This window comes from Hevea brasiliensis, chromosome 8, assembly GCF_030052815.1.
Source record: "Hevea brasiliensis isolate MT/VB/25A 57/8 chromosome 8, ASM3005281v1, whole genome shotgun sequence".
Taxonomy (NCBI): domain Eukaryota; kingdom Viridiplantae; phylum Streptophyta; class Magnoliopsida; order Malpighiales; family Euphorbiaceae; genus Hevea; species Hevea brasiliensis.
In genome coordinates, this window is record NC_079500.1 from 14,496,333 (window position 1) to 14,784,690 (window position 288,358).

The following is a 288,358-nucleotide window of genomic DNA, read 5'->3' on the forward strand; positions in this document are numbered from 1 at the left end:
GCAATGACAAATGATGTAGGGATTGGTAGTCATGACTGAAAAATGCACTCAAGGCGATATGAAGTGAAGAAGAAGAAGAAGAAGAAGAAGAAGTGAGAATGTGATCTTATGTATGAAAGATGCAGGATAGAATAAGTTAAAGATGTCTAGGAAAAGCACTGAAGAATTATGATAAAATAGTGTAAATACCCTGGCTGTAGGGACCACTCTTGCAGAATTAGGCTCGTCCCGAGGAGAAGGTGGGAAAACCCTATTTACCACAGTCCCAATGCAAAATATAAGAGAACCCTACTTACCACATTCCTGATGGAAAATCTAGTGACAAGCCAGTTTCTACTTTGCACTTAATATTTATACTTTTTTAATATTTTAATATGAGTGGCCTATTTAGATCGCATTACCCTTATGGATGAAATCAATTCCAACAAAGCAAGTGCTATTCTACCTTGCGCGTCAAACAAGTCACAGGCTTAAGTGTAGAAAGTGTGTGGCTGACAAAAGGCACCTAGCCTAGAGTGGGTAAAAGAGGTGGTCTCCTTTTGCATTCGCTTAAGCGAGTGCTTCTATTACTTTTATCTACATTAGGATGTGACTTTGAAGTGTGTTTTTTAGTCTCCGTTCAATATTGCAGCAGATCGTGACTTTTGCATTCGCTTAAGCGAGTGCTTCTATTACTTTTATCTACATTAGGATGTGACTTTGAAGTGTGTTTTTTAGTCTCCGTTCAATATTGCAGCAGATCGTGATATTGTGATCTCTTGTTTAGGAGGGGATCTACAATACATAGAAGTTGTGGCAAGCTTTGCTGGATTAAGAGTTGGATCATATCATCGAACTTTTGGCTCTTTTCTAGGAAGGAGGATGAGGGGGTATGTACATTATTGATGGACCAATACATTTGAGTTGAATTTGTGTGATGCTCTGCTATTTCCAACTAACACTAGGATGGACATTTTCATATTAATAATAGCTGGCAAGGACAGTCCTCTGTTTACTGTAGTGTGTATAGAAGGAAAATAATGCGAGAACATTGAAATTGGTGGGATAAATAGTGGAGCAAAAAAAGAAATTCTACCTGCTTTGGGTAATTTGATGGAGGATGTCAATCATCAACTTGCTACTGTGGATAATTTAGATTTTTGTGTCTTCACAAAGTTTTTCTTATCCTTTAATTTCCTTTTGTTGGGGGTGTGCTTTATTGTAAATGTCTTGTGTGCTTTTGTTTTGCTTTGGCACTTTCTAGTTTAATTTAAAAAAACTATAGTATGATTTTCTGAGATTGAAATCAGAGGCTTTTTGGAACATTGATTGAAATGTACCATTTTTGATGAATCATTATTGATGTTTACAGAAGTGAAGGAAATAGCATACAAATAACTATATTGTTATGGCATTCTATGAACCAGATAAATACTTCTTGCTGAATCTATCTGAAGTTGTATCTAGGCATATAAGCCTTTGTCCTCTCTCACACTGTGCTTGAGCAAAATGGGAAAATCATGGACATATGAGTACTATATTTAGTTTTCCCATTTTGCAATCAGGGGCTTTCAAAAAAGCGTCTTTCCCATTTTGTCATCTCTCAAAAATTTATTCTTCATACTTCAGAAATTTTGTCAAGATGATTTCTTATAAATTTGGAGGGTGGAGGCCTTTACAGAAAAATATTCATGCCAAAGGTTTTACACAGCCACTAGCGGATTACTCAACAGATGCCACATGTAAAATGACATTCTTTAGTTTTGTATGGTTTTCATCAGGTGTATTAATTGTCCATTACAACTTGATGTTTTTTGGTTGCTTTTGATCAAGAGTGTCCCGCTTGTTTTGCTACCTAACTACTGAATTGTATGGTGGTATTCTTATATCTTGGTTTAAATTCAGGAATGACTTTGTTGTAAAGGATTGGCATGATTATGTGATTTTTTTTCTCTTTCCTGCGCTCATTGTTGTTACCTTATATATTTTTAGCATTTGCTAGGTATGCATATTTGTTATTGGAGCTGGTGTACTAAATGTTATGACGTTGTGTTCTACTTCTTTGTAGATAGTATTTGATGAATTGCTGGGAAGAGTGAAGGAAAGAGAGAACAAGATGCAAAGAAGCGTAAACGTCTGGCAGAAGACTTTCTCAATTTATTGCACTCTATTAAGGTCTAAATTTGCCTTTTCAACCAGCTTTTTTTTTTTTTTTTGGCTGAGCAATTAAGAGTAAGTGGGAATTTTTTTTTCTTTCACCATCCATCTTATTATTTCCCTTTTCATAGGAAATAACTGCATCTTCAAACTGGAAGAGCTGTAAAGAACTTTTTCAAGATAGCCAAGAGTTCAGGTATCAATGATACATTTGCAATAATGACAACGTTGGTTGGGATTGATCATTAAGTTTGCAATGATGATAATGTTTTGAGCTTTCTTGCAAATAGCGTTTAAAAGTGTTATTTGGAAACTGATAGAGTTAGAAAATTTTCTGATGTTTTAAAGACTTGTTTCTATGCATTTTTTTTTAGCAGAAGATTGCATTTAGGAAGATAAGTTATCCACCTAAACTAACTAGGCAGTAGCAGTGAAACTTAACAATTAAAAAAGTAATACTTTTAATCATGCTGAATAATGAAACTTGTTCTAAAGCTCATGAAGTAGAAGCTAAGAAAACCATTTTGTCCCAGAACAATAAGAAGGTAAAACCTGGTCCTTTTAGAAAGAGGGAGAATGCAGGCATTGCTCTCCAGGCCGCAATTCCATAGGACTCTGGCTGACTTTCTACCACCAAATGCTCCATTGTAACCAGTAAAGAAAAGTCTCTATGCTATCCTGACATACCATTTTTTTCCCTAAAAGTTCAGAAGATGATTCTAAAGGCCCAATCTTCCTCGCAATATAAAAGCAAGTTAGAATGAGACTTATTGTGGTTGAAACTTATAACATACAAGTTCAGAGGTCCGGTGTCATTAACCTTTTCTAAAACAAGTGTACTTAACTCTAGCAGCATTTTAGCTTTCCAAATTTATTAGCTGTTGTTTTCAATTCCTAGAAGGAGATGGATTTCCTATTTTCCTTTTATGGCGGGGTTCACATTAAATTATTTACTTAATTTGCATTTTAATTCATAATGCATTGATGTCAACGCTCTAATTTTTATGATTTATCTTGTTGGTTTATTTTATTAGGGGGACAGCAAATGGCTTGCCAATTAAGATTATGAAACTTCAAACTTTCGTTTCTGTTATTTGATTTTGATCTAATGCCATTTTGTTTGGTGTATAATGCAGTTCTATCAATGAGGAGAGCATCTGCATGGAGATATTTGTGGAATACATAGCTTAATTGAAAGAACAGGCTAAGGAGAATGAGAGGTTATGGAAGGAGGAAAAGGTATTAAATCAGTTATCATGTTTATGTTCCAGCACTCCAAATGATTATATTTACCTACCAGTATCCTATTATTGCAAACAATGGAGAATAGAAGAATTTCCATAACTGGGCACTTCTGTGGGCAACCTACATTTTCATGCACAATATTCTTACCTGTTTTTTACATAGAATCCTTTGTCCCATTGTCATTGTTAGCATCGAGTATCTTTTATGTACCTTTATATGAATCTCTTGCTGGAACTATTTAACTTTTGTGATGCTATGGCCAAGCAATTGGAGAGGGATCTTATAGACTTCTTTGGACATTTGCTTACTGTAGCAGATGCTAAGACTATACTTGGTAATTGGTATGTCAAAGCTGTGTTTGTGCTTTAGCAGATGGGTAAGAATATACTTGGTATGTTGTCATTAAAGCTGCAATGTAGTAGCAACTACATTGTGGTTCTGATGACACTACTTGGTTTCCCTTTTTAACTTGTAAAATATTTGATTTGAGTTCACTTCTTAGAGATTTTAGAACAAAATTTAGCAAGAAGTTTGGAAAATAGTATTTAAGGTTACTTTGGTGTTATGGCATTCCATATTTGACTTTGTTATCATGGCTAGGGGTTATTTTATGATACCTATGTGAAGTTGAAATTCAGGCATCACGTGCGAATGTCAAGGGGTGATGGAAGGGAATTTAGTGGAGATAAGGGAATGGAATGGATTGCAAAGGAAGGTTAACTAATTTTACTTTGTGTGGGAGTTTTAAAAGAAATGGGAAGTTAATGGTTGTAAAAGGATTTCAAAAACTCAACATTTTATCCTTTAATCCCCAATTTTGGGGTTAAATGGGGGTATTTGGAGGTTAATTGATGTAAAATATAGCTTTCGTTCACGCACTAAAATAAATTTGAAACAAGGTCTACTATTTATTAGGGTAAAACAATTCCATTTCTATATTACTATTGAGTAAATTCGGCCAGATGCATTTTATTAGAATAAAATTTTCCATTTAAACACCTAATTGCCAAAAAATTTAGAAGAGTACAAACACCAATGACGTAAATAACCCTAACTTTTGGATATGGTAGTCATATACTGAATGTTGAAATGTAATTAAAGCACATAGTTTTGAATATCAATGTTGGGCGTATTAATATGTATAATAACAAACTTGGGTAGTGAAGCTTCAATTGTTTGCTTTTTCTGTTCTACTGGCTAAAAAAGAAAAAGATAGAGAGGAAAGAGACAGAAGAAAGTCAAAGCATAGAAGGGACAAAGAAAGAGGGCATGAAAGGGAAAAGGATCACATAAAGAAGGAAGAAGACAACACTGAAAATGTTGATGCAACAGGAGATCATTTTTGTAATGATAGTGTTATGAAAAGTCAATCACTATATTATTTATTTGTATATTCTGTATTTTGTATTCCTATTTAGGATTTCTTATTTAGGGTTTCTTCCTAATTAGTAGAACACAATTATAGGAATCAATTGTATATATATACCCATGTACAAATTAATTGAGATTAAGAAGAATTATTTCTTTCTACATGGTATCAGAGCAGGTCATCTATCTAGGGTGACTATTTGTTCTCACCACTTAGCTCAGGAGAGACCTTGGCCGCCGACCGGCCGTTTCGACTCCGATCAACATCGCCGGCGTAGCCTCAACCCTCTCATTCCACCACTGTGTGTTGTTGCCTGATTCAGTATACCATTAAAGGACTTCTGAGGTTTGGCTCTCAGATCCTATTTCGGTATTTGCTTGATTTGTGATTTTGGGTTATTTTGCTACTGTAAGCATTTTGGATTAGCGTTTTGGTTAGTTTTCTTTGTCTCAACAAATGACAGACAATAAGAATGTTATTTCTGGTGTGATTCCGGTGATGACTAAGATCACGGAACATAAACTTAATGGTTCGAATTACCTGGAGTGGAGTAAGACTGTTAGGGTCTATTTGCGTAGCATTGATAAGGATGATCACCTTACTAAAGATCCACCTACGGATAATACACGACAAACTTGGCTAAGGGAGAATGCTCGGTTGTTTTTGCAGCTTCGGAACTCGATCCACAGTGAGGTAATTAGTTTAATTAATCACTGTGAATTTATTAAGGAATTGATGGATGACTTAGATTTTCTATATTCTGGTAAAAGGAATATCTCCCGTATTTATGATATTTCTAAGGCATTCTACCGTGCTGAGAAAGAGGATAAGTCTCTCACGGCTTATTTTATGGATTTTAAACGGGTATATGAGGAACTTAATGTATTGTTACCTTTTAATCCTGATGTGAAAGTTCAGCAGGTCCAACGGGAGCAACTAGCTGTTATGAGTTTTCTTGCAGGCCTTCCTTCAGAGTATGAGATTGCTAAATCTCATATTCTCTCTAGTTCTGAGATTTCCTCTTTGCATGAAACGTTCACACGGGTCCTTCGTACAGAGAGTACCCAATCTTCACAGCCTGCCAGTAGTGCTCTTATTAGCCGTAATCCAAATGGATAACAGGGTAATAGAAGAGGAAGTAGAGGAGGAATTACAGGCAACAGAAGTAATTAGCGTAATGGAGAGGCTAGTTCTAATCAGGACTCAAGAGGAGTCATTTGTTATTATTGCCATGAGCCTGGCCATACAAAATATAATTGTCTGCAACTTCAGAGGAAAAATCAGCGATCACAGATGGCAAATATGGCAGCAGAGGATTCTACAGTATCTTCCTTTGAGAAAACTATTTTGGTATCTGCAGAGGATTTTGCGCAGTTTTCCCAGTATCAGGCATCTCTAAAGCCTACCAGTTCCCTTGTCACTGCGATCGCTGAGTCAGGTAAATCCACTACATGCCTTGTGTCTTCCTCATCCAAATGGGTTATTGATTCTGGTGCGACAGATCACATGACAAGTAATTCTAGCCTTCTATCTGCTTTTCAGTCTAATCTCACTTCCTCTACTATTACTTTAGCTGATGGTTCTACTTCTTGTGTTATGGGTTCTGGAACTGTGAACCCGACTTCGTCGATTTCTTTGTCATCTATTTTGTGTCTACCAAAATTCTCTTTTAATCTATTTTATGTTAGTAAACTTACTCGTACCTTAAATGTTATGTTTTCTTTTTTCCTAACCAGTGTTTGTTTCAGGATCTTACGACGAAGCAGATTATTGGTAGAGGACGTAAGTCAGGTGGTCTCTACATTTTGGAAAATCATATACCGCGGTCACTTGTTTGCTCCAGTACCTTAACACCTCTTGAAACTCATTGTAGATTGGGCCATCCTTCTTTGTCTACTATGAAAAAGCTTTGTCCTCAGTTTTAGTCTTTATCAGTATTAGAATGTGAGTCGTGTCAGTTTGCAAAACATCATCGTTTGCCTTCTGTGTCTAGAGTCAATAAACGGGCTTCATCCCCTTTTGAGTTAGTTCATTCTGATGTTTGGGGTCCTTATTCTGTTACTTCTAAAACTGGATTTCGTTATTTTGTTACTTTTGTTGATGATTACTCTTGTGTTACCTGGTTATATTTAATGAAGAATCGTTCTGAGTTATTTTCTATCTTTTGTGCCTTTTGTAATGAAATCAAAACTCAATTTAATATTTCTGTCCGCATATTAAGAAGTGACAATGCCAAAGAATACTTTTCAGCACAATTTCAGTGCTATATGACACAAAATGGCATTCTTCATCAGTCTTCCTGTATGGATACCCCATCCCAAAATGGCGTGGCCGAAAGAAAAAATCGGCATCTTCTAGAGGTAACTCGTGCTCTTCTTTTTCAGATGAAAGTTCCTAAATACTTTTGGGCTGATGCAGTTTCTGCGGCATATTTTTTGATCACTCGTATGCCGTCTTTTGTCCTTAATGGGGATATTCCTTATATTGCTTTGTTTCCTACAAAATTTTTGTTCCCTGTTGAACCCCGTATTTTTTATTGTACCTGTTTTGTGCGTGATGTTCGTCTACAGGTTACTAAATTGGATCCAAAATCTCTCAGATGTGTCTTTCTTGGGTACTCCTGGCTGCAAAAAGGGTACCGCTGTTTCTCTCCTACTCTTAATCGTTATCTTATTTCTGCAGAGTCACATTTTTTGAGTCCACTCTATTTTTTCCTCAATCATCTGTGTATGAGAGTCAGGGGAAGGAAGATGATCTCTTAATATATACTGTCCAACCAATATCTAGTCCTCTCCCACAGCCTGTTCCTTCTGTCTCTAGACCTACTTGACCTCCCATTGTTCATGTTTATTCTAGGAGATTGGAGATTCCTGACTCAGATCCTCCACCAGCTACTTCGTTGGGAGATCCTGTACCTCATACTGATCATGATTCTGATCTAGACTTACCCATTGCTATTCGTAAAGGTAAACGTTCATGTACTTACCCTATCTCTTCTTTTGTTTCTTATAATCAATTATCTTCTTGTTCTTGGTGTTTTGTTACTTCTTTAGACTCTATTCCTATCCCTAATACTGTTGGTGAGGCACTGTCTCATCCTGACTGGTGTGTTGCTATGAAAGAGGAAATGGAGGTTTTAGATGCTAATGGTACATGGGAACTGTTGCCTTTGCCCACTGGTAAGAAAGCTATTGGTTGCAAATGGGTATTTACAGTAAAGGTAAATCCTGATGGTTCTGTGACTAGGTTAAAAGCACGCCTTGTAGCAAAAGGATATGTTCAGACATATGGGGTTGATTACTCCGACACTTTTTCTCCTGTAACTAAACTTACTTCTGTTCGCTTGTTTATCTCTTTAGCAGCTACATATGATTGACCCATGCACCAATTGGATATCAAGAATGCTTTCCTTCATGGTGATCTTCAGGAGGAGGTGTATATGGAGCAATCACCTGGGTTTGTTGCTCAAGGGGAGTTGGGTAAAGTTTGTAGGCTTCGGAAGTCTCTTTATGGCTTGAAGCAAAGTCCTAGGGCCTGGTTTGGGAGATTCAATGAAGCAGAACAAGAATTTGGTATGCAAAAGAGTAAGTGTGATCACTCAGTATTTTATAGGCAATCTGAGGCCTATGTAGCACGGAAACGGAAACGCGGACACGAGGAAATGCGGAAACAGACACGGGGAAATGGCATTTTAAAAAACATAGAAAACAGAAACGTGGGGGAAACGTGTAAATATAAAAAATATAGGGGTATATATATATATATATATATATATATATATATATATATATATATATATATCATGAAAGATGTTCAATAATAAATAAAATTCAAATCAACATTTAAATTCAACCATAAAAATACATATTTAGAAGTTTCATACCTATAAGAAATAAATATTAACTACAACACATTCAAATGTTAAAAAAGAAAAGATAATGAAATTTATGACATTTCCTCAACTTCACAGTCTTTCTCATTCTCCTTCTCCATGCTTGTAGTTGCATTTTCATCAAACAAAACAGACTCTAACTCTGGTTCATCCAATGAAAGGTTGGCAAATTCAAGAACTCCCACATCTTCCATACTCCCAAATTGATCACCACCAGCATCCCACAATTTTGTCTTCTCATCATAATATTGGGAGGAGTTTCTCGACAGAAGAGGAAGATTATTATGGATAAAAACCAAGTCCTCTGCACATTTTGGAGTTAATTTATTCTTTCTGTATGAATGAATGAAGGAATAAATACTCTAATTTCTTTCACAACAAGAGGAGGAAGTAGGTTGTCCAAGCACTTTAAAAGCCAACCTTTGAACTAAAGGTGCATTAGAACCAAAACATGCCCACCATTTCCTAGGATTTGTAACATACGTACTTCCAATAGAATCAGGATCAGCAAAAGGTCCACTTTTCAAAGAAAAATTTGCAAATTCATCATTTGCTCTAATTCGCTCATCTTCATTAGAAAAAATCCTCCTAAAGCATTTAATTCTTTCAGTTGATACTTCTCCATCCATATGAGGAGGCACTCTACCTTCTCCCTCTTGAAGCCATTTTTCACTATAAAATCTTCAAAAATAAGAAAATAAATTCAGAAAAAAAAAAAAAATTATAACAAGAAGATGAGTATGTAAGTTAGAAATTTACCTTGGATTTAATGAATGGGCTAAACAATGAAGGGGAGTGTTGCTCTTTGCCCAACTATCAACAAGAATTCGATGAACCACATAATAAAAAGGAGAAAACCCATCTGCTTGCTTTTCTTCATGATCAAAAATAACTTGCTTCACATTTTCAATCATAGATCCCACAACTCATAAACCAAATGAAGGCATGGTTTATCTGTGTCACAAACTCTGATCATGTCATAAATGGGCCCAGTAAAAGCAATGATGTAATCAACCTTTTCCCACCAATCCTCATCTACCACTTTATCACAAACAAATCTAGCTTTGCCTTGGTAATCTTCTCGGTATTGTGCCCATTGATCACTCATAACCATTGCTTCTAAAGCACGCCTAATAAGTTTAAATCTTTTAAGCATCACAACAATAGAAGCAAAACGAGTGTCAGCAACTGAAAGCAATTTCAAAGGGCTAAACCGATTATAAATTGCAAGCCTCATGGAATGATTCATTATAAAATTCTTGATTTGCAAAGCATCCCCATGGATTTCAGTGATCCAATGACACACATCATAAGTTTCTTGATTAGTTTCTAAATTTTTTGCTGCACATATATTCTTCAAAGCAAGATTAAGAGTGTGCACAACACAAGGAGTCCAATAAATATGTGGAAATATTCCCTCAATGATTTCTCTAGCACCTTTACAATTTGAAGCATTATCAGTAATAACTTGTACCACTTTTTGATGGCCCACCTCATCAATTACTTCTTTTAGCAAATTAGTAATAAATTGCTTATCTTTCACTTCACCAGAACAATGTACAGATTTGATAAACATGGGGCCAGACTCAGAAACAACCATAAAATTAATCAAAGGCCTCCTCTGGGGATCACTCCATCCATCACTCATAATACTAACACCCTTTTCTAACCAAGTGTTTTTAATTGGTTCAAGCAACCTCTCTACATTTGCTTTTTCTTGCTGAAGTAATGTGGTTCTCAATTTGTTATAACCAGGCAACACATAACCACCCAAAACATGATTAGTAGCAAAAGAATAAGAACTCACATAATAAGAATTTCTAGCAAAATTAAAAGGTAGACCCCCAGTGTAGAACATTCTAGCAATCTCTGCATCTAATTGAGCTCTAGTTTGCAAGTCAAAAGCTCTACCAAGAGGAGAATCATTAACTTTTCTTTTCTTCAATGCTGCTGAAATACTTGGTTCAGTTATATTCAATGAAGGAACAGAAGTTATACTAAGAGGCAAAGAAACTCGCCTAGATTGTGAATTGGTAATTTTGTTTGTTGCCTCATCCTCCTGTTTCCTCATTTCAGAAATACTATCATTCATCACTTTTTTACACACACCAATATCTTTTCCAGTGATTTTCAATAAATGAGCCCTTACTCTAGTATAAGTCCCTTGCTTTTCTTGTCCACAAAAATTGCATATCCATTTACAATTATCCCCCTCCTTCTCTAGTTTTCTCTAGTTTAGTTACATATCTCCGCAAAGGATTAAATTCTTCCTCCCTAGTTTTTGAAGAAGTGGCACTAGTGCTATTTGCTTGGGTAGAATTTGAGTTCGAAGAATCCATTCAAATATTGTCCTATCAAAATGACAAAAAGAAAATGCAATTTTATACAATTTACAAATTATTTAAACAAATTATATACTAAGGATTAAAGCACAATGCAAATTATATATTAAAAGATTAAAGAATTAAATAATAGAATTGAATAAATTGACTATAAAAATTATTATGAAAAATTTTAATATATAATATAACGATACATTAAAACAAATTATATTAAACACATTATATATAAATTATTACAAAAATATAAAATATATTAATATAAAATACAAATTTTGAATGTTGGAATTTTTTTTATTTATCATTAATTAGAATTTAAAATTGAAATTTTATAATTTTAAAAATAACTTTAAAAATATATTTACATTTGTCCTTAATTTTCTTCAAAATGTTGATTGTAAAAATATGGCAAATATTGAAAATTTTTAGTGAATTTGGAAAAAAAAAATTTTTATCTTTCTTTTTTTAAAAAAAAATATTTATGATAACTCCTCAAATTTAGTTTGAGAAAAATATAATTATGGAATATACATTTAGAGAAAAAAAATGATATTAAATATGATAAATTAATGGAATAAAATTGTAATTAATTAATAAAAGTTGCTTAATAAAATTGTTTCACAAAGAAATTAGAAAAGGAAAATAATAAATTAATAATAAGGAAAATAATAAATTAATAAAACCCCAATATAAACATAATTATTCACATTCACAATCGGGAAGAAAATAGGAAAGGCCACTTACCTGTCGACTGTCTTTCTCCCTTCGGCGGCTACTGCTTCTTCTCCTTCTTCTTCTTCTTCTTCTTCTATTGATGAGGATGGAGAGAGCATATCAAAGAGTGAATATGGCAGATCAGAGAGAAAAGAAGAGAAAGGTGTTGCGATCCTTACCTGCGCTGCGAACTGCGACGCTGCCGACTGCCGTTGAAGGTACTCCCTTTCTTTTTCTTTTTCTTCTTCTTCCTTTTCTGTTGGTGAATGTTGTGAAGTGATCGATTTTAACCTACCTTTTTTTTTTAATTTTCTTTAAAGAAACGCGTTTTCGATTTCCAATATTTTCGGAAACGGCCCGAAAACGTTTTCCAGCCGCGCCTGGTCGTTTCCTCGTCGGAAACGTTTTCGACGCTGGAAAACGTGACTCAGTGCCTTTTTTGTTTCCGTGCTTCATAGTCTGAGGCTGGTCTAATTCTCCTGGTAGTCTATGTAGATGACATTGTCATCACTGGGAGTGACTCTGCAGGTATTTCATCTCTTGAAACCTTCCTCCAAACCCAGTTTCGGACCAATGACATGGGATTGTTAAAGTATTTCTTAGGTATTGAAGTTATGAGAAGTAAGAAGGGTATTTTCTTGTTTCAAAGAAAATATGTCATCGATTTATTGACAGAGATAGGAAAATTAGGTGCTAAGCCTTGTAGTGCACCAACGACTCCAAATTTACAACTGTTAGCAGGGGATAGTGAGTTGTTTGAAGATCTAGAGAGATACAGGAGATTTGTAGGAAAATTGAACTACCTTACAGTCACTCGTCTTGACATTGCTTATGCCGTTAGTGTGGTAAGTCAGTTTATGTCTTTCCCAACTGTTGCTCATTGGGAAGCCTTGGGACAAATCTTGTGTTATCTGAAGGGCACTCCAAGAAGAGGTTTGTTATATGGTAATCATGGACATTTGATTGTTGAATGTTTTTCAGATGCTGACTGGGCTGGATCTAAGGTTGACAGGAGGTCAACTACTGGATATTACGTTTTTGTTGGAGGAAATTTGATGTCTTGGAGAAGCAAGAAGCAGAGTGTAATTTCTCAATCTAGTGCTGAATCCGAATACAGAACCATGGCACAATCAGTATGTGAGGTAATATGGATACTTCAATTACTAGACCAGACAGGTTTAGGACCTCCTTGCCTGGGAAATTGTGGTGTGATAATCAAGCTGCTCTCCATATTGCTTCTAATCCGGTGTTTCATGAGCGGACCAAATATATTGAGATTGATTGTCACTTTGTTCGTGAAAAGATTCAACAACAGATCATCTCAACAAGACACATCAAAACTGGAGAGCAGTTAAGAGATATTTTCACAAAGCTCTGAATGGAGCTAGGATTGACTACATTTGTAACAAGTTGGGCATGATTAACACCTATGCTCCAACTTGAGGGGAAGTGTTATGGAAAGTCAATCACTATATTATTTCTTTGTATATTCTATATTCTGTATTCTGTATTCCTATTTAGGATTTCTTATTTAGGATTTCTTCCTAATTAGTAGAACACAATTATAGGAATCAATTGTATATATATACCCATGTACAGATTAATTGAGATTAAGGAGAATCATCTCTTTCTATAGATAGCAAAAGATCGGGGAATGACTATAACAAGAAACAAAGGAAGAGACACAATGATTATGTAGATGATCTAAATGAGGGTGAGAAAGTTCGTTCGAAGAGTTCCCACACACATAGCAGTGACCACAAAAGATCAAGATGTGTAAGCTGAGATTTTTCTCTTCATGTCTTGAACAGTTTACCTTTTCATCAAGATTGTTGGTCTTTTAAAGCACTATGTATTATGCTTTCCTCTTCAATTTTATTTTCTTGATAATTGGTGCAGCATGCCTCAACTCCTGATTCAGATGGTGAAAGCAGGCATAAGAGACATAAGAGAGACCATCATAATGGTTCTCGCAGAAATGGTGATCATCAGGACCTTGAATATGGGGAAACTCGGTAGATATCTTATCCTTAAGGTGGTTTTTTTCCCCTTCAATGCTGTCTGTAGTGGAAGATGTTCGTTTTCTGTAGCATACTACATTTGCAGCATACTGTAGTCTCTACCTGCTATGGTTTCTGTTTTAGTCAGCCCCATATCCATGTAACAGTAACATGCTTTTGGATAATTTTTGAGACGAGTCCTGTTGCATGTAAATTATTTTATAACATTGCAAAATAAGTTGGGTGAATCTAAAATATTTATGAAATTGCATAGTACAAGATGTTTTACTTGTGCAGCTATCATGCTAGTAGTTACATTTTAAGCTAGAGTTTGCATCCACTGGATGGAGGAAATAGGGAGAAGAATAAAATGTCCAATTTTGAGCCCTTTTTAGTTTTCATTTACTATTTTTATCTTTCATCCTTTCAAAGGTTGATTTGGTTCTCTAGAAAAAGGAAAATGTTGTTTTGACCTTGCAGTTCCTCAGAAAATTGATTGCCAGTTTTGTTCTTGTAAGGAGAACAAAATGTGGTATTCAGATCGCTCGTAAAACCTTTTGTTTTAATTTTATCTTGCATTCTGTTTTTTGAAGTCCAAAAATGAATTACTCTTCTGAGACAAGTGGCAAAAACCCGGACACAAATTTTGGTGGTCCCTTGAAATGGCATTTTTAACTCTTATCATCCTAAAGTTCTCAAGTGCATATATTTTGCAAATATAGTGTCAGGGAAAGGGTATCTATCTGTATCGTGCTACTAAATCTATATTTCATCTCCCCAGACTCTGATATCTTGGAACTGTAAAAGGATAGTACCCTGGAAGGCTGGAATTGAAAATGCTATAAATTTTGAACTTTTGCAGCATATGATTGCAAAAATGGTAGAAGGGTATATGATTGGGTTGTAGAGTGTCCGCCAGTTAAGCCTGCTTAATTGCTGATCCACGCTAACTTGATGGAAGGCTGGCTTTGAAATACTATCTTTTCGTGTATGCAGATATAAAAGAGCCAATGGGCATTATGTCCAATGGAAATTATATTGCCAACTGGCATTTTTCTCCTCATGAATGAGATTTGGGTGAGTTGAAGTTTGAACTTTTTAACCCTCACATCCATCATTTAGCCAATATAAAGAAAATTGTGGGCTAAAAGAAAAAATCAATCATGCAAAATGGGAACTTTGGTGTTTATAAGTTTCATCTAGAAATGAGGTACTAAAGTTCTCATGTCTGTAATAGTTAAAATCTCATTCAGGAGGCATAAATTTCCTTAGATATTTTAACTGCAGATGAGAATTGGTGGATGCTTTCTTTGGGTGTTCAATCCATGCACATTTCCAGATAAATATCTTTTCATAACTGATGATAGCTTACATTGCAACCTAGCTTTTGATAAAATTGGCAATTGCCAATGGATCTGTTTATGATGTATGAGGTGCTATATACTGAATAAATAATTTAATGGCATCAGACAGACAAATTGCATAAGAGATAAAATATAACAATTGAGGCGTTAAAATGCACAAACTGTTAACATAAAACTTCCAGTGTAATTTCTCCTCATTTGTCCCGGAACATGATGTGTAGCGTATCCTGTCAGATTAAATCTTGTGTGTGTTTATATCCAAGTACTTTATCAGTTCTTTTTCTAGCTTTTTAACAGGAGACTGGAAAATTTTCGTTTAGCATGTGCATGTGTTATGAATTGCTGCTTTTCTCATTTGCTTCGCTTTTTCTTTGTTTTTTGTTGATATTTGCTGATATTGATTTATTTTCTAAATGCTTACAATAATTTTGTTCCAAGTTAACACAATGATAAGGATATGGTATGGTTTTCCAATCTCTTAACTCATGATATTGAGAATTTGAACAACTGATGCTCAGTAGCTTGGGTTCATTGGCTGAACTCATTTTAGTTCAGCTGCCGGTTGTGATTGAACATTTGTAGTATTGAACCATACGTAGTTCTCCACTTCAAGAAGAGCCCTGATTAGTAACACAGTACTTTACAGAAAAAAAGAAACTAATTACTTCCTGAATTATTTCATCCATGATAGCATCTCCAATTTCTATCCCTATCTTCCTGTGTAGTTGCTGTATATCATCCCATTCTTCTACTATGCTAGAGACATCAAAATTTATGTGCTGGGCTGCATTTTGGTTTTCCCATGGGCAAATTTTGTCACGGATGATTTTTCCAAGCTCTTCTAGATCCATGAATTCCTGAGTGGACTTCTGATTCCCGTTCTTCCTTTGATGGTTTTCTATGGCTTCCTTAATAAAATCAAAAATAAGCTGCTTAGTCTGCTGCAATACCGTTCTGTTTTTCAGAAGCTCAGAAAAAACTGGACCAATTGTCTCCTGTAGCTCCATGAATCCAGCATGATTCTGCTTCTCAACCAGTGGCTTCACTAGTAATTCTGTTAGAAAAGCTGAAAATATGGAGTCTTCCTCCGCAATAATGGTGCTTGAAGTTGGTGCACTTTCTTCTTTGTTAGGTAGGTGGTCATACCCTGTTCATTGTGAGAAGGATTATTGCAAATTGTTCACTAGAAATAAATATCTGAGTCTCTTTCGAATTGTATTTGATCAGATAAATAGCTTAATGTTACTAAATAGCTTATTGTTACTACCTGTGCCTGATGGTGTGGCTTCATTTAGTAATGATCTTGGACCCAGTTTCATACCATCTTCTTCGCATTCCCAGTGAAGGTTTATATCTGTAGAAACCTGTTAGCTTCTTCAGTGACTGAGTTTAAAGTATACAGAAATAACTCAAATGTTTTGTGATCATATAAGAAGGAAAGCATTATCTTACCTCTTGCTTTGTGAAACTGCTATGTTCATGGGGTTGGGAAGTCTCGGCAACAAGTGTGGCCTGATATTTGTTACAAGGTGAATCTTTTATGCCACATTTGAGAGACTCATGATATGCAACTGAACTGCCTCTACTAGAATACCCTTTTGATCCTCCACTCTGCAGGAGCTTTTCGGACGTCTTACATATAAGGTCATATTTGTGAGACTTACGGCAGTCCAATACATTCTGGCTGTGTTCAGAGCGAATGAGCTTGTATAATAATAACTTGAGAATCTTTCTGGTGTGTAAAATACTTCTCCTTGTTAAATTGCACCTTGATGGTCTCTGCATCATCCTTCTTTCTGAGAGGTAAATGTCTAATGTAAAGGGTTCTTGTTTCTCTTGAAGATGCTCCCAGAGCCTTTTTGATGATGAAGAAGAAGCCATTAAAGTGTTAAAAGTCTTGCAGAATTTAGTGCTAGATGAAGGTACAAGAATAATGAGCTAGTTGGCAATGACAGAGTAGTCTGTCGCAGAGAAGGTTAGATATGGGATAGTGATATGGTACTTGGGAGACTTAAATAGCTGTGGGAAAGGAGAGATTTAAGCATCTTCTTTAGATTTTATTGGTCTAGCATTGTGGAATCATCAATCAATAATAAGACTGTCTAGTTTTACTGTTATCTGCCCCTAATCAACCCCTAATCAATCAATGGGTCCCCTGGGTTGATTTTTTTCTTGCTCAGAGTGAGGATTGAAGGAGCGAGAACTCAAATTTTACTGTGTCAAGGAAGTGATATGTCTTTTATCTGCCCCTAATCAACCCCTAATCAATTTTTTCTTGCTCAGAGTGAGGATTGAGAGAGCGAGAACTTAAACTTTACTATTTTACTATGTCAAGTAAGTGATATGTCTTTAAGTGCAGATCAAGCCAAGAATGAACAAATAAAGAGAAATTTCTTGTCTTTGACATGTAACATGTATAATCCTTACTAACAATATCCTGAAATACATTTTGGTCTCCTCAAGCTTTGTCTTGTATAGAACAGCCTAAAAGCACTAATAGATTAGAAGTCAAATTGAATGTTCTATACATTCATGGTGGCAGTCTACATTCTGAGAATTTCTGCTTCTCTGCCAATATTTTTAGTTTACAAGTGATTTGGAATATATATTTTTAATATCTATACACCAATATGCATTAGGGTATAAATGTATACTGCCCCAAAATCACTCTAACATGTCCTTTTTTTGGGAATAAATTCTGTACTATTGGTCCCCCCATATTTAATATTTTGGCTGATCATGCTCTCATCATATGGGTATGTCTGTTTTATATATGAATATTTTTGTTGTATTTTTATGCAAAGTAGGTGGAATGTAGGACAAAACATACATTTTGGCATGAAAATGTATATGTTCTTTTTTTTTCTTATTTAAAATTTTTCTTAATTTTATCTATTAAACGTAATTTAATTTATCTTCTGGTATTTTTTAAAAAATATATAAACAACGAAAAGTAAAAGATTTCAAATTTGAGTCATTTTATTTAAATTTGATCAACTAGAAATGTTTTCGCTAATTGATAATCATATCCAAATTGGTAATTATATTCAAATATTTTAATTTTAGATCACATATCAAAACCTCATAATCTTATGGTTAATTTTGTTAACCAAAAATGCAAAATAAAGTATTTTTTGACTTCTTTTTGTTATCAATTATTGTTTTAGGTGGTTAAAATTCAAAATTTCCTAAATTGATTTTGAGGTTTTAACTATCATTGTTTCCAATTTTAAATATTGGAATATATAGTCTAAACTTAAAATGTGTGAATATAATTATTAATTAGAAAAAAAAAGTATTTGACTTTCTTATTCAAAAAGCCTTTAAATTTTTATTCGATAATTTAAATCATATTATAATGTACTGTCTTTCTCTTAAAAAGAGAAATATATATATATATATATTCCTTATTTCTCATATGGAAGGCTAAATGCATCTTCTAACAAACCAAAGAGAGTATTCTTTGTGCTATGTTTGATAGAGATAAGGGTACTCCAAACCCCAAGATCACACAATGGAGTCTTTTTCTTTTAGGACTAAAATGCCGTGGAATTGGTCCCCCAATATTTAAAATTTGAGCTGACCATAAATTCATCATGTGGGCAAGTCCTTATATTATATGGACATTTTTGTTATTTCTTTGGGCAAAGTTGGAGTGTGGAAATGAAAGGGACACATTTTGGGATGAAAAATTATGTGTTATCAAGTGTTTCTTTAAGTTTTTGGCTTTTTTTTTAGGTCAACAGATTCATTGGTGATCTTAAAAAGTTGGAGGAGTATAAGGAAGAGCCTATACCCATTACGAGGAGGAGCTAACTGACTAAAAAAGGGGTTCTTGGGCCTAAACAACAAAAATCAAAAGGCAACAATAAACTTAGTCTACCAATGGAAGCCCAAAAGTCTAAGACCCAAAAATTAAACAAACACTAGACTGCCTAACAGAAGAAAGGAAGCCTTCCTCCCAAGCTCCGCCGTAAGCCATCCATACACAGCTCTATTGCTTTGATGTTGCCGAAGGCCAAGCAATCACAACTACAAAAAAAAAAAAAAAAAAAAAAAAAAAAAAAGACCAGTAGAAAGCTTTCGTTGAGGAGGCAAAAGAACCTCCATGAGCAAAACATCCACAAAAAGCATAACAACCCCAAGTCAAGACCATGCAGGACTCGTCCTTTCAGAATCAATCAGTAGCAGAGGATGGTGGTGATGGGTCTCTTCAATGTCCCATTCGCGCCTTCCGGGTTGAACTCTCATTTGACCTCGCGAGCTACCACCACCAAGCCTCATCCTCGGCCATGCAAAGGACAAAGTTAAGCTCAAGCCGATTCTCGATGAGTGCTATTAAACACCTGCAAAAGAAAAGCACAACAAACACAAAGGAGAAACACAAACGAAGCCCAAAACAACCATGAGACTCCTTTGCCACTTAACACGCTGTTCAACCAGCCAAGGACAAAAAATCCCAGCCGCAGGGAGGAAAACCCACAAGCCGGGCAGGAATAAAGGAGGCTTCCTCTGCCCGGAGTGGTAGAGGAAGCCAATGGACGATAGGACAAGAACCTGGAGCTCTAGATTGAAGAAACAAAGAAAGAATCTTTTAAGTTTTGAGCTTAACTCAACACTATTGAAGTATTATATCATTCTTGCCTTATTGAGTACTTTTGTGAAATTTGGGAACGTCAAATAGTTTTCATCAATTGAATGTATGGTTCATCCAGACAGGAAGTTTAATTTTCTTAATAAATCATCCTGAGATTCTGGATTTAACTTTATTAAATTTTTTCTTCAATAATTTATTCTATCCTTTGATTTTTTATTGAACTTTGTTTATCTTGAGAGTTTTGAATTAAACCTTGTTTACCTCCCGGATTTCTTCATTTAGCAATCATTTTTCATGCAACATGCTGCTTTATTATTTAAAATACAAACTTCTGAACTACTCTTAAAATATATAAAATTTTCAAAGACAAGAAGGAAAACTATTTAAAAAAAAAAAAGAAAGGAACACACTATTGAAAATTCCATAGGATTCTACCATGCATATGCTTAATTATGTTGCTGTAGTCAATAATAACATTATTATCATAAGAAAGGCTAATAGCAATCTTACTGATGAATTTTGAAAGGCTAGTAGCAATACCCAGATGAACAAAAATGCAATCTTCCTACTGTGCAAGCTCATATTGCTTATTTTTTGGTTTTATATATATATATATATATAATTGGAACTGCACATTCCTCATAAAGCTTAACTTTTTGTTTAGATTGAGGGAAATTAAAAAAAAAAAGAAAAAAAAAATTAATTACTCTCAAATCCCTTATTTAACATTAATAGAGAAAAGGAGAAAGGAAAAGAAATTCAATTTCTCAAATCCTTAAATAATTTGTTGTAATAATTACATTATGCTGATTTTCTCACAAATCCACAAATTAATTTATATATATATATATACACACACGTGTGTGTGTGTATTAACTTATCATGTTTGAAAAAAATTAACTTAAAATTGCTGGATGCGAAAACAGCTCTGGTGATCCAAACCACGATATCGTTTCAATAAAATGGGTGTCGTTTTGGACTTTGCTTTTCGAACTTTTTAGTTTTTGCTGTGATTTAGCTGTTGAAGAGTTAAGAGATTGGAGTTTCAGCTTCCAATTTGGCTTTCTTCATCGATTCATTTTTCTAATCCAATCGAATCCTTGAAATTGTATCCTATCAGGCGAACGTGATTTCTGTACCTGCTCTACAACTCCAATCCAATCAATTGCTTCAATTCTTATATGCGAGACCTGTGCCGTTCATCTTCTGATATCGATTTCTAAAATTTTGATCTTTGAACGCAGCAATCCGTGCATTACAAATGGCTTTGGCCGATGTCGCCAAAGCTTTCCTCGATTCCTTTGGCCAAGTAAGTTCATTTTTATTGTTGTTATCTCTATTGCTGAAAAGAATGTGGAATTGCTTATTCTTTTTTGGAGGATGAGTTTTTTATAGCTATTCGGCTTTTAATTTGGGCAGTTTTCATAGAGAGTATTACTGCATTTGTGATTATCTTCCTTTTAGAAATGGTGGGTGCCATCATTTGGCTGCAGAGGGTGGGTGGGTGGGTCTCTACCAAGTCGATGAAGATGTGAAAGTATCAAGTGGGTTTTGGTAGAAAGTTGTGAACAATGTATGAAGATGCTGCCACTTGTGTCAGGACACGCCAAGGATCAGCTTTGCGGAATTATCTTGTGCTTTAGTCATTGATGAACTCAGAATCACAGAAAATACTTGTTTTTTTTTTTTTTTAAATGATCATTTTTGTGCTGAAACCCAATCATAGGTTAACTAGGAGTAGGAGAAATGGAGGACCGCCTTTCAAGTGTAGTGCTAGCACCAAAATAGAATATATATACATTGTAATTTAGCAAATGTAATGCTATGTGAGTGAATTGGATTAAATTAGATGTGGTAGAAGTTCTGCAAAGTGATTTCTTATGCATGTTGGTTATCTTACGCAAAGGAATGGGATGAAAAAGGATGATTGTATGAGTAAGGAGAGAAGTCCAAAGGGTGTCCTATGTGATCATAATCCTTCCTAGTTTGAAGGAGAAGTATACAAGACTGAAATTTGGCTGTCTATGATATATGGCAATGAATGTTTGGCAGTGAATAACTAACAAGACTATAAAATGATTGTGATAAAGATGTGGATGACAAATGAATGTGGGAAATATGAGAAAGGATTGGATTAAAAATTATTGCATTTTAGGAGAGTGAAAGTTCTGCCTATGGAGAATAAGTTGAGGAAGGGGGTTGTTTGACATGGTTTTGGTCATATCTCACGTAGAACAACAGATGCACCGGTACAAAAAATTGGGCATGTCCAGGATAAGAGGATTGAACAACACTTGAGAAGACTGAGGATGACCTGGGCTAAAGTAGTTGAGAAGAAATGAACATGGTTAAATCTTTTTGAAATATGGTCCTAAACCAAGTAGAATTGAGGAAAAAAGTTATTTATACAGCTGACCCAACTTGATTGGAATCGAGGCTGCATTGAGTTGTAATGATCATCATCTCTTAGATGCTGAAATCTGGTTTCTGGCTCTCTTTGATAATTATTCTTCATTTAAAACCATTTATCCTAGCATCACGCATGCTTTTTTTTGGATCGTGCATCATGCGTAGTATGTGTTCTCCTGATTATTGTTGCTTTGATATTATGTAAGACATGTCATCTCAGCACCTATGGATTTCAATGTTTTTTTTTTTTCATGAGAGCAATGTTTTACTCTTTTTATGAATATCTTATATTTTAGGAGCTATCTCTACTTTGTTTCAGGGCTCTCTCTCTCTCTCTTTGTTTGAAGGGCTTCACATGCATGCTTACGTGTCTATACTTACAATGTTTGGGGTCATCCCCCTTGCTTTTATATCTTTCTAATTTCTTATAAATAATCACCTTTTTCATTTTCTTTTGCTTATTTTCTTTTTTTCCCCTTAATTTTTTATAAGTTGATCTGCTTTAAGATTAACTTCCTCTATTTGCTTTTTAGATGTCAGAACATATTGAGGGTGCCATTCTTTACCTAGATTCTGGATGCACAGAGAGTTTCCAATTTGCTGGAGGTTTTCCTATATTATTAGACCTTGGAGTTCGGGCTGTTTGTAGCCTAGAAAACCTGTGTTCTCTTGATGTGGTGAGCATTTTCATTTTGATGTCTCTCACATCATATTATATGAAAATTTTGCTTGACACCTAAGGTGAAAGACGTAAATTGAGAAAAATATTGTGATTTATCTATACATGGTAATATAGTGTATATCGTGTGCTGATATAAAAGGATATTTTACACATAATAAAAATGATAGACAACAGAGGAAAAACCATATGACATTAACATAGTAAGCTGCCTTTTTTATTTGTTCAATACAATAGACCTACTGATCAAATGATAATGCATAACTTGGAAAAATTTTACCATTTGAACATTAGGGCATGCTATACCTAGATAATGAGCCGAATGAATGAACAAAGCAAAGGTGTAATATAGAATTAGTATGCCATCTACCAGATTGCCTATTTTTTCACGTTTGTGAAGTAGAAAACTGATATCATTTCTTTTAAATTTTAATCTAGAACCTCTGAAGGCTGTAATTATCTACACTCTTTCTTTATCCAGGTGATTAATTGGAATGCAAATTCTGATCCTGCAACTAAAATTGTTGTTATCACATCTCGTCTACTCAGCGATGCACATCGGTATATCTTACGTTGCCTAAGCACACATCAATGTGTTCAACGTTTTACAGTATACACATCTATCTCAGAGGTACTTCTTTTTCATTATACTTTTTGATTGCTTGGTTTTCCTTTTGTTTCTGCGCTGAATTCGATCCAAGTGGTCTAGTTTTTGTTCTAATTTCCTACGCCATCTGCAAGTGATGAACTTGCTGGCTTTTGCTTTTTCAAGTTATTCTCATTCATGTTTTTTGTATCTAAAATCTATTTTTCATACTGTCATTTTATATGTCTAAGCTTGCAAATAATGTAACAAATATATTGATCATCAATATCCAGCCCTGACTTTTCTTTTCAATAAAAAGTAGATTTGACTGAAAGCTACTTGAAAGGATGAAGGTGCTTCTCATTTTCTTGGTCTGACATAAGAGCAACACTCCCCCTGCATCTTTCTCCTTTTTCTTTCATTGTTGCCCTCTCATTTGTGATCATGATCAAAATATATCAATAAGAATGTGCTAAGGTTGATGAAATCCTTAAAATGAGAAGTTTCGCAATGGTATTTGAGGGCAAAAAAATTAAAATTATTTGTTCCTGACCAAAAGGCTGAGGATGTTAAGGAGGATAATGACTACCTGAGAAAATTAACTAAGAAAACAAGGAATGCTTCTGACAGGGATTCTTGATGCCTATGAAGGATAAGCTGAGGGGAATTATTTATATGGTTTGGCCTCCTACAACAAATGTCTAATGGTGATATGTTAAATAAAATATGATTTAATGCATTTTGAATGTTTGAAAAGGACCAACAAGAGGCAAATGGTCAAATGGATGGAGAAAAATTTGGAATAATATGATTACCAGTTCTTAAAGGAGAATTAGATCTAGACAGGGTTGGATTGCGAGTAGTGGTATATGCAGCCAGTGGCACTCATGTGAATAAGGCTTCATAAAGTTGAGTGTCTTTCTCATTGCTTCTGTGCGTCCGTATCAGAACCACATGAATAATACTTTGTGTCACTTAGTATAAAATTCTCTGTTGAGGAAAGCTGAGTAGCAGCAGCAGCACTAGTAATCGAAGAATCTTCTTCTTTTTATTTTTTCTTTTTTTTTTTTTAAGCAAGCAAGCAATCACCTTCCCCTCTGTTTAAAAACCTAATAGGATTAATTTAAATTGTTTGGATTTGTTTAAAATAAAATAAAGAAAAGAGTTTTCCCCATTAATGCTTGATAAGATTGTGGAGGATAACTATTAAAAATAATTTTAACATTTATAATTTTCTGCTTTTCAATGGTATGGTTTTCTTCTGTTGCCCATATTTTCTCTCTGGCCATTGGCTTGTACCCTTGAGCTAAAATATCAGCATCCTATTCTCACTAATCTTTTGTAAAAGAAGGAAAGCTGCTATTTTCTTTGAAATGCAGAGTACAGTAAAAAAAAAAAAAAAAAAAAAAAAAAGAGAGAAAAAACCGACCAACTTTGCCAGAATATAACAGACTTGATTCATCAATAGCCTGATTTCCATAGTTCAACTAGGGTGCTTTATTGAGGCTAGATTAGTTTATATATAGGAAAGAACCTCTTGAAATCTGAATATTGATGAGAAATTAACAGTTGAAGAACAAGTCTTAAACAAAGTAAAAATCATCTTGTAATGATCCTTGGCTAGAAGTCCTTGCTTATTCTCCCTTGGTTACAAAGAACTTGACTTTGAAGATTCTGCTTGTTGATGATAATACTTTGTTGAAAAGAAATGTTTGTTTGGGTTGGAAAGAAATCTATGAGACTGAAACTTTTCATAACAGTTTATATTATCAACAATAGAAAGTATCTGAGAGGTTATCTAGCATAGTTATTAAAAGCTCAAGGCGCACTAAGGCGCCAAGGAGTCTTGGAGCCTAGGCACAAGGCGCAATGCGCAAGCGCGCACCTGAGCTAGGTGAGGCACAAAAGTAAAAAATTTAAAAAATCCATAAAAGTCAAATTAATGTGATGCTTTTCTTTTTTTTCTTTGGCATATATCTTGAATTGGGTTTGTTGGTTTGAGTGTAAGTAGTAGTTTTTTTTGCTAATGAAAGTGCTCGCTGAAGATGGAAATAAAGGAGGCATGCCTTTCCAGAACCTTGTGCCTAGAACAAAGGCGCACACCTAGGCATATAAGGCGCTAGGTTTCGAGCTTGGTGAGCCTTGAGCCTGAGGCGTGCCTTTAATAATTATGTTATCTAGCACTATTATTCAAATTTACTGTTAATATTCTGCATATTGTGGTTACATATTATAAATTGCTTTTTCATTTGTAGATAGTTCATTCAGCATATCCTGATTCACCTCTGGGACCTGATGCATTCCGTGAATATGAATCCTTGCTTCTTCAAGATTATGAGGAGCTCATTAAGAAACGTGGGACAAAATCTGGACTCTCAAAAGATTATGACTTCCAAGAAAATACAAACTTTGAAGATGAAGGGTGGTCACATCTCACATCCAGTGAGGAGGAAGTCCCTCACCTTGGAGCTGCTTCAAGTGCAAAAATTTTTTCTGGAGATGATGAGTACATGGAAGATGCAGGGCAAAAGTTGGTTGTTTCAGTGCATCACTTCCCCATGATTTTTTGTCCCTTGTCACCTAGAGTATTTGTCTTGCCTTCAGAGGGTTCAGTTGCTGAAGCATGCTTATCAATTGAACATGAGGATTCAATTAGTCTGGGATTGCCTCCCATAAGTTCTGGAGTGCCTCCTGATGGCGATGATGTCCCACCTGGGGCACTTCTCACTGCACATTTTCTTTACCATCTAGCTGCGAAGGTAAGAAGTTCTATACACATGCTTAATCCTAGACATTTTGTTCCCTTGGTTGTATCATGATATATTTTTTTTTTACTTGTGTCTCTTTTCCTTGGTTGTTTAAGCCAATATCTTTATCCTCAAATATATTACTCATGTAAATATGACCGCAATAGGAAAAAAATTGCATCCTGTGAAAGGTGAGATCTTTAAACTCTTACATCCAAAGTTTACCCTTACATATGAAGTAGCGTTGAAAAATTATTTGCATCACGCACATGGGAAGGTTAGAACAGTGAACAAAGAAAGAGAGAGAATAACAAACACAAGGAATTATGTGGTTTGGCAATTTGCATACATCATAGATAACCACCTGCGATTTTACACTGTGAAGGAGAAGAATATAAGTACCTAATATTCCCATTATTGGAAGCATTGGTTTCCTGTATACATGCTTTTGACTGTGGGTATATGCAGCATATTTAAAAAAGTAGTCTAATGGAAAATCATACGTTTCTTCTGTCTGCTTATTGCTCTTTATATATATATATATATATATATATATATATATATATATATATATATATATATATTTAAGTGTGGTGACAAGGGTTTCTTTTCTAAAATTTGTAGATGGACCTGAAAACGGAAATATATTCCCTTGGTGATTTGTCAAAAACTGTTGGAAAAATTATGACAGACATGTCAAGTCTTTATGATGTAGGCCGCCGTAAACGTTCTGCTGGGCTTTTACTCATTGATCGCACCCTTGATCTCCTTACTCCATGCTGTCATGGGGATTCGCTCGTTGATCGCATGTTTTCATCTTTGCCCCGAAGAGAAAGAACAACATCTTATTCCCACATGAAAGGCTCACAAACCCAAGTCAAACTTGGTCCTTCTATCCTAGAACGTGCTTCTCTTAATGTTCAGATACCACTTGCCAAAATATTAAGAGGAGATTCTGAAACAAATAATTCTTCCCTTTTAGAAAGGATTGAAGCTTTTCTAGCAGGGTGGGATGACAGTAGCTCTGCTCCTCAAAGTATAAACTTGGTTAATCTCTGCAATAAAGCTCAGGATGAAAAGTCTACTCCATCTGAGGTTCAGTTGCTTAATGGGTCCTTAGTTTCTACAGAAACTTTTCGTGGAACACCATATATGGAAGCTATATTTGACAGAAGAACAAAAGATGGGGCATTACTGGTAAGGAAGTGGCTTCAAGAAACTTTGCGCCGGGAAAATATTGCCATTAATGTGAAAACTCGCCCTGGTTTTGCTACAAAATCAGAGTTGAAACCCATGATTGAAACATTAGCTAAAAGCCAATCCTCATCACTCAGAAACAAAGGAATTATTCAGTTAGCAGCAGCTGTACTAGTTGCCCTTGATGAATCACATTGTGCAAGATGGGATGCATTGACTAGTGCTGAGAAAATATTGAGCGCAAGTGCTGGAGATACAAGCCAAAGTCTTGCTGCTCAAATTAGTGACCTTATCCATAAGAGTACATTGTCGGCATCCAGTGGACAGAAAAGCAAAACTGAACCATTGCAAACGTTACTTTCATTTCAAGATGCTCTGTTCCTTATGATTGTTGGATATATTTTAGCTGGTGAGAATTTCCCTACCTCTGGCTTGGGTGGGCCTTTTTCCTGGGAAGAGGAGCATTTTCTGAAAGAAGCAGTTCTGGATGCAATCCTTGAAAATGCATCAGCATCAAAGCTCAAGTTTCTCCATGGTCTAACAGAAGAGCTCGAGGCCAACTTCAACAGAAAAAAATTGGAAGAAACTAAAGAAACATCACCAGATACATTAGAAATTGATGATTTTGATGATGATCAGTGGGGCAAATGGGGTGATGAAGAAGAAGATGATGATGATAAGAATAGAAAGGAAAAACAATATGGTGACATGCAGCTGAGGCTGGAGTTGCGTGATAGGGTGGATAGCCTTTTCAAATATCTTCATAAGTTATCTTCTCTGAAGAGGAGGAACGCACCATTGAGAGAAGGGACATTCTATTTGGAAAGCAACTTAGGTGGTGATCCTGACTCAAATAAGGGTTTACTCTATAAGATTCTAAGAAGCGTGTTGAGCAAAAATGATGTACCTGGGTTGGAGTACCATTCCTCTACTGTGGGGCGACTTTTTAAAAGTGGCTTTGGAAGATTTGGTCTTGGACAGGCAAGTTGCATTCCCATATGGCATAAATAAGTAGATCATGCTTCCGTACTGTGCTAAACTTGATTTTTATATTTTGCAGGCAAAACCAAGTCTTGCGGACCAAAATGTCATATTGGTTTTTATCGTTGGAGGCATCAATGGCACTGAGGTGTGAATTTCTTGGGCTTTCTGTAACTTGTTTTTGTTCAGTCGGTGCTGTTCTTTTTCCCATATTTTAAGCCGTGATATTATTATTTAAACCATACGGAATGATTATCTAGTGATGTTTTGCACCAAAGACCATACTTTGATGAATCATTCCAACTCTTTTAGCAGAACTATAACATTCAACTCACCTATGGTCTTTTTTTTTTTTTCAATCCTTTGTAAGGTACGCGAAGCTTGGGAAGCAATATCTGAAAGCGGAAGGCCAGACTTAGAATTGATCGTTGGCGGAACAACACTTCTAACTCCTGACAATATGTTTGATTTACTAATGGGAAAATATAGTTGCTTGTGATTATGTACTTAGAAAATAAAGACAAAATATCATTCATTAACATTATCATTTGGGTCATATAAAGAGTTTTTTTTTCATTTATTTATTTGACTGAGTTCATATACAGAGTTTGGTATAGCCAACTTTGCCTTTTGCTTTCCAAATAAGATCAGATCGATTTTAACCAATTCCATCCAGTTATAAATCAAACCAGATTCCTACTTTAAGAAAAAAAAAATTTTGATTGTTGAATATGATTAAATTGAATTTAACCAAATTGAATTAATTAATTAATTACATCAAAATTAAATTGGAACTGAGGGGTATCCTTCCGTCCAGTCGATTTGATTTTCAGGTTCAATTTAGAATACCCGAGAACGTGTCCGTGCCTTTGATCTTTCCGTCTCGTGACCTCAGACTCAATTTTGCTTCGAAACTAAGGGTGGCTAAGGATTCAAAATAGGCCCAGTCAAAATCAAGATTAGTACAATTAAAAACTTATTGGGACCCAATCGGTTCCGAACCAGGAAGAGGGAGCAGGTTGTGGTGCCTATTCGATTTTAATCTTAAATCAGATCAGAATTGAAATAGGAGCTAACGGTTCAACCTGACTTTAACTATGAATTAAAAGGAACAAAAAGTTAAAAATTTGTTTGAATCATTAGATTGACTCGATTCGGAATAAATTCAATTCGAATTAAAAACATGAAAGAAAAAAAAGTTAAAAATTTGTTTTTAAATGTCATCCCTGAGCTTTTCCAGATTTTTTTATTTTTTATTTTTTTTGCAGTTAAGCAAAATAAAATTCTCAGCCTCTAGCCGCCGTATCCACTTAGACCAAAAATTTTGATTCCAGATAACATAAGCATGGGATGAGGCATGCTTACTTAAAAGGTGAGTTACTAAGTTAATGCTCTCGCCAGAGCATGAGAGCAATAATGACATCAAATCCAATTTATTTAGTGATCAAATCGTTTGAATTTATTCTATGTTTGAAGGGTAAATTATGCTTATAGTCGCTGAACTATAGAGGTTGTTTCACTTCGACCATCCAATTTCAATTTGTTACAAAGAAAGTCAATAAATATGATCATAACTCAAGCAAAATGTAAATGTGCCTCTATCAATAAAGATGGCAACGGGTGAGACTTTTATAGGATATTTAACCCACTCAAACTCTAATAAGATAGATTTAAATAGTATAAAATTAAATTTATGACAATTTCGAGTTTAATGAATAATATTAATTATGCATTTGGGACTATTACGTTACTTTTTTATAATCAAAATAAAGTGAATTGTATTTTGATTTGTTTTATCAATTTTTTTCTTATTTTTTTTCATTATTGTAAATGAGTTCTTCTAATTTTATGAATTTTTTTCGAATACTTTTTTCTTAGATATCATTTTAAAAAGTTTTGGATTTATTGATATTACACCAATTAATAACCCAAGATTTCAAACTTTTATTAAATAAAAAAGAGATTCACTAAGCAAGAAAACTATAGATGTAAGATATAAAAGGGGAATAAATATTTTTTTTTCCATTTTTTCATTTGTGAATTTTTAAGAAACTCATCGTATTTATTGATTCTATATGATCTAATATTGCTATCAAGCATAAGTTCTATTACAATGTTTCGAATTTATGAATTCATTCCTTGTTTTTTATTTGTGAGTCAGTGTTTAGTTCTTGAATTTTGAATACTTAAATTTTACATGTTGGGTATCTGTTATATAAACATTTATATATATATTTAATTAAATATAAAATATATTTTTTATGATAATATTTATAAATTTTACATATTTTACTTTAAATAAAATAGAATTTAAATATTTTATGCAATTATTAAATTTTTAAAATATAAATTATTAATAAAAAATATTTTAAGTTGAATTATATTATTTTAACAAAACAAAGCTTAGTGACTGAATTGAAAAACTGATTATAGTTGAGGGACTATGATGATAATTATGCTATGTTTATGGATGGATGGATTTGGTCTAAATTTGGGCTAATTTAAAATAGTTATTTCAAATCCAAATCCTTTAATCTCATAAAATTTTCTCCATCAAATCAATATTAATTAGTTATGATTGGATATTAAGGGAAATTATTAAACATATTTGGAGTATTATAACACTAAATATATTGTGGATCTCTTATCAATAAAAAAGATGAAATATTATTGAAGAATTTTTATGGCTAAAATAGTGTCATGATCTCAAGAGAGGATTAATTTTTAATTGCTAATTGTATAAGAGAATAATTTTATTACAATATTTTAAATTTAAAAGTTCAATTTGATTGTAAATGTGGTATGACTATTTGTTAATATTTTTAATGGAAAAATACTTATGTAAGTTTCTATATTTTCAGTCAAATGTCAAATAGGTCTAAGATCAAGTTTTGAATTAAATAAGTCTATGTATTTTTTATTAAAGTCAAATAAGTTCTCACCTAATACAATATTATTTTTTTAATAATAAAATATTCTTTTCTCTATTTTTTAATATTAAATATTAAATATTAAAATAAAAATTTTAATATCAAACAATTTTTATTCACATGTTTTCCAATTTTTAAAATTTTATTTTAATTAAAAATAATAAATATTTTCAATTTTTAAAAATTAAGAAAAAAAATTTATTATTAAAAAAATAAAATTTTATTAAGTGAGAACTTATTTAGCTTTAATTAGAAAGTACAAAAATTTATTTAATTCAAAATTTAATTTTGAACCTATTTAATCCTAATTAAATATTACGAGCTTGTTTGGCATTACTGTTAAAACTGCTATTGAGAAAATCACTTTTTAAAATATACTAGTCAGAAAGTATTAAAAAATAATTTAAAGTTAAATTTGATAAATTTTAGTCATAAGAACACTAAAACAATAAAATAACTTTTTTCAATAGTATTTAAAATTATACTTTCATTCAGAAAAGTAATTTTGACTCTTCAAATGTAATGCCAAACAGGCAAAAATAAATACTTAAACTTGAATCCATCGAGTAAACATTATGCATTTAACTAAAAGAGCTCCTACGTTAAATAGGGTTATATAGTGCTATTTTAGGTCGTCCATTATTTAAAGTTGATCATCACTTTGTCGATAATAATTTAGTGGGGTAAATATATTAGAAACTCTAATTACAATAATAAAATAAAGAAGATTATAATTGACCATCCTCAATATATAATATTCGAACTATGAGAAGAGAACAAAACTAAATTTTTTTTTATTTTTTATTTTACTTATTTTCAAAGCCAAATTAAGGTTAGATATATTAGATTGGAATTGCTAGCTAGCTCTACTCTTTTATGATTTTAGTTGATAATTCTTCTATTGATTAGTGAATCAAAAATTCGTTGATCCCACAACTGAAATGTTTCTCTCATGGGTTACTACTTACAAAATCTTTATTTTTATTTTTAATAAATTTTATTTGTAGATATTATATAAAATAAAAATTATATGATATAATGATGATTCCTATAAAACATTGTTTTATTCTTACTTTAAAAATATATATTTTTTAAAATTTTCAATGACCTTTGTAAAAAAATTTCTAAATAGAGGAGCTTTATCATTTCTCTACAAACTTCTGTTTCTTCGCTATTTTTCTCATCTTTTTTTTTTGTTGTCTCCTTTTCATTGATCTTTTATTTGCGTGCTACCGATGAGTGTTTTTACTGGTTGCAGCTCTTATCATTTATTTTCTATTAGTTTTTTTTTAATAATTTTTAGATATGTATCTGTTTAGAATAAATTTTAGATATATTATCTTAGATATATCATTATTAATAAATTTTAAGTGAATAAATTCTCAAATATATCATCGTAGATAGATCTTGAGTTTTTATTGCATTTTCTCTCTTTTAATGGAGTTATTATATATGTTGTTATTAGGGTATTTTGTTTTTATAGGAAGAGTATTCTAGAAATACAGATTTTTCATTCAACTAGGGATTTAAATTTAAAAGTTATCTAACGGAGCTCGTAACTTTTGGAGGCTATCAAATTTTCTAAATTCTTTATATTAGTTTTTGTATTAGTACTTAATTTTATTTACGCAAAGATATAATATGTTAGATTTTTTTGAGAAATGTTAAAAAAAAATGTCTTGTTTAGTTTATATTATCAAATTAATTTATTAAGAAGTAGGTTACCTAGGTGGTACTTGGTAAGTTGTAATTTCTTAATTAAGTGTAATATAATTTATCATTTTATTTTTTAATTTATTACATTTTAAATTATATTGTGGACATTATTATTTTTTAAAAAAATTAGTTTATATATTAAATACATGTATATCATATTTATAAGGAAGTAGATTCCTTGTAAGTATGCTTCTTATAAAATATATTTTCAATAATTAGGTAGAGCATTTTAAACAGAACAAGGTGAAAATTTAACAAATTACTGTATTTTATTTAATTTTAAACATGAAACTCAGAGAATATTAGACCACCTCAAAGTTTTATAATTTTATTTTAAATATTAAAATTATAATTCAATAATCATTATTAAGTGACAGTTCTTTCTTTTCTTTTTAATTAATAAAAAAAATTAACCATAAATGCATATATTTTCATACTACATTTAGACTCCATTTATTTTATAAAAAATATTTTTCTAAAAAATATTTTCCTTATTTTTTAGTGTTTAAGACACTCAAGAAAATTAGTTAATGAAAAATTTTCTTGATCAAAGGAAAAACTAATTCATTCTTAAGGACAATGACTTTCATTTTTAAAAATATGATGTAATTTTTTGTTTTTAAAAACTGAAGCAGTACCATACTACACAGTTCAAAGATTTGACAAGATTCACAGAATCTAACAGATATGGACACTGATACCAAGCTTATTGATGAACTTGGAAGCTCGTGTAAAAAAGATTTTTATGGCAAGAACATCGACTTAGACTATTACAATAACAATTTGAGTCCAAGGCTGGTACATCCCATTTTCAAATTTCATTCTAAGAAATTCAATATTAGGCCAGGTAGCTCTTTTTTTCAGATAGCATAATTCCATATTATTGGACCAAATAGTGAAATTGAGCCAAAAGTTGTTTATGGGCTGAATTATTTTTTGAAAATAGCATAATATCATCAATGTAAATCAGGGCACTATAAAGAATAGGTTCAAAGATTCGAAAGCGCTACTGATCACATGTTTTTTCAAGAGTGGCTAACGTCATTTGATGAGTTTCTCCCAGAGTTACCTGGGTCATGTCTTTACAGGTTGCCAAAATTGCTCTCTATAATTCAGGTTGTAATTGTTCGGACAAAGAAGCAACATAAATCTGTCTCAAGTTGACATCATTGCATCTGTTTAATAGATAGTATCTCTGAGACATCCTTTGATAATGAAACTCAATATCTTTCTTTTCTAAAGAGCAGCATTTCATCTCATAGTATTCTTATTATACCTGTCCATTATAGAGTGTATAGTTTCTAATGAATTTCTCATAAAGAGCATTCATAACTCCTATAATCAAGCTTGGTACATAAAATAATTACATATGATTAATTTAATATTACAACAAAAAAATAAAAATATTTTAATATTAAAAAATATTTTTCGTAATAAATTTTTTTTATATACAAATTATTTTCTGTGAAATAAATGGAACCTTAAAATCATTATGTAACACCCTAGGCAAATCCCACATCGGCAAAATATGGGAGAGATACTAGGTTTATAAGTTGGCGGTTCGTAACCCCTAGTGACGCGTTTTAAAACCGTGAGGGCTTACCCAGAGCGGACAATATCACTAGTGGGCCGGGCCATTATATTTGTGGTATCAGAGCCGCTCCGCGTGCAACCTTAGGCGATAGTGGGGCAAACCTCAGCGAGGACGCTGAGTCCCATAAGGGGGGTGGATTGTAACACCCTAGGCAAATCCCACATAGGCAAAACACGGGAGAGATGCTGGGTTTATAAGTTGGCGGTTCCTAACCCCCTAGTGACGCGATTTAAAACCGTGAGGGCTTCGGCCCAGAGCGGACAATATCACTAGTGGGTCAGGCCATTACATTTGTGGTATCAGAGCTGAGTCCCATAAGGGGGGTGGATTGTGACACCCTAGGCAAATCCCACATCGGCAAAACACGGGAGAGATGCTGGGTTTATAAGTTGGCGGTTCGTAACCCCCTAGTGACGCGTTTTAAAACCGTGAGGGCTTCGGCCCAGAGTGGACAATATCACTAGTGGGCCGGGCCATTACATTTGTGGTATAAGAGCGGACAATATCACTAGTGGGCCGAGTCGTTACTTTTGTGGTATCAGAGCCGGGCCATTATTAGGGGTTACGAACCCCCAACTTATAAACCTAGCATCTCTCCCGTGTTTTGCCGATGTGGGATTTGCTTAGGGTGTTATGCATTATTAATAATCCTAGTCGTTTGAGTGGGCAAAAATATCTCATTGCAGTGAATTAGCCGCACTCACCAGATTCCTCTTTGTTGGCTAATTAATTAAATTATATCTATATTTTCTCTTTAATCATAGTTAGCCTATATACGTAATTCATATTATTTCACTCATATATATTTTATATGTCAAATTAATTAAAATAATAATATATTTAGAAACTAAGTGATTTTTTAAAAAATCAATCAATTATTATCAAAAATAAATAAAATAAAATTATTATATCATAAATAAAACATTCTAACTAATTGATATTTTGAAAATTTTTATTTAAATTTAATTTATTATAAATTTAAGATATAAATAAATAAAATTTAAATTTTATTATATATTTTATATTTTAAATTATAGAAATCAAATCTAAAAACGAAAGATGTTTTAATATCTTAGCCAACAACACATCAAACGCAATAAACAAGTAGGATTCTCCATTAATTAAAAAGATGCTAAGACAATATTCCCCATAAGCACACATCATAATCACAGAGCATTTGAGCTTACTTTTGAAAAGCATACAGAAGAAGTGGAGGAATATTTTGATTTTCACTCCTGGTTTGTCCTAGTCAGACTTCAATGGCTAAATAATATTATTTATCTTACAGGTGAATCTCCACTCTTTTAATTTTTTTTACTATTCTTTAATTTGATTTATAATTTAATTTAATTTTAAAAAGTTTAAAATAATTTATAAAATTAAATGTTAGCTCATCGATTCTTATAAATTAATTTAAAATTGATACATTTAAAATAATTTAATCAACTTAATTTTAATTTAAAAATTAAATAAATTAAATTTATTTTTCAATAAATTTTTCTAAAAAGTTAAAGTCATTCGAAAAACTATTCAGCCGAATCTAACTCAACATGAATAAAATTATATATAAAAAAGAAAAAGAAAAAAAGAAGACCGGAGAAAACTTAAACATGAATTGCCACCTCTATATATAGGTTCTGATGATGAAGGATTAAAGTTGTGGGCGTGCATGGAAATGGAAGGAGATAATTTTCAGGGTGAAGAGGGGAATTTGAGAGTAAAAAGAGACAAAAATATTATATTGATATTAGAAAATTCAAAACCCTACTTCTTGTGTATATTCAGCAATTTCTGTTATTCAGCTTTCAACATAATTTCTAAGGTCACTCTTGATAAGGGCATGAGTCGTTATGTTCTTGTTGCGTATGGACATGCTTTTGGGACTTTAACCACTGCTCTTCTCGCACTCCTCTTTGAAAGGTAATTTTTCCTCTCTTTTTATATTTAATTTGCCTATTATTATATAATTATTTTCCCTATTTTCATTGTCAGGATGTTGTCCATTAAAGTCTTTCAGTTGATGGATGTTTTGTGCAGGAAAAATGAAAGCAAAATCAGTTTACCCGTTTGTGTAAACATCTTCTTCTTGGGTCTTTTTGGGTGAGTATATATAAATATATTTTTACCAGTTCGGCAATAATAATTGTTCTAATAGTTATCGACTGTTTTACTAAAGATAAATATATCTAGATATTAGAGTTAAAGTTATTCAAGTTTAAGGTATTTAAAGTTGATATTTATTTAAATTTTTTTTTTTTATAGTAGGTTAGGTTGAATCATCTCCATTGAGTCATTATAGAAATTAAAATAAATTTGAGTCTATTAATTTATAGATTATGGATTACTCTGAATTGAAATATTAATTTTTATTAATTTAAGTTAATATTAAGTTGATTAATTCAATCAAAGAGTTATTTTTTAATTAAGTTTGCAGATTGATTTTAATTTAACCTCTCATTTTTATTGATCATTTAAATTCATAAAAATTTATATTTTATGCAAATTAGAAGTCGAATCCAAAATAGCCGTCTATACTTCCTTCCCCCTTCCTTAAGCCCATCCCATCCATTTCAAGTAGAATAATTAGGCCTAACCTGAGTTAGTTCAATGATTAGAAGTATATTATTTACTTGATAAATTTATGTTCGAGTTTTATAATCTATTTCTATTGAAAATTATGCTACATATATAAATTCACTTTTTCTCCCACTTCAATCATTCTATTTTATTCCATTTCACTCTTTCTTCTCTTTTCTTTCTCCCATTCTTTTATTCTTTCTAATCTTTTTTCTTATCTTGGTCATCTTTTTATATCTTCTTCATTTTCTTCTCTTTTCTTTTCTTAAATTCATTTTTTTCCTTTTTTAGTTTTATTTTTCTCTCAATTCCTTTTTCTCATCTTCATCATCATTTTTTTCTCATTTTTTCTCTAGTTTCATTATTTATTCTCTCATTATCCTCCTTTTCTTCAACTTTTTCTTATTTTCAATTTTTTTTTCACATCTTTTTCTCGTTCTCTTTTTCTTTGTGATTTTCTAAAATTGTATTATTTTTCTATAAGTTTCTAAGAAATTTTTTTTAATAATTTTATTAAAATTAAGAAAAAAATTTTATTATTAAAAAAATAAAATTTTATTAAGTGAGAACTTATTTAGCTTTAATTACAAAGTACAAAAATTTATTTAATCCAAAATTTAATTTTGAACCTATTTAATCCTAATTAAATATTACGAGCCTGTTTGATATTGCTGTAAAAACTGCTATTGAGAAAATCACTTTTTAAAATATACTAGTTAGAAAGTATTGAAAAATAATTTAAAGTTAAATTTGATAAGTTTTAGTCATAAAAACACTAAAATAATAAAATAATTTTTTCCAAACTACTTTTTTCAATAGCATTTAAAATTATACTTTTATTCAGAAAAGTAATTTTGGCTCTCCAAACGTAATGTCAAACAGGCAAAAATAAATACTTAAACTTGAATCCATCAAATAAATATTATGCATTTAACTAAAAGAGCTCCTATGTTAAATAGGGTTACATAGTGCTATTTTAGGTTGTCCATTATTTAAAGATGATCATCACTTTGTCGATAATAATTTAGTGGGGTAAATATATTAGAAACTCTAATTACAATAATAAAATAAAGAAGATTGTAATTGACCATCCTCAATATATAATATTCCAATTATGAGAAGAGAACCAAAATAATTTTTTTTATTTTTTTTACTTATTTTCAAAGCCAAATTAAGGTTAGATATATTAGATTGGAATTGCTAGCTAGCTCTACACTTTTATGATTTTAATTGATAATTCTTCTATTGATTAGTGAATCAAAAATTCGTTGATCCCACAACTGAAATGTTTCTCTCATGGGTTACTACTTACAAAAACTTTATTTTTATTTTTAATAAATTTTATTTGTAAATATTATAAAAAATAAAAATTATATGATATAAAAAGAGTTTTATCATTTTTCTATAAACTTCTGTTTCTTCGCTATTTTTCTTATCTTTTCTTTTTTGTTGTCTCCTTTTCATTGATCTTTTATTTGTGTGGCTACTGACGAGTTTTTTTACTGGATGCAACTATTATCCTTTATTTTCTATTAATTTTTTTTAATAATTTTCAGATATGTATCTGTTTAGAATAAATTTTAGATATATTATCTTAGATATATCATTATTAATAAATTTTAAGTGAATAAATCCTCAAATATATCATCGTAGATAGACCTTGAGTTTTTATTATATTTTTTCTCTTTTAATGGAGTTATTAAATATGTTGTTATTAGGGTGTTTTATTTTTAAAAGAAGAGTATTCTAGAAACACAGATCTTTCATTCAACTAGGGATTTAAATTTGCAAGTTATCTAACGGAGCTCATGACTTTTGGAGGTTATCAAATTTTCTAAATTCTTTATATTAGTTTTTGTGTTAGTACTTAATTTTATTAACGCAAAGATATAATATGTTAGATTTTTTTGAGAAATGTTAAAAAAAATGTCTTGTTTAGTTTATATTATCAAATTAATTTATTAAGAAGTAGGCCATTTTGTATTTTTTTTAACAAATGAAATAACTTACCTAGGAGGTACTTGATAAGTTGTAATTTCTTAATTAAGTGTAATATAATTTACTATTTTATTATTTAATTTATTACATTTTAAATTATATTGTGGACATTATTATTTTTAAAAAAAATTAATTTATATATTAAATACATTTATATCATATTTATAAGGAAGTAAATTCCTTGTAAGTATTCTTCTTATAAAATATATTTTCAATAATTAAGTAGAGCATTTTAAACAGAACAAGGTGAAAATTTAACAAATTACTGTATTTTATTTAATTTTAAACATGAAACTCAGAGAATATTAGACCACCTCAAAGTTTTATAATTTATTTTAAATATTAAAATTATAATTCAATAATCATTATTAAGTGACATCTCTTTCTTTTCTTTTTTATTAATAAAAAAAAATTAACCATAAATGCATATATTTTCATACTACATTTAGACTCCATTTATTTTATAAAAAATATTTTTCTTCCGTATCTTTTAGTGTTTAAGACACTCAAGAAAATTAGTTAATGGAAAATTTTCTTCATCAAAGGAAAAACTAATTCATTTATAAGGACAATGACTTTCATTTTTTAAAATATGATGTAATTTTTCGTTTTTAAAACCTGAAGCAGTACTAGACTACAGTTCAGAGATTTGAGAAGATTCATAGAATCTAACAGATATGGACACTGATACTAAGCTCTTTGATGAACACAGAAGCTCGTGTAAAAAGATTTGTATGGCAATAACATGGATTACGATGACTGGACTATTACAATAATAATTTGAGTCCAAGGCTGGTACATTCCATTTTCAAATTTCATTCTAAGAAATTCAATATTAGGCCAGTAGCTCTTTTTCAGATAGCATAATCCTATATTATTGGACCAAATAGTGAAATTGAGTCAAAAGTTATTTATAGGCTGAACTATTTTTTGAAAATAGCATAATATCATCAATATAAATCAGGACACTATGAAGAATAGGTTCAAAGATTCGAAAGCGCTGCTGATCACATGTTTTTTCAAGAATGGCTAACGTCATTTGATGAGTTTCTCCCAGAGTTATCTGAGTCATGTCTTTATAGGTTGCCAAAATTGCTCGCTATAATTCAGGTTATAATTGTTCTGACAAAGAAGCAATATAAATGTGTCTCAGGTTGACATCATTGTATCTATTGAGATATCCTTTGATAATGAAACTCGAAATATTTCTTTTTTAAAGAGCAGCATTTCATCTCAAAGTATTATTGTTACACCAGTCCATTGTAGAGTGTGTAGTTTCTAATGAATTACTCATTGAGAGCATTCATAACTCCTATGATCAATGCTTGATACATGAAATAAATACATATGATTAATTTAACATTATAACAAAAAATGAAAATATTTTAATATTGAAAATATTTTCCATAGAATTTTTTTTATATATAAATTATTTTTTATGAAATAAATGGAGCCTTAAAATCATTATTAATAATCCTAGTCGTTTGAGTGGGCAAAAATATCTCATTGCAGTGAATCAGCCGCACTCACCAAGATTCCTCTTTGTTGGCTAATTAATTAAATTATATCTATATTTTCTCTTTAATCATAGTTAGCCAATATACGTAATTCATATTATTTCACTCATATATATTTTATATGTCAAATTAATTAAAATATTAATATATTTAGAAAATTAAATGATTTTTTAAAAATCAATCAATTATTATCAAAAATAAATAAAATAAAATTATTATATCATAAATAAAACATTCTAACTACTTGATATTATGGAAATTTTTATTTAAATTTAATTTATTATAAATTTAAAACATAAATAAATAAAATTTAAATTTTATTATATATTTTATATTTTAAATTTATAATAAATCAAATCTAAAAACGAAAGATGTTTTAATATCTAGCCAACAACACATCAAACGCAATAAACAAATAGGATTCTCCATTAATTAAAAGATTCTAAGACAATATTCCCGTAAGCACACATCATAATCACAAAGCACTTGTGCTTACTTTTGAAAAAGCATACAGAAGAAGTGGAGGAATATTTTGATTTTCACTCCTGGCTTGTCCTAGTCAGACTCCAATGGCTAAATAATATTATTTATCTTACTGTCGAATCTCCACTCTTTTAATTTTTTTTTTACTATTCTTTAATTTAATTTATAATTTATTTTAATTTTAAAAAATTTAAAATAATTTATAAAATTAAATGTTAGCCCATCGATTCTTATAATTTAATTTAAAATTGATACATTTAAATTAATTTAATCAACTTAATTTTAATTTAAAATTAAATAAACAAAATTTATTTTTCAATAAATTTTTATAAAAATTAAAGTCATTCGAAAAACTATTCAGCCGAATCTAACTCAACATGAATAAAATTATGTATAAAAATAAAAAAAAAAAAAAAAAGAAAAAAAGAAGACTGGAGATAACTCAAACATGAATTGCCACCTCTATATATAGGTTCTGATGATGAAGGATTAAAGTTGTGGGCGTGCATGGAAATGGAAGGAGATAATTTTCAGGGTGAAGAGGGGAATTTGAGAGTAAACAGAGACAAAAATATTATATTGATATTAGAAAATTCAAAACCCTACTTCTTGTGTATATTCAGCAATTTCTGTTATTCAGCTTTCAACATAATTTCTAAGGTCACTCTTGATAAGGGCATGAGTCGTTATGTTCTTGTTGCATATGGACATGCTTTTGGGACTTTAACCACTGCTCTTCTCGCACTCCTCTTTGAAAGGTAATTTTTCCTCTCTTTTTATATTTAATTTGCCTATTATTATATAATTATTTTCCTAATTTCATTGTCAGGATGTTGTCCATTTAAGTCTTTCAGTTGATGGATGTTTTGTGCAGGAAAAATGAAAGCAAAATCAGTTTACCCGTTTGTGTAAACATCTTCTTCTTGGGTCTTTTTGGGTGAGTATATATAAATATATTTCATCGGTTCGGCAATAATAATTGTTCTAATAGTTATCGACTGTTTTATTAAAGACAAATATATCCAGATATTAGAGTTAAAGTTATTCAAATTTAAGGTATTTAAAGTTGATATTTATTTAAATTTTAGTTTTTTTTTTTTTATAGTCGGTTAGGTTGAATCATCTCCATTGAGTCATTATAGAAATTAAAATAAATTTGAGTCTATTAATTTATAGATTACTCTGAATTGAAATATTAATTTTTATTAATTTAAGTTAATGTTAAGTTTATTAATTCAATCAAAGAGTTATTTTTGAATTAAATTTTCATGTTGATTTTAATTTAACCTCTCATTTTTATTGATCGTTTAGATTCATAAAAATTTATATTTTGTGCAAATTAGAAGTCGAATCCAAAATAGCTGTCTATACTTCATTCCCCCTTCCTTAAGCCCATCACATCCATATCAAATAGAATAATTAGGCCTAACTTGAGTTAGTTCAATGATCAGAGTCATATTATTTACTTGATAAATTTATGTTCGAGTTTTCACTCTTTCAATTTCTCAACTAAAAAAAAAAAAATTAAAGATGATAAAAATATCAAGTCAAACACTACAAGAACCTACTGATGCAACAATGGATTTTACCTACGAATTATTAAATCCATCGGTAATTTGTTTAATATCATACAATTTAAGTTCTTCTCTTTTCTTTCTCCTATTCTTTTATTCTTTCTAATCCTTTTTCTTATCTTGGTCATCTTTTTACATCTTCTTCATTTTCTTCTCTTTTCTTTTCTTAAATTCATTTTTTTCCTTTTTTAGTTTTATTTTTCTCTCAATTCCTTTTTCTCATCTTCATCATCCTTTTTTTCTCATTTTTTCTCTAGTTTCATTATTTATTCTCTCATTATCCTCCTTTTCTTCAACTTTTTCTTATTTTCAATTTTTTTTTCACATCTTTTTCTCGTTCTCTTTTTCTTTGTGATTTTCTAAAATTGTATTATTTTTCTATAAGTTTCTAAGAAATTTTTTTTAATAATTTTATTAAAATTAAGAAAAAAATTTTATTATTAAAAAAATAAAATTTTATTAAGTGAGAACTTATTTAGCTTTAATTAGAAAGTACAAAAATTTATTTAATCCAAAATTTAATTTTGAACCTATTTAATCCTAATTAAATATTACGAGCCTGTTTGATATTGCTGTTAAAACTGCTATTGAGAAAATCTCTATTTAAAATATACTAGTTAGAAAGTATTGAAAAATAATTTAAAGTTAAATTTGATAAATTTTAGTCATAAAAATACTAAAATAATAAAATGATTTTTTCCAAACTACTTTTTTCAATAGCATTTAAAATTATACTTTTATTCGAAAAGTAATTTTGGCTCTCAAACGTAATGTCAAACAGGCAAAAATAAATACTTAAACTTGAATCCATCAAATAAATATTATGCATTTAACTAAAAGAGCTCCTATGTTAAATAGGGTTACATAGTGCTATTTTAGGTCGTCCATTATTTAAAGTTGATCATCACTTTGTCGATAATAATTTAGTGGGGTAAATATATTAGAAACTCTAATTACAATAATAAAATAAAGAAGATTGTAATTGACCATCCTCAATATATAATATTCCAATTATGAGAAGAGAACCAAAATAATTTTTTTTATTTTTTTTTACTTATTTTCAAAGCCAAATTAAGGTTAGATATATTAGATTGGAATTGCTAGCTAGCTCTACACTTTTATGATTTTAATTGATAATTCTTCTATTGATTAGTGAATCAAAAATTCGTTGATCCCACAACTGAAATGTTTCTCTCATGGGTTACTACTTACAAAAAATTTATTTTTATTTTTAATAAATTTTATTTGTAGATATTATAAAAAATAAAAATTATATGGTATAATGATGATTCCTATAAAATATTATTTTATTCTTACTTTAAAAATATATATTTTTTAAAATTTTCAATGACCTTTGTAAAAAAATTTCAATAAAAAGGAGTTTTATCATTTTTCTATAAACTTCTGTTTCTTCGCTATTTTTCTTATCTTTTCTTTTTTGTTGTCTCCTTTTCATTGATCTTTTATTTGCGTGGCTCTTGTGAGTTTTTACTGGTTGCAACTCTTATCCTTTATTTTCTATTAGTTTTTTTTTAATAATTTTCAGATATGTATCTATTTAGAATAAATTTTAGATATATTATCTTAGATATATCATTATTAATAAATTTTAAGTGAATAAATCCTCAAATATATCATCGTAGATAGACCTTGAGTTTTTATTATATTTTTTCTCTTTTAATGGAGTTATTAAATATGTTGTTATTAGGGTGTTTTATTTTTAAAAGAAGAGTATTCTAGAAACACAGATCTTTCATTCAACTAGGGATTTAAATTTGCAAGTTATCTAACGGAGCTCATGACTTTTGGAGGTTATCAAATTTTCTAAATTCTTTATATTAGTTTTTGTGTTAGTACTTAATTTTATTAACGCAAAGATATAATATGTTAGATTTTTTTGAGAAATGTTAAAAAAAATGTCTTGTTTAGTTTATATTATCAAATTAATTTATTAAGAAGTAGGCCATTTTGTATTTTTTTTAACAAATGAAATAACTTACCTAGGAGGTACTTGATAAGTTGTAATTTCTTAATTAAGTGTAATATAATTTACTATTTTATTATTTAATTTATTACATTTTAAATTATATTGTGGACATTATTATTTTTAAAAAAAATTAATTTATATATTAAATACATTTATATCATATTTATAAGGAAGTAAATTCCTTGTAAGTATTCTTCTTATAAAATATATTTTCAATAATTAAGTAGAGCATTTTAAACAGAACAAGGTGAAAATTTAACAAATTACTGTATTTTATTTAATTTTAAACATGAAACTCAGAGAATATTAGACCACCTCAAAGTTTTATAATTTATTTTAAATATTAAAATTATAATTCAATAATCATTATTAAGTGACATCTCTTTCTTTTCTTTTTTATTAATAAAAAAAAATTAACCATAAATGCATATATTTTCATACTACATTTAGACTCCATTTATTTTATAAAAAATATTTTTCTTCCGTATCTTTTAGTGTTTAAGACACTCAAGAAAATTAGTTAATGGAAAATTTTCTTCATCAAAGGAAAAACTAATTCATTTATAAGGACAATGACTTTCATTTTTTAAAATATGATGTAATTTTTCGTTTTTAAAACTGACAAGATACTAGACTACGATTCAGAGATTTGAGAAGATTCATAGAATCTAACAGATATGGACAACGATACTAAGCTCTTTGATGAACACAGAAGCTCGTGTAAAAAGATTTGTATGGCAATAACATGGATTGATGACTCGACTATTACAATAATAATTTGAGTCCAAGGTGGTACATTCCATTTTCAAATTTCATTCTAAGAAATTCAATATTAGGCCAGTAGCTCTTTTTGAGATAGCATAATCCTATATTATTGGACCAAATAGTGAAATTGAGTCAAAAGTTATTTATAGGCTGAACTATTTTTGAAAATAGCATAATATCATCAATATAAATCAGGACACTATGAAGAATAGGTTCAAAGATTGAAAGCTGCTGATCACATGTTTTTCAAGAATGGCTAACGTCATTTGATGAGTTTCTCCCGAGTTATCCGAGTCATGTCTTTATAGGTTGCCAAAATTGCTCGCTATAATTCAGGTTATAATTGTTCTGACAAAGAAGCAATATAAATGTGTCTCAGGTTGACATCATTGTATCTATTGAGATATCCTTTGATAATGAAACTCGAAATATTTCTTTTTTAAAGAGCAGCATTTCATCTCAAAGTATTATTGTTACCAGTCCATTGTAGAGTGTGTAGTTTCTAATGAATTACTCATTGAGAGCATTCATAACTCCTATGATCAATGCTTGATACATGAAATAAATACATATGATTAATTTAACATTATAACAAAAAAATGAAAATATTTTAATATTGAAAAATATTTTCCATAGAATTTTTTTTATATATAAATTATTTTTTATGAAATAAATGGAGCCTTAAAATCATTATTAATAATCCTAGTCGTTTGAGTGGGCAAAAATATCTCATTGCAGTGAATCAGCCGCACTCACCAAGATTCCTCTTTGTTGGCTAATTAATTAAATTATATCTATATTTTCTCTTTAATCATAGTTAGCCAATATACGTAATTCATATTATTTCACTCATATATATTTTATATGTCAAATTAATTAAAATATTAATATATTTAGAAAATTAAATGATTTTTTAAAAATCAATCAATTATTATCAAAAATAAATAAAATAAAATTATTATATCATAAATAAAACATTCTAACTACTTGATATTATGGAAATTTTTATTTAAATTTAATTTATTATAAATTTAAAACATAAATAAATAAAATTTAAATTTTATTATATATTTTATATTTTAAATTTATAATAAATCAAATCTAAAAACGAAAGATGTTTTAATATCTAGCCAACAACACATCAAACGCAATAAACAAATAGGATTCTCCATTAATTAAAAAGATTCTAAGACAATATTCCCCGTAAGCACACATCATAATCACAAAGCACTTGTGCTTACTTTTGAAAAAGCATACAGAAGAAGTGGAGGAATATTTTGATTTTCACTCCTGGCTTGTCCTAGTCAGACTCCAATGGCTAAATAATATTATTTATCTTACTGTCGAATCTCCACTCTTTTAATTTTTTTTTTACTATTCTTTAATTTAATTTATAATTTATTTTAATTTTAAAAAATTTAAAATAATTTATAAAATTAAATGTTAGCCCATCGATTCTTATAATTTAATTTAAAATTGATACATTTAAATTAATTTAATCAACTTAATTTTAATTTAAAAATTAAATAAACAAAATTTATTTTTCAATAAATTTTTCTAAAAAATTAAAGTCATTCGAAAAACTATTCAGCCGAATCTAACTCAACATGAATAAAATTATGTATAAAAAAAAAAAAAGAAAAAAAGAAGACTGGAGATAACTCAAACATGAATTGCCACCTCTATATATAGGTTCTGATGATGAAGGATTAAAGTTGTGGGCGTGCATGGAAATGGAAGGAGATAATTTTCAGGGTGAAGAGGGGAATTTGAGAGTAAAAAGAGACAAAAATATTATATTGATATTAGAAAATTCAAAACCCTACTTCTTGTGTATATTCAGCAATTTCTGTTATTCAGCTTTCAACATAATTTCTAAGGTCACTCTTGATAAGGGCATGAGTCGTTATGTTCTTGTTGCATATGGACATGCTTTTGGGACTTTAACCACTGCTCTTCTCGCACTCCTCTTTGAAAGGTAATTTTTCCTCTCTTTTTATATTTAATTTGCCTATTATTATATAATTATTTTCCCTAATTTCATTGTCAGGATGTTGTCCATTTAAGTCTTTCAGTTGATGGATGTTTTGTGCAGGAAAAATGAAAGCAAAATCAGTTTACCCGTTTGTGTAAACATCTTCTTCTTGGGTCTTTTTGGGTGAGTATATATAAATATATTTCTGTCAGTTCGGCAATAATAATTGTTCTAATAGTTATCGACTGTTTTATTAAAGACAAATATATCCAGATATTAGAGTTAAAGTTATTCAAATTTAAGGTATTTAAAGTTGATATTTATTTAAATTTTAGTTTTTTTTTTTTTATAGTCGGTTAGGTTGAATCATCTCCATTGAGTCATTATAGAAATTAAAATAAATTTGAGTCTATTAATTTATAGATTACTCTGAATTGAAATATTAATTTTTATTAATTTAAGTTAATGTTAAGTTTATTAATTCAATCAAAGAGTTATTTTTGAATTAAATTTTCATGTTGATTTTAATTTAACCTCTCATTTTTATTGATCGTTTAGATTCATAAAAATTTATATTTTGTGCAAATTAGAAGTCGAATCCAAAATAGCTGTCTATACTTCATTCCCCCTTCCTTAAGCCCATCACATCCATATCAAATAGAATAATTAGGCCTAACTTGAGTTAGTTCAATGATCAGAGTCATATTATTTACTTGATAAATTTATGTTCGAGTTTTCACTCTTTCAATTTCTCAACTAAAAAAAAAAAAATTAAAGATGATAAAAATATCAAGTCAAACACTACAAGAACCTACTGATGCAACAATGGATTTTACCTACGAATTATTAAATCCATCGGTAATTTGTTTAATATCATACAATTTAAGTTCTTCTCTTTTCTTTCTCCTATTCTTTTATTCTTTCTAATCCTTTTTCTTATCTTGGTCATCTTTTTACATCTTCTTCATTTTCTTCTCTTTTCTTTTCTTAAATTCATTTTTTTCCTTTTTTAGTTTTATTTTTCTCTCAATTCCTTTTTCTCATCTTCATCATCCTTTTTTTCTCATTTTTTCTCTAGTTTCATTATTTATTCTCTCATTATCCTCCTTTTCTTCAACTTTTTCTTATTTTCAATTTTTTTTTCACATCTTTTTCTCGTTCTCTTTTTCTTTGTGATTTTCTAAAATTGTATTATTTTTCTATAAGTTTCTAAGAAATTTTTTTTAATAATTTTATTAAAATTAAGAAAAAAATTTTATTATTAAAAAAATAAAATTTTATTAAGTGAGAACTTATTTAGCTTTAATTAGAAAGTACAAAAATTTATTTAATCCAAAATTTAATTTTGAACCTATTTAATCCTAATTAAATATTACGAGCCTGTTTGATATTGCTGTTAAAACTGCTATTGAGAAAATCACTTTTTAAAATATACTAGTTAGAAAGTATTGAAAAATAATTTAAAGTTAAATTTGATAAATTTTAGTCATAAAAATACTAAAATAATAAAATGATTTTTTCCAAACTACTTTTTTCAATAGCATTTAAAATTATACTTTTATTCAGAAAAGTAATTTTGGCTCTCCAAACGTAATGTCAAACAGGCAAAAATAAATACTTAAACTTGAATCCATCAAATAAATATTATGCATTTAACTAAAAGAGCTCCTATGTTAAATAGGGTTACATAGTGCTATTTTAGGTCGTCCATTATTTAAAGTTGATCATCACTTTGTCGATAATAATTTAGTGGGGTAAATATATTAGAAACTCTAATTACAATAATAAAATAAAGAAGATTGTAATTGACCATCCTCAATATATAATATTCCAATTATGAGAAGAGAACCAAAATAATTTTTTTTATTTTTTTTTACTTATTTTCAAAGCCAAATTAAGGTTAGATATATTAGATTGGAATTGCTAGCTAGCTCTACACTTTTATGATTTTAATTGATAATTCTTCTATTGATTAGTGAATCAAAAATTCGTTGATCCCACAACTGAAATGTTTCTCTCATGGGTTACTACTTACAAAAAATTTATTTTTATTTTTAATAAATTTTATTTGTAGATATTATAAAAAATAAAAATTATATGGTATAATGATGATTCCTATAAAATATTATTTTATTCTTACTTTAAAAATATATATTTTTTAAAATTTTCAATGACCTTTGTAAAAAAATTTCAATAAAAAGGAGTTTTATCATTTTTCTATAAACTTCTGTTTCTTCGCTATTTTTCTTATCTTTTCTTTTTTGTTGTCTCCTTTTCATTGATCTTTTATTTGCGTGGCTACTGACGAGTTTTTTTACTGGTTGCAACTCTTATCCTTTATTTTCTATTAGTTTTTTTTTAATAATTTTCAGATATGTATCTATTTAGAATAAATTTTAGATATATTATCTTAGATATATCATTATTAATAAATTTTAAGTGAATAAATCCTCAAATATATCATCGTAGATAGACCTTGAGTTTTTATTATATTTTTTCTCTTTTAATGGAGTTATTAAATATGTTGTTATTAGGGTGTTTTATTTTTAAAAGAAGAGTATTCTAGAAACACAGATCTTTCATTCAACTAGGGATTTAAATTTGCAAGTTATCTAACGGAGCTCATGACTTTTGGAGGTTATCAAATTTTCTAAATTCTTTATATTAGTTTTTGTGTTAGTACTTAATTTTATTAACGCAAAGATATAATATGTTAGATTTTTTTGAGAAATGTTAAAAAAAATGTCTTGTTTAGTTTATATTATCAAATTAATTTATTAAGAAGTAGGCCATTTTGTATTTTTTTTAACAAATGAAATAACTTACCTAGGAGGTACTTGATAAGTTGTAATTTCTTAATTAAGTGTAATATAATTTACTATTTTATTATTTAATTTATTACATTTTAAATTATATTGTGGACATTATTATTTTTAAAAAAAATTAATTTATATATTAAATACATTTATATCATATTTATAAGGAAGTAAATTCCTTGTAAGTATTCTTCTTATAAAATATATTTTCAATAATTAAGTAGAGCATTTTAAACAGAACAAGGTGAAAATTTAACAAATTACTGTATTTTATTTAATTTTAAACATGAAACTCAGAGAATATTAGACCACCTCAAAGTTTTATAATTTATTTTAAATATTAAAATTATAATTCAATAATCATTATTAAGTGACATCTCTTTCTTTTCTTTTTTATTAATAAAAAAAAATTAACCATAAATGCATATATTTTCATACTACATTTAGACTCCATTTATTTTATAAAAAATATTTTTCTTCCGTATCTTTTAGTGTTTAAGACACTCAAGAAAATTAGTTAATGGAAAATTTTCTTCATCAAAGGAAAAACTAATTCATTTATAAGGACAATGACTTTCATTTTTTAAAATATGATGTAATTTTTCGTTTTTAAAACCTGAAGCAGTACTAGACTACAGTTCAGAGATTTGAGAAGATTCATAGAATCTAACAGATATGGACACTGATACTAAGCTCTTTGATGAACCTGGAAGCTCGTGTAAAAAAGATTTGTATGGCAATAACATGGATTCTGATGACTCAGACTATTACAATAATAATTTGAGTCCAAGGCTGGTACATTCCATTTTCAAATTTCATTCTAAGAAATTCAATATTAGGCCAGGCAGCTCTTTTTTCAGATAGCATAATCCTATATTATTGGACCAAATAGTGAAATTGAGTCAAAAGTTATTTATAGGCTGAACTATTTTTTGAAAATAGCATAATATCATCAATATAAATCAGGACACTATGAAGAATAGGTTCAAAGATTCGAAAGCGCTGCTGATCACATGTTTTTTCAAGAATGGCTAACGTCATTTGATGAGTTTCTCCCAGAGTTATCTGAGTCATGTCTTTATAGGTTGCCAAAATTGCTCGCTATAATTCAGGTTATAATTGTTCTGACAAAGAAGCAATATAAATGTGTCTCAGGTTGACATCATTGTATCTATTGAGATATCCTTTGATAATGAAACTCGAAATATTTCTTTTTTAAAGAGCAGCATTTCATCTCAAAGTATTATTGTTACACCAGTCCATTGTAGAGTGTGTAGTTTCTAATGAATTACTCATTGAGAGCATTCATAACTCCTATGATCAATGCTTGATACATGAAATAAATACATATGATTAATTTAACATTATAACAAAAAAATGAAAATATTTTAATATTGAAAAATATTTTCCATAGAATTTTTTTTATATATAAATTATTTTTTATGAAATAAATGGAGCCTTAAAATCATTATTAATAATCCTAGTCGTTTGAGTGGGCAAAAATATCTCATTGCAGTGAATCAGCCGCACTCACCAAGATTCCTCTTTGTTGGCTAATTAATTAAATTATATCTATATTTTCTCTTTAATCATAGTTAGCCAATATACGTAATTCATATTATTTCACTCATATATATTTTATATGTCAAATTAATTAAAATATTAATATATTTAGAAAATTAAATGATTTTTTAAAAATCAATCAATTATTATCAAAAATAAATAAAATAAAATTATTATATCATAAATAAAACATTCTAACTACTTGATATTATGGAAATTTTTATTTAAATTTAATTTATTATAAATTTAAAACATAAATAAATAAAATTTAAATTTTATTATATATTTTATATTTTAAATTTATAATAAATCAAATCTAAAAACGAAAGATGTTTTAATATCTAGCCAACAACACATCAAACGCAATAAACAAATAGGATTCTCCATTAATTAAAAAGATTCTAAGACAATATTCCCCGTAAGCACACATCATAATCACAAAGCACTTGTGCTTACTTTTGAAAAAGCATACAGAAGAAGTGGAGGAATATTTTGATTTTCACTCCTGGCTTGTCCTAGTCAGACTCCAATGGCTAAATAATATTATTTATCTTACTGTCGAATCTCCACTCTTTTAATTTTTTTTTTACTATTCTTTAATTTAATTTATAATTTATTTTAATTTTAAAAAATTTAAAATAATTTATAAAATTAAATGTTAGCCCATCGATTCTTATAATTTAATTTAAAATTGATACATTTAAATTAATTTAATCAACTTAATTTTAATTTAAAAATTAAATAAACAAAATTTATTTTTCAATAAATTTTTCTAAAAAATTAAAGTCATTCGAAAAACTATTCAGCCGAATCTAACTCAACATGAATAAAATTATGTATAAAAATAAAAAAAAAAAAAAAAAGAAAAAAAGAAGACTGGAGATAACTCAAACATGAATTGCCACCTCTATATATAGGTTCTGATGATGAAGGATTAAAGTTGTGGGCGTGCATGGAAATGGAAGGAGATAATTTTCAGGGTGAAGAGGGGAATTTGAGAGTAAAAAGAGACAAAAATATTATATTGATATTAGAAAATTCAAAACCCTACTTCTTGTGTATATTCAGCAATTTCTGTTATTCAGCTTTCAACATAATTTCTAAGGTCACTCTTGATAAGGGCATGAGTCGTTATGTTCTTGTTGCATATGGACATGCTTTTGGGACTTTAACCACTGCTCTTCTCGCACTCCTCTTTGAAAGGTAATTTTTCCTCTCTTTTTATATTTAATTTGCCTATTATTATATAATTATTTTCCCTAATTTCATTGTCAGGATGTTGTCCATTTAAGTCTTTCAGTTGATGGATGTTTTGTGCAGGAAAAATGAAAGCAAAATCAGTTTACCCGTTTGTGTAAACATCTTCTTCTTGGGTCTTTTTGGGTGAGTATATATAAATATATTTCTGTCAGTTCGGCAATAATAATTGTTCTAATAGTTATCGACTGTTTTATTAAAGACAAATATATCCAGATATTAGAGTTAAAGTTATTCAAATTTAAGGTATTTAAAGTTGATATTTATTTAAATTTTAGTTTTTTTTTTTTTATAGTCGGTTAGGTTGAATCATCTCCATTGAGTCATTATAGAAATTAAAATAAATTTGAGTCTATTAATTTATAGATTACTCTGAATTGAAATATTAATTTTTATTAATTTAAGTTAATGTTAAGTTTATTAATTCAATCAAAGAGTTATTTTTGAATTAAATTTTCATGTTGATTTTAATTTAACCTCTCATTTTTATTGATCGTTTAGATTCATAAAAATTTATATTTTGTGCAAATTAGAAGTCGAATCCAAAATAGCTGTCTATACTTCATTCCCCCCTTCCTTAAGCCCATCACATCCATATCAAATAGAATAATTAGGCCTAACTTGAGTTAGTTCAATGATCAGAGTCATATTATTTACTTGATAAATTTATGTTCGAGTTTTCACTCTTTCAATTTCTCAACTAAAAAAAAAAAAATTAAAGATGATAAAAATATCAAGTCAAACACTACAAGAACCTACTGATGCAACAATGGATTTTACCTACGAATTATTAAATCCATCGGTAATTTGTTTAATATCATACAATTTAAGTTCTTCTCTTTTCTTTCTCCTATTCTTTTATTCTTTCTAATCCTTTTTCTTATCTTGGTCATCTTTTTACATCTTCTTCATTTTCTTCTCTTTTCTTTTCTTAAATTCATTTTTTTCCTTTTTTAGTTTTATTTTTCTCTCAATTCCTTTTTCTCATCTTCATCATCCTTTTTTTCTCATTTTTTCTCTAGTTTCATTATTTATTCTCTCATTATCCTCCTTTTCTTCAACTTTTTCTTATTTTCAATTTTTTTTTCACATCTTTTTCTCGTTCTCTTTTTCTTTGTGATTTTCTAAAATTGTATTATTTTTCTATAAGTTTCTAAGAAATTTTTTTTAATAATTTTATTAAAATTAAGAAAAAAATTTTATTATTAAAAAAATAAAATTTTATTAAGTGAGAACTTATTTAGCTTTAATTAGAAAGTACAAAAATTTATTTAATCCAAAATTTAATTTTGAACCTATTTAATCCTAATTAAATATTACGAGCCTGTTTGATATTGCTGTTAAAACTGCTATTGAGAAAATCACTTTTTAAAATATACTAGTTAGAAAGTATTGAAAAATAATTTAAAGTTAAATTTGATAAATTTTAGTCATAAAAATACTAAAATAATAAAATGATTTTTTCCAAACTACTTTTTTCAATAGCATTTAAAATTATACTTTTATTCAGAAAAGTAATTTTGGCTCTCCAAACGTAATGTCAAACAGGCAAAAATAAATACTTAAACTTGAATCCATCAAATAAATATTATGCATTTAACTAAAAGAGCTCCTATGTTAAATAGGGTTACATAGTGCTATTTTAGGTCGTCCATTATTTAAAGTTGATCATCACTTTGTCGATAATAATTTAGTGGGGTAAATATATTAGAAACTCTAATTACAATAATAAAATAAAGAAGATTGTAATTGACCATCCTCAATATATAATATTCCAATTATGAGAAGAGAACCAAAATAATTTTTTTTATTTTTTTTTACTTATTTTCAAAGCCAAATTAAGGTTAGATATATTAGATTGGAATTGCTAGCTAGCTCTACACTTTTATGATTTTAATTGATAATTCTTCTATTGATTAGTGAATCAAAAATTCGTTGATCCCACAACTGAAATGTTTCTCTCATGGGTTACTACTTACAAAAAATTTATTTTTATTTTTAATAAATTTTATTTGTAGATATTATAAAAAATAAAAATTATATGGTATAATGATGATTCCTATAAAATATTATTTTATTCTTACTTTAAAAATATATATTTTTTAATATTTTCAATGTCCTTTGTAATTAAATTTCATTTATAAGGAGTTTTATCATTTTTCTATAAACTTCTGTTTCTTCGCTATTTTTCTTATCTTTTCTTTTTTGTTGTCTCCTTTTCATTGATCTTTTATTTGCGTGGCTACTGACGAGTTTTTTTACTGGTTGCAACTCTTATCCTTTATTTTCTATTAGTTTTTTTTTAATAATTTTCAGATATGTATCTATTTAGAATAAATTTTAGATATATTATCTTAGATATATCATTATTAATAAATTTTAAGTGAATAAATCCTCAAATATATCATCGTAGATAGACCTTGAGTTTTTATTATATTTTTTCTCTTTTAATGGAGTTATTAAATATGTTGTTATTAGGGTGTTTTATTTTTAAAAGAAGAGTATTCTAGAAACACAGATCTTTCATTCAACTAGGGATTTAAATTTGCAAGTTATCTAACGGAGCTCATGACTTTTGGAGGTTATCAAATTTTCTAAATTCTTTATATTAGTTTTTGTGTTAGTACTTAATTTTATTAACGCAAAGATATAATATGTTAGATTTTTTTGAGAAATGTTAAAAAAAATGTCTTGTTTAGTTTATATTATCAAATTAATTTATTAAGAAGTAGGCCATTTTGTATTTTTTTTAACAAATGAAATAACTTACCTAGGAGGTACTTGATAAGTTGTAATTTCTTAATTAAGTGTAATATAATTTACTATTTTATTATTTAATTTATTACATTTTAAATTATATTGTGGACATTATTATTTTTAAAAAAAATTAATTTATATATTAAATACATTTATATCATATTTATAAGGAAGTAAATTCCTTGTAAGTATTCTTCTTATAAAATATATTTTCAATAATTAAGTAGAGCATTTTAAACAGAACAAGGTGAAAATTTAACAAATTACTGTATTTTATTTAATTTTAAACATGAAACTCAGAGAATATTAGACCACCTCAAAGTTTTATAATTTATTTTAAATATTAAAATTATAATTCAATAATCATTATTAAGTGACATCTCTTTCTTTTCTTTTTTATTAATAAAAAAAAATTAACCATAAATGCATATATTTTCATACTACATTTAGACTCCATTTATTTTATAAAAAATATTTTTCTTCCGTATCTTTTAGTGTTTAAGACACTCAAGAAAATTAGTTAATGGAAAATTTTCTTCATCAAAGGAAAAACTAATTCATTTATAAGGACAATGACTTTCATTTTTTAAAATATGATGTAATTTTTCGTTTTTAAAACCTGAAGCAGTACTAGACTACAGTTCAGAGATTTGAGAAGATTCATAGAATCTAACAGATATGGACACTGATACTAAGCTCTTTGATGAACCTGGAAGCTCGTGTAAAAAAGATTTGTATGGCAATAACATGGATTCTGATGACTCAGACTATTACAATAATAATTTGAGTCCAAGGCTGGTACATTCCATTTTCAAATTTCATTCTAAGAAATTCAATATTAGGCCAGGTAGCTCTTTTTTCAGATAGCATAATCCTATATTATTGGACCAAATAGTGAAATTGAGTCAAAAGTTATTTATAGGCTGAACTATTTTTTGAAAATAGCATAATATCATCAATATAAATCAGGACACTATGAAGAATAGGTTCAAAGATTCGAAAGCGCTGCTGATCACATGTTTTTTCAAGAATGGCTAACGTCATTTGATGAGTTTCTCCCAGAGTTATCTGAGTCATGTCTTTATAGGTTGCCAAAATTGCTCGCTATAATTCAGGTTATAATTGTTCTGACAAAGAAGCAATATAAATGTGTCTCAGGTTGACATCATTGTATCTATTGAGATATCCTTTGATAATGAAACTCGAAATATTTCTTTTTTAAAGAGCAGCATTTCATCTCAAAGTATTATTGTTACACCAGTCCATTGTAGAGTGTGTAGTTTCTAATGAATTACTCATTGAGAGCATTCATAACTCCTATGATCAATGCTTGATACATGAAATAAATACATATGATTAATTTAACATTATAACAAAAAAATGAAAATATTTTAATATTGAAAAATATTTTCCATAGAATTTTTTTTATATATAAATTATTTTTTATGAAATAAATGGAGCCTTAAAATCATTATTAATAATCCTAGTCGTTTGAGTGGGCAAAAATATCTCATTGCAGTGAATCAGCCGCACTCACCAAGATTCCTCTTTGTTGGCTAATTAATTAAATTATATCTATATTTTCTCTTTAATCATAGTTAGCCAATATACGTAATTCATATTATTTCACTCATATATATTTTATATGTCAAATTAATTAAAATATTAATATATTTAGAAAATTAAATGATTTTTTAAAAATCAATCAATTATTATCAAAAATAAATAAAATAAAATTATTATATCATAAATAAAACATTCTAACTACTTGATATTATGGAAATTTTTATTTAAATTTAATTTATTATAAATTTAAAACATAAATAAATAAAATTTAAATTTTATTATATATTTTATATTTTAAATTTATAATAAATCAAATCTAAAAACGAAAGATGTTTTAATATCTAGCCAACAACACATCAAACGCAATAAACAAATAGGATTCTCCATTAATTAAAAAGATTCTAAGACAATATTCCCCGTAAGCACACATCATAATCACAAAGCACTTGTGCTTACTTTTGAAAAAGCATACAGAAGAAGTGGAGGAATATTTTGATTTTCACTCCTGGCTTGTCCTAGTCAGACTCCAATGGCTAAATAATATTATTTATCTTACTGTCGAATCTCCACTCTTTTAATTTTTTTTTTACTATTCTTTAATTTAATTTATAATTTATTTTAATTTTAAAAAATTTAAAATAATTTATAAAATTAAATGTTAGCCCATCGATTCTTATAATTTAATTTAAAATTGATACATTTAAATTAATTTAATCAACTTAATTTTAATTTAAAAATTAAATAAACAAAATTTATTTTTCAATAAATTTTTCTAAAAAATTAAAGTCATTCGAAAAACTATTCAGCCGAATCTAACTCAACATGAATAAAATTATGTATAAAAATAAAAAAAAAAAAAAAAAAGAAAAAAAGAAGACTGGAGATAACTCAAACATGAATTGCCACCTCTATATATAGGTTCTGATGATGAAGGATTAAAGTTGTGGGCGTGCATGGAAATGGAAGGAGATAATTTTCAGGGTGAAGAGGGGAATTTGAGAGTAAAAAGAGACAAAAATATTATATTGATATTAGAAAATTCAAAACCCTACTTCTTGTGTATATTCAGCAATTTCTGTTATTCAGCTTTCAACATAATTTCTAAGGTCACTCTTGATAAGGGCATGAGTCGTTATGTTCTTGTTGCATATGGACATGCTTTTGGGACTTTAACCACTGCTCTTCTCGCACTCCTCTTTGAAAGGTAATTTTTCCTCTCTTTTTATATTTAATTTGCCTATTATTATATAATTATTTTCCCTAATTTCATTGTCAGGATGTTGTCCATTTAAGTCTTTCAGTTGATGGATGTTTTGTGCAGGAAAAATGAAAGCAAAATCAGTTTACCCGTTTGTGTAAACATCTTCTTCTTGGGTCTTTTTGGGTGAGTATATATAAATATATTTCTGTCAGTTCGGCAATAATAATTGTTCTAATAGTTATCGACTGTTTTATTAAAGACAAATATATCCAGATATTAGAGTTAAAGTTATTCAAATTTAAGGTATTTAAAGTTGATATTTATTTAAATTTTAGTTTTTTTTTTTTTATAGTCGGTTAGGTTGAATCATCTCCATTGAGTCATTATAGAAATTAAAATAAATTTGAGTCTATTAATTTATAGATTACTCTGAATTGAAATATTAATTTTTATTAATTTAAGTTAATGTTAAGTTTATTAATTCAATCAAAGAGTTATTTTTGAATTAAATTTTCATGTTGATTTTAATTTAACCTCTCATTTTTATTGATCGTTTAGATTCATAAAAATTTATATTTTGTGCAAATTAGAAGTCGAATCCAAAATAGCTGTCTATACTTCATTCCCCCTTCCTTAAGCCCATCACATCCATATCAAATAGAATAATTAGGCCTAACTTGAGTTAGTTCAATGATCAGAGTCATATTATTTACTTGATAAATTTATGTTCGAGTTTTCACTCTTTCAATTTCTCAACTAAAAAAAAAAAAATTAAAGATGATAAAAATATCAAGTCAAACACTACAAGAACCTACTGATGCAACAATGGATTTTACCTACGAATTATTAAATCCATCGGTAATTTGTTTAATATCATACAATTTAAGTTCTTCTCTTTTCTTTCTCCTATTCTTTTATTCTTTCTAATCCTTTTTCTTATCTTGGTCATCTTTTTACATCTTCTTCATTTTCTTCTCTTTTCTTTTCTTAAATTCATTTTTTTCCTTTTTTAGTTTTATTTTTCTCTCAATTCCTTTTTCTCATCTTCATCATCCTTTTTTTCTCATTTTTTCTCTAGTTTCATTATTTATTCTCTCATTATCTTCCTTTTCTTCAACTTTTTCTTATTTTCAATTTTTTTTTCACATCTTTTTCTCGTTCTCTTTTTCTTTGTGATTTTCTAAAATTGTATTATTTTTCTATAAGTTTCTAAGAAATTTTTTTTAATAATTTTATTAAAATTAAGAAAAAAAATTTATTATTAAAAAAAAAATTTTTATTAAGTGAGAACTTATTTAGCTTTAATTAGAAAGTACAAAAATTTATTTAATCCAAAATTTAATTTTGAACCTATTTAATCCTAATTAAATATTACGAGCCTGTTTGACATTGCTGTTAAAACTGCTATTAAGAAAATCACTTTTTAAAATATACTAGTTAAAAAGTATTGAAAAATAATTTAAAGTTAAATTTGATAAGTTTTAGTCATAAAAACACTAAAATAATAAAATGATTTTTTCCAAACTACTTTTTTCAATAGCATTTAAAATTATACTTTTTTTCAAAAATGTAATTTTGGCTCTCCAAACGTAATGTCAAACAGGCAAAAATAAATACTTAAACTTGAATCCATCAAATAAATATTATGCATTTAACTAAAAGAGCTACTATGTTAAATAGGGTTACATAGTGCTGTTTTAGGTAGGGGTGTGCAAATGGTCGGTTTGGTTCCGAACCGAACCGAACCGATAAAACCAAAAATCAAAAATAAAAAATTTTAAAAACCGAACTGAACCGATTGATAAGAGAAAACGAACCGAATCGAACCGATGAATATAGGTTCGGTTTGGTTTTAAACCGATCAAACCGAAATTTATAAAATTTAATATTTTTAACATTAAATAAATAATAAAAACATAAAAAAAAATAGAAATCAAAACTCAAAAATCTTAAGGTTCGGTTCGGTTTTCTTTGATTGCGGTTCGGTTCGATTCGGTTCGATTCAATTTGGTTCGATTTTTTTATTTCCTATAAATATTAATAATTTCAGTTCGGTTCGGTTTTTTTTTTATTTTTTATGAAAATAACCAAACCGAACCGATTAACCGAAATTATTAAAATTATAAACCGAACCGATTAAATTTTAAAACCGAACCGATTGAACCGAATTAATCGGTTCAATTCGATTTTTCAGTTTAAACCGAAAAATCCTCTCCCCTAATTTTAGGTCGTCCATTATTTAAAGTTGATCATCACTTTGTCGATAATAATTTAGTGGGGTAAATATATTAGAAACTCTAATTACAATAATAAAATAAAGAAGATTGTAATTGACCATCCTCAATATATAATATTCCAATTATGAGAAGAGAACCAAAATAATTTTTTTTATTTTTTTTTACTTATTTTCAAAGCCAAATTAAGGTTAGATATATTAGATTGGAATTGCTAGCTAGCTCTACACTTTTATGATTTTAATTGATAATTCTTCTATTGATTAGTGAATCAAAAATTCGTTGATCCCACAACTGAAATGTTTCTCTCATGGGTTACTACTTACAAAAAATTTATTTTTATTTTTAATAAATTTTATTTGTAGATATTATAAAAAATAAAAATTATATGGTATAATGATGATTCCTATAAAATATTATTTTATTCTTACTTTAAAAATATATATTTTTTAAAATTTTCAATGACCTTTGTAAAAAAATTTCAATAAAAAGGAGTTTTATCATTTTTCTATAAACTACTGTTTATTAGATATTTTTCTTATCTTTTCTTTTTGTTGTCTCCTTTTCATTGATCTTTTATTTCATGTAGCTCTTGTGAGTTTTTTACTGGTTGCAACTCTTATCCTTTATTTTCTATTAGTTTTTTTTTAATAATTTTCAGATATGTATCTATTTAGAATAAATTTTAGATATATTATCTTAGATATATCATTATTAATAAATTTTAAGTGAATAAATCCTCAAATATATCATCGTAGATAGACCTTGAGTTTTTATTATATTTTTTCTCTTTTAATGGAGTTATTAAATATGTTGTTATTAGGGTGTTTTATTTTTAAAAGAAGAGTATTCTAGAAACACAGATCTTTCATTCAACTAGGGATTTAAATTTGCAAGTTATCTAACGGAGCTCATGACTTTTGGAGGTTATCAAATTTTCTAAATTCTTTATATTAGTTTTTGTGTTAGTACTTAATTTTATTAACGCAAAGATATAATATGTTAGATTTTTTTGAGAAATGTTAAAAAAAATGTCTTGTTTAGTTTATATTATCAAATTAATTTATTAAGAAGTAGGCCATTTTGTATTTTTTTTAACAAATGAAATAACTTACCTAGGAGGTACTTGATAAGTTGTAATTTCTTAATTAAGTGTAATATAATTTACTATTTTATTATTTAATTTATTACATTTTAAATTATATTGTGGACATTATTATTTTTAAAAAAAATTAATTTATATATTAAATACATTTATATCATATTTATAAGGAAGTAAATTCCTTGTAAGTATTCTTCTTATAAAATATATTTTCAATAATTAAGTAGAGCATTTTAAACAGAACAAGGTGAAAATTTAACAAATTACTGTATTTTATTTAATTTTAAACATGAAACTCAGAGAATATTAGACCACCTCAAAGTTTTATAATTTATTTTAAATATTAAAATTATAATTCAATAATCATTATTAAGTGACATCTCTTTCTTTTCTTTTTAATAAAAAAATTAACCATAAATGAATATATTTTCATACTACATTTAGACTCCATTTATTTTATAAAAAATATTTTTCTTCCGTATCTTTTAGTGTTTAAGACACTCAAGAAAATTAGTTAATGGAAAATTTTCTTCATCAAAGGAAAAACTAATTCATTTATAAGGACAATGACTTTCATTTTTTAAATATGATGTAATTTTTCGCTTTTAAAACCCAAGCGATACTAGACTACTGATCAGAGATTTGAGAAGATTCATAGAATCTAACAGATATGGACAACGATACTAAGCTCTTTGATGAACCCGAAGCTCGTGTAAAAAGATTTGTATGGCAATAACATGGATTCGATGACTCGACTATTACAATAATAATTTGAGTCCAAGGTGGTACATTCCATTTTCAAATTTCATTCTAAGAAATTCAATATTAGGCTGTAGCTCTTTTTCAGATAGCATAATCCTATATTATTGGACCAAATAGTGAAATTGAGTCAAAAGTTATTTATAGGCTGAACTATTTTTTGAAAATAGCATAATATCATCAATATAAATCAGGACACTATGAAGAATAGGTTCAAAGATTCGAAGCTACTTGATCACATGTTTTTTCAAGAATGGCTAACGTCATTTGATGAGTTTCTCCTGAGTTATCCGAGTCATGTCTTTATAGGTTGCCAAAATTGCTCGCTATAATTCAGGTTATAATTGTTCTGACAAAGAAGCAATATAAATGTGTCTCAGGTTGACATCATTGTATCTATTGAGATATCCTTTGATAATGAAACTCGAAATATTTCTTTTTTAAAGAGCAGCATTTCATCTCAAAGTATTATTGTTACACCAGTCCATTGTAGAGTGTGTAGTTTCTAATGAATTACTCATTGAGAGCATTCATAACTCCTATGATCAATGCTTGATACATGAAATAAATACATATGATTAATTTAACATTATAACAAAAAAATGAAAATATTTTAATATTGAAAAATATTTTCCATAGAATTTTTTTTATATATAAATTATTTTTTATGAAATAAATGGAGCCTTAAAATCATTATTAATAATCCTAGTCGTTTGAGTGGGCAAAAATATCTCATTGCAGTGAATCAGCCGCACTCACCAAGATTCCTCTTTGTTGGCTAATTAATTAAATTATATCTATATTTTCTCTTTAATCATAGTTAGCCAATATACGTAATTCATATTATTTCACTCATATATATTTTATATGTCAAATTAATTAAAATATTAATATATTTAGAAAATTAAATGATTTTTTAAAAATCAATCAATTATTATCAAAAATAAATAAAATAAAATTATTATATCATAAATAAAACATTCTAACTACTTGATATTATGGAAATTTTTATTTAAATTTAATTTATTATAAATTTAAAATATAAATAAATAAAATTTAAATTTTATTATATATTTTATATTTTAAATTTATAATAAATCAAATCTAAAAACGAAAGATGTTTTAATATCTAGCCAACAAAACATCAAACGCAATAAACAAATAGGATTCTCCATTAATTAAAAAGATTCTAAGACAATATTCCCCGTAAGCACACATCATAATCACAAAGCACTTGTGCTTACTTTTGAAAAAGCATACAGAAGAAGTGGAGGAATATTTTGATTTTCACTCCTGGCTTGTCCTAGTCAGACTCCAATGGCTAAATAATATTATTTATCTTACTGTCGAATCTCCACTCTTTTAATTTTTTTTTTACTATTCTTTAATTTAATTTATAATTTATTTTAATTTTAAAAAATTTAAAATAATTTATAAAATTAAATGTTAGCCCATCGATTCTTATAATTTAATTTAAAATTGATACATTTAAATTAATTTAATCAACTTAATTTTAATTTAAAAATTAAATAAACAAAATTTATTTTTCAATAAATTTTTCTAAAAAATTAAAGTCATTCGAAAAACTATTCAGCCGAATCTAACTCAACATGAATAAAATTATGTATAAAAATAAAAAAAAAAAAAAAGAAAAAAAGAAGACTGGAGATAACTCAAACATGAATTGCCACCTCTATATATAGGTTCTGATGATGAAGGATTAAAGTTGTGGGCGTGCATGGAAATGGAAGGAGATAATTTTCAGGGTGAAGAGGGGAATTTGAGAGTAAAAAGAGACAAAAATATTATATTGATATTAGAAAATTCAAAACCCTACTTCTTGTGTATATTCAGCAATTTCTGTTATTCAGCTTTCAACATAATTTCTAAGGTCACTCTTGATAAGGGCATGAGTCGTTATGTTCTTGTTGCATATGGACATGCTTTTGGGACTTTAACCACTGCTCTTCTCGCACTCCTCTTTGAAAGGTAATTTTTCCTCTCTTTTTATATTTAATTTGCCTATTATTATATAATTATTTTCCCTAATTTCATTGTCAGGATGTTGTCCATTTAAGTCTTTCAGTTGATGGATGTTTTGTGCAGGAAAAATGAAAGCAAAATCAGTTTACCCGTTTGTGTAAACATCTTCTTCTTGGGTCTTTTTGGGTGAGTATATATAAATATATTTCTCAGTTCGGCAATAATAATTGTTCTAATAGTTATCGACTGTTTTATTAAAGACAAATATATTCAGATATTAGAGTTAAAGTTATTCAAATTTAAGGTATTTAAAGTTGATATTTATTTAAATTTTAGTTTTTTTTTATAGTCGGTTAGGTTGAATCATCTCCATTGAGTCATTATAAAAATTAAAATAAATTTGAGTCTATTAATTTATAGATTACTCTGAATTGAAATATTAATTTTTATTAATTTAAGTTAATGTTAAGTTTATTAATTCAATCAAAGAGTTATTTTTGAATTAAATTTTCATGTTGATTTTAATTTAACCTCTCATTTTTATTGATCGTTTAGATTCATAAAAATTTATATTTTGTGCAAATTAGAAGTCGAATCCAAAATAGCTGTCTATACTTCATTCCCCCTTCCTTAAGCCCATCACATCCATATCAAATAGAATAATTAGGCCTAACTTGAGTTAGTTCAATGATCAGAGTCATATTATTTACTTGATAAATTTATGTTCGAGTTTTCACTCTTTCAATTTCTCAACTAAAAAAAAAAAATTAAAGATGATAAAAATATCAAGTCAAACACTACAAGAACCTACTGATGCAACAATGGATTTTACCTACGAATTATTAAATCCATCGGTAATTTGTTTAATATCATACAATTTAAGTTCTTCTCTTTTCTTTCTCCTATTCTTTTATTCTTTCTAATCCTTTTTCTTATCTTGGTCATCTTTTTACATCTTCTTCATTTTCTTCTCTTTTCTTTTCTTAAATTCATTTTTTTCCTTTTTTAGTTTTATTTTTCTCTCAATTCCTTTTTCTCATCTTCATCATCCTTTTTTTCTCATTTTTTCTCTAGTTTCATTATTTATTCTCTCATTATCCTCCTTTTCTTCAACTTTTTCTTATTTTCAATTTTTTTCACATCTTTTCTCGTTCTCTTTTTCTTTGTGATTTTCTAAAATTGTATTATTTTTCTATAAGTTTCTAAGAAATTTTTTTTAATAATTTTATTAAAATTAAGAAAAAAATTTTATTATTAAAAAAATAAAATTTTATTAAGTGAGAACTTATTTAGCTTTAATTAGAAAGTACAAAAATTTATTTAATCCAAAATTTAATTTTGAACCTATTTAATCCTAATTAAATATTACGAGCCTGTTTGATATTGCTGTTAAAACTGCTATTGAGAAAATCACTTTTTAAAATATACTAGTTAGAAAGTATTGAAAAATAATTTAAAGTTAAATTTGATAAATTTTAGTCATAAAAATACTAAAATAATAAAATGATTTTTTCCAAACTACTTTTTTCAATAGCATTTAAAATTATACTTTTATTCAGAAAAGTAATTTTGGCTCTCCAAACGTAATGTCAAACAGGCAAAAATAAATACTTAAACTTGAATCCATCAAATAAATATTATGCATTTAACTAAAAGAGCTCCTATGTTAAATAGGGTTACATAGTGCTATTTTAGGTCGTCCATTATTTAAAGTTGATCATCACTTTGTCGATAATAATTTAGTGGGGTAAATATATTAGAAACTCTAATTACAATAATAAAATAAAGAAGATTGTAATTGACCATCCTCAATATATAATATTCCAATTATGAGAAGAGAACAAAAATAATTTTTTTTACTTATTTTCAAAGCCAAATTAAGGCTAGATATATTAGATTGGAATTGCTAGCTAGCTCTACACTTTTATGATTTTAATTGATAATTCTTCTATTGATTAGTGAATAAAAAATTCGTTGATCCCACAACTGAAATGTTTCTCTCATGGGTTACTACTTACAAAAACTTTATTTTTATTTTTAATAAATTTTATTTGTAGATATTATAAAAAATAAAAATTATATGATATAATGATGATTCCTATAAAATATTGTTTTATTCTTACTTTAAAAATATATATATTTTTAAAATTTTCAATGACCTTTGTAAAAAAATTTCTAAATTGAGGAGTTTTATCTTTTCTCTATAAACTTCTATTTCTTCGCTATTTTTCTTATCTTTTCTTTTTTGTTGTCTCTTTTTCTTTAATCATTTATTTGCGTGGCCACCGATGAGTGTTTTTACAGGCTGCAACTCTTATCTTTTATTTTCTATTAGTTTTTTTTAATAATTTTCAGATATGTATCTGTTTAGAATAAATTTTAGATATATTGTCTTAGATATATCATTATTGATAAATTTTAAATGAATAAATCCTCAAATATATCATCGTAGGTAGATCTTGAATTTTTATTATATTTTCTCTCTTTTAATGGACTTATTATATATGTTGTTATTAGGGTATTTTGCTTTTATAGGAAGAGTATTCTAGAAATACAGATCTTTCATTCAACTAGGAATTTAAATTTAAAAGTTATCTAACGGAGCTCGTAACTTTTGGAGGCTATCATGTAACACCCCTCACCCGACTACAGTGTAGCCGAGCGAGGTGAGCTACATTCAGTGCCGGAGCATCTTAATTTATCTCACTTTATTTCTTTAAAAATTTTGTTCTCGTTATATTTAATATCGATTATTTTTTTACGGAGAAACTAACGGAGTTTCTTCTATTTTATTATCGTTTGACGTATTTTACTATTTACCTGTTTGAAAATTCAATAATATTTTCCAATAATAATCTCATCCATACTCATATCATCATTTCAAAAATCATTATTTAATTCAAATCCGTACTCATTTGTACAAATTCATTTATACTCCATTCTTATAGCAAAATTCTCAAATTTGCATTAATTTACATGATTTGCAATAATTACATAAATTCTTAATTTACATGATATTCAAATTAATTACAATTTGCTAATTTACATTACAATATAAGAAATAAATAACATACACAAAATACATGATATGCTTAATGTGAGCCCTATCTACATGCATTGCTGAAGAGGTGATAACCTTTGATACTCTGCAGATCAGAACTCCAAAATCTTAGTTTAGTATTCGCTGGGCTTTAACTTCAGTACCTGCGCGAGGAAACAAATCCATCGCACTAAGCATTGCTGCTTAGTGGTGCAATAATATAGCAAAAAAATAATATACAAATGAAGGTAGAAAAACACCATAGTTTGAATATTTTAGATTTATAATTAATTTAGTTTCTAATATTAACTATCCTCTATCCTGCCATATTCTTCTTTGGAGGTGCTCAGTTCATAAATTTGCATTAATAATGTACCAGATACGATTAATCTAAAATTTAAACTTATACTTATATTCTTATATAAGTCACATTTGTAATGTTATTAAGTTATAATTCTCCTACTAGTCTTTTTATCACTTCCTTGATACTTTCTAAGTTGTTTACAATCATTTCGTAATATTTAAAATTTTTTTAGAACTAATTTCATTTACTTCAGACCATTCTAAGAAACAAATTTTTGGTGCTAATATAATTTATTTCAGAACTTCTTCTAATTATCTACTTTCTAGCATTTTTAATTGCTAATATTCGTAACTTAATTTAATAAATTAGACTGCCCAAGTAACCTACGACAGGCTGACTAAACTGGATAATGGGTCGTTGGCACTGGACATCGCGGTGCCTCGGGCCGTCATACCATGGGACGCAGAACGTCAACCACGTATGCAATCAGTATGGCTAAAGAGCCATGATAACACATAATCGGGCATAAAAGCTATGAGTGCAGGCACAAAGCCATGAATGCAGGCATAAGCCATGAATACGGGTATAAAGCCATGAATACAGGTATAAAGTCTTTCGCAGTACTGTTAAAATAATACCCTATTGGCATGTCAATTTATCCAATCTGACACATATGTCTAGGTAATACAAGGGCACATAATATCATTAAATATTAATAAATTGTGTTTTATGACTTCATTATTTCATGATAAATTTCAATTATAATTCATACATTCATTTGATCATTTATATGATCACAATTCACATCAATTATCCTTTTGTACCATTGTACTCAAAGTACTTTTCCTTTCTATAATAATGAGAACTAATGTCTCATTCATATATTAATATTATTTATTTATTTATTCATTATGTCATTCATGTTAATCACAATTCAAAACAATGGTTCACATGTACCATTGTATTCAAAACATTTTTCCTTTCTCATTTATTCATTTTATGAATTCTATTTGTGATGGGCATATAAGCCCTAATTACCTATTCACATCAATTAGGTGGTTTACTTTTCATGTTTCAAGCAATCCATGAACATTTCATGGATTTCAAATTTATGACCTTAATTTCCCTTTAACAATATAGTTCTTACACTTTGTGTCTTTATATTACTATTCACTCAAATTGTTGACTTTTTAATACATAATAAATTTATTGAACCTAAGTTCACTAAGATACCATATTTTACATTCTAAAGTTGTTGGTATTGGTTGCCAATACCATTTCAAAGCTTAGTGTTGGTTACTTTACAATTTTCAGATTTCAAGCACTAAGTTTACTATTCCATTGGTCATTTATACAGTAGGAATTTTACAAAATTGTCTTCGTGAAAGTTATTCCTTATTATGTCTAGTTACATTTTTTTTTTGAATCACTCCATTTGGAGTTTCGTGGCTCAAGTTATGGCCTAAACACCATAACTTGCCGGATTGCAAATTTTCCAGATTTTCTGGACAGAACCAAATATACAGTGTTTTATACACTAATTGCAGATCAATTTTTACACATGTTATGATCAAAATTTGGGTTTGGTTTCTTCATGAAAGTTGTAGGTCTATGTCTCAGCTATCTACTGGTAAAATTTCAGGTCAATTGGACCTTTCTATACTGAGTTATGACCAAATGAATAAATACTATTCATTTGATCATTTTGCCCAGCAGAATACAAGTCACCCGGATTAGGGCAATTTTTAGGTCAACTTGGTTTAGTTTTCTAGGCAGGGTTTCTACACCAAAGTTGTGCCATTATGTGTCTAGTTTCATGTCCAATTGGCCTTACACCAATTAAACCTATACAACTCCATTTATGGCTGCCCAAACCTGCTGGACTCACAACTAGTCCTGCAGGTCACCAAGGGCAGCATGCCTAAACTCAACTCCATTATCCTTACTTCAATTCCTCCTCACACACATTCAAATGGTCACTAATTGACCATTACAAGGTTAATATACTATTTCATAAGCAAAACTCCAAGTTTTTCACAAACCCTAATTTTCAAGTGTCCATTTCATGCTTTTCAAGTGTCCATTTCATGCTTTTCATGTCATCTAACACATCCAACACACATAGTTCAACATCTAACTCAAGTTATCTCATCACAAACCACTTCTAAACAATTCAAGTCATACAAATCAACAAATGTCATCCTTCTCCCATGGCTGCCAATTTTCATACATACTTCAATATAATTGTTTTGTTCACTTTTACAACAAATTCTCATTTAATTTGTCTTCCTAACAAGGATTAAAAAGATAGGGAAGTGAGTATAGGCACTAACCTCTTTTGCTAACTATTCCAAGTCTCCAAAACTCCCTTTTTCCTTCCTCTTTTTGTTGCCTAAAGGTTGTTCAAGTTGCAAGATCAATTTTTTGTAAAGCAAGGTTGTGGTTTCAAGGTGAGTTGGTGGGTTGAATCAAGCTTGCTTTAAGCTTTCACGGAGAAATGGGTTATGGGTGAGGGAAACGTCTGGTTTGGTGAGGAAGAAGCAGAATTATTTTGTCAAGTTTTGGTCTTCCTTATCCCTTTTAATGAGTTTAACAAATTGTGATTGGTAGAGGAAATTTAAATAACATCATATGATGTCATAATTAGGTATTTTCCTTTATTTTATTTTCTTTTCTTCTCTACTCATTTTCAATTTAATTTTTAACAATATTTATTCACATTTTATGTCATAATAATTATTTAGTTAACTGGAGAAGTCAGTTAAAAATAATCTCTGAAGACAAAATGACCAAAATGCCCTCTGTTTGGCTTAACAGACTAAAATTGTCTGTACCGATTGAAAATTTTTTCTAAACCTTTTCTTGGCATTCTAATGCCATAGAAACTTCAATAACTCTTCTCTGGAGTCTCAATAATTATTTCACGAATTTTCTCCCGGGTTTAGGGCTTCTAGTTGAGAAGACCGCAACTTCCCACTGGGTTACCCATCGCTAAGACACCGGTTCCTTTAACTTGGTTGTATTTTATTTCTAAAATTTTTCCTAAATTTTTCTTATTAATATTTGAGTTAATTATAGTTTCTCACTTTAGTTTAAATATTTTTCCAGACGTTCTAATTGTCTGGATCGTCACTGGTCACCAGAACAGTAGAATGTACGGAATTGATACAGTGAGGGTGTTACCATCAAATTTTCTAAATTCTTTATATTAGTTTTTGTATTAGTACTTAATTTTATTTACGCAAAGATATAATATGTTAGATTTTTTTGAGAAATGTTAAAAAAAAATGTCTTGTTTAGTTTAAATTATCAAATTAATTTATTAAGAAGTAGGCCATTTTGTATTTTTTTGTACAAATGTAATAACTTACCTAGGTGGTACTTGGTAAGTTGTAATTTCTTAATTAAGTGTAATATAATTTACCATTTTATTTTTTAATTTATTAAATTTTAAATTATATTGTGGACATTATTATTTTTTAAAAAAATTAATTTATATATTAAATACATTTATATCATATTTCTAAGGAAGTAAATTCCCTGTAAGTATACTTCTTATAAAATATATTTTCAATAATTAAATAGAGCATTTTAAACAGAACAAAGTGAAAATTTAACAAATTACTGTATTTTATTTAATTTTAAACATGAAACTCAGAGAATATTAGACCACATCAAAGTTTTATAATTTTATTTTAAATATTAAAATTATAATTCAATAATCATTATTAAGTGACAGTTCTTTCTTTTCTTTTTTATTAACAAAAAAAATTAGCCATAAATGCATATATTTTCATACTACATTTAGACTCCATTTGTTTTATAAAAAAATATTTTTCTAAAAAATATTTTCCATATCTTTTAGTGTTTAAGACACTCAAGAAAATTAGTTAATGGAAAATTTTCCTGATCAAAGGAAAAACTAATTCATTTTTAAGAACAATGACTTTCATTTTTTAAAATATGATGTAATTTTTTATTTTTAAAACCTGAAGCAGTACCAGACTACAATTCAGAGATTTGACAAGATTCACAGAATCTAACAAATATGGACATTGATACCAAGCTCTTTGATGAACCTAGAAGCTCGTGTAAAAAAGATTTTTATGGCAAGAACATCGATTCTGATGACTCAGACTATTACAATAATAATTTGAGTCCAGGGCTGGTACATCCCATTTTCAAATTTCATTCTAAGAAATTCAATATTAGACCAAGTAGCACTTTTTTTCAGATAGTATAATCCCATATTGTTGGACCAAATAGTGAAATAGAGCCAAAAGTTGTTTATGGGCTAAACTATTTTTTGAAAATAGCATAATATCATCAATGTAAATTATGGCACTATGAAGAATAGGTTCAAAGATTCGAAAGCGCTGCTGATCACATGTTTTTTCAAGAATGGCTAATGTCATTTGATGTGTTTCTCCCAGAGTTATCCGGGTCATGTCTTTACAGGTTGCCAAAATTGTTCGCTATAATTCAGGTTGTAATTGTTCTGACAAAGAAGCAATATAAATGTGTCTCAGGTTGATATCATTGTATCTGTTCAATAGATTGTATCTCTGAGACATCCTTTGATAATGAAACTCAATATCTTTCTTTTTTAAAGAGCAGCATTTCATCTCAAAGTATTCTTATTACACCTGTCCATTGTAGAATGTGTAGTTTCTAATGAATTTCTCATAGAGAGCATTCATAACTCCTATGATCAATGCTTGGTACATGAAATAAATACATATGATTAATTTAACATTACAACAAAAAAATGAAAATATTTTAATAGTGAAAAATATTTTTTATAGAAAGTTTTTTTTATATACAAATTATTTTCTGTGAAATAAATAAAGCCTAAAAATCATTATTAATAATCCTAATCGTTTGAGTGGGCAAAAATATCTCATTGCAGTGAATCAGCCGCACTCACCAGATTCCTCTTTGTTGGCTAATTAATTAAATTATATCCATATTTTCTCTTTAATCATAGTTAGCCAATATACGTAATTCATATTATTTCACTCATATATATTTTATATGTCAAATTAATTAAAATAATAATATATTTAGAAACTAAATGATTTTTTAAAAATCAATCAATTATTATCAAAAATAAATAAAATAAAATTATTATATCATAAATAAAACATTCTAACTAATTGATATTATGGAAATTTTTATTTAAATTTAATTTATTATAAATTTAAGATATAAATAAATAAAATTTAAATTTTATTATATATTTTATATTTTAAATTTATAATAAATCAAATTTAAAAATGAAAGATGTTTTAATATCTAGCCAACAACACATCAAACGCAATAAACAAATAGGATTCTCCATTAATTAAAAAGATGCTAGGACAATATTCCCCATAAGCACGCATCATAATCACAAAGCACTTGTGCTTACTTTTGAAAAAGCATACAGAAGAAGTGGAGGAATATTTTGATTTTCTCTCCTGGTTTGTCTTAGTCAGATTCCAATGGCTAAATAATATTATTTATCTCACAGTTGAATCTCCATTCTTTTAATTTTTTTACTATTCTTTAATTTAATTTATAATTTATTTTAATTTTAAAAAGTCTAAATAATTTATAAAATTAAATATTAGTCCATCGATTCTTATAATTTAATTTAAAGTTGACGCATTTAAATTAATTTAATCAACTTAATTTTAATTTAAAAATTAAATAAATTAAATTTATTTTTCAATAAATTTTTCTAAAAAATTAAAGTCATTCAAAAAACTATTCAGCCGAATCTAACTCAACATGAATAAAATTATATATAAAAAAAAAAAAGAAAAAAAGACTGGAGATAACTCAAACATGAATTGCCACCTCTATATATAGGTTCTGATGATGAAGGATTAAAGTTGTGGGCGTGCATGGAAATGGAAGGTGATAATTTTCAGGGCGAAGAGGGGAATTTGAGAGTAAAAAAAGACAAAAATATTATATTGATATTAGAAAATTCAAAACCCTACTTCTTGTGTATATTCAGCAATTTCTGTTATTCAGCTTTCAACATAATTTCTAAGGTCACTCTTGATAAGGGCATGAGTCGTTATGTTCTTGTTGCATATGGACATGCTTTTGGGACTTTAACCACTGCTCTTCTCGCCCTCCTCTTTGAAAGGTAATTTTTCCTCTCTTTTTATATTTAATTTGCCTATTATTATCTAATTATTTTCCCTAATTTCATTGTCAGGATGTTGTCCATTTAAGTCTTTCAGTTGATGGATGTTTTGTGCAGGAAAAATGAAAGCAAAATCAGTTTACCCGTTTGTGTAAACATCTTCTTCTTGGGTCTTTTTGGGTGAGTATATATAAATATATTTCTGCTGTTCTAATAGTTATCGACTGTTTTATTAAAGACAAATATATCAAGATATTAGAGTTAAAGTTATTCAAGTTTAAGGTATTTAAAGTTGATATTTATTTAAATTTTAGTTTTTTTTTTTATAGTCGGTTAGGTTGAATCATCTCCATTGAGTCATTATAGAAATTAAAATAAATTTGAGTCTATTAATTTATAGATTATGGATTACTCTGAATTGAAATATTAATTTTTATTAATTTAAGTTAATGTTAAGTTGATTAATTCAATCAAAGAGTTATTTTTGAATTAAGTTTTTAGATTGATTTTAATTTAACCTCTCATTTTTATTGATCGTTTAAATTCATAAAAATTTATATTTTATGCAAATTAGAAGTCGAATCCAAAATAGCCGTCTATACTTCCTTCCCCCTTCCTTAAGCCCATCCCATCCATATCAAGTAGAATAATTAGGCCTAACTTGAGTTAGTTCAATGATTAGAGGTATATTATTTACTTGATAAATTTATGTTCGAGTTTTATAATCTATTTCTATTGAAAATTATTCTACATAAATTCACTTTTTCTCCCACTTCAATCATTCTATTTTATTCCATTTCACTCTTTCTTCTCTTTTCTTTCTCCCATTCTTTTATTCTTTCTAATCTTTTTTCTTATCTTGGTCATCTTTTTATATCTTCTTCATTTTCTTCTCTTTTCTTTTCTTAAATTCATTTTTTTCCTTTTTTAGTTTTATTTTTCTCTCAATTCCTTTTTCTCATCTTCATCATCCTTTTTTTCTCATTTTTTCTCTAGTTTCATTATTTATTCTCTCATTATCCTCCTTTTCTTCAACTTTTTCTTATTTTCAATTTTTTTTTTCACATCTTTTTCTCGTTCTCTTTTTCTTTGTGATTTTCTAAAATTGTATTATTTTTCTTTAAGTTTCTAAGAAATTTTTTTTAATAATTTTATTAAAATTAAGAAAAAAAATTTATTATTAAAAAAATAAAATTTTATTAAGTGAGAACTTATTTAGCTTTAATTACAAAGTACAAAAATTTATTTAATCCAAAATTTAATTTTGAACCTATTTAATCCTAATTAAATATTACGAGCCTGTTTGATATTGCTGTTAAAACTGCTATTGAGAAAATCACTTTTTAAAATATACTAGTTAGAAAGTATTGAAAAATAATTTAAAGTTAAATTTGATAAGTTTTAGTCATAAAAACACTAAAATAATAAAATAATTTTTTCCAAACTACTTTTTTCAATAGCATTTAAAATTATACTTTTATTCAGAAAAGTAATTTTGGCTCTCCAAACGTAATGTCAAACAGGCAAAAATAAATACTTAAACTTGAATCCATCAAATAAATATTATGCATTTAACTAAAAGAGCTCCTATGTTAAATAGGGTTACATAGTGCTATTTTAGGTTGTCCATTATTTAAAGATGATCATCACTTTGTCGATAATAATTTAGTGGGGTAAATATATTAGAAACTCTAATTACAATAATAAAATAAAGAAGATTGTAATTGACCATCCTCAATATATAATATTCCAACTATGAGAAGAGAACCAAAATAATTTTTTTTATTTTTTTTACTTATTTTCAAAGCCAAATTAAGGTTAGATATATTAGATTGGAATTGCTAGCTAGCTCTACACTTTTATGATTTTAATTGATAATTCTTCTATTGATTAGTGAATCAAAAATTCGTTGATCCCACAACTGAAATGTTTCTCTCATGGGTTACTACTTACAAAAAATTTATTTTTATTTTTAATAAATTTTATTTGTAGATATTATAAAAAATAAAAATTATATGGTATAATGATGATTCCTATAAAATATTATTTTATTCTTACTTTAAAAATATATATTTTTTAAAATTTTCAATGACCTTTGTAAAAAAATTTCAATAAAAAGGAGTTTTATCATTTTTCTATAAACTTCTGTTTCTTCGCTATTTTTCTTATCTTTTCTTTTTTGTTGTCTCCTTTTCATTGATCTTTTATTTGCGTGGCTACTGACGAGTTTTTTTACTGGTTGCAACTCTTATCCTTTATTTTCTATTAGTTTTTTTTTAATAATTTTCAGATATGTATCTATTTAGAATAAATTTTAGATATATTATCTTAGATATATCATTATTAATAAATTTTAAGTGAATAAATCCTCAAATATATCATCGTAGATAGACCTTGAGTTTTTATTATATTTTTTCTCTTTTAATGGAGTTATTAAATATGTTGTTATTAGGGTGTTTTATTTTTAAAAGAAGAGTATTCTAGAAACACAGATCTTTCATTCAACTAGGGATTTAAATTTGCAAGTTATCTAACGGAGCTCATGACTTTTGGAGGTTATCAAATTTTCTAAATTCTTTATATTAGTTTTTGTGTTAGTACTTAATTTTATTAACGCAAAGATATAATATGTTAGATTTTTTTGAGAAATGTTAAAAAAAATGTCTTGTTTAGTTTATATTATCAAATTAATTTATTAAGAAGTAGGCCATTTTGTATTTTTTTTAACAAATGAAATAACTTACCTAGGAGGTACTTGATAAGTTGTAATTTCTTAATTAAGTGTAATATAATTTACTATTTTATTATTTAATTTATTACATTTTAAATTATATTGTGGACATTATTATTTTTTTAAAAAATTAATTTATATATTAAATACATTTATATCATATTTATAAGGAAGTAAATTCCTTGTAAGTATTCTTCTTATAAAATATATTTTCAATAATTAAGTAGAGCATTTTAAACAGAACAAGGTGAAAATTTAACAAATTACTGTATTTTATTTAATTTTAAACATGAAACTCAGAGAATATTAGACCACCTCAAAGTTTTATAATTTATTTTAAATATTAAAATTATAATTCAATAATCATTATTAAGTGACATCTCTTTCTTTTCTTTTTTATTAATAAAAAAAAATTAACCATAAATGCATATATTTTCATACTACATTTAGACTCCATTTATTTTATAAAAAATATTTTTCTTCCGTATCTTTAGTGTTTAAGACACTCAAGAAAATTAGTTAATGGAAAATTTTCTTCATCAAAGGAAAAACTAATTCATTTATAAGGACAATGACTTTCATTTTTTAAAATATGATGTAATTTTTCGTTTTTAAAACCTGAAGAAGTACTAGACTACAGTTCAGAGATTTGAGAATATTCATAGAATCTAATGAGATATGGACACTGATACTAAGCTCTTTGATGAACCTGGAAGCTCGTGTAAAAAAGATTTGTATGGCAATAACATGGATTCTGATGACTCAGACTATTACAATAATAATTTGAGTCCAAGGCTGGTACATTCCATTTTCAAATTTCATTCTAAGAAATTCAATATTAGGCAGTGACTCTTTTTGAGATAGAATAATCCTATATTATTGGACCAAATAGTGAAATTGAGTCAAAAGTTATTTATAGGCTGAACTATTTTTTGAAAATAGCATAATATCATCAATATAAATCAGGACACTATGAAGAATAGGTTCAAAGATTCGAAAGCGCTGCTGATCACATGTTTTTTCAAGAATGGCTAACGTCATTTGATGAGTTTCTCCCAGAGTTATCTGAGTCATGTCTTTATAGGTTGCCAAAATTGCTCGCTATAATTCAGGTTATAATTGTTCTGACAAAGAAGCAATATAAATGTGTCTCAGGTTGACATCATTGTATCTATTGAGATATCCTTTGATAATGAAACTCGAAATATTTCTTTTTTAAAGAGCAGCATTTCATCTCAAAGTATTATTGTTACACCAGTCCATTGTAGAGTGTGTAGTTTCTAATGAATTACTCATTGAGAGCATTCATAACTCCTATGATCAATGCTTGATACATGAAATAAATACATATGATTAATTTAACATTATAACAAAAAAATGAAAATATTTTAATATTGAAAAATATTTTCCATAGAATTTTTTTTATATATAAATTATTTTTTATGAAATAAATGGAGCCTTAAAATCATTATTAATAATCCTAGTCGTTTGAGTGGGCAAAAATATCTCATTGCAGTGAATCAGCCGCACTCACCAGATTCCTCTTTGTTGGCTAATTAATTAAATTATATCTATATTTTCTCTTTAATCATAGTTAGCCAATATACGTAATTCATATTATTTCACTCATATATATTTTATATGTCAAATTAATTAAAATATTAATATATTTAGAAAATTAAATGATTTTTTAAAAATCAATCAATTATTATCAAAAATAAATAAAATAAAATTATTATATCATAAATAAAACATTCTAACTACTTGATATTATGGAAATTTTTATTTAAATTTAATTTATTATAAATTTAAAATATAAATAAATAAAATTTAAATTTTATTATATATTTTATATTTTAAATTTATAATAAATCAAATCTAAAAACGAAAGATGTTTTAATATCTAGCCAACAACACATCAAACGCAATAAACAAATAGGATTCTCCATTAATTAAAAAGATTCTAAGACAATATTCCCCGTAAGCACACATCATAATCACAAAGCACTTGTGCTTACTTTTGAAAAAGCATACAGAAGAACTGGAGGAATATTTTGATTTTCACTCCTGGCTTGTCCTAGTCAGACTCCAATGGCTAAATAATATTATTTATCTTACTGTCGAATCTCCACTCTTTTAATTTTTTTTTTACTATTCTTTAATTTAATTTATAATTTATTTTAATTTTAAAAAATTTAAAATAATTTATAAAATTAAATGTTAGCCCATCGATTCTTATAATTTAATTTAAAATTGATACATTTAAATTAATTTAATCAACTTAATTTTAATTTAAAAATTAAATAAACAAAATTTATTTTTCAATAAATTTTTCTAAAAAATTAAAGTCATTCGAAAAACTATTCAGCCGAATCTAACTCAACATGAATAAAATTATGTATAAAAATAAAAAAAAAAAAAAAAAGAAAAAAAGAAGACTGGAGATAACTCAAACATGAATTGCCACCTCTATATATAGGTTCTGATGATGAAGGATTAAAGTTGTGGGCGTGCATGGAAATGGAAGGAGATAATTTTCAGGGTGAATAGGGAATTTGAGAGTAAAAGAGACAAAAATATTATATTGATATTAGAAAATTCAAAACCCTACTTCTTGTGTATATTCAGCAATTTCTGTTATTCAGCTTTCAACATAATTTCTAAGGTCACTCTTGATAAGGGCATGAGTCGTTATGTTCTTGTTGCATATGGACATGCTTTTGGGACTTTAACCACTGCTCTTCTCGCACTCCTCTTTGAAAGGTAATTTTTCCTCTCTTTTTATATTTAATTTGCCTATTATTATATAATTATTTTCCCTAATTTCATTGTCAGGATGTTGTCCATTTAAGTCTTTCAGTTGATGGATGTTTTGTGCAGGAAAAATGAAAGCAAAATCAGTTTACCCGTTTGTGTAAACATCTTCTTCTTGGGTCTTTTTGGGTGAGTATATATAAATATATTTCTGTCAGTTCGGCAATAATAATTGTTCTAATAGTTATCGACTGTTTTATTAAAAACAAATATATCCAGATATTAGAGTTAAAGTTATTCAAATTTAAGGTATTTAAAGTTGATATTTATTTAAATTTTAGTTTTTTTTTTTTTATAGTCGGTTAGGTTGAATCATCTCCATTGAGTCATTATAGAAATTAAAATAAATTTGAGTCTATTAATTTATAGATTACTCTGAATTGAAATATTAATTTTTATTAATTTAAGTTAATGTTAAGTTTATTAATTCAATCAAAGAGTTATTTTTGAATTAAATTTTCATGTTGATTTTAATTTAACCTCTCATTTTTATTGATCGTTTAGATTCATAAAAATTTATATTTTGTGCAAATTAGAAGTCGAATCCAAAATAGCTGTCTATACTTCATTCCCCCTTCCTTAAGCCCATCACATCCATATCAAATAGAATAATTAGGCCTAACTTGAGTTAGTTCAATGATCAGAGTCATATTATTTACTTGATAAATTTATGTTCGAGTTTTCACTCTTTCAATTTCTCAACTAAAAAAAAAAAAATTAAAGATGATAAAAATATCAAGTCAAACACTACAAGAACCTACTGATGCAACAATGGATTTTACCTACGAATTATTAAATCCATCGGTAATTTGTTTAATATCATACAATTTAAGTTCTTCTCTTTTCTTTCTCCTATTCTTTTATTCTTTCTAATCCTTTTTCTTATCTTGGTCATCTTTTTACATCTTCTTCATTTTCTTCTCTTTTCTTTTCTTAAATTCATTTTTTTCCTTTTTTAGTTTTATTTTTCTCTCAATTCCTTTTTCTCATCTTCATCATCCTTTTTTTCTCATTTTTTCTCTAGTTTCATTATTTATTCTCTCATTATCCTCCTTTTCTTCAACTTTTTCTTATTTTCATTTTTTTTTCACATCTTTTTCTCGTTCTCTTTTTCTTTGTGATTTTCTAAAATTGTATTATTTTTCTATAAGTTTCTAAGAAATTTTTTTTAATAATTTTATTAAAATTAAGAAAAAAATTTTATTATTAAAAAATAAAATTTTATTAAGTGAGAACTTATTTAGCTTTAATTAGAAAGTACAAAAATTTATTTAATCCAAAATTTAATTTTGAACCTATTTAATCCTAATTAAATATTACGAGCCTGTTTGATATTGCTGTTAAAACTGCTATTGAGAAAATCACTTTTTAAAATATACTAGTTAGAAAGTATTGAAAAATAATTTATAGTTAAATTTGATAAATTTTAATCATAAAAACACTAAAATAATAAAATGATTTTTTCTAAACTACTTTTTTCAATAGCATTTAAAATTATACTTTTATTCAGAAAAGTAATTTTGGCTCTCCAAACGTAATGTCAAACAGGCAAAAATAAATACTTAAACTTGAATCCATCAAATAAATATTATGCATTTAACTAAAAGAGCTCCTATGTTAAATAGGGTTACATAGTGCTATTTTAGGTTGTCCATTATTTAAAGTTGATCATCACTTTGTCGATAATAATTTAGTGGGGTAAATATATTAGAAACTCTAATTACAATAATAAAATAAAGAAGATTGTAATTGACCATCCTCAATATATAATATTCCAATTATGAGAAGAGAACCAAAATAATTTTTTTTATTTTTTTTTACTTATTTTCAAAGCCAAATTAAGGTTAGATATATTAGATTGGAATTGCTAGCTAGCTCTACACTTTTATGATTTTAATTGATAATTCTTCTATTGATTAGTGAATCAAAAATTCGTTGATCCCACAACTGAAATGTTTCTCTCATGGGTTACTACTTACAAAAAATTTATTTTTATTTTTAATAAATTTTATTTGTAGATATTATAAAAAATAAAAATTATATGGTATAATGATGATTCCTATAAAATATTATTTTATTCTTACTTTAAAAATATATATTTTTTAAAATTTTCAATGACCTTTGTAAAAAATTTCTAAAAAAAGAGTTTTATCATTTTTCTATAAACTTCTGTTTCTTCGCTATTTTTCTTATCTTTTCTTTTTTGTTGTCTCCTTTTCATTGATCTTTTATTTGCGTGGCTCTTGTGAGTTTTTCTTTGGTTGCAACTCTTATCCTTTATTTTCTATTAGTTTTTTTTTAATAATTTTCAGATATGTATCTATTTAGAATAAATTTTAGATATATTATCTTAGATATATCATTATTAATAAATTTTAAGTGAATAAATCCTCAAATATATCATCGTAGATAGACCTTGAGTTTTTATTATATTTTTTCTCTTTTAATGGAGTTATTAAATATGTTGTTATTAGGGTGTTTTATTTTTAAAAGAAGAGTATTCTAGAAACACAGATCTTTCATTCAACTAGGGATTTAAATTTGCAAGTTATCTAACGGAGCTCATGACTTTTGGAGGTTATCAAATTTTCTAAATTCTTTATATTAGTTTTTGTGTTAGTACTTAATTTTATTAACGCAAAGATATAATATGTTAGATTTTTTTGAGAAATGTTAAAAAAAATGTCTTGTTTAGTTTATATTATCAAATTAATTTATTAAGAAGTAGGCCATTTTGTATTTTTTTTAACAAATGAAATAACTTACCTAGGAGGTACTTGATAAGTTGTAATTTCTTAATTAAGTGTAATATAATTTACTATTTTATTATTTAATTTATTACATTTTAAATTATATTGTGGACATTATTATTTTTAAAAAAAATTAATTTATATATTAAATACATTTATATCATATTTATAAGGAAGTAAATTCCTTGTAAGTATTCTTCTTATAAAATATATTTTCAATAATTAAGTAGAGCATTTTAAACAGAACAAGGTGAAAATTTAACAAATTACTGTATTTTATTTAATTTTAAACATGAAACTCAGAGAATATAAGTCTTTCAGTTGATGGATGTTTTGTGCAGGAAAAATGAAAGCAAAATCAGTTTACCCGTTTGTGTAAACATCTTCTTCTTGGGTCTTTTTGGGTGAGTATATATAAATATATTTCTGCTAGTTTGGGAATAATAATAATTATTCTAATAGTTATCGATTATTTTACTAAAGATAAATATATTCAGATATTAGAGTTAAAGTTATTCAAGTTTAAGGTGTTTAAAGTTGATATTTATTTAAATTTTTTTTTAATAGTAGGTTAGGTTGAATCATCTCCATTGAGTTATTATGGAAATTAAAATAAATTTGAGTCTATTAATTTATAGATTATGGATTACTCTGAATTGAAATATTAATTTTTGTTAATTTAAGTTAATGTTAAAGTTGATTAATTCAATCAAAGAGTTATTTTTGAATTAAGTTTTCAGATTAATTTTAATTTAACCTCTTATTTTTATTGATTGTTTAAATTCATAAAAATTTATATTTTGTACAAATTAGAAGTCGAATCCAAAATAGCCATCTATACTTCCTTCCCCCTTCCTTAAGCCCATCCCATCCATATCGAGTAGAATAATTAGGCCTAACCTGAGTTAGTTCAATGATCAGAAGTATATTATTTACTTGATAAATTTACGTTCGAGTTTTCACTCTCTCAATTTCTCAACTAAAAAAAAAATTAAAGATCATAAAAATATCAAGTCAAACATTACAATAACCTACTGATGCAACAATGGATTTTACCTACGAATTCGTAAATCCATCGGTAATTTGTTTAATATCATACAATTTAAATTCTTCTCTTTTTCTTTCTCCTATTCTTTTATTCTTTCTAATCCTTTTTCTTATCTTGGTCATCTTTTTACATCTTCTTCATTTTCTTCTCTTTTCTTTTCTTACATTCATTTTTTTTTCCTTTTTTAGTTTTATTTTTCTCTCAATTCCTTTTTCTCATCTTCATCATCCTTTTTTTCTCATTTTTTCTCTAGTTTCATTATTTATTCTCTCATTATCCTCCTTTTCTTCAACTTTTTCTTATTTTCATTTTTTTTTCACATCTTTTTCTCGTTCTCTTTTTCTTTGTGATTTTCTGAAATTGTATTATTTTTCTATAAGTTTCTAACAAATTATTTTTTTTAGTAATTTTATTAAAATTAAGAAAAAAATTTATTATTAAAAAAATAAAATTTTATTAAGTGAGAACTTATTTAGCTTTAATTAGAAAGTACAAAAATTTATTTAATCCAAAATTTAATTTTGAACCTATTTAATCATAATTAAATATTACGAGTCTGTTTGATATTGCTGTTAAAACTGCTGTTGAGAAAATCACTTTTTAAAATATACTAATAAAAAAGTATTAAAAATAATTTAAAGTTAAATTTGATAAGTTTTAGTCATAAAAACAGTAAAACAATAAAATGACTTTTTCCAAATTACTTTTTTCAATAGCATCTAAAATTATACTTTTATTCAGAAAAGTAATTTTGGCTCTCCAAACATAATGCCAAACAGGCAAAAATAAATACTTAAACTTGAATCCATCAAATAAATATTATGCATTTAACTAAAAGAGCTCCTATGTTAAATAGGGTTATATAGTGCTATTTTAGGTCGTCCATTATTTAAAGTTGATCATCACTTTGTCGATAATAATTTAGTGGGGTAAATATATTAGAAACTCTAATTACAATAATAAAATAAAGAAGATTATAATTGACCATCCTTAATATATAATATTCGAATTATGAGAAGAGAACAAAAATAATTTTTTTTTTTTTTACTTATTTTCAAAGCCAAATTAAGGTTAGATATATTAGATTGGAATTGCTAGCTAGCTCTACTCTTTTATGATTTTAGTTGATAATTCTTCTATTGATTAGTGAATCAAAAATTCGTTGATCCCACAACTGAAATGTTTCTCTCATGGGTTACTACTTACAAAAACTTTATTTTTATTTTTAATAAATTTTATTTGTAGATATTATAAAAAATAAAAATTATATCATATAATGATGATTCCTATAAAATATTGTTTTATTCTTACTTTAAAAATATTGATGTGTCCCAACCGCAAGTGCACGGGTCGTTCAAGTAGTATAGAAAAAGATATCGTTCCCACAGAGAGTTGTGTTTTCAATTGAATTTTTGATGTAAAATAAAATATGTTAAAATTATATTTTAATCAAATTAATAAAAGAAATTTAAGAATTTGAAGCATAAGGTATGAAAATGCAAAACTAAATTCAAACAATGACTAATTTAATAATTCGCAAAATAAAGAAATTGATAATATTAATAAGGAAAATTAATAAAATGAGATTAAACTAAACACTCAAAAGTAAAATTCCAAGCAATAATTGATAAAAGACGATTCGGGAGTTAAGGGTTCATATTTAAGTCATTTTGGGATTTTCCCTAGCTAGCCCAATCCATGAAATTTATAGGTTTAAAGGAGATTAATTCTAAAATCCTTTGAAAACTCTTTCGAGTGAGACAAAGAGTGCCTTAATTAACTTAATCCTACTTTCGTGGAGTTAAAATTAACCAGACCCATTAGGTTCTTTAATCAATCTATTAAAACCCTTTTAACCCTTAGTCTATTTCTAGATCTAAGTTAATTAAGTCTAATTTCTTAATTAACTATCACTTGATTTTCTCCTTTTGGTGCTTCAACCAAGGATTAAGAACATAACTTAATGGGGCCCTTAATTAAGCATGTGAATAAGCACACAAGAAATGGATTAAACCTCATAAATTTTATTAAATTGGGACTAACCCAGTTCAAATCCATAAAAATAACTAAAATATTACATTCCTTACTCTAGAATCAAGGAAAACTACTCACAATTCATGTTTAACACAAGAAATTCTAAGTAAAAGAGGAAATAAATCATGAAAATAAACTTAAACTAAAACTAAAGAAACCCGATAGGAGAAATGTAGAAAATGGTGAAGAAGATAAGAAGAAGCTAGATTCTGCTCCCCTAGAATGGAAGTCGATTGCTCCTCTGTTTTTCTGCCTCCTTTTTCTGTCTTCCTCTCTTTCTTCTTCTTGCCAAAAATGAGGTAAGGGCACTATTTATACTTTCTGACAAATAACCCTAAAAATGATGTGTTTGAGGAAGGGATTCATGTGTAAAAATTCTTTTGTCAGCTCATTATGAAGACTTGCACAAGTTGTGCAAGCTTCCTATGCAGATTCTGAGCAAATTTGGTAATGCTAGGTGCTTCCTGTGATGTAGCGTAAGTGAGGCGTGAGACTGCATAAGTTATGCAGCTGGTTGTGCAGATTTCAGCAAGTTTGGGTGCTCTTCCGTGAAGTTGCATGAGCAGGGTATGAGACTGCATAAGTTATGCAGTTTTTTGTGAAGTTGCATAAGCAGGGCACGAATATGCATAAGTTATGCGGTAACTTGTGCAGATTTCGGTAGGTTTGGAAAATTTCTTCTTCTCCCTGTGTAGAACTGCATAACTTATGCAGTAGGTTATGCAGATTTTGGCCACTTTGCATTCTTCAACTTTTAAGCTTTATTTTGATAATTTTGGCTCTGAGAATCACTGCTCACTGGCACAATTACTTTTTAGTCCCTCAAAAACACCATTTTCACCTACAAAACAAAATAAATTACAAATTAACTCAAAAATTGATAATTATGAAAAATTATCTAAATAACTAATAAAATTAGCTAAAAGTAACTAACAAATAAATGAAATGGCCATGAAATCTGTAACACCCTAAAATTTTAAATTTTATTATTTTATGAGCATTTTTTGTATTTTAATTTTATTTAAATTTTAGGAATTTTTTTGAGATTTTTCGGATTTTAAAAATCGGGTTCGATTTTTCGAAAATATAAACTTTGATGATTTTTAAAAATTAATTTAAAGACCACGTGGCAAAACTAAAAATATATTTGGAATCTACGAATTTTTCTGAGTTTTCTGGAATTTTTTTTGAAATTTTTGGACCTCGTTTTCGGTCCCGAGGTAGAGTAAAAATTCAAAAATTTTGTATCCTGAATCAAAACGGCCAAATCGAACTGGACCGGATCGGACCGGTCGAATCGGACCGGCCTTTTCTTTTTCTTCTTCCCTTCCCTGCGCGCGTCCGACCTTCTCCCCTTCTCTCTCTCTTTTCTCTCTCCTCCCTCCTCCCCTTCCGCGCCGCCACCTCCCTACCTCCCCACCTCGCCGGCGTGCCGCCTCAGCCCTCCCCCATCGCCGGCCGCCACCTGGAACGCCGGAAAACGGCTCCAGAAGCGACCGCAGCGCGCGTGCGACCGTTCACCTTCCCGGCCAAAATCCAGCCGATCCGGCCACCAATCGGACAGGGTCTTGTGTCTAAACTCATCTACTCGTCGAGAGCTTTCCAGAGACACCAAGAACACCGAAATCCATCAAGCGGTTTGTCCAATTTTTGCCCGGGAAGTTTTATCCCATTTTGACTTTCAGGCTAGATTTCTCACAAACCGTGAACCCCACAAGAAAACCGAGAGTTCCAGAGCGCTCCACTCGTCGAGAGCTTCGTGGCGACATAAATTTCAAATTTTTTCGACACCATTTTTCGGTGGGTCCCACGGAACTTCGCAGTGTCTTTCCGAGCATTAAATGAGCCTAGAAATTTCTGAAAAATTTATATACTAACCCCCGTGTTGTGGGCTTCGTGTAGGTATCCTCAATTTGCAGAAATTCGACAGTTGACCAGGTCTGTGAATTTTCGGCCAGACAGACCCGTTATCGAAAAAGTCTCCGAATTGGACCAAGGTTTTGGCTACCCCCCCCCCCCCCCATTGTCAGACGTCTCGAGCGCGTTCCAGAAGTCAGAATAGGGAAAGGTAAACCCGAAACTTGCTTTTTAGTAATTTTCTAGTGCTTAAATAGGATTAAAAATCCATAAAATATTCTTGGTAGCTCGGAAAATTATGATTCTTTTTGCAATAGCCTAGTAATATTGCTAAGGACCGTGGGGCAAAGTTTTAGAATTTTTAGAGCTTATTTGGGTAGTTTTTGCAAAAATGATCAATTATAAGGACTAAATTGAAATTTTACATATTGTGATGGATGACTGATTTGATGGGCCCAGGAGAGGCTGTGTGATATGATTGAGCTGTGGATATATGGATTGTGAATATAGAAGTGTGTTTTGAGCCATTTTGCAGGTTGGGTAGGTCCTAGGTATAGGGGAGACTCTGCTGAATTTTCGGCACGACTTAGGACGTATTTGGTCTTTTCTTGATTTGTATTGAGTCAATTGTATTAAATAATTGTAATGTAATTGTCAGGTGAGTCGGGACAACCTTCTTCCTCCGCCTAGCCGCCACAGTGATTGCTGTCAAGTTTGTGAGTAAAATATTAATTTTAATTGTAATTTCACTATTATTATATGTTCAAGCATGCCCATGCATCACTTATATGCATATATCTATGTAGATAAACTTTAGGCATGATTTATGTTGCATTCATAACTGTGAAAGTGCCATGTATGTTGTTGTGGTAATTTGGAGCAATGTGTGTGCGTTGGCGTGCGTGTGATGTGGTGTGGACTATGGATAGGACGAGTAGACACGGCTTGAGATCTTCGCTGGGACCAGGTCCTTCGGGGTAGACACGGCTTGAGTTCTTCGCTGGGACCCCGATTTGGTTATTAAGTGGAAGTCCGAGCTGAGTTCTTCGCTGGCACAGTTGGAATTAAGAGAGCTGTATAAGGGATCAGCTCCCATATATATATGATTGATATTGTTGGGTGTGTGAGTGCTCCAAATTACCTTTTTGCTGTTATGATGTGAATTTATTGCTGATACTGCATTTCACTCCACAGGGTGCATTAGTTTTAGATAGTTATAGAGATTATGGTTAAAATTGATATTTTACTCTCTGAGTTGAACGCTCACTCCTGTTCAATATTTTTTCAGGCTACAAGAGGATTTTATTGTAGTTAACCTGCTTTTCTCCTTCGCAGGTTGTTTATCAATATTTGTGTAATTTTATTTACTCCTAGAATTTTCGCATGTGTTAGAAATGTTTAAATGATTCGGGTCTGAAATATAAATTGTTATGTGGACCTGTAAAATTTTTATATGCATGTTTGATGGACTGGATGAGGGAGCTGAGCTCCCATTTATCTTTATGTTGATATGAGTATGTGGAGGGCGAGCTGAGCTCCTCAATTGATGATATATTTTGTTTACAGGTCGAGTGAGTCAAAAACTCCCCGTTGAAAGGTCCACTTTATGGCCGGACTATGTCCGGTTAATTTCTTGAAATTGGGCCCAAATGGGCCTTAGAGTTGGGTTGAGTGAATAGTTAAGCTTACTACGGGCCTCGGGGGCTTTAGGCTAGCCAAGGTCCTAGTGCCGGTCCGGCCCATAGGTTGGGTCGTGACAAAATCTAACCTAAATGGCAATGCAAAATGCATGTATCAAATAATCCCAAACTCAAATATTTGCTTGTCCTCAAGAAAACTTTAAAATATAATGCAATTTTAGGGGTGCCTTGTCCAAAGAGCTATGAAAATTACCTATTAAAGTAACTTAACATACCTTTAGCCACCCAACAATCCATATACCCATCCTTCAAGATGCAAAGAATCTAATGCTTATCCAAGCTTTCACCGCTTAGCCATCAAGTCAATTATCATCCAAAATTCCCAAACCAACCGATCAAAAGAGAAAGTCATGCTCAAAAAGAATTCTAGATCAATTAATAGCCAAAGTGTCTCTATATAGAATGATGGAATTTAATGAATGAATTTCCAATCTCATAGGCAAACTTCCTACTCCTATCTCCACTAATGTAGCAAGTATTATCAAGAGATCAAAGGTCTTTTTAGGGATGTAATGGGGCTATGGGGTTCAAAATGAGGCTAAGAAGAAAAAGGGTAAAAAGGATTCAAAGCATGAGAATATTTTCAATATTGAAAAACATAAGGTACACCTCTTATTACTTTTTTTTTCTTTCCTCTCTTTTTTTCTTTTTTTCTCTTTTTTTTATAATTTTTCTTTTTCTTTCTTTTTTCTTTCTTTTCTTTTTTTAGATATAAAAAGGAGAGAAATACACAATGAGAATTTTCAATTGCTAGCATATTTTACAAAATACATAAAATGGAGGGACACTTTGATAGTTTAAGCTTGTATCTTGTATCTTCTCTTGATGATTGTCCCTAAAAATACCACCCCCAAACTCATTTACTTTAATTACTTTGGGTGTATTTCTTTTAATTTGAATGACAATAATGAACAGTACATACATACTAGCATTTTTACATCATGATAAGCATTTCTTCTCCCTTTTATTATTATTTTTTTCTCCTTTTTTTTTCTTTTTTTTTATAGTGTACCTAATATTATAAATAATTATTCTCATATGGAGTGTGTGGTTCATTGGCTAGGTAGCAATAAGGATTTCAAGAAAAATTAGGAATATAAAGGCTCAAAGGGGTTTGCAAGGGTTAATTTTAATTAGTAAAAAGGCCAAAGGTTTAAAATGAGAAGGTTTAAATCAAAGAATGCCTAATCATCTCTCTTTTCAAGTACAAGCTGGTATTTTGCCTCGAAAGGTTTAGAAAATTTGTTTTAGGATTGGCGAGACATTACTTGACTACCTTTTATCCTATAGCTCTCTCTAAACACTTCCATCTCCAATTGACTAGTTGGGTGGCTTTTTGGCTAAGAAGATATAGGCAAAGAATAAACACTTCAAAACTTTGCACCTCTTAGGAAACTTTCAATCTACAAACTCAACCAAAGGTGAGCTAAATCGCTCTTATAAGCAACTTCCCATAACTCAAAGGACTAGGCAAAAATTTTATTTTATAAATGCATGATTCCTAAAAAAAATTGAGCAATGCATTAACTAAATAAAACAAATCTTTTTGTAATATCTATATGGTATGATTCCTAGATAATGTGTAATATATGTATATATGTACAATATAATGTATGCAATCTATTTACAGTGTATATGTATGCTAATGAAATGGAATGAAATGTTTTTTTTTTTTTTGTACTATTTCCTATATTAAAATGTGAAAAGTTCTTGCAAAAATCAAAATTAAAACATTAATGCATACCCCCAAACTCAAAATTGGACATTGTTCTTAATGTCTAAGGTAGTGCATAGTAAAATTCAAATTAAAAATGAATAACCAGGTATTAGTGAAATGAAAAGCAAAGGTGAAAGGTTACCTAGCACTGGACAGTGATTTAGCAGCTTAAAGTGCATAATACATGTTGCATAAGCAGATTGCATAAATTATGCAATAAGAGTGTTCTGTAAAATAAGTGCATAAGCAGGCTGCACAAGTTATGCAGCATACAAAACCTTGAAATGAGTTACATAAACAACTGTACAAGTTGTGTAGTGGACTAAAAACTGCAGTAAAATTATATAATAGAAAAAATGAAAAGAATTGTGGGTCAAGAAGGAATATACACTAGTATGCACAATTGGAGCTCACAATCATAAAGCAATAATGAAAAGCCAAAATTACCATCCATTCAATTTGTTCAGCAAACTAAATCAAAGCAAGTTAAATTTATTCCAGCAATTATAAAAATGTAAACACTATATATAAAGGGAAACTACTATAAGCTAAATAATAATAGATCAAGAATCAATCTATTTTTATGGCTTTGCCCTTGTCTAAAGAGTCTGCTGCTGAACTGGATGGGGGTGCTGCTGTTGAGGTGGTGGCTGGGATGGAGGTGATGGTGCACAAGTTATGCAGGTCCTTATGCAAGTTTCGGCAAAAATGAAATAACAAGAAGTTGAGTGATGCGAAACTGCATAAGTTATGCACTAAGTTATGTAGGTTTCGACAGAAATGAGAAACAGGACAAAAATGAAGTATAAAAACTGCACAAGTTGTACAGTTTGCCTATGCACAATTCGGCATAAACAAAAGTTGATAAAATCACTTTGCAAATTTGGAAATTGCAAGAGAAAATGACTTTTAATGTTTAAACTTCATTAAAAATGAGAATTTTTAGCAAAAAAATTGCATGAATCATTAAAAGTTAACATAAAAATTCATCAATATATGCAAATCCAAATTAGTTGCACATTCAAGTTCATGATAGCAAAAATTTCTGCACAAAAACTTGTGAGCAATATCATTTCAACTCAAAACCTGTAGCTTGACATTAATCACATTTTAAGCTTAGCAAGAACCAATACCACTGCACTACAATCAGAAAGTTGCATTTATCCACAAAAGCAAATCATGCATGCTCAATTTTTCCAATCAAATGCAGCACCATAAAATTGAATGACACAACCCAATTGAGCTCACAACCATAAAAATGAACCACTCACCATAATACCAACATTAAAGACATAGATATATGAAGATAATACACCCAACCTCAGCCAATAAGAAATAGCTAACAACATATAATGCAGAATCAACACACAAAAACTTCTTTGCACAAGCCAAAAGAATCTGCAACAAAGGCAACTAAAACAAATTAGTTTTGGGGAAGCAGACAATTAAAATATCAAGTAAGAATAACTTCTCAACAGTGCAATAGCCTCTAGTCCTTTAAAATGCATCTACAAAAGGAAAAATTCAACAATGTCAAAATTGAATTTTAGGGATATTTAAAACAAAACAAAAATAATGCAAATAGAATAGACTTAATAAAAATAGAATAAAGAAACTTGGGGTGCCTCCCAAGAGTGCTAATTTATGGTCCTTAGCTTGACCCTTGTCATGTTTTATGGTGGCTGGAATTGGAATTTATTACCTCTATTTCCAATAGATGCTTTAATGAATCTATACTTCATTTTCTTTCCATCACATGAGAAGATCCTTGTTGCTTTGTCTAAAAATCCAACCATTTCTTTCTTGACAACCTTTGGTGCATCTTTTTCTTTGAGATGTCACACCTTACCCCTCTGTAAGGCATAACATGATCCCGTAGAATACCTAAATGAACTACCGAACTTCACCTACCGATAACTCATTAAGTACCCTACAAGGGATTTTAAAACAATTTTCTTACTTTTATAAGTGGTGAGCATTTTCTAATAGGTATTAAAATATTTATTTAGATTTTGTAAACTAGTTAAAATTTTTATCCCATTTTATTTTTCTGCAAATTTATAAAAATTTCGGCAGAGTGCCGTCTGTATTTTGAGAAATCAATTCTTCAAATACCTGTAAAAAAACATTTCCAATACTTTATCTCAACAAGTTCATCAATTTCCAAAACCATCCCAACCAAATTCAACATCATTTCTCAATTTTCAAAATTCAACAATCATTAAAATACTATTAATCAATTTCATTCAAATTAAAACAAAATACTTCCATTCATATTTCATTAAAGATAAAACAACTTATATACATCATTATAAAAATTTACATTAAGAAAAATCCAAATCAAACCAAAATTTATTACAAGCTTAATGCAACTTTATACAACTGCTCATAACCAATTTTACATGTCCATACCGTTACATACATCAAAATAGTTTTTACAATTAGGGTATAAAATATACCCAATAGAACTTCAGGGTAGGTCGCTCCACAATCCTCAGCAGCTCACTCTGCTGCTCCTCTAGTCTCTATATCTGCGACAGCAATAACAGCTATCGCTGAGTACTAGGACTCAGTGGTGCACAACATACTAAAATAATCTTTAAACGAAATTTAAAACATATTTATTCAAAAATTAAACTGAACATGCGATATCAATACAAAACATGATTTATAAGATTTTAGTTCAAACAATTTTATTTTAAAAGTCTTAAAACAAATTTCATAAAAACACACAGTTATATCATGCCATTCGAAACAAATATCCTCTCAGTAGCCAGAGGCTAAGGAGAAGTCACAACACAAGGCTAGCTAGCTCAAATATATAGGAACCCATTCTTTTTCTTCTTCTACTGGCACACACCTCAACACTTCAGCCAGAGAAGGAATCAAAATTCGAAACTGATTTCCCCCACTAGTCATGCTAGTGAGGTGTTCAAATATATGGTCATGACACTGTGGTTTCAAAACTTATCTTAACAATTTACTAAACATTTATTGCCATTTCAAACATACACAAATAAACTTTCAACAATTCAAAGCAAAAGCATAATACACATTTCATGCACTTTGTAAATGAATTTTAAAACATATTGATGTTGTGCACAAACCTTAAGCGAGTAGCTTCTTGGCCTTGACTCGATCCTTCGGGTTCTTTCCCGATATTCTTTTCCACTGAAACACACAGTTTCACAGTGTTTCAGTATCATAACTCATTATAAATCTAAAAATAAATTCAAATTCATTAATACCTACCTTTAATATGCTAAACTTGGCATTCTTTAAATTTTGTATTTCGGGGTTACTAATCATAACACTATTCAAGTCAATTTGTTGACTTTCTAAGGTTTAATAGGTATGGGAATTCCAACTATACTCACATACCACATTTTGGTCACCAATTTTGTTGGTTTTGGTTATTTTCTCAAAACTTAAGTCTTTTAGGTAAATTTGCAAATTTTCAGTTTTGGTGTCTTATGTTGCACTGTTTCATTGGTCATTTTACTATTAGAATTTGGCAAAATTTTATTCATAGAAAATGTTCCCTATTGTCTTAACTTTATTCTTCTTTTTGAATCACTCCAATTGGAGTTTTGTAGCTCAAGTTATAGCCATTTGAATCATGGCTACCAGATTGGACTTAACCCAGATTTCTGGGCAAATTCTGGTTCTGGTAGTTTTAGGTCACCAACTTTGGGTGGCTAAATGACTTGGTTAAGAGCATAATTTGGATTTGTATTCTTCATGAAAGTTTTAGATCTTTATCTCAACTTGCTACTGGAAAAATTTCAGGTCATTTAGACCTTCCTAGCCCAAGTTATGGCCAAATGAACAAACACTATTTATTTGGTCATTTTTGTACAGGTCACATTGCCTAAGTCCGGATTTGGTCAATTTATTCACTAAGTTTTGGTCACTTTTTGGGCATGATTTCTAAATGAAAAATGTGTCATTTTGTATCTAGTTTCATTCTCAATTAGCCTCACACCAATTGGGCTTGTAAAGTTTCAGTTTTGGTCCCTGAAAGGGACCTTGGTCCTGCTACCTGCAGCATGACCCTAATCACTCTGAATTTAAACTTAATTCTAACAATTTCAACATACCTCAATTGGTCACAAATGACCATTTCCCAACTCCAATAAGGTCAAACACATTATTTAACAAATTCTCACATTTTTCCTCCCAAAACCCTAGGTGCTATGAACCCTAATGATACAATTGTTTCAATTCATGCAATTTCAATACTCTAAACATACATATAACTTCACTAACCTTAGAATTCATATTCAATTAGGTCAAAGCACACCAAACTCTAACCACTCATAGCTGACCAAATTTTCTATGGTTCCTTACCTTGTCAATTTGTTTCAATTTTCAACACTTTCTAACTTAGTTTAATTGCCTAAGCATGAATATAAAGAGGAAATTGGAAAATTCATCACTAACCTTTTTGTTGGATTTTCCAAGTCTTTATTTCTTCAAATTTTCCTTTTCTTTCTTGCTCTAATCTTCTTTTCAAGACTCAAAGACAAGGTTTAATTAAGGGGACTATGGGATTTATGGCTAGAATAAGGGTTTATGGATGCTTGAAGGGAGCTTTCATGGTGGAAAAGAAAAACAAAGTGAGAGAGAGAGAAGTGAGGGACGGCATAAGAGAGGAAGACCACTTTTTTTTTATGTATTTATTTGACTTTTTGACTTAGTCAAATTTAATTAATTAAAATTTTCCTTTATTGCATCAGGCATATGTAATATTGATGATGTAATCAATTCAAATTTTCTTTTCTTTTTTTTTTTTTTTTCTATTTCTTCCATTTTTCTATTCTTCTTTAATTTAATTTTATTTTCCTAAATTTTTGTTTCTTCGATTTTATTGGACGGTTAGGTCAGGAGTCACCTCTATGGGTGAATTGACCAATTTGCCCCTGGCCAATTTGATCTGGTTTACAAATAATCTGATATTTCTTCCGGAGTCCTGACCTAATTATTTGACCCACTTAACCATTCTTTTCTGTGATTTTCTCTTTTTCACTGTGTTCGCAATAGTCCTAAGGACCGCAGCGTCACAGTTTACGGTTCGAAATTTGAGTTTAAATCGACTTCGCAGTCCTTCCCGAGAAAGTCACCCATTGCTGTGACTCTCAGCTCGTTTAACTTCTTATGTTCTGTTTTTCTTATTTATACTTAACTAATTGACGATTACTAATTATTTGTGTTCAGGGTTTATCTAGTTGTCTTAGATGTGGTTCTAATTCTCTTAATTATTCGGACCGACACCGGTCACCGGAATAGTGAAATATACCAGGCTATGCAAATAGGGGTGTTACATGAGAGATGGTTGCTTAACCTCACTTTTCTCCACTTGCTCAAGTTGAAAGATTGGTGCCATATGACAAGGTGGATTACTCTTCAAATATTGTGCAAATGCAGCCTCTTTTGGATTTTCATCATTGATAGTCCCTTCATGGACAAGACAACTTTTAAGAGAAGCCTTTAGATAACTGTTTCTAAAGTGCTCTTTTGCTAACTCATTAACTATATCAATTCTCAAACAAGAGTCTACATCTTCATGTTGCTTCTTCTTGTCATTTCCAATGTTGAAGACTAATTGATCCTCTCCGACTCTAAAAGTAAGCTTTTCACCTTTCACGTCAGTCAAAGCACTAGCTGTAGCTAGGAAAGGCCTCCCCAAAATGATTGGCATATGAGAATCCTCTTCCATGTCCAAAATGACAAAGTCAACTGGGATATAGAATTTTCCAACCTTCAGTGGTACATTCTCTAAGATCGCTTTTGGATATTTAATTGATCTTTCTGCCAATTGAAGAGAAATGTGGATTGGCTTAAGATCTCCAATGTTGAGCTTCTCATAGATGGAGAGGGGCGTAAGGTTTACACTATCCCCTAAATCACATAAAGCTTTTATAGAACATGATTCCCCAATGTGGCATGGAATTGAAAAACTCCCTGGATCATTGAGCTTTGGAGGAAGTTTCCTTTGGAGGATAGCACTGCATTCCTCAGTTAAGGCTACAATCTCATAATCTTCAAGTCTCCTCTTATTTGAGAGAATTTCTTTCAGAAACTTAACATAAGAAGGCATTTGGGAAAGAGCATCAATAAAAGGCACATTTATATATAGCTTCTTCAAAACCTTTAAAAACTTTCCAAATTGCTTATGAAGCTTGGCTTTTTGAAATCTCTGTGGAAAGGGAAGCTGTGGCTTGTAAGGCTCTGGAGGCATGTATTTCTCTTCTTTCTCTTCAACCTCCTCTTTACCTTTTCCTGCACTCTCTTTTTCACTCTCTTGTTTTTCATCTCCCTTAACATCATTCTCATTTTCTTTCTTCTCAACTTTTTCACTCTTCTCATTATGCATTATTTTACCACTCCTCAGTGTGATGGCATGACACTGCTCCCTTGGATTTTCTATCTGACTAGGAAGTCTTCCCATTGATTTGGTACCTAAAGAGCTTGCTTGTTGTGCAATCTAATTTTCCAGCATCCTATTATGTGTTTGCAATTGTTCCAGCCTTGCTTTCATCTCTCTCATCTCTTCATCATGCTTAGTTTGATTAGCAAGAATTTGTTGTAATAAAGCCTCTGTGATAGAACTTTGTTCTTGCTGTCTTGGTAAAGGTGCAGGATTTGCATTCCTTTGTTGAAAAAAAGGTGGTGGTTGCCTAGGTTGTTGGTATTGATGCCCTTGTTGTTGTGGTGGAAAGTTCTAAGTTGAAGCTTGATTTTGCTGATTCCCCCATGAAAAATTGGGATGATTCCTCCAAGCATATGAAGGATAATCTACTCCACAGCTTATTGTTCCTTCTGCATAAGCAAGTTGTTGAGAACTTCCAGAGCATGATGATGAACTAACTAGCATACTTAAATCCTCCATTTTCTTAGCAAGGACATTAGTGAGTGCATCAAATTTGGCATTGATCATGTTGAATGGATCAAGCTCATACATTCCAGCAACTTGCCTTTTTTAAGTTGGAGTTGACCCTCTTGGACTACTCCATAGATGACTATTCTTTGCTATTTTCTCTAACAACTCATAAGCTTCATCTTCATGCTTAATGATAAATTCCCCTCCAGTTTGAGCATCAATGATTCCTCTGATAGCAGGAGTGACATTTGTGTAAAAATTCTGGTTTATCATCCATTTAGGAATGGCATGATGTGGACATTGTCTCTCCAACTCCTTCCATCTCATCCATGACTCATAAAGAGTCTCATCTTCTCTTGGTCTAAATGTAATCTTTTGATTCCTCAACTCTTGAGTTTTTCCAGGTGGAAAGTGTTGGGCAAGAAATGCATCAGTGAGTTACTCCCAATTTGTAATAGAGTTGTGAGGTAAAGAATCAAGCCAATCCAATGCTCTATCCTTCAAAGAGAATGGGAATAGATTCAATCTTACTGCATCATCAAATACTCCAGGTTGTTTTTGCATATCATAAATCATAGCAAACTTCTTTAGATGTGTGTGTAGATTTTCAGAAGGATGTCCCTCGAATTAGAAATTTTGAATCACTTGAAGAACCCCAAAATCCATCTTGTAATCCCCCGAATTGGAAATTTTGAATCATTTGAAGAACCCCAAAATCCATCTTGTAGCTATTTGTATCAATTCTTGGTCTTGCTATACTCTCTCTCAAGTCATCAAAACGAGGAAATGCATGATCCATCATACTTTCCCTTGGCACATTAGCATTTACAACCTCTTCACCTTAGGCTGCATTTTCATTGTTTCGATCATTACCAGCATTACCACCACCAATTCTAATTCTTTCATCAGCCATTTCTGTTTGAATTTCAGTAGCTCTCAAGGTTTCTTTCCTTTTTCTAGTTTCTTTCTTGTTGGCTCTATAAAATTTCTCAATTTCAGGATTAAACAATAAGGATGTGTCACTTGTACTTCTAGCTCTTCTCATAAAAGATTAAGAGTACCTATAACGAACAAACAAACACAAAAAAAAAATGAAAAGATAACAAAAGTAAAAAAAAAACTATAAACAAATAAAATAATCAAGAAATCAATCTTAAACAAACAACCCCCAGCAACGACGCCAAAAACTTGATGTGTCCCAACCGCAAGTGCACGGGTTGTTCAAGTAGTATAGAAAAAGATATCGTTTCCACGGAGAGTTGTGTTTTCAATTGAATTTTTTATGTAAAATAAAATATGTTAAAATTGTATTTTAATCAAATTAATAAAAGAAATTTAGGAATTTGAAGCATAAGATATGAAAATGCAAAACTAAATTCAAACAATGACTAATTTAATAATTCACAAAATAAAGAAATTGATAATATTAATAATGAAAATTAATAAAATGAGATTAAACTAAACACTCAAAAGCAAAATTCCAAGCAATAATTGATAAAAGACGATTCTAGAGTTAAGAGTTCATATTTAAGTCATTTTGGGATTTTCCCTAGCTAGCCCAATCCATGAAATTTATGGGTTTAAAGGAGATTAATTCTAAAATCCTTTGAAAACACTTTCAAGTGAGACAAAGAGAGCCTCAATTAACTTAATCCTACTTTTGTGGAGTTAAAATTAACCAGACCCATTAAGTTCTTTAATCAATCTATTAAAACCCTTTTAACCCTTAGTCTATTTCTATATCTAAGTTAATTAAGTCCAATTTCTTGATTAACTATCACTTGGTTTTCTCCTTTTGGTGCTTCAACCAAAGATTAAGAACAGAACTTAATGGGGCCCTTCATTAAGCATGTAAATAAGCACACAAGAAATGGATTAAATCTCATAAATTTTATTAAATTGGGACTAACCCAGTTCAAATCCACAAAAATAACTAAAATATTACATCCCTTACTCCAGAATCAAAGAAAAATACTCACAATCCATGTTTAACACAAGAAATTCTAAGTAAAAGAGGAAATAAACCATGAAAATAAACTAAAACTAAAGAAACCCGATAGGAGAAATGTAGAAAATTGTGAAGAAGAGAAGAAGAAGCTAGATTCTGCTCCCCTAAAATGGAAGTCGACTGGTCCTCTATTTTTCTGCCTCCTTTTTCTGTCTTCCTCTCTTTCTTCTTCTTGCCAAAAAAGAGGTAAGGGCACTATTTATACTTTCTGATAAATAACCCTAAAAATGGCGTGTTTGAGGAAGGGATTCATGCGTAAAAATTCTTCTGCCAGCTCATTATGAAGACTTGCACAAGTTGTGCAAGCTTCCTATGCAGATTCTGAGCAAATTTGGTAATGTCAGGTGCTTCCTGTGACGTAGCATAAGTGAGGCGTGAGACTGCATAAGTTATGCAGCTGGTTGTGTAGATTTCGGAAAGTTTGGGTGCTCTTCCGTGAAGCTGCATAAGCAGGGTGCGAGACTGCATAAGTTATGCAGTTTTCCGTGAAGTTGCATAAGCAGGGCATGAATCTGCATAAGTTATGCGGTAACTTATGCAGATTTCAGCAAGTTTGGAAAATTGCTTCTTCTCCCTGTACATAACTGCACAACTTATGCAATAGGTTATGCACATTTTAGCCACTTTGCATTCTTCAACTTTTAAGCTTTATTTTGATAATTTTGGCTCTGAGAATCACTGCTCACTGGCGCAATTACTTTTTAGTCCCTCAAAAACACCATTTTCACCTACAAAACAAAACAAATTACAAATTAACCCAAAAATTGACAATTATGGAAAATTATCTAAATAACTAATAAAATTAGCTAAAAGTGACTAACAAATAAATGAAATGGCCATGAAATCTAACCTAAATGGCTATGCAAAATGCATGTATCAAATACCCCCAAACTCAAATATTTGCTTGTCCTCAAGCAAACTTTAAAATATAATGCAATTTTAGGGGTGCATTGTCCAAAGAGCTATGAAAATCACCTATTAAAGTAACTTAACATACCTTTAGCCACCCAACAATCCATATACCCATCCTTCAAGATACAAAGAATCTAATGCTTATCCAAGCTTTCACCGCTTAGCCATCAAGTCAATTATCATCCGAAATTCCCAAACCAACCAATCAAAAGGGAAAGTCATGCTCAAAAAGAATTCTAGATCAATCAATAGCCAAAGTGTCTCTATATAGAATGATGAAATTTAATAAATGAATTTCCAATCCCATAGGCAAACTCCCTACTCCTATCTCCACTAATGTAGCAAGTATTATCAAGAGATCAAAGGTCTTTTTAGGGATGTAATGGGGCTATGGGGTTCAAAATGAGGCTAAGAAAAAAAAAAGGTAAAAAGGATTCAAAGCATGAGAATATTTTCAATATTGAAAACACAAGGTACACCTCTTATTACTTTTTTTTTTCCTCTCTTTTTTTCTTTTTTTCTCTTTTTTTTTATAATTTTTCTTTTTCTTTCTTTTTTCTTTCTTTCCTTTTTTTAGATATAAAAAGGAGAGAAATACACAATGAGAATTTTCAATTGCTAGCATATTTTACAAAATACATAAAATGGAGGGACACTTTGATAGTTTAAGCTTGTATCTTGTATCTTCTCTTGATGATTGTCCCTAAAAATACCACCCCCAAACTCATTTACTTTAATTACTTTGGGTGTATTTCTTTTAATTTGAATGACAATAATGAAAAGTACATACATACTAGCATTTTTACATCATGATAAGCATTTCTTCTCCCTTTTATTATTATTTTTTTTCTCCTTTTTTTTTCTTTTTTTTATAGTGTACCTAATATTATAAATAATTATTCTCATGAAAAGGGTTGGAGTGTTTGGTTCATTGGCTAGGTAGCAATAAGGATTTCAAGAAAAATTAGGAATATAAAGGCTCAAAGGGGTTTGCAAGGGTTAATTTTAATTAGTAAAAAGGCTAAAGGTTTAAATCAAAGAATGCCTAATCATCTCTTTTTTCAAGTACAAGCTGGTATTTTGCCTCGAAAGATTTAGAAAATTTATTCTAGGATTGGCGAGACATCACTTGACTACCTTTTATCCTATAGCTCTCTCTAAACACTTCCATCTCCAAATGACTAGTTGGGTGGCTTTTTGGCTAAGAAGATATAAGCAAAGGATAAACACTTCAAAACTTTGCAACTCTTAGGAAACTTTCAATCCACAAACCCAACCAAAGGTGAGCTAAATCGCTCTTATAAGCAACTTCCCATAACTCAAAGGACTTGGCAAAAATTTTATTTTATAAATGCATGATTCCTAAAAAAAATTGAGCAATGCATTAACTAAATAAAACAAATCTATTTGTAATATCTATATGGTATGATTCCTAGATAATGTGTAATATATGTATATATGTACAATATAATGTATGCAATCTATTTACAATGTATATGTATGCTAATGAAATGGAATGAAATGTTATTTTTTTTGTACTATTTCCTATATTAAAATGTGAAAAATTTTTGCAAAAATCAAAATTAAAACATTAATGCATACCCCCAAACTCAAAATTGGACATTGTCCTCAATGTCTAAGGTAGTGCATAGTGAAATTCAAGTTAAAAATGAATAACCAGGTATTAGTGAAATGAAAAGCAAAGGTGAAAGATTACCTAGCACTAGACAGTGATTTAGCAGCTTAAAGTGCATAATGCATTTTGCATAAGCAGATTGCATAAATTATGCAGTAAGAGTGTTCTGTAAAATAAGTGCATAAGCAGGCTGCACAAGTTATGCAGCATACAAAACCTTGAAATGAGTTACATAAACAACTGCACAAGTTGTGTAGTGGACTAAAAACTGCAGCAAAATTATATAATAGAAAAAATGAAAAGAATTGTGGGTCAAGAAGGAATATACACTAGTATGCACAATTGGAGCTCACAATCATAAAGCAATAGTGAAAAGCCAAAGTTACCAACCATTCAATTTGTTCAGCAAACTAAATCAAAGTAAGTTAAATTTGTTCCAGCAATTATAAAAATGTAAACACTGTATATAAAGGGAAACTACTATAAGCTAAATAAGAATAGATCAAGAATCAATCTATTTTTATGGCTTTGCCCTTGTCTAAAGCGTTTACTGCTAAACTGGATGGGGGTGCTGTTGTTGAGGTGGTGGCTGGGATGGAGGTGATGGTGCACAAGTTATGCAGGTCCTTATGCAAGTTTCGGCAAAAATGAAATAACATGAAGTTGAGTGATGCGAAACTGCATAAGTTATGCACTAAGTTATGCAGGTTTCGACAGAAATGAGAAACAGGACAAAAACGAAGTATAAAAACTGCACAAGTTGTACAGTTTGCCTATGCACAATTCGGCAGAAACAAAAGTTGATAAAATCACTTTGCAAATTTGGAAATTGCAAGAGAAAATGACTTTTAATGTTTAAACTTCATTAAAAATGAGAATTTTTAGCAAAAAAATTGCATGAATCATTAAAAGTTAACATAAAAATTCATCAACATATGCAAATCCAAATTAGTTGCACATATAAGTTCATGATAGCAAAAATTTCTGCACAAAAACTTGCGAGCAATATCATTTCAACTCAAAACCTGCAGTTTGACATTAATCACATTTTAAGCTTAGCAAGAACCAATACCACTACACTACAATAAGAAAGTTGCATTTATCCACAAAAGCAAATCATGCATGCTCAATTTTTCCAATCAAATGCAGCACCATAAAATTGAATGACACAACCCAATTGATCTCACAACCATAAAAATGAACCACTCACCATAATACCAACATTAAAGACATAGATATATGAAGATAATACACCCAACCTCAGCCAATAAGAAATAGCTAACGGCATATGCTGTAGAATCAACACACAAAATCTTCTTTGCACAAGCTAAAAGAATCTGCAACAAAGGCAACTAAAACAAATTAGTTTTGGGGAAGCAGACAATTAAAATATCAAGTAAGAATAACTTCTCAACAGTGCAATAGCCTCTAGTCCTTTAAAATGCATCTATAAAAGGAAAAATTCAACAATGTCAAAATTGAATTTGAGGGATATTTAAAACAAAACAAAAATAATGCAAATAGAATAGACTTAATAAAAATAGAATAAAGAAACTTGGGGTGCCTCCCAAGAGTGCTAATTTATGGTCCTTAGCTTGACCCTTGTCATGTTTTATGGTGGCTGGAATTGGAATTTATTACCTCTATTTCCAATAGGTGCTTTAATGAATCTATACTTCATTTTCTTTCCATCACATGAGAAGATCCTTGTTGCTTTGTCTAAAAATCTAACCATTTCTTTCTTGACAACCTTTGGTGCATCTTTTTCTTTTAGATGTCACACCTTACCCCTCTGTAAGGCATAACATGATCCCGTAGAATACCTAAATGAACTATCGAATTTCACCTACCGATAACTCATTAAGTACCCTACAAGGGATTTTAAAATAATTTTCTTACTTTTATAAGTAGTGAGCATTTTCTAATAGGTATTAAAATATTTATTTAGATTTTGTAAACTAGTTAAAATTTTATCCCATTTTATTTTTCTGCAAATTTATAAAAATTTTGGCAGAGTGCCGTCTGTATTTTGAGAAAACAATTCTTCAAATACCTGTAAAAAAACATTTCCAATACTTTATCTCAACAACTTCATCAATTTCCACAACCATCACAACCAAATTCAACATCATTTCTCAATTTTCAAAATTCAACAATCATTAAAATACTATTAATCAATTTCATTCAAATTAAAACAAAATACTTCCATTCATATTTCATTAAAGATAAAACAACTTATATACATCATTATAAAAATTTACATTAGGAAAAATCCAAATCAAACCAAAATTTATTACAAGCTTAATGCAACTTTATACAACTGCTCATAACCAATTTTACATGTCCATACCGTTACATACATCAAAACAGTTTTTACAATCAGGGTATAAAATATACCCGATAGAACTTCAGGGTAGGTCGCTCCATAATCCTCAGCAGCTCACTCTGCTGCTCCTCTAGTCTCTATATCTGCGACAGCAATAACAGCTATCGCTGAGTACTAGGACTCAATGGTGCACAACATACTAAAATAATCTTTATGCGGAATTTAAAACATATTTATTCAAAAATTGAATTGAACATGCTGTAACACCCCTATTTGTATGGCCTAGTATATTTCACTGTTCCGATGACCGGTGTCGGTCCGGATAATTAAGGGGATTAGAACCACACTTAAGACAACTAGAGAAGCCATAAATACAAATAATTAGTAATTGCCAATTAGTTAAGTATAAATAAGAAAAACAGAACATAAGAAGTTAAATGAGCCAAAAGTCACAGCGATGGGTTACCGTCTCGGGAACGACTGCGCAGTCATTTTAAACTCAAATTTCGAACCGTAAAATGTGACACTGCGGTCCTTAGGACCATTAAGAACACAGTGAAAAAAAGAAAATCACAAAAAAGAACTGTTAAGTCAGTCAAATAATTAGGTCAGGGAACCAGAAGAAATACTGAATTATTTGCAAACCGGATTGAACCGGCGAGGGGCAATTTGGTCAATTGACCCCGAGAGCTGACTCCTGACCTAACTGTAAAATAAAATTAGAGAAAAGAAAATTTTGAAATCGAGAATTAAATTAAAGAACTAATAGAAAAAAAAATAAAAAAAAAGATGAAAATGGAAATGTCAAAAGGTGATGACATCATGCATGACCTCATGCATGATGCCATAAAGAATAAAATTAATTTATTTACTTATTTAGATTTTTGGGTCTTCCATAAGGATAAAAAAAAAACAAAAGGAAAGAAAAAAAAAAAAGTAAAAAGTCCTTCTTCTTCTTCTTGTGGACTTCTCCCATCTCTCTCTCCCTCGCCATTGCAAACCTCCATTAAAGCTTGCTTCAAGCTTTGAAACCACCATTAAACCTCAAATCCTTCCATACTTGCTTCACAAAAACTTGTTCTAGTCACTTGGGAAGGAGCTTGACAACAAAAAGAAAAGAAAAAAAAAGGAAGAAGTTTTGAAGAAAAAGAAATTCTACATAAAAGGTTAGTAATCAAATTTGGTAATTTGAGTTTGATTCTTACATTTCTAACTTATTGAGCTTGTAAATAAACTTAAAATGGAAAGAAAATTTGTTGAGGGATTATATAGAATTTTGGACAGCTAGGGTTTGGTTGGACAAGGTATAAATTTGTTTGAGCTAATCATGTTAGGAAGCTTAATTTAGTTAAGGGAGCATGTTTATAAGTGTTTAATTAGCTAAATGCAACAAATGACATGAATTAGGGTTTTGAACATTAGGGTTTAGGGACCAAAAATGTGAAGAAGTACTAAATGATGTCTTTGACATAGTTTAAGGAAAGAAATGGCCATTTGTGACCTAATTAAGTGTGTTAGAAGTGTTTGAATCAAAGCCAAATTCGGATTGGGTATGCACCATGACCAAAAGTCAACTTTGAGGGACCAAAAATGGAATTTTACAAGTCCAATTGGTATGGGACCAATTAGGGATCAAAATAGGCACTAAATGACACAATTTTCATTTAGGAAGTATGTCCAAAAAGTGACTAAAACCTAGTAAACAAATTGACTAAATTTGAAAAATTACAGGCTGCCCTGCACAAACTGACCAAATGAACAGTGTTTGTTCTGTTCATTTGGTCATAACTCGAGCTAGGCAAGTCAAAATGACTTGAAATTTTACTAAGAGTAGATGAGATATAGACCTAAAACTTTCATGAAGAACACAAACCCAAATTATCCCATTAACCCAATCAAATTACTGAGCAAAGTTGGATCACTGAATCTGCAGGACTGCAGACTTACCATATGAACAGTAAAGTTTCAATGGCTATAACTCCCTTTGGGAAACTCTGATTTAGGTGATTCTTGAACCGATGGAAACCTAAGGCATAGTAGAACATTTCATATGAAGAAAATTAGACTAAATTATGGACCTAACTTGATCAAAAGAATCAATAATCTGCCAGAACAAAAATCTGTAGCATGAATAGTAACTGTATTTTGGCTATAACTTGAGCTACAAAACTCCAATTGGAGTGATTCAAAGAGGAAAATAAACTTAAGACAATAAGGAACATTTTCTATGAAGGAAGTTTTACCAAATTCTAATAGTAAAATGATCAATGGAATAGTGCAACTGAGACACCAAATACCGAAAATTGACAATTTTGCCTAAAAGACTTAAGTGTTGAGAAAATGATCAAAACCAACAAGTTTGGTGACTAAAATGTGGTATGTGGGTGAAGTTGGAATTCCTATACCTATTAAGCCTTAGAAAGTCAATAATTTGACTTGAATAGTGTAGTGAATAGTAACCCGAAACACAAAAATTTCAAGAACGTCGAGTTTAGCACATTAGAGCTAGGTAAAAGTGAAGTTAAATTTATTTTTGGGTTTATGCTAAGTTATGGTACTGAAACACTGTGAAACTGTGTGTTTCAGCTGAAAAAGACTTGGAAGCTCTGAGAGACTGAGTCAAGGCCTTGAGGCGACTCACGTCAGGTTTGTGCACAATAAACCTTATTTGAGCCTTTTGTGATTGAAAATTTGATTTAGTGTGATTTATGAAAATTTGAAATTAATTATGAATTGTGTTGCCATCTTGTGAATGAAATTGTGACTTTGAAAATTTATTGGATTTCTCATGAATTATTTGAATAAAATGTTTGAATTGATTTTTGATTCACACTTAGCATGACAATATCTTATTATTCCTCCTCCATTTATGGGGTGAGATCGATTATTTTCCTCCTCTCTGGTTTACCAGTTGAGGTTGTAGATCGGATGAGTACTCATTAGCTAGCTAGCCACCTCCCTCATTGATTTCAATTAGTGGGGTTATAGATTGCTTTGTCATGGTGTACAACACGGCATTGATCGAAAATTTTGTGTCATGACTTAAGTTGTGTGTAACACCCTAGGCAAATCCCACATCAACAAAACACGGGAGAGATGCTGGGTTTATAAGTTGGTGGTTCGTAACCCCTAGTGACGCGTTTTAAAACCGTGAGGGCTTCAGCCCAGAGCGGATAATATCACTAGTGGGCCGGGCCATTACATTTGTGGTATCGAGCGCTCGCGTGCAACCTTGAGCGATGGTGGGGCAAACCTCGGCGAGGCCTTGAGTCCCATAAGGGGGGTGGATTGTAACACCCTAGGCAAATCCCACATCGACAAAACACGGGAGAGATGCTGGGTTTATAAGTTGGTGGTTCGTAACCCTCAAATGTAATGGCCCGGCCCACTAGTGATATTGTCCGCTCTGGGCCGAAACCCTCACGGTTTTAAAACGCGTCAATAGGGGTTACGAACCACCAACTTATAAATCCAGCATCTCTCCCGTGTTTTGTCGATGTGGGATTTGCCTAGGGTGTTACAATCCACCCCCCTTATGGGACTCAGCGTCCTCGCTGAGGTTTGCCCCACCATCGTTCAAGTTTGCACGCGGAGCGGCTCTGATACCACAAATGTAATGGCCCGGCCCACTAGTGATATTGTCCGCTCTGGGCCGAAACCCTCACGGTTTTAAAACACGTCAATAGGGGTTACGAACCACCAACTTATAAATGCAGCATCTCTCCCGTGTTTTGTCGATGTGGGATTTGCCTAGGGTGTTACATTGTGTATGAATTGGCAACACTGTGTTTCTTAAATTATTTGACTAAATTGTGTTATTATGAGCTTTGATAATTTGTGAAATGTGATTGAGAAATATTTAAATTGTGTTTTGGCAATGAATGATTTATGTACTATATTTTAAATTTTAATTGTGCACCACTGAGTATTTTTATTCTCAACGATAGCTTATTTTGCTATCGCAGATAAGAGCAAAGAGAAAGCAGCAGAGTGAGCTGCAGGATTGATAAGAACTCTTGATGATTTTTGTACGGGTATTGTTTTATACCCTTGTAATTATTTTGATGTAAATACTGTAATGTCATAAGTATCAATGTAAAGTGAGCAGTTGTATAAAAAATTGTAATAATTTTAATTTTGGATTGTATATCTGTAAATTTAATGTGTGCATACAATATTGATGGAATGATATGAATGAGTTTGTTTTGAGAATTTTGAGTTGACTTGAAATTATTTGGTGGTTGGGAGTTATGAAAAATTTTTGGAAGTGTTTTTCTCAGGTATTTGAAGAACTGTTTTCTCCAAATACCCAAATACAAACGAAACTCTGTCAAAATTTTTATAATAAAATTTGCGAAAAAATTAAAATGGACAATTTTTACTAGTATTTAAGCTTTGAATAAATGATTTTAATTCATACCAAATTGCTCACCACTTTCAAAATGTAAGAAAATAGTTTTAAAATCCCTTGTAGTGTACTTAATGAATTATCGATAGGTGAAGTTCGGTAGTTTATTAGGTATTCTACTGGATCATGTTATGCCTTACAAAGGGGTAAGGTGTGACATGTTTTAGTGGTATTGTCGCAAGGTGTTTTGTGGTCGCCTGGACGAACACTCACCGAAGTGGGAAAGAGTGAAGAGTCGCCACTTTAATTTTGAGGGAAATTAAAGAAAACCATTTGTGAAAATACATTAAAATGAAACCACTTCAAAAACAGAGATTCTAGGTTCGGGGTCCGTAAACGGGTGGGGAAGGTGTTAGGCACCCCACCTCGTCCCTCAATGAGAGTGAGCAGATTTAACTTTAAGCTCTTTATAAATTAAAATCAATAGTTAGGAGGTTCGAACGGAGATGTTAATCCTTTTGGTAAAAGGGAATATTTGATTTTTCACTAATTCGGGTTACCCAGATACATAAATAAATGAGACGACCCTTAGTGAGTTACTGTTGCGTATCAGTTTTGTTTAAGGGGTTATTTTGCATATTTGTTAAAATTTGATTTGAGAATCGGATAAGAACTCTCCTTCGATCTCTTTTAAGTATTTATTAAAATTTTGGTTGAGAATCGGATAAGAACTCTCCCCCGATCTCTTTTAAATGTTTATTAAAGTTTTTTGGTTGAGAATCGGATAAGAACTCTCCTCCGATCTCTTTTAAGTATTTATTAAAATTTTGGTTGAGAATCGGATAAGAACTCTCCTTCGATCTCTTTTAAATGTTTATTAAAGTTTTGGCTGAGAATCGGATAAGAACCCTCCTCCGATCTCTTTTACTTGAATGGGAGTCGGATAAGGACTTTTTCGACCTCTAGAAATCTGATTACATCTTCACATCATAAGAGCCTAAGACTAAGGGTTTTGGCATTCAAAGATGCCAGGGATCTGAATAAGGCTTTTTTTAACCCATTGGTATCTCGTGACTAGATAGGGGATACCAGACTGAATTTTACCGACCTCCCATGTGATCGCCTTACCAATACCTTTCGGCAGGCAACATTTGCTCTATTTCATTTACTATTCCGAAACTCAATTTTACTTTGACCTCCCCCACCTTTACCCAGTCATATTCTTGAGCTAGTATAGTGGTTAGACTTCATAACTCTTTGATTTATTATTCGAACGTTTAAAAAAAAAACTCTTATGTTAAGACACTGCTACCAACGTTTTATCGAACTACCTGTATGTTACCCGTAAACAGAACACTTACGTTAGGAGATAATAAAAGACCAAGAACAAATAAATAACATGAATTGATATCAAAGATAAACTCGAGACTAACCACCCACGTGGGACCTTCTAACATAAAACAAACTTTAACGAAAATTACGAGCGTAAAAAGAAAATAAAAGTAAACACTAGATAAGGCAACGGTTCAGACACTCACCTGCAGGAAGTTGAATCTATTGAACTAACTATGGAGTCACGAATGTTGCAGAGTTTCGGGTTAATAGTCTGGGGACTAATGCTTGCTTTGAAATGAAGAATGCCCAGTTAGCATATAATCGAATCGGAATGATAATGAATGAGATTGAGCCCAGAAAATAAAAGTGGATATGAAGGTGGTGAAAACAGAACTGAAACTTAAGAAAGCGTATCACAGAGCAATGAACAAACTAAAAATCAAGAGTTCCAGTGTCCAACACTTCTTCAAAGAAAATACTTTAGAAAACTGGTTTCTAAAGTCTTTCTAGCTTAAAAATAGCATAGTAGCAAAATTGAATTAATTTTCAGAGCCTTTCCACTATAATCACCACCCTTTTTCTTCGTTTCCCATCAATAGTTTTCATGCAGGTATTTATAGGGAACGGATGTTCCTAATGAAGGGTCAGGATTCCCTTTGAGGGAAATGGAAGGTTTGGATTTTAAAGGACACGATCTGATGGTTGGGAATTAAAGAGAATCAAAACGAACAACCGAGATCCTTTTCTGCATATTTGTCCTTTCTCCTTTCTAATCTGACAGCTCAGAATTTTCTTGTCAAGGGCGATCCAAAGGTTGAGAATAAAGAACGCCGGTCTTGTTGTCTTGTTCTTTGATCCAAGGGCTCTGGACTTGTCCTTACAAGTAAGATCAACGGTGGAGATTGGGATGTACAGCACTGTCATGACATACTCGCACTGTCGAGAATGTGGGCGATTCGAGGCGTGCGGTGGAGATTTAAATGCATAACGCTTTAACTACCTCGGCTCTGATTATGACGACAGTTAGCGGAAGTTGTCTTATTCTCTTTGTTTTTTGACCTCCCCTCCCTTCCGATCTTTCCAACATGCTCTTTTTCTGAACTCTCATGCCGGGCCGCTCTCCCGATCTCTCTCTTTCTATAGTCTCCTTTATCTGGTCCAGCTCAGTCAAAGCATTTATTCCTTTGATTTCCGAGGCGTCCGCTTCATTTTCTGCTAGCAATAAATGCTCAGACCTTCTCTATATCTACCCTCGACGGAAGTCCTTGCGCATTTCATTTTTCTCTTTCTCTCTCACTTTTCCTGTTCTAGCTGCTCAGGTAACAATCCCGGCCATGATAGCTGCTTTTGATCTTTTCCCGGCTGTTCACCTTGTTCACCGACTGATAATTTTCGACCCCGGTGATCAAAAAATCATTATGGCCATATTTGATGACAGTTGGAGAACCGGACTAATTTACCAACCCAGATCGAGAATATCGATAGTGTTGACCTCGAATAGGTCGACCGATGTAATCGGCGAACCGATTTCGGGCGAGAAGACTTCTAATTTCCCTCCGATCTTTGGTGACTGTCCTCCGAAGTTCATTTGGCTTCTCACCACATTGGGTGTCCCGACAGCGGCTCGGTTCCGAGCGATAACATTGATGACGACCTCTCTCATCCTCATGAGAGTCATAATCCCCCCATCTGAGCTGTACATCTGTCCGATGTCGATGGCTGGTCTAACATATCTTTTGATTCAGCCACGAGACTAGGCTTTGACATAGGTCTTTATTAGATGGGGTGTACTGCCGATCTCTAGAGATCGCCCAAATGATGTAATTCGACTTTTACTGTGACCCGATCTCTGGAGATCGCCCAAATGATGTAATTTGACCTTTAATGTAACCCGATCTCTGGAGATCCCAAATGATGTAATTTGACCTTTTGTAAATAAAACTTTGTTTTGTCAATTATCATTTTATTGTTATTGCATTGGTTATTTTCCGATCTCTGATGTGTTCATTTGATCCGATTCTTAACTGAATAACCTTTAACTGATATGTAGTTCCAAACAACCACCTTAATCTGCTGGTCTTTTAACCAGCCGATCTCTCCTTATTCAATTATGGAATTTCCGGAATATTCGTGAGACGTGTCAGAAAAAACTGACAAATCCTGCTAACCGATGCGCCGATTGGGACACCGTGAGTATTAAATGCTCAGACGGGTATAAATAGGGGATGGGTTTGCCAGTTTCTCCCTTATGTCATTTTCAGCCTCTCGCGAGTGATTCCAAAATCCTCTCGTTTTCTTCAAGTTCTTCCGACACCGATCACACTCCGGTAAGGGTTTTGATCCTTTTTTAGTTTAAATTTTCTCTTCTTTTTTGAAAATGAGCGGCGCTGAGGGTCAGAGAGCGGCAAGCCCCCCTTCCGTTCAGATTTCATGGTCGTCAGATGAGGTAGAAGTGATCGGACTGAGCAGGCGACCTGAACCTCCTAGGACTTCTATTTCAGCCCGCAGTCAAGCAGCACCCTCGAGGCAAACACATTCTTCAGGGAGAGAAAACCTCCCCATGGACGAGCTGCCATCAATTCTTCAAGAAACTGACCTGCAATCATTTAGCCAAGAGTATAACATTCAACCCGATTCATACGAACTCATTAAGTGTCATGGCGATCTTCGAGCCGATCACTTCTTCGAAGAGAATGATATGATCATGGTATACGAAGAGCAATTAAAAACCGGGCTGCGGTTCCCTCTCAACGACTTCTTCAAGAAAGTTCTAAAATTTCACCAAGTGTGCATAGCCCAAGTTCACCCGAACTCATGGCGAATCCTAGTAGCCTTCAGAGGCCTTTTCCGAGCCAAAGGACTCAGTCCTACAGCTAAGGTGTTCGCCGAACTACATAGGCTAACTCGTCGAAAGGACGACGAGTATTGGTTCTTCCAGGCGAAGCCACATTGTAGGATTTTTACCAATCTGCCCTCCTCCCTGAAGAATTGGAAGAATCGCTTCTTTATTCTGAGGAGCAAAATTCTGAACGACTTTGACGGTTTCCCACGCAGCTGGCTGCATCAGGGCTCGTTAATTCCGAAGTGCATCACCCTGAATAGGGAAGAAGGCCTAATGGTGATGGAACTGAAAGATCAGGCGACCCGGCAGAAGTTCTCTTGTTTAGATGCAGTGACGGCCGAACTGCATCATTGGACAATAGAGTTGATTACTGGCGAAGAACGTGGGCTTCAGCTCTCTAACCTCAGCCTCGGTACTTTCTATATCTCTGATCTTTGGGCCTTAGCGATCTCACTAACCTTTTCTTTGTGCAGGTATGGCGAGCGGCGAGGCTTCCAAGGAAAGCCGGAAGCGGAAAAGAGAGGTCTCCCGAAAAGTGCGGGAGATGAAGCGGACCGAGGCCCTTCAGACGCCCAGGCATGATCCCGGGGAAATGCAAGGAGGCTCGTCTCAACCCTCGAGACCGCCGATCCCTGACATAGAAGTGGTCCGGTCCCCTCCTCATCAAGAAGAGTCGCCACCACCTCCTCCGGTTGCTTCAAGCGCGGAAGGGGGTCCTTCCCAACCACCTGTGAGGACCCTTTCCCTCGGCGCTCAAATCTTAATCCACTCGCTGGAGAAGAACCGCACGGTTCTAGAGAATCCGGGCTTTGCTAAGGTCTTGGGGTCCCCCATCTGCCTTCAGGAGGATCAGGATAGGCTAACCCCGAACAACCTCAATGATATCCTGACCCAAACTATGAGCCTGAGCGTGGAGAGTTTGGTGAACTAACACATTATCCGAGAGAAGGCTCACCGCTTGAGGCAGGAGGTCTATAAGGTGGGTCAAGAAGCTGCTTCCCTCCGATCTCAACTTTCGTCTACTCAAAACTACATATCTGAAATTGAGGGGCGGATGAAATTCTACGAGGATAAGCTGGCCGAGCAGGATCATGTTCTTAAAGAGGTTCGGGAGCTCCGAGCTGCTGAAGTCGCTCGCCTCACTGAGGAGCTTAAAGCAAAAGAAGAAGAGGCAGTGACAAGGGAGGCCGGTGCCTATGTGAACGCTCATGGGGATCTCTTGGCCGAGCTCAGGAAGCGTTATCCCGAGGAGGACTTCTCTTGGATGGTGGACCTGGCTCCCCAGGACGAAGAGGATAGCGAGGAGGAGGCCGAAGGTGATAGAGGGTGTGAACAAAATGTAGAACAGGCTGGGGGTGATCCTCCAGCCGAATGACTTGTATAAATTTTAATTTTAAATGAAATGAAGTTCTTTTTTGTTCAATGCTTGGATGAGATCAGAAAGTATCTAAGTTGCATAAGCACTTGATTGTCTGAACATATTAGGACAATAGCTAAATGTGATTATTAATCTAAGTGTAAGAGGTCAGAAAACATTGTAAGAAAGAGATCAGAAAACGCCAAATGGGACTTGATTAAAATTGAAAACTTGATTTGAACACTTAAGATCGGAATCATCCTTAAACCGGATTGGAACCTTAACTTTATCAGACGATTATCCCCAAACTTTTAAAAGGGAGATCGGCAATAAGACTGGTGGCATGAAGGCCTAATGTTGGTTCAATTTTGTTTGACAAGAGAGATCGGAAATGTAATTGACTGGTCAGGAGACTTGACAATTGGTTTGAGAGATCGGTGAGGCTTTAAATGATATGGGAACTTAGAATTGATTCAATTCCTTTTGAGGAGAGATCGGAAATGTGATTGGCTGGCAAAGGGAGACTCAGTGCTGGGAATCGGTTTCAAAGTTTATTGATTTTAGGGATCGGCCAAAATATGGTGTCGACAGGTATCAGAGCCTGGTTTTGCAATAAATTTTGACTATGCATGTGAATATTTCTTTGATAAGTACAACTGCTCAAGTGTCTTTAATTGATACATATGACATATTTACATCATGAATATGCACTAAAGGAGGTCAACCTCCTTGTGTTTGATCTCAAGAAGTAGAAATTTTGAGAAAACAGAATGGAAGAAGGAGATCATTCCGTGGAACAATCTGTTGAGGTTAAGGTTCAAGGAGAAGCCCCAGCACTCTAGAACATGAGTGGGTCAGCCACTCCAGCTCCTACTCCAGCACTGCAGTTCCCTGCTTAGTTTGCACAATAGATGGCTGCATTTTTCCAGCAAATAGCCGGAAATGTGCCACCCCAAGCTCAGATGCAAGCACCTGTAGCACAACCACAGCCCTCAGCTCGACAATATGAAAAATTGATGAAATTTCAGGCCACCGAGTTTAAAGGCACTATGGATCCACTAGAGGCAGAATAGTGGTTGGAAAGAATGGAACGGGTTTTTAGAAAGCTGCAGTGTACTGAAGAATTAAAATTTGAATATTTAGTATCTCTTCTCCAAGGGGATGCATATGAATGGTGGAAGACCATCCCCCACAGCATGGTTGAGCCACCTGTGTTGACCTGGTCAGACTTTTTGAGGGAGTTTCGACAGAAGTGGGTTCCCGATGCATATGTGGATATGAAGTTACAAGAATTCCTGAGTTTAAAACAAGGGGACAGAACCATAGCAGAATATGAGAGAGACTTCTCTCGACTGAGCCACTACGCCGGAAGCTTAGTCTCCACCCCCAGAGATAGATGTAAGAGGTTTGAGTCCGGGTTAAGGCCGAATTTGAGAATGCAAGTCGTGGGCTTCCGACATTAGAATTTCTCTGAGTTGATCTCACAGGCCCTAGAATTGGAAAGAATAGAATCAGAAGGGGCAGTGAAGAAGGGTACACAAGAGAAAGAGAAGACTGAAAAGACTACGGGACAAGCATCTGAGAGTGGTTCTGGAAAGAGGAAATAGTTTAGGGGATTTAGCTCCCGTAGATCTGGCAGAGGCAGATTCTCTAGCCAAAGACCACCCCGGTCTAGTCAGCAGACCCAGCAAGTATCCCGAGGAGCTCTATCAGTACGACAGTGTGAAACTAGTGATAGAACTCATGGTGGGGTTTGTTTCAAGGTCACCGGTGCATGTTTTAACTGTGGAGGGAGCGGACATTTCGCTAAGGATTGTACTAGTCCATGCTAGTCTGGACCTTCTGCTACATCTAAAGGATCAGCCCAAGTCTCTGCACCTAGAGGATCACAGCCAACTGGTAGAGGTAGAGGCAGAGGTAGAGGCAGAGGTAGGGGTCCTGTTAATACTCCTGGGAGTCAAAGCACTATTAACCAGCCAGTATCCAGTGGCGCACCAGTCAGAGTGTATACCATGCATCAGAGGGAGTAAGCTAAAACATCAAACGTAGTAGCTGGTATTTTCTCCATCCTTGACCAAGATGTACATGTGTTATTTGATCCTGGCTCCACACATTCGTATGTTAGTGCTAGTGTGATGTGTTCTACTGCTATTCAGTGTGTACCAATGGACTATGATGAGCTAGTAACCAGTCCATTAGGTCAAGAGGTCAGGGTAAATAGGCTATATAGGGACTGTCCTTTGGTGATCCAAGGACACACTTTTTTGTCTGATTTGATTGAAATGCCCTTCATAGATTATGACATTATCTTGGGCATGGATTGGTTAGCCAGGCATCATGCGATGATTGATTGTAGACTGAAGATAGTCACTTTTGGTCTTCCTCAGTATGGTGATGTAGTAATACATGGGGAGAGGCAGTTATTACCTTCAAACATCATTTCAGCTGCACTGGCCAGAAAAATGATTAGGAAAGGGTGTGAAGCGTACTTGGCACATGTGATAGACACCCAAGTGGATAGTCCAGCATTGAGGGACATCCCTACGGTATGTGACTTTCCGGATGTATTTCCTGATGAATTGCCAGGATTACCTCCAGAAAGAGAAGTACAGTTTGAGATTGATGTTATGCCTGGTGTGGACCCAATCTCCATAAAGCCATATAGAATAGCACTTGCAGAATTGAAAGAGTTGAAAGTACAGTTGCAAGAGTTGCTTGACAAGGGCTTCATCCACCCTAGTGTGTCACCTTGGGGAGCGCCAGTGTTGTTTGTAAAGAAGAAGGGTGGCACTCTCCGGTTATGCATTGACTATCGGCAGTTGAATAAGGTGACAATAAAGAATAGATATCCATTGCCCCGTATTGATGACTTGTTTGATCAGTTGAGGGGTGCAGCTGTGTTCTCCAAAATTGACCTGAGATCAGGTTGCTATCAGCTAAAAGTACAAGAGTAGAGTATTTCTAAAACTGCCTTTAGAACCCGCTATGGCCATTATGAGTTCTTGGTCATGCCATTTGGGTTAACTAATGCTCCGACTGCTTTTATGGATCTGATGAACACTATCTTCAGACCATACCTCGACCAGTTTGTTGTGGTATTTATTGATGACATATTGGCCTATTCGAGGAATACAGAAGAGCATGATAGACATCTGAGGATTATACTACAGACTTTGAGGGAGAAACAGCTATATGCCAAATTGTCGAAATGTGAATTTTGGCTGAAGGAGATATCCTTTTTGGGGCACATAGTATCAGCAAAGGGTATTACGGTAGATCCTAGCAAGATAGAAGCTGTCCTTAATTGGAAGCCACCCAGAAATATCACAGAGATTCGCAGTTTTCTGGGTTTAGCTGGATACTACTGTAGATTTGTGAAGGGATTCTCCATGTTGGCATCTCCATTGACCAAGCTGCTTAGAAAAGATGTGAAATTTCAGTGGACGGATAAATGCCAACAGAGTTTTGATGAATTGAAGATATGTTTGACTGAGGCTCCAGTCTTGACTTTACCTACACTGGGTAAAGAATACACAGTTTATAGTAATGCTTCTCATAATGGGTTAGGCTGTGTATTAATGCAAGATCGAAATGTCATTGCCTACGCATCTTGCCAGCTAAAACCGCATGAGAGGAATTATCTGACATATGACTTGGAGCTTACAGCCATTGTGTTTGCCCTTAAGATCTGGAGACATTATTTGTATGGGGAGAAGTGCTACATCTACACTGATCATAAGAGTTTGAAGTATTTGGGCACCCAGAAAGAGTTGAATTTGAGACAGAGGAGATGGTTAGAGTTGATAAAAGACTACGATTGTCTGATAGACTATCAGCCAGGGAAAGCTAATGTTGTGGCTGACGCCTAAGTCGCAAGACTATGGCAAGTCTATGGGTTACTCCTCTGTCTTTGGTACATGAGTTAAGATCATTACATGCCAGCTTAGAGATTAATGATGATGGACAAACAATAGTTGCCTGGCATGTACAGCCAGTGTTAATTGATCAGATCAGAATGGCTGCTCAGAATGATGAAAAGTATCAGAAGCTGTTGGAAGAAGTCAGACAGGGCAAGAAACCAGAGTTTTCAATCAGAGATGATGGTCTACTGCTACACCAGGGTAGAATATGTGTTCCTAATGATGTTGATTTGAGACAGATTATTTTGAAGGAAGCACATGAGTCTCCTTTTGCCATGCACCCTGGTGGTACAAAAATGTATAGAGGGCTAAAGGAGCATTACTAGTGAATGGGTTTAAAAAGGGATGTAGCAGAGTTTGTATCCAAATGCCTAACTTGTCAGCAAGTAAAGGCAGAGCATCAAGTACCAACTAGGTTATTACATCCACTACCAATGCCAGAATGGAAATGGGAGAGAATAACTATGGATTTTGTGATGGGACTTTCGAGGACACAGAAGAGTCATGATGCAGTATGGGTCATTATTGATAGACTAACCAAGTCTGCTCATTTTTTGCCAGTCCGAATGGACTACAGTTTAGACAGATTGGCCAGGTTGTACATCGATGAAATTGTGAGACTGCATGGAGTGCCAGTATCCATTGTATCAGACAAAGATCCTAGGTTCACTTCTAGATTCTGGGGTAGTCTTCAAAGAGCCCTAAGAACTAGATTGAACTTCAGTACTGCATTCCACCCACAGACAGATGGCCAGTCTGAGAGGGTCATTCAGATCTTGGAAGACATGCTACGGGCTTGTGTGATTGAATTTGAGGGCAGTTGGGATACACACTTGCCTTTGATTAAGTTTGCTTACAACAACAGCTACCAATCAAGCATTGGGATGCCTCCATATGAAGCTTTGTATGGCAGAAAATGTAGAACCCCGTTGTGTTGGGGATGACGTGGGTGAAAGAAAGATGATTGGACCTAAAATTGTTCAACAAACTGAAGAGAAAATCAGAGTGATCAGAGATTGACTTAAGACTGCATCAGACCGTCAAAAGTCCTACATTGATTTGAAGAGAAGGGATATTGAGCATGCAGTGGGTGAGAAAGTTTTCCTAAAAGTTTCTCCTTGGAAGAGAATTATGAGATTCTGCAAAAAGGGGAAACTGAGTCCTCGCTTCATTGGACCATATGAGGTTCTGGAAAGAGTGGGTCCTTTGGCATATCGGTTGGCACTACCTCCAGAGTTGGAGAAGATACATAATGTCTTCCATATGTCTATGTTGAGGTGGTATCGATCAGACCCATCTCATGTACTACCAGTGAAAGAAATTGAAATAAATCCAGACCTCACATATGAGGAAGAACCCATAAAGATTCTGACTTATGAGGTAAAGCAACTACGGAATAAGCAGATACCGTTGGTAAAAGTGTTGTGGAACCATCATTCGGGCCAGGAGGCTACTTGGGAACGAGAGGAGGACATGAGGAGACAACACCCACAGCTGTTCAGAGATTAATACCAGGTAAAATTTTGAGATGAAATTTATTTAAGGGGGAGAGAATTGTAACACCCCTATTTGTATAGCCTGGTATATTTCACTGTTCTGGTGACCGGTGTCGGTCCGGACAATTAAGGGGATTAGAACCACACTTAAGACAACTAGAGAAGCCATAAATACAAATAATTAGTAATTGCCAATTAGTTAAGTATAAATAAGAAAAATAGAACATAAGAAGTTAAATGAGCCGAGAGTCACAGCGATGGGTGACCGTCTCAGGAACGAATGCGCAGTCATTTTAAACTCAAATTTCAAACCGTAAAATGTGACTCTGCGGTCCTTAGGACCATTAGGAACACAGTGGAAAAAAGAAAATCATGAAAAAGAACTGTTAAGTCAATTAAATAAGTAGGTCAGGGAACCGGAAGAAATACTGAATTATTTGCAAATCGGGTTGAACCGGCGATGGGTAATTTGGTCAATTGACCCCGAGAGCTGACTCCTGACCTAACTGTCAAATAAAATCAGAGAAAAGAAAATTTTGGAATCGAGAATTAAATTAAAGAACTAATAGAGAAAAAAAATAAAAAAAGAAGAAAATGGAAAAGTCAAAAGGTGATGACATCATGCATGACTTCATGCATGATGCCATAAAGAATAAAATTAATTTATTTACTTATTTAGATTTTTAGGTCTTCCATAAGGATAAAAACAAAACAAAAGGAAAGAAAAAAAAAAAGTAAAAAGTCCTTCTTCTTCTTGTGGACGTCTCCCATCTCTCTCTCTCCCTCACTATTGCAAACCTCTATTAAAGCTTGCTTCAAGCTTTGAAACCACCATTAAACCTCAAATCCTTCCATACTTTCTTCACAAAAACTTGTTCTAGTCACTTGGGAAGGAGCTTGAAAACAAAAAGAAAGAGAAAGGAAGAAGTTTTGAAGAAAAAGAAATTCTACATAAAAGGTTAGTAATCAAATTTGATAATTTGAGTTTGATTCTTACATTGCTAAAAATAAACTTAAAATGGAAAGAAAATTTGTTGAGTGATTATATAGAATTTTGGACAGCTAGGGTTTGGTTGGACAAAGTATAAATTTGTTTGAGCTAATCATGTTAGGAAGCTTAATTGAGTTAAGGGAGCATGTTTATAAGTGTTTAATTAGCTAAATGCAACAAATGACATGAATTAGGGTTTAGAACATTAGGGTTTAGGGACCAAAAATGTGAAGAAGTGCTAAATGATATCTTTGACATAGTTTAAGGAAAGAAATGGCCATTTGTGACCTAATTAAGTGTGTTAGAAGTGTTTGAATCAAAGCCAAATTCGGATTGGGTACGCACCATGACCAAAAGTCAACTTTGAGGGATCAAAAGTGGAATTTTACAAGTCCAATTGGTATGGGACCAATTAGGGATCAAAATAGGCACTAAATGACACAATTTTCATTTAGGAAGCATGCTCAAAAAATGACTAAAACCTAGTGAACAAATTGACTAAAGTTGAAAAATTGCAGGCTGCCCTACACAAACTGACCAAATGAATAGTATTTGTTATGTTCATTTGGTAATAACTCGAGCTAGGCCGTCAAAATGACCCGAAATTTTACCAAGGGTTAGATGAGATATAGACCTAAAACTTTCGTGAGGAACATTAACCCAAATTATGCCATTAACCCAATCAAATTACTGATCAAAGTTGGATCACTGAATCTGCAGGACTGCAGATTTACTATATGAATAGTAAAGTTTCAATGGCTATAACTCTCTCTAGGAAACTCCGATTTAGGTGATTCTTGAACCGATGGAAACCTAAGGCATAGTAGAAGATTTCATATGAAGAAAGTTAGACTAAATTATGGACCTAACTTGATCAAATTGCTGAACGAAATTGGAATCAATAATCTGCCAGAACAAAAATCTGCAGCATGAATAGTAACTGTATTTTGGCTATAACTTGAGCTACAAAACTCCAATTGGAGTGATTCAAAGAGGAGAATAAACTTAAGACAATAAGGAACATTTTCTAGGAAGGAAGTTTTACCAAATTCCAACAGTAAAATGACCAATAGAACAGTGCAACTGAGACACCAAAAACTGAAAATTGACAATTTTGCCTAAAAGACTTAAGTGTTGAGAAAATGACCAAAACCAACAAGTTTGGTGACCAAAATGTGGTATGTGGGTGAAGTTGGAATTCCCATACCTATTAAGCCTTAGAAAGTCAACAATTGGACTTGAATAGTGTAATGAATAGTAACCCGAAATACAAAAATTTCAAGAACGTCGAGTTTAGCACATTAGAGCTAGGTAAAAGTGAAGTTAAATTTATTTTTGGGTTTATGCTAAGTTATGGTACTGAAACACTGTGAAACTGTGTGTTTTATTTGAAAAAGACTTGGAAGCTCTGAGAGACTGAGTCAAGGCCTAGAGGCGACTCACGTCAGGTTTGTGCACAATAAACCTTATTTGAGCCTTTTGTGATTGAAAAATTGATTTAGTGTGATTTATGAAAATTTGAAATTAATTATGAATTGTGTTGCCATCTTGTGAATGAAATTGTGACTTTGAAAATTTATTGGATTTCTCATGAATTATTTGACTAAAATATTTGAATTGATTTTTGATTCACACTTAGCATGACAGTATCTTATTATTGCTCCTCCATTTATGGGGTGAGATCGATTATTTTCCTCCCTCTCTGGTTTACCAGTTGAGGTTGTAGATCGGATGAGTACTCATTAGCTAGCTAGCCACCTCCCTCATTGAATTCGATTAGTGGGGTTATAGATTGCTTTGTCGTGTTGTACAACACGGCATTGATCGGAAATTTTGTGTCATGGCTTAAGTTGTGTATGAATTAGCAACACTGTGTTTCTTAAATTATTTGACTAAATTGTGTTATTATGAGCTTTGATAATTTGTGAAATGTGATTGAGAAATATTTGAACTGTGTTTTGGAAATGAATGATCTATGTACTATATTTTAAATTTTAATTGTGCACCACTAAGTATTTTTATACTCAGCAATAGCTTATTTTGCTGTCGCAGATAAGAGCAAAGAGAAAGCAGTAAAGTGAGCTGCGGGATTGACAAGAACTCTTGATCATTTTTGTATGGGTATTGTTTTATACCCTTGTAATTATTTTGATGTAAATACTGTAATGTCATAAGTATCAATGTAAAGTGAGCAGTTTGTATAAGAAATTGTAATAATTTTATTTTTGGATTGTGTATCTGTAAATTTAATTTGTGCATACAATATTGATGGAATGATATGAAAGAGTTTGTTTTGAGAATTTTGAGTTGACTTGAAATTATTTGGTGGTTGGGAGTTGTGAAAAATTTTTGGAAGTGTTTTTCTCAGGTATTTGAAGAACTATTTTCTCCAAATACAAACAAAACTCTGTCAAAATTTTTATAAAATTTGCGGTAAAATTAAAATGGACAAAATTTTTACTAGTATTTAAGCTTTGAATAAATGATTTTAATTCATACCAAATTGCTCACCACTTTCAAAATGTAAGAAAATAGTTTTAAAATTCCTTGTAGTGTACTTAATGAATTATCGGTAGGTGAAGTTCGGTAGTTCATTAGGTATTCTACAGGATCATGTTATGCCTTACAGAGGGGTAAGGTGTGACACATGCGATATCAATACAAAACATGATTTACATGATTTTAGTTCAAACAATTTTATTTTAAAAGTCTCAAAACAAATTTCATAAAAACACACAGTTATATCATGCCATTCGAAAAAAATATCCTCTCAGTAGCCAGAGGCTAAGGAGAAGTCACAACACAAGGCTAGCTAGCTCAAATATATGGGAACCCATTCTTTTTCTTCTTCTACTAGCACACATCTCAACACTTCAGCCAGAGAAGGAATCAAAATTCGAAACTGATTTCCCCCACTAGTCATGCTAGTGAGGTGTTCAAATATATGGTCATGACACTGTGGTTTCAAAACTTATCTTAATAATTTACTAAACATTTATTGCCATTTCAAACATACACAAATAAACTTTCAACAATTCAAAGCAAATGCATAATACACATTTCATGCACTTTGTAAATGAATTTTAAAGCATATTGATGTTGTGCATAAACCTTAAGCGAGTAGCCTCTTGGCCTTAACTCGATCCCTCGGGTCTTTCCCGGTATTCTTTTTCACTGAAACACATAGTTTCACAGTGTTTTAGTATCATAACTCATTATAAATCCAAAAATAAATTCAAATACACTAATACCTAGCTTTAATATACTAAATTGGCATTCTTTAAATTTTGTATTTTCGGGTTACTATTCATGATACTATTCAAGTCAATTTGTTGACTTTCTAAGGTTTAATAGGTATGGAAATTCCAACTATACTCACATACCACATTTTGGTCACCAATTTTTTTGATTTTGTTTGTTTTGTCAAAACTTAAGTCTTTTAGGTAAATTTGCAAATGTTCTGTTTTGGTGTCTTATGTTACACTGTTCCATTAGTCATTTTACTATTAGAATTTGGCAAAATTTTCTTCATAGAAAATGTTCCCTATTGTCTTAACTTTATTCTCCTTTTTGAATCACTCCAATTGGAGTTTTTTAGCTCATGTTATAGCCATTTGAATCATAGCTGCTGGATTGGACTTAACCCAGATTTCTGGGCAAATTCTGGTTCTAGCAGTTTTAGGTCACCAATTTGGGTGGCTAAATGACTTGGTTAAGGGCATAATTTGGATTTGTGTTCTTCATGAAAGTTTTAGGTCTATATCTCAACTTTCTACTGGTAAAATTTCAGGTCATTTAGACCTGCCTAGCCCAAGTTATAGCCAAATGAACAAACACTATTCATTTGGTCATTTTTATACAAGTTAGATTGCCTAAGTCTGGATTTGGTCAATTTGTTCACTAGATTTTGGTCACTTTTTGGGCATGATTTCTAAATGAAAAATGTGTCATTTTGTGTCTAGTTTCATTCTCAATTGGCCTCACACCAATTGGGCTTGTAAATTTTCAATTTTGGTCCCTGAAAGGGAAGCATGACCCTAATCACTCCGAATTTAAACTTAATTCTAACAATTCCAACATACCTCAATTGGTCACAAATGACCATTTCCCAACTCCAACAAGGTCAAACACATCATTTAACAAATTCTTACATTTTTCCTCCCAAAACCCTAGGTGCTATGAACCCTAATGATACAATTGTTTCAATTCATGCAATTTCAATACTCTAAACATACATATAACTTCACTAACCTTAGAATTCATATTCAATTAGGGCAAAGCACACCAAACCCTAACCACTCATAGCTGACCAAATTTTCTATGGTTCCTTACCTTGTCAGTTTGTTTCAATTTTCAACACTTTCTAACTTAGTTTAATTGCCTAAGCATGAATATAAAGAGGAAATTGGAAAATTCATCACTAACCTTTTTGTTGGATTTTCCAAGTCTTTATTTCTTCAATTTTTCCTTTTCTTTCTTGCTCCAATCTTCTTTTCAAGACTCAAAGACAAGGTTTAATTAAGGGGACTATGGTATTTATGGCTAGAATAAGGGTTTATGGATGCTTGAAGGGAGCTTTCATGGTGGAAAAGAAAAACAAAGTGAGAGAGAGAGAAGTGAGGGACGGCATAAGAGAGGAAGACCATTTTTTTTTTATGTATTTATTTGGCTTTTTGACTTAGTCAAATTTAATTAATTAAAATTTTCCTTTATTGCATCATGCATATGTAATATTGATGATGTAATCAATTCAAATTTTCTTTTCTTCTTTTTTTTCTATTTCTTCTATTTTTCTATTCTTCTTTAATTTAATTTAATTTTCCTAAATTTTCGTTTCTCTGATTTTATTGGATGGTTAGGTCAGGAGTCACCTCTAGGGATGAATTGACCAATTTGCCTCTGGCCAATTTGATTCGGTTTGCAAATAATCCGATATTTCTTCCGGAGTCTTGACCTAATTATTTGACTCGCTTAACCATTCTTTTCTGTGATTTTCTCTTTTCCACTGTGTTCACAGTAGTCCTAAGGACAGCGGCGTCACATTTTACGATTCGAAATTTGAGTTTAAATCGACCTCGCAGTCCTTCCCAAGAAGGTCACCCATCGCTGTGACTCTCGGCTCGTTTAACTTCTTATGTTTTGTTTTTCTTATTTATACTTAACTAATTGACAATTACTAATTATTTGTGTTCAGGGCTTATCTAGTTGTCTTAGATGTGGTTCTAATCCCCTTAATTATTAAGACAGACACCGGTCACCGGAATAGTGAAATATACCAGGCTATGCAAATAGGGGTGTTACATGAGAGATGGTTGCTTGACCTCACTTTTCTCCACTTGCTCAAGTTGAAAGATTGGTGCCATATGACAAGGTGGATTAGTCTTCAAATATTATGCAAATGCAGCCACTTTTGGATTTTCATCATTGATAGTCCCTTCATGGACAAGATAACTTTTAAGAGAAGCCTTTAGATAACTGTTTCTAAAGTGCTCTTTTGCTAACTCATTAACTATATCAATTCTCAAATAAGAGTCTACATCTTCATGTTGCTTCTTCTTGTCATTGCCAATGTTGAAGACTAATTGATCCTCTCCGACTCTAAGAGTAAGCTTTTCACCTTTCACGTCAATCAAAGCACCAGCTGTAGCTAGGAAAGGCCTCCCCAAAATGATTGGCATATGAGAATCCTCTTCCATGTCCAAAATGACAAAGTCAACTGGGATATAGAATTTTCCAACCTTCAGTGGTACATTCTCCAAGATCCCTCCTAGATATTTAATTGATATGTCTGCCAATTGAAGAGAAATGTGGATTGGCTTAAGATCTCCCATATTGAGCTTCTCATAGATAGAGAGGGGCATAAGGCTTACACTAGCCCCTAAATCACATAAAGCTTTTATAGAATATGATTCTCCAATGTGGCATGGAATTGAAAAACTCCCTGGATCCTTGAGCTTTGGAGGATAGCACTGCATTCCTCAGTTAAGGCTACAGTTTCATAATCTTTAAGTTGAGAGAATTTCTTTCAGAAACTTAGCATAAGAAGGCATTTGGGAAAGAGCATCAATAAAAGGCACATTTATATATAGCTTCTTCAAAACCTCTAAAAACTTCCCAAATTGCTTATCAAGCTTTGCTTTTTGAAATCTCTGTGGAAAGGGAAGCCGTGGCTTGTAAGGCTTTGGAGGTATGTATTTCTCTTCTTTCTCTTCAACCTCCTCTTTACCTTTTCCTGCACTCTCTTTTTCACTCTCTTGTTTTTCATCTCCTTTAACATATTTCTCATTTTCTCTCTTCTCAACTTTTTCACTCTTCTCATTATGCATTATTTTACCACTCCTCAGTGTGATGGCATGACACTACTCCTTTGGATTTTCTATCTGACTAGGAAGTCTTCCCATTGATTTGGTACCTGAAGAGCTTGCTTGTTGTGCAATATGATTGTCCAGCATCCTATTATGTGTTTGCATTTGTTCCAGCCTTGCTTTCATCTCTCTCATCTCTTCATCATGGTTAGTTTGATTAGCAAGAATTTATTGTAATAAAGCCTCTATGGTAGAACTTTATTCTTGCTGTCTTGGTAAAGGTGTAGGATTTGCATTCCTTTGTTGAAAAATAGGTGGTGGTTGCCTAGGTTGTTGGTATTTATGCCCTTATTGTTGTGGTGGAAAGTTCTAAGTTGAAGCTTGATTTTTCTGATTCCCCCATGAAAAATTGGGATGATTCCTCCAAGCATATGAAGGATAATCTACTCCACAGCTCATTGTTCCTTCTGCATAAGCAACTTGTTGAGAACTTCCAGAGCATGATGATGAACTAACTAGCATACTTAAATCCTCCATTTTCTTAGCAAGGACATTAGTGAGTGCATCAAATTTGGCATTGATCATGTTGAATGGATCAAGCTCATACATTCCAGCAACTTGCCTTTTTTGAGTTGGAGTTGACCCTCTTGGACTACTCCATAAATGACTATTCTTTGCTATTTTCTCTAACAACTCATAAGCTTCATCTTCATGCTTAATGATGAATTCCCCTCCAATTTGAGCATCAATGATTCCTCTGATAGCAGGAGTAACATTTGTGTAAAAATTCTGATTTATCATCCATTTAGGAATGGCATGATGTGAACATTGTCTCTCTAACTCCTTCCATCTCATCCATGACTCATAAAGAGTCTCATCTTCTCTTAGTCTAAAAGCAATCATTTGATTCCTCAACTCTTGAGTTTTTCCAGGTGGAAAGTATTGGGCAAGAAATGCATCAGTAAGTTACTTCCAATTTGTAATAGAGTTGTGAGGTAAAGAATCAAGCCAATCCAATGCTCTATCCTTCAAAGAGAATGAGAATAGATTCAATCTTGCTGCATCATCAGATACTCCAGGTTGTTTTTGCATATCACAAATCATAGCAAACTTCTTTAGATGTGTGTGTGGATTTTCAGAAGGATGTCCCCCGAATTGGAAATTTTGAATCATTTGAAGAACCCCAAAATCCATCTTGTAGTCCCCCGAATTGAAAATTTTGAATCATTTGAAGAACCCCAAAATCCATCTTGTAGCTATTTGCATCAATTCTTGGCCTTGCTATACTCTCTCTCAAGCCATCAAAACGAGGAAATGCATGATCCATCATACTTCCCCTAGGCACATTAGCATTTACAACCACTTCACCTTAGGCTGCATTTTCATTATTTCGATCATTTCCAGCATTACCACCACTAATTCTAATTCTTTCATCAGCCATTTCTGCTTCAATTTCAGTTGCTCTAAAGGATTCTTTCCTTTTTCTGGTTTCTTTCTTGTTGGCTCTACAAAATTTCTCAATTTCAGGATTAAACAATAAGGATGTGTCACTTGTGCTTCTAGCTCTTCTTATAAAAGATTAAGAGTACCTATAAAGAACAAACAAACACCAAAAAAAAAAATTGAAAAGATAACAAAAGTAAAAAAAAAAACTATAAAAAAATAAAATAATCAAGAAATCAATCTTAAACAAACAACTCCCCAGCAACGATGCCAAAAACTTGATGTGTCCCAACCACAAGTGCACGAGTCATTCAAGTAGTATAGAAAAAGATATCGTTCCCACGGAGAGTTGTGTTTTCAATTGAATTTTTTATGTAAAATAAAATATGTTAAAATTGTATTTTAATCAAATTAATAAAAGAAATTTAGGAATTTGAAGCATAAGATATGAAAATGCAAAACTAAATTCAAACAATGACTAATTTAATAATTCGCAAAATAAAGAAATTGATAATATTAATAATGAAAATTAATAAAATGAGATTAAACTAAACACTCAAAAGTAAAATTCCAAACAATAATTGATAAAAGACTATTCTAGAGTTAAGGGTTCATATTTAAGTCATTTTGGGATTTTCCCTAGCTAGCTCAATCCATGAAATTTATGGGTTTAAAGGAGATTAATTCTAAAATCCTTTGAAAACTCTTTCAAGTGAGACAAAGAGTGCCTTAATTAACTTAATACTACTTTCGTGGAATTAAAATTAACCAAGATCCATTAAGTTCTTTAATCAATCTATTAAAACCCTTTTAACTCTTAGTCTATTTCTAGATCTAAGTTAATTAAGTCCAATTTCTTGATTAACTATCACTTGGTTTTCTCCTTTTGGTGCTTCAACCAAGGATTAAGAACAAAACTTAATGGGCCCTTCATTAAGCAAGTGAATAAGCACACAAGAAATGGATTAAACATCATAAATTTCATTAAATTGGGACTAACCCAATTCAAATCCACAAAAATAACTAAAATTTTACATCCCTTACTCTAAAATCAAAGAAAACTACTCACAATTCATGTTTAACACAAGAAATTCTAAGTAAAAGAGGAAATAAACCATGAAAATAAACTAAAACTAAAGAAACCCGATAGGAGAAATGTAGAAAATGGTGAAGAAGAGAAGAAGAAGCTAGATTCTGCTCCCCTAGAATGGAAGTCGACTGCTCCTCTATTTTTCTGCCTCCTTTTTCTGTCTTCCTCTCTTTCTTCTTCTTGCCAAAAATGAGGTAAGGGCACTATTTATACTTTCTGACAAATAACCCTAAAAATAGTGTGTTTGAGGAAGGGATTCATGTGTAAAAATTCTTCTGCCAGCTCATTATGAAGACTTGCACAAGTTGTGCAAGCTTCCTATGCAGATTCTGAGCAGATTTGGTAATGCCAGGTGCTTCCTGTGATGTTGCATAAATGAGGCGTGAGACTGCATAAGTTATGCAGCTGGTTGTGCAGATTTTGGCAAGTTTGGGTGCTCTTCCGTGAAGCTGCATAAGCAAGGTGCGAGACTGCATAAGTTATGCAGTTTTCCGGGAAGTTGCATAAGCAGGGCATGAATCTACATAAGTTATGCGGTAACTTATGCAGATTTCGGCAGGTTTGGAAAATTATTTCTTCTCCCTGTGCAAAACTGCACAACTTATGCAGTAGGTTATGCACATTTTGGCCACTTTACATTCTTCAACTTTTAAGCTTTATTTTGATAATTTTGGCTCTGATAATCACTACTCACTGGCGCAATTACTTATTAGTCCCTCAAAAACACCATTTTCACCTACAAAACAAAACAAATTACAAATTAACCAAAAAATTGACAATTATGAAAAATTATCTAAATAACTAATAAAATTAGCTAAAAGTGACTAACAAATAAATGAAATGGCCATGAAATCTAACATAAATGGCTATGCAAAATGCATGTATCAAATATATATTTTTAAAAATTTTCAATGACCTTTGTAAAAAAATTTCTAAATAGAGGAGTTTTATCTTTTCTTTATAAACTTCTGTTTCTTCACTATTTTTCTTATCTTTTCTTTTTTGTTGTCTCCTTTTCATTGATCTTTTATTTGCGTGGCCACCGATGAGTGTTTTTATTGGTTGCAACTCTTATCCTTTATTTTCTATTAGTTTTTTTTAATAATTTTCAGATATGTATCTATTTAGAATAAATTTTGGATATATTGTCTTAGATATATCATTATTAATAAATTTTGAGTGAATAAATCCTTAGATATATCATCGTAGGTAGATCTTGAGTTTTTATTGTATTTTCTCTCTTTTAATGGAGTTATTATATATGTTGTTATTAGGGTATTTTGTTTTTATAGGAAGAGTATTCTAGAAATACAGATCTTTCATTCAACTAGGGATTTAAATTTGAAAGTTATCTAACGGAGCTCATATAACTTTTGGAGGCTATCAAATTTTCTAAATTCTTTATATTAGTTTTTGTATTAGTACTTAATTTTATTTAAGCAAAGATATAATATGTTAGATTTTTTTTGAGAAATGTTAAAAAAAAATGTCTTGTTTAGTTTATATTATCAAATTAATTTATTAAGACGTAGGCCATTTTGTATTTTTTTGTACAAATGAAATAACTTACCTAGGTGGTACTTGGTAAGTTGTAATTTCTTAATTAAGTGTAATATAATTTACCATTTTATTTTTTAATTTATTACATTTTAAATTATATTGTGGACATTATTATTTTTTAAAAAAATTCATTTATATATTAAATACATTTATATCATATTTATAAGGAAGTAAATTCCTTGTAAGTATACTTCTTATAAAATATATTTTCAATAATTAAGTAGAGCATTTTAAACAGAACAATGTGAAAATTTAACAAATTACTGTATTTTATTTAATTTTAAACATGAATCTCAGAGAATATTAGACCACCTCAAAGTTTTATAATTTTATTTTAAATATTAAAATTATAATTCAATAATCATTTTTAAATGACAGTTCTTTCTTTTCTTTTTTATTAATAAAAAAAATAACCATAAATGCATATATTTTCATTCTACATTTAGACTCCATTTGTTTTATAGAAAATATTTTTCTGTATCTTTTAGTGTTTAAGACACTCAAGAAAATTAGTTAATGGAAATTTTTCCTGATCAAAGGAAAAACTAATTCATTTTTAAGAACAATGACTTTCATTTTTTAAAATATGATGTAATTTTTCGTTTTTAAAACCTGAAGCAGTACCAAACTACAGTTTAGAGATTTGACAAGATTCACAGAATCTAACAGATATGGACACTGATACCAAGCTCTTTGATGAACCTGGAAGCTTGTGTAAAAAAGATTTTTATAGCAAGAATATCGATTCTGATGACTCAGACTATTACAATAATAATTTGAGTCCAAGGCTGGTACATCCCATTTTCAAATTTCATTCTAAGAAATTCAATATTAGGCCAGGTAGCTCTTTTTTTCAAATAGTATAATCCCATATTGTTGGACCAAATAGTGAAATTGAGCCAAAAGTTGTTTATCGGCTGAACTATTTTTTGAAAATAGCATAATATCATCAATGTAAATCAAGGCACTATGAAGAATAGGTTCAAAGATTCGAAAGCGCTGCTGATCACATGTTTTTCCAAGAGTGGCTAACGTCATTTGATGAGTTTCTCCTAGAGTTATCTGGGTCATGTCTTTACAAGTTGCCAAAATTACTCGCTATAATTGAGGTTGTAACAAAGAAGCAATTTAAATGTGTCTCAAGTTGACATCATTGTATTTGTTCAACAGATAGTATCTCTGAGACATCTTTTAATAATGAAACTCAATATCTTTCTTTTTCAAAGAGCAGCATTTCATCTCAAAGTATTCTTGTTACACCTATCCATTGTAGAGTGTGTAGTTTCTAATGAATTTCTCATAGAGAGCATTCATAACTCCTATGATCAATGCTTGGTACATGAAATAAATGCATATGATTAATTTAACATTACAATCAAAAAATGAAAATATTTTAATATTAAAAATTATTTTTTGGAAAAATTTTTTTTCATATACAAATTATTTTCTGTGAAATAAATGGAGCCTTAAAATCATTATTAATAATCCTAGTCGTTTGAGTGGGCAAAAATATCTCATTGCAGTGAATCAGCCGCACTCACCAGATTCCTCTTTGTTGGCTAATTAATTAAATTATATCTATATTTTCTCTTTAATCATAGTTAGCCAATATACGTAATTCATATTATTTCACTCATATATATTTTATATGTCAAATTAATTAAAATAATAATATATTTAGAAACTAAATGATTTTTTAAAAAATCAATCAATTATTATCAAAAATAAATAAAATAAAATTATTATATCATAAATAAAACATTCTAACTAATTGATATTTTGAAAATTTTTATTTAAATTTAATTTATTATAAATTTAAGATATAAATAAATAAAATTTAAATTTTATTATATATTTTATATTTTAAATTATAGAAATCAAATCTAAAAACGAAAGATGTTTTAATATCTTAGCCAACAACACATCAAACGCAATAAACAAATAGGATTCTCCATTAATTAAAAAGATGCTAAGACAATATTCCCCATAAGCACACATCATAATCACAAAGCATTTGTGCTTACTTTTGAAAAGCATACAGAAGAAGTGGAGGAATATTTTGATTTTCACTCCTGGTTTGTCCTAGTCAGACTTCAATGGCTAAATAATATTATTTATCTTACAGGTGAATCTCCACTCTTTTAATTTTTTTTACTATTCTTTAATTTGATTTATAATTTAATTTATTTTTAAAAAGTTTAAAATAATTTATAAAATTAAATGTTAGCTCATCGATTCTTATAAATTAATTTAAAATTGATACATTTAAAATAATTTAATCAACTTAATTTTAATTTAAAAATTAAATAAATTAAATTTATTTTTCAATAAATTTTTCTAAAAAGTTAAAGTCATTCGAAAAACTATTCAGCCGAATCTAACTCAACATGAATAAAATTACATATAAAAAAGAAAAAGAAAAAAAGAAGACTGGAGAAAACTCAAACATGAATTGCCACCTCTATATATAGGTTCTGATGATGAAGGATTAAAGTTGTGGGCGTGCATGGAAATGGAAGGAGATAATTTTCAGGGTGAAGAGGGGAATTTGAGAGTAAAAAGAGAAAAAAATATTATATTGATATTAGAAAATTCAAAACCCTACTTCTTGTGTATATTCAGCAATTTCTGTTATTCAGCTTTCAACATAATTTCTAAGGTCACTCTTGATAAGGGCATGAGTCGTTATGTTCTTGTTGCGTATGGACATGCTTTTGGGACTTTAACCACTGCTCTTCTCGCACTCCTCTTTGAAAGGTAATTTTTCCTCTCTTTTTATATTTAATTTGCCTATTATTATATAATTATTTTCCCTATTTTCATTGTCAGGATGTTGTCCATTAAAGTCTTTCAGTTGATGGATGTTTTGTGCAGGAAAAATGAAAGCAAAATCAGTTTACCCGTTTGTGTATACATCTTCTTCTTGGGTCTTTTTGGGTGAGTATATATAAATATATTTCTACCAGTTCGACAATAATAATTGTTCTAATAGTTATCGACTATTTTACTAAAGATAAATATATCTAGATATTAGAGTTAAAGTTATTCAAGTTTAAGGTATTTAAAGTTGATATTTATTTAATTTTTTTTTTATAGTAGGTTAGGTTGAATCATCTCCATTGAGTCATTATAGAAATTAAAATAAATTTGAGTCTATTAATTTATAGATTATGGATTACTCTGAATTGAAATATTAATTTTTATTAATTTAAGTTAATATTAAGTTGATTAATTCAATCAAAGAGTTATTTTTTAATTAAGTTTGCAGATTGATTTTAATTTAACCTCTCATTTTTATTGATCATTTAAATTCATAAAAATTTATATTTTATGCAAATTAGAAGTCGAATCCAAAATAGCCGTCTATACTTCCTTCCTCCTTCCTTAAGCCCATCCCATCCATTTCAAGTAGAATAATTAGGCCTAATCTAAGTTAGTTCAATGATTAGAGATATATTATTTACTTAATAAATTTATGTTCGAGTTTTATAATCTATTTCTATTGAAAATTATGCTACATATATAAATTCACTTTTTCTCCCACTTCAATCATTCTATTTTATTCCATTTCACTCTTTCTTCTCTTTTCTTTCTCCCATTCTTTTATTCTTTCTAATCTTTTTTCTTATCTTGGTCATCTTTTTATATCTTCTTCATTTTCTTCTCTTTTCTTTTCTTACATTCATTTTTTTTCCTTTTTTAGTTTTATTTTTCTCTCAATTCCTTTTTCTCATCTTCATCATCCTTTTTTTCTCATTTTTTCTTTAGTTTCATTATTTATTCTCTCATTATCCTCCTTTTCTTCAACTTTTTCTTATTTTCAATTTTTTTTTCACATCTTTTTCTCGTTCTCTTTTTCTTTGTGATTTTCTAAAATTGTATTATTTTTCTATAAGTTTCTAAGAAATTATTTTTTTAGTAATTTTATTATAATATATTTATATGGTAAATTATTATTTACATTTTCTATTCGTAAATTATTTTTAACAATATGAGCATAGTGCCTTTAAATAGTAATTTCTTTATTAGTAATTTATTATTTTATTCAAATTTTCTTTATATTTTTTTTTTGTTTTTCTCCCAAATTATAATTGACCTCGTTTGTTGCTAATACGTTGGTAATTCCTATTATCAACGACTTTTCTATGATTAACCATGGAAAAATTCGTTAGTAATCCATAAAATTCTTACAGTGAAATGGGTTCAAATTATTTCAAGTTGCAATTTGGAGCTGCATATATATTGATTCAGTTATAAGGTTTCAAGTTAATTTACGGGTTACTGTTCGATTTAAATCAAAATATTTTTTTTTTAAAATTAATTTTTATTATTTAATTTTTGAATAAAAATTTGGATTGATTGTATAAATTAAAAAAAAAAAAATCAGAGTCTTATTGAATTGAACTCTAATTTTATGACCATTTAAATTTAAATTACGTGCGAATGAAAATATATTTTTATCTCATTTCGAATCAAATAAATTTAAGTCATGTAGATCATAGGTATTCCTAACCCGTTAGGTTAAGTCTAATCCTACTCGTGCTAGAGATGTCCATTATGAGGGTAAAATGCTTCCAGTAGAATTTTCTTTATTCACAAGATTAAACAGTCCACCTTATTTAAAGAATATAAAATTTATCCATTGGTGAAATCCATTGCAAAATTTGTTTAGCATGACGAATTAACTCCACTTCAAAATTGTTTATGATGAAAATTAATTATATATGAAAAATATTTCTAATTTTATTTTATGATATTTAATTTTCAGAGCATTGTTAAGGACAACTTATTATGCCGGAATGGAATACACATCTTCAAATTTTGCGTCTGCTATGGGCAACTTGGCTCCGGCTACTACTTTTGTTTTGGCCATTTTATGCAGGTACTAGTCAAGTAGGCGAATACAATCAATGCTAGATATTATATTAATAAAGGGTAATTATTATTTTTACAGCTTTTAATCTCTTATTAAAATTGTTTGAATATTTAAAGAGACTAAATTAACTTTACACTTTGTTAAATGTTAATTTTGGAAGAATTAGATTAAAGAAAGTGTTGGTGAAAGATGAGGATATTAAAGAAAGATAAAAAAAATTATTTTGATGATCTCTTTAATAATAATCAAAGTGGTAATAGTGTGAATATAGACTATAGAGTAATAGAAAAGAATGTGAATTGCACTAGAAGGATTAGATCTTCAGAAGTAAAGGAAACACTTATGAGAATGAGAATAAGAGTGAGTAAAGCCTGCGGAGCCAATGGAATACCAATTGAAGTGTGAAAGTATTTGGAAGATGTGGGAGTGGCATAGTTAACTAAATTGTTTAATAAGATTTTAAACTCAAAGAAAATGCCTGATGAACGGATGATGAATTTTTTTGTTCCTATTTTTAAAAGTAAGGGAGACATACAGAGTTACTCAAACTATAAGGGAATTAAACTCATGAGCCATACTATAAAGTTGTGGGAGAAAGTTGTAGAACATCGACTACGTTATGACACTTTTATCTCTCCTAATCAATTTGGCTTCATGCCCAGTCATTCAATTATAGAAGCGATTTTTCTCATTAAAAACTTGATGGAGAAATATGGAGATGTGAAAAAAGATCTACATATGGTTTTTATCGCTTTAGAGAAGGCTTATGATAATATTCCAAGATATGTCTTATGAAGAGTGTTAGGAAAAAAGATGGTACCTATTAGGTACATACAAGTGTTAAAAGACATGTATGAAGGAGCAACTACTATTGTGCGCACAGTGAGAGGGGACACAAGAGATTTTCCTATCTCAGTTGGATTACACCAAGGTTCAGCTGTGAGCCCTTACCTTTTTACATTAGTTCTAGATGAATTGATGAAACATATACAAGAGAGTATCCCTTAGTGCATGATGTTTGCGGATGATATAGTTCTGATAGATGATACATGAGAAAGAGTCAATAGAAAACTAGAGCTTTGGAGAAGTACACCAGAGTCAAAACGCTTTAAGTTAAGTAGAACGAAGATAGAATACATGCATTGCAAGTTCAGTGAAGACCAAACTAGTGATAGGGAAGGAGTTAGTTTGGATGGAGTGGTATTGCCCCAAAATAATCACTTTAAATATCTTGGCTCAATCCTTCAAGTATATGGAGGATGTGAGGAGGATGTTAGCCATAGAATTAAAGTGGGATGATTGAAGTGGATATGTATCACAAGAGTTTTATGTGATCGTAAGATTCATAATATGTTGAAAGGAAAATTTTACCGTATAGTCATACGACCAGCCATGTTATATGGTAGTGAGTATTAGGCAATGAAGGAGCCGTATGTGTCTAAGCAGAGAGTTGCGGAGATGAAAATATTAAGCTAGATGAGTGGTCATACTAGACTAGATAAAGTCTGTAATGAGAGTATTAGAGAAAAGGTAGGAGTGATGCCAATTGAGGATAAATTGAGAGAAGGAAGATTGAGGTGGTTTAGTCATATGAAGCGTAGACATACGAAGGCTTCAGTTAGACAAATAGAGTACATTGGATTAGAGGATAGAAAGAGAAGAAGGGGTAAACTTAAACTGACTTGGAGGAGAGTAGTACAACATGACCTATAAGTATTACACGTTTTCGAGTAATTAACCCAAAATCTTTTAGAGTGGAGAAAGAGAATTCACATAGTCGACTCCAATAAATTTTTAGAATAAATGATTAGTTGAGTTGAATTGAGTTTTTAGATTAATAATTATATTCTTTAAAGGTTAAAACTTATTAAAATACTTTGATTTTTTAACTTTTTACCAAATACATCTAGTGAAAAAAATTAGAGATAGAATAAAATAGGATAATTATTAATTTAATCATTCCAAAGTTAACATTTAACCCCTGAAAAGGATATAAATATTAATGAGGTAAAAAATCAGCCTAATCTCATTAAATATTCAAACAACTTAGGATTGAATGTCAAACAAACAAAATTGTCTATTAAATGAGTATGATAGGTCATTTTTCAAATTAAATTACTAATTGTTGGAAGAATGGGAATCCCCTATCAGTGGGAACAACGAAAAAAGAAGGGCTTAAAAAGAGAGACCCAACAAGTCAAAATGTCTACAAGCTGGAGCCCAATGACTAAACCCAAGAACAAAACACAAAAAAGCCATGAACAGAGCAATAGGAACCATCCCAAAACAAGTACCATAGAACCAAGGAAAAACAGTAATCAATTTTTTTTAAGTCATAGATGTGGTTTTTCTGTCTTAGTTTGGAGATTATTATTCAACGTTTTGTAGGGTGAAACATTTTCAGGATGGAGAAATTAGAGATAAAGAAATGTAGTGGCCAAGCAAAGATTGGAGGAACAGTGGTTTCATTTGCTGGTGCAACACTTATGATCCTTTATAAAGGCATCACTGTGCTTTCACTACATCTTCCACACACTAAAAAACTTCGCTCCCAATCCAATGTATTCATAAAACAAGATTGGATAAAGGGTTCCTTCATGCTTCTCATTCATTGCCTTTCAACAGCATTATTGTACATCTTACAGGTAATTATTAATATATTATAAATGATAATGCTAGTTGTTCAACCGTATATTGAAATATGTCAATTCATAAATAAAAATAATATAATCAATGCAGGCAAAAACACTGAATAAGTATCCAGCACCAATATCACTTACATCATTAAGTTGCTTAGTAGGAACTGCAATTACAACTGTTGTGGCAGCCATTATAGACCATAGAGCTTCATCATGGAGATTGTCATGGAATATAGCTCTTGTTGCCATTCTTTATAGTGTAAGTTCCTTTTATTTTATTGTATTAAATTTTAGAGGTGGAAAAAAAAGGTCAAGTTTAATTTTATAGATTAATATTGTTTTTAAGTAAATTTGAAAAAAAACATTTTATTCTTTTAATTTACAATCCAAAATTTAATTGAATAAGTCAATTCAAATATACCCTTTGGTGAGATAATTATGATTGAGTTGATCCTTAATTAAATTTTTAATTTTTTAGGCTTTGGTTGTTTTTGCATAAAATAACTTGTATATGGAAAATATTTTCTATGAAAAATGTTTTCTAAAAAAAATATTTTTCATTGTTGGTTGTAATGTTAAACTAATAGTATGTATTTTTGTTATATATGTATGAATATTTTCACATTTTAATAAGATTATCAAAGTTTAAAAAATAAAAAATAACTTTCTCTTTTTTGAAAAGAGAAAATTATTTTCCTTAAATTACTTAGTTTTCTTTTGACTACAAATATATTTTATGTCGATCCATTGTTCTAAGTACTCCAAGCACTAAAAAATGTAAAAAATATCTTGCAGAAAAATATTTTCCAGAAACAAACGGAGCTTTAGTCATTTCAAATTTTTTGCGTATTAAAATGAGTTAAAAATCACTTTTGTTGAGCAGATTCAAGTGGGATAAAATTTGTTACTCTAATTGAAATTAAGAGAATTTCAATACCAAATTGATAGTCTTATAAATAATGGAAAAGATGAAAATTGCAGGGGATAATGATATTTGGAATTACAGTGTATATTCAAATGATGGTGATAAGAAAAAAAGGTCCAGTATTCGTGACAGCATTTAGACCTCTGGCAACGATGCTGGTGGCTGTTATGGGAGTGCTTATTCTAGGAGAAGCCTTGTACTTGGGAAGGTACGTAAGCCTCTTCATTTGTTTAATTTGTGTTATCAAACTAAAACAGAAGAATATGAATTAGGGACTTAGGTTTATTATATTGGACCCCAAATATATATTCTCTTACGGTGTTCTGCTTCTGAACATTTCAGTGTGGTAGGAGCTATACTGATAATTGCTGGGTTATATGCAATTCTATGGGGAAAGGAAGAGGAGAAAAGGAATACTTTGCCAAAGCATGCAGTTGTATTGGTAGACAATTCTATAAAGGAGAAACCAGAGAAATAATAGTTATGTACGCGTGTGTAGTATGCAGCATTAATTAATTAAGAAAACTAATTAGGGAATAGCTTGATTGGTCTTCCTTTACCATTAAGACTCTGTTTGGATAAGGTAAGGAAAGGATAATTAATGGAAGGGTAAGGGAGGGTAAGGAAGGAGAAGGATAAGGAGGGTTACAATAAAAAAAATTTCATGTTTGGAAAGGGGTGGATTAATAGAAAGTTAAGAAGAGTTAATGTATGTTCTTTATGTTTAAAAAGAGCTAAAAAAAGGATAAATAATTATTAGAAGTTTAAAAATACCCTTTCCTATTAGATAAAAATTTATTCTTTATTTTTTTTAATATGCAAATTAAGGCCTTTTGTTTTTTGCTTAGCAACTTGTAATTTACATTTTCGATTGTTTCTTTATGCCAAACCATGGCATGTACCAATTCAACTTCAGCTTAGATATATATAAAGTAATACAAATGTCATTTTGCTTCTTTTAAAATATTTTATTTTTTTAAAAGGTAAAATATTACTGTTATAAAATAAACTTTTGCAATTTTTATTTATTAATGACCTTGAATGGTAACAATTAACCATTTTATACACGGACATTTTTTAATGGGTGAGATTAAAATTTAACTGCATGAAAGGAATTTATCTTTCACTTCATGAATATATATATATATATATATATATATAAAGAAATTTAGCCACCAAAATTAGAGGATAAGCTATTAGAATTACTGTCAATAACAATAGAAAGATTTTATATCACTAGATAACTTAAAAGTAAAAACAAAGCGAATTAATAAGTTAACTAATTTTGAAGGTTAAGCTATGCAATCCTAAAATGAAAAAAAAAAAATCTATATATATAAGCCTAACAAGGCATCAAAATATCCCAATTAAGAATGAGAGTTACCCTTTAAGACTATGATATAAAAAAAATTTATAAATTGAATGGAACATAGTAATTTTTATTAAATATTTTCTACTCTTTGAAAAAATATATTATTATCTAATTAATTATTTTTAGTGTTTTATATTTAAATAATTATAATTTATAAAAATATTTAATATTTTATAAAATATATAATTCTAATTAAATATAAAATAAAATTGACTTGAAAAATCATAGATGGGGCCATTATTTTATCCGCGGCTAAAAATTTGCACTTTTTGTTTCTTATTTTTTGTAACTACTGCAATATGTTGAAATTGATAGTAGTATGATAGTTTTGAGTTTATGTGTTGTACAAGTACAAGGGTTATTGTGAATATGCCAAGTCAAAAGGAGTGGATGTTGGCATGCTAGTTAGACTTAATTTTATTGTTACATATAAAACAAAACATGAAGTAATATTCATCTATCGGGAGAGATTCCTTCATGGGGTTCGAAGCCTATTTTTTGCTCAGACCAATGGATGTGGTTGAGATCGATTCTTTTGGCATCTCAACTTCATTTCGCCCACTAGTTCCTACCTCCTCAAGCTCCTCAGAAGTCCATGAAACATTAACTGACGGTGGGCTTGCCGTCCTCTGACTATTAAAGCCACTCATTTCCACCAAAGCAAGAAAAAAGAAATAAACGAAAAATGAAAGAGAGATTAATACCTTTAGCTAAGATGGAATTGCGTCATCAGAGAAGCTTGTAATAGAGAGAAATTGGCCCAAGAGATTCAAAGGAGAGAAAAAAGGAAAGTGTAAAATGATGGGGTTAGGTCGCATATACATACAACCTACTGCATTCATGGTTGAGAAGTTAGAGGCGACGTCTCGGATAGGGAACCAATTAATGTTTTTCCAATTCTCAAAACCTGCCATTGGTATTTATTGAAAGAGCTTTAGACATTTGAGACTCGAACGATACAGTTAACTAAAAATAAAACCGATCAAGCTTGAGATCACCCAATTTATTTCGGAGCTGGCTTTTATAGTCGATCTCAATTATTAGAAAGGCTTAGCTCCTGGACGGGTTCCAGCACATTCTAGCCAACCACAGGAGATCGGATAGAGAGATCAGACAAGAGATGACAAAGAAATAAGATATGGAGATGGGACAAGAGATCGGATAAAGAGATCAGACAAAAGATGACAAAGAAAAAAGATTTGGAGATCGGACAGGAGATCGGATAAAGAGATTAGACGAGAGGATAAAAAATAAAATATGAAGATAGGATAGGAGATCAAATAAAGGATCAGATCAGAGAGAAATCGCACTAGGACTTCACCCCATCCCCTATGGTAGGGCATAACTTTAAAAGAACTTCCTCATTGATCGGATCTAACAGTCAGAGCATTACTTCACCATCGGATAACCTTTTTTAGTATACCTTTTAAATCTTAGCCCTTGGTTTCATAGATTAAGTTTTCACCATCAGATTTGAGTTAGTTAAAGCACTCTAGTACGCTTTAATCTTTTCCATTGATCCTTTGTAAGGATAAATTCTGAACCCTTGGATTAAAAAGTAATAAAGACAAATTTGATGCCTTTTAACCTTAACCCTTGATCTAGTTTATAAGGCACAATTCCCAACCTTCGGATCAGAGAAAGAAAAACAAAGGAGTCCTAATTTAATCCACACCCTAAATCACTGATCTCTTTAATTCCTGACTCTCGGATTTTGTCCTTTTAAATCTCAACCTTTCTTTTTTTCATTTTGGATCTTGACCCTCCATTTTAGAGCTTTCACTCCCTATAAATATCTGAAGTTTTACTGTTAAAGGGGTCTTTGGGGAAGTTTCAAAAAATAAAAGAGAAGAGAATAAAGAAAGGGTCTTTAGAAATGTCAGTTTTCTAAAGAATCTCCTCACTGTCAAAACAATGGTTCTTAGAACTCTCACGTTTCTTATCCAAAAATCCCAACCTTCTTCAGAAGGATCGTACTCTAGCTTGTCACTTCAAAAAGTCTAATTTGATAGGGCCTTCTCCTGTAGCTCCATCTCTTTGTAAGCATAAGACGTCAAAAAGAGTCCATTATCCCATCATTTAAGGTAAAAATTTCTTTGATGTTATTTACCATGCTCTCCTTATAAAATATATGTATAGGTTGGTCATGTGTAAGCACCTTGGGCCATATGTAGACTACAATCTGCTCTCTCTCTCTCTCTCTCTTTCTGTATTTCCATCGATTATCTTCATGATGCATTTTCTCTAGCATTTTATCTTGCCAAACTTTTAGGTGTAATAGATTAGGATGGACAATGGTAGAAATCTTTTTTTCTTTTATTTCTCAAATATTATTTTCTTTGTTGAAACATTTTTTTTACTCTATTAATATTACATTTTTGTTGAAATATTGTTATTCCATAAATATTTCATTGGCGAATGAAACACCTTTTATTCCGAGATATTATTTTTGGTCTTATATTGCAAATAACTTGTTATCTTTCTTTTGAAAGAGGTCGAAGGCGATATTGATGGCAAGACATGGTCTATAGAGTTTTATGAAAATTAATGTCACTTGATGGGATTATTAATTCGATATTTTAGCTTGCTTTAGTGATTCTTGATATATGATCATGTTATCATTCCCAAAGGTCGGCATGCTCATTTCCCCATTTCTTAAAATGGCCTTACGATAAAATGCTATTTTAAAATACAATTTTTTTTTTTATGATTTAGGGTTCGAGAGAGAATCCTTTCCTTGAACTTTTCCTAAATATTTATTTACAAAATATGCAACCTTTTCACATCCTTAGGTTCGAGGGAAAGTCTTTCCTTGAACCTTTGGCAAGTATGTTTTTAAATGTAATATTCTTCTATCAAGGGAGAGTCCTTCTTCCAATTATATCTTTTAAAATAGTACAATCTTAGCATATCCTTAGGTAAAAGGGGAAAGTCTTTCCTTAGACCTATACCATTTTTTGAATACAACATCCCTATATTTTAGGTTCATGGGAGAATTCTTCTTTGAACCCTAAAATTTTACATACCTTTTATACTTTAAGATTCGAATGAGAGTCCTCCTTAGAATCCTTAAAATCCTTTCTTATTTTAAACTTTTTTTCATATGTACAAGGGAGAGTACTTCCTTGAGTAGTCCCTAGTATTCTATTTTCGCACTCTAATGAAAGGGAGCCCTTCTTTGAATTTGTTAATCTAAAGTATCCCTTCATTATTTCATTCATCTTTTTATAGTTAACTAAAATTTTTATATACACATTTATTTCAACCTCAAATACAATATAAAATATTTTAAATCAAATGTATGAATAGATTTAGTGGAACACAAAATGCTTATTAAGAAGCTGGTTAGAATCCTTTTACGTTAACAGGATGAAATATATAGCTGTGTAGGTTAGAACGGTATTTTATGCAAGTTGTTTCAAAAACAACCTTATATAAATCAGTAAGTTATAAATGAATTAATAATTTAAATTGAATCAATATGGCAAGGAATAACAGTCCATTATGCCGATGATGAGACTTTGATTCATTGATTGAGAGTCCTCATTAATGAATAAAATTCTCTAGACTTTAATCGACACATTCTCTTTTGAATTGATGTTTTAATCAAAAGGAATAAAAATTGAAGCCCATCTTAACTCAATTTTATCAATTTTTTTTAGTATCATGTCTTATAAAATATTCACTTCACACATGACACCCTCTATTATTTGGGCACCAATGATGAGATCAATGATAAGTAAGCTGAGAATCTTCATTACTTAATATAAATCTCTAGGAATCAAATGATATCTCTTCAAAATTAGAGTCCTAGTTTTGCGAAGGGAGAAATTTAATAAAACTAATAATTGGAGTCAAAATTCACTTTATGGTCATCCAATTTACCTTTGTTTTTTGGCCTATTCTAAATGGTGAGACATTGAGCGTTCCTATGTTTATGCATTCTATTTTTATATAGCAAATACAAGAACTAATATTATAATTTAAACTCTAATAAAATTATCGATATTAAATTATAAAAAGCACACATTTAAATCTACTTATCTTCGTTGGGGGACGATGTAGAGTGCTTAACATCTTCCCCACAAGTATACGGATCCCCAACCCTAAATCTCTAAAATTAGAAGTGGTAAACACTATTTTCAAATTCTCTTAAAATAATAAATGGTTTTCTTTAATTTTTCCTCAAAATTAAAGTGACGACTCCTCACTTTTCACTTCGGTGGGAGTTGCCTGGCGATCGCAAAATCCTTGCGACATTTGATATAATTGTTACCATATCAGTTCTCTTTAATTACAAGCTTTAACTATAAAGCTGTAAATTGAAATTGCTCAATGGCTACACTATATCATTGAAGTCTGTATATTTTAATTTTTAAATACACAGTACAAGTGATTAGAGTTGTACAGAAATAAAATTAGTTACAACAAAATGGCCACATAGTGAGGAGCAAGCAACAATAACTATAGATAAGCTATATAGTAGTGAACAAGTAAAGGTGAGACTATTTATTTGGAACAAAGCTAAATCTTATCTCTGAATTTTAGTCTATGTCTAAATAAGTCTATTTTTAAATTTTCATCTCAATTAATTCAGATTTTTTATTAAGTTTGAATTCATCATTAAAATAATAATTTTTAAATATTTTAATAATCAAATATTAATTTTATTTTTTTTAAATATTGAAATTATTTTTTATTTTTTATTAATATTAATTTTATTATTTTTCAACATAGCTAAAAGTTCAATCAACAATGTCATTATCAAATACAAAAACAGAATATAGAGTAATAGTTATGGCAACACATAAATCCACATGGTAAATACAATTGCTAAATGATTTGTGTCGACAGTAGATTATATAGTAAAATTAACAAAAACATGTGGAGGCACATTATCATTATTTAAGAAAGAAAGTTTTTTAAGGTCATATTTAAATGATGTTAATAAAAATAAAAGATCAAATATCAGATTTTTTCACAAAAGATCTCAACAGTATAAGTCAGAAAAGTTTCAGAAGCTATTTGACATGGTTTCTAAGAAGAATATGAAAGAGATAATTTATGTTATAAGAGTGTATAAAGTTAATAATAATTAATTGATTGAAATTTTGATCACATTATTGAAATCTTCTCAAAATTTGTGAATAAAATCTTGCTTAGATTTGCTTCGATTTCCATCAAATGAATAATTGGCATGAAGACGAGAGCAAGGTCATTTAATTGAGAGTGTAGAATTCAAGGAGAGAAAAGTCCTAACAGAGTAATTAGGGTTTAAAGGTGTTGTACTCGGCGGTCTTCATAAAATTATTATGATTTTATTAAAATATTAAATTTTATTTTTAAATATTATGTGTGTTTTAATTTAAGATGAAAAAAAAATATATTAATATCGTATGAACATGCTTTATGCTCGGGGCGAATCTATTATTGTAGGGTGGGTTAATTAACCTCACTTAATTTTTTTTAAAAACATTATTATTATTATTATTATTATTATTATTATTATAAAGCCATTAAAATAATTTTTTTTATTTAAAATTTTTCTTAACATTTATGTCTTCTCCTCAAATATTATATCCATAGAATTATAATTTTTTTTTCTCCCATCTATTATTATTATTATTATTATTATTTTCTCTCATTCCCTAATAATTGGCTTTATATTTTTTTCCTTTTCATTTTTATATATGTTAAAAAAATTATAGTTCACAACTTAAATTTTTATTTTATATTTTAGAATTTATATTCTATTATTCTATTGAAAAGATATTTTCTAAAATAAAAATTGTAAAGACTCGTTAATAGAATATTATAGGGGATTAGTTGTGAAATGATTATTTGATTGCACATATTGAAAAAGATATATTCGATGGTATTAATAATAAAGTAAATAGTAGTAATGTAACACTTACAGAAAATGAGAACTACTATCGAATTTAATCGCGAATTTAAGATTATGTTAAATTTTATTATTTTAATAAATTATTTTTTTCTACTCAATTATAGTTTTATATTAAAAATTTATATATATTATTTTTTTTTTCTTTTAGTGGATAGTTCATTATTATATACATTAAATAAAATAATTTTTTTTGACACCCTTATTTATTCTAGTTACTTTGATGAATCTTATACATAAAAAAATAATTATTTTTAGTATTATTTTATCAAAATTAATAAAAATTAATTTAGAATGTGATTTTCCATTCCAAAATCTGCCCAAATTTCTAACATAGCTAACTCATTCATTCCCAAAAGTAGCAACTTGCCACATATCAATCAAAGCTGTTCACAAGAAGCTTCTTTTCTTTTACCATTTCTCATGCTTGGATTCTTTCTTTTTTTTTTTTTTTTCTTTTATCTTTCAACTTTTATGCCACCCACCTCCACCACCATAACCCATTATAGTTATTGCAAAAAGCATGCTCCACTTGTTTGTTTATATATATATATATATATATAATTTTGATTGTAGTACTCAAATTTGGAAAGAAAAACCTAATAGAAAACTGAAAAAAAAAGAAGAAGAAGAGATTAATTGGGGGATTAACCTTCATTATTAGTAACCTTGGACAAGAGCCATTCATTTGGCCCATTGAGACATATGCTTTGATTGCCTAATGAGCGTGCGAAATTCATCATTACACTGCATTTCAAGATTGTTCCCCCCGATTGATGCATCTCATGATGATCTGTCCTAGTTTCACCATTAATTGTACTTATATATATATATTTACAAAAATAATAAGTTGATAAAATTTATTATTACTTTTATTTTTATATTTTAATTTAAAGAAAATGAAGTATAATTATTTTATGTTGAATTTTATAAAGGTCTTTGAGCTACTCAATTTTAATAATAAACTTGGAGGCTAATTTCAACTTTTAAGGTAATTAAAAATAAAATTACATTGCAAATGTAGGAATTAAACATTATTTTAGCTAATGTATAATTTTTAAAAAAAATAAAATTATATTCTCAATAATATTAAAAGGGTGTTTGACTTAGATTTTGAAAATTAATTTGTAAACACCTAGTAGCTATAAACTAATTTAAAATTATAAATATTTAAAATTTTAAATAATTATGTATTTTATTAAATTACTTATAAGTAACCGATAAACATTTAATATATTTGATAAAAGGTAATTTATAAGTACATTTTTTACTAAAATGAATAAGAAAATGTTAAATAAGATTTATGATAAAATTTTAAAAATTAAAGGAGAATAATATAATAAAATATTTGATCAAACTATTTTATAATTAAATGACTTATAAATGCTAAAATGAAAAGTTAGGTCCCTCATTTTTTTTTTAATTTATAAATTCAATTATAAATAAAAAAATTATTATAAATAAATAAATCAATATATATTTAAAATTTATAAACTGATTATTTAATCGGCTTATAAATAAAGACAATCACCCTACTCTGTTTTTCTACCTCTTAGAAATGTGTTGAGGAGGCCTGTAAAAGTGAATAAGATTATATCTGTACAAGTTGATTGAAAATTGAATTATTTAAGAGTTTTTTATTATTATTTATAAGATTTCTTCATATTAGAGAAATGAATCAATTTGTGAACTTTGATAAATCTTGCACCCTAGTGCAATTTCTTGAATTTATCTAATATATTAAAGATATAATGTTATTAAAAAAAATTTATGATAAAAATAATATAATGATTCTAGAGCAAGTCCATTTTCAATTATTATGAGTTTAGTGAAGTAATTTTATTTTATTATTTAAAATAAATATATATTAGAAAGTCAAATACGTTATTGTAGTTTACGATATGTATACTTTTTAATGAGTTAGATGAGAGACTAAGCATGAATTTAATATTTTTAAAAAATAATTTTGTGAATAAATCTTAAAAATACAATTTTAATTAATAATTTTTCTACAACTATCACTTTTTATGAAATTATTTCTAAAAAGAATATAAAAATTAAAAATAACTATTTTTATGGACTTAGTTACAAGCCGATTTGAATTATGAATCGAGCTCAGACTGATTGAATCAAATTCAAAATCAGTTCAGATCAACAGTTTCAGTTCATAAATCGGCTTGGAATCAGGGAAACGGCTCAACTAAAAAATTATTTTCTTTTCTTTTAAATTTATATTGAATTTATACTTGGGCCTCTTTTATATTTGGGTCTCTTCAATTATTTTATATTAAAAAATTATAAAAATTAAATAAATGATGTCTAAAAAGTTATAGAGCTAAATATTTGATTCAAATTAAATTAAATTAAATTGAATTAAATCGTCTAAATTGAATTTTTCGAATTATCATATTTTAAAAATTGAATCAAATTAAAATGTATAAAAAATTAAATTGCTCTAATTTAGTTTGATTCAATTTGAATTGATTAGTTTTTGAGTTTTATTTTTTTATTTAGACTTAATTTTTAAATTATTTATCTAATTTAGACCTTAATTCGAATCTAATTATTATTAATCAATAAAAATAAATAATTTATATATATAAAAATACTTATAATACATAAATTCTCTAAAAAATAAAACAATTTAAAAGTTAATAAAGCAATTTAAAAGTTAATAAAGAAATTCAGTTCGATCTTGTTTAATTAATTTTTTCTCTCTAAAATCAAATCAAACTGAAAAAATTAAAATTCTTAAAATTTAAAACAGAATCAAATTAAATTACCTTAAAAATTGAATTAAATTACAGAATTAAGACTGTTTAATTAGGTTTATTAGGTTTAATAGTACTCACCCTAGTCCGAATTAAAGTTTTACTGAAATTATTTCAAACCAAAATAATTTCGAATCGAAAATACTTCAAACCGTGAGATTGATCAAACCAGTAGTTTTGACACGTGGCCGTGTCCATGGAAAATTATTAGTGTGAAAACGACAGCGTTAATCATATTTCTAGAACTCAATTACTTTTCAAGGACGCATCTTTTCAACCCCACAGCCGTACAATGTTTCTCACTATTTTTTAGCAATTTTTTCCATTTTTAAAATAATTTATCTTAATTTAGAAAATTAAATATCAAATTCCATTTTTACCCTTCCATAATGACTATAAATTCCATCCCACGCAGTCTCTCCTCTCCAAGCTTCTCTGACGTTTCTAGACATCACAAGAAAAATGGCTTCTAAAAAGGTGAGCACCCTTTGCATAATAGCCTCCCTCCTTATCATCTCCTTCACTCTCACCAATGCCATCCGACCAGAGCCGGCCTCCGCCGGTGTTAATCCGGCGAAAATCGGAGACGGGGTATGTTATTTTCCTAATTAATACCCTTTTTTTCTCTCATATATAATGTTTGATTTTTCAGTTTTGCAGAAATGTAATATTTTTTTTCTTGGTTGAAGGATTTTGATCAAGCAGAGAAGGTTGAGGTTGATGAAGATAGCTGTGAAGGAGTAGGGGAAGAAGAGTGCTTGATGAGAAGAACACTTGCAGCTCACATTGATTATATCTATACCCAGAAAAACAAGCCATGAAAATTAATTAAAATTTGATTTAATTAGCTTTATGTTCTTAATTATTTTCATTGATATCTCTCATATTGTAGGTATTTTTTTTGTGTTTGTTATATATAAATTTCATGTATATAAATAGAACAGCCACAATTTTCATTGTTAATTTCAGGTCTCTGGTATAGATTTGTTTGGTATATTTTGATTATCTACAATTTTTGTGTTATTTTTTTTTTCCAAGGCAAGAAAATGAAGCTCTACCAATTTCCTAATAATATCATTATCTTGATTATGACTTTTAACTATATCGTTTGCAAAAATTAATCTTCTTGTGTTGGATTAACAATACCTTTGGCAAGTTGTCTGCCTAGCTAATTTGGTCAAAAGCTTTTTACCTACGTTAAAACTGTGGAATTATTCCCACGGTTTGGATAGTATAATTGAAAATCTTAGGCTTCCTTTGTTTCACATAAAATATTTTTTATATTTTTTAATATTTAAAATATTTAAAAAATAATTTAATAAAAAAAATTATTTTTTAATAATTTTATTAAAATATAAAATAATAATATATACATCACATAAATATTATAATTAAATAATAGATTAAAAAATAATTTTTAAAAAAAATACTTTTTATATATAAATTATTTTTTTTTCAAAATAAACAGAATATTAATTAATAAAATAAGAATAAATCCCATGTTATAACTTAACCCTTTAAATTAATTTATATTTTACCATAATTTTTTTTTTATTTGTGATTTCAACTAAATTTCAAAATTTTAAAGATAATTCTAACATAAGTGAGTTTATATAATAACAATGACTCAATGTTGGATAATGCATATTTAGTCGTACCAACCCTTACGTATTTGGTTGGTTATCTTATAAATTTATTTATAAATCATCTTTAATTTAATAATATTAATTAAATTATTTTTAAGAATATAATATTTTGAATTTAATATCAAAACTAGACAATTAACATAACTTCTAGACTTGTTTACCATGCTACCATGCGTAACTGTCATTAACACTTTTAGCTGATAAGGAAGTTTTTACAATTAATAATCGTTGAAAAACTAGACGTGCTCTTAAATTCAAATCCTTATGCTGATGATAACAAAAAATTAACATATTTTTCCAATGAACAAAGGAAAAATCAAGATTTCTACTAGTTTGTTCTTAAAAAAAAAAAAAAAAAATTCTACTAGTTGACTGAATTCCTTCCCCTGCTGCCTAAAATTTTTCTAATATAATATATTAAAGATATCGGATAAGTTTTAATAATTTTTTCTTAACTTATATAATTGTGACACCGTAATTTCTCAACTTAAAAATATAATATAAAATTTCCTAACTTTTAAATTTTATACAATAAAATATCACTAACTCTAAATTATTAGTTTTTCTGTTAGACATTGACTTGAACAGTTCAGCATGGTGCTTAATTAATATTTCTTTTTTCTTTCTTAAGCAATGTGTAAATTGAATTCTTTTCCTTTATGTAAAGAAAATACTTTTTCACGCGTAAAGAAAATAATTTAATACTGTGCATAAGAGATGAGAGAGAAATATTGACTAACCGCTGCATTAGACTTATTTACATCAACATTTAACTGAAAAATCAATAATTAAAAATTGAAAAAATTTTACTGTGTAAAATTTAAAAATTAAAAGAGTTTTATGTTACATTTTAAAGTTGAAGGATTATAATGTTATAACCATATAAATTCAGAAACAATTATTAAAATTTATTCAGAATTATCTCTAAACATATTTTAATTTTGTACTCGAAATTTCTACTGATATCAACAAATTAAAATTATAAGCATGATTAATTAATTAATAAATAAGTAATAACTCCATTTATGTAGTAGTAAATAGGTTAATGAAACGATGAATCCCTTGACTTTACTACCTAATCTTATTTTAATTAGGTTAATGATGTGTGTTTTTGATGTGCATTGATCTTTTATTACAAAAAAACTGTTTGTGTACTAAAGAAATGCTTATGCAATTGAAGACATAATAATGAAGAAGAGCAGCATAATTAATTATTAGGTCTCATGCTTTGGAGCCATTCTCATATAGCAACAATTTTTGACATGTAGGAGGAGGACCCATTTGGTGTTGAGTCATGTGCAAGACATTAATTATTTTGGCTAGATATGTTTATTATATGTTTGATGTAATGCAGCCACCATCATTAAGCACAGGGCTCCATGAAATCTAACCTAACCCCACTAAACGCCATTATGTGGTGAATCACCTTAATTAATGCTCTTATTTGACCTTGGTTGGTGCAGCCATTGCTGCATTCCATCGATCTATATCTATTTTATTATAAATCAAGATATAAATATATAAATTTTATTTATTTAATACTCATTATACATAATATGCAGTAATAAACTCAAAGCAAAAATATATATATATTCTTATATATACATATTTATATATACTGAATCCTCATAAACTTAATTATTAAATACTTTTTTTAATAAAATTTAAAATTAATTAAAACAAAAAAAAGTGTATTATGTATTTAAAAATTTATTATAATTTTTTAAAATAATAAACTTTATCAAAATAAAATAGTAAATGACTTTTAATTATTTATTTGTTATATCTAGATATGTATTTTTAATAATATTAATAATAATGTATTTTTTAATAATTTTTGAAATATTAAATTTTTTTAGTTTAGTTATAAAATATTAATATTAAAATTTTCTATCTTTAGATACATCATTACTTAATTTTATTGCAAATAATAGTGTCTGACTGTAAATGGGTGGGGCGACCATTATTTGGTCAAAAATTTAATCAATTTTTTTTTTTAATTTGACTTGTTTATTTATAATTAAGAATAATTTCAGTTAATTTATGCACATCATTATTAAGTTTTTCCAAGAGTATTTTAAAGATATATTTGATACATTTAATATTATTTTAAATAATTTTAAAATATTTTCTAACGAAATTAAATCTCAATTAATAAAAAAAAAACTCAATTTTTACCAAATAACTCCATTAATTATATTTAATTTATCTGATAAAAATAAAAATTTTATATAACCAAATAAATCGAATCAATTATATTTAACTTAGTATTAATATAAATAGGTTTAAATAATAAATATCTAACCAATAAAATTTAAATCCGATTTAAACTCGTAACGGGTATTATTTTTTAAACTCGAACCTCAAACTCAATTATATATTATCAAAACTTGTCCTATTATGATTCATTCAAATTGAGTATTCATAAAAATATGATCCGTTACTATTTTTATTTGAAAGTGATATTAAGATAAAAGTTTTTCAATAATGACGACAGCAGGAGTCGAATAATGTACTTGAGATCTGGCATGCTACCATATAATTGATGTTATAAGTATGGTCTATGACTTGGTCTAAAAACCCATGATTGTGATGTAAGGAAACTTTGAGCATGATGAGTGATGGGTGTCCCTTGGTTGGCTAAGTTTTATATGTAATAACTTAGCATTTGAATTGTCTAGTGTGTGGTAACTTGTTTTATTTGCATTTCTTTTATGACATTGTTGACTATTAGGTGATTCCATGATCTCTTGGATATGTCCAAGATAATGAATCTTATACTCTTAGACTTGTATGGGAATCTTCAATATAATAATAATTATTTTATGAGTTTCATATAATTATAATATGAATATGTCGACTATCATATAGTTGTGATAGAAACATGTATTATTATTATTATTATTTTAAAAGAAATATTGGATTAGAAAATATAGTCAGATAATGCTAAATCAATCAAAATTTAATTAAAATGTTACTAATTTAATACTGGCTTCTCAAAACTGAACCAGGAGAGCGGTCATGGGAGGACCAAGCCTCCAGTGGAGCCACGGAGGCATAACCAACTGGGACGGAGTCGAAAACAAGCAAGCCCAGAAAAACCTCAAGGCCGTGAACCTCAATGAGCTATGCTCCTTCTGCCACTCTGTGCTCCTCGTGTTGTTGGAGAAACTGTACTCAGAGAGCTGGGGCGGAACCACTCAATGGCTGGCCCCCTCCCAAAAATTTTTAGAAGCTCCAGGCTACATACCCAATATCCAAGCCCAAAAAGAGTGAGCCCAAGCCCAAAACATACCATTACAGAAAACCTCAATTTGAGTCGAGCACAAGCAGGTCGTAGAGTGCTACATACGACATATCGTGTTAACACAAGAACAAAAAATGAAAATCTTTAAACCCAAAGCAAAAGTGCAAAACCCTCTAAAAAGGAAAGAGAGAATTCCAGACACCTAAGCAGGAATAGAGAGAGCTGAGAGCAATAGACCCAGAAGACATTGCTCAGCTAATGTTTTAAGTTGGTTTTTGGGAAATGCAGATGCAAGTTCTACTACCAATGCGACCTTGTTTTGCTGAGCTCTTGAGTCGTCAATGGCTTAAACCTTCCGGCCTCCGTGCATTCTCTTCTTCATCAGATTACTCGAAACAATCCCGTGGCGGCCTCCCTCGCTTCTTCTCCGAAGTTCTTCCTTCTTCCAAAGTACTCTCTCTCTCTCTCTCTCTCTCAACACGCAATTCATTTTTATTTTGTGTTTCAGGCTATATGTTGAATTGGGAAGTGATTAGTTAGATCAAGGCCGGCGTTATTGCTAGTCAATGTGGGTTTTGAGTGAATTTGTTGTTTCTGCACAATTTTTTGGCCTTTAAACTCATGGTGCAATTTTGAGTATTCAATGTGAACTCTTTTGCTAGTTTTTTTATACTTTATTGGGTGTTTAAGGGGTTTCCTTGTCTTGAAAAGCTGAAAATAATATTTCTCTTGGTAATTATTCAAATGTCTATGCTATTTCAAATCCAGTGCGAATTTGATTGCACATTTTGGTCTGGCGAATTAAAATTGAACCCTTTTCTGAAAAAGGAGTTTTAGATTGGTTGTGAGATTTGGTTTTGGCAACAGACTGAGTTTCCAATGACTGTAATCCTTGTAAATCCATAATGAGTATATGAAGGTTTTTCTCCATATTAGAAGCCACATGAATCAAACACATCATGTTAATATGAGGATCAATTACGGAATCAATGAGAAAGCAATGGGTGGAATGGAATGGTATGGTGTCATATGGATATGCTGGCACAATTATTGAAAAATGGAATCTTTGCTTGATAAACTCTATATGACATGGATTTGTTTGAAGTGATTTACCTTCCCACTGCTAATCAATGGTGGGGTCAAATAGTTCAATGAAAAGACAAATCATTTTGGTCAGGTAAATTAGGCATGCTAAGTTGTTTCTTTTTTTTTTTTTTTTAATTAGAGTAAAATTTCCATGCTAGTTCAAGTTAAACAATCAGACATAGCCTATGTAGTCTGCGCAACTGCAATATTTTTTTCCAGTACTATTTTTTGATGGTACCAGTTCTCTTACCTAGGAATGATTCTTTTTTTTTTTTTTTAATTACTTGTCATAAAAGATCAAATATATTGTCAATTTAAACTCATATAGCTGATGCACTTTTGGTAGCTAGTTCTAATTGACATCTCAGCAATGCAGGGTCAGATTTTTGTAGAATATAGCTAAACTTTTACTTTATGGAAGCATATTAGTAAATTTATATTGATTCAATGCATATGGCATTCTTATTATTTTCCATGACTATGCAGGGTGGTGTTGTTCGTATACAAGATGATGAATTCTGGCATATGACTAAAGTTTTAAGGTTGAGCACGAACGATAGGTACTTTTGATAATTATTGCTTTTGAGTTTTATCTTCCAGTACATGCACCCATGTCGCTATAGGCAATCAAAATCACATTTGTCATATCTATGACATTATTGGCATGTAATTCTCCCGTTGCTTACATCCGATATATTATTGTTGCTCTAATTCTTTTAAACTTTCTTTCTTAATTTGATTCTCTGATTGTTTTATCAAGTTCTATTGTGCTTCCAATGGGGAAGAGTTGAATTTTTATCCTTCTCTATGGCATTCATCATTTTAGAAAAGGTTAGTTTATGTGAGATTTTTTTACTCATGACAATGACTCTTACCATCCTGCCCCTGATACCTTTGAAGATATTTGCGGTAGGGTTGGATGCTGGCTGTTAAAATGCTTAAGTAATCCTTGTTGTTTTTGCTTTTCTTCTTCTTCTTCTTCTTCTTCTTCTTCTTCTTCTTCTTCTTCATTTTTAAAATTTTGTTCTTTTGCATGCGCACATAGTTGAATTATTGGTTTTTGTCTTTTTAATTGGAATTTTTTTTTTAAATGGTTTTAACGTTGGAGTACAAGTTTAACGTGCTATTTTATTGAAAGCTAATGTGAAGAACTAATTGTAGGCAGGCAGAGGACATTATTTTTAGCTGTATGAAACTCGGTTTTTATATTATGCGGTTTAAGCTCAATTTTTAATTTTTATGGATTGGAAATGGAAATTCATGTAGATCTAATAGGGAACTTCCTTGGCTGCATCAGTTATGTTCTTCTCGGATTTTTAAAATTTTGTTATTGCATAAATAATATCATGTATGAAGATATCATGCATGCTTTCCGTCAAAATATTTATAATTTTCCAAATGATGAAATGCAAGGGTAGAGCTCTTCAATGGGAAAGGAGGTCTGGTAGAAGGGTGCATTCAGAGGATTGACCGTACTGGACTTGATTTTCTGGCAATAGGAGATCCAAAGTTAGTTACTCCTGATACTACAAAGTGGCATGTATTTGCAGCATTTGGTGAGCTTTAGTAGAATTTGTTCATAAAAGTTGTTAGGATCTTTTAAGCTCATGCATATTTTATCACTTAACCTTTCCTCCGTAGGTACTCTAAAAGGTGGTCGAGCTGACTGGCTTGTTGAGAAATGCACTGTATGTCTTAAATGCATACATGAACATTATATGATTTGATGTTATTTAATTTTATCCCTTTTTCTTTTGTAACTGCTAAGTCACCACTTTTCTTTTCCCAGGAGTTGGGAGCTTGTAGCGTAACCCCTCTGTTGACGGAACGCTCTCCATCAATCTCAGAAAACCGAGTGGACAGATTGCAACGCGTCATTCTAGCAGCAACTAAACAATGTAAAAAATTGATATAGTGAATTTCTCCATGCACAACTTATTATCATCTTCTTAAATTTCTGAGTATTTAACGCACTTCAGTTCATATATGGCTCTTTAATCTAAAAGTGTTCATTCAGCTTCAGCTTCATCTTCTTTTCATTTCTTTCATGCATAACTCTATACTAGGTCAAAGGCTGCATGAAATGCTTCTAAATCCTCCTACAAAAATTGATGGACTCTTACCTCTAGTGAGTTGTTCTTCCCTTCTTTTTATACTTAAAAGATTTCCTATTATCTTAGTTGAAGCACAAAAGGTTTATTAGACCTATCTTATGAGCTTGTGGTGTGTTAAATTAGAGATTTAAGGGGCTTATAGTTCAAGAAAAGGTATTCATCCTGTTGGGGCTTATTTTCAATGATGTTCAGGGCAAAAACCTGCCATTTTCTGGCTGGAATAACTGGTTCTGTTTGTAGGATCTTTTGGCAGCAGGAAAATCCAGGGTTTTTAAGCATTCTGCTGAATAGCTAACAAAGAGAAATTTCTAAATAAATGTGAAGGGTTCTAGGGTTTTGGATGGTGTGTTGATGGCTAGAATTTTAGGTAGGGATAAGTTTTGGTTATGTATTGATTGCTGTGAACCATGTGGCAAATAGTACCGTAGGTCTTTTGCAGTGGTAGCGATAAAGAAAGAGGAAGAGAGTACCTCACACAACAAACTTACTCATGTATGGATAGGTCAGGCTGGGTTAGGCTCAAGGCCTCAAGTAAAAATATGTTGCCCAAGACTGGGTCTTGCAGTTTGGTTGGGTCAGGTCAGCTGATCTCCAGGCTGATGTCAGGTCTTTACTCTTAACCATGGAATCTGTACACCATCAACATTTTTTGTTTGCCAAAACATTAAGGAATGCTATAATATGTACTGTTCCCATGAATGTGCAAATCAGTGTTTTAATATTCACTTGTTTATAGTTTGTTGAAGTAAAAATCCTTGTTTCTTGTTATATAGCTTGCTCAGTCAAAGCTACTCCTGTTGTTAGTGTATTGGCTTCATCGAGAAAAGAATCAAGTGGATTAATAATAGTGGGACCAGAAGGAGGTTAGCATGCATGCTGTGTTAGTACTTTTGTAATTTTCTTCTTCTGCATCTCAGCTTCTCTTATTTTCTCATTTTGAGTGATTTCTTACACATAAAATATGTGTAACTAGTGTTAAAGATTATCAGTTTAGTTTTTAGGTCATCCTTTTAGGATATTTAAGATTTGTCTTACCCTCTGTTTGAGAACATGAGAGTAGAGAGAAAAGAAAATAGGTGGTGGGAAAATATGAGGGTAAAGTGATGTTCTTATGTTTGGAAAGAGAGGAAAATATCAACTCAACTCAACTAAGCTTTTATCCCAAAAATTTATTGGGGTCGACTATATGGATTCTCTTTCTCCACTCTAAACGATTTTGGGTTAAATCCTTGAAAATGTGTAATGCTTTTAGGTCATGTTGTACTACTCTCCTCCAAGTCAGTTTAGGTCTACCCCTTCTTTTGTTTTTATCCTCTAACCCAATGTGCTCTACTTGTCTAACTGGAGCCTCCGTATGTCTACGCTTCACATGACTAAACCACCTTAATCTCCCTTTTCTCAACTTATCCTCAATTGGCACCACTCCTACCTTTTCTCTAATATTCTCGTCACGGACTTCATCTAGTCTAGTATGGCCACTCATCCACCTTAACATTCTCATTTCCGCAACTTATACGCTTCTTCGTTGGGTCTACATGGTATTGATCTTTCCAATTTGGGGAGAAATGAAAAAGGAGTGGTGAGGAAAGAAATGTAGGTATCCTTGCTTTTATATTCCTTCCATCCAAATAAGAGTTGTGGAAATAAATGAAGTAAATTTCCTCATATTTTCCCTCTTCACTCTCTTTCCTCCCTCACTTTGTTTCCCTAACTAAGTGAAGATTTATGGGTCTTCTTTGATAGCATACTAGTATTACTGAATATCAAATTTGCTTTTGCCATATATTTTACTTTAGAAGGAATAACTAAGAATTAGGAAGGAAAACCTATTCCTCATTTCAGTATTTTTTCATGTTAGATTGGAGTTCCTCCTAAATTTTCGTAAGAGAAGCAACATCAATGGGCCAATTAAGTGGTTTATACTTGTGGAGAATGTAAACAAATTCTTTTTTGACGTCATGTTCCAATTGAGTTGTCTAGTATGTTCTATAGCTGAGTAATTTATGAATTGTCTAGGTAGACGGAATAGAAAAATGTTTGTGTTTGCTTGGTTTTATGTGCATACCATTGGTCACACACCCATATTATGTTTTTCTTGATTAGAATACGTAAAAAATGAAGATTTTGATGAAAAATATTTATTTCCAAGGTTTATTGTTTTCAAGGAATTGATGCTATCCCAGGTGGCTATTACATACCCAAATTCTGATATTTTGATGAATCACATCCAATATGTTGTAGTTCTCACTTAAATTTTCTGTCAATCAAGATTTTTTTTTTTTTTTTGGAAAACAAAGTCAATTATGTTGGTACAATGCTTCAGACTTCACAGAGAGAGAATTGGCCATGATGATGGAAGCAGGTGCTACAGCTGTTGGTCTTGGTCCACTTCGTCTGCGTGTTGAAACTGCAACAATGGCTCTTTTGGCAACTCTGATGTTATGGTCTGATGCTCAGCAATTGGCCAATGCCTAGATGCATTTATAAGTAAGATTTATATCAGATTTTGCATCTCACAATGCTCCTACTATCTGTCAGATTCAGATATATCTCAAGGAAATGGCTTATTAGGACTAGGAGATAACTGTCTTTAGTATAGGATACAAGCAAGGATGCAGCAAATTATATCGTGTAAGTGACTGAAAGAAAGAAATGAATTACACTACTTGAAACCTAAGCTCTCTTTTCAGTATCAATTTTTATTGTGATGTTAACTTATCATATATTGGAGGTCTTGCTAGTTCTCTAATTTGCAATCCTAATGTTGACCATCTAAAAGCAGTTGTAAATTTCCAGTCTCATCTATTCCCATGGTCTAAAAGGATCCTTACAGGATTGTTGAACATTTATTAAGCTTGAAGTTTAAACAGCAAAGGAAAATAAAAATAATTCCCTGACTGAAGATGGGATTTGATTGCAAGGCCTCCATCGTGGCACTAACTATGCTATAATTGGGACATTCGCTTCATTTTAGTCACTGATATGACCTATTTCCTTCCAGACATCCATGAATGTATTTTAGATTTTCTACGGGGAATAACTCATATCGAAGCCCTAAACTTTAATGAAGAAACATACGCGGCCCTTCTAACTTTTATTTTTATTGAACCTTTAATTTTAATTTTTTGTATTTATTGAAACTAAGTTATCCTTTCATATGTTTAAAAATGCTATATGGCAATGCATATCATCATGCCTTGTTAGCGTCATAATCGAAACTTAAAAACTTCAAAATAACAAAATTAAAAGAAAAACAAATTAGCAACCAAGAGCTGATTTTGGAGAAGTTAATAGATTAGACAAAATTCGAGGTTAAACTAAAAGTTGTAGCACTTCATGGAATTTTTTTTTTCTATTAAATTTTAGGGGCTTCTGTATGGATTATTCTTTTCCACAACATTGAAGCCCTTATATGGTTCTACATTATTTCTTTTAGAGCTAGAGTAACCTGGCTAGGTTTGCGTTGAGCATTATCCATTGTAGTTAGTTGCCCAATGTGAAGATAATCTACTTGCTGAGAGGTTAGATAATCCTGCATGCACTAAGACTTGAAACTGGACTCACCTTGCATTCTGTACAAAACCTGTACTCCAATCCTCCTTTTGATGGGGGAAAAAAAGCAGGAGTTACGCATTTATAGAAATAAAAAAAAATGTTAAAGACGAAAACGGAGCGGAAAGAATAAACCAAGGGGAACATCTGCTGCAGAATAGTGCTGGTATTATATTATTGTCTAATGCTTAGATCTCATAATTGCATCATATTTACATTTCATTTGCAATGAACTACATTTAGTCATATTTGCACTTCATTTTCTGACTATGCTTCCCAGGCTTCCTTTATTATGACTTCACTGCCTTCCTTTCAATTTGAGCAACATCCCAATATGTAGCCTGTGTCTTATAACATTTGAACTGGTAAGTAGACAGATATTCACAACTATGAAGTTTGTGACTAACTAGAATTTGGATGAAATTAAGTTTTTCAATCTTGCAAATTAGACCGTTCAAAGGTCAAAAAACCACAAATTAATATTCAGTTACTTGCTCAAGCAAGAAACATGGAAATTTTAGTGAATTTGGCAAAAAGAAAAGTCAAACTAGAACATCAATTTTGTTTTCTAATTGCACAAGCATTCTGTAGTGTTGGTTGCTTCTGATTAAAGATGGGTAGAATTTACCTGGTCTAATGTAGTACATATCGGTTTCTTTGGAAGTTAAGATTCTGGGTACTTGGACTTTGAAATGTTAGCAAAAATTGTTCAACTATGACGAGTCTGACCCTACCTAACGTTTACACTGTTTAAATCTTCATGCTTGAGCTCATTTGGATTGTCTTTTGTGCTTTACTATTAAATTGTATAAGAATTTCTAATCTAATAATTATATGCAGCCCTTAAGTAAAACCAAGTGAATTTTACATTGACTGGTGTTAATTGTACTTGAAATACTTTGTGTCATTTTCCTTTTTAACGTATGATATGAAATTTCTTTTTCTTTCTCCTGATGCAGGCAATGGTATCAGATTGATAAATGGTTTGTTCAGGCTCCATTGAGGTCAAATTTTAACTTCTGACAGTCAGAGCACACAGAAATAATGCAATTGTCATCAATTTTGTTCAACATATATGCATACAATGACCTTTAATGGGTACTTGAAACTCATGCTTATTGCTATAATATATTAATTACCAAACATAGTTCTACTTTTACATGCTCAAATTTTTTGTGGGAAAATGGCAGGTTTCTTGCTATTGTACCTACTGATAGGCACAGGCTTATGCATGTCTTTTTTCCCACTGTTTAGAACCTGAACACAATGTAACCTGTGCATTATATATAAAATACTGTATAATAAACGTCCAAATCTGGACATGTTTCATTTGGCAAATTGATGGCTTCGTTTCAAATACCCTTTTTTGGGTCTTTAGTTTTCTTTAGCAAATAATTATTTTAATATGTAGTAATACACCATCTACCATAATACCCGCAGGGAAGGGAGGGGTAATGCTTGCATTGGGGAGTTCATGGAAGGGAAACTGAGCTTACTTAGGGGTGATGCTTGCTAGGCCTACATCTTTCTTCATTAGCAACGTTTATTTTTGCCGTTAGTTGCATATAAAAAGCTAAAGCAATTGACTTTTGACTTGCATTTATTTTATCCCTGTATTCTTTCTTTGATAATCTCCTTTGCTTTGCATCCATTATCTTAGCATTAAACTTGATGGAGACATCTTGCCTTGGAGATTACCCGAATATTGCGTTGCCTTCGCCATTATTTTATGTATGCCCAATCGTGGTCGGTTGCTTCTTTCTGAATCAACTTTACAAAGATATTAGCGTTTATCTGCTGCACATGCTTCTTAATTGTTTTATTATCATTTTTCCTCATTTCTTTTTCTTGACCCTTGGCCTTCGAGAATTGTCATATTTAAATGGCCCTTCTTTCTCTCATGTTCAAGGAGAATTGGGCACATGCATTTCCTCACCAAATATCTTTAGACTTTTAGGATAGGTGCAGTTATTATAAACTTGATAGAATGAATTTAATAACTGTTACTTATGTATTTATTATATAAATGTTAATTAATTCTAAATAAATTTTAATATAAATATTTTATTTAATAATTATTAAGGTTGAATTTACATTAAATGTACTCTTTTAAGGATTCTATGGCCTTAAATTTTCTAGGAGTGAGAGTTTGTGAATTTATCCTCTCATATTCAAATGGGTGGTGGAGATATATTTTAATAGTCAAATTTAATTTTTCAAAAAGTGGATGCGCACGTATTATAAGTTCGATATCATATGAGAATAAAAGTCTATTTAGTTTAACTGTTAAATACAGCTGATAACTGTTACTGTTAGCTCATAGCTAATAACTAATGATAACTGATTTATATTAAGTATTTGATAAAATTATATTTAGCTGTTACTTATGTATTTATTATATAAATGTTATTGTTGACATGTGAAATAACAAATAAGGGTATGCATCATATAATTCATTTTATTATTGAAATAAATATAAAATTATAAATTTATTATATTTTATTATTAAATTAAATATATAATTATAAAATTAATATATTACATCGTTTATTATATTATTAAAATAAATATATAATTATTAATGTATTATATTATATTATTTATTTTATTATTGAAATAAAAAAATTAAAATTTTTAAAAATAATTAAATAACATCAAAAATATAAATAAAATAATAAAGTAATTATTATTGTTGATAGAGAAAAAACTTATAATTAATTTTAAGTTTTTAGATATAAATAAATATTTTATATTTTATGTTATTAATAAAAATATATTTTAATAAAGTTAAAATGTGTTAATTAAAATATTAAAATTATAAATGAAAAAGATAAAATTATTAATAATATTAATTTTTGAGTTAAATAAAAAAAGATGATACGATCAAAATAAAAAATTAAATTAAATCAACTATCGGTTGATAAGAAATAATTAAAAAAATAGAGCTGATATAAACTGCAGTTGATGGATACTAAATCAGTTATTCAATAACTATCAGCTTTATTTTTTTAACCTTATCAAACACACAAGTTCACTTATTTAGATGTCTACAAGCTATCAGCTGCACACAACTCAACCGGTAAACTAAACACCCTCTACATTTAAATAATTCCAAGAACACAGAGTAATGTGTCTTGTTCTTTCCATCTTTTTCATGGAAAAATATTATTTTCAATTTTTATATTGAATTCTCTAGAAAAATTTTTTTTTTTATATTGGTCAATTGAATAAAAAAATTAAATATTTTTATTAATTACTAATTACATTTAAAATTTTTAATTTTAAATTATATATCTCTTAACAATTATTATATTTAAATCTCATAATTTTAAGATGTATCTAATATAAATTCGAATTCATATGAAAAATAGTTTAATAATTATTAAATTAAATATTTATATCAATACGTATGTATAATTAATTAAAATGTATATACATAATATATAAATTTATGTACAAATATTTAGTTCAATAGTAATCTCCATGATAAAATTTATTAACTATAAATTATTATTATTATTATTATTATTATTATTATTATTATTATTATTATTATTATTATTATTATTATCGTTTAAAGTGGAAAATTTTTAAAATCTCTCATAAATTGGAATGTCAAGTTAAAATGTTGGAATATAATTAATAAAAACGTTGGCCTTTTTTTTTCTGTCCAATAAAATGTCCATTCTTCCTTTCTTCGTTCTTCTTTTTGAACTTGGCAATTTATTTCTTTAAGAAAAATTTGTCAATGATTTAATTGATCAGCTAATAAAATGTATATATATATTTTTTTATATTTTAAGTCAATTTAAAGAAATATATTCAATGTTTAAATTCAATAAAATTATATTAAAATTTAAATAAATTAGTTTATTAATATTAAATTAATAAATATTTTCTTCTCCCCATTTCAAGTAATATTATTAAAAAAAAAACTTTCATTTTTTCTTTTTTTTAGAAATTAAGAAAGTATTAATTTTTTTTTTCAATTTTACCCTTGTCTATTGTTATCCCTATTTCATTTATCTTTTTTCTTATCAATTTTTCTATTTTAATTATATATAAGGATATTTTAGTTAATTATTAGTATTTTTAATTTTTTTTTATAAAAATGAGGTTAAAATAGATGGAGGGAGTAAAAAATAATTCCAAATGAATTTAAGTTTTGGTTTGAATTTATAATAAATTGTTATTTATTTGATTAGGTTCATAAACTACTTTAATTAATTCATGTAATGCTTAAACTTGCTATTCAAATTACTTGACTTGAAACAATAGGGGAGCTAGATGATCATTTTTGGAGTGGCAGAAGAAAATTATAAATTAATTTATTAATTATCTATATTTACTCATAATGAAAAATATGTATTTTTATATTTATATATACTTAAAATATATTATAAAATATTTTCATTCTAAATATTACACTTCAAAAATAACATAAATTTACTAAATTATTAATTTAATCTATTTTATTTATTAATTTCTTTTTTAAACATTATTCATTAATTTTGTAAAAAAGCTAGCAAACATGTTTTAAATAAAAATAAAAAATTAAATATTTTTATTTAAATAAAAATAAAAATAAAAGAATAAAAAAAAAATCTTTTTTTTAGCTAATTTGACAATGGTTATAAAGTAGACTTTTTTTTTTTCTCTTTTTCTTTTAATTGTTTTTTAAAAAATCTTAAATGGGATGAATGAACTTCAGAGTTTCAAGATAAATATTTAATTATGAGATTAAAAATAAAATTTAATTCTAAGTTAGAATATAAAAGGAATTTCTTATTTACTTAATATTTTTATAAGAGACAATTTTTTTTTATTATTATTATTGATCTATTTAGTATAGAGAATTTAGCCTTGACTAGATTACCGTAATGATAATGAAATTTACAAAGAAAGAAGGAAAAAGAAAATTGTCAATCTCAAATGTAGCGCAGAAAAGTTTGGGTATGAATAAACAAATAAAACTTTGAAAATGAAAGAAAATATAATTCTCCATTTGTTTCATAAAAGTATTTGAAATATTTTTTTAATTTTTTTTAGTGTTTGAAATATTTAAAAAATAATTTAATGAAATTATTTTAATCAAATGAAAAATTAAATTATTTTTAAGAAAAATAATTTTTTCTTTTAAAAGATAAAATTATTTTTTATTTTATAAATTTTAATAATTTTATTAAAATATGAAAATACTTATATATCATTAGTTAAATATCATAATTAAATGATAAAAAATATTTTAAAAAAATATTTATAAAAAATATTTAAAAAAAATATTTGTAAAAAATGTTATATATATAAATTATTTTTCAGTGCGTAAAATATAGAAAAATGAAATGAAATTGCCCACAAGCATCTCATACCATGTAAAAGAAAGTTTGTCTTTAATTTTTATAAAATTTTAAAGAGCGTAACTAATATAAGTTCATCTCAAAATCAAATTTTATAATAAAAAAAAAATTAAATATTTACATTAAACATTATATAAAATTAAATAAAAAATATATAAAATTAAATATAAATATTTAATTTTATAATTATTAAATTTATTCTCATTCAATTGCACCTAATTTTAAATTATGAGTTTCAACTTGTTGTGAATGCGCAAACCAATATTTTGACTCTTGAATTCTGTGGGCCATGCATGTTTGCTTTTGTTCTACATTTCCGACTCTCAATGTATAGACCAAAGACTTCAAGAATTGTCGGCCTCAATATTGTTCTACATTTCTGACACCATCGTGCATATTCAAGAAACAGATACACATAAGTACACCTGATTCCAACCCAGATAAGAAAGTCAAAAGAAACCAGCAATGGCAAAATCGTAATAATCTTAGAAGACAAATCCAATTTTGAACTTCAAATCAATAAAAACTCAGTAACTGGGAAAGCATCACAATAGCCAGAAAAAGAGAAACAAGATTCATAAGAGAAAACTCAATTCTCTTCTCTTATAGCCAGCTAAATTCTTGAGATATAGAAACCCAAATGGCAAACCAGCTAGAGAATCTAGTGCAGTCAATAAAATCAAAGGTTCGAGCCTTGAAGAAGTCGAAGAAACCATACATCAAAATGGACAAAAGTTCAAGTGTGAAGGTTGAGATCCGTAGTAGAAAAGCCAAACAACTTATTGACAAGACTCTCAAAGTAGCCGATCGTCCTGGCAAGAGAAGCGTTTCTTAATTTTTTTTTTCTTTTTTAAATTTTCTTCTGTATATAAAGCTGGACTAATATTCAGCTTTTTCTTCCCTGTTTTCGTTTTCAAATGCCTTCCGATTCTGTGTTTTTCTTTCTGGGGAAAAGCTTTGAAGGGTAAATGGAACCGTTTCGGGTTTGGCTGAACAGAATTTGTTCTTGTTTTGTTTTGTTTTTCTGTAGTTGTTCTGTTAATGAATATTAGAGTTTTTAAGTTCTGGATTTTATTATGATTATCTTTAATATTTTTTTAATAAAAAATTAAAGGAGTAGAGATTCAATGTTGAAATAAAATACTGATAAACAAATTGAAATCTTTGTTGTTGGAAAATCAGAGGGCTATTTCCGAATAACTACTAATTCGATTGATTTTTTTTGTAATTATGTGTTTTTGTTTTGAATGAGATTGGAATTATGTGGAGGAGATTAGAATGGGTGGATTTGAAAATTAAGTTGGAACTCTTTTATGTTAAGATGTGAAGTTTTGACTTTTTTCTTTTTTTTTTTTTAATTATAGGGATAGCAATGTGTGTAAGGTATCATGAAAATTATTCTATATTAATATTATTAAAATTTAAATTTATTTTAAATTTAATTAAAATTTATTTTTAATTATTTAAATTTATTTTAAATTTAATTATTTTTATTTAAAAAAATTTAAATTTATTTAATTTTATATTTTTTTATTAATATTTTACATAAAAAATTATTTTAATTAATAATTTATATTTTAAAAATTTAATAATATATTTAAATTTCATTTTATATAAAATAAAATATATAAAAATTTATGAATATTATTATAAAAAATATATATTTTATATTTAATTAAGTATTTATATAAATGAATTTAAATAATAGATATCCAAAATGTAAAATTTAAATTCGATTTAAATTCGTCACGAATAATATTTTTTAAACTTAAATTTATTTTAAATTCAATTATATAATACTCAAATTTATCTTATTAGAGTTCAATATTCGTAAAAATCTGATGGTTATCATTCCTAAACTTTTGGACTGCAGTGTGCAACAGCAACAGAACAACTGAAACTAATCTCACTGAACATATGTGGATAGCACTGCCAATTGTCTCTATTTCTTTTTAGGATTTGATTTAAAGATACTTCAAAATGGACAAAAGTTCCAGTGTTAAAGTTGAGATCCGTAGTAGAAAAGCCAAACAACTTATTGACAAGACTCTCAAAGTAGCTGATCGTCCTGGCAAGAGAAGCGTTTCTTAATTTTTTTTTTTCTTATTTAAATTTTCCTCTGTATATAAAGCTGGGCTAATATTCAGCTTTTTCTTCCCTGTTTTCGTTTTCAAGTGCCTTCCGATTCTGTGTTCTTCTTTCTGGGGAAAAGCTTTGAAGGGTAAATGGAACCGTTTCGGGTTTGGCTTAACAGAATTTGTTTTTGTTTTGTTTTTTCTGTAGTTGTTCTGTTAATGAATATTAGAGTTTTTATGTTTTGGATTTTATTATGATTATCTTTAATATTTTTTTAATAAAAAATTAAAAGAGTAGAGATTCAAAGTTAAAGTAAAATACTGATAAACAAATTGAAATCGCTGTTGATGGAAAATTAGAGGGCTATTTCCGAATAACTAGTAATTCGATTGATTTTTTTTTGTAATTATGTGTTTTTGTTTTGAATGGGATTGGAATCATGTCGATAGGGTGTGCAAATGGTCGATTCGGTTCCGAACCGAATCGAATCGATAAAATTGAAAATCGAAAATTAAAAATTTTGACAACAGAGTCGAATCGATTGATAAGAGAAAATCGAATCGAATTGAATCGATAAATATTAGTTCGATTCGATTTGGTTTTAAACCGATCAAATCGAAATTTATAAAATTTTATATTTTTAACATTAAATTTAAATAATAAAAACAAAAAAACAAAAAAAATTAGAAATCAAAACTCAAAAATCTTAAGGTTCGGTTCGATTTTATTTGATTTTGATTCGGTTCGATTCGATTCGATTCAATTTGATTCGATTTTTTTATTTTCTATATATAATAATAATAATTTCGGTTCGGTTCGATTTTTTTAATTTTTTTATGAAAATAACCGAACCGAACCGATTAATTAAAATTATTAAAATTATAAACTAAACCGAATTGATTAAACCAAATTAATCGATTCGATTCGATTTTTTAATTTAAACCGAAAACTGCACTCCCTTACATGCGGAGGAGATTAAAATGGGTGGATTTGAAAATTAAGTTGGAATTGATTTTATTGGTGTACCAAACTCTTTTACGGTAAGATGTGAAGTTTGACTTTTCTTTTTTTTTTTTATTAATTATAGGGATAGCAATGTGTGTAAGGTATCATGAAAATTATTCTATATTAATATTATTAAAATTTAAATTTATTTTAAATTTAATTAAAATTTATTTTTAATTATTTAAATTCATCTTAAATTTAATTATTTTTATTTAAAAAATTTTAAATTTATTTAATTTTATATTTTTTAATTAATATTTTACATAAAAAATTATTTTAATTAATAATTTATATTTTAAATTTTTAATAATATATTTAAATTTCATTTTATATAAAATAAAATATATAAAAATTTGTGAATATTATTATAAAAAATATATATTTTATATTTAATTAAGTATTTATATAAACAAATTCGAATAATAGATATCCAATATGTAAAATTTGAATTTGATTTGAGCCCGTCACGAATATTATTTTTTAAACTCAAATCTATTCCAAACTCAATTATATAATATTCAAATTCTTCTTATTAGAGTTCAATCGAATGAGATATTCGTAAAAATCCAACGGTTACCATTCCTAAACTTGTGGATTGCAGTGTGCAACAGCAACAGAACAACTGAAACTAATCTCACTGACCAGATGTGGATAGCACTGCCAATTGTCTCTTTCTTTTTAGGATTTGATTTAAAGACACTTCATTTTGGTTAATTGGTACTTCCCTTCAGTTGATTATGGATTCTGTGACCCATAAGGAGACTACTGAAAATGCAGAGTAATGACCTAATAGCCAAGTGAAATTCTGATGACAAAAATTAAAAAAACCAAGAGATTTTTTGTTAAGTAAGAGATTTAGAGAATGGAAACTCAGGACATAAATTTTAATTTAGCTGTCAAGTGAATGATTTAACTCAGCATTTTCAGTAAAGTTGCTTTAAATTAAGTTAAAGTACTATCATTATTGTTTAATTGATTTTTATTCTTGTTTTAAATTAAATTTATTTTATTTATTATTGTTTAGAGTTTGATAATTAAATCATAAATAATTTGTGATCAAGAAGTTTGTAAGTTAATTCTTTTTACTGAGCGATTTTGAACAAATTTAAATATGTACATTTTGATTCAGATTATTATTATTATTATTATTTAGATTATTTCTTGTAATTATGAGTTTGTATTTGCAATCATATGTTATGTGGGGAAAATAAAAATGGGGATTCGAAGATTAATGTGGAGTTGATCATATCGGTGATGTATACTTAGGCTCAGTTTGGATGGGTTGAGGGAAGGGTAATTAATGGAAGGACAATGGAAGGTAAGGAAGGGAAAGAATGAGGAAGGTTAAAAAAAAAAAAATTCATGTTTGGGAAGAGGTGAATTAATAGAAAGGTAAGAGAGCTAGTGTATATTTTTTATGTTTGAAAAGAGGTGAAAGAATGGTAAATAATTATTAGAAGTATAAAAATATCATTTTCTATTAGATAATTTATTAAATGATAAACTCATTATGATAAATATTAAATTTACAAATAATAATGGTCTACTATAAATAAATCACAAAATTAATAAATCAAAACAATAAGGCACAAATCTAACAAAGATTGAATAAAGAATGGATTGTTTAGAAAAAAAAAAAATGATAATTGAAGTATAATAATTGGAGCAAACTATTGAAAGAACAAATAAAAAAAATTGATAATTGAAATATAATAATTGTAACAAACTATTTAAAAAATAAATGATTGATAGCTGAGAAAACATGTATGGCTACTTGAGAGAGAAGACATTTATTTGAAGTGATACGCTAGGTTTATTTTTAATGAGTATAATTGAATTTTTAATAAAAAATTAAAAATATAATAGGAAAATAAAAAATAAAGTAATTTTTAATTCTTACATTCCCTTGCTTACACCCTAATTTGGGATGTAAGAAAATTGAGATTTGAGGGGTAAGAATGATAAGCCTTACCCTTACTTACTCTTACTTACTCTTACCCTTTATTAACTCCTATCTTCTCAAACAGAAACATAATAATTACTTATACCTTCTTATCCTTATTTACCATTCCCTCACCCCACTCAAAGAGAGCGTTAATTTCTCCTGTCCAAATTCATTTGTGTTTTGAAGTTAATAAGACTTTTTGGATTGGGGCTATATGTAAACAAGTACTTCAAATGCACTGGTATATGCCTCGAGTATAATTTATCTGAAAATACAGAAATCACTAAATCAGATGCAAACACCTTACATCTGGAAACAGATCAAGGCCTAAAATACTCACCTCCTTACAGATATAGTAACAAATCCAAGATATCTGCGCATATTTCCATTCTGCACAACTTCCTTTTGAAGCGAAGCTCAACTTGCCATAATCTTGGGCATGGGCAGAGATTCCAAGCCGAAGGTTGGCCCAACTCGCTTTGTTAGCTGTTGTTCCCCTTTGTAGAGATCTTGCAGATCGAGTTTTCCTTTAACAACTTCAAGTATCTGCTTTGAACATAAATGTAAAAAGATTGTGCAGATTGAGATTCATTAGAATATTAGCTCGAACTATAGACTACTAATTAGCGAATGAACAACATTACTTCTATTTATTTAGAGCACTGAACATCTATCAACATTATTCTACATAATTTGAATATGTGAAGCTATTTGTGGAATTACCTGTTGCATTTCTGGTCAATCTTGTGGATTATCATGTAAACAGGCTAAGGCACAAGCAATCATTCGATTTATTTCAATTTTGCTATGCTTCTTTAATCTCTTGTCCAAAAAGTCATAGTTTCCGTTGGACAAAGCTCTTTTAAGTTGAGGCACACCCTACATATGAATAGATGAATATTAGTTTATTATTTTTTCCCAAAGCAATTCAGCTTTAATTTTCCAAAATTTTTTTTCCTATACATTATAAATGTACAACAATATCTATAGACTATATTAATTGAGCAACAAATACATACCCATTGAACTATATCATCAAAATGTTTTTCTCCAATTATCATCTCCAGAAACATTGCACCATAAGAATAAATAGTAGTCTTCTCGGTGAACTCAAGGGTACTAGTATATTCAGAGCCATACATCTGCATTTGAAAATGCAAGAAGTGCTAAAATATGAGAAGAAGTTCAGCAAATATTCCCCTAAGTTGTAAATATGGTAAGATGCTTTTCTTCCTTTATTATATATATATATATATATATATATATATATATATATATATAATTTTTCCTAATATGCCAAAAGTGTATCACATGGCTGCAATTTAATTTAGCTCAGGCAACAAAATAGAAAATAGAATTTTCATCTTTACCTAGCGGAGCTACGAGTAACTTTGAAATCTGAAGAAAACTTTTCACATCCATACTCTGCAATCTGAACAAATATGATCCAGGTAAATTTATTGCATCCAATAGTTTTAATATCAAAGACAAAAACGCAGTTTGTTTATATAGTTTAATCTTCCAGTATATGAGTGACACATTCAACATCAAATCTAATTAAAAAAAAAAAAACTTTATGGCTCCACCGTCAAATTTATCCATTAATATGATTCCCATTTCAAATGGCTTATACAAATTGATGACCATAAGATTTATAAAAATACAGATCATAATTGTCTGTTGTCAGCAATTACATGGAGATAAATGTATATTTAATTATATACTGAATAACAAGCTGACCATCCATTAATTAAACTTCTTTTTATGTGAAGTTAAATGCAGTTAAGATCGTCGGCATAAATATAAAAGATATTAAAACTTCAAAACTTCTTTTATATATATATATATATATATATATATATATATATATATATATATATATATATATAAAATAAAATGCCCAAATATGTGCAAACTATTGCCCAAATATGTGTAATTATTACCTTGAGCTCACAATGACCATCAAGAAAAAATGCGTCCTTCCATTGCACTGATATATGCCACGAGTAAATATTTTCTGAAAATACGTAAATCACAAATCAGATATAAACATCTTAAATTTGGAAACAGATCAAGGCTTAGTAGCCAAGGCCTAAATTACTCACCTTTCGCACGTTCATTTGCCAAGGCTTCTGCCGATGGTATGCAAGCTTCATGAAATATGCACCAACAACCGTCCTCACCTAAACGCTTTAGTTCTGCATGGTATGTATCCAAGATAAATTTCAATAACTGTTCCTGAACTTATATAATACTATAGTTCTTTAATTTTAAAATATAACATAAAATCCCCTATACTTTTAAATTTTACATAATAAAATCTCCCTAACTTTTAATTATTGATTTTTTAGTTAGAAACTGATTTGAATAGCTCCCGCAAGGCGCTTATTCAACATTTCTTTCTCATCTCTTATGCAAAGTGTAAAATTATTTTCTTTACACATGAAAAATTATTCTGTCTATAGAGAAAAGAATAATTCAATTTACACATAGTTTGAGAGAGAAAAGAGGAACACTGACTAAGCTCTATGCTAGAACTGTCCGAATCAGCGTCTAACTGAAAAACTGACAATTGAAGGTTAGAAGAATTTTACTGTGTAAAATTTAAAAGTTTATGGGGTTTTAGGTTACATTTTTAAGTTGAGGGACTGTAATGTTACAATTAGATAAGTTCAGGGACAGTTATCAAAATTTATCCCATGTATCCACTTGTAATTAAGAACATAAAATATATAAAGCACATATTTAATTGTTAGGACGACTAATCACAAACTGAAATGTCCAAGCAAATATTCCAATGTCCAGAAAGGAAGAGAATATGGGCTATTGTCTTCAGATTTTGGATTAATAATAGAGACCCACAGCTAGAAACCTAATGCCGTACAGATTGTTTTTGGATTAATAATATGGGCTATTGTCTTCAGATTTTGGGATAGACATGGTCTTTGGATATCACACCACAAGAATAGTTTCCTGCAAAGCCTTGCCAAAATAGTACAAGTTCGTTAGGGGCATACCATCAAAATAATGTCCCAAGGATTTGCACTGCGGAACAAACTCATAAACAAGCAGTCTATTGGCTCCATCTTCGCAGTATCCAATAAGGTTAACAAGATCTTTGTGATGGTATCCACTAGCAATAGCTTTCATCTTTGTGTATTCTTCTTCTTGCTTCCTAGGATTATTAAATTTCTTAACTGCTACCTTTTCACCATTTAGGTCTCCCTTATAAACTTGGCCCAAAGCACCCTCGTCAAGACAGTTGTCCTCGGAGAAACCTCTAGTTGCCATTGTCAGTTCTTAATAAGTAAATCTTCTCGGCTGATAATCTTCTTGAAAATTAATTTTCCTCTGATGATGATCTTGAAACCTCTCAGTGCCATTAGTGGCATCGGAGGAACCATTAGTTGCAATTGGGAGTTCTCGATGAGTAAATTGCCTCCGTTCAATGCCATTATAAGCTTCTAAACTGACAAGAGGCTTCGGTTTCTGAGATTAATTGGGCTCAACATTATGAGATCCATTAACTTCTGAACTGACAAGAGGTACGGCTTCTGAGATCCATTGAGCTCAACATTATGAGATCCATTAACTTCCGAACTGACAAGAGGCTTCGGCTCTAGAGATCCATTGGACTCAACAGTTTGAGCTTCATTAGGCTCAAAATTATGAGATTCATTAGCTTTTGAACTGACATGAGGCTTTAGTTTCTGAGATCCATTGAGCTCAATATTATTAGATCCACTAGACTCAGGATTATCTGGTAAAGGAATAGAATGATAAATTAGAGTAGTGATATAATTAAAGATGGGATTTGTTAAAGGAGAATCACAAATAAGTTGATCCAAAGAAAAGAGGAAATTTAATATATGAATTTTTATGGCAATCGTGTGTGTAGCATATAAAATTTCCATAAGAGATGGAAATTCACATGTAGTACCTTTCAGGAATATGTTGTCATTCTTCTCATTCCATATTTCTTCTATAGAAATATATTCTTCAATAACTCGAACTATCTGCATCGCATAGCAATAGTGAAAAGGTTATACACGAATGTAATATTTCTATTTTTGTTTTTTTAATGTTTAATGTATGTCTAATGGTATCTCTTCACTTTTTACATCTTTTAAAGGTAGTGAAAGAAATCATTGAATCAAGCTATCCTTTTACATATTTTCAAAAATATTTTAATAATAATTAATAGTGAAAATAATGAAATATGCCAAGTAATAATGCACTTGAATTTTGACCTGATTCATTTTTGGACGAGAATTTGAAGGTTTATATATGCAAACTGCAGCACAAGAAATCATTGCTTCCATTTCTTTTTTGTTATAGTCCATTTGCAATAATTTGGAATTGACCAGATTTTTATAGTCTTGGTTGCGCAAAGCCCATTGAATCCAAGGTTTTGTCTGAAAATCAATAAATACAAGTAGTTATTATTTTTGTATCAAGAGTTAATTTTCTATCATTATTTTCCCTTTATTTGATAAGAGAAAAGCAGTATTTAGTTTGAGAGATTTGAAAGAATCCATAAATTTCAAAAGGTATTAACTATTATAGATGAGTGCCATACCCAAGCAATAACAGTGTCTTCAAGCTTAGTTTTTTTCCCAGATATTAGTTCTAGAAGAACCATACCATAGAAATAAACATCCGACTTTTTAGAGTCTCTTTGAGGATAATGCTCTGGATCCGCATAACTGGATTGAACAAGTAATCATATCAATGCCTTCAAGCTAAGTATTTCTCTCAATTATTAGCTTTAGATGAACCATACTATAGGAATAAACATATGACTTTTTAGCAACATTTTGAGAATGATAATGCTCTACTTCTGCATAACTGCATTTAATAACCAAATTAAAAACTTTTATCCAAAAATGAAAATCTTTGATCGAGAAGCCCCAAAAAGGGGCCTTTTCTTCACTTTTATTTAATTATTTCAAATTAAACTATAATATTAATGTATTCAACCCTTAAATAAAAAAAAAAAAAGAAAGAAAAAAAAACATCTTACACTTCAGTTCCCTTGTTTAATCTAGTGATGTGAGTAAGGCTACCAGTTTCCAGAAAAAGAAGGTCAAGCCCAAAATCTGCGACCTGAACAAAAATAATCTAAGTAGATTTAACATATTTATTGTAGCATTTTTTTTTCTTTAAATTGTGGCATATAATTTAATATGAAAGACAACTAAATATAATAAAATTGATATCCAAATATGAAATTAATATCTTCTAAAAAAAATCCTGGCATGCTTGTATACGCTACCTTTGGCTCATGTTTATCGTCAATAAGCATATTATTGGCCTTAACATCACGATGAATGATTTTGGGTGTACCTATACAGACAGAACAAATACTTTTAGATAGAAATAAATTAATAACAGAAAAAAAAAGGAAAAAAATAGCACACTCACATTTTTCATGTAAATATTCCAACCCTTCAGCTGTGCCTTTGGCGATTTTCATTCTATTTTCCCACTCCAAAGTCGTCTCTCCTACGATGTCATTTATTGTGAGTAAGATCGATCTTAACATCATATTATTATTTGTATATGTCTCAGAGCACAAAAGGACTCACCATGTAAATAATGTCTCAAAGATTTTTTTGGAACGTACTCTAAAACAAGCAATATATCGTCTCCTTCAATGCAGTATCCAAGCAACTTAACAAGATTTTTGTGACTCACTTGGCTAACAACCTTAATCTCCTTCTCCGATTCTTCTTTCGACTGCGACCTTTCATCCCGACCAATTTTAAGTTTCTTAATGGCAACTTTTTTGACACCTAGTGTTGCCTTGAAGACTCGACCAAAACCACCCTCGCCGAGGAGTTTGCTGTTGCAAAACTTATCAGTTGCTTCTGCTAGTTCATTGTAGCTATATTGCCTCAGCCCAAATCCATCTCGTGAGGTAGAGCCTTTTGGTGAGGTAAATCCTTTTCAAAGTGAAAGGAAACAAAACGCTAGAATTAGAACACACACACACACACACACATTTATAAGTAAGTCAACACCAGAAAATTTTATTAAAGACCTGGAAAAAACGAAGGCCGAGATGGAGAAAAGAGTATATATTTTCCCTATCCATCAAACATCTAGACAACTAGAGGACTAAGAAATGGAACCCATAAAAATAAAATAAAGGAGGATCAGTTTTGTCATGATCTCATAAATAAAAGTATAATTCAAGAACCACTATGGAACTATACCTGCAGTGTCAGCGCGGTGATCTGCCTCGTTGCTTCTGAAACAATTCATCACGCAAGCCATCGAGATTGCAAGTAGATACAATACTATGATTAGGGTTGAGAGAGAGAGAGAGAGAGAGAGAGAGAGATACAGGTTGAGGACTCCAGAGAAAGAGAGAGGGTAATGTTCAGACTTTATAGAGAGAGAGAGAAAGAGGCATCGTTTCCTGTAGACAAGATTATAGGGTATGGCAGCCTCATTGTTTAGATGGAATATTTTCAAATATTTTTTCTGGGCTTAAAGACGGCAGGTTAAGTAAAGCAGGCATCTTAAGTAAAGCAGGCATCTTAAGTAAAGCAGGCATCAACTTTCAAAAGTCCAAGAGAAATTTCGTTGGAGCGTGAGAGAATGCTTTAATAAATTGCCATGAATATGTTAAAGATGTGTACCTTCCTAAGTCTAAATTAATAATATTTGCTTTTTGATAGTAGAAGCAAAGATGCAAACTAAAGAATTTTAACTGAATAATTTTGAGTCAAAATTTCATTCAAATCTTTAATTATAATTTTATTATTAATAAATTCTCAAATTTGATCAAATAAAATTTAATTTGAAAAATTATCATTTCATTATTAATAAATTTTAATAAGAGGTATCTTAATTAAAATAAAAAATAAAGTTAGAAGATATCTTAATCTAAATAAAAATTAAATTAAATTGACATAGCTATTAATTAATAAGAAAGGACAACAAAATGAAGCATAATTTAATTTTCATATGTAATATATATTTTATTATATTATTTTTTTAGTAAGAAATTATATTTGAAGCAAAGTTATTATAAAATATTAATGTTAAAAATATTATAAAAAGTTAAAACTCTTAAATTATGTTGTGCATTTCCTTAATTATATTAAACAATTCGTAACAAATACATTAATTAATCACTCTTATTTTCCTTTTAGATATAATAAAATATATTTACTATTTTAATTATATTATGTATGCATTATAAAAAGTTTTATCTAATATAAAAAATAATCATCCATAACTCATTGAAAACATTTCTCACACTCTAATTAACAAAAAAGTCTTTTTAAATTCTACTAAAATTTTAAGTCATTGATATAACACTTTACTTTTATCATCTTTTCATTTTCTTCAACGTAACCAAAGAGTTCGGGAGAACGGAAAGGGAAGGTTCCTTTCTTGTAGAGCACATTAGCTTTGATTTTATTATTTTTTTAACCTAAAATAATTTTTAAAAAAAATGGAAGATGTAATTTATTTTCAATTTAAAAGCAGTGATTAAAAATAAAAAGAAAAGGTTGAAGAGTGTGGAAGGCTTGTCTTTGCAAGCCTTTGCCCCATAGCAAGCCCATCTGCCGACGGTCATTGGATGGAGAAATTATCTAAAGCCTTGATTGCCTCCAGTTTTTTCGCTCGTTATTGCATGGATCCCTCATACATGAGAAATTATTAAGTGCATTAAGTGTTTATGTATTATCTCTCATAATCATGTGAGATTCATTCTTTGTATTATAGGAATGATCTATTTTTATATGAGAGAAGAAGCACTATTTTTTAGTCCTCATTATATTAGGTTACAAAAATAAAAGGTTGAAGAATGGTCGTAAGACTCGTCATTACAAGTTTTTGTCACACATTAAAAAAAATAAATAATAAAAAAAGAAAAAACTTTGCCACACTGCAAGCCCACGGTTCCATGGCGGAGAAATTGTGTGAAGCCTTGAAACGCTTTTGACGAGGGAGATATAAGTCTCGTTTGACATTGAGTTTCAGAGTTTAAAACTGTTTTTTTGAATAAAAGCATCATTTTAGATGTTGTTGAAAAAAGTAGTTTGAAAAAAACTATTTTGTTATTTTAGTGTTTTTATGATTAAAACTGATCATATTTAATTTTTAATTATTTTTTAACACTTTCTAACTAGTATATTTAAGAAAGTGATTTTCTCAATAGCAGTTTCAACAATAATGCCAAATAGGCCTATAGAGAGAGGAGGGTATAGTTAGAATAAACTTCAACCTGAATTTTTAGATATAATTCATAAAATTTATTTATGATGTAATTATTATTATAATTAAATTTGAGATGAGTTAAGATTTAGTAAATAATATCTTACTGAATTCAAATTTTATATGTTTGGTATTTAGCATTTGAACTTATTTATATAAATAATTAATTATATATATATATATGCATAAAATATAATTTATTAATAAAAAATATACATAAGAGCTCGAATGCTCTCGTTGGTACTCAAGGCGCAAGCCAAGGAGTGAAACTGAAAGCGAAAACCCATCTTTGCTTTCCTGTATAGCATACATTCCAAGCTCCGGCATCCTATCAAATAAACTTTTAGGCTATTGCCAGTCTTACAGGGCCAATTAAAGAAGAGAAGAGTGAAGAAATGAGAAATCTCCACTAGTGGCTTAGAAACTTATTTACTCTATTTCAAAAGGTTGCACCTAATATAAATTAGATTTTAACCGTTAGATTAAATATTTGTATTAAGATTTATATAAAATTAATTAAAATGCATATAATGAATACATGAATCTAAATGTAAATATTTAATTTAATGATTGTTATGTTCATCCTCATATGAGTTCGAGCTATCTATAGCCGCATCCTTAAAAAAATTTCAGGTTATGTATTTTTGAATTTGAATGGAATATATCAAGTGCCTCTTCAGCCTGTACCATAATCTATAGGCAAGCTTCGTCAACGTTGATGAAACTAGGGGTGAGCATTTGGTTCAAACCGAATCGAATTGAATTAAATTATAAAAATCGAACCGTAAATTTTAGAAACCGAACCGAACCAAAATGGGTAAAAAATCGAATTGAACCGAACCGCTCTATTTCGGTTCGGTTCGGTTTAAACCGATCGGTTTGATTTTTTATTGATTTTTTAATTTAGATTTGATTTTCAAGTTATTTGGTCTAATTTTAACTTTGGTTTTAACTTTGGTTTGAACCTAATAACCATTAATCAATGAAATTAAACAATTAATATATATATATATATAATTAAATATAATTCATAAATTTTTCATAAAAATAAATCAATTCAAAAATCGATTAATTTAGTTTGATTTGACTATATACATTACTATTCGGTTCGGTTCGGTTCGGTTTAACCGATTTTTTTTCTCTTCAAAATCGAACCGAACCGAAATAATCGAAATTTTTATAATATAAAATCGAACCGAATCGATTTAATTTTAAAACCGAACCAATTGAATCAAATTGACTCGGTTCGATTCGATTTTTCGGTTTGAACAGAATTCTACTCAGCCCTAGATGAAACCCTGAATTAAACATGGAATGTACGTCCAATATTGATGAAATGACTACATTCACCAACAAAATCAAAGTCTTCCTGAGACCTCCAACCTCCAAAATTGGAAGATTATTACATTAATAAATTCATTTAAAAAAGATGTTTTCATTTCTTTCGCATAATTCCCTTTCTTCCTTTTGCACTATTTGTATTTTGCTTTGGAGATTATCCATTTGGGACATCAAGGTTTTAAGTGCACATTTTAAGGCTCAGGGGAGTTAATTCCTCAAAGTGTCGTAGTTTGGTCAGCTCATATACCTTTAAGATTTGGAGGTGGTTGCAGCTTCAAGTAGGTGCGCTTGGCTTTTTTGGCGGTTCTCGCTAGGTTGACACAGTTAGGCTTGTGCAGTTGGCCTTTTAGGATTTAAAGGAAAGTGTTCAATCCTTTCCCCGCCAATTGATATTGTTGGAAAGTTGTGAGCCCCTAGATATATGCCTGTGAGACAAGAAGAAGATTATCATGGTTTCTCCAATGAGAAAACTCTGATGATTAAGTCAGTGAATCGAAGAAAGATAAGATATACTCTCTTACCTTCTAATATTTGAATGAAGGCTCATTCTTTGGTTTTCTCAAAGGAGAAAGAAAAAAAAAAAAATTCTCAATTTAGAATTCACATTATTAGGCTGCTTAGAGATACTTATACTTGCTCGGAAGTATGGTGATAAAAATAGAGAATAAATTTCAACAATTGTCCCTGAATTTATATGGTTGTAACATTACAGTTCTTCAACTATAAAATGTAACATAAAACCTCTTCAACTTTTAAATTTTACACAATAAAATTCCTCTAAATTCCAATTAATGATTTTTTAGTTAGATACTAAAGTGAACAAGTCCAGCATGGTGCTCAATCGGCATTTTTCTCCTCTCTTGTGTAAATTGTAAAATTATTTTCTCTACATGTAAAAAATTATTTTCTCTACAGAGAGAAGAATGATTCAATTTATACATGGCTTAAGAAATAAAAGAGAACTAAGCATTACGCTTGAACTGTCCAGGTTAACGTCTAACTGGAAAACCAGTTATTAGAGGTAAGAGAAAATTTACCGTGCAAAATTTAAAAATTGATAAAATTTTATATTACATTTTTAAGTTAAAAGTCTATAGTATTATAATTATATAAGTTTAAAAATAATTGTTAAAATTTATCTTATAATCCTCTTATTAGTAGAGTACGTATAATCATGAGAATGTCAATATTGATTAGCGTATGGTATCTTTGGAATGTTTGAATGGTTTGAGTCAGACTTAATCATTCAAGTATGTTGTTACAAATGCTTGTGCATGCCTCATTTATTGTAGAATATTTATGTCACATCACATGTCATATTAATGATAGTCAACCAGCTAATCTACTTCAGTTGCCTGCCTGGCTTTGGTCAAGTGGAAAGGGCACAATGAATCTGGAGCTACGTCCCAGATCGATCCCCTCTCCCATGCACCTATCGACAAAAAAAAGAAAGAAAGAAAAATCTACTTCACTTAGAGTAAAAAAAAAGAAATCAGCTAATTTACCATTTGGGTAGAAGCCAGACTTTATAATCTGTTATCCTTCAAGTTATTAATTTAAAGTATATGTCGACATCATATTTTGGCTGACTTCCGAAGTCAAGGGACTTTTTAATCAACTTTATAAGCCGCTTTCAGCCGATGTCTTTCGATCATAAATGACTTTTCCGAACTCATCGATTACTCGACCACGGAATGAACCGATCCCACACTTAGTTAATTGTTTTCCTATCTCTTATTATATGAGTTCGAATCGATGACGGGTCTCTGTACCATCCACTCTTGCCTCTCTTTACAAATATTGTGGAACTTCATTTAGCTAATGTTAGAATTGGGCTTCTCACTTGAATGTCCCAGATATTCCTTAAAATAAAGTTAAGGTTTCTGTCCGGTTTACTGACCATTCCGATCTTAAGAATCGGCTCGCTTTCCTGACACGTCGAAGGAAGATTCCTAAAACACAATAATAAAATCAAATTAAGGGGATCGGTTAGCAAGGGTTCTCGGATTGAGCAAACTTTCAAAACCATGGATCGACTAATGAAGATTCAGTTAGGGATCAGATCGGATATGCATATCAGAGATCGAAAAACAACTAATGCAATAATAAAATAACAACCTTCAAATAAAATTTCATTTCATTTCCAAAAGATCGGGTTACATCATTAGGGGAATCTTTAAAGATCAGATCACATCATTTGGGCGATCTCTAAAGATCAACACTACATCTTACCTAGTAAGGACCTATGTCAAAGCCTAGTCTTGTGGCTAAATCAAAAGATGTGTTTGATCAGAAAGCCAGCCATAAGTATCGGATAGATGTGTAGCTCAGATAGGGTGACTATGACTCTCATGATGGTGAGTGGAGTCATCGTCGATGTCATCGACCAGAACCGAGCTGCAGTCGGGACGCATGATGTGGTGAGGAGCCAAATAAACTTCAAGAGGTCACCAACATTAAGATTGAAATTAGCAGTCCTCTTGCCCGAGATCGGTCCACTAATTATACCGGCAGACCGATTCGAGATCAGCACAATCATCACTTTCGGTCTTGATCGGTAAATTAGTCTGGTTCCCTCATTGTCATTAGATGTTGTCCTCATGGTTTTCCGATCACCGGGATCATAAATTTTCAGGCGAAGAGCGAAGAAAACAGATGAAAAAAGATCGAAAGCAGTCACCATAATCAGAAATATTACCGAAAAAACTAGAATTGGAATGGGGAGACTGAAAGAGGAGAAGTGAAGTGTGGAGGGGATTTCCCTGTTGGTACATATATATAGGGGGGGGCATTTATTGCATGTAGAAACCGAAGCGGATCCATCGGTAACAGTAGAATTAATGGCGTTGACCAAGGCAAGTAGATAAGGAAGAAAGATCTAGAATGAGAGAGATCGGGGAATGAGAAGGGACCTGATACTAGAGAGATAGAAAAAGGAGAGGGTCATAATAGGGAGATTGGAAGAAATAGAGATCGAAAAACACGAAGGGATTAAAATAACTTTCAATCAACTCTCTTTATAATCAGAGCCGAGTTAGTTAAAGCGTTACAGGCAGATCAAATCTTCACCGCACGCCTCAGTTGCAGAAACGCCTACCTAGCTGACAAACGTCCAAACAATTATGGCAGTTCTATACACCTTGATCTCCACCATTGATCATACTTGTAAGGACGAACTCGGAGCCCTTGGATAAAAAAGTAGACGATAGGATCGGCGCTTTTTATTCTCAGCCCTCGGATCCATCATGTAAGGCAAGACCCTTAGCCGTTGGATTAAGAGAAGAAAGGACATATGTTCTGAATGAAATCTCAACCCTCCATTTTAATTATCTTTAATTCTCAGATATCGAATTGTCTCCTTTTGAATCTAAACCCTCCGTCTCCCCTGATGAGATCTTGACCCTCTATGATGAGCACCCGTTCCCTATAAATACTTGCATGCAATACTGTAGAGGGGACGGATAAAAAGGGTGGTGGTGATTATAGTGGAAATGCTCTGAAATTTGATTCAGTCTTGCTACTTTGCCATTCTAAGCTTTCATAGAATCGAGAAACTTCAGAAACCAGTTTTCTTAAGTATCTCCATTGAAGGAGTTTTGGACCCTGAAATTCTTCATTTTCAGTGTCTTTTCATTACTCTGTGAGACCATTTTTTGTTCAGTTTTGTCTTCATCGCCCTAACATCAGCATATTATTCTCCAAGCTTGACTTCATTCCGACCCGGTTACCGTCGCTTCGGCTCAACTGCATTTTGACCTGGTTCTCATTACTTCGAAGTAAGCATTAGTCCTTCGACCATCTGCTTTCAACTCTACAATATCTGTGGTTCCAGAGTTAGTTCAATAGCCTCAACCCCCCACAGGTAAGTGTCTAGACTGTTATTTTGCCGAATGCTCGTGTTTTATTTTATCTGTTCTTGTTCTTAAAATTTCCATTATGTTCAGTCGCACTAAAATCCCAACGTAGATTATTCAGGTCGATAGTTATTTCCTGAGTCTATTTCTTCTATTCATTCGGAAGCTTTCTTTATTTCTTCTTAGTTTTCATTTCCTTCGAAAATAGGTGTTCTGGTTGTGGGCAAATTGTAGGTAACTTAAAAAATATTGGTAGAAGTATCTTAACGTGAAAGTTTTCAAACAAATAAAAATAATAAAAGGTTGAATAGTATATAAGAGGAATAAGTTATGAGGTCGGGCTACGAAATGAGCCCAGGAGATAACATAATAAAGTGGGAATCGAGATGAGATCGGGTCCCAGACTAGTAATTAAAAGAGATCGGATATCGCCAGCTAAAGAGTTCTGATAAGGCGATCACATAGGAGATCGGCGAGAAGTTTGGTCTTGTATCCACCCTCTAGTTATAAGGCATCAGTGGGTTAAGAGAAGCTTTGCGCGGGTTTCTGGCACCTTCAGGCGCCAGAATCCTTAGTTCAAGGTCCTTACGATATGCGATCCTAACAAACACTCTAAGGCGCCAGAATCCTTAGTTCAAGGTCCTTACGATATGCGATCCTAACGAACACTCTAAAAGATCGGGAGAGAGTTTTTACCTGATTCTCATTTAAATAAAACATGGAGATCGGAGGAGAATTCTTATCCGAGACCCTTTACTTAAAATTTTAAACCGAATACTTTAAGAGATCGGGGGAGAGTTCTTACCTGATTCTCATTCAAAATTTAAATAAAACACGGAGATCGGAGGAGAGTTCTTATCCGAGATCCTTCACTCAAAACTTTAAACTCGATTCTCATTCAAAATTTAAATAAAACACGAAGATCGGAGGAGAGTTCTTATCCGAGACCCTTCGCTTAAAATTTTAAACGAAATATTTTAAGAGATTGGGAGAGAGTTCTTACCCGATTTTCGCCAAAATCTTAATAATGTACGCGGAATTCGGAGGAGAGTTCTTATCTGAAATCTCCCGCTTAAAACTCTAAAAAACATATCTAGAGATCGATAGAAACTTCTTATCCGAGCTCTCTTAACAAAATCCAAATTAAAATAATACAACTCCAATACACAAGAAAACTTTACAGGACACCTATTCACTAAAGGGCCATCTCATGAACTCGTGTTCTTGGGCAACCCAAAATAAGTGAAATATCAAATATTCCTTTATTTCGCACAAAGGATTAATATCATCACTATCCCAACCCTCTAATTATCTTTTTAATTTATGAAGAGCATAACATTAAATTTGTTTACCCTCGTTGAGGGACGAGGCGGGATGCCTAATACCTTCTTCGCCCGTATACCAACCCCGAACCTAGAATCTCTGTTTTTGAAGTGGTTTCTTTTTAATCTCTTTTCACAAATGGTTTTCTTTATTTTCCCTCAAAATTAAAGTGGTAACTCCTCACTTTACCCACTTCAATGAAGAGCTTCGTCCAGACGACCGCAAATTACCTTGCGACAGCTTGGTAACTCCGCTGGGGACCTTTTTTTTTTTTTTTTTTTTTACCTTGGTTTAGAGGTCCAAAAATAGATTTAGTTTTATGCTCATATAAATTGAAATCGTAATTAGGGGGGGGGGGGAGTTTAATTTGTAAAATTCGAAAATCTTAATATGTTGATTTGTCAATATTCTTTCTAACCATTTTTGCTTATTTTGATTATCTTATTTCCCACAGTAACTTTTGTAAAAAAAAATGTAAAAAAAAACTCACCCATGAAGGGAAAAGGTAAATGTGTCCCTTCACACACCAATTACTTACACAATGTCCTCGCACATTTCAGCCCTATACCCGGGCTTTCTTACCCTTTAGGGAAGTAGGAGGGAGTCATGTAGGGGTACCCATGGGTTTTACCCCATTAGTATCCATGAAGGCTTCTGCTCAGATTGAAACTTGTTCCATCTACTGCGATACCCGTGGAATTCTCCCGTTCGTATCATGGTGATGGAATGGGGCTCTACTGTTTACAGTAGAGGCAATTTGGGAACCTGTGGCTTTTAGAAAATTAGACCTTGAGCTAAACCATCACAGTAGTTGGAAGCCGTAGCAAACTACCTCGTAAGATAGAACTATTCAATTAGATAGCACTTACCCGGTACTAGGATTCTCCCTATTTTAGGACAAAAGGGACATACTTGCTCTCACCCTACTCTATTTGTGTTTTCTTGTGTTTTTTAAAATTTTGAGGGTAATTTTGAATCATACTGTTAGGGTGATTTATACATCTTCCTACTTTGATAGATGTGTAGATATCGCCATGCCAACAGTATAATTCAAAATTACCTGAATTTGTTCTGCTGACGAGAGTTTTCTCCACAGGCGTTACAGAATTGGGGTCTGTAAAAGAATAAACGAAAATTTTAACATGGCATCCTCGAGTCAGTCGACGGAAGAAGCTCCTAGACAAGAACAAAACGCTAGACCATGGTCCAGACCACCTCATAGTTCAAATTCCTCACAAAGTGATGCCACCGGGGCAGATACTGGCCTGTTACCTTAATTAGATCCGAGCAAGGTTGAAGTCAGAATGACCAGTCTCGAGGGCCTATCCAGTAGTTGGAAATCGCTTCCCGATCACGTTAAGGCAAAGTTCGAGGAAAAATATGGAAGGATTGCGACCTTGATAAGGGTCAGAGTCCAAGTTTCGATGCTAAAAGCCATGCTATCAATTTGGAATCCCAAGTATGGGGTGTTCTCCTTCAATGACATTGACATGACCCCCACTATGGAAGAATATCAGGCACTGCTAGAGATTCCTTATGTGGCACAGAATCGGATCTACCTACACCTCGAGCATAGGCAGACTTGGAAATGGTTCGCGCATATGTTGGGGATCCCCGCAGAGGAAGCAAAGGTAAGAGAAACTGTCAAAGGGAGCACACATGGGTGGTATTGGACCTACCTTAAAAAGCAGTTGGATCTGTACATCTAGAACAAACAATGGGAGCAAGCTTCGTTGGCACTGGCTCTGGGGATCTACGGCCTGATCTTATTCCTTGGGCCTTTGGGAATTATAACCTGCAGTGTCACGGAGATGTTCTGGGTAGTAGAAAAGCAAAAGGTCAACCCAATACCGGCTATCCTTGCAGAGACCCTGTTAACTCTTACTTATTATCAACGACAAGGCAGGGGATCTATTAAGTGCTATTCTTAATTGCTACACCTTTGGATCCTCAGTCACATGTGTCCTCTAGAGACCAAGGGGATAACTTGGTATCTCGACTAGCCGCTTATTGAGAAAATGGCTAGATTAGCAATCATTCCAAAGAACGAGCTGCAGTGGCAAGAGCAAATTCTAAGCTTCAACAGTTACAACTACTGCTGGAGGAAATTGTGGACGTTGGGTCAGCATATTTTGTTTAGTACAGGGAGTAATCATTCGGTATCTTTGATCGGAGTGACCGGATACATGATTTATGCCCCGGCTTTGGTAATGAGGCAATTCGGTTCAACCCAATCCGCGCTCAGTGTTGAAGAATACTATTAAGTTCATTTCTATCATGAGCTCGACAGCAAGGAAGAATTGAAAGTATTCCGCAAATCCTGGGAGAGCGTCATTATGATTGAAAGATCACCTAAAGGGCCGAGCACCACGGAAGATTACCTTAGATGGAGAGCCAGTAGAGATCAGGCATGCCCAATTGCTGAGCCAATAGAACCTGAAGGTACCTCCCCTCATCAAAAAATCCTTTTAGAAGAAGCTAATGCTCGGTTGGTCAGCTCTCTACAAAGATCGGATACCGAGAACCAGCAATTACTAGAACGGATAAGGCAGTTGAAGGACCGATAGCAAATCCTCAAAAGAGAGGTAAAAAGGCTCAGGGAAGAAGCGATGACAGAAAAGGTGAAATTTGAGAAACAAGAAACGCGGTGGGAAAAGGAAAAGATCTCCCTCCAAGGCGCAATGAGAGAGGCGGGAATTCGGAATGGCGAGTTGCAGAGAAAATGGAATACCAGGAGATACTCATGAAAGATTATATGCAAGAGGGAAAAAAGAAGAAAATTGAACTAAAAGAGTAAGCATAGCTTATCAATGATATTTAAAGGAGTGTGCTAAGGAAAGAAAAGGAAAAGAAAGACAAGTTACTCTCCATCAAGAGCTGAGAGAAAATGTTGACCAGCTGGAGAGAATGATAGCACAAGGGAAACAAGAGCTCTTGCCAGAATCTGAATATGCCTTGAGAACATTCAACCCCACCAGGCAAGAAGAAAGACTCTATGAGTATCTCAAAAGATGTTATTGCATTCTAAAAAATCTCCCTCAGCCTAGGCCAATGTAAAGAATGCTATGTATGAACTATTTAATAAAATCACTTTGGGCCGTTGTTTAGCAAAGTTGTGAATGAATAGTATGACTCCTGTAGGAACTATCCTCGCTAGGGTTATATGAAAAGACGAATGTGCCATATGGACAAGTATCATAGACACGCATTTGATCCAGTCATTCACCGTTAGACTATCGAGCGATGCCATTATAAAATTGACGCAATTATCCGTCTACAGATTCCATTCTTGGCTTTCATACACCACCGTATCCTTTGTCCAAGTTAGGACCTTTAATTTTTAACAAAATTTAAAATTCATTTAATGATTTCCCCCACAGGAAATCAACATTGCTTCAAGCAAAGCAAGCTTGACCAAACAAGCAGTTCGACTGAGACGAGTGCACTTAACAAGATCATGAATTAAGAAGATAATGGAAGATCAGGAACAAGTCTAGAACCTACAGGGACAAGTCTCTGAATTAAGAGATCAAGTCTCAGAGCTCATGAAACTGATGAAGGAGATATCCCAAAACAAGCCTCCATCAGAACCAGATTTGCCATTACCTCCCCCACTTCCTATAATGGTTGATTCTCACCAAGCTTCAATCTCTTTTACTTTTCAACCACCCATTCTGAATCTGACAATCACTGTCAATCCGACCCTCCCAAACAATGACTTACCTTTTCCCTTTTGCTCGGCTATCTCAAATGCCAAGTTACACCATTCTATCCCAATTCCTCAAGTACACCCTGCCCCTTATTTCCCAAATGGGGGAATAACTCATACAGGAGGAGGAGAAAGTAAAACAAAAGAGAATGAGAAGTTATTCGCTCTAGAAGAGAGATTAAGAGCGATAGAGGGACTAAATATATACGGTTCAGTAGATGTATCGTCGCTGAGGTTGGTACCAGATGTGGTGGTGCCACCAAAGTTCAAAGTTCTGGACTTCGACAAGTGTACCGAAAATTCAGATCCCCACATCCATCTGGTAACTTACATAGCCAAGATGTCCACCCTCACTGAAGATGACAGACTTCTGGTCCACTTCTTTCATGAGAGTCTCTCCAGGGCAGCCCTGCGATGGTACATTCAATTAGATAGGAGCAAACTATGCTCCTGGAAAGATTTGGTCGACGCCTTTCTGAAACAGTACAAATTCAACTGTGACGTAGCCCCTACAAGAAGAGACCTCCAAAATCTGGTGCAGAGAGAAAGGGAAAGCTTTAAAGAGTATGCCCAGAGATGGAGAGAGAAAGCAGCGGGGGTGTATCCTTCAGTTACTGACAATGAACTCTGCTTCCTGTTCATTGAAACGTTAAAAGCTCCGTATTTCAATCTGATGATTGGAAACACCTCCAATAGCTTTTCAGATATCATCCAAGCCAGTGAAAGAATTGAAGCTAACCTAAGGTTAGGACGATTGTAGGAGTTGACCGAAAATCCTGCAAAGAAGATCGCTAGCTTTGGTAAAAAGAAAGAAGGTGATGTGCACTCCACCACCCGACAAACCCAACCTCCATTCTCTTAGAATAATTTTTGGCCATATCCTCCTGCTCATGGCTCGAAAATAGCTAACGTTCCGTCCCCTTTTCTGAATTATCCTCACCCACGCCCACAGTATCCACCGCAAGCAGCTTACCAACCCAGACCGCCTGCTCAACCTGTTCAACCAAGACCACCTCCTCCCCAAAATAATCCTAGACCATAGGGAAATCCTGATCCACCTCTCCCCCTTCCACTTAGTGAAATATACCGATACCTCCTCGGTATAAATCAAATAGTGCCGATCCCCTTGGACCCGATTCAGCCACCATATCCTAGATGGTATGATGCCAATGCCTAGTGTGAATATCATGGAGGGGCACTCAGGCACTCAACTGACAACTGTGGAGCTCTCAGGGGAAGAGTACAAGCCCTCATCAAAAACGGGTGGTTGAAAATTGAAGGAAATGGTTCTCTCCCCAATGTCACTTCAAACCCCTTGCCCGATCATGGTACGGGCAGTGGTGTGAACATGATAGAACCTGAGGATGAAAGGCCAACTTTGGAGGTAGACCAATTGAGTCCTCACTTCAAAGAAATTTTTGCAATGGCAGTAAGGGAAGGCTACCTTTGCCTTCAGGCATCAGGGTCAGAAAGTGATACGGGGTGCCCTTACCATGAGGAGCAGTTGATCATGAGCTACGCAAATGCAAGGGATTCAGGCAAGAGGTCTGGAGGATGCTGTCCTTCAAAGTTTTGAGGTATCAAAAGAGGTCAAAGATAGAGGGCAAAGTGAACACAACCAGGTTTGGCCGGAATGCCTCCACTTCTCATCCCAGATTAACCTTTTCTGCTCCCAGCACACCAACACCACCACCACCACCACCACCAATAACAGTCATCCGAACCTCGCCTCAACTCCAGTCACCAACACCCATGCAATACCTTGGAATTACAATCTCCAGGTATTTACTCAAGGTGCATCCAGCAGCACACCAACTCCTACCATCAACCATGCGCAAGTTCAATCAATCACTCCTCCCAAACCATGCTTTGCTCCTCACGAGCACTTTAAAATGACTTATGCTGGACTCTCTAACGATGCTACTTCCCAATCAAACCCAAAAACAACCAGTAACTCCTACCCGCAAGAGCAAGAGGTAGAATTTATAACCCGTAGTGGGAGATGTTATGGGAATGAAGAGAGGGAAAAGAAGAAGGGGAAAGTAAAAATGGGAGAGCCACTAGAGAACACGGAAGAGGGGGCTGAGAAGATTGAGAAAGGAGAACCTACTGAACCGAGGGGAGAAGAGGAACGGTTGCTTCAAATAATGAAGCAGAGTGAATACGATATTGTCGAGCAACTGAGGAAGACGCCTGCCCGGATTTTATTGCTGTCACTGATTCTGAGCTCGAAAGTGCATCGCCAAGCCCTGCAAAAGATTATGGATCAGGCCTTTGTAAACCCCGATATCACACCGCGGCAATTCAAGAAAATAGTTGGGCAAATACAGGCATCCAGTTTCGTCACTTTCTTGGAAGAGGAGATAGACCCGGCTGGCTTAAAGCACACCAAAGCTTTACACGTGACAGTCAAATGTAAAGGTAGTCGCCAAAGTCTTGATTGACAATGGATCTGCTCTTAATGTTTTACCCAATGCCACCCTAGTGAGACTACCTGTTGATCGATCAAACATACGCCAAAGTGCCATGGTGGTAAGAGCCTTTGACGGCACAAGGAGGGAGGTACTTGGAGACATCGATTTGCCTCTCTAAATCGGGGCATGCACTTTCAACGTCACATTCCAAGTGATAGACATTGAACCTGCATACACCATATTGCTAGGGAGACCCTGGATCCATTCAGCAAATGTCATACCTTTGACCCTGCACCAGAGAATTAAATACATCATGGGCGGCAGGATCATTACAGTAAGGGGGGAAGAAGCCATGCTGGTCACCAAGCCATAATCAGTTTCTTATGTGGAAATAGTTGAAAAGTCCTTAGAAAGTTCTTTCTAGGTACTAGAGTTACAGGCAACTACCCTGAGGGAAGAAGGGGCTGCGGTTATGGTGCAAACGTAATGCTTAAGAGCGGATACGAAAAGGGCAAGGGATTGGGCGCTACATTGCAGGGTATTGTTGAACCCATACCTGCTATTCAGAAGATCGACCGCTTTGGCATGGGATATGAAGAAAATGCTCTTATGGATGGGCGATTCTGGATGAGGAACATGCTCTGGGATCAAAGGTTTGACCAGAGAATCGGGAAAATGAAAGTTGTCCCGAAGATCACAGATGTTTTCAACAAATCGACCATTGAGAATCTAGAGGAAGGTGAAGAATTTCCCGAAAAGCCATCCATTGATGTCATACAACTAGACTCCTTATATGAAGCCCTGATCTCACCAATGGCTGAGGGGCAAGAGTTGGATAATTTGGTAGTAGAAGACATTCCTGTGCTCAATCTCGAGTAAAGTACATTTTATTATCCACACTTGATCATTTTGTCCATGATGACAAGTGTAATGTTGTAAATGGACCCTTTTTTTATGATAAACGAATTAATGAATTAATAGCACATTTTACATCCAATTCTCTTTTTCTTAAAATCCATTCACATAATATACTCCGCTTTTATTTCTTCAGGACCATTCATCAATTCACGCCTAATAATTCAATTGACTCAGAAATTACTCATGTTAATTTCGAAATCCCCATAACTGCCATTACTTCAAGTGATTCTGAAGAAGAACTTGTAGAAGAAAGGGGTGAAGGAGATGAACCTTCCATAGTGCCTTATGGAGATGAAACACACATGTTAAATCTAGGTACTGAAGAAATAAAGAGGGAACTTAAGGTTGTGGGAAGTGGAGAATTAGAAGATATGGTCAGTTTGCTTAAAGAATTCTTGGATGTATTTTCATGGAGCTATGACGATATGCCCGGATTGGACCCTCAGATAGTGACACACAAGATTCCCCTAATTCCCGAGACAATTCCAGTAAAGCAGAAGTTAAGAAGAATGAATCCCGACACCCTGCTCAAAGTTATGGATGAAGTCAAAAAGCAGTATGATGCTGGATTTTTGGAAGTGGTCAAGTACCCTCAGTGGATAGCTAATGTTGTCCCAGTAATGAAGAAGGACGGGAGAGTCAGGGTATGTATTGATTACAGGGATCTCAATAAAGCAAGCTTGAAGGATGATTTCCCTCTCCCACATATAGACGTGCTGGTTGATAACGCTACAGGATTGGGTAGATGTTCGTGCATTGACGGGGTATCCGGATACAACCAAATCCCCATGGATGAAGAAGGCAAAAAGAAAACTGCTTTTATCACTCAGTGGGGGGTATTCTGTTATTGGGTCATGCCATTTGGGTTAAAGAATGCTGGAGCTACCTACCAACGCGCTATGGTCACATTATTCCACGACATGATGCACAAAGAAGTAGAGGTGTATGTGGATGATATGATCATCAAGTTCAGAGAGGGAGAAAGTCATGTACAAGTGTTGAGAAAAGTATTCGAAAGGCTCAGGAAGTATCAGCTGAAATTAAACCCAACCAAGTGTGTGTTTGGGGCTAGATCTGGAAAGCTATTGGGATTCATAGTAAGTGAGAAGAGAATAGAAGTGGACCCAGACAAAGTTCGAGCCATTCAAGAAATGCCATCCCCAAAGACAGAAAGGGAGGTGCGCAGTTTCCTGGGAAAACTAAACTACATCTCGAGATTCATTTCCAACCTCACTGCTAAAGCTGAACCCATCTTTAAGCTACTCAGAAAGAACAATGCTACTCAATGGGATTCAGTTTGTCAAGAGGCTTTTGAGAAAATTAAATAGTACCTGTCAAACCTGCCGATATTGGTCCCTCCAGTGGCAGGAAGGCCATTGATTCTGTACATGGCAGTTCAACAGAGTTCGATGGGGTGTGTTCTGGGGCAGCACGATGACACAGGTTGAAGGAAGAGGGCCATTTATTATTTGAGCAAGAAGTTCAATGATTGCGAGTCAAGATACTCATTCCTAGAGAAAACTTATTGCCCGTTGGCCTGGACGGCGAATCGGCTTAAACACTACATGTTAAATCATAAGACATGGCTCATCTCCTGAATGGATCCCATCAAGTATATATTTGAAAGCCCGTTTGTGCCAGGGAGGATAGCAAAATGGCAGGTCATACTCTCTCAATATGACATTGTCTACATGACTAGAAAAGCGGTAAAAGGGAGCGTAATTATTGATCTCCTAGCAGAAAACCCTATCCAAGATTATGAAGCCCTAGATTTCAAATTCCCTGATGAGCATGTTAATGAGGTCGGCAGCGAAGATAAGGAACCAGCTGATGTATGGGAAATGTATTTTGACGAAGCTGTCAATTTATCTAGTAATGGGATCGGAGCTGTGTTGGTATCCCCTGACGAAAAACACTTCCTGATAGCTATCAAGCTAAGATTTGACTGCACCAACAACGTTGCGGAATACGAAGCCTGTGTGATGGGTTTACAGGCTGCCATCGAAATGAAAGTCAGAAAGTTAGAGGTGTATGGAGATTCGGCCTTGATCATTTATCAAGTCAAGGAAGAATGGCAAACCAAGGACCCGAAGCTGATCCCATATCAAAAGTACCTACTGGAATTGATCAAGAAATTTGAAGAAATTTCTTTCACTCACCTCAGTCGGGACAAGAATCAATCCGCAGATGCACTAGCCACTCTGGCTATCATAGCTCAGATGGAAGAGGGACAGACGACTCAGCTATTACAGATCAAAACAAGGGGTGAGCTAGCTTATTGTTTAATGATCGAAGAAGAAATTGATGGTAAACCCTGATATCATAATATCCAGGTCTACATCAAAACCAGGGAATACCCTCCAGGGGCAAGCAGAAACGAAAGGAGAATGATTAGGAGATTAGCTGTGGGATACTTCCCCAGCGATGAAATTCTGTCTAAAAGGAGCTCCAATGGCGAATTGTTGAGATGCGTAAATGCAAAAGAAGCAAGGAGGATCCTTTTTGAGACTTATGAGGGGAATTGCGCAACCCACGCTAATGGGCATATGATGGCCAAGCAAATCATGAAACGGGGATATTTCTAGACTACTATGGAGAAAGACTGCATCAAGTACTTTCGAAAGTGTCATAAATGTCAAATCTATGTGGATCCTATAAACGTTCCGCCTCATCAATTGTTTAATCTTGTCTCACCTTGGCCTTTCGCAACGTGGGGCATCGACGTAATTGGTCCCATTAACCCTAAGGCATTCAACGGGCACAGGTTCATCTTGGTGGCTATTGATTACTTTTCCAAAAGGGTTGAGGCGACATCATATGCCCATATCACGCAGAATACGTTCCTCAAATTTCTCAAGAATAATGTCATCTGCCGACACGGCCTCCCCAGCGAAATTGTCACCGATAATGCCAAAAATTTGAATGGTCCAAAGATCCGAAGTTTATGTGACCAGTACAAAATTTGGCATCTCAATTCTTCGCCATACCGTCCCTAAATGAACGGAGTAGTGGAGGCCGCTAATAAGAACCTTAAGAGAATAATCAGGAAGATGACCATTACCTATAAAGATTGGCATGATATGCTTTCCTTCGCCCTTCTTACTTTTCGGACCTTCGTAAGAACATCGACTGGGGCAACTCCATACTCACTGGTTTACGGAATGGAAGCTGTTTTGCCTATTGAAGTAGAAATTCCTTCCCTGAGAATTCTGAAAGAATCAGGAATCGATGAGTCATAATGGATCCAGTCAAGGTTGGACCAACTGAACTTGCTAGACAAGAAAAGGCTAGCGGCAGCGTGTCATGGGCAATTATACCAAAGAAGAATGGTTAGGGCATTTAACAAAGACGTTCGCCCGCGCGAATTCCAACCGGGAGATCTGATTTTGAAAAAGATTCTTCCGAACCAAAATGATACCAGGGGCAAATGGTCGCCAACTTATGAGGAACCCTATGTAGTTAAAAAGGCATTTTCTGATGGTGCACTGATCTTGACCCACATAGACGGCGAAGAATTCCCAAGACCCATGAATACAGATGCTGTTAAGAGATACTATGCCTAAAAAAAAAAAAAACGTAGGAGTGAAAACCCGAAAGGGCGCTCCTAGCAAAATGTGCGAAAGAGGGTGAAAACCCGAAAAGGCATCCTGAAAAAGCGAGCTAAAAAAAAAAATCTAAGAGCGAAAACCCGAAAGGGCACCCTTAGAACCAGAAAATGGAGAAATAAGGAAGGGAGCACAGGACCAGGAAAGAAAATAAGTCACCACGGCATGAACGTTCATCAAAAAATTATTTGAAATAATGGCAGTTAAGGGAGTTAAAGTTACCTACAAGAAATTTGTGAGATCCATTCTTGTACCCTTTTTTTTTTTTGAAACTGTACCTTTTTTCTCAAGCCATAATAAAGTCATTCTTACACTTTAATTTATCTTTCTCATATACTTACACTCTAATATACCCACACTCTAATTTTATCTTTCTTCTACACCTTTATTTATGCGCTATTAATCTGTTAAAACTTTGTTATAAGATTGGGATTTGAATATTGATAACCTCATGTACTTTGCTATGAGATTTGCAGGAAATGATCGATAGCAAAAAAAAAAAAAAAAAAAAAAACTAGGGGTGAAAACCCGAAAGGGCGCTTCTAGTCAAATATGCAGAGGGGAAAGTGAAAACCAGCAAGGGCATCATGGGAAGTGAGTAAGAAAAGGAAAATTGTAGGTTAAGTCTTGGGACTCGTCCTCCATTAATCATTTATTTTTAGAATCTTGTTAAGTACACTTTAATGCGGAAGAACTTCTTGCGATAGGTTAGCCTTGCTTTGTCAGCATTATTTTTTAGTGTCACACCCTACCCCTCTGTAAGGCATAACATGATCCCGTAGTATACCTAATGAATTACCAACTCCGTCAACTGATAACCCATTAAATACACTACAATGGATTTTCAAAACTTTTCTTACTTCTTTTACAGTGGTGAGCACTATTTACAGGTGTTAAAAACCTTTTTGAACTGAAGTGATAAAACTGACACATTTGACTTAATTGGAGTTTCTGTAAAAATTTTGGCAGAGTGCCATCTGTATTTTGGATAAAACAGTTCTTCAGAAAACCTGTAAAAAGCACTTCAATATGTATTTGCAAATCTCAACTCCAATATATTTCTCAACACAACATTTTTCTCAATTCAAATCCATAGTGATTTTTCAAAGACTGAGATACAAGAAATATAATACAAAACTATTTAAGTAAATGAAATCTCAGATTTACATTCATGATAATTTACATTTAATTACATACCAAAATATTTTACAAGAGTTTCTATACAACTGCTCAAATAATTTACATACATATTATTACATGCTTACATCAAAACCTATGTACATGGGTATATCTATGATATACCCGAGCCGATCTGAATGTATCCTCAAAGCAACTTAATCATCGCTCTATGCTCGCTTACTGCGACAAAGATACAAAGCTATCATTGAGTGGTGAACTCGATGGTACACAACTATAATTTAAAACATAGTACAATATACATTGATAAATTTCTGATAAATAATTTGAGAATCGAATCGATCAAATTTCACAACTCAAAATATTCATTGCCAATAATGTAAATCATTTGTATAAATAACTTGGAGCACAAAATTCAATTTATCAAATCTTGACTATCCATTTAAGTAATTCCAACAAAATCAATTACACACAAACCATAATTGAAATCACCATTCCTTACCATTCAAAAGCCATTATGTATCTCAAAATCATTTTGTATCTCAAAAATCATACTGTATCTCAAAAGTCATTATGCATCTCAAAAACCATGTTGTATCTCAAAAATCAATCTTTATCTCACTAACTAAGCAAGACTAATCCGAAGGGCCATATTCGATGTGATTCTAACTCCCTATGGTCGGGAGGTCGAATCGATTCTAACTCCCTATGGTCGGGAGGTCGAATCATCGTGCATGTACCATCACAATAATGAATCTTCCGTAAGGGCCATAACGATAAAATAAACTTAGATCTAACCTCAAATCAGAGGAGAATATTAGCCTGTGCACGTACCATGGTAATCAAAACACAACTCACTCCATTGTCTTCTCAACAAATGAGAGAGACGGGTAATAACCTAGTCAAGCATCTATAGTGAGATATAAAACAATATCACAATCCTTTTAGCGAGCATAAATCACAATATAATTCGATTCAAAGTCAACTCCAATATCCAATAATTTTTATGCTCATCACAATTCAAATAATAAAGTTTTCATTTTTTCCATGAATATTACCATCACAATTCAAAACATATTCTATCACAATTTTCCAAAACATAATTTACTTAATCCATAACAATGCTTAATACTTATGGAAATACCATTTCACAAAGCCAAATTCATACATACAATAACAATTTTCAATAATCATGGAATTAAATCCAATGCTTGTTAAACATAATTCATAAGAAAAATATATCATTTAATCATATGAAATATTCAAAACAAAATCAGTTAAAAACTAGTTGTGCACAAACCTCTGATGACTGTCTCCCTGATCTGGACTCAGTGTTTCCTTCACTTTTCCTGAGTCTTTGGTAACTGAGAAACACAATTTGAAGTGTTTCAGTACTAAATTAAACTGTCTCTATCGATGGTGTTTGGTAAATAATGCACTGAACTCAATTATTCACTTAATCACCTAATATACCGACCCTCATTGCGTTTTAGGTAAATTAGGTTTTAGTGTCGTTAATATGTCACATTTGATAGGGTTTTAGGTTTGGTATGTTTTACCAAAGTCATTTCCTTGCTTAGTGCATTTTAATGCAAATTCTTTGGATCAGGGACACTGGTTTGACCTAACCGGACGATCTAGTTCCTCGGTTTTCGGTCTCGGTCGAAACTACAAACTTGTAGATTTAGGTCTTATGGACCGCGGTGCAAAATTTTAGGTCAATCCGAGTTAAGTAGACCAAGTTATGGTCATTACACTCTTGCTGGTCAAATGGTACCATTTTAGGTCAATTTTAGGTCAAATTGGTCAATTCTGGTTCGGCCAGTTTTTGGACCCGAACTTGTGCAAGTTGTTTGACTTGCTTATGGTCATTTCTGGGCTTTGGTGTCTTCATAAGACTTGTAGGTATGGGTCTTAACTATTCTTGGTCAAAATTTCAGGTCAATTGGACCTGGTTTGAGTGAGTTATGGCCTAAACACTCACTGCTGCCCAATTGGTCATTTTCAGGTCCTAATTGCACCTAATCCGAATTGGTCATTTTTTTTAGGTCACCTTGCAAGCAGAATTTTGGCATGGTTTCTCAATGAAAGTTGGCACATTTTGTGCCTAGTTTCACCTCAAATTGGTCTCATACCAATTGAGGTTACACATTCAAGGTTATAGGCTAAAATATACACTGCCCTCAATATGCATTTCACACCCCAACTTCAAACACACACTTACCTTTGCCATTTGTTTACTTACCTACCAAACTGTTTTGGCACATTACCAAAAGCATTTTCTACATTACATTAGCATTATTTTGGGCAGATTCCAATCACCCTCAACACACCAAATATCATTCACAATTACAATTTCTAAGTACCATTACAAACACACCTAAACATTACAAACTTTACATACACTTTACAATGTTAATTTACATACATATCATCAATCCTTCTAGGTCAATATTCTGCCCACACTTCCTTTAATATATACCATTACTCAAGTGTCCACAAGCTGCCACAAACCATTCTTCAACATCACATTGCCGTCCCATATACCAATTCCCATCAAAGTGCATAATTCACCATATAAACATGAAATAATTCACTAAGTTACTAAATCACCATGATTAACATTATTTCTCATCAATTATATGCACCAATACCTCATCAAAAACGTGACTCATGGCTGTCCAAAATGAAAACAACAATAACCCTTCAAACTCAAAATTTTCCTTCATCAATCTAACACCCATAACATGAACATAAACTTTAACAAAGAATTTCTCAAAAATGCAAACTTACCTTTAATTGTAACTTGCTAAACCTTCACCAAACTTCTCAAAATTGGTATCAATATCTTCCTTGTGGTGTGTAGACCATTTTTCATGAAGCTATCAAAGTGATTGGAGTTGAAAATGGGGAGTGCATGGAGCTTTGAAGAAAAACGTTAATGGTGGCTTTCTTTTCTTTCTCAAATCGGCTAGGTTTAATGGAATGAGGAAGATGACCTTTGAGTGGGAATAATCTGCCCACTTATGAAGTAATTTAATCATTTTAATGTTCTTAGTGGTCCACTAAAGAATTTAAGTCATATTTTATGTTAAATTCCCACTTATTCCACATTTAACCCATGATTTTTGCTATTTACTTTAGGTACCACTAAACTAATTTTTCATTTTATTTTCTAAGTGTAATACTATTTATTTTTAATGGACATTTAGGTCAAAAGACAATTCAGGGTGTCAAATGACCATAATGCCCCTGTTCGGGTTACGTTCCCGATTTTTAGGTAAAACCGTATTTTGTCTGTTTTTCGATTTCTCACTTTTCTTTGTACTAATTATTTAATTTTTCTTTAATCTTTCTAATGAGATTTATACTTCAATAAGGTTCTATTTAAGTCCTAAAAATATTTTCCAGGGTTCCCCGCAGTCCAGGGCTAGTCAACGGTCCACGCCGTGACTTCCCGGTGCGGTCACCCATCGCTAGGTTTCCCGGCTCGCTTAACTTGATCACATTTCTTTGCTATTATTTTTCCTTTGTTTTTCTTGTATTTTCTTTTCTTGTATTTCATTATTTTATGTCTCCTTCCTCGTGTCAAAGTGTAGTTCTAGGCATCCTAGCTGTCCGGACAGCACTGGTCACCGGAACAGCAGAACGCACTACCGAACTTTGGGGTGTTACATTTAGCATTTTAATTTCCTGCTATCAATCTCTGGTTCCTTGATCTAAGTTGATTTTAATTTTCAGCATTTTAATTTCCTGTCATCAACCTCTAGTTCCTTGATCCAAGTTGATTTATTTTTCAGTATTTTAAATTCCTACCATCAACCTCTAGTTCATTGATCCAAGTTGATTTTAATTTTCAGCATTTTAATTTCCTGTCATTAACCTTTGGTTCCTTGATCCAAGTTGATTTTAATTTCTAGCATTTTAATTCCTGATATCAACCTTTGGTTCCTTGATCCAAGTTGCTTTTAATTTTCAGTATTTTAAATTCCTACCATCAACCTCTAGTTCATTGATCCAAGTTGATTTTAATTTTCAGCATTTTAATTTTCTGTCATCAACCTCTGGTTCCTTGATCCAAGTTGATTTTAATTTTTAGCATTTTAATTTCCTGCTATCAACCTCTGGTTCCTTGATCCAAGTTGATTTTAATATTCAGCATTTTAATTTCCTGTCATCAACCTCTGGTTCCTTGATCCAAGTTAATTTTAATTTCTAGCATTTTAATTTCTGCTATCAACCTCTGGTTCCTTGATCCAAGTTGATTTTAATTTTCAGCATTTTAAATTCCTGCCATCAACCTCTGGTTCCTTGATCCAAGTTAATTTTAATTTCTAGCATTTTAATTTTTGCTATCAACCTCTGATTCCTTGATCCAAGTTGATTTTAATTTTCAGCATTTTAAATTCCTGTCATCAACCTCTGGTTCCTTGATCCAAGTTGATTTTAATTTCTAGCATTTTAATTCTTGTCATCAACCTCTGGTTCCTTAATCCAAGTTAATTTTAATTTCTAGCATTTTAATTTCTGCTATCAACCTCTGGTTCCTTGATCCAAGTTGATTTTAATTTTCAGCATTTTAAATTCCTGCCATCAACCTCTGGTTCCTTGATCCAAGTTAATTTTAATTTCTAGCATTTTAATTTCTGCTATCAACCTCTGGTTCCTTGATCCAAGTTGATTTTAATTTTCAGCATTTTAAATTCCTGCCATCAATCTCTGGTTCCTTGATCCAAGTTAATTTTATTTTTTAGCGTTTTAATTTCTGCTATCAACCTCTAGTTCTTTGATCCAAGTTGATTTTTTACTCCTAGCATTTCAATTTCCTACTATCAACCTCTGGTTCCTAGATCCAAGTTGAATTTGATCCTCAACCTTCTAATTTTCCATACCCCAACTGCCCAAAATATGGGTCTGAATCTTTACATAATTCCTATACGAGACAATTTCATTCCCTTCAATAGAAATTATGTAAAGAGGGGCAGCTGTCGACACCATATTTTGGCCGACCTCCGAAGTCAAGGGACTTTTTAATCAACTTTATAAGCCGCTTTTCAGCCGATGTCTTTCGATCACAAATGACTTTTTCAAACTCATCGATTGCTCAACCACGGAATGAACCGATCCCACACTTAGTTAATTGTTTTTCGATCTCTTATTATATGAGTTCGAATTGATGATGGGTCTCCGTACCATCCACTCTTGCCTCCGATCTCTCTTTATAAATATTGTGGAACTTCATTTAGCTAATGTTATAATCGGGCTTCTCACTTGAATGTCCCAGATATTCCTTAAAATAAAGTTAAGGTTTCTGTTTGGTCTACTGACGATCCCGATCTTAAGAATTCAAACCAAGTCTTTCCAATGTTCTAAAGATTTACTCGGTGTTTGGTCATGGCTAAGTCCGGTCTCAGGCTTACAATGTTTTCCGATCTCTTATACTTAGGTTAATGGTGGCTTTCAGGTTTGATGTCCAATACGTTCAAACAATTAAGTACTCATACGATTTGGACACTTTCTGATCTCATCAAGAACTTGAACAGAAAAAGGACTTCAATTCATTTCAAAATAAAATTTACAAGTCATTCGGCTGGAGGGTCTCCCCCAGCCTACTCTCTAGCTACATCATCATTTTTCTCATTCTCTTTCTCTCTCTCTGGCTCCTCGTCGCTCTCATCTTCAGCCTTTGGGGCGAGCTCATTCATCCAGGAGAAGTCCTCTTCAGGATACCACTTTCTCAGCTCGGCCAAAAGGTCATTATGGGCGTTCACATAAGCCCCGGCCTCCTTTGTGGTGCTCTCCTCTTCCTTAGCTTAGAGCTCCTCATCCTTGGCTCGGAGCTCTTCCTCCTTTGCCCGAAGGTCTTCAGCATAACGAGCGAGATCGGCAGACCAACCAGCTAGGGAGACTTCAAGTTCTTGCTCCACCTCCGCTATCCTCTCCTCATAATGCTTCATCCAATCTTCCATTCTGGTGATGTAGTCATTAGCAGAGGAGAGCTGAGCTTGTGCAGCGGAGACATCTTGGACCACCTTAAGGATCTCCTTCTTTAAGGCGTGGGCTCTCTCTGAGTACGTGCTGGTTTGCAATGGCCTCTAAGCCTAAGCTCATTGTCTAAGCTAAGATATCATTAAGGCTCCTCTCTGCCAACCTGTTCTGATCTTCTTGGAGGCAGATGGAAGCTCCCATGACTTTGGCCAGGCTGGGATTCCCTCTAGTAGAGTGGTTCCTTTCCAGCGATTAGATCAGGAGTTGAGCGCCCTGGGAAAGCGTCCTGACCTTAGGACCGGAAGACTCCCCTTCCACATTGGAAGAGATCGGAGGAGGGGGGGGAGGTGGAAGCTTGATTTGCTGAGGAGCAGGAGTGATGACCTCTACCTCAGGGATTGATTGCTCCTGATATCGGGGAGGAGAGCTCGGCACCTCTACTAATTCGCGACGAGGGGTCTGAGCATCAGCAATGGTGGCCCCCTTCATCGCTCACACTTTTCTGGAGACCTCCCTCTTTCGCTTGCAGCTTTCCTTGGAAGCATCGCCGCCCACCATACCTGCACAAAGAAGAAGTCAGTGAGTTCGCTAAGATTCAGAGACTAGAGATATGGGTAGTACCAGGGCCGAGGTCAGAGAGCTGAAGCTCGTATTCTTCGTCAGTGATCAGCCGCATCATCCAATACTTTAGTTCGGCCATAACTGCATCTAAGCACAAGAATTTCTGGGTAGACGCTTGAGATTTTAACTCTTTCACCATGGCGTCTTCATCCTTATTTAAGGCGATCTTCTTCGGGATCAGGGCTACCAAATGTTGCCAACTCCGTGGGATACCTTCAAAGCCGTTTGGAATCTTACTCCTCAATACGAAAAAGCGGTCCTTCCAATTCTTCAATGAAGAAGGGAGATCGGTAAAGAGGGAGCAGTTCGGCTTAGCCTGAAAGAACCAAAACTCATTATCCTTCCTTCGGGCAAGCCTATGAAGCTCAGCAAAGACTTTAGCGGTGGGTTCCAGTCCCTTAGCTCGGCAAAGGCCCCGAAAAGCTATTAGAGTCCGCTAGGAGTTCGGATGCACTTGGGCTACCGAGACGTGATGGAACTTTAGGACGGCCCTGTAAAATTTGTCCAAAGGAAAATGGCCTTTAGCTGCTCTTCGTATACTATGATGAGATTGACCTCATCAAAGAAGTGATTAGCCCGATGATCGCCATGGCACTTGATCAGTTCAAAGGAGTCGATCCGCAGGTTGTACTCTTGGCTTATAGATTGAAGATCGGTTTCTCTCAGGACCGAAGGCAACTCATCCACTGGCAGGTTTTCTCTTCTGGAAGATGCTCCTCGCCTCGACCTGGAGGCCGGACCAGTAACCGGAATGATGGCCGTGCTGGTTCGACCGCCTGATCTAATTACATCACCTTCTTCTGAGGTCCACAAAAAATGGACAGAAGGTAGGCTCGCAGCTCTCTGACCTTCGGCGCCGCTCATTTTCAAGAAAAAAAAAAAGGTTAACCAAAAGAAGAATCAAAATCCTTACTGAAATGTGATCGGTGTCGGAAAAACTTGAAGAAACGAGAGAATGCTGAGATTGCTAGCAAAGTTCTGAAAATGACATAAGGAAGCAACTGACTTACCCTCCCCCTATTTATACCCGTCTGAGCATTTAATGCTCACAAAGTCCCAAGCGGCACATCGGTTAGTGGAATCGGCTCGCTTTCCTGACACGTCAGAGGAAGATTCCAGAAACACAATAATAAAATCAAATTAAAGGGATCGGTTAGCTAGGGTTCTCGGATTGAGTAAACTTTCAAAACCACGGATCGGCTAATGAAGATTCAGTTAGGGATCAGATCGGATATGCATATCAAAGATCGGAAAACAACTAATGCAATAATAAAATAACAACCTTCAAATAAAATTTCATTTCATTTTCAAAATATCGGGTTACATCATTAGGGGAATCTTTAAAGATCAGATCACATCATTTGGGCGATCTCTAAAGATCAACACTACATCTTACCTAGTAAGGACCTATGTCAAAGCCTAGTCTTGTGGCTGAATCAAAAGATGTGTTTGATCAGAAAGCTAGCCATAAGTATCGGATAGATGTGTAGCTCAGATAGGGTGACTTTGACTCTCATGATGGTGAGTGGAGTCATCGTCGATGTCATCGACCAGAACCGAGCTGCAGTCGGGATGCCCAATGTGGTGAGGAGCCAAATGAACTTCAAGAGGCGGTCACCGACATTAAGATTGAAATTAGCAATCCTCTTGCCCGAGATTAGTCCACTGATTATATTGGCAGACCGATTCGAGATCGGCACAATCATCACTTTCGGTCTTGTTCAGTAAATTAGTCTGGTTCCCTCACTGTCATTAGATGTTGTCCTCATAGTTTTCCGATCGCCGGGATCATAAATTTTCAGGCGAAGGGAGAAGAAAATAGACGAAAAAAGATCGAAAGCAGTCAACATAATCAGAAATATTACCAAAAAAACTAGAATTGGAATGGGGAGACTGAAAGAGGAGAAGTGAAGTATGGAGGGGATTTCCCTGTTGGTACATATATATAGGGGGGGGGGCATTTATTGCATGCAGAAACCGAAGCGGATGCATCGATAACAGAAGAATTAATGGTGTTGACCAAGGCAAGTAGATAAGGAAGAAAGATCTAGAATGAGAGAGATCAGGGAATGAGAAGGGACCTGATACTAGAGAGATCGAAAAAGGAAAGGGTCATAATAGGGAGATCAGAAGAAATAGAGATCGGAAAGCACAGAGGGATTAAAATAACTTTCAATCAATTCTCTTCATAATCAGAGCCGAGTTAGTTAAAGCGTTATAGGCGGATTAAATCTTCACCACACGCCTCAGTTGCAGAAATGCCTACCTAGCTGACAGATGCCAAAACAGTTATGGCAGTTCTGTACACCTTGATCTCCATCGTTGATCATACTTGTAAGGACGAACCCGGAGCCCTTGGATCAAAAAGTAGATGACAGGATCAGCGCTTTTTATTCCCAGCCCTTGGATCCATCTTGTAAGGCAAGACCCTGTGCCGTTGGATTAAGAGAAGAAAGGACGGATGTTCTAAATGAAATCTCAACCCTCCATTTTGATTCTCTTTAATTCTCAAACATCAGATTGTCTGCTTTTGAATCTAAACCCTCCGTCTCCCCTGATGAGATCCTGACCCTCCATGGTGAGCACCCGTTCCCTATAAATACCTGCATGCAATACTGTAGAGGGGACGGATAAAAAGGGTGGTGGTGATTATAGTGGAAAGGCTCTGAAATTTGATTCAGTCTTGCTACTTTGCCATTCTAAGCTTTCATAGAATCGAGAAACTTCAGAAACCAGTTTTCTTAAGTATCTCCATTGAAGGAGTTTTGGACCCTGAAATTCTTCATTTTCAGTGTCTGTTTATTACTCTGTGAGACCATTTTTTATTCAGTTTCGTCTTCATCACCCTAACATCAGCATATTATTCTCCAAGCTTGACTTCATTCGGACCCGGTTACCGTAGCTTCGGCTCAACTGCATTCCGACCTGGTTTTCGTTACTTCGAAGTATGCATTAGTCCTTTGACCATCAGCTTTCAACTCTACAATATCTGTGGTTCCAGAGTTAGTTCAATAGCCTCAACCCCCCACAGGTAAGTGTATAGACTGTCATTTTGCCGAATGCTCGTGTTTTATTTTATCTGTTCTTGTTCTTAAAATTTCCATTATGTTCAGTCGCACTAAAATCCCAACGTAGATTATTCAGGCCGATAGTTATCTCCTGAGTCTATTTCTTCTATTCATTCATAAGCTTTATTTATTTCTTCTTAGTTTTCATTTCCTTCGAAAATAAGTGTTCTGGTTATGGGCAAATTGTAGGTAACTTAAAAAATATTGGTAGAAGTATCTTAACGTGAAAGTTTTTGAACAAATAAAAATAACAAAAGGTCGAATAGTAGATTAGAGGAATAAGTTATAAGGTTCGGCTACGAAATGAGCCCAGGAGATAACATAATAGAGCGGGAATCGAGATGAGATCGGCTCCCAGACTAGTAACCAAAAGAAATTGGATATCGCCAGCCAAAGAGTTCTGATAAGGCAATCACATAGGAGATCAACGAGAAGTTCGGTCTTGTATCCACCCTCTAGTTATAAGGCATCAGTGGGTTAAGAGAAGCTTTATGGTTTTCATACCAAGGCGCTGTAATCCTTAGTTCAAGGTCCTTACGATATGCGATCCTAACAAACACTCTGAGAGATCAGGGGAGAGTTCTTACCTGATTCTCATTTAAATAAAACACGGAGATCGGAGGAGAGTTCTTATCCGAGACCCTTTACTTAAAACTTTAAACCGAATACTTTAAGAGATCAGGGGAGAGTTCTTACTTGATTCTCATTTAAAATTTAAATAAAACACGGAGATTGGAGTAGAGTTCTTATCCGAGATCCTTCACTCAAAACTTTAAACTCGATTCTCATTCAAAATTTAAATAAAACACGGAGATTGGAGGAGAGTTCTTATTCGAGACCCTTCACTTAAAATTTTAAACTAAATATTTTGAGAGATCGGGAGAGAGAAGATCTTACCTAATTTTCGCCAAAATCTTAATAATGTACGCGGAGTTCGGAGGAGAGTTCTTATCCGAAATCTCCCGCTTAAAACTCTAAAAAAACATATCTAGAAATCGGTAGAAACTTCTTATCCGAGCTCTCTTAACAAAATCCAAATTAAAATAATACAATTCCAATACACAAGATAACTTTACACGACACCTATTCACTAAAGGGCCATCTCATGAACTCGTGTTCTTGGGCAACCCAAAATAAGTAAAATATCAAATATTCCTTTATTTCGCACAAATGATTAACATCATCACTATCCCAATCCTCTAATTATCTTTTTAATTTATGAAGAGCATAACGTTAAATTTGTTTACCCTCGTTAAGGGACGAGGCGGGGTGCCTAACACCTTCCCCGCTCGTATACGGACCCCAAACCTAGAATCTCTGTTTTCGAAGTGGTATCTTTTTAATCTATTTTCACAAATGGTTTTCTTTAATTTTCCTCAAAATTACAGTGGCGACTCCTCACTTTACCCACTTTAGTGAAAAGCTTCGTCTAGGCGACCGCAAATTACCTTGCGACAATATATTCCATTAAACTCACAAATTGGACTTGCTGAGAAGTCTGGTAGTAACAGGACACGGCATATCTTGAAAGAACATTTATTTCAAGCCTTATCTTTTGCCAATACACCCCTAGTATTTTCAATTGTAGCAATTTTTTAATTTTGTTAATTATAGATAGTTGGTTGAGAATAGTAATAATAATAATAATAATAATAATAATAATAATAATAATAATAATAATAATAATAATAATAATAATAATAATAATAATAATAATTTTCATACAAAATGTTAATTTTCGAATTATTTATTTTGCTCAAATCCAATGGTGTGTCTTTCAAGCATCTCTTTGCTCAAATCCAATAGTCTAAAAAATGCTATCATTGCAATTCTCCATTTATAGTTAAATTAATTAAATGCATTTTCAGTAAAGTTGCTTTAAATTAAGTTAAAATACTATCATTATTGTTCTACTTGATTTTTATTCTTGTTTTAAATTAAATTTGTTTCATTTATTATTGTTTAGAGTTTGAGAATTAAATCATAAATTATTTGTGACCAAGAAGTTTATAAGTTAATTTTTTTATTGAGCGATTTGAACAAATTCAAGTATGTACATTTCGATTTAGATTATTATTATTATTATTTAATTTTTTTACAATATTATTATTTAGATTATTTCTCGTGATTATGGGTTTGTATTTGCAATAAGATGTTATGTGGGAGAGATTAAAATGGGGGATTTGAAGATTAATGTGGAGTTGATTATATTGGTAAATTTGTTATATATCCATTTCCAATTCAAACTCATTTTTCTTAAGAATTGAAGTTTTTTTTTTTATTGTAAAAAATCGTTTAGAGTGTATAAAGAGAATCCATATAGCAAACCTCAAATTTTTAGAATAAAAGCTTAGTTGAGTTGATTTGAGTTGTAAAAAATTAGGAATCTTCGAGTATGACAGTCATAGTTCTCATAGGCTTGAGGCCCAAATCATTAGTTCACGTCCTCGATTTAACCCAATCTCATAGAAAGGGACACACCATTGAGTCCGAGATAGCACCCTATGATACACCATTGGATAACCTACCACCGATTCGTTTACACTTCTAATTAGAGATAATATTTAATTATCAATATTGGTGTGAGGAGTCAAAACTAGAGTAAAACAAGGCTATCTCTTCAAATTAAAAGCGTGGTACACTTAGTAATAAATTTGAAGTTTATAAGACTTTTTGGATTGGAACTATTTATACTTGGACGACCATTTATATAATATATATTATTGTTATGTCTGATGAAACCTATATACAATATTTGTAAAAGACAATTAACATCTTAAACGACCGAGTTAAAATGTTAAAAGCTGAAACTGAATCACTCATCCAAAGAGCACTAAGCCTTCAACGCAGGATTGGGGTCCCTATGCTCAACTCTTGCTTGAGTTTAGGCTCAACAAGCCAAAATCTCGGGATTGTTCCCTCGGGCGGGATGTTGGCTCTAGATCATGCTAAACATCCTTTTGAGGCCTACCTCAAATTGCCAAAATCTCGTGCTTGGGCGGAGATTCTGATGCATATATTTTGCATAATCATTTATGTTTAATTTCATAGCCATTTTATTTGATTATTAGTCACTTTTAGCTAATTTCATTAGTTATTTAGTTAGTTTTTCATAATTGTCAATTTTGGATTAATTTGTAATTTTTACTTTATTTTGTAGGAAAAATGGTGTTTTTGAAGGACTGAAGAGAAATTTTACCATTGAGGAGTGACTTCTACAGCCAAAGATGTCAAAAACAAGTTTTCAAGTTGAAATATGCATTGACCAAATTACGCATAACTTGCCGCATAAGCTATGCAGATCTGCATAAGGAGAAGAAATATTGTTCCAACACCTGCCGAATTGTGCATAAGGGGAGTGCATAGCTTATGCAGATTCACGCCTCCCTTATGCAATCTCACGGAATTGTGCATAACCTATGCGCCAAGTCATGCAATCGCAGATAAGTAAACTGAATACGAAATCGCATAAGGGACTGCATAACTTATGCACCCACCTATGCGATCCACAAAGGTTTCATTAATGAGCTGGCAGAAGATTCCCTCAGAAAATTCCTCCTAAAACACACTATTTTAGGGCTCCATGTCAGAAAATGCTATAAATAGCCCCATTTCCCATTTTAGAAAAGAAGAAGCAAGTAGAGGAAGAAAAGGAATAGGGGAGGCAGCAGCTGAAGAGTCACAATCATCTCCCACTCCATTTCCAACCAGATTTGGAGATTTCTTTCTTTTCTTATATTTTTCCTACATTTCTAGTGTTTAGTTTCTTGTTTCTTAGCTTAGATTAAAGCTTTATTTCCTTATAAACTTAGAATTTCTTGTGTTAAACATGGATTGTGAGTAGTTTTCTTTGATTCTGGAGTAAGGGATGTAGTATTTTAGTTATTTTTGTGGATTTGAACTGGGTTAGTCCCAATTTAATGAATTTATGAGGTTTAATCCATTTCTTGTGTGCTTATTCACATGCTTAATGAAGGGCCCCATTAAGTTATGTTCTTAATCCTTGGTTGAAGCACCGAAAGGAGAAAACCAAGTGATAGTTAATCAAGAAATTGGACTTAATTAACTTAGATCTAGAAATAGACTAAGGGTTAAGAGGGTTTTAATAGATTGATTAAAGAACCTAATGGGTCTTGGTTAATTTTAACTCCACAAAAGTAGGATTAAGTTAATTAAGGCACTCTTTGTCTCACTCGAAAGAGTTTTCAAAGGATTTTAGAATTAATCTCCTTTAAACCCATAAATTTCATGGATTGGGCTAGCTAGGGAAAATCCCAAAATGACTTAAATATGAACCCTTAACTCCAGAATCGTCTTTTATCAATTATTGCTTGGAATTTTATTTTTGAGTGTTTAGTTTAATCTCATTTTATTAATTTTTCATTATTAATATTATCAATTTCTTTATTTTGCGAATTATTAAATTAGTCATTGTTTGAATTTAGTTTTGCATTTTCATACCTTATGCTTCAAATTCCTAAATTTCTTTTATTAATTTGATTAAAATACAATTTTAACATATTTTATTTTATATCAAAAATTCAATCATTAACACAACTCCTCGTGGGAACGATATCTTTTTCTATACTACTTGAACGACTCGTGCACTTGCGGTTGGGACACATCAAGTTTTTGGCGCCGTTGCCGGGGAGTTGTTTGTTTAGGATTGAATTCTTGATTATTTTAGTTGTTCATAGTTTTATTTTTGTTATCTTTTCATTTTGTGTTTTTTTTTGGTTCTTTTTCAGGTACTTTTAATCTTTTATGAGAAGAGCTAGAAGCACAAGTGACACATCCTTATTGTTTAATCCTGAAATTGAGAAATTTTGTAAAACCAACAAGAAAGAAACCAGAAAAAGAAAAGAAGCTTTGAGAGAAACTGAATTAAAAGCAGACATGGCTGATGAAAGAATTAGAATTGGTGGCGGTAATGCTGAAAATGGTCGAAACAATGAAAATGAAGCCCAAGGTGAAGAAGTTGTAAATGCTAATGTGCCTAGGGGAAGTATGATGGATCATGCTTTTCCTCGTTTTGATGACTTGAGAGAAAGCATAGCAAGACCAAGAATTGATGCAAATAGCTACAAGATGAATTTTGGAGTTCTTCAAATGATTCAAAATTCTCAATTTTGGGGACATCCTTCTGAAAATCCACACACACATCTAAAGAAGTTTGCTATGATTTGTGATATGCAAAAACAACCTGGAGTGTCTGATAATGCAGCAAGATTGAAGCTATTCCCATTCTCTTTGAAGGATAGAGCATTGGATTGGCTTGATTCTTTACCTCACAACTCCATTACAAATTGGGAGCAACTCACTGATGCATTTCTTGCACAATATTTTTCACCTGGAAAAACTCAAGAATTGAGAAATCAAATGACAGCTTTTAGACCAAGAGAATATGAAACTCTTTATGAATCATGGATGAGATGGAAGGAATTAGAAAGACAATGCCCACATCATGCCATTCCAAAATGGATGATAAACCAGAATTTTTACACAAATGTCACTCCTGCAATTAGAGGGATTATTGATGCTCAAACAGGAGGAGAATTTATTATGAAGCATGAAGATGAAGCTTATGAGTTATTGGAGAAAATTGCAAAGAACACTCATCTTTGGAGTAGTCCAAGAGGACCAGCTCCAACTCCAAAAAGGCAAGCTGCTGGAATGTATGACCTTGATCCATTCAACATGATCAATGCCAAATTTGATGCACTCACTAATGTCCTTGCTAAGAAAATGGAGGATTTAAGTATGCTAGTCAGTTCATCATCATGTTCTGGATGTTCTCAACAAGTTACTTATGCAGAAGGAACAATGAGCTGTGGAGTAGATTATCCTTCATATGCTTGGAGGAATCATCCCAATTTTTCATGGGAGAATCAGCAAAATCAAGCTTCAACTCAGAACTTTCCACCACAACAACAAGGGCATCAATACCAACAACCTAGGCAACCACTACCTAGTTTTCAGCAAAAGAATGCAAATCCTGCACCTTTACCAAGACAGCAAGAACAAAGTTCCACCACAGAGGCTTTATTACAACAAATTCTTGCTAATCAAACTAAGCGTGATGAAGAGTTGAGAGAGATGAAAGCAAGGCTGGAACAAATGCAAACACACAATAGGATGCTGAAAAATCAGATTGCACAACAAGCATGCTCATCAAGTACCAATTCTATGGGGAAACTTCCTAGTCAAACAGAAAATCCAAGGGAGCAATGTCATGCCATCACACTAAGGAGTGGTAAAATAGTGCATAATGAGAAGAGTGAAAAAGTTGAAAAGAGAGAAAATGAGGAAGATTTTGAGGGAGATGAAAAACAAAAGAGTGAAAAAGGGAGTGCAAGAAAAGGTAAAGAGGAGGTTGGAGAGAAAAAAGAGAAATATATACCTCCAGAGCCTTACAAGCCACAGCTTCCCTTTCCACAGAGATTTCAAAAAGCCAAGATTGATAAGCAATTTGGGAAGTTCTTAGAGGTTTTAAAGAAGCTATATATAGATGTGCCTTTTATTGATGCTCTTTCCCAAATGCCTTCTTATGCTAAGTTTCTAAAAGAAATTCTCTCAAATAAGAGGAGACTTGAAGATTATGAGACTGTAGCCTTAACTGAGGAATGCAGTGCTATCCTCCAAAGAAAACTTCCTCCAAAGCTCAAGGATCCAGGGAGTTTTTCAATTCCATGCCACATTGGGGAATCATGTTCTATAAAAGCTTTATGTGATTTAGGGGCTAGTGTAAGCCTTATGCCCCTCTCCATCTATAAGAAGCTCAACATGGGAGATCTTAAGCCAACCCACATTTCTCTTCAGTTAGCTGATAGATCAATTAAGTATCCTGAAGGGATTTTAGAGAATGTGCCTCTGAAGGTTAGGAAATTCTATATACCTGTTGACTTTGTCATCTTGGACATGGAAGAGGATTCTAATATCCTAATCATTTTGGGGAGGCCTTTCCTAGCTACAGCTGGTGCTTTGATTGACGTGAAAGGTGAAAAGCTTACTCTCAGAGTCGGAGAGGATCATTTAGTCTTCAACATTGGCAATGATAAGAAGAAGCAACATGAAGATGTAGACTCTTGTTTGAGAATTGATATAGTTGATGAGTTAGTAAAAGAGCACTTTAGAAAGAGCTATCTGAAGGCTTCTCTTGAAAGTTGTCTTATCCATGAAGGAAGTATCAATGATGAAAATCCAAAAGAGGTTGCATTTGCACAACATTTGAATAGTAATCCACCTTGTCCTATGGCACCAATTTTTCAAGTTGAGCAAGTGGAGAAAAGTGAAGTCAAGCAACCATCTCTCAAAGAAAAAGATGCACCAAAGGTCGTCAAGAAAGAAATGGTTGGATTTTTAGACAAAGCAACAAGGATCTTCTCATGTGATGGAAAGAAAATGAAGTATAGATTCATTGAAGCACCTATTGGCAATAAAGGCAATAAAGTCCAATTCCAGCCACCATGAAGCATGAAAAGGGTCAAGCTAAAGACCATAAATTAGCGCTCTTAGGAAGCACCCCAAGTTCTTTTATTTTGCTTTTGTTGATTTATTTTTATTTGCTTTACTTTTGTTTTTATCTTAAATCTCTCCAAATTCAATTTTTGACATTGTTGAATCTTGTCCCTTGTAGATGTATTTCAATGGAGGAAGGTTGGTGAACTGCTGGGGAGTGACTCTTAATCTGAAATTTTGTCCTTCAACTCTCCCGAAATTGATTGATTTTTACTGCATAACCTGTGCAGGTCTGTTTCTTTATTTATGCAGAAAATTGAAATTTGTAGCAAACAAGGGTCTGCAGCACATGACTTATGTTCTTGGTAAGGTTGGGTGTGTAACTTTTAAGTATTTGTGCTTATCATGTTAATTTGATGGTAAGTGGGTCATTTTTGTAGTTTTGAGCTTATTTGGGTTGTGGGATTCAAGGTGGACATACTGCATTTTCTTGGCATAACTTGGAGAGTCCATTCTCATTTGTGGATAGATGTAACTTTATGCAGATTTTATTGAGTTTTATGTGCTAAAGGTTGATTTGCAGAATTTGAGTTGAAATGGCATGATTCACAAAGGCCTTTTATGCAGGATTCACTTCTATAAGCTTATGTGATGCAATTTTGATGGATTTTGTATATATTGATGTGTTTTTTGTGACAATTTCTCATGATTTATGCTTCATAGAATTATATTTCTTCATTCTAGGGTATTTTTCATACTTGCAAATCATTTTCAATTATAATCTCAATCTTGTTGAATTGTGCATAAGTAACTGCATAACTTATGCAATCCTGCATAACCACAATTCTTGCCATTTTCATCTCTGTTGCAAACTGCATAAGGATGTGCATAGCTTATGCAACTCTGCATAGCCACATTTTTGTCAAATTTCATATATGCCGAAACTTGCATAAGTGTGTGCATGACTTATGCACTTCTACATGACTTCAAATCCTACATTTTCTCTTTCTGTCGAAATCTGCATAAGGGAGTGCATAAGTTATGCACTTCTGCATGACTTCAAATCCTGCATTTTCTCTTTCCACCGAGACCTGCATAAGGAGAGTGCATAGCTTATGCACTTCCGCATGACCACACTCTCCAAAAATTAAAACCTGCCGAGACCTGCATAAGGAAAGTGCATGACTTATGCACTTCCGCATGACCACCAACTCTGACTTCCAAAACTTGCCGAGACCTGCATAAGGAGAGTGCATGACTTATGCACTTTCGCATGACCACCAACTCTGACTTCCAAAACTTGCCGAGACCTGCATAAGGAGAGTGCATAGCTTATGCACTTTCGCATGACCACACTCTCCAAAAATTAAAACCTGCCGAGACCTGCATAAGGAGAGTGCATGACTTATGCACTTCCGCATGACCACCAACTCTGACTTCCAAAACTTGCCGAGACCTGCATAAGGAGAGTGCATGACTTATGCACTTCCGCATGACCACCAACTCTGACTTCCAAAACTTTCCGAGACCTGCATAAGGAGAGTGCATGACTTATGCACAACCGCATGACCAATTTTTCTAAATTCCAAAACCTACCGAGACCTGCATAAGGAGAGTGCATGGCTTATGCACTTTTGCATGACCACAATTCCTACACTTCCATTTTTAGCCGAAACTTGCATAAGTCAGCGCATAAGCTATGCACTCTTGCATAATCAATTTTTCACACCCTTTTCTTCCACCGAAACCTGCATAAGAGAGTGCATAAGTTATGCACACCCATTTTTCCCCTTATGCAGTTTTACACATGTCCCATTCAAATCAAAAATTTTTTTTTTTTTCGGCATCCACTTTCCCACCCCCACTTTTTGTGCATACTTGTCCATATACTGTATATATTTGCATGCTTCTACTAGTGTTTGCACATTTTTCCTTGTTAATCATCATGCAGCAGCTTTTGAATATACTGCACAGGCTGTGAATCCCCTTATGCAAATGTTTTGCATAGCCTGTGCAGTCCTTATTGCCACTCATGCAGAACCGCACAGCTTATGCACCCTCCTTATGCACTTGTTCTGGACAACACTTTATTCTGCATAACCTGTGCAGCTTCTTATGCTTCCCCATTATCTCTTGAATTCTCATCTGCTCTATACCAGGTAACTTATTCTTTTTGCTCTTAAATTTCACAATTCCTGGTAATTTCTCTTTACTTTGAGTTTTGATAATGCACTACTTGAGACATTGAGGACAATGTCCAATTTTGAGTTTGGGGGTATGCATTTTGATTTTTACTACATTTTTCACATTTTGAGTATAGGAACATCTCATCCCATTCCATTTACATATATTGTAAATATTTTACATATACATCCATACATATACATAACACATTTACACACATATTATACATCACTTAGAAATTGTACACATTGCATACAAATAGATTTCCTCCATTTAGTTAATGCATTGTTCATTTTTAGGAATCATGCATCATGCATTAAAATCTTTTGCCAAATCCCTTGAGTATTGAAAAGTTACCTATGAGAGTGATTTGACTTACCTTTAGTTGGGTTTGTGGATTGAAAGTTTCCTAAGAGGTGCAAGGTTTTGAAGTGTTTATCCCTTGCCTATATCTTCTTAGCCAAAAAGCCACCCAACTAGTCCTTAAGAGATTGGAGTGTTTAGAGGGAGTTATTGGATATAAGGTAGTCAAATGATGTCTCACCAATCCTAGAACAAATTTTCTAAACCTTCCAAGGCGAAATACCAGCTTGTACTTGAAAAGAGAGATGATTAGGCATTCTTTGATTTAAACCTCCTCATTTTAAACCTTTGGCCCTTTTTCTAATTAAAATTGAACCTTGCAAACCCCTTTGAGCCTTTTTATCCCTAATTTTTCTTGAAATCCTTATTGCTACCTAGCCAATGAACCAAACACTCCAACCCTTTTCATGAGGATAATTGAATATTAGGTACACTTTATAAAAAAAAATAAAAAAAAAGAAGAAAAGAAAAAAATACAATAAAAGGGAGAAGAAATACTTGTCATCTTGTAAAAGTGCTAGTATATGTGCTTTTCATTGTTGTCATTCAAATTGAAAGAAATCCACCCAAAGTATTAAAAGAAATGAGTTTGGGGGTGGCATTTTTAGGGACAATCATCAAAAGAAAATGCAAGATACAAGTTTAAAGTATCAAAATGTCCCTCCATTTTTATGTGTTTTGTAAAATATGCTAGCACTTGACAATCCTCATTGTGTATTTCTGTCCCCCATATATATATATAAAAAAAAAAGAAAAAAATATAATAAAATAAGAAGTGTACCTTATGTTGTCAAGATTGAAAATATTCTCATGCTTTGAATCCTTTTTACCCATTCTTCTTCTTAGCCTCATTTTGAACCCCATGGCCCCATTACACCCCTAAAAAGACCTTTGATCTCTTGATAGTACTTGCTACATTAGTGGAGATGGGAGTAGGGAATTTGCCTATGGGATTGGAAAACTATTCATTCATTCATTCAATTCCATCATTCCATATAGAGACACTTTGACTATTGATTGTCCTAGAATTCCTTTTGAGCATGACTCTCTCTTTTGATTGGTTGGTTTGGGAATTTTGAATGATAATTGACTTGATGGCTAAGCGGTGAAAGCTTGGATAAGCACTAGATTCTTTGCATTTTGAAGGATGGGTATATGGATTGTTGGTATGGCTAAAGGGGTGTTAAGTTACTTTAATAGGTAATTTTCATAGCTCTTTGGATAAGGCACCCCTAAAAATTTTGCATCACATTTTAAAGTTTGCTTGAGGACAAGCAAAAGCTTGAGTTTGGGGGTATTTGATGCATATATTTTGCATAATTTTTTAGGTTTAATTTCATAGCCATTTTATTTGATTATTAGTCACTTTTAGCTAATTTCATTAGTTATTTAGTTAGTTTTTCATAATTGTCAATTTTGGATTAATTTGTAATTTTTACTTTGTTTTCTAGGAAAAATGGTGTTTTTGAAGGACTGAAGAGAAATTTTACCATTGAGGAGTGACTTCTACAGCCAAAGATGTCAAAAACAAGTTTTCAAGTTGAAATATGCATTGACCAAATTGCGCATAACTTGCCGCATAAGCTATGCAGATCTGCATAAGGAGAAGAAATATTGTTCCAACACCTGCCGAATTGTGCATAAGGGGAGTGCATAGCTTATGCAGATTCACGCCTCCCTTATGCAATCTCACGGAATTGTGCATAACCTATGCGCCAAGTCATGCAGTTTCGCATAAGTAAACCAGAAACAGTCGAAAACTGCATAAGGGACTGCATAACTTATGCAGTCCACCTATGCAGTCCCACAAAGGTTTCATTAATGAGCTGGCAGAAGATTCCCTCAGAAAATTCCTCCTAAAACACACCATTTTAGGGCTCAATGTCAGAAAATGCTATAAATAGCCCCATTTCCCATTTTAGAAAAGAAGAAGCAAGTAGAGGAAGAAAAGGAATAGGGGAGGCAGCAGCTGAAGAGTCACAATCATCTCCCACTCCATTTCCAACCAGATTTGGAGATTTCTTTCTTTTCTTACATTTTTCCTACATTTCTAGTGTTTAGTTTCTTGTTTCTTAGCTTAGATTAAAGCTTTATTTCCTTATAAACTTAGAATTTCTTGTGTTAAACATGGATTGTGAGTAGTTTTCTTTGATTCTGGAGTAAGGGATGTAGTATTTTAGTTATTTTTGTGGATTTGAACTGGGTTAGTCCCAATTTAATGAATTTATGAGGTTTAATCCATTTCTTGTGTGCTTATTCACATGCTTAATGAAGGGCCCCATTAAGTTATGTTCTTAATCCTTGGTTGAAGCACCGAAAGGAGAAAACCAAGTGATAGTTAATCAAGAAATTGGACTTAATTAACTTAGATCTAGAAATAGACTAAGGGTTAAGAGGGTTTTAATAGATTGATTAAAGAACCTAATGGGTCTTGGTTAATTTTAACTTCACAAAAGTAGGATTAAGTTAATTAAGGCACTCTTTGTCTCACTCGAAAGAGTTTTCAAAGGATTTTAGAATTAATCTCCTTTAAACCCATAAATTTCATGGATTGGGCTAGCTAGGGAAAATCCCAAAATGACTTAAATATGAACCCTTAACTCCAGAATCGTCTTTTATCAATTATTGCTTGGAATTTTATTTTTGAGTGTTTAGTTTAATCTCATTTTATTAATTTTTCATTATTAATATTATCAATTTCTTTATTTTGCGAATTATTAAATTAGTCATTGTTTGAATTTTGTTTTGCATTTTCATACCTTATGCTTCAAATTCCTAAATTTCTTTTATTAATTTGATTAAAATACAATTTTAACATATTTTATTTTATATCAAAAATTCAATCATTAACACAACTCCTCGTGGGAACGATATCTTTTTCTATACTACTTGAACGACCCGTGCACTTGCGGTTGGGACACATCAGATTCTATCTCAAGGATTGGCTCAACTTGCTTAAAGGCTTTTGCTTGGTCCCTGGTCCTCGACTTAGCTGTTGTTCCCTTTTGCAGAGATCTTGCCAATCAATATTTCCTTTTAGAGCTTCAACTATCTCCTTGAACATAAATGTAAAAGCATTTGTCCAGATTGGGGTTGATTAGAATATTAGCTCAAATACAGATTACTAAGTAGCGAATGAACAACATTACTATTTATTCAGAGCACTCAACATCTATCAATATTATTTTACTCAACTCAACTTAACTCGACTAAGCCTTTATCCTAAAAATTTAGGGTCGGCTATATAGATTCTCTTTCTCTACTCTAAATGATTTTGGGTTAAATCCTCAGAAATGTGTAATGCTTCTAGATCATGTTGTACTACTCTCCTCCAAGTCAGTTTAGGTCTATCCCTTTTTTTCTAACTATCCTCTAATCTAATGTGCTCTACTTGTCTAACTGGAGCCTCCGTGTGTTTACGTTTTACATGACCAAACTACCTCAATCTCTCTTCTCACAACTTATCCTCAATTGGCGCCACTCTTACCTTTTCTCTAATACTCTAATTACAGACTTTATTTAGTCTAGTATGGCCACTCATCTACCTTAACATTCTCATCTCCGCAACTCTTATCTTAGACACATACGACTCCTTCAGTGCCCAACACTCACTACCATATAACATGGCCAGTCGTATGGCTGTATCGTAAAATTTTCCTTTCAACTTATTGGGAATCTTGTGATCATATAAAACTCCCGTGGCACATCTCCACTTCAACCATCCGGCTTTAATCCTATGACTAACATCCTCCTCACATCCCCAATTTACTTAAAGGACTAATCCGAAATATTTAAAGTGATTACTTTGGGACAGTACCACTTCATCTAAACTAACTCATTCCCTATTATCAGTTCGGCCTTCACTGAACTTGTAATGCATGTATTCTGTGTTTGTTCTACTTAACTTAAAGCCCTTTGACTCTAGAGTACTTCTCCAAAGTCTTCTCTTTCTATTAACTCCTTCTCGTGTCTCATCTATCAGAACTATATCATCCGCAAACATCATACACCAAGGGATACTCTCTTGTATATGTTTCATTAATTCATCTAAAACTAATGTAAAAAGATAAGGACTTACAGTTAAACCTTGGTGTAATCCAACCTTGGTGTTTCGTCAATTCTACATAATTTGAAAATACATATGAAGCTATTTGTGGAATTACCGGAATCATTTCTGAACGATCTTGTGGATTATCACGTAATTAGGCTAAGGCACAAGCAATCACTCAATCCAATTGTTAATTATACTCCTTCAATCTCTTGTCAACAAAATCGTAGTTACCGTTAGACCAATATCGTTTAAATCAAGGCACCGCCTATATGGTGATAGATGAAATATTAATTTATTATTTTTCCCTAAGCAATTAAGCTTCAATTTTCAAAATTTTTTTACCTACACTTAAAAAATGTACAATAATATCTTTAGACCATATCAATTGAGCAACAAGAACGTAGACCAATATCATCGATAGGTTTTTCCCGAGTCACCATCTCCATATTCAGGAGCCATACAACTTCATATGGCAAAGCAGTGTGGGATTTAGAGAAAAAATTTTTTAGAGTCAATATATAGATAAATTATAAAACATATTTATTATACTAAAAAAATAATGCACAAATACTCATGTAAAATTAGTTAAGTCTTAAGTTTAGAAAGATGAGATCTACGTGAAGTTGTACATAAATATATATGGGTCAATTGATTTTCTATTAATAAAAAATATATTTTTTACTTAAAAAAAGGATTTAATATATAAAAATGAGAAGTCAATTTAAATAAATATGTAAATATATAAGAGAAATTTAATAAAACAAAGAGTCAATTTACCTTTTTTATCATTGTAAATATGCTGCATATATATAAAAGATAATAAAACTTCGAAAATTCTTTCAGTATAATAATAATAATAATAATAATAATAATAATAATAATAATAATAATAATAATAATAATCCCAAATATGTGCAAACGATTGCCAACAAGGTGTGCTACTATATATTTAATTACAACCTTTGGTTGAAAATCATCATCAAGAAGAAAGTTGTCCTTTCAATGCACTGGTATATGCCTCGAGTACAATTTATCTGAAAATACAAAAATCACAAATCAGATACAAACACCTTAAATCTTGAAATAGATCAAGGCCTAAAACACTCACCTCCATCCAGATATACCAATAAATCCAAGACATCTTCTGGACAACGTCCTTTTGAGGCCAATCTCAACTTGCCATAATCTTGGGCTTGGGCAGAGATTCCATCCCGAAGGTTAACTCAACTTGCTTCGTTAGCTGTTGTTCCCTTTTTAAGAGATCATGCATATCAATATTTCCTTTCAGAACTTCAACTATCTGCTTTGAGCATTAATGTTAAAAGATTGTGCAAATTGAGGTTGGTTAGAATATTAGCTCAAACTACAGACTACTAATTAGCGAATAAACAACAGTGCTTCTATTCATTTAGAGCACTGAACATCTATCAATATTGTTCTACATAATTTAAATATGTGAAGCTGTTTGTGGAATTACCTGTCTCATTTCTGGTCGATCTTGTGGATGATCACGTAAACAGGCTAAGGCACAAGCAATCATTCGATTCATTTCATTTTTGTTATACTCCTTTAATCTCTTGTCAACAAAATCATAGTTTCCATTGGACAAAGCTCGTTCAAGTTGAGGCACACCCTAAATATGAATATAGTTTATTAGTATTTCCCAAAGCAATTAAGCTTTAATTTCAAAATTTTTTTTTCCTATACATTATAAATGTACAACAATATCTATAGACTACATTAATTGAACAACAAGTACGTACCCATTCAACTATATCATCAAAAGCTTCTTTCCCAGTTATCATCTCCAGAAGCATTACACCATAGGAATAAACAATGGTCTTCTTGGTGAACTTACTAGTAATAATATATTCAGGAGCCATACATCTGCATTTGAAAATGTAAGAAGTGCTAAAATATGAGAAGAAGTTCAACAAATATTCCCCAAGTTGTAAACATGGTAAGATGCTCTTCTTCCTTTATTTTATATATATATATATATATAAAATTTTTCCTAATATGCCAAAAGTGTATCACATGGCTGCAATTTAATTTAGCTCAGGCAACAAAATAGAAAATAGAATTTTCATCTTTACCTAGCGGAGTTACGAGTAACTTCAAAATCTGAAGAAAACTTTTCACGTCCATACTCTGCAACCTGAACAAATATGACCCAAGTAAATTTAGTGCATCTAATAGTTTTGATATCAAAGACAAAAACACAGTTTATTTGTATAGTTTAATCTTCCAGTATACGAGTGACACATTCAACATCAAATCTAATTAAAAAACAAAAAACTTTATGGCTCCACCGTCAAATTTATCCATTAATATGATATCCTATTTCAAATGTCCTATAAAAATAGATGACTATAAGATTTAGAAAATTACACAGATGCTAATTATCTGCTATTGTCAGCAATTACATACAATTAATTATGCACTAAATAATAAGTTGACTGTCCATTAATTGAACTTTTTATATGTGAAGTTAAATGCAGTTAAAATGCATAAATATAAAAGATAATAAAATTTCTAAACTTCTTATATATATATAAAATAAAATGCCCAAAAATGTGCAAACGATTGCCGATAAGGTGCTATTATATGTGTAATTATCACCCTGAGCTCAAAATCGTCATCAAGAAAAAATTTGTCCTTCCACTGCGCTGACATATGCCACGACAGAAAATTTTCTGAAAATACATAAATCAGGAATCAGATACAAACACCTTAAATCTGGAAACAGGTAAGGATTAGTAGCCAATGCCTAAATTACTTACCTTTCGCAAGTTCATTTTCACCTTTCGCAAGTTTATTTTCCAAATCATCCAATGTTCTTGCCAATCGTATTAAATCGTCACTTACTCTCCGGCAACCGTCTTCACCTGTATTTTGTGCATACATTTAATTGTTAGGACGACAAATCGCAAACTGAAATGTCCAAGTAAATATTCCAAAGGCCCAAAAGGAATAGAATATGGGCTTTGTCTTCAGATTTTGGATTAATAACATAGACCTACAGCTAGAAACCTAATAGCTTGCAGATTGTTTTTGGATTAGTAATATGGGCTATTGTCTTCAGATTTTGGGATAGACATGGCCTTTGGATATGACACCACAAGCATAGTTTCCCGCAAAGCCATAGTACAAGTTCGTCAGGGGCATACCATCAAAATAATTTCTCAAGGATTCGCCCAGTGGAACAAACTCATAAACAAGCAGTCTATTGGCTCCTTCTTCGCAGTATCCAATAAGGTTAACAAGACTTCTGAGACGGAAACCACTGGCAACAGCTTTCATCTTCGTGTATTCTTCTTCTTGCTTCTTAGGATTATTAAATTTCTTAACTTTCACCTTTTCACCATTTAGATCTCCCTTATAGACTTGACCCCAAGGACCCTCGTCAAGACGGTTGTCCTCGGAGAAACCTCCAGTTGCCATTGTTAGTTCTTGATAAGTAAATCTTCTCGGCTGATAATCTTCTTGAAAATTAATTTTCCTCTGCCGATAATCTTGAAACCTCTCAGTGACATTAGTGGCATTAAAGGAACCATTAGTTGCCACCAAGGGTTCTCGATGAGTAAATTCCTTCTGTTCAATGCCATTATTAGCTTCTGAACTGACCAGGGACTTCAGTTTCTGAGATCCATTGAACTCAATATTATGAGATCCATTAGCTTCTGAACTGATAAGAGGTTTCGATTTATGAGATCCATTGGGCTCAATATGAGATCCATTAGACTTAGGATTATCTGGTCAAGGAAGAGAATAGTAAATTAAAAATAGGACTATGGTAAAGGAAAATCACTAATAAGTTGATCAAAAGAAAAGAGGAAATTTTATATATGAATTTTTTTATGGCAATCGTGTGTGTAGCATATTAAATTTCCCTAAGAAATGGAAATTAACATGTATTACCTTTCAGGAATACGTTGTCATTCTTCTCGTTCCATATTTCCTCTATACGCATATATCCTTCAAGTGCTCGAACTATCTGCATGGCAAAGCAGTAGTGAAAAGGTTATACACGAATATAATATTTTTATTTTTTATTTGTTGTTTTTTAATTTTTAATGTTGATCTAATGTAATATCTTCACTTTTTACATCTTTTAAAGATAGAAAAAGACCAATCAATCTATCCTCTTACATATTTTTTGAATACTCTAATAGATAATTAATAATGAAAATAAATGAAATATGTCTATACCAAATAATTATGAAAACGAATTTTAACCTGATTCATTTTTGGGCGAGAGTTCGAAGGTTTATATATGCAAGCTGCAGCACAAGAAATCATTGCTTTCATTTCCTTTTCTTTGTAGTTCATTTGCAATAATTTGGAATCAACAAGATTTGTATAGTCTCCACTGCACAAAGCATATTGAATATGAGGTTTTGCCTGAAAATCAATAAATATAAGTAGTTATTATTTTTTGATCAAGATTTAATTTTCTAACCATCATTTCCCCTTTATTTGATAGTATAACAGAAAAGCAGTATTTAGTTTGGGAAATTTGAAAGAATCCATAAATTTCTAAAGACATTAACTATTATAGATGAGTGTCATACCCAAGCAACAATATTAGTGTCTTCAAACTTAGTTTTTTTCCCAGATATTATCTCTAGAAGAACCACACCATAGGAATAAACATCTGACTTTTCAGAAACCTTTTGAGGATAATGCTCTGGATCTGCATAACTGCATTGAACAAGCAACCATATTAGTGCCTTCAAGCTAAGTTTTCCTCCCCAATTATAAGTTCTAAATGAAATACACCATAGGAATAAACATCCAACATCTTAGAGACGTTTTCAAAAGGATAATGCTCTATTTCTGCAAACTGTATTAAATAACCAAATTAAAAACTTTTATCCAAAAAAATGAAAATACTTGATGGAGATTTCAACATTCTTATTTTATTTTAAGTATTCGAAATCAAACTATAATATTAATGTATTCAACCACTTAAATAAAGAGAGAAGAAAAAAAAAAAAAAGCATCTTACACTTCAGTTCCCTTGTTTGATCTAGTGATGTGAGTGAGGCTACCATTTTCCGGAAAGAGAAGGGCAAGTCCAAAATCTGCGACCTGAACAAAAATAATCTAAGCAGATTTAACAGATTTATTGTGGTATTTTTTTTTCTTCTTACAATTGTGGCATATAATTTATTAAAATGACTAAAAAGCATTAAATTATTTGTTAAAATGATAAATTATATTAATTTAATATTTTATTATAATATTATTAAAATATATTTCAATCATATTAAAATATAATTTAATTTTTAATTAAATAAAAATATTTTATAGACAAATATTTATTAAAATTAATATAAACAATTTATTTAATTATTACAGGAAAATATATGTTTTTAATATGAATATAACAATAAATAAAATAAAGATATATAGTGGGATTATAAAATAAAATGCGAATAATATAGTAAAACATTTAATCAAATTAACTTATAAGCACTCAGCTTATAAGTATTAAAATAAAAAATTTCTCACCCCAACTTATTTTTTTAGGCTCAAAAAATATTTTAAACAAATAAGTCAACTTTAAATTATAGCTTATAATTGATTTAACCAACTTATGAGCTCGATGAAATATCGTCTTAATATGAAAAATAATCAAATATAATAAACAAATTTATATCCAAATATGAAATTAATATCTTCTAAGAAAAATCTTGGCACGTATACTCTACCTTTGGCTCATACTTTTCGTCAATAAGTATATTATCGGCCTTAACATCACGATGAATGATTTTGGGTGTACCTATATGGACACAATAAATACTTTTAGCTATAAATAAATTAATAATAAAAAAAAAAAGAAAAAAACTAGCTTACTAACATTTTTCATGTAAATATTGCAACCCTTCAGCTATGCCTTTGGCGATTTTCATTCTATTTTCCCACTCCAAAGTTGTCTCTCCTGCGATGTCATTTCATGTGAGCAAGATCGATCTTAACATCATATTATTATTTGTATATGTCTCAGAGCACAAAAGGACTCACCATGTAAATGATGTCTCAAAGATTTTTTTGGAACGTACTCTAAAACAAGCAATATATCGTCTCCTTCAATGCAGTATCCAAACAGCTTAACCAGATTTTTGTGACTCACTTGGCTAACAACCTTAATCTCCTTCTCCGATTCTTCTTTCGACTGCGACCGTTCATCCCGACCAATTTTAAGTTTCTTAATGGCAACTATTTTGCCACCTAGTGTTGCCTCATAGACTAGACCAAAACCACTCTCGCCCAGGAGTTTGCTGTTGGAAAACTTATCAGTTGCTTCTGCTAGTTCATTATAGCTATATTGCTTCAGCCCAAATCCTTCTCGTGAGGTAGATCCAACATTAGACCAAACTATAACACGCCTCAAAGTGGAAGGAAATAAAACGCTAGAATTAGAACATAAGAGTATATATTTTCCCTATCCATCAAGCATCTAGGCAACTTCTAAGAACTAAGAAATGGAACCCATAAAAGTAAAATAAAATAAAGGAGTGGATTTGTTTTGTCATGATCTCGTAAATAAAAGCATAGTTCAAGAACGGAACCATACATCTAGTTTCAGATCGGCGATCTGCCTCGGTGATTCTGAAACAATTCCTCACGAAAGCCATCAAGATCACAAGTCGATACAGTAGTATGATATGGTTGTATGGTTATAAACTTCAGGGCTGAGGACTTCAGAGAAAAAGAGAGGGTAAGGTTCAGATTTTATAGAGAGAGAGAGAGAGAGAGAGAGAGAGAGAGAGAGAGAGAGAGCAAGCGGAGAAATTAAGATCGTGTGAAGCCTTGATAATGTATCTTCCTACATTTTTCTCGGTCATTACATGGACAAATGTGTTAGGTTAAATTTGTTAGTTAATTAGGTGAGGCAGTCTCCTTATCAAGACTTCATTTGTTTAATAGAAAATATTTTTTTTAGAAAATATTTTTACATTTTTTAGGACACTAAAATTTGAAAAATATTTTTTTTAAAAGAGAAAATTATTTTTTAGATTTTAATAATTTTATTAAAATATGAAAATATTTATACATACATGATAGAAACACATATCAATTATTTAACATCACAAGCAAATAACAGAAAATATTATCGTGAAAATAAAAAATATTTTCTATAAATAAACTATTTTCCGTAAAATAAATGTAGTCCTAATATTGGAATTTTTTTTTTTTCAATTATTCTTTTGGTGGGATGGGAAAATTGGGTTGGATGAGAATTATCGGATACAATATCATTTATAATGATAAAATTAGCAAAATGAAAGGCTATTGAATCATGAATATTCTACATCTGCTTGATTAAATTTATTCCAACTACTTCTTTATACTCAATATTATAATAACAAACAAATAATTAATTAAACGAGTTTTCTTCGACCACTTCCAAGACAAATTCAGAGATGATACTGCCAATTCAGCATTCCTTGGTTCTTTGTCTTTAATTAACAACTCTGGATGAAGAAGATGCTATGAAGCTTGAATTGTCATTTTCGACTGAGGAGATCAGAACTGTAGTATAAAGCTGTGATAACCTTAAGGCCCCAGGTCCGGAGGATTTAATTTTTATTTCTACAAAAAGGCTTGGGACGTCGTCTAGAGGACATTTTCTCTGTGAATGGCTTGCTACCTCTTGGTTATGATGGATTTCTTCTGTTTCTATCTTTCCAGGTTTTCCCACTTAATATGTCACGTATTCGATAAGTGAAGAGGCCTATTGACCAGATTTAATTCATGTGTTCATATTAAGTTTTTCTTGATTTCTTTAAAAATATTTTAATAATTTGTTGATTAAAAAAAAAAACAAATAAATAATGACAACGTATGATAAGTATTTTATATTTAATAAATAAATAAATAAATAATATATATATATTTAAATGTTTTATACTTATGACACGCAACACTGATTCATTTAATATGATAACTAAAGGGTACAAAATTTCTCCTTAATAATTACATATACCTAGACCCTGCCAAACATATTAATATTTTCAAATTATATATATATATATATATATATATATATATATATATATATATATATATATATATATAAAACATTGCTATTCGATTGACTATAACATTTAATAATTTAAAATAAGAAGAAACCGTGTAATGCTAATCCTAAATAATCAATGCAATAATACAAATATTAATATTAATATTTATTCTACTTCATATATAAATTATTTAATAAAAATTTAAATATAGAGGTTTTCTAAGATTAGTATAAAAAATAGTCAGATATTTTGAATTTAGTTTATACATACCAGAATTAAATTTATTTCTCACATTAATATACTCATGATTTTTAAATAATCAGAGTACTTTTTAATGAAGCTAAACTCAAATTAATAAGGAAAGAATAGTATTTTCATTTTTACCGTTAGATTAACATAATAACTAACAATAAATGAAAACAGAATTGCTTATCATTATTTAATAAATCGACCAAATAATTAAATAATTTGTGTATGAATTTGATTGAATACACTTATCCATTGTCATTTTCATAGATATTACCTGTACAGCTCTTAGATTAATATTTAATTGACCGTGTCCAAGCTATGCAGCTGAGATTTCAAAAGGACAGATATAAGGATTTATTCACAATGACTTAACAAAATTATATATATATATATATATATATATATATATATATATATATATATATAATCATGCAAAATTTTATCGGAAGAAGTAAAACTTTTGGTAGATGCACAAAACAATTATTTTTTCAGCTAAAAGTTTTCTATGCACAAATTGGCATTCCATCAAGCTTAACTCAATAATATAACAAGTTCATTTTCTTTTCATGATAAGGTTTATTACCCTTACTTACCTAAGGTTGCATTTGAATTTTAGAATTTGGATTTAAAATGTTTGATTTAAATTTTAGAATTTTTGATACTACCTCTGTTCACAAATAAGTGTGCTTTAGGAAGAAAATTTTGTTCATTTTTAGAAAAACAAGATAACATTTTAACTTTTGTTCTAACTCTATCATTGCTTCAATAAATGACTTTTTCTAATGTTGTGTGGGAGATTAATTTTGTGTGACAAAGAATTAATGGATTTATTAATGAATTAATAAATAAGTATTATCCTTTTTTTAAAGGGTATTTTAGTCTAATATTCTTATAAATTTAGACTATTAAATACTTTCCTTAATTTTAGTATCAAAACCTTAAACGACACTTATTTGCGAACTAAGGGAGTATTATATAGAGCTTACCCATTTAATAAGATAAAAGTAGTTATTTTAAATTTTTAATTTTTTATTGTGAATATATGGGATTTAGACTAAATTCAAATTCATTTTCATTTAAAATATCTAAACAATATATTTAGTCCAAATTCAAATTCAACTAGGTCAAATCCTTCAATCCAAATATAACATAAAGTTATTTGATTTCCGAATGATAGAATCTTATAGTTACATATGGTTACATTTAAATTATCCTATCATTTAGATTAATTGATATTTTTTTTTAATTATGTCAACCGTCAATTAATAGTGAATATACTTGTCAAATTTTTGTTAATAATTTGGGAGTCTTTAGTTTTTATATTAAATATATTAGATTATGTTATTTATCATATTTATTGATTTACATTTGTGTGTGACAAAGAATTAATGGATTTATTAATGAATTAATAAATAAGTATTACCCTTTTTTTAAAGGGTAGTTTAGTCTAATATTCTTATAAATTTAGACTATTAAATACTTTCCTTAATTTTAGTATCAAAACCTTAAACGACACTTATTTGCGAACTAAGGGAGTATTATATAGAGCTTACCCATTTAATAAGATAAAAGTAGTTATTTTAAATTTTTAATTTTTTATTGTGAATATATGGGATTTAGACTAAATTCAAATTCATTTTCATTTAAAATATCTAAACAATATATTTAGTCCAAATTCAAATTCAACTAGGTCAAATCCTTCAATCCAAATATAACATAAAGTTATTTGATTTCCGAATGATAGAATCTTATAGTTACATATAGTTACATTTAAATTATCCTATCATTTAGATTAATTGATATTTTTTTTAATTATGTCAACCGTCAATTAATAGTGAATATACTTGTCAAATTTTTGTTAATAATTTGGGAGTCTTTAGTTTTTATATTAAATATATTAGATTATGTTATTTATCATGTTTATTGATTTACATTTGTAATGATATTTAGCACTGACGAGCTAGAATGATAAAGGTTGCTATGACCCCTAAATTTATTAAAAAAAAAATACACATAATTTTCTGAAAATTTGGAATATGTAATAAATATAGTTTTTATTCATATTAATTATATCTTATATGTATTATCTATAAAATATATTATTAATTTCTTTTTAAAAATACATAATTCTTAAATTTTAATATATATATATATAAACAGAAATTACATTTATATTAAATATATATATATATAAACAGAAATTACATTTATATTAAATATTTCCCTTTCATTTTATGTTATTTTTCAAATTTAAATAATTATACCTTTTAATATAAAATTATTAAGTTAAGCATTATCTAATACCAATAATTAAATTTATAGTTTAGAAAAGTAAATTAAAATAGTTTTTTAAAAAATATTATTTTTAATTGTGTCAAGTGTTTTGATTAATAGTTTTTGAATATTTAGCTTTTATATTTATTTATTTATTTAATATTATATTAACTCGTATTTTATACGTATTTATATATATTAAAAAATCAAAATTGAAATCTTTTGAAAAATGTAGCATATATTAGCCTTTGTAAATTCTATACACTAATAAAATAAGATAATAAACTAAATTGAAATTTTTAAATATTTTAAAATTTGTAAATTTTAAGTAAATTGTCACCTTTTCACCATTTAGGTCACCCTTGTCAATTAGACCGCAAAGGACCCTCGTCAAGACTGTAGTCGTCGGAGAAATCTCGAGTTGCCATTGTTAGTTCTTGATAAGTAAATCTTCTCTGCTGTAATATTCTTGATGAGTAAATTCCCTTTGTTCAAAGTCATTATTAACTTTTAAACTGACAAAAGACTTCAGTTTTTAAGATCTGTTGGACTCAACATTACGCAATCCATTAAGCTTAGGATTATCTAATCAAGAAAGAGAATGGTAAATTAGAGTAGTTAACTGATAATATTCAGTTTTTTGATATATGAATTTTAATAAATTAAATAAATGTTAACTTTCAATTAATGCTCTACACTCCAAGGCCAGCTTCATACGTTTTGCGTACCAGAGGTTCTCGGAAAATGCTTGGGGACAACTAAATGAAACAATGAAAAGAGCCGCATCTGAATTGCCCAGCCGCAGGGAGAAAAGTCTATCCCTTGCGCTCAACCAAGAAGGAAAATTGCACGGTAGAGAACATATACGTGGGGAAAGGTGGGAAATTTGAGAAGTGATGGGGGTGGGAAACCGAAGAACAAAACCTTTCTTGCTCGAATTAACTCACAATTAATGCACGTACACTACGTTAAAAACAGATTTCTAAAGGGCAGATATCCAAGAAATTAAATGGAAGAAAGAAAATAAATTATGGAGGGAAGGAGGGGTGAGAACATCAAACAAAAAAACAGATGTTGGTTTAGCGTCATTTTGCTTAACCTTAAAAACCCAGTTGTCGAAGTTGCAAAATGTATTAAGAAAGGAACTTCCCATCCTCCCATTGTTGCTAAGATTGGGAGGAGGATGACGTGGCTCTCTTGGATCCAACAATGTTGTACTTTTCATACACATTTTCACGATTCTCAGACCACCAAGTTTCTGCTTGTTGCTCAGTAAATCTTCTCCGGCTAAAGCGCACTCGTTTAAGATCTGTAGTTCCATCACGCAAGGCCACTAGAGTTATATACACATCAGGTTCATACTGTTCAATCCACTCAGCCTCAACTTCATTACTGCCGGCAACTAATGTTGAAACCCTTGATGTCACACCATTACTGCTGGCAACTAATGTTGAATCCCTTGATGTCACACCATTCTCACCATCATTAAGAGATCTAGATACCTTCCCATCAACAGACTCTGACTCAGTACTAATCGACTGAACCTGTTCACCACCATTGGGCAGTCTTGAATCCGGGGGGTCATCTCTTCCATTGGTTGGGGTTGAATCCCGGAATGAAGGATCTGGACCCTGAGCTCCATTTGACAAAGTAGAGTCAATTCCCGTGGGGAAGGCCAAGGAAGTTCCACTGATGGGGGAGATCACTAAAAAGTTGATCAAAAGAAAAGAGTAAAATTAATATACGAATTTCGTATGGCAATCGTGTGTATAACATACTAAATTTCCATAAGAAAAGGAAATTCACATGTAGTACCTTTCAGGAATATGTTGTCATTCTTCTCATTCCATATTTCTTCTATACACATATATCCTTCAAGAGCTCGAACTATCTGCATGGCTAGCTGTATGTGAATGTAACTATCTCTATTTTCTTTTTATTTTTTTAATATTTAAGTTAGGTCTAACGGTATCTCTTCACTTGTTGCATCTTTCAAAAGTAGAGATAAACTAATTAAGCTATCCTCTTACAAATTTTTTTGAATACTTTAATAGATAATTAATAGTGAAAATGAATAAAATATGCCAATTAATAATGCAATTGAATTTTGACCTGATTCATTTTTGGACGAGAGCTTGAAGGTTTATATACACAAGCCGCAGCACAAGAAATCATTATTTTCATTTCTTTTTCGTTATACTTCGTTTGCAATAATTTAGAATCGACAAGATTTGTATGGTCTCCACTGTGCAAAGCAGATTCAATTTGAGGTTTTGCCTGAAATCGATAAATACAAGTAGTTATTTTTTTGCCGAGGTTTAATTTTCTACCATCATTTTCCCCTTTATTTTGATAGTACAATAGAAAAGCAGTATTTGATTTGAGAGATTTGAAAGAATCCATAAATTTCAAAAGATATTAGCTATTATAGATGAGTATCGTACCCAAGCAACAATATCAGTGCCTTCTAATATAGTTTTTCTTCCAGATATTAGCTCTAAAAGAACCACACCATAGGAATAAACATCTGACTTTTCAGAGACTTTTTGAGGATAATACTCTGGATCTGCATAACTACATTAAACAATTAATAATATAAGAGCCTTAAAGCTTAGCTTTTCTCCAAATTTTTAGCTCTAGATGAACCACACCATAACAATAAACATTGGACTTTTTAGATAAGTTTTGAGAAGGATAATATTCTACTTCTACATAACTACAATTTTTTTTTTTGTTAACATCTGCATAATTGCATTGACTAACCAAATTGAAAATCTTTGATGGAGAAGCCTAAAAAGTAGTTCTTTTTTTATTCTTATTTTATTATAAGTATTCCAAATCAGACTGTAATATTAATGTATTCAACCACTCAAATAAAAGGCTTATTGGCTAAATAAATGCAAACCTTGCTCATTTTATCCAAATTTATTAATTTTGGACAATTTTATCAAAAGTTTTGATATTGGAAAAAATTTATCCAATTAGCAAAATCTAACTGGGGATTTTGAATTTTACCACATGGGATGCAAAGTGGCTTGACAAGTCAAAAGTTTTAATTTTTTTAATTTGATTATCTCTCTTCCCCCCCCTTTCTCATCCTCTCTCTCTCTCTCTCACCACACACACACGCAGAGAGAGAATTTTGTAGTAAATTTACGTGACTGTAGTATAATATGTAAGCACTTGTTTTTTTTTTTCTTCTTTATAAGCAACAAGAATTTTATTAATAAAAGAGGTGAACGACAGAATGATGAGGAAGGCCCAAGCAAAGGATGCTGCAAAATTCAAAAAAAAAAAAAACAAAACCCAATAACAGCTGCAAACTAAAAGAAAAAGCATAAGAAGAAGTTGAATCAGCAGACCCAAAATGATGAAGACTAGCGATAGAACCAAAAAAGATAACAGCAGCAAGATGGAGCCCCATGCAAAAGAAAACTAACAAGCTTTACACTCCCTCCAAAAGATGAGCCCCTACTACAATCTCTTTAAGAATGACTATGGGCAGAAGCAAAGCAACTTTTCAAGATATGAACACCCACCAGAAAATGATAAACTAATAACAAAAAATTTACTAGCAGATGCACACCCTATTCTAAAAATCTATGATGACTGCTATTCCGACAAAGAGCCCAAGCAGATCCATAACTTCAAACACACTTTTATTGATTGATTCATGGCACTCAACACTTGATCAATATTAAATCCACACTGGATGAAAATTTCAAAAACTCAATAAGAGAAATAAGCTAGGACTTTACAACATGCCATCTCCAGCTACCCCAAAACTAGACTCAGTTTGCAACAACTTAGGGAAAAACAGTAGCACTCTGAGTCAACAAATTATGGAAGCACTCCATAATTACAAAATTTTGAAGGTTAAACAAAAATGGAGAGCATAACACCCTTGAAATTAATGGATCCAACTTCAAAAGAGTCCTGATATGTAAAAGTGAAGATATGCAACTAGATTGGCTAGGTATGTGATCTCAAACAAATGGAAGATTGACTAACACACACCACAAAGGCTACTGGTATTACTAGCGATACCGATAATCTACTAGAGCCCCAACAAATCAAAAGCTTTAAAATCAATAGAATTCAAATAATCAAAAACAGAGGGAAGATTAACACCTTAGCAACAACTATTAAAACCGATTGAAAATTATTCTAAAAGATTTGAACTCAACAGGCAATGCATGAGACATAGGCAAACTCTAATTTTTATATGAAGATCCCCATAAAGCAAAAACCATTTGGAGAAAATTAAGAACTGAGCAATAACAACTAAATCTCTATTCCATACAATATAATATCTTTGGAATATCCAACAGCATCAGAGGAAACCCATTACAGAACACCGAAGGCCCAAACACTCTTAATCATCGGGAAAGCAACATTGGGACATTTAAATCCACAATGGAAGTAACAACCCAAACAAAATAGCAGGTACCCTGGCAACTATAAACCAAAAATGGATAAGAAACGGAGTTATAGAGTAGTAACATACTTTTTTCGATCCTCAATAATTTGTCGTGCTAGTTGATTCAAGATAATTGATTCATCTGCTTTGAAAGTTAGGCCAAGATTCTTGCCTAGCTCGAGCATTAGTGTCGCTTCTTTATGGGGAGAAAGTGGCAAAGGATCTAGCAAAGCTTATCGGTGATGAGTTCATCCACCTAATCTCACTGTTAGTCATTATAGAGGCCTTCTTGGATCTACATTTTGAAGGTTGTTTTTTCCCATCCTTTGATAACTAAGGGTATAACCCTAATAGGTTAGCAATAGCTTTAGTTCTTCTCTATCGTTTAAGAACTCTGTTTACTTTGAGTTTGAGGTGTGACAAAGGGACATCATTTGCTAGGCTTGAGCAAGGCAGGGGTAGTTTACTGATGGGCACCATATTGAGGATAGTTGGGCTTCCAATTTCTTATTGCATGAAATCACCTGCACAAGCCCATGAAGTGGGCTTAAAGGAAACTAACTAAAGCTTATTGATAGATCCATTCTCATTCACAGGTTCAACTTGTGCTCTTCCTTCAAGGACATCTAGGTCAAGAGAAAGTGAGGAATGTAGTGCATCTTGCCTATCTAGCAATTGAAGTACAAAAAAAGGATCCATTGTAACCTGGACCGTAACGCCCTAACCAAAAGTAGTCTGTACATTTTTCTGTTCTGATGACTAATGTCTATTCGGACAGTTAAAATGTTTGGAACTACACCTAGACTATAGTGAGGAGGCATAAATTGAAGAAATAAATATTAAGAAAATATAGGAAAAATGTAGAGAAAAAAATAAATCAAAGTTTAGAGAATTTATAAATTGATATAAAAATAATAAAAATAACCCAATATGCACTACTAAGGGCATTTTGGTCATTTCACCCCCAAAGGTAAATTTTGACCTAAATGTCAAAATAAAAAAAATTTAGAGAATAAAATAATTAACATTAATTAAAATTTATGAAATAGATTAGGAAAATGAGAAGAGAAAACAAAAGAAAAGAAAAGAAAGGAAAAGAAAAGAAAAGAAAAAGAAAAGAAAAGAAAAAGCTTAGGAAAATTCAAAAAAAAAATTATAAATAGGCACTAGAGGACAAACTCCCACCCACTTCCATCTTCTTCCTCCATTTCTTCTCTCTCTCTTTCCCTCATTTCCTCCATTGTTGTCAAGCTTGATTTCCCAAGCTTGATTTCCCAATCTTCTACACACCAAAACCCATAGCCCACTTCACAAAAAATACTCCCCACACCCTAAGGAAGCTATAGACACCCATTGGAAGCAAGAAATTTGAAGTTAGGGAAGCTCAAGTAAGGTTAGTGCACTAATCCCTCTTATTCTCTTTATTAAACTTGAAAAGCATGTTTAGCCAAGTATAAATACCATGGAAATAAAAAGAAAATCTTGAGCAAAGAACCCTTGAATTTTTTGCAGCCATGAAACTTGAGGTTTGTTGCTTTTAAGTGATGAAAAATGATTCCATGAGAATGTGTGATGAGTTAAAATGGTTGGGAGTTTGATTGTGTAGTGTTTGTGTAAATTTGAAACTTTGAAAACTAGGGTTTGTGTAAATATTGAGGACTTTGTGTAAAATGTTGAAATTGACCTATTGAGTTGAGATTGTTGCTTATAGAAGTGTATTGCATGCAAATTGAAGTAAGAAAGTTGGAGGAATTGAGATATTGAGAGTGTTCAATTTTCTGCAGGTTTGGACTCAATGAGTCTAATGGGTTTATTGACCCATAACTGAAAATGTGTGACTCCAATTGATATGAGGCCAATTGGAGGTGAAATTAGACTCAACATAGCCCATTTTCCATGAAGAAACTATGCCCAAATACTGTCCAAAACTTTACCTAAATACTATCCAAATCCGGATTACCCTACACCAAACCCAGAAAATGACCAAATGAACAGTATGTGTTCATTTGGTCATAACACTCTCTATACTGGTCCAAATGACCTAAAATTTACATCAATGGAAAGCTTAGACATAGGGCTGCACTTTTCATGAAGACCACTTGACCCAGTTTTGCCTTTAACTAATTCAAATTGTTAGCACAAGTTGGGTTACTAAAACTGCCAACCCAGAAATTGTCCAAAATACTGTTCCGTTGGTATGCTTGACTAGTTTTGGAAAAAATGCTATAACTTGGTCTCCAAAGCTTCAAATTGAGTGAAACTAGTGCCAAAAGTTTTATAAGACACAGCACAATAATTTTTATGTTTTGACCAAGATCTAGAAACCATTGCATCCTAGGGAAAATATTAGCCAAAGTTAGGAATTGAAATCTAGAAAATGTTAAGTTGAACCCAGAATGCCATTTGATACCTGTGTGTTCATTTAGCCATAACTCCCACTAGGAAATTCCATTTGAGATGTGACAATATGATATGGAAACATGATACTTAAGGCTACAATATTGATTTAGACACCTTTGCTAAATTCTAAGTGTAAAGACCCTAAAAAGAGGGTCAAACATACTGCCCTGAAGTTGGTTATTGCCCTTATAGGACTGAGAGTCTAGGTTAACTCACTGACTATAACTCACTATACCAAGCTTGAAAAATTATGAAATTGTACCTGGGAGTCCCTAAGACATAGAGGAACATATCTTGTGAAGGAACCTAAGTCTAAAAATGACCATAAAATGATCAAATGACTAGTCAAATTTTATTGACCAGAAATTGTAAATTCTGGACAGCTTAGAGGCAAATGCACCAGTTATGGTATTTTGACCATAACTTGAGCTCTATGACCCCAAATTCAGTGATTCAAAAACTGAAATTCAAGTTTAAACATAGAGGAGCATTTTTTATGAAGGAAGTGTGATCAAATAGACATCCTAACCTAGTCAAATTCCTAGATAAAGATAACACATCAAAATGAACCTAAAGAAAGGTTAATGGGAAAAATGCTATATATGATAATTAAAATACTCATAAGGATAACTAAATATTAAAAATGATATGAATATGTAAATTGGGACTAATTTCCTATTAATATGAAATTAATGGTACCAATAAACAGTACCAAAAAATAGTAACAATGAATAGTGCTAAAATAATTAAAAATGTTTAATTGCCCATAGTATACCTAGACTTATTTATTTAGTTTGGATAAATTAGTATACCAATTAGGGACTACAGATAGCAGTACTGCCTATTGAAAAAATTATGAACTGATAATATATGTCTAGTATGATTGGTCTATAGGCTATATGCCTACTTACTGGCCATTGTGCCTACTTTATTTCTCGCTTTACAAGCTTGACAGCGGGTTTCGTGCTCGACAGCTGGCCTCATGCCTGACAGACGTATACTGGTTAGACAGACATACGGCTGTCTAACTAGTATACACCTATGCACCCAGCTTTTATAATTTGTTATAGGTTTCTTGGGCACTGATAAAAATTAATTAAGACTTAAAATACAATAAGTAATCATAAAAGATCCCGATAATGTTAATTGCTTCCAAAGAGCAATAAAAAAGTAAAAGACCCAAAAATTATGATTTGCAGATATTATTTCAATTTTTAAATTATTGTTATTATAAATTATGCACCACTAAGCGTTATGCTTAGCGCGTTGGCTTTCCATCGCGTAGGTACTGGAGATCAGTCCCAGCAGCCGCAGCAGTAGTAGTAGTAGTGCTCACACAGAGACTGATCAGATTTGCCAGTGTTTACTAGTCACCTCTACAGTTGTATTTTGGTATATAGACTAGTATTTTGGTTCATTATGTTTAGTCATGATGTAATTAATAGTTTATGATGTATTTCATTTTGGACTTGAAATTAAACTTGAGATTGAAATGAAAACTTGTAATTTATTATCTATGAATTTTCATATGAATGCAATAGATGATACTTCATTTTGAGATCTCATAAATAGTTGTGAATGATATGATAAAAGAGAATATGATATGAAAATATGTGAGATGACTATGAATATGTTAACAGGTGATAGTGGAACCCGCCAGATGTTAATAAAACAGGGGAGGCTCTGTCCGGGTCTTCACAGAAATGAGACATAAAAAAAAAATTCTACACATTGAATACATGTTTTAAATGACATCAAAAGTTTACAATAGTTATGATAAAACAAGATAGAGTGCTCCGACACCGAATGTGGCACTTCTTGCTCGGCTATACAGTAGACGGGTAAGGGGCGTCACATGGACAAATTGGGTTCCCAATCGATAACCCAAGTGAAGTCATTAGATGCTACACCTAGATGAGAATTATTATTAACCAGGACATTAGTAGTGTGGGCATCATCTTGGAACTATAAAGGAGAGTCTGCCAAGGAGCCAAAGGACTGACACCTACCTTGCTTATTGTCATCTTCTGAGGCTCGATAAGGCTTAGCAAAATTGTTATCAAAGGGTTTGTCTCCAAGAGTTAAATGACCAGAGCTTGCATAGTTGGCATTTCCATTAGTTGACAAGTCAGGAGTGGATTGAACTGTATCCACATCATCAACAACTTCGAAGAAAGTTTTTGCACATGGAATGGAAGAGCCATGGAAGAGCTGAGTACATGGCTCTTCAGTAACGATGATATTATGATGAACTTTGTTGACATCCATAACCAAGACCTAGTTAATAGGAAATTTGGAATTGGTACTAATAAGAATTTTTGCAAAATCCAACCTTAATTTGACTTGCATACCACTAGCGACAGAGATAAAATCACCAAATTGATTTCCAATCCATTCCAAAAAATCTGAGATCCAAACATTCAATGGTAGCAATCTAAACCAAATTAGTCTTGTTGTTGGCGTATAAACTTACTGCCAAGGATGAATATCTGCAACACACTGATTTAGCCAGGAAAGAATGGTTCCATTACCTCTTTTGAATTAAAAGTTAGCAGCACTAGGTTGCCTCCCATTGGAAGTACCCTAATTGAAAGAATACCATCTGCTATGAGATGCTCCTGAAGGTTAGTGATGGCATGAGTGCTTAAAAGTGAGTCCACTACTGATCCTGAGAGCCATTCTCTATTTTCATTTGCACTCTGATCATTTTTGCCTACATGATAGTTTGTCTCTTGACCCCTTAAACGCGGTTGGCCTTAGCATATGTCAAGGGTATTTTTTTGCATTGTCACCATGTATAGGACAAGTAGAAGGCGCACCAACATCCAAGGGGGATTTCTCCTTATTACTATTAACTTCTTATACTTTGTATTCTCTAGTTTGGGGTTGTACCACGATATATACATTTTGCATAGTCATTTAGATTTAATTTTACGGTCATTTTATTTGATTATTAGTCACTTTTAGCTAATTTCATTAGTTATTTAGATAGTTTTTCATAATTGCCAATTTTGGATTAATTTGTAATTTTACTTTGTTTTGTGGGAAAAATGGTGTTTTTGAGGGACTAAAAAAAGAAATTTTGCCATTGAGGAGTGATTTCTACAGCCAAAGATGTCAAAAACAAGTTTCAAAGTTGAAGTATGCATTGGCCAAATTGCGCATAACTTGCCACATAAGTTGTGCAGTTCTGCACAAGGAGAAGAAACAATGTCCCAAACCTGCCGAAATCTGCATAAGTTGCCGCATATAACTTATGCAGATTCGTGCCTTGCTTATGCGACCTCACGGAAAACTGCATAACTTATGCAGTCTTGCACCTTGCTCATGCAGCTTAGCACAGAGAGCCAGAAACCAGCCGAAAACTGCATAAGGGACTGCATAACTTATGCAGTCCACTTATGCAGTCCCAGAAAGTCTTCATAATGAGCTAGCAGAAGATTCCCTCATAAAAACACACCTCAAACACACCATTTTAGGGCTACTTGTCAGAAAAAAAGTTATAAATAGACCCTTATCTCATTTTGGTAAGAGCAGGAAAAAGGGAAAGAAAAAAAGGCAGTAGCTGAAGAGTAAAAAAGGGAGCTAAAAATGTCACCTCCTCCATTTCCACACAGATTTGGAGTTTTCTTTCCTTTTTTGCATATTTCCTACCTTTCTTGTATTGTGTTTCTTAGTTCTTAGCTTAGATTAAAGATTTATTTCCATATTAACTCAGAATTTCTTGTAAATATTATGGATAGTGAGTAGTTTTCATTAGATTCTGGAGTTGGGATATAATATTTGAGATATTTTGTGGATTTTGATTGGGTAATCCATATTTTGTGGTCTTAATGAGTTTTATTCATTTCTTGTGCGTTCAATGACATGCTTAGTTTAGGATCCCATTAAGTGTTGTTCTTAATCCATGGTTGAGGCACCGAAAGAAGAAAGCCTTGTGATAGATAATTAAGAAATTGAACTTAATTAACTTAGATATAGAAATAGACTAAGGATTAAGAGGATTTACAGATTAATTAAGGAACTTAATGGGTCTTGATTAACTTTAACTTTACGAAAGTAGGATTAGATTGATTAAGGCACTCTTTGTCCCACTCGAAAGGGTATTCAAAGGATTTAAGAATTAATCTCCTTAAAACCCGTAAGTTCCACAAGATTGGACAACCAATTTAAAATCCCAAAATAGCTTGAATATGAACCCTCGAACTTCGGAATCACCTTTTTATCATTGTTAATTTCTAATTGAATTTAATTACTTGCCATTTTAAATCTTGCCATATTTCAATTTGCTTATTTTAATTTGCTGCAATTTTAGTTTAATCATTACATTGTTGAATAGATTATTAATTTCACACACATAGAATTCACACTTCAATATCTATCAATTTATTACTTTAATTTCAAAAATAGTTCAAATTAGTTAAAAATTTTACATTAAAAATTCAATCATTAACACAACTCCTCGTGGGAATGATATCTTTTCTATATTATTTGTACGACCCGTGCACTTGCGGTTGGGCCACATCAAGTTTTTGGCGTCGTTGTCAGGGAGTTGTTTGTTTAAGATTGAATTCTTGATTATTTTAGTTATTTATAGTTTTATCTTTGTTATCTTTTCATTTTGTGTTTGTTTGTTTTCTTTTTAGGTACTCTTAATCTTTTATGAGAAGAGCTAGAAGCACAAGTGACACATCCTTATTGTTTAATCCTGAAATTGAGAAATTTTGTAGAGCCAACAAGAAAGAAACCAGAAAAAGGAAAGAAGCCTTGAGAGAAACTGAAATTGAAGCAGATATGGTTGATGAAAGAATTAGAATTGGTGGTGGTAATGCTGGAAATGATCGAAACAATGAAAATGCAGCCCAAGGTGAAGAGGTTGTAATTGCTAATGTGCCTAGGGGAAGTATGATGGATCATGTTTTTCCTCGTTTTGATGACTTAAGAGAGAGTATAGCAAGACCAAGAATTGATGTAAATAGTTATAAGATGGATTTTGGGGTTCTTCAAATGATTCAAAATTCCCAATTCGGGGGACATCCTTCTGAAAATCCACACACACATCTAAAGAAGTTTGCTATGATTTGTGATATGCAAAAACAACCTGGAGTATCTGATAATGCAGCAAGATTGAAGCTATTCCCATTCTCTTTGAAGGATAGAGCATTGGATTGGCTTGATTCTTTACCTCACAACTCCATTACAAATTGGGAGCAACTCACTGATGCATTTCTTGCACAATATTTTCCACCTGAAAAAACTCAAGAATTGAGGAATCAAATGACTGCTTTTAGACCAAGAGAAGATGAAACTCTATGAATCATGGATCAGATGGAAGGAATTAGAGAGACAATGTCCACATCATACCATTCCAAAATGGATGATAAACTAGAATTTTTACACCATTGTTACTCTTGCAATTAGAGGGATAATTGATGCTCAAACAGGAGGAGAATTTATTATGAAGCATGAAGATGAAGCTTATGAGCTACTGGAGAAAATTACAAAGAATACTCATCTTTGGAGTAGTCCAAGAGGACCAGCTCCAACTCAAAAGAGGCAAGCTGCTGGAATGTATGACCTTGATCCATTCAACATGATTAATGCAAAGTTTGATGCACTTACAAATGTTTTGGCTAAGAAGATGGAAGATTTAAGTATGTTGGTTATTTCATCATCATCATCTGGAAGTTCACAACAAGTTGCTTATGCAGAAGGAACTACCAGCTGTGGAGTAGACTATGGAGAGCAAGCTGCATATGTTGGTAATTATGGAAACAAACAAATGGGGAATCCTTACTCTCAAACTTATAATCCAACTTGGAGGAATCATCCCAACTTTTCATGGGGAAATCAGCAAAGTCAAGTCCTAAATCAGAAACTTCAGCCACAATAGCAATAAGGAATTCCATATCAGCAAAATAGGCAACCATTGCCTAATTTTCAGCAGAGAAATATGAATTCTCCACCAAAACAGCAAGAACAAAGTTCCACCATAGAAGCCTTATTACAACAGATTCTTGCTAACCAAACTAAGCATGATGAAGAGATGAGACATGAAAGCAAGGCTAGAACAGATGCAAACACATAACAAAATATTGGAAAATCAGATTGCACAACAAGCATCTTCCTCAGGTACAAAGTCTTTTGGAAAACTTCTAAGTCCATCAGAAAACCCAAGAGAGCAGTGTCAAGCTATTACTTTAAGAAGTGGGAATGTTGTAAATAATGAGAAAAGTGAAAATAGTGAGAGGAGAGAAAATGAGAAAGAAACTGATGAGAGCGAAAAATAAGAAAGTGAGAAAGAAAGTGCAAAAAAATGTAAAGACAAAATTGAAGAGAAGGAAGAGAAGTATATACCTCCAGAGCCTTACAAACCACAACTCCCCTTTCCACAAAGATTTCAAAAAGCCAAGCTTAATAAGCAATTTGGAAAGTTCTTAGAGGTTTTGAAGAAGTTATACATAAATGTGCCTTTTATTGATGCTCTTTCACAAATGCCCTCTTATGCAAAATTCTTAAAAGAAATTCTTTCAAACAAGAGGAAACTTGAAGACCATGAAACTGCAGCTTTGACAGAAGAATGCAGTGCTATCCTCCAAAGGAAACTTCCTCCAAAGCTCAAGGATCCAGGGAGTTTTTCAATTCCATGCCATATTGGGGAATCATGTTCTACAAAAGCTTTATGTGATTTAGGGGCTTATGCCCCTCTCCATTTATGAGAAGCTCAATATGGGAGATCTTAAGCCAACCTACATTTCTCTTCAGTTAGCTGACAGATCAATTAAGTATCCTAAAGGGATTTTGGAGAATGTGCCTCTGAAGGTTGGGAAGTTCTATATACCTGTTGACTTTGTAATTTTGGACATGGAAGAGGATTCTAATATCACAATTTTCTTGGGAAGGCCTTTTCTAGCTACAACAGGAGCATTGATTGATGTTATGGGAGAAAAATTGACTCTTAGAGTTGGTGAAGATCAATTGGTTTTCAATATTAATAACACTATGAAGAAGCATCATTCTGAAGCTGATACTTGTTTGAGAATTGATATCATTGATGAGCTGGTTGAAGAACACTTCAGAAAGAGATATCCGGAAGATCCACTTGAAAATTGCTTGGTTCATGGAGGAAGTATAGACTATGACAACCCTCATGTGGCTGCATATGCTCAACATTTAGAGGGTAGTCCACCATTCATTTCTGCTCCAGTTTTTCAACTCACACAAAAGGAAATAGTCGAATCTAAGCAACCATCATTCAAGGAAGAAGATGCACCTAAGGTAGAACTTAAGCAACTTCCTTCTCAGCTCGGGTATGAATTTCTTGGCACCAATAACACTTATCCAGTAATTGTAAATGCAAACTTGAGCACTTTAGAGGTTGATAAGTTGTTAAGAGTGTTGAGACAATTTAGGAAAGTTTTAGGATATACCATATATGACATTAAGGGAATAAGTCCACACTTTTGCATGCACAGTATTATTTTGACAGAAAATTGTAAGCCATCTATTGAACATCAGAGGAGGTTGAACCCAAATATGAAAGAAATTGTTAAAAAGGAAATTTTGAAGTTGCTTGATGCAGGGATCATATATCCTATCTCAGACAGTACTTGAGTGAGTCAAGTACATGTTGTCCCAAAAAAGGGTGGAATGACAGTGGTCAAAAATGAAAATAATGAATTAATTTCCACCAGAACAGTGACTAGTTGGCGAATGTGCATAGATTACAGAAAATAAAATATTGCCACTAGAAATGATAATTTTTCACTTCCCTTCATTGATCAAATGTTAGAAAGACTGGCTAGGCATTCTTATTTTTGCTATTTAGATGGGTATTTAGGATTCTTTCAAATCCCTATCCATCCAAATGATCAAGAGAAAACCACTTTTACTTGTCCATATGGAACCTTTGCTTATAGGAGGATGCCATTTGGGTTGTGTAATGCATTAGCCACTTTTCAAAGGTGCATGATGGCAATCTTCTCAGATTTCATTGAAGATATAATGGAGGTTTTTATGGATGACTTTTCTGTTTATGGATCTTTATTTGACATATGCTTGGCTAACCTTTCTAAAGTTTTGCAGCGATGTGCAGATACTGACCTTGTGTTAAACTAGGAAAAGTGTCATTTTATGGTTCAGGAAGGGATAGTGCTTGGACATTTGGTGTCTAACAGAGGAATAGAGGTTGATAGAGCCAAGGTTGAAGTGATAGAGAAGATGGCTCCTCCTACCAATGTCAAAGGAATTCGAAGTTTTCTAGGACATGCCGGGTTCTACAGACGCTTTATCAAGGATTTTTCTAAAATAGCTAAACCTTTGTCTAATTTGTTAAGTCATGACATGCCATTTGTATTTGACCAAGAGTGTTTGGATGCCTTTTGTAGGTTGAAGCAAGCTCTTATCATTGCACCAATCATGTAATTGCCCGATTGGAGCCTACCTTTTGAAATTATGTGTGATGCTAGCAACTATGCAATTGGAGCTGTTCTTGGTCAAGGAAAGGACAAAAGGGCTTATGCTATTTATTATGCTAGTAGAACACTGGATGAGGCTCAAATAAATTATGCAACAACTGAGAAGGAATTCTTAGCAATTGTCTTTGCATTGGAAAAGTTTAGACCTTACATTATTGACTCAAAGGTGGTTATATTTTCAGATCATGCTGCTATCAGGTATTTACTCCATAAAAAGGAGGCTAAACCTAGGCTCATTAGGTGGATTCTGATGCTACAAGAGTTTGATTTGGAGATTAGAGATAAGAAGGGAGCTGAAAATGTAGTTGTAGATAATCTTAGTAGGTTGAAATTGGATGATGAAGAAATGGATGAAGTCCCTATTGATGAGTTTTTCTTGGATGACCAACTTTTCTCTCTTGTTGCTAAACTACCTTGGTATGCAGACTTGGTGAATTATCTATCTTGTGGAGTTTTACCACTAGGAATGACATGGCAACAAAAGAAAAAGTTTTTGCATGAGGCAAAATTTTATAGATGGGATGATCCTTTACTCTTTAGGAGATGTTGTGATGGTTTAATAAGAAGATGTATTCTTGATGAGGAGACACAGAGTGTTATGCATCATTGCCATGCTTCTGATTATGGAGGACATTTTGGAATCTCTAAAACAGCTAGTAAAATTCTGCAGGCTGGTTTCTTTTGGCCAAACCTTTTTAAGGATGTGAGGAAATTTGTGTTAGAATGCGATAAATGTTAAATGAGTGGAAATCTGTCAAAAAGAGATCAAATGCCCCTAAATGATATTCTTGAAGTGGAATTATTCGATGTCTAGGGAATATATTTTATGGGCCCATTTCCTCCTTCATATGGTAATAAATACATTCTAGTTGGAGTTGACTATGTGTCAAAGTGGGTAGAAGCTATTGCAACTCCAACTAATGATGCTAAGGTGGTAGTGAAATTCTTAAAGAAATTTGTCTTGAGTAGATTTGGAGCTCCAACGGCTGTAATTAGTGATGGGGGTTCACATTTTTGTAATAAGCAATTTGAGAGCTTAATGAGGAAATATGGTGTAGTGCACAAGATAGCTACCCCATACCATCCTCAAACTTCAGGACAAGTTGAAATTTCTAACAGAGAACTCAAACATATCTTGGAGAAAACAGTGAGCAATTCTCAAAAAGACTAGTCTGTCAAACTAGATGATGCTTATGGGCATATAGGATTGTTTACAAAACCCCTATAGGAACTACTCCTTTTAGGTTGGTGTATGGTAAGTCTTGTCATTTACCTGTGGAGTTAGAACACAGAGCATATTGGGCCATTCAGACCTTGAATTTTGATCTCAAGCAAGCTGGTGAGAAGAGGCTATTGCAACTTAATGAGCTTGAAGAATTGAGGATGGATGCCTATGAAAGTGCCCGTATTTATAAAGAAAGAACTAAAGTTTGGCATGATAAGCATCTTAGGAAAAAGGAATTTAAAGAACTAAAGTTTGGCATGATAAGCATCTTAGGAAAAAGGAATTTAAAGAAGGTGATTCAGTTTTGTTATTCAACTCAAAATTGAAATTGTTTCCTGGAAAACTGAAATCAAGGTGGACTGGTCCATATAGAGTTTCTAAGGTTTTCCCTTATGGAGAAATTGAATTTTGGAGTGAAAAATCTGGGAATTTTAAGGTCAATGGGCATAGATTGAAACATTACATAACTGGAGACCCAAGGGAGCAAGCTGCTACAAGCTCTCTGATCCCTCACCTTATTTTAGTGAAATGCATGAAGAGTCCAGCTAAGGACTATAAATTAGCACTCTTAGGAGGCACCCCAAGCTCTTTTATTTTGCTTTTGTTGATTTACTTTTATCTGCATTACTTTTGTTTTTATCTTAAATCTCCCCAAATTCAATTTTTTGACATTGTTGAATCTTGTCCTTTGTAGATGTATTTCAATGGAGGAAGCTTGTTGCACTGCTGGGGAGTAACTCTTAATCTGATATTTTACCCATTAACTCTCCCAAGATTAGTTTATTTTCATTGCATAACTTGTGTAGGTCTGCTTCTTGGTTTATGCAGAGAAATGAAACTTTCAGCAAAGAGGGGTCTGCAGCATATGGTATTTGCTTCTTTGTTGAGGTTGGGTGTGTAACTTTTAAGTATTTGTGCTTATCATGTTAATATGATGGTAAGTGGGTCATTTTAGTAGTTTTGAACTTATTTGGGTTGTGTGATTCAATATACACATGCTGCATTTTCTTGGCATAACTTGGAGAGTCTATTTTCTTTAGTGGATAAATGCAACTTTGTGCAGATTTTTATTGAGCTTTAATGTGCTAAATGTTAATTTACAGAGTTTGAGTTGAAATGGCATAATTCTCAAATGCCTCTTATGCAGAACTTACCTCCACAAGCTTGTATGGTGCAATTGTCATGGATTTTGTATATATATTGATGTGTTTTTGGTGATAATTTCTCACTATTTATGCTTCATAGGATTACATTTCTTCATTCTAGTGTGTTTTTCAAACTTGCAAAACATTTTCAATTGTAATCTCAATATTGTTAAAATGTGCATAAGTAACTGCATAGCTTATGCAGCTTCCAGACCACAAATTTTGCCATTTTTCATCTCTGCTAAAACTTGCATAAGCTTTTGCATAACTTATGCAATCCTGCATAACCAAATTTTTGCCATTTTTCATCCCTGCTGTAATCTACATAAGGATGTGCATAGCTTATGCAATTCTGCACAGCCACATTTTTGCCAAATTTCATTTCTGTCGAAACTTGCATAAGTGTGTGCATAACTTATGCACTCTTGCATGACTTCAAATCCTGCATTTTCACTTTTTGCCGAAATCTGCATAAGGGAGTGCATAAGTCATGCACTTTTGCATGACCAACTTGCCTACATTCCATTTTCTGCCAAAACCTGCATGACCAAGTGCATAAGTTATACACTTTTGTATAACCAATTTTTCACACTCCCATTTTCTGCCGAAACTTGCATAAGGGAGGGCATAAGTCATGCACTTTTGCACGACCAACTTGCCTACATTCCATTTTCTGCCGAAACCTGCATGACCAAGAGCATAAGTTATGCACTTTTGCATAACCAATTTTTCAGACCCTTATTTTCTGTCAAAACCTGCATAAGAGAGTGCATAACTTATGCACACCCATTCTCCCCTTATGCAGTTTTTTACATGTCCTGTGCAAATCAAAAAATTTCGGTACCCCATTTTCCCACCTCCCACTTCCCGTCGTTCCTGTTCATAAACCCCCACTCCTGTTCATTTTCTCGGCACACCTCTTTTCACCGACCGACACCCTAACCTCCCTTTCTCTCTTTCATTCTCTTCTTCCCTCCTCCATTCCCACCATCGACGACACCCACCATGGAATCACCTCCCCATTCCCCTCAAGGCTCTCTTCTCCAAGTCACGCCCCTAGCAATGCAGGCCCCCAACCCCGATTCTCCTCCACAACAAACCCCTCCACCTCCTCCTACATCCACCTATAAGAGGAGAATCCGATCGAAATCAACCCTACCTATGGCCTCTGCACCACCTCTCATAAAATGCAAAGACCCACCTGCCACTCCACCTTCAGAGCCTACACCCAAAAACCCCAAAACTTCAACTTCCACACGATAGGGAGTTGGCATTTCTACCTCTACCTCACAAGCCAAATCACCCTCCTCTAGCAAGAAGCAACCTTCAACAGCAACACAGGTATCCAAACTACCTTGGCCCCTTCCTGATGCAACCCACAAGGCAACTTTTAAGAGACTAAAGGACAGAAAAGTGCAACCCACTAGGTACATTTCTACAGATGCCCTCCAATCAGTTGGTTTATTTGATAATGTTGTTGCCTACCTTGATGGTCTAGGTTGGATGGAATTTGTGCATAAACAAGAACTAGTTTATCCAGCTCTAGTTTTATAATTTATTTCCTCATTTTCTGCTACCCTGAAATTGCATGAGATAGATTACAAGCCAACTATAAAATTTAGGTGTTTGGGGCAAAATAGAGAGCTATCATTAGACCAATTTCATAGTATTTTTGGGTTTGCAATTGATGGATTGTTTAGGGTACCATATATAGGCATAGAGGTAGCAAATAAAGGTGTTTGGAATGCTGTTCAGTTTTGGAGGAGTATCACAAACCAACCTCAGAGTTTTTATGCTGGCAGATCCAAGACCTCCCAAATAATAGACCCTGCACTTAGATTTATCCATAGGCTTATTACTAGCACAATCTTAGGCTGAGGGACTAGTTCTGGTACTATTGCAAAATCTGACTTGTTCATACTATGGTGTGCTTTTCACAAAGTCAAAATATCTTCTGGTTACTTCTTCTGTGAGCATGTGTTACATATTGCTACCAAATCTGTAGGAGATATAGTAATGGGTGGGCTCATAACTGTTATAGCTAAGCATTTTGGTTTTGATCCGGAAGAGCATCCTCTACCAGCCCTTTTAGACACTCTATATTTTGATGTTACTCACCTATCCAAAACTGGATTCAGTTTGCCACCATCTAACACTGCACAACCAGCAGCAGATACATGACCTACTGCATAACCAGCGGCACAATCTGTACCACCAATCCAACAGCATTCTACTGAACCTGCACCACTTACTCAGTCTACACAGGATACCCCAGCAGAATCTGCATAGCCAACACCATCTGCAGCTGGACCCTCTTCATCCACTACACCTCCTCCCTTCAACACTAAAGCCTTATTCACCTATCTTGAAAGGCTTAGTGATAATGTATATTTTGTGGATAGGAAGCTTGAAACTGGTCTTGATACCCTCAAGGATCATCATGATTAACTCTTTGATTTTGTTATGGAAACTAGAGATAAACAGAAAGAGTTAAAAGAGATGATGAAGCAGCTCATGGCTTTTCTGGGAATGCCACCTCCACCTCCATCACCTCCTCCAGAACCACCCCTTTGGCAGTAGCCAGCTCCATCTAGTCCTTTAGCAGCATCTTTGGACAAGGGCAAAACCATAGAATTATATTAGTTTTTATTTTGCTTTTGTTCAAACTTCTAGGAGTTTTTCTTTTTGGATGTGCTGAAACAATTTTAGTTTGTTTTGAATTCTGTTTTCTTGAAGTTCTATTGGATGGCTATTCCATTAGTTTTTTGTTGATTCTCATTGCCTTTACTGCCCTTTTGTGCATACTTGTCAATAGACTGTATATATTTACATACCTCTGCTGGTGTTTGCACATTTTTCCTTGCTATATCATTATGCAGCAGCTTTTGAATATACTGCACAGGCTGTGAAACTCCTTATGCAAATGTTCTGCATAGCCTATGCAGTCCCTTATGCAACTCATGCAGAACTGCACAGCTTATGCACTCTCCTTATACACATATTCTGTACAGCATTTTATTCTGCATAACTTGTGTAGCTTCTTATGCATCACCATCATCTTTTGAACTCACATCTGCTCTATACCAGGTAACTCTTTCTTTTTGCTCTTAAATTTAACTATTCCTGGTTATTCCCTTTTGCTTTGAGTTTTGATGCTGCACTGCTTTAGACATTGAGGACAATGTCCAATTTTGAGTTTGGGGATGTGCATTTTGATTTTTGCTACATTTTTCACATTTTGAGTGTAGGAACATCTCATCCCATTCCATTTACATATATATTGTAAATATTTTACATACACATCCATACATACGTATACATAACACATCCACATACACATTATACATCACTTAGAAGTTGTACACATTGCACACAAATAGATTTCCTCCATTTAGTTAATGCATTGCTCATTTTTAGGAATCATGCATTAAAATCTTTGCCAAATCCTTTGAGTATTGAAAAATTGCCTATGAGAATGATTTGACTTACCTTTAGTTGGGTTTGTGGATTGAAAGTTTCCTAAGAGGTGCAAAGTTTTGAAGTGTTTATCCCTTGCCTATATCTTCTTAGCTAAAAAGCCACCCAACTAGTCCTTTAGAGATTGGAGTGTTTAGAGGGAGTTATTGGATATAAGGTAGTCAAATGATGTCTCACCAATCTTAGAACAAACTTTCTAAACCTTTCAAGGTGAAATACCAGCTTATACTTGAAAAGAGAGATGATTAGGCGTTCTTTGATTTAAACCTTCTCATTTTAAACCTTTGGCCTTTTTCCTAATTAAAATTAACCCCTGCAAACCCCTTTGAGCCTTTCTATTCCTAATTTTTCTTGAAACCCTTATTGCTACCTAACTAATGAACCAAATACTCCAACCCTTTTCATGAGGATAATTGAATATTAGGTACACTTTATACTCTAATTAAAAAAAAAAAGAAAAAGAGAGAGAAAAAAATATATATATATATTAATGAAAGGGAGAAGAAATGCTTGTCATCTTGTAAAAGTGCTAGAATATGTGCTTTTCACTATTGTCATTCAAATTGAAAGAAATCCACTCAAAGTAATTAAAGAAAATGAGTTTGGGGGTGGCATTTTTAGAGACAATCATCAAGAGAAAATACAAGATACAAGTTTAAAGTATCAAAGTGTCCCTCCATTTTTATGTGTTTTGTAAAATATGCTAGCACTTGACAATTCTCATTGTGTATTTCTCTCCTCCATCTATATATAAAAAAATAAAAAAAAGAAAGAAAAAGAAAAAAATAATAAAATAAGAAGTGTACCTTATGTTTTCAAGATTGAAAATATTCTCATGCTTTGAATCCTTTTTTCCTTTTTCTTCTTAGCCTCATTTTGAACCCCATGGCCCCATTACATCCCTAAAAAGACCTTTGATCTCTTGATAGTACTTGCTACATTAGTGGAGATAGGAGTAGGGAATTTGCCTATGGGATTGGAAAATTATTCATTCATTCATTCAATTCCATCATTCTATATAGAGACACTTTGACTATTGATTGTTCTAAAATTCCTTTTGAGCATGACTCTCTCTTTTGATTGGTTGGTTTAGGAATTTTGGATGATATTTGACTTGATGGCTAAGCGGTGAAAGTTTGGATAAGCATTAAATTCTTTGCATTTTTGAAGGATGGGTATATGGATTGTTGGTATGGCTAAATGTATGTTAAGTTACTTTAATAAGTGATTTTCATAGCTCTTTGGACAAGGCACTCCTAAAAATTGTATTATATTTTAAAGTTTGCTTGAGGACAAGCAAAAGCTTGAGTTTGGGGGTATTTGATACATACATTTTGCATAGTCATTTAGATTTAATTTCATGGTCATTTTATTTGATTATTAGTCACTTTTAGCTAATTTCATTAGTTATTTAGATAGTTTTTCATAATTGCCAATTTTGGATTAATTTGTAATTTTACTTTTTTTTGTAGGAAAAATGGTGTTTTTGAGGGACTAAAAAAAGAAATTTTGCTATTAAGGAGTGATTTCTACAGCCAAAGATGTCAAAAACAAGTTTCAAAGTTGAAGTATGCATTGGCCAAATTGCGCATAACTTGCCGCATAAGTTGTGCAGTTCTGCACAAGGAGAAGAAACAATGTCCCAAACCTGCCGAAATCTGCATAAGTTGCCGCTTAACTTATGCAGATTCGTGCCTTGCTTATGCAACCTCACGGAAAACTGCATAACTTATGCAGTCTTGCACCCTGCTTATGCGACTCGCAGAGAGCGAAACTAGCGCATAAGGGATCGCATAACTTATGCACCCACTTATGTAGTCCTGAAAGTCTTCATAATGAGTCGTGAAGATTCCCTCATAAAAACACACCTCAAATACACCATTTTAGGGCTACTTGTCAGAAAAAAAAAGTTATAGATAGACCCTTATCCCATTTTGGTAAGAGCAGGAAAAAGGGAAAGAAAAAAAGGCAGCAGCTGAAGAGTAAAAAAGGGAGCTAAAAACGTCACCTCCTCCATTTCCACACAGATTTGGAGTTTTCTTTCCTTTCTTGCATATTTCCTACATTTCTTGTATTGTGTTTCTTAGTTCTTAGCTTAGATTAAAGATTTATTTCCATATTAACTCAGAATTTCTTGTAAATATTATGGATAGTGAGTAGTTTTCATTAGATTCTGGAGTTGGGATGTAATATTTGAGATATTTTGTGGATTTTGATTGGGTGATCCATATTTTGTGGTATTAATGAGTTTTATTCATTTTTTGTGTGCTCAATGACATGCTTAGTTTAGGATCCCATTAAGTGTTATTCTTAATCCATGGTTGAGGGACCGAAAGAAGAAAGCCTTATGATAGATAATCAAGAAATTGAACTTAATTAACTTAGATCTAGAAATAGACTAAGGATTAAGAGGATTTACAGATTAATTAAGGAACTTAATGGGTCTTGATTAACATTAACTCCACGAAAGTAGAATTAGATTGATTAAGGCACTCTTTGTCCCACTCGAAAGGGTATTCAAAGGATTTAAGAATTAATCCCCTTAAAACCCGTAAGTTCCACAAGATTGGATAACCAATTTAAAATCCCAAAATAGCTTGAATATGAACCCCCGAATTCCGAAATCATCTTTTTATCATTGTTAATTTCTAATTGAATTTAATTACTTGCCATTTTAAATCTTGCCATATTTTAATTTGTTTATTTTAATTTGATGTAATTTTAGTTTAATCATTACATTGTTGAATAGATTATTAATTTCACACACATAGAATTCACACTTCAATATCTATCAATTTATTACTTTAATTTCAAAAATAGTTCAAATTAGTTAAAATTTTTATATCAAAAATTCAATCATTAACACAACTCCTCGTGGGAATTATATCTTTTCTATATTACTTGTACGACCCGTGCACTTGTGGTTGGGCCACATCATACCATTCGCTTGTTGTGATTGGCATGAAGAACCTAATCTTAGGATTGGGAATGTGTCCCTTGTCTATGATTGTGCCTTGATTGAAAAGCTCATAGCTTGTATGTTACTATCCACAAGCTATTTAAATCATTTAGAAAGTTCCTTAAGATGGACTAAGATTGAACACGAATGAAGCCAAATCTCCTTCCCCTTCTATCGAATTTGTTAAGAATAAAGATATCAAGGACTTTACCAAATTTGGATAAAACATTCCAAAGAGATGATGTGTCCCAATGTGGAGGAAGATTTTCACGGTATAGATAGGGAGGTTTTGATATGTGGATCTATTTTGGGAAGCCTGATGGGAATTGAAGGGAAGCTTTTGATTGCTGCTAAGGGTGAAGGGGAGGGGGTGGAGGAGGAGGAGCAATCTTTAGGTTGATTAGGCATTTGGTTTCTTGTCAAATAAGTCAAAGTGGTGAAAGAATGGCTATGATATGGATTAGTTGGTTTATGATAGATGTATGAATGTTTAATTCATATTGTCAAACCATAGTATCTTGAATTGGGAGAAGCTCAATTCAAAGGTGCTAGTTTGCACACCAGGAACTGATTATTCATAAATCCTGAAATCAGTCCATTATAAACATCTGTTAATTAGGTGCATCAATTACTCCCAATAATTAGACATTTTTCGCTTCGATATCAGGTTCCTTTTGCTGGAACCATATATGTGCTTGTAACATATTGCTGTGTTAATTGTTTATTTTTGATGTTCACCTGTTTATATGTCACCTACATTGCTGTCATTCTAGGTGTTTGCTAGATTTATATTTCTTGAATTTAAGTTTCATAGAAACGTCATTAGCACAAGAAAATAGAAATATTGCCGTCATATAATTTTACTACTCTAGAATTTTTATTTTGTGTGTGTGCATGAAAAAGAGAGAGATGAATCAAATAAAAAAATTAAAAATTGTGACTTGTCATACCACTTGGCATTCCATGTAACAAAAGTGAAAATCTCTAAATTAAATTATTGGTTGTGGATAATTTTTTTTCAATTTTGAAAATTATGATTAAATTGTAATTTTGGATAAAATAAGCAATAAATATAAAAGTTTAAATTTATTCTGCTAATTAACCTAAAAAAAAAAAAACAAAAAAAAAGCATCTTACACTTGAGTTCCCTTGTTTGATCTAGTGATGTGAGTGAGGCTACCAGTTTCCGGAAAAAGAAGGGCAAGTCCAAAATCTGCTATCTGAACAAAAATAATCCAAGCTGATTTAACAATTTATTGTGGCTTTTTTTTTCGCAATTGAGGCATATAATTTAATATGGAAGACAATCAAATATAATAAAATAAATTGATATCCAAATATGAAATTAATATCTCCTAAAAACATCCTGGCACGGAACTCTACCTTTGGCTCATACTTATCGTCAATAAGTATATTATCGGCCTTAACATCACGATGAATGATTTTGGGTGTGCCTATATGGAAACAATAAATACTTTTAGCTATGAATAAATTAATAACACAAAAACAAGAAAAAAAAAAAAAGCCTACTCACAATTTTCATGTAAATATTCTAACCCTTTAGCTGTTCCCATGGCGATTTTCATTCTTTTTGTCCACTCCAAAGTCGTCTCTCCTGTGTTGTCATTTCTTGTGAGTAATATCATATTTATTATTTGTATGTCTCAGGTCACAGAAAGGACTCACCGTGTAAATGATGTTTCAAGGATTTTTTGGGAACATACTCCAAAATAAGCAATATATCGTCTCCTTCAATGCAGTATCCAAACAGCTTAACGAGATTTTTGTGACTTACTCTGCTAATAACCTTAATCTCCTCCTCCGATTCTTCTTCCGACTGCGACCGTTCATCCGGACGAATTTTAAGTTTCTTAATAGCAACTTTTACCCCATCTATTGTTCCCTCATAGACTAGACTAAAACCGCCTTCGCCGAGCAGTTTTCTGTTGGAAAACTTATCGGTTGCTTCTGCTAGTTCATCATAGCTATATTGCCTCAGCCCAAATCCTTCTCGTGAGCTAGATCCAACTTTGGACCGAACTATAACACGCCTCAAAGTGAAAGGAAACAAAAGCGCTAGAATCAGAACATATATATATATATATATATATATATATATATATATATATATATATATATATATATATATATATATAAGCCAACACTGGAAAATATTATTAAAGACTTAAAATAGAAAAACAAAGGCTGGGATGGAGATATAATTCAGTTTGTCATGATCCCCTAAATAAAAGTATAATTCAAGAACCTTTATGGAACTATACCTGTAGTGTTAGGTTGGCGATCTGCCTTGGTGCTTCTGAAACAATTCCTCAAGGAATCCATCAAGATGGCAGGTTGAGAGAGAGAGAGAGAGAGAGAGCAACCGGAGAAGTTATAGCCAAGAGTGTAAAGCAGCAGGTTCAACTCAAGTTAGGGTTTAGAGAAAGAAAGAAGAAGGGGTGTTGAGGACTACAAAGAAAAAGAGATGGGAAGGTTCTTTCTATTTTCTTGTAGAGTTAATTAACTTTGTTGGTTAATTAATTAGGTGGCGTAGCTCCTCTCAAATATTGTTTTTATCGTAAAATTATTTTACACAATTATTATATATAATGATAATAAATTTTAATTATTAATTATAATAAAATTCACTACAATTAATTATTTTAAATAAAATCATGTACACATTTTAAAATTTCATGTAGAGTGCAGACAAAACAAGGAATGGAAAAATTGGGTTGGATGAGAATTAGGAAAATCGAAGGCTATTGAATATTCTCATCCAGTAGTGATAGATTAAATTTAGTCGAACCACTTTTTTCATACTCGAAATATTATACTAAACAAATAAATAACGACAACGTATGATAAGTATTTTATATTTTATAAATAAATAAATAATATATATTTTTAAATGTTAAATAATATATATTTTTAAATGTTTTATACTTATGACTGGCAACACTAATTTATTTAAGAATACATTGTCATTATGCTATGATTGATGACTATAACTTGTAATAATTTAAAATAAGAGGAAACCGCGTAATGCTAATCTAAGTAATCATTGCAATAATATAAATTGTAGTATTCATTTTTATTTTACTTTATATATAAATTATTTAATAAAAATTTAAATATTAATTATAGAGGTTTTCTAATATTAGTTTAAAAAAAAAATCAGACATTTCAAGTTAGTTTATATATACCAAAATTAAATTTATTTCTTAAATAATTTTAAAACTTTAATTACTCACATTAATATGTTCATGATTCTTAAATAATCAGAGTACTTTTCAATGAAGCTAAACTTAATAAAGAAAGAATAATGTTTTTATTTTTACTGTTAGATTAACATAATAAAAATAATTGAAATCTGAATTAGTTATCATTACACTAAAAAAAATAAATTAACAATCGAATGAATTGGTTGCTAATTCATTAAAAATAAATTGCTAATCGATTTAGTAACTAATTTAGTAATTGATTTTATCGGTTGCTATGAACTTGATTGCAAATAGCAATCGGAAACAAAATCGATTGTTAAATTAATTAAATTAAAAAAAAACTTTGATAAAGAAACACTCAATTTCTACTAGAAACCGATTTAGTAACCAAAATAGCAACAAAAACATAATCAGTTATAAAAAATTTGGTGTCTTTAATTTTATAATTTTGTATTCATTTTATAGATCGGATGTTATTTATAACTAATTTTCCAAAGGAGGTTGCGAATTTTTAAAAAATTTTAAAAAAGTATATTTCCAAATAACAAATAAAAATTCAAACAAATAAAATTTTCAAAAAATTACCAAAATAATAAATTATTAATGAAAAAATAGAACTAAAAAATTAATATAAAAATTTTATAAAAATACATTACTAATAATAACTATTATAAAAAATATTAATAAGAAATTACATATAAAAAGATATTTATAAGACAAATTACTAAAAAAATTATTATATATATATTATAATAAAAAAATTATTAAAAATTAATATTACAAATAATTTACTAACAAAAATATATTTTAAAAAAAAATTTATCTTATGACAAAGAAAAATAAATTAAATAAAAAAAATGAGAAAGAAGAAGATGAGGAAGAAGAAAAAAGATTAAAAGATGATGAAGAAAATAGACGAGAAAGAAAAAAGATAATGTAGAAGAAAATAAATGAGAAAGAAAAAGATGAAGAAGAAAAAAAATATATGAGAAAAAATGATAAAAAAATAGATGAGAAGGAAAAAGATGATAAAAAAATATATTAGAAAGAAAAAGATGATGAACAAAGTAGATGAAAATGAAAAAAAAAAAAAAACAATGAAAAAAATGAGAGAAAAGAAGAAAGAAATAGAGAAAAAATAATAATAGTGAGAAAAAAAAGGGTAGTGATTTATATAATCAAACTAGCAAAAGATTTTAACAACCAAATATTGGTTTCTAATTTCTTTGGGCAAGAATTTTTGAGATAAAATTTCAAATCGATTGCAAATGGAAAAAAGAAAATAAAAATTATATGGAAATTTTAGGGGTAAAAAATTAATTGCTAATAGCAATCAATTTTAATTAATTACAAAAATCGGTTGCTGTTAGCAACCGATTTATAAATCGATTGCAAAAAAAAAAAAATGAGTCAAAATTTTTTAGGGAAATTTTTTAGGGGAAAAATTTAGTAATTGATTTGCAAGTTGTTGTAAAAATTAGTTGCTATTAATAATTGACAAGAAATCGATTGTAAATAATAATCAATTTTAGCAACCGATTGCAAGTCGGTTGCTAACTTTAAGTCAATTAAAATAATTTTTTAATTGAATAATTAATTTCCTAATTCAATTACTAATGGCAATCGATTTTAGCAATTAATTTCTTAATCAGTTGCTAATTGTATATTTAAGTTATTTTTTAATATCGATTAACAAACAATTTAACAAACAGTTATAAATTAATTGCTAATAGCAATCGATTTAATAATCGATTTTTAAATTAATTGTTAAATTATTAAAAATTGACTATTTATTAAACAAATCACAAATCAGCTGTAAATTTGATTGTTAATAGTGATTGATTTTAGCTAATTGAATTGCAAGAATCGATTGCAAAATTTTTTTTTTTTTTTTTTGTGCTACATAATAAATCGACCCAATAATTAAATAATTTTTGCATGAATTTGATTGAATGCACTTATTCATTGTAACTTTTGTGAGATTATGATGATCATTTTCATTGATACTACCTTATAGAAATTATATTTGAATAAAATTCCTTTTAATAATTTTTTTTAAATCTTATCTTGAATTGCTTTTATGAGGAATTAATTTAATTTTAAAAAATATAAATAAAAATTTCTCATTATTAGGTCTATTTATTTTACGAAAAATATAGTATTTTTTTTTGAGCATTAAGAAAAATTGGTCAATAAATAATATTTCTTAGTCAAAAGAAAAATTAAATTATTTTTAAAGAAAATGACTTTTATTTTTTAAAAGAAACTATTTTCTATTTTCTAAATTTTGATAATCTTATTAAAATATGAATATATTTATACATATATAAAATAAATAAATATTATTAATTTAATATTACAATTAAATAATAAAAAATATTTTCATTGAAATTATAAAAAATATTTTTTATATACAAATTATTTTTGATAAAATAAACAAAACCTTAATTTATAGAAATTGCATTTAATATAAAGCCTTTTAATTTTTTTGTTTTTAAAAAATCAATCTTATCTTGAATTGCTTTAATGAGCAAGCAATTGAAGTGTACCAAGCATTTGGGGTCGGTTCCTTTTCGTCATGGTGCCTTAGTTTTTTGTTGTGTCGTTGGTATGGCAAGGTATCGACTATTTACGGTATCTAATTTTATCGCATTATAAAAAAAATAAAGTTAAATTTAGATAATATATAATTAGATTTAGATTGAATTTGAAATTGAAAATAATAATTATAATAGATTCAAATTTTAAGTATTTAATATTTATTTTTTAAATTTATTTATATAATTAATTACTTAATTAAAAAATTAATTATTTTTTATAATATATATATATATATTATATTTTAAATCAATAGAATTTATATATTTTATAAAATAATTAAATTTTTAAAATATAAATTATTAATAAAAATTATTTCTATATAAATTATTAATTAAAATATATAAAATTAAATAAATTTAAATATATTTTTTAAATAATAATAATTAAATTTAAAATAAATTTAAATAATTAAAAATAAATTTTAATTAAATTTAAAATAATTTAAAATATTAAATATATTAATTAGATATAGTTGAATAAGGTGATTTTTATGATTATCCTATGCATCAGAATCAAGGATTGAAGATGGCCTGTTGTACCTATTTATAGCTGTGTTTATGGGTTTCTTGGTCAAATAGATAAGAAACCTGAATCCTATCTGGATATGTATTTCTTGCACGGGTGCCTCTTTTAAATAATTCCAAGAACACAGAGTAATGTGTCTTGTTCTTTCCATTTTTTTCAAGGAAAAATATTATTTTCAATTTTTATATCGAATTCTCTAGAAAAAAAAAATTTATACAGGTCAATTGTTTATTTATTACTAATTACGTTTAAAAATTTTAATTTTACATTATATACCTCTTAATAATTATTATATTTAAATCTCATGATTTAAAATGTATCTAATATAAATTTAAACTCATATGAAAAATAATTTAATAACTATTAAATTAAATATTTATATCAATACGTATGTATAATTAATTAAAATATATATACATAATATATAAATTTATGTACAAATATTTAGTTCAATTAGTAATCTCCAGGATAAAATTTATTAATTATAAATTATTATTTTTTTTTTTTTATCATCTATCACCGTTTAAAGTGGAAAAAATTTAAAATCTCTCATAAATTGGAATGTAAAGTTAAAATGTTGGAATATAATTAATAAAAACGTTGGCCTTTTCTGTCCAATAAAATGTCCATTCTTCCTTTCTTCGTTCTTCTTTTTGAAATTGGCAATTTATTTCTTTAAGAAAAATTTGTCAATGATTTAATTGATCAGTTAATAAAATGTATATTTTTTTTATATATTTTAAGTCAATTTAAAGAAACATATTCAATGTTTAAATTCAATAAAATTATATTAAAATTTAAATAAATTAGTTTATTAATATTAAATTAATAAATATTTTCTTCTCCCCATTTCAAGTAATATTATTAAAAAAAAAAACTTCCATTTTTTCTTTTTTTTTAGAAATTAAGAAAGTATTAATTTTTTTTTTCAATTTTACCCTTGTCTATTGTTATCCCTATTTCATTTATCTTTTTTCTTATCATTTTTTCTATTTTAATTATATATAAGGATATTTTAGTTAATTATTAGTATTTTTATTTTTTTTTATAAAAATGAGGTTATTTAATTTCTTCTTTAATTCTTGTGAAAAACTTTAAAAAATACTTGAAATGAGACGGAGGAAGTAAAAAATAATTCCAAATGAATTTAAGTTTTGGTTTGAATTTATAATAAATTGTTATTTATTTGATTAGGTTCATAAACTACTTTAATTAAGTCATGTAATGCTTAAACTTGCTATTCAAATTACTTGACTTGAAACAATAAGGGAGCTAGATGATAATTTTTGGAGTGGCAGAAGAAAATTATAAATTAATTTATTAATTATCTATATTTACTCATAATGAAAAATATGTATTTTTATATTTATATATACTTAAAATATAACTCAACTCAACTCAACTAAGCCTTTATCCCAAAAATTTGGGGTCGGCTATATGGATTCGCTTTTTCCACTCTGAACGATTTTGGGTTAAATCCTCATAAATGTGTAGTGCTTCTAAGTCATGCTGTACTACTCTCCTCCAAGTCAATTTAGGTCTACCCCTTTTTTTCTTTCTATCATCTAACCTAATGTGCTCTACTTGTCTAACTGGAGCCTCCGTATGTCTACGCTTCACATGACCAAACCACCTCAATCTCCCTTCTCTCAACTTATCTTCAATTGGCACCACTCCTACCTTTTCTCTAATACTTTCATTACGGACTTTATCTAGTCTAGTATGGCCACTCATCCACCTTAACATTCTCATCTCTGCAACTCTTATCTTAGATGCATACGACTCTTTCAGTGCTCAACACTCACTACCATATAACATAGCCGGTCATATGGCTGTACAGTAAAATTTTCCTTTTAATTTATTGGGAATCTTACGATCACATAAAACTCCCGTGGCACGTCTCCACTTCAACCATCCAGCTTTAATCCTATGACTAACATCCTCCTCACATCCCCCATCTACTTGAAGGACTGAGTCTAGATATTTAAAGTGATTACTTTGGAACAGTACCACTCCATTCAAACTAACTCCTTCCCTATCACCAGTTTGGCCTTCACTGAACTTGCAATGCATGTATTCTATCTTCGTTCTACTTAACTTAAAACCCTTTGACTCTAGAGTACTTCTCCAAAGTTTTAGTTTCCTATTGACTCCTTCTCATGTCTCATCTATCAGAACAATATCATCCGCAAACATCATGCACCAAGGAATACTCTCTTGTATATGTTTCGTCAGTTCATCTAAAACTAATGTAAAAAGGTAAGGGCTTATGGCTGATCCTTGGTGCAATCCAATTGAGATAGGAAAATCTCTTGTGTCCCCTCCCACTGTACGCACAATAGTAGTTGCTCCTTCATACATATCTTTCAATACTTGTATGTACCTAATAGATACCCTCTTTTGTTCTAACACATTTCATAAGACCTCTTTTGTTCTAACACATTCCATAAGATCTCTCTTGGAACACTATCATAAGCCTTCTCCAAATCAATAAAAACCATGTGTAGATCTTTCTTCACATCTCTATATTTCTCCATCAAGCTTCTAATGAAAAAGATCGCTTCCATAGTTGAACGACCGGGCATGAAACCAAATTGATTGAGAGAGATAGAAGTATCCTGACGTAGTCGATGCTCCACAACTCTCTCCCACAACTTCATAGTATGGCTCATGAGTTTAATTCCCCTATAGTTTGAGCAACTCTGTATGTCTCCCTTATTTTTAAAAATAGGTACTAAAATACTCTTCCTCCATTCATCAGGCATTTTCTTTGAGTTTAGAATCTTATTAAATAATTTAGTTAATCATGCCACTCCCATATCTCCCAAATACTTCCACACTTCAATTGGTATTTCATCGGGTCCACAGGCTTTACCCACTTTCATTCTCTTAAGTGCTTCCTTTACTTCTAAAGATCTAATCCTTCTAGTATAATTTACATTCTTTTCTATTGTTCTATAATCTATATTCACGCTATTTCCATTTTGACTATTATTAAAGAGATCATTAAAATAATTTCTCCATCTTTCTTTAATGTCCTCATCTTTCACCAACACTTTTCCTTCTTTATCCTTAATGCACCTAACTTGATTGAGATCTTGACATTTCCTTTCTCTACTCCTTGCTAATCTATAAATATCTTTCTCTCCTTCTTTAGTTCCAAGTTTCTCATATAACTTTTCAAAGGCCTGTGCTCTTGCTTGACTAACTGCCTTTTTTGCTATCTTGTACTGTTCATATGCCTCATTATTATCACATTTAGGTAATTTCTTATACCATTCCCTTTTTCTCTTCACTGCCTTTTGTACTTTCTCATTCTACCACCATCTCTCTTTTGAGGGTGGTCCATGTCCTTTAGACTCTCCAAGTACTTTTCTAGCTACTTCTCTAATCTTTGATGCCATCTGTATCCACATATCATTGGCCTCCATATCTAGCTTCCATACTTCGGACTCGAGAAGCTCATTTTTGAACTTCACTTGCTTTACTCCTTTGAACTCCCACCACTTTGTTCGAGCTACACTATTTCTTCTGACCTTACTTGAATTGTTCCTAAACTTGACATCCAAGACCACCAACCTATGTTGACTTGTTAAAGCCTCTCCTGGAATGACCTTGCAATCCTTGCATAGAGCTCTATTTGTCTTCCTGGTTAAGAGAAAGTCGATTTGGCTTCTATGTTGCCCACTTTTGAAAGTCACTAAATGTGAGTCTCTTTTTATAAAGTAGGTATTTGCTAGTATTAGGTCGTATGCCATAGCAAAATCCAGGATGCTTTTTCCTTCCTCATTTCGACTGCCAAAACCAAAACCTCCATGAACATTCTCATAACCTTGCCTATCACTTCCTACATGTCCATTCAAATCTCCACCAATGAAAACATTCTCTTTATTCGGTATGCTTTGCATTAAATCATCCATATCTTCCCAAGACCTTTGTTTACTCTCACTGTCTAGTCCTATCTGTGGGGCATAAGCACTAACTATATTTATTGTTTCTCCGTCTAGTACTAACTTTACTAGTATAATTCTATCTCCTACTCTTTTCACAGCTACTACTGCATCTTTCAATGTTCTGTCAATGATTATACCCACTCCGTTCTTGTTTCTCTCCTTTCCGGTAAACCACAGTTTGTACCATGAATTACCCACTTCCTTACTTTTCTCTCCTACCCATTTAGTCTCCTAAATGCAAGCAATATTCACCCTTCTCCTTTCCAAGGTATCCACAAGCTCCATTAATTTTCCTGTAAGTGATCCAACATTCCAAGTACCAACCCTGATCCTCCTCCTATCCTGTTCCTTCCTAATTGGTCTCCTTCTATGATATCTTCTATTATTTTCTATGTCTATCTTGTATTCTGTTCTACTATTTGTTCTATTATCTGTCCTATGGACTAACTTCTTTACCCACACCCGTCCATGATGTGGGAACCCTTGCTCACTTAACACCACACCCGGGCGCCGGCATGGCGCGTCGCTTTCAGTGAACGCCCTACACCCTTGCATATTTATCACTACACCCGGGCTCCGATGTAGCGCGTCGTTAGTAGAGGACGCCCCAACGTTTATATCATTTGAATCCATATCATAGGGTGTGACAAAATTTTTATGCTGGTTGTCACCTACCGCAACCCTCCTCCTTTATCCGGGCTTGAGACCGGCTAAGCGCAAATTACTTAGGCGGAGTTATATATACTTAAAATATATTATAAAATATTTTCATTCTAAATATTACACTTCAAAAATAACATAAATTTACTAAATTATTAATCTAATCTATTTTATTTATTAATTTCTTTTTTAAACATTATTCATTAATTTTGTAAAAAAGCTAGCAAACATGTTTTAAATAAAAATAAAAAATTAAATATATTTATTTAAGTAAAAATAAAAATAAAAGCATATTAAGAATGCTCCTTAATAGTTTTTTAAAAAATTATTTTATTTAAAATTATCTGCCATTCTAAGAAAATTAAAAAGCGTTCATTAAATTTTTCTAATTTTATCCTTATTTCAACTAAATACAACAACCATTTATACAATTTTTTTAAATTTATCTTATTAAATCTCTTAATTAGATGAAATAAAGAGTAAGTTAGTCAAGTTATGAATTATTTTTTTAAAATTTAGGTGATTTAATTACTTTGTTAATTATTATATAAAAATTTGAAATGATAAATAATAAAGGCAGATAGAAGAGTAATAAATTAAAAAAAAAAAAAAAAAACTTTCCTGTATAGTGAGCCTACATGGGGCTTGGGGGCCATGGCTTCTTCTAGGCTCATGTAGGTGCCCCTGTGTTGAATTCTATGTGAATTGAATTTAAATATTTTCAAGTATGAATTTATTGGCTATTTTTATACCACTAATTTTAATTCTGCTTCAAAAATTGATGCAATTTTGTCGATATGAATTAATGGTTATGAATGTCCTGTTGGCTTTCAAAGAAAAATAAAAGAATAAAAAAAAAATCTTTTTTTTAGCTAATTTGACAATGGTTATAAAGTAGACTTTTTTTTTTCTCTTTTTCTTTTAATTGTTTTTTAAAAAATCTTAAATGGGATGAATGAACTTCTGAGTTACAAGATAAATATTTAATTATAAGATTAAAAATAAAATTTAATTCTACGATAGAATATAAAAGGAATTTCTTATTTACTTAGTATTTTTATAGGAGACAATTATTTATTTATTTATTATTGATCTATTTAGTATAGAGAATTTAGCCTTGACTAAAATTACCGTAATGATGTTGATAATGAAATTTACAATGAAAGAAGAAAAAAGAAAATTGTCAATGTCAAATGAAAGAAAATATAATTCTCCATTTGTTTCATAAAAGAATTTGAAATATTTTTTTTTTAATTTTTTTAGCTTTTGAAATATTTAAAAAAATAATTTAATGAAATTATTTTAGTCAAAAGAGAAAATTAAATTATTTTGAAAGAAAATAATTTTTTCTTTTTAAAAGATAAAATTATTTTTTATTTTGTAAACTATAATAATTTTATTAAAATGTGAAAATACTTATATAAATATAAATATACATCATTAGTTTAATATCATAATTAAATAATAAAAAAATTTTAAAAAATATTTATAAAAAATATTGTCCCAAAATAGTCTAAGAGGGGGGTGAATTGGACTTTACAATTTTTCAGCTAGTGCTTGTAGCCTAATGAAAAATTGTGACTTTGTTCAACTAGGTGCTCCTTTATATATAGTGAAAGTGATATGTGTTTGAATAATGTGTCCCTAAATTGTAATTCAAGCTTCAATCAATATTTATGGTAATTTTTAACATAACATGCATCACAAAATATTCAACTAATTTCTCAACCTACTCAATATATCCTCAAGTATATCAACTCAATCTATTCAATCAACATTCAATATCATGCATAGAAATTAAATTACACAAAAGTAAAGAGATTAAGGTTAGAGAAATCAAGCACAATGATTTTTATAGTGGTTCGGCTTAACTAGCCTACATCCACTCTCTCAAAGAACCCTCTTTGAGTTTTCTCTCCACTATTTGCTCTTTTAAAGGCAAGAGACCAAAAGCCCTTTACAACTTTTTTAACACCAAGCATTTACCATGGTAGCTTGAACCCTTAACAAGTGCTATCTCAAGCACTCACACTCTCAAGCTTCAATAGGTGCTTGTACAACCTCTCTTAAATGCAATTTAATGTTTTAACACTCAATCTCACTCAATACAAATCAAACTATAAAGAAGAGATGAGTTGATTTGTCAATGGTAGCTCAAACACTTTAAAGCTCTTGAATGAAAGCAATAAATAAAAAATCAAGATTGGGGTGCAATTGTAAGCTTTCATCAAGTGTAGAATGAAGTAAAGAAGGTGTATTTATAGTTTCAAATCATTTTAAACTGTTTAAAACCTTTTTGGAACGTTATATACTCCGTTCTAGGCAAAATAGCCGTTATTTTGTTTTTTTGTGCGAAGTTGAGCAACTCTGATCATTTAGCAAACTAATGAAATTTTTTGCGATAGTAGTAAACTAGTTAGCAAACTAATATTTTAGCAAACACATTAACAAACTAATATTTTAGCAAACTAATTTACCAGATACCTGTTTCAAATTGTAATATTTAAAAATCTAATTTAGACCTTAAAAAAATATATTCCAATAGCAATATCTAAGGTCATGATGAGAGAAAATTTTATAAAGTAATTGAAAGAAAAATTTAATTTTGAGCTCCATTTGACTAAAACTTTCATCTATTCTTTTTACACAAGTCTTAAAAATCAATTTCTAACTCTATAACTTGATTATCTTTACTTTGAGTTTTAGCTTTCATAATCTTATTCTTTCTCAACTTTAATTCATCTTGAGATGCCTTTTTGTGCTCTTCCTCCTTTGATGCAACCTCAAAGATTCTTCATGAATAAGAGAAAGAATCTACATATCACTTAAAATTGAGTTAGATAGATTCTATTTGAGTTTTGTTATCATCAAAATCAATACTCATTTTGAGCTACACGGGGTTAACAATCTCCCTCTTTTTGATGATGACAAAACTCAATTGAATCATCAAGTGTGCGTAAGTTTATGTATATCCAAGTATGTTAGTATGCGGAAAATACTCCCCCTAAATGTATGCACACAAGTTCAAAAAAAATAAAAGTATTAACAGCTATAAAAAAAATCCCCCTGAATTTATGCTACAAAACTCCCCCTGAATTTATGCTACAAAACATGTTCATAAGATATTCACAATTTCAATATACAAAATGTTAAACTTAATAGTTTGCACACATAAGCCATAATAGTTTGCACACATAAGCCATAATAGTTTGCATACACATTTCTAAAACATAAACATACTTCCATTTTCAAAATATAAGCACACATCCAATTTCCCAAAACAAAAGCACACAATCCATTCCGTTCTCCCCCTTTTTGTCATCATCTAAAAAGAAACAAGAGATATTAATCCAAAAAGAACCAAGTAAGCACAAACTGAAAATCAGTAAGGTAAATAGTAAAAAACTGAAAAACCATTCACCAACAGTAGTAAACATATTAGTAAACAAAAAAAAAAATCATTTTCTAAACATTAAGCCTTTTACTCCTTTGAATAGCTTTGGAAGGCACCATCTTTTTCTTGGAGGGTTTAGCAGTAGGTGGCTGAGAAACTTGGTCAACCAAGGGCTCATGCTCCTATGACTCATCCTCATCAGATGGGGTTTGAAGGGCAGCAGCCAGAGTCTGATATGGATTGGACATCGTAGACTTAACTCTTTTCTTGCTCTTCTTAGCCTGAGAAGCTTCAGCTGTAGAAGGTTTAGGTGGAGCACTCTCCTGCTGATCCTTTAAAGAGTCTTCCTTCTTCTGTGTAGGCTCAACTACAGGTTCTACAAGTTGTTCACTCTCAATTTCAACAGTAGGCTCAACTACAGGTTCTACAACCTGTTCACTAACATGCCCAGCAACAGGTTCATCAACATTACCATGATAAAAAACATGAGCATCATGAGCAGAGGGGTTACCTGCAGGTACATCAGTCTCAACTTTGGTTGCAAAATCAGTTTCCTGTGCCTGCTTAAGATCTGCAATCTGTTTCTTTAACTCCTCATTTTGAGTAAGCAAATGACTTACTTTGTAATCAACAATATCCATAAATTTTCTCAGAAGTTTAATAGACTGATTTGATGTACTGAATTTCTCATTAAAAAATGTTCTTAGCCCTTGAAGCTCACTCATAATCTCACTTTGGGAATCTGAATCAACTTTAGCTTTAGAAGATCCACCTTTTTCAAAACGTTTCTTTCTTCCATCAGTATCAGAATGAATTTCTCTAAGCACCATTAAATCTGCCCTAGAACTCTCCTTAGAGACATTTATCTCCAATTCTCCAAACAAGGCAGTTAAGAGATGTGCATAGGGTAATTTACCAATCCCATAAGCTTTACACATATTCTTGAAAATTAGATATGCCAAATTCATTCTTACTCTGTTAACAATATGCCACATGATGCACATATCCAAGTAACTCAAATATCCATAGCTGCCAAATTTAGGACAAAATATATAATTCACCACACTGTGAATAATCTTAATGTGCTGAAAGGCTTTAGTGCTAGTGGATTTTTCACTAGTGGCAGTGTTGGCAGGAAAAACTTCACTTTCAAATTCAGTAAAATTAAAACCTGGAACTCTAGCAACATCTCTATGAGCAAAGATTCTATTTCCATCATTCGGCAATTTTAAGGCTTTAGCAATCAATTCAATAGAAATGTCCTATGCTCTGTCATTCAAAGAAACCTCAAATATGTCTTCTTCATCAACTACTTTTAAAGTTCTATAGAATTCTTGGACTAGTCTAGGGTAGTAAACATCAGTGCATTCACAAACATTCATCCATTCTTGAAATTCAAAGAGTTCCTTAAATTGAAAATCAACCTGATCAAAATTTTCCCATTTAATGAACTTACAGTCTAGAAGCGCTTTGTCAACAACAGAACCCGATGATTTTGCAGCACCCTTTTTGCATTGAATATCAATCCCACGCATTTTCCTTCCCTTTTTCTTTTCTGGTGCCATCACCGCAGGTTTGACTTCCTTAGATGGGTCAGAGGATACACTATCAAACTCAGGTACTAGTGTTTTCCTCTTTTCTTTCAATCTCTTCTTTAATGCGGCAACAGGGAGTTCTTCAGATGAAGAAGAGGACGGTGAGACAGCAGTAGCATGGGATTTTCGTTTGGTGTGAGCCATAGATGGTGAACCAGAGGTGATGAAGAATTGGGAATTTTAAAATGGGTTTTGGCGCAGTGACGAATGAATGAGGGATTAGAGTTTTAAGATGATTAGAGAGTGAGATAGGCGCTTTGATGAAAATGGGTCAATGTTAATGACAAGAAAATTGATAAGAGTAGTACCATAAATCAATGCAGAGGAGAGAGAGAGTCGGGTGTGGCGAGGGAAAAGAAAAAAAAACGAGTTGATAGGTGAAGGTTTCGTGTAGCAGTGGGTAAGATTGATTAATTGATTTTTCTTGAGTCTCACGCTTTCCCTCTTCTAATTTGTTTTATTTGAATTTTATTCTTATTTTAAATGTGTATATATATGTATATATATATATATATATCTGACACAGCGAAGAGAATGTCAATGGGTAAGTGCATTGATTGGCGCACAGAAAGTTCAAAACACAATCGCTTTTTAGCTTAAAATTTGAACAGTACACGTTATAGCAAACTAATTTTAGGCACGCAACAGTAGCATACAATTTAATAAACTAATTTCATGAGTACAAAAATAAGTTAGCTACTGTTATTTAGAGTTTTCCTAGCAAATTAATATCACAACAAATTACTCACACATTTGATAATATGCAAATATATTAAATCTATATGAATTGAATTTCAAGCAAGTGGTTCACTCATGCCAATTTCCCTTCTAATTTTGCAAAAGTTTCCTCATTGAGTGGTTTTGTAAAAATATATGCAAGTTGATTTTCAGAAGTAACAAATTCAATTTTGATATCTCCATTTTGAACATGATCTCTAATAAAATGATGTCTGATCTCAATATGTTGTGTTCTTGAATGTTGGACTGGATTTTTGATCAGGTTTATGGCACTTGTGTTGTCACACCTAATTGGAACAAGATTATATTTTAAACCAAAATCTTCCAATTGTTGTTTCATCCGTAAAATTTGAGCAACACAACTACTAGCAGCTATATATTCAGCCTCAGCTGTAGACAGAGCTACTGAAGTTTGTTTCTTACTGTGCCAAGAAACTAGTGCAAAACCAAGAAATTGACAGGTACCTGAGGTACTTTTTCTATCCAATCTACTTCCTGCAAATCTGAATCACTATAACCTATAAGATTGAATGATTTACATTTTGGATACCACAAACCAATTGAGTATGTGCCAATGAGGTATTTGAAGATTCTTTTAACTGCACTTAGATGAGATTCTTTTGGACATGATTGAAATCTTGCACACAAGCAAACACTAAAATGTATGTCTGGTCTAGAAGCAGTAAGATATAAAAGAGAGCCAATTATACCTCTATAAATCTTTGTATCTACTTCTTTACCTTTTTCATCATTGTCCATTTTAATTGTTGAACTCATAGGAGTGCCCATGCTCTTCAAATCTTCCATTTTAAATTTCTTCAACATATCCTTGATGTACTTTGATTGATTTATGAAGATGCCATCTTTCATTTGCTTAATTTGAAGTCCAAGGAAGAATGTGAGCTCCCCTATCATGCTCGTCTCAAATTCATTCTGCATAATCTTAGAAAATTTCTTGCAAAGAGATTCTTTAGTAGCACCAAAAATTATATCATTAACATATATTTGCACAATGAGCATATCATTATGATGCTTCTTAACAAAAAGTGTTGTGTCCACTTTGCCTCTTTGGAAATCAATTTGTAAAAGGAATTTACTAAGCCTTTCATACCATGCTCTAGGAGCTTGTTTTAAACCATATAAAGCTTTAGTAAGTTTATAAACATGATTTGGATGCTCATGATTTTCAAAACTCGGAGGTTGTGTAACATACACTTCCTCATCAATATAACCTTTTAAAAATGCACTCTTGACATCCATTTGATAAAGCATAAAATCCTTGTAATATGCAAAGGCACACAACATTCTAATAGCTTCAATTTTAGCAATCGGAGCAAAGGTTTCATCAAAATCAATACCTTCTTCTTGGTTGTAGCCTTGAGCCACTAGTCTAACTTTGTTTCTAACAATATTGCCTTTTTCATCCATTTTATTTCTGAAAGCCCATTTAGTACCAATAATTGAATGATTTTTGGGTTTAGTTACCGAATTCCAAACTTTGTTTCTCTCAAATTGATTGAGTTCTTCTTGCATGGCAAGAATCCAACTTTCATCATTTTGAGCTTCTTCAAAACATTTAGGTTCAATTTGTGAAATAAAGGCAACATTACCAAAATATTTTCTCAATTGTGCTCTAGTCATCATCCTTTGAGATGGATCATCAATGATGTCTTCTTGGGGATGATTTCTATGGAATCTCCATTCTTTAGGTAAATCTTCATGTTGGGGTTCATTCACTTGTAATTCTTCCAAATTTGGCATTTCTTCATTGATTTGATCATTGTTGGCATTATGGACATCTATTGTGGTATCTCCTTGAGTTTCTTCATATTTGTCATCAATTTGTTCCATTTCTTGACTTGATTTTACATTATCTTTTCCAAACCCCTGCTCATTATTATCATCAAAAACATCTTTCCTTCTAATAGAAGGGCTTCATCAAACAAAACATGGATAGTTTTCTCAATAACTAACGTTCTTCTATTAAACACCCTATATGCTTTACTCTTTGTTGAATACCCAAGAAAGATTCCTTCATCGGATTTAGCATCAAATTTCTTCAAGTTATCCTTCTTGTTATTTAAGATATAGCACTTACATCCAAATGCTCTGAAATATGAAATATTTGGTTTTCTTCCTTTCCAAAGCTCATAGGGGGTCTTTTTCAAAATTGGTCTAATCAAAATTCTATTCAACACATAGCAAGAAGTATTAATAGCTTCAACCCAAAAATACTTTGGCAAATTATTTTCATTCAACATAGTTCTAGTCATTTCTTGCAAAGTCCTATTTTTCCTTTCTACAACTCCATTTTGTTGTGGTGTTCTAGGAGCTGAAAAATTATGGTTGATTCCATGTTTATCACAATGTTTCTCAAATAAATGATTTTCAAATTCAGTTCCATGATCACTCTTTATAGATGTGATGCAAAAACCTTTTTTATTTTGAACCATTTTACTAAAAGATGTGAATTCTCAAAAGTTTCATCTTTGTGAGTAAGGAAGAATGTCCATGTATATCTTGAATAGTCATCAACAATAACTAAGGCATATGTCTTCCCACCAAGACTAGCAGGAGACACAGGTCGAAACAAATAAAGATGAAGCAATTCTAATGGCTTAGTGGTAGAAACAATATTTTTAGATTTAAAAGATGTTCTAGTATGCTTTCCTAGTGCACATGCCCTACATTGAAATTCATTTTCATAGTTAATCTTTGGAACACATTTAACAAGTTCTTTCTTGGACAATTTTGAGAGTGTATGCATGCTTGCATGTCCTAATCTTCTATGCCATAAATAACTAGAATTATCAAAAGATACTAGACATGTACCATGATTAGTTTCAAAGTTATTCATGTCAAGCAAGTAAACATTATTAGATCTATTGGCAATGAACAATGTGTCATTATCTAAGTTATTGATTGTACAAAGAGAAGAAGTGAACTTTAACTCAAAACCTTTATCACAAAGTTGGCTTATACTTAGCAAGTTGTATTTCAAACCTTCAACAAGTGACACATCTTCAATGCAAGGTTTGGTTCCAATTGTGCCATTTTCAATTATTTTTCCTTTTCCTTTATCTCCAAATTTCACAGGTCCTCCATCTACCGTTGTGATTTTTGAAAACTTATCCTTTTCACCGGTCATGTGCTTTGAACAACCACTATCTATATACCATTTTTCACTTTCCTTCATCCCTTTGAAACAAATCTGAAATTTAATCATTTAGCTTTAGGTACCCAAGCAACTTTGGGTCCTTGGGGGTTAGTGACCTTAGGTAAGGATCCTTTTGGCACCCATACCTTCTTTACCTTAAGGAGACCCTTCCTAAGTGCACAAGAACTAATCATATGACCTCTTTTATTGCAATACTAACATGTGACATTAGGCAAGGAAGATGTAGATGCTTTTAATGAAATGATTTTTGTATTTACCATAGTTCATGAAACCATAAAAACCAATTCCATATTTTTCATTTGAAATTCTTTGGTTTCCAAGAAGTACATCTAGAGTTTCTTTTCCTTTTGTAAATTTTGCCAAATCATTTGTCAAATATTCTATTTTAGCTTCAAGAACCTTATTTTTCTTAATGAGCTTTTCACAAGTTTCTTTTGAGTTTTTCAACTCCAAATCTAGCTCTTTAAACAAATCAATTTGTCCTTTATAAAATTTATTTTCTTTATACACATTGGACATGGCAATATTTTGTGATCTCAATGATTCAATTTCTAAATTCATTTTAGTGCACTTTCTCTTATAGTTTCTATACTCATCATATACTTTAGCAAATGCAAGTTCAAGTTCCTCTACATTAGGAGATTCAAGAGAGTTTACCTCATTATCACTTTCTTCTTCCTTTTGTGAACTTTCAACTTTCTCTTCAAATGCCTTCATACAAAGGTGAGCAGTCTCTTTGTCACTTGATTCATCATTTGAAGATTCTTCACTGTTGCTCCAAACTACTTTCATAGCTTTCTTGCTCCTGTCTTCTTTTCCTTTCTTCTTTTTGAGCAATGGCCATTTGGGCTTGATATGTCCTAGTTTGTGACACTCATAACATACAACTTCTTCTTTTGAATCCTTGAAACGTTTATCCTTGGGAGTATACTTTTTCAAGAATTTCTTGTATTTACTTCCTCCCTTCTTGAAAGCTCTTTTGAATTTCCTTGCAAGCATAGCCATTTCATCATCATCACTTGAAGCACTTGAGTTGTCACTTGAGTCAACTTTAAGTACAACTCCTTTCTTCTTATCTTCATCCTTATTTGACTTGAGAGTAATGCTTTTCTTCTTCTTTTACTCATTTTAAACTTCATCTTTCTTATATACCATCTCATGTGCAATCAGAGATCCAATGAGTTCATCATAGGTGAATGTTTTAAAATCTTTGGTATCTTGGATAACTGTAGTCTTTGCTTCCCAAGATTTTGGAAGTGATCTAAGAATTTTCTTCACAAATTCAACTTCCTCAAATCTTTTACCAAGTGCTTTGAGAAGATTGACAAGATCTGTAAACCTTGTACTCATATCCGCAATTGATTCTCCTGGCTTCATTTCGAATAGCTCATAATCTCGGATAAGGAGGTTTGCTTTGGACTCCTTGACGACATCCGTTCCTTCATAAGTGACCTCAAGCTTTTCCCAAATTTCCTTAGCAGATTGACATCCTAAAACATGATTGTATTCATTAAGGTCAAGTAAAAAATGCAAAATATTAATAGCTTTAGCATTTACAGAAATTTTCTTCCAATCATTGTCATCATATTCATCTTCATTTTTAGGAACTTTAGTATTTCCTTGACCATTCTTTTGAGGAACATATGGACCATTTTAAATAATTCTCCATGCATCAATATCTATAGATTGTATGAAATTTCTCATTCTCAATTTCCAAAATGAGTAATTAGTGCCATTTAAGAGTAGTGGTCTAGTAATTGAGTAGCTTTCAGCTAGTGGTGCGGGTATACCGGTAGTGTTGCTAGATGAACCAGCCATTGGGGATCACTCCAAGGTTGTGACACCTTAAGCAAGAGAGACAGGCTCTGATACCAATTTGTTGTCGCAAAATAGTCCAAGAGGGGGGTGAATTGGACTTTACAGTTTTTCGGCCCTTACTTGTAGCCTAATGAAAAATTGTGGCTTTGTTCAACTAAGTACTCCTTTATATATAGTGAAAGTGATATGTGTTTCAATAATGTGTCCCTAAATTGTAATTCAAGCTTTAATCAATATTTATAGCAATTTTTAACATAACATGCATCACAAAATATTCAACTGATTTCTCAACCTACTCGATATATCCTCAAGTATATCAACTCAATCTATTCAATCAACATTTAATATCATGCATAGAAATTAAATTACACAAAAGTAAAGAGATTAAGGTTAGAGAAATCAAACACAATGATTTTTATAGTGGTTCGGCTTAACTAGCCTACATCCACTCTTTTAAAGAACCCTCTTTGAGTCTTCTCTCCACTATTTACTCTTTTAAAGGCAAGAGACCAAAAGCCCTTTACAACTTTTTCAACACTAAGCTTTTACCAAGGTAGCCTGAACCCTTGACAAGTGCTATCTCAAGCACTTACACTCTCAAGCTTCAATAGGTGCTTGTGCAACCTCTCTTAAACGCAATTTAATGTTTTAACACTCACTCTCACTCAATACAAATCAAACTATAAAGAAGAGATGAGTTGATTTGCCAATAGTAGCTCAAACACTTTAAAGCTCTTGAATGAAAGCAATAAATGAAAAATCAAGATTGGAGTGCAATTGTAAGCTTTCATCAAGTGTAGAATGAAGTAAAGAAGGTGTATTTATAGTCCCAAATCATTTTAAACTGTTTGAAACCTTTTTGGAACGTTATACACTCTGTTCTAGGTAAAATAGCTGTTATTTTATCTTTTTTGTGCGAAGTTGAGCAACTCTGATCATTTAGCAAACTAATAAAATTTTTTGCGACAGTAGTAAACTAGTTAGCAAACTAATATTTTAGCAAACTAATTTACCAGATGCCTGTTTCAAATTGTAATCTTTAAAAATCTAATTTAGCCCTTAAAAAAATATATTCCAATAGCAATATCCAAGGTCATGATGAGAGAAAATTTTATAAAATAATTGAAAGAAAAATTTAATTTTGAGCTCCATTTGACTAAAACTTTCATCTATTCTTTTTACACAAGTCTTAAGACTCAATTTCCAACTCTATGACTTTCATACCTTTACTTTGAGTTTTAGCTTTCATAATTTTGTTCTTTCTGAACTTTAATTCATCTTGAGATGCCTTTTTGTGCTCTTCCTCCTTTGATGCAACCTCAAAGATTCTTCATGAATAAGAGAAAGAATCTACACATCACCTAAAATTGAGTTAGATAGATTCTATTTGAGTTTTGTTTTCATCAAAATCAATACTCATTTTAAGCTACACAGGATCAATAAAAAATATTTTCTATATAATAAATTATTTTTCAGAACATAAAAGATAGAAAAATGAAATGAAATTGCCCACAAGCATCCCATACCATGAAAAAGAAAGTTCGTCTTTAATTTTTATAAAATTTTAAAGAGCGTAACTAATATAAGTTCATCTCAAAATCAAATTTTATAATAAAAAAAATTAAATATTTACATTAAACTTTTATATAAAATTAATTAAAAAATATATAATAAATATATAAAATTAAATATAAATATTTAATTTAATAATTATTAAATTTATTCTCATACAATTGCACCTAATTTTAAATTATGAGTTTCAATTTGTTGTGAATCCACAAACCAATATTTTGACTCCTGAATTCTGTCGGCCATGCATGCTTTTGTTCTTCATTTCTGACTCTCAATGTATAAAACCAAAGACTTCAAGAATTGTCGGCCTCAATATTGTTCTACATTTCTGACACCATCGTGCGGTGCATATTCAAGAAACAGATACACATAAGTACACCTGATTCCAACCCAAATAAGAAAGTCAAAAGAAACCAGACAATGGCAAAATCGTAATAATCTTAGAAGACAAATCCAATTTTGAACTTCAAATCAATAAAAACTCAGTAACTGGGAAGGCATCACAAAAGCCAGAAAAAAAGAAACAAGATTCATAGAGAAAACTCAATTCTCTTCTCTTATAGCCGGCTAAATTCTTGAGATATAGAAACCCAAATGGCAAACCAGCTAGAGAATCTAGTGCAGTCAATAAAATCAAAGGTTCGAGCCTTGAAGAAGTCGAAGAAACCATACATCAAAATGGACAAAAGTTCCAGTGTGAAGGTTGAGATCCGTAGTAGAAAAGCCAAACAACTTATTGACAAGACTCTCAAAGTAGCTGATCGTCCTGGCAAGAGAAGCGTTTCTTAAATTTTTTTCCTTATTTAAATTTTCCTCTGTATATAAAGCTGGACTAATATTCAGCTTTTTCTTCTCTGTTTTCGTTTTCAAGTGCCTTCCGATTCTGTGTTTTTCTTTCTGGGTAAAAGCTTTGAAGGGTAAATGGAACCGTTTCGGGTTTGGCTGAACAGAATTTGTTCTTGTTTTGTTTTGTTTTTTCTGTAGTTGTTCTGTTAATGAATATTAGAGTTTTTAAGTTTTGGATTTTATTATGATTATTTTTAATATTTTTTTCATAAAAAATTAAAAGAGTAGAGTTTCAAAGTGGAAGTAATATACTGGTAAACAAATTGAAATCGTTGTTGTTGGAAAATCAGAGGGCTATTTCCCAATAACTACTAATTCGATTGATTTTTTTGTAATTATGTGTTTTTGTTTTGAATGAGATTGGAATTATGTGGAGGAGATTAGAATGGGTGGATTTGAAAATTAAGATGTGAAGTTAGACTTTTCATTTTTTTTTAATTATTTTTTTTTATTTTAGGAATAGCAATGTGTACAAGGTATATTGAAAATTATTCTATATTAATATTATTAAAATTTAAATTTATTTTAAATTTAATTAAAATTTATTTTTAATTATTTAAATTTATCTCAAATTTAATTATTTTTATTTAAAAAAATTTAAATCTATTTAATTTTATATATTTTAATTAATATTTTACCTAAAAAATTATTTTAATTAATAATTTATATTTTAAAAATTTAATAATTTTATAATATATTTAAATTTCATTTTATATAAAATAAAATATATAAAAATTTATAAATATTATTATAAAAATTATATATTTTATATTTAATTAAATATTTATATAAACGAGTTTGAATAATTGATATTCAATATGTAAAATTTGAAATCGATTTGAATCCGTTACAAATATTATTTTTTAAACTCAAATATATTTCAAACCTAATTATATAATACCAAAATTCATCTTATTAGATTTCAATCGAATGGGATATTCGTAAAAATCCATTTGCTCCAAGGAGAGGAGGAGGACAATCTGGTGCATCAGTGGGTAGTTCACCTAGTGCAGCTACACGGGGATCAGCCCCACCACCTGCTTGCGTACATTGTGGTAGACCCCATAGAGGAGAGTGCAGATTGTTGACAGGTGGATGTTTCAGATGTGGGTCTACGGATCACTTCCTGAAGGATTGTCCATAGAGGAACACTAGTGCTCCCACTACTCCACCTCAGATGGAGAGGTCTGCCCCAGCAGCACAGAGGGGTAGGAGACCTGCGAGGCCTGATACAGCTTGCACATCATAGAGGCCTACTACAGAGACAGTCCAGAGGCAGGAGATTAGGGTAGCACCTCGTGCTTATGCCATGAGAGCTTGAGATGAGCCAGAGCCAACTGATGTTATTAGAGGTACATTTTCTTTTTATGACCTGCTAGTATGTGCATTGATTGATCCGGGTTCCACACATTCATATGTGTGTATCACACCACCAGTTGATAGAGGGGTACAAGTAGAGGAGCTAGAGGAGGACATACAAGTCACAAACCCTTTAGGCCATAGTGTCATGGTGAAAAAGGTCTACAAAGGTTGTCCTCTAAAGATACAAGGGTATGAGTTTTTAGTTGACTTGATTGAGCTACCATTCCATGAGTTCGATGTGATATTGGGTATGGACTGGTTATCACGTCATTAGGCGATAGTAGATTATCGGCTAAAGAGGATGTCACTACAGACAGTAGATGGGGATGAGGTTACAATTGTGGGTGAAGGAACGGGTTGTCTTTCCACCATCATATCAGCCACAACAGCCAGGAGATTGATAAGAAAGGGCTGTGAGGCTTTCTTAGCACATGTGGTTGATACCAGGAAGACTAGCCCAAGCATGCAGGAGATCCCCACTGTATGTGATTTTCTGGATGTGTTTCCAGAAGAGTTACCGGGTTTGCTGCCCAATAGAGAAGTGGAGTTTGCTATAGAGGTTATGCTGGGTACTGCACCAATGTCCATTGCTCCATATAGGATGGCACCTACTGAACTGAGAGAGTTGAAAGTTCAGTTACAGGAGCTACTAGACAAGGGCTTCATACGCCCTAGTGTGTCACCCTGGGGAGCACCAGTGCTATTTGTGAAGAAGAAGGACGGTACCCTTTGGCTATGTATAGACTACCGGCAACTGTGAAAAACAAATACCCTTTACCTAGGGTAGATGACCTGTTTGATCGGTTGAGGAGAGTTAGAGTATTCTCCAAGATAGATCTCAGATCAGGCTATCACCAGTTGAGAGTGAAGGAGACAGATGTTCCTAAAACTGCTTTCAGGACCCGGTATGGACACTATGAGTTCCTAATGATGCTGTTTGGGCTAACAAATGCACCAGCAGCTTTCATGGACCTAATGAACCGCATCTTTCATCTCTACTTGGATCGGTTTGTTGTGGTCTTTATAGATGATATATTGGTGTATTCTAAGAACCGGGAGGAGCATGATGAACACTTGAGAGTAGTACTACAGACACTGCGAGAAAAGCAGTTGTATGCCAAGTTATCCAAGTGTGACTTCTGGTTGGATGAGATATCCTTTCTTGGACACATTGTGTCAGCAGATGGAATCAGGGTAGATCCAAGGAAGATTGAAGCAATAGTTGAATGGAAGCCTCCCAGAAATGTAACAGAAGTTAGAAGCTTTTTGGGGTTAACTGGATACTACTGGAGATTTGTGAAGGGATTTTCCCTTATAGCAGCCCCACTGACTAAGTTACTGCATAAGAATGCAAAGTTTGACTGGAATGATAAATGTCAAACTAGCTTTGAGAAGCTGAAAGCTATGCTTACAGAAGCTCCAGTGTTGACACAGCCAGAGTCAGAGAAAGACTATGTGATCTACAGTGATGCCTCTCACAATGGGCTTGGGTGTGTTTTGATGCAGGAAGGGAAAATAGTTGCCTATGCTTCTAGACAGCTAAGGCCATATGAAAAGAACTACCCAACTCATGATTTGAAATTGGTGGCAATAATATTTGCATTGAAGATATGGAGGCATTACCTATATGGTGAGAAGTGTTACATCTACACTGATCACAAGAGTCTAAAGTACTTGCCAACTCAGAAGGAACTTAATTTGAGACAGAGGAGATGGATTGAATTCCTTAAAGACTATGACTGTGTGATCGACTACCATCCTAGGAAAGCAAATATAGTGGCTGATGCCTTAAGCAGGAAGTCCATGATGGCTTTGAGAGCATTGAATGCTCGGTTGTCTTTAGCACAGGATGGGGTACTTTTAGCTGAGTTGTGTGTAAAGCCAAGTTTATCACAGCAAATACAAGAAGCACAGTTAAGGGATGACAAGTTACTAACTGTTATGGGCAAAACTTAAGAGGAGAAGGAGACTGATTATGAGTTGAAAAGAGATGGGTGCATGTACTATAAAGGCAGAATATGTGTACTAAGAGATAAGGAATTGAAGAAGAATATCTTGAAAGAGGCGCACAGTAGCTTCCATGCTATGCACCCAGGAAGTACCAAGATGTACCAAGACCTGAAAACACATTATTAGTGGCCTAGAATGAAGAAAGAAATTGGTGATTTTGTGACTAGATGTTTGACATGCCAGCAGGTTAAGGCTGAGCATCAGGTTCCATTAGGGTTGTTGCAACCTATATCCATACCAGAGTGGAAATGGGACCGCATCACAATAGATTTTGTGAGTGGACTACCATTGACACAGAGGAAGCATGATACTATATGGGTAATTGTGGATAGATTGACAAAGTCAGCTCATTTCCTACCAGTTAGAACCGACTACTCATTAGAGAGATTAGCAGAAATTTACATAGATGAGATAGTCCGGCTACATGGAGTGCCAACATCGATCATATCTGACCGAGACCCGAGATTTACTTCGAGATTTTGGAAGAGGCTATAGGAGTCTTTAGGCACTCGACTACACTTCAGTACGGCTTTTCATCCACAGACGGATGGACAGTCAGAACGGGTGATTCAGGTATTGGAGGATATGTTGAGAAGCTGCATCATTGATTTTGAAGGAAGTTGGGAGAAGTATCTTCCTTTGGTAGAGTTTGCTTATAACAACAGCTACCAAGCCAGTATAAAAATGGCTCCATATGAAGCATTGTATGGGAGGAGATGTAGGACTCCCTTATGCTGGACAAAAATGGGTGAAGAGAAAGTAGTAGGCCCGGATTTAGTGAGACAGACAGAGGAAAAAGTGAAACTCATCAGAGACAATTTGAAAGTCGCCTCGGACAGACAGAAGTCATATGCCGACCTAAGGAGAAAGGATATAGAGTATGAGGTTGGCGATAAGGTGTTTCTTAAGGTATCACCTTGGAAGAAAGTGCTGAGATTTGGTAAGAAGGGTAAGTTAAGCCATAGGTTTATTGGTCCATACGATGTCATTGAGCGTGTGGGTCCAGTATCCTATAGGCTAGCTTTACCACCTAAGTTGGACAAGATCCACAGTGTACTCCATGTGTCGATGCTCAAGAGATACAGATCAGATCCTTCACATATCATTTCAGCAGAGGAGATAATTGTGCAACCTGATTTGACATATGAAGAAGAACCAGTCAGAATCTTGGCACGGGAAGTGAAAGAACTTAGAAATAAGAGGATCCCACTAGTGAAAGTCTTGTGGAGACACCACAACATGGAAGAAACGACATGGGAGAGCGAGGAAACGGTGAGGCAACAATTCCCTCAGCTCTTCACATCAGGTAAATTTCGAGGATGAAATTTCTATTAGAGGGGATGAATTGTAACGCCCTCACCATAGGTAGTCCGTATATTTTACTGTTTCGACGACTAATATCTGTTCGGACAGTTAAAATGTCTGGAACTACACCTAGACTATAGTGAGGAGGCATAAATTGAAGAAATAAATGTTAAGAAAATATAGGAAAAATGTAGAGAAAAAAAAAATTAAAGTTTAAAGAATTTATAAATTGATATAAAATAATAAAAATAACCCGATGAGCACCATGAAAGGCATTTTGGTCATTTCACCCCTAGAGGTGAATTTTGACCTAAATGTCAAATTAAAATTTGGAAATAGAATAATTAACATAAATTAATTTTATGAATTTGAATTTGGAAAACGGGAAGAGAAAGAAAAAAAAAAAAGAAAGAAAAGAAAAGAAAGGAAAATAAAAAGACTTATGGCATTTAAAAAAAAACAAAATTTAGTACAATAAGAATATAAATATATAAGCCACATAAGACAAACCCCCAACCACCTTCATCTTCTTTCTCCACTTCTTCTCTCTCTCCCTCTCCCTTGTGCCACCCACCTTGGCCCCTCAAGTCCTCCATTGATATTCAAGCTCCAAGCTTGATTTCCCAAGCTTTTACTCACCAAAACCCATAATACTCTTCATTAAAAATACTCTCCACACCCTAAGGAAGCTATAGATACCAAAAAGAAGCAAGGAAAGTGAAGTTTAACAAGTTACAAAAAAAGGTTAGTGCTCAAAACTCTTAATATCTTCTTTAAGCATGAAAATCATGCTAAACCAAGTGAAGATTTACATGAAATTAAAAAGAAAAATTTGGGCAAGAAACCCTTAAATTCAGCAGCCCTAGAGGAACCATGAAAATGATGGATTTTGTTGGTTTTAGTTTAGTTAGGGAAGTTAATTAACAAGGTATTATATGTGGGAATTGATTTCATGGTTATATATATGAAGTTGATGTTTGAAATTAGGGTTGTGCACTTGAAATTGAGGATTTTGTGACATTTTTGAATTTGACCTAATTGTGTTGAGATTGATGATAATAGACGTGACATGTATGCTTATTTGGAGTTTGGAGAAGGTGGAGATTGAATTTTGGGAGTGTTAAATTTTATGCAGGTTGGGACTCAATGAGTCCAGTGTGTTTGTTGAACCCTAACTGATAATGTGTGACTCCAATTGGTATGAGGCTAATTAGAGGTGTTTTGGGACATCCAAACCTTCATTTTTCAAGAAGAAACCCTGCCCAAATTCTGTCAAAATCATGACCAACTCTTTGCCCAAACCCGGATGACCAAACACTGCCAACCCAGAAAATGACCAAATGAATACGTGTTCATTTGGTCATAACTCTCTCTATACTGGTCCAAATGACCTAAAATTTCATCAATGGAAAGCTTAGACATAGGGCTACACTTTTCATGAAGACCACTTGACCCAGTTTTACCTTTAATCAATTCAAATTGTTAGCACAAATTGGGTCACTAAAACTGCCAATCCAGAAAATGACCAAATGAACAGTACGTGTTCATTTGGTCATAACTCTCTCTATACTGGTCCAAATGACTTAAAATTTCATCAATGGAAAGCTTAGACATAGGGCTACACTTTTCATGAAGACCACTTGACCCAGTTTTGCCTTTAACCAAATCAAATTGTTAGCACAAGTTGAGTCACTAAAACCACCAACCCAGAAATTTATCCAAAATACTGTTCCTTTGGTATTTTGACCATAACTTGAGTTCTATAACTCCAAATTCAGTGATTCAAAAACTGAAATTCAAGTTTAAACATAGAGGAGCAATTGTTATGAAGGAAGAGTGACTAAATAGACATCCTAACCTAGTCAAATTCCTAGATAAAAATAACACATCAACATGAACCTAAAGAAAGGTTCATGGGAAAAATGCTATATAGGATAATTAAAATACTCATAAAGAAAATTAAATATTAAAAACGATATGAATATGTAAATTAGGACTAATGTCCTATTAATATGAAATTAATGGTACCAATGAACAGTACTAGAAAATAGTAATAGTGAATAGTGCTAAATTAATTAAAAATGTTTAATTGCCCATAGTATACCTAGACTTATTTATTTAGTTTGGATAAATTGATATACCAATTAGGGACTACAGATAGCGATCGCCATCGAGAAAATCATGAACTGACAATATATGTCTGGAATAATTTTTCTACAGGCTATATGCCTAATTACTGGCCATTGTGCCTAATTTATTTCTGGCCTTACAAGCCCGACAATGGTCTCGTGCCGATACCGCCTCGTGCACGATGACGATATCGGATATATATATGGCTGTCTAATCAGTATATACCCGTGCATCCAGCTTTTATAATTTGTTATAGGTTTCTTGGGCACTGATAAAAAATTAATTAAGACTTAAAATACAATAAGTAATCATAAAAGATCCCGATAATGTTAATTATTTCCAAAGAGCAATAAAAATATAAAAAACCCAGAAATTATGAGTTGCAGATATTATTTCATATGTTAAATTGTTGTTATTATAAATTATGCACCACTAAGCGTTATGCTTAGCGCGTTGATTTTCCATCGCGTAGGTATTGGAGATCGATCCAAGTAGCGATGGCGGCACCGATGAGTGCACTTACGCAGCTCGACGGATCGCCATTGTCCAGAATCACGTCACCGCTCTTTTGTATTTTGGTAGGGCCCATGTATAGACTAGTATTTTGGTTCATTATGTTTAGTCATGATGTAATTACTAGTTTATGATGTATTTCATTTTGGACTTGAAATTAAACTTGAGATTGAAATGAAAACTTGTAATTTATTATCTATGAATTTCCATATGAATGCAATAGATGATACTTCATTTTGAGATCTCATAAATAGTTGTGAATGATATGATAAAAGAGAATATGATATGGAAATATGTG

At 31.7% G+C, this 288,358-nt stretch overlaps 15 protein-coding genes and 3 non-coding genes across 20 annotated transcripts; 9 read left to right on the top strand and 9 right to left on the bottom strand.

Moving 5' to 3' along the window:
• Nucleotides 1-2,051: 2,051 nt before the first annotated feature.
• LOC110652491 (pre-mRNA-processing protein 40A) lies at nt 2,052-13,957 on the top strand. Its single transcript, XM_058151366.1, has 5 exons — nt 2,052-2,154; nt 2,268-2,332; nt 3,273-3,375; nt 13,332-13,471; nt 13,595-13,957. Exons 3-5 carry the CDS (start codon nt 3,360-3,362, stop codon nt 13,712-13,714), a joined length of 276 nt encoding a protein of 91 aa, XP_058007349.1. The 5' UTR covers nt 2,052-2,154; nt 2,268-2,332; nt 3,273-3,359; the 3' UTR covers nt 13,715-13,957.
• Nucleotides 13,958-15,392: 1,435 nt separating this feature from the next.
• Nucleotides 15,393-17,025, bottom strand: LOC110648246 (uncharacterized). Its single transcript, XM_021802416.2, has 3 exons — nt 16,512-17,025; nt 16,327-16,423; nt 15,393-16,206 (listed from the first exon to the last, which is right to left on the bottom strand). The coding sequence occupies exons 1-3, from the start codon at nt 16,938-16,940 to the stop codon at nt 15,668-15,670; spliced, it is 1,065 nt and encodes a 354-aa protein (XP_021658108.2). The 5' UTR covers nt 16,941-17,025; the 3' UTR covers nt 15,393-15,667.
• A 3,638-nt stretch (nt 17,026-20,663) lies between these two features.
• LOC110648245 (sec1 family domain-containing protein MIP3) lies at nt 20,664-28,810 on the top strand. 3 transcript variants are annotated; one of them, XM_058151367.1, is made up of 7 exons: nt 20,664-20,965; nt 22,599-22,742; nt 23,226-23,375; nt 25,586-26,089; nt 26,702-28,255; nt 28,335-28,403; nt 28,626-28,810. In XM_058151367.1, exons 1-7 carry the CDS (start codon nt 20,918-20,920, stop codon nt 28,752-28,754), a joined length of 2,598 nt encoding a protein of 865 aa, XP_058007350.1. In that variant the 5' UTR covers nt 20,664-20,917; the 3' UTR covers nt 28,755-28,810. The 3 variants fall into 3 exon arrangements, with proteins under 3 accessions (XP_058007350.1, XP_058007351.1, XP_058007352.1); XM_058151368.1 differs by lacking the exon at nt 20,664-20,965 and adding an exon at nt 21,172-22,105; XM_058151369.1 differs by lacking the exon at nt 20,664-20,965 and having other exon boundaries at nt 22,603-22,742; nt 25,590-26,089.
• Nucleotides 28,811-47,065: 18,255 nt separating this feature from the next.
• Nucleotides 47,066-47,574, top strand: LOC131182303 (WAT1-related protein At2g40900-like). Its single transcript, XM_058151370.1, has 2 exons — nt 47,066-47,374; nt 47,492-47,574. The coding sequence occupies exons 1-2, from the start codon at nt 47,124-47,126 to the stop codon at nt 47,556-47,558; spliced, it is 318 nt and encodes a 105-aa protein (XP_058007353.1). The 5' UTR covers nt 47,066-47,123; the 3' UTR covers nt 47,559-47,574.
• Nucleotides 47,575-52,644: 5,070 nt separating this feature from the next.
• LOC131182304 (WAT1-related protein At2g40900-like) lies at nt 52,645-53,153 on the top strand. The gene is made up of 2 exons (XM_058151371.1): nt 52,645-52,953; nt 53,071-53,153. The coding sequence occupies exons 1-2, from the start codon at nt 52,703-52,705 to the stop codon at nt 53,135-53,137; spliced, it is 318 nt and encodes a 105-aa protein (XP_058007354.1). The 5' UTR covers nt 52,645-52,702; the 3' UTR covers nt 53,138-53,153.
• Nucleotides 53,154-58,225: 5,072 nt separating this feature from the next.
• On the top strand, nt 58,226-58,734 carry LOC131182305 (WAT1-related protein At2g40900-like). Its single transcript, XM_058151372.1, has 2 exons — nt 58,226-58,534; nt 58,652-58,734. Exons 1-2 carry the CDS (start codon nt 58,284-58,286, stop codon nt 58,716-58,718), a joined length of 318 nt encoding a protein of 105 aa, XP_058007355.1. The 5' UTR covers nt 58,226-58,283; the 3' UTR covers nt 58,719-58,734.
• Nucleotides 58,735-79,392: 20,658 nt separating this feature from the next.
• LOC110647206 (WAT1-related protein At5g07050) lies at nt 79,393-140,282 on the top strand. Its single transcript, XM_058151373.1, has 7 exons — nt 79,393-79,586; nt 79,704-79,766; nt 135,964-136,077; nt 138,476-138,716; nt 138,811-138,969; nt 139,692-139,843; nt 139,978-140,282. The coding sequence occupies exons 1-7, from the start codon at nt 79,507-79,509 to the stop codon at nt 140,111-140,113; spliced, it is 945 nt and encodes a 314-aa protein (XP_058007356.1). The 5' UTR covers nt 79,393-79,506; the 3' UTR covers nt 140,114-140,282.
• On the top strand, nt 127,914-128,021 carry LOC131182752 (small nucleolar RNA R71). The gene has a single exon (XR_009151012.1). It is a non-coding gene; the product is annotated as a small nucleolar RNA R71 (small nucleolar RNA).
• A 9,818-nt stretch (nt 140,283-150,100) lies between the features above and the next one.
• On the top strand, nt 150,101-150,674 carry LOC110647207 (phytosulfokines). The gene is made up of 2 exons (XM_021800929.2): nt 150,101-150,271; nt 150,370-150,674. The coding sequence occupies exons 1-2, from the start codon at nt 150,143-150,145 to the stop codon at nt 150,499-150,501; spliced, it is 261 nt and encodes an 86-aa protein (XP_021656621.2). The 5' UTR covers nt 150,101-150,142; the 3' UTR covers nt 150,502-150,674.
• Nucleotides 150,675-154,684: 4,010 nt separating this feature from the next.
• On the top strand, nt 154,685-162,663 carry LOC110647208 (uncharacterized). Its single transcript, XM_058151374.1, has 9 exons — nt 154,685-155,023; nt 156,146-156,219; nt 157,073-157,215; nt 157,301-157,347; nt 157,449-157,557; nt 157,726-157,813; nt 158,548-158,636; nt 160,097-160,260; nt 162,285-162,663. Exons 1-8 carry the CDS (start codon nt 154,856-154,858, stop codon nt 160,246-160,248), a joined length of 870 nt encoding a protein of 289 aa, XP_058007357.1. The 5' UTR covers nt 154,685-154,855; the 3' UTR covers nt 160,249-160,260; nt 162,285-162,663.
• Nucleotides 162,664-172,125: 9,462 nt separating this feature from the next.
• On the bottom strand, nt 172,126-174,999 carry LOC131182068 (proline-rich receptor-like protein kinase PERK3). Its single transcript, XM_058150699.1, has 5 exons — nt 174,726-174,999; nt 173,814-173,906; nt 173,652-173,725; nt 172,728-172,850; nt 172,126-172,254 (listed from the first exon to the last, which is right to left on the bottom strand). The coding sequence occupies exons 1-5, from the start codon at nt 174,997-174,999 to the stop codon at nt 172,126-172,128; spliced, it is 693 nt and encodes a 230-aa protein (XP_058006682.1).
• A 173-nt stretch (nt 175,000-175,172) lies between these two features.
• LOC131182069 (proline-rich receptor-like protein kinase PERK3) lies at nt 175,173-176,554 on the bottom strand. The gene is made up of 5 exons (XM_058150700.1): nt 176,547-176,554; nt 176,288-176,414; nt 175,959-176,123; nt 175,649-175,724; nt 175,173-175,468 (listed from the first exon to the last, which is right to left on the bottom strand). The coding sequence occupies exons 1-5, from the start codon at nt 176,552-176,554 to the stop codon at nt 175,173-175,175; spliced, it is 672 nt and encodes a 223-aa protein (XP_058006683.1).
• Nucleotides 176,555-176,743: 189 nt separating this feature from the next.
• On the bottom strand, nt 176,744-177,987 carry LOC131182070 (proline-rich receptor-like protein kinase PERK3). Its single transcript, XM_058150701.1, has 4 exons — nt 177,927-177,987; nt 177,297-177,653; nt 177,133-177,213; nt 176,744-177,054 (listed from the first exon to the last, which is right to left on the bottom strand). The coding sequence occupies exons 1-4, from the start codon at nt 177,985-177,987 to the stop codon at nt 176,906-176,908; spliced, it is 648 nt and encodes a 215-aa protein (XP_058006684.1). The 3' UTR covers nt 176,744-176,905.
• Nucleotides 177,988-213,285: 35,298 nt separating this feature from the next.
• On the bottom strand, nt 213,286-213,392 carry LOC131182572 (small nucleolar RNA R71). Its single transcript, XR_009150836.1, has one exon. It is a non-coding gene; the product is annotated as a small nucleolar RNA R71 (small nucleolar RNA).
• A 9,388-nt stretch (nt 213,393-222,780) lies between these two features.
• LOC110671614 (receptor like protein kinase S.2) lies at nt 222,781-232,961 on the bottom strand. The gene is made up of 16 exons (XM_058150702.1): nt 232,909-232,961; nt 228,008-228,396; nt 227,844-227,924; nt 227,695-227,765; nt 226,989-227,071; nt 226,552-226,681; nt 226,217-226,381; nt 225,899-225,974; nt 225,148-225,732; nt 224,761-224,865; nt 224,600-224,673; nt 224,074-224,135; nt 223,741-223,864; nt 223,455-223,610; nt 223,086-223,277; nt 222,781-223,011 (listed from the first exon to the last, which is right to left on the bottom strand). Exons 1-15 carry the CDS (start codon nt 232,959-232,961, stop codon nt 223,149-223,151), a joined length of 2,283 nt encoding a protein of 760 aa, XP_058006685.1. The 3' UTR covers nt 222,781-223,011; nt 223,086-223,148.
• Nucleotides 232,962-233,508: 547 nt separating this feature from the next.
• On the bottom strand, nt 233,509-234,940 carry LOC131182307 (uncharacterized). Its single transcript, XM_058151376.1, has 3 exons — nt 234,646-234,940; nt 234,349-234,424; nt 233,509-234,238 (listed from the first exon to the last, which is right to left on the bottom strand). Exons 1-3 carry the CDS (start codon nt 234,934-234,936, stop codon nt 233,700-233,702), a joined length of 906 nt encoding a protein of 301 aa, XP_058007359.1. The 5' UTR covers nt 234,937-234,940; the 3' UTR covers nt 233,509-233,699.
• Nucleotides 234,940-259,108, bottom strand: LOC131182306 (proline-rich receptor-like protein kinase PERK3). The gene is made up of 6 exons (XM_058151375.1): nt 258,919-259,108; nt 258,323-258,676; nt 258,171-258,251; nt 258,020-258,090; nt 257,774-257,856; nt 234,940-235,107 (listed from the first exon to the last, which is right to left on the bottom strand). The coding sequence occupies exons 1-6, from the start codon at nt 258,977-258,979 to the stop codon at nt 234,942-234,944; spliced, it is 816 nt and encodes a 271-aa protein (XP_058007358.1). The 5' UTR covers nt 258,980-259,108; the 3' UTR covers nt 234,940-234,941.
• LOC131182734 (small nucleolar RNA R71) lies at nt 244,615-244,720 on the bottom strand. Its single transcript, XR_009150994.1, has one exon. It is a non-coding gene; the product is annotated as a small nucleolar RNA R71 (small nucleolar RNA).
• Nucleotides 259,109-288,358: the final 29,250 nt, after the last annotated feature.

Bases quoted from the DNA above. Each gene is read 5' to 3' on its own strand.
- LOC110652491 (XM_058151366.1), top strand. The intron at 13,472-13,594 runs GTAAGCTGAGAT...TAATTGGTGCAG, and splicing joins ACCACAAAAGATCAAGATGT to CATGCCTCAACTCCTGATTC.
- LOC110648246 (XM_021802416.2), bottom strand. From the start codon at position 16,940: ATGGCTTCTTCTTCATCATCAAAAAGGCTCTGGGAGCATCTTCAAGAG. The intron at 16,424-16,511 runs GTAAGATAATGC...AGAAGCTAACAG, and splicing joins GCAGTTTCACAAAGCAAGAG to GTTTCTACAGATATAAACCT. The intron at 16,207-16,326 runs GTAGTAACAATA...CACAATGAACAG, and splicing joins AGCCACACCATCAGGCACAG to GGTATGACCACCTACCTAAC.
- LOC110648245 (XM_058151367.1), top strand. From the start codon at position 20,918: ATGGCTTTGGCCGATGTCGCCAAAGCTTTCCTCGATTCCTTTGGCCAA. The intron at 23,376-25,585 runs GTACTTCTTTTT...TTTCATTTGTAG, and splicing joins TATACACATCTATCTCAGAG to ATAGTTCATTCAGCATATCC. The intron at 26,090-26,701 runs GTAAGAAGTTCT...TAAAATTTGTAG, and splicing joins TTTACCATCTAGCTGCGAAG to ATGGACCTGAAAACGGAAAT.
- LOC131182303 (XM_058151370.1), top strand. From the start codon at position 47,124: ATGGAAATGGAAGGAGATAATTTTCAGGGTGAAGAGGGGAATTTGAGA. The intron at 47,375-47,491 runs GTAATTTTTCCT...TGTTTTGTGCAG, and splicing joins CTCGCACTCCTCTTTGAAAG to GAAAAATGAAAGCAAAATCA.
- LOC131182304 (XM_058151371.1), top strand. From the start codon at position 52,703: ATGGAAATGGAAGGAGATAATTTTCAGGGTGAAGAGGGGAATTTGAGA. The intron at 52,954-53,070 runs GTAATTTTTCCT...TGTTTTGTGCAG, and splicing joins CTCGCACTCCTCTTTGAAAG to GAAAAATGAAAGCAAAATCA.
- LOC131182305 (XM_058151372.1), top strand. From the start codon at position 58,284: ATGGAAATGGAAGGAGATAATTTTCAGGGTGAAGAGGGGAATTTGAGA. The intron at 58,535-58,651 runs GTAATTTTTCCT...TGTTTTGTGCAG, and splicing joins CTCGCACTCCTCTTTGAAAG to GAAAAATGAAAGCAAAATCA.
- LOC110647206 (XM_058151373.1), top strand. From the start codon at position 79,507: ATGAGTCGTTATGTTCTTGTTGCATATGGACATGCTTTTGGGACTTTA. The intron at 138,717-138,810 runs GTAATTATTAAT...TAATCAATGCAG, and splicing joins CATTATTGTACATCTTACAG to GCAAAAACACTGAATAAGTA. The intron at 138,970-139,691 runs GTAAGTTCCTTT...TGAAAATTGCAG, and splicing joins TTGTTGCCATTCTTTATAGT to GGGATAATGATATTTGGAAT.
- LOC110647207 (XM_021800929.2), top strand. From the start codon at position 150,143: ATGGCTTCTAAAAAGGTGAGCACCCTTTGCATAATAGCCTCCCTCCTT. The intron at 150,272-150,369 runs GTATGTTATTTT...TCTTGGTTGAAG, and splicing joins CGGCGAAAATCGGAGACGGG to GATTTTGATCAAGCAGAGAA.
- LOC110647208 (XM_058151374.1), top strand. From the start codon at position 154,856: ATGCAGATGCAAGTTCTACTACCAATGCGACCTTGTTTTGCTGAGCTC. The intron at 157,814-158,547 runs ACTTAAAAGATT...TTGTTATATAGC, and splicing joins TGTTCTTCCCTTCTTTTTAT to TTGCTCAGTCAAAGCTACTC. The intron at 158,637-160,096 runs GTTAGCATGCAT...ACAATGCTTCAG, and splicing joins AATAGTGGGACCAGAAGGAG to ACTTCACAGAGAGAGAATTG.
- LOC131182068 (XM_058150699.1), bottom strand. From the start codon at position 174,999: ATGGCAACTAGAGGTTTCTCCGAGGACAACTGTCTTGACGAGGGTGCT. The intron at 172,851-173,651 runs GTAATAATTACA...TTTCAAATGCAG, and splicing joins ATGGTCATTGTGAGCTCAAG to ATGTATGGCTCTGAATATAC. The intron at 172,255-172,727 runs GTATGTATTTGT...TGTTCAAAGCAG, and splicing joins TTGATGATATAGTTCAATGG to ATACTTGAAGTTGTTAAAGG.
- LOC131182069 (XM_058150700.1), bottom strand. The intron at 176,124-176,287 runs GTATGGCACTCA...ATTGATTTTCAG, and splicing joins AAGACACTGTTATTGCTTGG to ACAAAACCTTGGATTCAATG. The intron at 175,725-175,958 runs GTCAAAATTCAA...TATGCGATGCAG, and splicing joins CTCGTCCAAAAATGAATCAG to ATAGTTCGAGTTATTGAAGA.
- LOC131182070 (XM_058150701.1), bottom strand. From the start codon at position 177,987: ATGGCTTGCGTGATGAATTGTTTCAGAAGCAACGAGGCAGATCACCGC. The intron at 177,654-177,926 runs GTATAGTTCCAT...CACTTTGAAAAG, and splicing joins TCACCGCGCTGACACTGCAG to GATTTACCTCACCAAAAGGC. The intron at 177,055-177,132 runs GTGAGTGTGCTA...CTGTCTGTATAG, and splicing joins GGAATATTTACATGAAAAAT to GTACACCCAAAATCATTCAT.
- LOC110671614 (XM_058150702.1), bottom strand. From the start codon at position 232,961: ATGGCAACTCGAGATTTCTCCGACGACTACAGTCTTGACGAGGGTCCT. The intron at 225,975-226,216 runs GTTAAAATTCGT...TTTGCCATGCAG, and splicing joins CTCGCCCAAAAATGAATCAG to ATAGTTCGAGCACTTGAAGG. The intron at 224,866-225,147 runs GTATGCCCCTGA...CACAAAATACAG, and splicing joins CTTGAGAAATTATTTTGATG to GTGAAGACGGTTGCCGGAGA.
- LOC131182307 (XM_058151376.1), bottom strand. From the start codon at position 234,936: ATGGATTCTTTCAAATCTCTCAAATCAAATACTGCTTTTCTATTGTAC. The intron at 234,425-234,645 runs GTCAAAATTCAA...CTAGCCATGCAG, and splicing joins CTCGTCCAAAAATGAATCAG to ATAGTTCGAGCTCTTGAAGG. The intron at 234,239-234,348 runs GTACTACATGTG...TCAACTTTTTAG, and splicing joins TGACAACATATTCCTGAAAG to TGATCTCCCCCATCAGTGGA.
- LOC131182306 (XM_058151375.1), bottom strand. From the start codon at position 258,979: ATGGATTCCTTGAGGAATTGTTTCAGAAGCACCAAGGCAGATCGCCAA. The intron at 258,252-258,322 runs GTGAGTCCTTTC...ATGACAACACAG, and splicing joins CTTGAAACATCATTTACACG to GAGAGACGACTTTGGAGTGG. The intron at 235,108-257,773 runs GTAAGATGCTTT...TGTTTAATGTAG, and splicing joins TCAAACAAGGGAACTCAAGT to TTATGCAGATCCAGAGTATT.